Genomic DNA, 244,745 nt, shown 5'->3' on the forward strand with positions numbered 1-244,745 from the left:
AGAGGAGAGGAAAGCAGTGCAGATGCAAACTATAGGGAAGCAAAAAGTGAAGTGAGAACAAGAGCCGGGGAAAGGGAACTGCAGAGGATGTAAATCAAAAAAATCTAAAAAACTCAAATTCTGTGAGGATTGGGAAATCTAAAACGCTTATATTGCCAGAAGGAAGGTCAAAGAAAAGAACAGGCCTGCAGGCGAGGCCCCGCCCCCATCCCCCTGGGCGGACAGCCCCGACCCCCGGGGAGGCGGGACTTCCTCCCGGCGGGCAGCTGCTTCCGGTGGAGTCCGGAAGACTCTACCGGGAAGGGGCTAAAACTGCGCAGCCAATCGGGGCAACACTTTCGCCTTACCGGGAGACTCGTGGGTAACTTGCTCTGGGGAATCAGCACCATGGCGTCTGGCTGCAAGATTGGCCCGTCCATCCTTAACAGCGATTTGGCCAATTTGGGGGCCGAGTGTCTCCGGATGCTCGACTCTGGGGCCGATTATTTGCACCTGGATGTAATGGACGGGTAACTCCGCGGGGCTCGGGTCAGGGTTGCCGCGCGGGGCGGGCTCGGCGCACCTTTATTGAGTGCCTGTTGGGTGCACGGCTTCCCTGTACCGCGGAGCGCGTCCCTCGAAACGCGGTACTGAAAAAGGGACTGGGGTGAGAGTCCTGAAGGCCCTTCCTGGAGCGGACCCGAGGCCGAGTCCTGGGCTGCGACCGCGTCCCAAACCTCCACCTTTTCCCCTCCCCCCACGTAACGTGTGGTCTCCCAGCCCTTGGGAGCGGGTCGCAGTCGTAAACCTCCAGGACACGTCTCTCATTTTCAGTTAGAGAAACTGAGGCCCAAGGGGATAGGCATGACTTGCCCAAGCTCATATAGCTAGTTAGTGGCAAAGCTGGGGAGACAGGTTTGGGTAACGACCAAGAGCTCGGCGCCTGTAGTGAGGTGGCCCGATTGCCCGAGTCTGCCATGGGATGGATCCCCTGGGACAAGCCACTTAACCTCATTGAGCTTCAGTTTCATTCAGTGAGAAATGGGGGTGATGATAGAACCTACCGCTTAGGCAGCTTTGGAAGATGAAATGAGCTAACACGTAAAGCACACAGTGCCTGGCATACAGTAAATCCTCTGTAATTATTAGTTGTTGTATCATTGTTCGAATTTTGATGTTCCTGTTTATTTTCTCTTCAGGCACCCTGCTCTTCAGGGAGGTCAGTTTTTTGTAAGTAATTTTTAAGCACTGTAGTTACAGCACCTAATACTGTTCAGAATCAGGGTGATGCTAGTTTGTTGAAGTTGGCTGTAAAATGTGGAAGTGAGCCTAGAGAAAACAGTAGGACTCTCTCAGGATTACACAACATTGTGACAGAGTTGCAAATTGTGTTTTCTTGGGCTCCCCAAGTAGTTTTTTTGAGCCCAGCTGATAACTAGCCTGGATAACAGCCATTACCTTGGCTTGGGGCAGAAAAATAAATTTATTTTAAATAGGTGAAACTCCTCCTGTGTGATCACATGCAAATTTGGAAATTTGTGTTATTTACAAAAGACGATCAGTGACTTCCTTTTCTTTTTAATGTCACTCCTGTTACAAGAGTTTTGTCTTCCTTTGTTCTGTCTGGTTAAATCGTTTGTTTCCCTTTTGCATCTCATTCAGTTATCAGTATCCCAACTGGTAATGGCGAAATCTTGGTCTTAGAACACCAAGAATTCTAGGCTGAGTGTGTGAGATTAAGTATTATCTCTCACAGAAACTTGATTTTTGTTGCGCTATCATAGACATAATTCTGCTTTTCTGGAAAGTTCTGAACTTTTACATGTAACTGAATGGAGTGTGTACTTCATGTCCAGGACACAATTTTGTGTCGGAGATACCTACCTGAGGATAGAGCGGGCTACAAGTGTACGTGTGTTGTCTTTTTAATAAGCAAAGCGGTTTGGTTTTTTAAGTAAGTTTTGTACCATGTTTAAATAACTGGAAAAAATTTGTTTCTGTTCACAGGTTAGGAATATTAATGATAACAGTAGTAGCTAATATTTTTGAACACTTAACTATTTCTGTTCTGATGCTCTTTGTGGTTTAACTCACACAACCTTATGGTACTGTTATTGGCATCAGCCTGGGACAGTGGGGAATTGGACATAAAGAGGTCAAGTCACCTGTCTGAGGTCTCCTAGTTAGGAAATGGAGGAGCCAGGATTAGAACAGGCAACAGCTTGTGTTGTCTCAGAAACTATTGTCTTCTGTGGGAACTGAGCTTGTAGAGAACGAGTCACACATTCTTTTTCCTCAAAGAGTAACTATAGACTTATTTTTGTTATTTATTTCACGTCTCTGCTGCTAACGCTGTAAACTCCCTGAAAGCAGGGTCTCTTTGGCTCACCTCAGTTCTCCTCAGGTAAAGCAGCATGACAGGCTTAGTTATAATTGGCTGAATGAATGATTGGTTCTGTCATAATAGAGGTTTTTCTAAGTGAATCACTTTTGACCCCTCCCAGCCCTATGGCAAACCTGGAGCTTATTAAGATAAAAGTATTTGTTTTTTATTGATGCCTTTCCCTCTTTACCAAGTAACCTCTTGGTTGGACAAAATTAAATCCAACAAACACCATTTTAAAGCCCTTTCCCTTTTAACATTCACAACTTTTTGAGCTAAGAGGCATTTTTATCCCCCTTTGCAGAAGTGGAAACTAATTTAGGGATGGTCAGCCTCTTTCTGATGTCCTACCAGAAGAGGCAAAGCTGGCTGTTTTCTTAGACCAGGTGTATGAAAGTGGGGGTGTGGATTCCCTTATCCAAAGTGGCCAGCCACAACTTACCTTCCCTCCAGAGATTGCCTTCATGCTTTTCGTTTTCCTGGTCCCTTTAAAAAAAAAATCTCCGGTATTACAATTTGGATGCACCTGTTTCTCTCTGCAGCCCCCAGTTTCTCTACTAATTAAAACTGAATGTCTTCATCTTGAAAGTCAGGAATGAGTTTTGGGAATATTGAGGGAGTGGGGGTGGGGGCAGTGCACTAGTCTGGTTGATACTTGAAAAGAAGGACAGGTGAGTTCTCTAGAAAAGAAAATTAGGATGCTTATACACCTGTCACGACCGGCAGTGACCAGAAATGTGCTGGTCCTGAGTGTAGGAACAGAGGAAATACGCAGTTTCTAAATGGGTCACCAGGATTTGAAATTGGGGAGCTTTCACATTAGTACTGGGTTGCTGACCTTTGACAGACATCCAGAGATTTGCCTGTAGTGGGTCCCCAGTCTCATGAGGCCACAGTGGGCCGGAGCTGAATGGTAGCCACCGTTAGCTAGGCTCGTGGATGTTCTTCATTTGTCTCCTCTGCCCATCTGCCCTGTTGTGCTCCGCCATGTTTTCTGCCAGCCCCTGTAGGCACATGAAGTTGTGTTTCCTGATTCTGAGGAAATGTTTTCTGGTTACAGTCTTGCTACATTTTAGATCAGCCTTAGTCGTAGTCTTAGCATCTTAGCCTTGCTGGGAGATCTGGTAAAGGTTTTATCTGTCTGAAATCGATTGTATGACAGTTACAAAGTTTAAGGTTCATGATGATACATGATGAAAGAGAAAATAATTGTATTCCTGTGTTGGAAACCAATTATAGCTTAATCTCAGTAAGTCTCTTGTGGGGGGGGAGGAGATACTTTTTTATTGTGTTTTCTTCTTTGCAGACTTCAGTACGTACCTTTAAGGGAAAAAAAGACAGTATAATGGTGAAACAGGCTTCCTTGATGAGATTTCTCTTCATGATAGTGAAGTAACTTGGTATTTTCCAAGCTAGTCTAAGAACTCCCAGGGGAATCTGTTGAGAATTTAGATTCTCAGGTCCTCTTTGGTGTCGTAGGGTTGGAGGAGGGCGGGTAGATACTTTCGTGAGGGGTGCGCCCAGGGTTACTGTTGTCAGGCAGATTAAGACCCCCTAACTTCCATGCTTGGGTTTGTTGCCTTTTTTGTTTCGGCTTAAGCATAAGTCTTTTGTTTCTTCTGAGGATGTCGGTAGGTTTCTGTCCTTCGAGTGGCCGAGGTGAACCCAGTGTATAGCTGTGGTCATCAGTGCAGTTAGTCCAACCATTTGAGGATCAGTCGTTTTAGGTAATATTTTATTCTTGTTTCCCAATAAATAAAAGGTATATTTGTTTTTTTCTCCTGTTTTTCTCAAGATGTGTGTATGTAGATACATGTGAAAGTAGACAGTCTATTTTGGTTATAAAGGCAGCCTAAAGTTGAGGCAACAAAAGCCCTTCCAAGACCATGCAGCAAATTACAAGAACAGGGAACAAAATCCAAATCTTCTGTTCTAGAGTTGTATAATATCCAATAAGCCTCACTGTCTGCTTCCCTGGTCCTCACCTCCAAGTTCTGAGTAAACACAATAAGCATCTTATCTGTAGCACAGGCAGTCACTGCTCTTAAGTAAACAGTAGAATGATTTCCTAAGTACTGGACAGCCAGCCTCCAAGGACCACAGTGTTTGCAGGTGTCCCTACTTACCCAGTCCCTCTTAGAGTGTCCTGATTCCTGACCTCTCCTCCTCCCCTGAACTTTCTTTCTTTTTTTTTTTTTTTGGTTAGTCGTCAGTAGATGGGCAGGTGAGCATAATAGTTAAGAACCTGAACTTTGGAGCCAGATGGCCTGTGTTTAATGCCTACCTCTGGCACTTACTGGCTGTGTGACCTTGAGCCTCTTTTCCTTGTCTATAAAGTACAGGTATTAGGAGTACCTACCCCCTCGTGTGGTTTAATGAGTTCACATTTGGAGCGTGCTTAGAATGGTGGCTGGCCCATGTCAGTCTTAATTTTTTTATGAGCACTTATTCTGTCCTCTAAGCTTAAGGTGTTGATCATGGTGTATTCTCTGTTCAGCTCTACAAATCTGATCAGTTGACAGTCCTGTCATGTGTATCTGTCTTCATTTCCATTCTTAGTGTTCTTGCCATTTTCCAACACCCCCTCCTTTCTTCCAGTGGACTGCCCGGTCCACCATTCTGTTTCATTATTTGCACTTCATTTTTTATTTGCTTCTTGCTTTAATATTATCATTATCATTTTAAGTCATCTCTACACCCACTGTGGTGCTCGAACTCACAACTCTGAGAAGGGCAAAAGTCACAAGCTTCATGGACTGAGCCCGCCTGCTTCTGGCTTTAAAACCTCACCTCACTTTTACCATAGCATGGAGTCCACAACCACCGAGCTTGGCGTCCGATACCCTTAATGTGACGTAGTCGGCCTCCTGTTCTTCTCATGCTCGCCAAGCTGACCACCACCTCTCCTTCTTTGACGATGACTTGCTTATCTCTGCCTTTGCTTCATTTATTTTCCCACCTTTACGAATTCTCTTTATTCTGTAAATCTTGTGATCCTCCCCTCTTTTCAAGTGCCATATTACTTTCATATTGCCCAGTTTTTGTCTCGCTTTCCTTGCAATCCCCGTGTAGGGTAATATCTACTACTTTTAACCAACAAAGCCCAGAGTTCAGTGGATTAGTATTAAAAGCTTGTTCTGGGTCCTGCCCCGGTTGAGTGTGAACGTCCCTCCCTGAAGAAATTCGGGGACGTTGTCTCCTTCCGTCTTATGACTCTGCCAGTCCCTCAGGGTTTCTCCACTGATAAGAAGGTATAGTGAGAGCAAAAAAGGAATACTTCTTAACCTCCTGGGTTCTGTAGTGCCACCATCACTTAAATTCACAGTCCTTTGGTGAGCTCCAGTTGCACGGGCCACCTGGATATATGAAAGGAGTTGGCTCTCACCAACAGCTGGGACCGCAGGGTCATGGCTTCTGTTGAGGCCTGAGCCATCCCTTGCCACTGATATGGTAAGCTTCTCTAGGTAGGCAGGAATTCCCGTATTTCTGTATAAAACCCGGGCTTGTCCTTGTAGAGAGGGAGTTTTGTTAAACACTGTAGTGAGCTAGTTATAGAAGGACTACCTGAAGTAGGTTATGGTGTGAAGGACTTTGGGTCGGTTGTGAGGAAGACCTCGTTTGAATTGTGCTGCCACAGATTATGAACTGGGTGACTTAAGGAAGTTATTTATCCTGTGCTCTTCAGGTGGAGATCGAACAGCTGTCTTGAAGATGTAATGAAAGAAGGTACAGCACCTGGCATGTTGTAAACCCTCCGGAAATGGTGGTTATTAATATACACATCAAGCTTCTTTGCTGATAATCTTTAAGAAATGTTAAATTGTCATTTGTGCCCTGTGATTGAGGTGGGTTAGAAGTAGCCACAGGCATCCTGTGACAGATGAGGGTTTGAGACCCGTGTTAAAGTCCAGAACTTCCTAACTAGTGTGTGACTTGGGCAAGTCATAACTTTTGGGTTTTGATTGTCTTCCTTCCATTTTTACCTGTTGGATGATGAATTACAGAGTTAAGTCTTGTGCCGTTGTTAGGATTTGTTGACATATCAAGGCAATAACTCCTTTGTAAAGCTGAAATTATTGAGATGTTTTTGGTATTGTTTAATACTGTTGATGTTAAATACTGCATTGAAAAATACTGCAATCACAGATGATCCTCCTAACCCCCAGGAGAATACATTTGAGATAAATACAGAAACTGAGTCAAAAACATTTTCAGAGTAAGATTTTGTTTGTCTTATAGGCATTTTGTTCCCAACATCACCTTTGGGCACCCTGTGGTAGAAAGCCTCCGAAAGCAGCTAGGCCAGGATCCTTTCTTTGGTAAGTGGGTGTTGTGCTGTCGGAAGCCGGATGTGTTGCTCGAGTAAAGGAAAAGGAGACGGTTTATTTCTCAGCTTCCAATCTCATCTTGAACCCTTTCGCCTGCTCTCTGTGCCGAGGCTCCATTGGCTGCTTGTAATAAGCCAGACTCTTTCTTGCTTCAGGGCCTTGGCAGTTTTCGCTGATCTCTTTGCCTGGAACACTGCTCACTTGGCCGGCTCTGCCTTATCTTTTGGGCCTGAATTATTGGCATTTCCTCAGAGAGACCTTTCTGAGCACCCCATCCTAGATTAACCTTTGTCCAGTTACCGTGTCACCTTCTGAATTTTCTATCTAGAACTTCCTTCAGTCAGATTACTTTTATCTAACTGTAAACTCCTTTAGAGCAGGAATTTAATCCCCTTCGTTTACTATGGCTTTCCTAGACGTAATCGTAGACAGAAAGTTGGAGTTTAGTGTAATTATTACATCTGAATTTAGAAGTGAAACCAATTATTTCATGCAAATTGAAGTTTCTGCAAGTGGGGCCAGTGTATATGCTCCACTGTGATGTTGTAGGATAAGGTGAGTTAAGACTTTTAAGAAGACCCAGTAACCTGGAGGTTATTTCTCATAAACATGGATTTAGTCCTCACGTTGTTATTAGTCTTTTAAATGAAGTTAGCCGTGGCTTAAACTTAGATTTTTTTTTTTTTTTGGTAGATTATGGACCAATTTTATGAAGGATTCTAGCTGCGCAGCCCTATATGGTCGTCACTAGCCATATGTGGCTTTTAATCCTTCAGATTAAAAGAAATGAAAGATGAAGCTTCTCGGTGGCATTAACCATATCGCAAGGCTCTAGATAGCCACGTGAGTCTGGTGACTGCTGCATTGAATGGTGCCATTTGTGGACCGTGGCCATCCTGGTGGAAGTGTCTCTCGGGCAGAGCCTTATGGTATCCATGGACTTTGCACGAAAGAAAATGTACCTTATCAGTTTATGTAGCAGAAGGGAAACCGTATTCGATTAGCACATTCACCATTTTGAAATTTTCAGATAATCCTCTGATGATCTAAACTTTTTAATTACATTTTAAAAAATGAATTTACCAAGAAAAATTTGTCCTTAGGAATATCAGAGGTGAATACAATAAGTAACCTTGTTTGTGCCTGCTGTGCCATGACTGCAGAGTCCTGTGCATCTGGCTTTGTATGGATTTAAATGAATTATTTTTTCCCTTTTCTCTTTCATTGGACTCCTGGCATCACTTCTCATTGCTGTCTGTGTCTCCTGTGTTTGTGCCTGTCTTACCAACCCTATTGACACGACCACGCGCAGTCTGCTTTTTCTTTCTGCTTTCAGTTTCTCTGCCGATAAACTTGCTCATCAGTCTTTCTAGAAGTGGGTCTGCAGTAAAGATGAATGGATTTCAAATGCTCTGATGTTCGGGTTTGTGACCTTTGTTTCTTATACTAAGAAGTGTGTTTTTTGTTTAATTCTTGGATCTCGGTCATTGTCGGGTAACTGATTCATGTGTATATTCTAAGAAATAATTCACAAGTTGCATGTGTAACTGCTAAAGTTCTGAACTGTTCAATCTCAGTATTGAGTAGAAATAACCATTAAGCAATCAAGTGATTGGGAAAATCTTTTGGTTTTGTGTTCTTGTTCTTGTTTTTGTTTTGCGGTTCTCTAAATCCGTGGTCTTCGGGTATGGTCTGAGCACCCACAGGAATCCCTTGCAGATGGAACAGGAGGCGAACACTGTTTTCATAAGATAGTGTTATTTGCCATTTTTTATACTGATAGTACAAAAGCGGTGGTGAGTTTGTGTGGCCCGAATCAGAGCAATGGTATTGAAGGATCCAAGGAGTTTCTGTGTTACTCTTCGTCAGCCTTCATAGTAAATATCCTTGTTCATAGTAAATATCATAGTAATATCCTTGATATTTCATAGTAAATATCCTTGAAGAATCAGTACTGATTACTAACTACCGTAAATCTTGATACTTAGGTGAGTTTCTTTTACTACTCTGTGTGGCAGAATGGGAAGTACATATGAAGCATTTCTCCTGCGTACGGGGTGATGATGGTTTTCTCAAGGAAAACCACTTGCACCACCCTGAGCTGTGAACTGACTGGCCGCCTTTCTCACCAACACTATTTTCACTTGAATGAACAGCCGGCAGATGAACTGTGGTTATCAGACTCCGGTATCTTACTGCCATTTTCTTTGAAATAACTGAGTTAGCCTGTCACTTCAAGGGAGATACCTCATTTTTGTTTCCACTGATAAAGTTAGAGCTTGCAAGTGAAAATTGGAATTTTGAAAAACTTGTGTCTGCCTCTGTGAGGTCAGTAGCTTTCTGCTATTTACAGCTGTTCCGATAAAATCTGTAGTGATATTAACAAGTGGGATTTTCTGATAGAATATAGTGAAATGTGTCACTCTTTGGAAGATCTGTGTCAGTCAGTGAACTGGTACTTAAAAGATCCATTTAAAGTGTATTAGGATAGGCCCACAGCTTTCAGTGTAACAAAGTGCAGACTGGGAGAGTTTACAGATGCCACATTGCAGCTAACCTTTATAAAAGTCCTACTTGTCAAGTCTTGAGGTAGAAATAGAAGAATATCTGCACTAGTCTGAAATAACTGTGCCCCTCCCTTTTCCGTGTACTTTTTTCCCTTCACATAAAACAACATAATGCAACCGACTGAACGCAGAGCAGATGTGAAAATAGAGAGGTCTTCTGTCAGACCAGACAGTAGGAACTTAACAAAAGTGTAAAATAGCGTCACTCTTATATCAACGTGATAGATTTATTATTGCTTATTATTTTTAAGTGAATTAATAAGTAGACACTTAAACATTTCTGAGTTTGAATATTTTTTTAAGATTTTATTTATTTATTTACAGACAGAGATCACAAGTAGGCAGAGAGACAGGCAGAGGGAGAGAGGGGGAGACAGGCTCCCCCCTGAGCAGAGAGCCCAATGTGGGGCTCGATCCCAGGACCCTGAGATCATGACCTGAGCTGAAGGCTTTAACCTACTGAGCCACCCAGGTGCCCTGAGTTTGAATTTCTAATACATTTTAAATATTTATAAATATAGCCCACATCAGCAGCACTTCAGGAATTGTCAGTAATTCTTGATGGAAGACTGATGACGGAATGTTTGAGAACTGCTGACCTCAGTATATTAACTATAGGCAGTTCCACTGACCCGTGGCTCTCTGAACACTGGAGATTGTCCAGTGAGGGCTGCCCATGGGGCCTGCATACTGGAGAGTGCACAACATAGCAGTCTGGTAACTTAAGAAACGAGTAAACTAGATATTTTAAAGCAGACTGATTTTTTTTTCCCTTGCTGTTTATTGTTTAGAACACAAAGAAATAAACACCAAATAGAGTCTGTCTTTTAAAAACAACGTTTTACCTATTAATCTAGGTTTTATTTTTGTTACTTTTGTTAGTTTGGAAATACAAACTTTAACCTTGGCTTCATTTGTCAAGCAGTATTCTCTTTTTCCTGATAGTTTTCAAAGTATTGCATTTTATGGTCTTAGTCGAGTTCTGGAATACTAGAAATTTTTTTTTTCACTCGAGCTCAGCTGTATCAAGTATGCGTCCTCTGGCAAAAAACAAACAGTCTGACAACTCTTCTTAGCACATCCATCTGGCAGAGGAATATTTACTGTTTTCTTCCTGACAGCAGCATTTCTTGATTCAGCCTCTTTTAAGCCACCTTCTTCTCATTAATTGCTCCTGTGTTTGAAGTCCGGATCCCACGGAAGGCCACCCTGTGTCCCCTAGCCTGTCTCTGTGATGAGCTCTCTGGTTAGGATGCGGTCAGACCTGCAGTTTCTCCCACGCGTTCCTGGCCCCTGCCCCCTCACCGGCCGCCGTGGTAGCCCACGGCCCCTCCGGCTGGCCGGCCGCTGCTGCAGAGCCAGAAGCCCTCCGCTTCTCACCAGCCTCGGTGGCTGCTGTTGTCCTTGCTTCCCTGGGTGACCGCCGTGGCCTTCTCCGTGAGATCTTGGCATTTCGCTCAAGATCCCACCATGTCCCCCCGTCTCATTCAGAGTCAAGCCCAGTGGCTTCAGAGCTCTGTCCTGAGTCTACCCACCCTGTGCCCCTTTGACCTTACCTGTTCTCCCCTCCCCTTGCAGGGCTCCCCCCCCTCCCCCCCGGCCCCGCAGCCGGCCACACTGGCTGTATTAACTCCCATGCCAGTGCGTACTGTGTTTACTTCTTTTCTTTATGGTGTGTCTCCCCTACTAAGAATGTAAGCCCCATGTCAGCAGAGGCTTCTGTCCATCTGGTTTTGCACTGTCCCTGGGGCCTCGAGCAGTTAATGGTGCAGTAAGTGCCCCATTAAGATATTGGTAGAATCATTTAATTTAGCTCTTTTATTTTATAGATGAGGAACTAAGTCTACATAGATAATAGAACTTTTTAAAAGTTTTTTAGAGTGGCATTTCCTGGACCTAGGTTTCCTGAGTTCTAGTTCTTATCATATACAGCACCATATGCTTTGGGTGGAAAAATGTAGGGTTTTTTTGGTAAGTGAGTTTAACCAAAGCCCTGTCTAGCTACAGAAGGGTAATTATTTAAGAATTACTTTAGTGCCAAATAGTTCATTATCCAAAGCAGCAAAAACGGTGGGCTGGCTTCAGTTATCTGAGCCAGGTAGTTTCCTTTCAGTAATATTTAGGAGTTGTGTCTTTCCTTTCTAGACATGCACATGATGGTGTCCAGGCCGGAACAGTGGGTCAAACCAATGGCCGTGGCGGGAGCCAATCAATACACCTTTCATCTTGAGGCTACTGAGAACCCAGGGGCGTTGATTAAAGACATTCGGGAGAATGGGATGAAGGTGAGAAGGCAGCAGGGACTGTAACATTCTCTGCCGTTCGCTGTCACTGTGGACGTTTGGGTGGAAGACCAGAAGTGATCGGCGGACCAGACCGGACTGCGGCAGCTGTTCTTCAGCTGAGAAACCAGCATTTAAGTATAACTTGTTTGGGAGACAGGATTTCTAGATTCCACTCATGTTTCCTGAAAATGACTGCCTTTTAGAAACATTTACATTGGGGTAGCCTTGTTGACTTTAAAAAAGTACTTGTAATCTGAATAATTTATGCATTCCCTGTCTGTGTCTGTTCTGTTCTCTAAGAGTAGATACTTCTACTGGGTCTGATGTACACAGTTATAAAATATGTAAAGAATTGCTAATGTGATGTAGCAAATTTGTCTCTGTTATTATAGGTTGGCCTTGCCATCAAACCGGGAACCACAGTTGAGTATTTGGCACCATGGGCTAATCAGATAGATATGGCCTTGGTTATGACAGTGGAACCTGGGTTTGGAGGACAGAAATTCATGGAAGATATGATGCCAAAGGTAAAAAACTCTTTCATTTGGGGGTGAGGCTTTTGTTGTTTGTGCTCATTCAGTAAGCGTACATTGAACCGCTTGTGTATTTTAGACCTGTCTCGCTCTGAAGGTGATGTGGGAGGGAGGCCTACAGGTCACTGTAATATGGTGTGACAGGAGGTGCCCTAAAAGATGGAGGTTTGGAAATGAGGAAAAAAATTTAACATCTTCATCTTGACATTTTCTTTCAAAGCTGTTATCTTTGTAGCCTTCAGACCTCTTGGGAGATCTCTTTTCATTGCGTAGTAGGGTTTTGTGTTTGTCTTATTGGCATGAGGTATATTCGCTGCAAAGGCATGACAGACTGAATGCTGTTTCCCAAACAGAACAAGCCTTGCTTTTATGAAACTGAATTTGTTTCAGTATATGAAAAAGGAAAGTATCCCCAGTTGTCGTTTGTATTCATACAAAGTTATCTGTGTGATGGGGTGCCTGGCTAAGCATGCAGCTCTTGATCTCCGGGTTCTGAGTTCGAGCCCCCCGTTGGGTATAGAGATCACGTAAAATAACTAAATAAGTAAGTAAACAAATAAATAAATACTGTGTGAGATATTTGGAGTTGTGTTGCAGCGGCTGATGATGGCTCTCTGATTTTTTGTTTATTTGGTTTTGTTTCCCCCCCATGTATCCACCATAGGAGTCACTTGTTTTTTCGTGTATATCTAGGTTCATTGGTTGAGGACCCAGTTCCCATCCTTGGACATAGAAGTCGATGGTGGAGTAGGCCCTGACACTATCCATAAATGTGCAGAGGTGAGACTGCTCCGCAGCTGTGACCCAGACCCGTTTCCTTTCAAATGTGTCTAGTAGGATGTTGTCTTGTGTGCCAAAGAGATTTCCCCTTCATTTCCTAAATTGCCTTTCTTTCTGGGAAGAACACTTTTCTTATTCAAATGTAAAACTATGAAAATGAAGAGCAGTAAGTGATATATTCTCAGTTACACGTTCATTAAGAAGTAAGTACCAGCTATCTGAGTGATGCCGAAGGAAGTTTTTCGGTTTTTGTTTCTGGGTTTTGTTTTTTTGTTTTGTTTTGTTTTTTTAAAGAATATGCTTAATGCCAGCCTTTCCAAAATTACTAAGTTCTAGGCCTTGGAGCAAGACATTTTTCCAAAACACCGAAAGAAAACATACCTGCTTATAAGGGGAAAAGATGGTTATTTTGTGTAACTGAGGTGTATTAGTTACTAGTTTGTCCCTTGCAAGAACTGAGCTGTTTCTGGTGGAAATCTAGGTTAGGGTTAGCGTTAGCGTTAGGGTTAGGATTCTCTATGTAGAGGTGGGATGAGTTTTCCCAAGTAACTGGCCAAGCCGGTTAGGCCCTCAGTTTCATAAGAGGGTGCCAGCCAAATGATCTCAGGGTTGTGAGATCAAGCCCTGTGTTGGGCTCCACGCTCAGTGTGGAGTCGTCTTAAGATTCTCTCTCTCCCTCTGCCCCTCCTGCTCATGCTCTCTCTTTGAAAAATAAATCCTTTAAAAAACGGGGTAGGGGGGTGCCAGCCCCTTCGGTAATACTGCAGGCCATTAAAGTTTATATGGTCTATTTTTGTTAAGTGACATGCTCTAATCTGCACTTTCAGTGTTTTGTATAAATGCCATACTTTTCTGCCTGGTACTTCTCAAAAGCTTGGCTGTGAGATATTTACGAAAGAGGAGTGGCCCAAACAATTAGTGAGCATATATCCTTTGACCACTTTTCACTGAACTGTGTTTTTGCTGCTGGGCTTTTCCTGCTTACATGTTACGCTGTAATCCTATAAAACTAATGCTTGTTTTCATTTTTATGAGAATTGTCTTTGGAGATGCAGTGTGCTGTATGACAGTGTCTCTTGGGAGAATTTTCCTCCCTTCCAGGGCCTCTCCCAGTAGCTTCCTGATACTTTGTTCTGGAAGCAGATCACAGGACAGATTGGCTTTCCCTCCTCGAGTCAAATCCGGGGAGCTCAGAACTAAATTTGGACTTACCTTATATGCTTTTCTCTGTGATTTCTTGGCTTCCACATTAAGAAGTATCTCAAAAGTCTTTCTTAAACCCTTCAAAGTCTTTGTGGGATGCAGTGAAGCATGCATTAAAACATGTTTCATTCTTTCTGACATCAAAATGAGAAAATTTAATGTTGCCATATTTTATAGTTTCACATTTTAGCAGTAATTGTCTACCAATTCATATACTGTTGACTCTTGAAGAACATGGGTCTGAACTGCATGGGTCCTTTTTTACAGTATTGTATTTCCCATATAATTTTTAACAATTTTTCTTTTCTTTAGCTTACTTTATTATGAGAATATAGTACATAATACATGTAACTTACAAAGTATTTATGAATCAGCTATTTATGTTATTGGTAAGGCTTCCAGTTAATAGGAGGTGATTAGTAGTTAGATTTGGGGGAGTCAAAAGTTACACGTGGATTTCTGACTGCACCGTGGGTCAGGACCCCTGACCCCTGCATTATTCAAGGGTCAACTACATAAAGATTAAAAGATACTTTGTTTTCTTTCTTTTTTTTTTTTTTTTAAGATTTTATTTATTTGACAGAGAGAAACCACAAGTAGATGGAGAGGCAGGCAGAGAGGGAGGGAAGCAGGCTCCCCGCTGAGCAGAGAGCCCGATGCGGGACTCGATCCCAAGACCCTGAGATCATGACCTGAGCCGAAGGCAGCGGCCCAACCCACTGAGCCACCCAGGCGCCCCGATACTTTGTTTTCTTAATAGCTGGGTCAGCATTGGCATATTTTGGAGTAACCTTAATAGAATTGAGGATTAAAGGTTTTTACAGCTTTTTCTAAATTATTAGCAAAGGTGCAACAGTGTTGCTTATTTTAAAGGTGGTCACAAGTCTGTGATTTCATAAACCCATTTAAAAATAACTTGGTATCTTCACTTGGTAAGTATTTCAACTTTATCTTCATTGAACTAGATTGCTTAAGTCTGTCATCTCAAGGTAGCTTTCGTATGTTCAAGCACTGACAGTGCAAGGGTAGATACTCTAATCCAGAAATTCTGTTTTAAGCCTCTGTGCATCTTCCTTTGAAGCATAACCTGAATGTTTACTTCTTCCAGGCAGGAGCTAACATGATTGTGTCTGGCAGTGCCATTATGAGGAGCGATGACCCCAGATCTGTGATCAACCTGTTAAGAAATGTTTGCTCAGAAGCTGCTCAGAAACGTTCTCTTGATCGATGAAACCACAAGGAGTCCAGTGGTTATGCTCATGTGAATTCTTTTTTACTGGAAGACAAGAGTATTGACTATTGAATCCTATCACAGTTGAAGCAGTGCTGTTTTACTGAGCAGCTATTCATTCCAGTGACTAAAATCTATTCTGCAGAACGTTCCAAGAGGTTAGAAATTGGTGTGTATAACTACCTTTTTAGTGATAGAATTTAAAGATTAGTGTGGTAAAATACCGTTTTTACTGGGAGACTTGATTTTTATAAAGTAAAAATATGGCTGTATTAAGGTTATGAACAGAAGTGTGTCTTAAAGCCTAATGAAGGTGTACTAGCTACTATGAAAAAAGATGTTTTTTTCTGCATTTTAAATCTTCTCTTTTCTTGGTTTTCCAAAGCAAAGGAAGTCCTTATCCCTGTTTCGTGTTATTTTGATTTGTCTGTGCGCATGATAACAGGAGTAGAATGGAACTTGTGAAAAATCTAAGTTTGAATCTGCTTAGGATAGCGCACTGTATTCTTGCTTCTTTAACATCGGTCTTTTACTTTGCACCTTATATTTGATGCATAAAAACTGTAAAAACAGTGTATTTCAGGTGGACTATTCTAAAATTACAAATAGAGATTTTATCAAGTTGTTTTCTTTGTCAGCTCTGCTGGAGGGGCAAGTTATACAGTGATCCCACCCGTTCCTTTTCTTAACAATAATCTTGTGCTAGCTTTGAGCAGAAAGGAAAGGAAAGCTTCTATTTGGAAGTACTATGGAGTTGAATCTGGACTCCTCTCCTTTCCAACTATTTGACTTATTTGACTTCAGCAAATCAAATCAACCAGTCTCTTTGAGTATCTGTTAACTGATTTATACGTTGAATATAATTATAATAATCATGTAAGGTTATATTGAGCATTAAGAGAGATCATAGGCTATCTGTAAAGCTTCTGCTACTATTTCCAGAACTATAGTAGAATTGATGCTCAATACAAAGTAGCTGTCATTTATATTTTGTAGCCTATAAAGTCCTTCAATATAAGCTCATTAAATGCATAAATCAGTCTTAAGAGTAGCAGAACAGGCACTTTTGTCCCCATTTAAAAAATGAAGATACTAGAGCTCAGCAACAGCTTGGTCCCATTGAAAGAACCCAGTGGGGCACAGCAGTTCTGGGTTTGTACTTTTTTTTTTTTTTTTTAACAGATGGAGCCCTTGGGATGTAGATAGGCAAAGGAAGCCTCTTTTATGTAACATTGTCTTATTTGCAGTCTAATTTTACGCTAAAGCAGAACCAGATGGCTGAGGATATTCTGGATACTATGGATTTGACCCCAAGGATATATATTATATTAATCCAGCAAAGACGAGGTAGGCCAAAAGATGACAAGGTACAGAGTTAATCCGTACACTAAATACTTAAAACTGTGTCCCAGATTATACTTTGACCACAAATGTGTTATCTGTTACTTCATTCTTGCCAGTACTCTTGCTATATAATACGTATGGCAGGAAGTAAACAGTAAACTAGTGTCATTAAACTTCTTTAGGCTACTATGAGTTTTAAGAAATAAGGTTTGAAAAATGAGAACATGAACGCTTCCACATGAGAGCTTCCTTGGTGTTTTCTATCCTACAAGATAAAAATTTGTCCTTTTATTTTGACTTAGGAAAGGTTTGTGCCGTGAATAGGTGGCGTTTAATCAAATCAGACCACACGAGGCATATAGAAATAACTTTAATTAAAAAACTTACATAGAAGATTATAATGTCGGACATGACAAAGATTTGAGCTTATTTGCCTAGACAACTTGGGTTTGTCTGGCTTTTGTTTCCTTTTTTAAAAATAAATGTACAGTAAAACTACAGCAAAAATTTGTCAGTATTGAATTTGCATTTTTTTCCTTCCTTAAAGGGACTAGTATAATTTCCAATCCCTAACAAAAAACTTAGTGTCAAATCCCCCCCCGACTAGGCCAGATGGCCAGGATTGTCAGTTCTATGGGTAGTATAACTTGAATAACCTTTTTTTTTAATATGAGAGAAATTGCCTCAGCTTTTACATAGAGAAAGTTATGTGTTAGCTTCAAAAGGAACTTTCCTTAATGTACCCTCCTGTATTCAGTATTGAAGCGTTATCCTTTGAAAAATTTTCTCACTCTAAGATACAAGTAAGAATAGATGCTTATTTGAATTGAGTGAGCTAGAGTAAGGAATAACCAAATTAACTAGAAATACAACAGTTTTTTATACTGTTATATACTGATAGGACTTTCCTGTTGCTTATTTTAAGTTGGTGTCTTCTCTCCATGAGATACATAAAATAGATAAAATTCAGGTTTTCAAAGAGACCAATATTTAACTCTACTTTGTCTTCCTTCATCTGTTAGGAGCGAATGGAAAGTAACCCTTAGTCTAACAGATAACAGTGATTTTAGATAAAGGCATATTGTGTTATCTTGTATAGAAATTTCCATAAATAACTTCTATTGGTTAAACGTGTTTTTTAAAAAATTATCTCCCCATAGCCAAGACTTTTAGATACCTATTATCACTGGAACCTGTGCTTTGTTTAGGGTACAGCTTACATTTCATGGGGTAGTTCATACATGCATTTTCAAGTGGAGTGGTCACTGCGAGTGTTTTTAAAAATGATTGTGTATATAGGTATGTATACGCTATACACACATATGTGTATAATATATTTCTGAAGTAATTTTAATGAATCACCCTAGAAATTACATAGAAATGTACAGGAAAGAGTTGTCGTTTGATGCACAGGTGTATATGTATGTGTGTGTGTACACACACACACACACAGAAAAGTCTTTGAAAAGTCATTTACCCAGTAATGTGATTTAACAACAGATTGCAGCAGTTAATTTTTTGGTGCTTGTGATTTGCATCATAAACACAAAAGACTAGCACTTGTCTTGTAGGTGAAAAGCTAGTTATTCCTGTGGTTCAAGAAGGAAAAAGACCTACCTTGCCTGTTTTATAACAGCATCAAAGATTAATACATGCAGTACATGCTCTTACTCTGGAACTGTGACTGAAGGGGTGGGGGATGGAAAGCAGGGCTTTTTTTTTCCCCCTGTTTTCCATTCACGTACATACTTTTTTAAACCTGTTCCCTGTCACCTATTTTTTTTAATATGAGTAAGTCCTAGACCGAAAGGTTTGTACTCTTCCATTTCGTCTGCCTGCCTTTTTGGATGGTGACTGTTCTCTGGGGCACTGGGACAGAAGGTTTCACCACGGGAGGCTGGGCTCAAACTTTCACTGTGATCCTTCTTTTCATCCTGGCATAGTAAGGCTTCTGTGTCTTCGTCCTTCAGCGGAAAAGTCCGTCGTTCCCACCACAAAGACTGAGAGAGAGAACATTTTCAGTTAAGTTTCAACTGATTTGTTTAAATTCACGTATCAAATGATCCTTAAATGTCAATTTTGTAATTCCTGTTTTGTTCTTTAGCGCATAAATGCAAACTCATTTCGACCTGAGTATCTAGCAACTCAAATGGGTCGTTACTGGGAATTGCTTAAAGACCTTTGGGAATTAGGTTTTCACTGTGCCCTTCCACAAAGAGGAGACACTGTTGTAGGGCATCAGTTTTCATTTTCAGCATCGGAGTATGTTCAGAAAGCCCCTTTCAAGTGTGTTTTGATTCCCTACTTTCATGTCTTCATTTTTGGCCCATAATTATTACAGACACCGTATTGACTCTACCTTCCCCAAACTTTCTACAGTTTCTGATCTCCATTCTAGATCTTGTTCTTTTCCAATACCTCCTTATGAAGAACGGTGCAAAAACATATAGAGGCTGTGTTAGAAAAACACTCCCTGTGAGGTAAGAACTGGATCTATGGGGAGACAGGTAAAAATCTCTTAGAAAAAGAAGAGAAATAGCAGCTAGCATTTACTGTGTCACAGACAAGGTGCTGCTCTCTCTAATAGGTTGGTTTTGTAGTGAAGCTTGGATAGAATTCTCGCTTCAGGGAAGCGAGTATGTGAAATTAGATACTTACACTTTAAGGAAAAGATAAAGTATGTATTAGTGACGGAACTAGAACACTTGAATACATACCCTCTGATTTCTTACATAATAATTTGCAACAAGCACTTTCTACACACACAGCCTTTTAAAAAATTAAAAGGCATTTAAAAGGAGGTTTAACTAGTTGTATATATTCCACTTACCTTGATTTCTTGACTTTCATTTAACGAAGGTGAGCCCTGTGCACCAAGATCCTGGCTCTCTGAAGAGAGCTCAGCAGGACTTCCAGCAGCACAGTGCTGGCCGCCACTGAAGTCACTAGGGTATTCTTTCAAAAGCAAGTCCTGTCCTTCCACATTTTTACTGTAGGCTCTAGCAAGAAAATCAAGAAAATATTTGTTACTTCTTCAGGTCTTAACATTTTATGAACAACCCCAAGGTGTTACTAAATCAATTGAATTTCGTAGCTTTTCTTTAAACAGTCCTGCTCAGAAGATTTTTAAAAATTCATCTGCTGATCGTGCTGATGTTACCTCAAAGACTTAAACAGCATCTTAGAAATAATACTCTATGAATTTGCCAAATTGTAGTAGTGGGTTTGAGTTTGGGGTTTGTTGTTATTATTTTGTTTTTAAATGAGAATGGAGAGTTACTTGACTTCTACAGTCTTGCTGAGTTCCCAGAGAATTCTCTGTTACAATGTCATCCCTGTAGGACTTGATTCACATTTTCCTCTTTACTTCCAGAAAGTTGTATCTTTGGAATGTGGAGAAAGTTGAGAACTGAGTCTCGTGTGTGTGTGTGTGTGTGTGTGTGTGTGTGTGAGAAAACAGCTCTTAGAGTAAGGATCTAATACAAATCTAGTATTTTGAGACCTAAACAGAGAAATGTGTTTTAAAAACAACAGCTGAGGGGTGCCTAGCTCAATCGGTCTAGCTTGTGACTCTTGATCTCCGGGTTGTGAGTTGTAGCCCCAAGTTGGGTTTGGGGAGATTACTTAAAAATAAAGTCTTTAAAAAGAAAAAAAAAAAAAGGCAAAGAAAAATACAGCTGACCCTTGAATAACACAGGGGTTAGCACCAAACCTGCTATGCAGTCAAAAATTGCATGTAACTTTTGATTCTCCCCAAATGTAACTACTAATAGCCTACTACTCTTCTCCAGGAAGCCTTACCGATAATGTAAACAAGCAATTCACATATTTTGTATGTTATATTTATTATATACTATATTCTTACAGTAAAGTAAGCTAGAAAAAAGGAAATGTTACACATTTATAGGACTGTACTATAAAAAGTCCATGTATAAGTGGACCCATATAGTTCATAAAGTTCAAACCTGTGTTCAGGGGTCACCTGCACTAAGTAAATGAGTCCCACACTAAATTTAGTGGACTACCAGACTTGAACATGATCTTGCTCTGTGTGTTTTGGCTATATTAAAACACAATCAAATGTAAATATAAAATACCATGGACTTTCTCAAATATATAATTACTAATTATGTTTTTAGGGTTTTCTTTCCCCCCAAAGTCATATTTTCAAAGTATTTTAGACCATCTGCTTTTTAGACTAGATATGTTTCTTGAGAAAATTTTTTTAAGAACGTGTTTTTTAAGTGGTTATTATGTTAAACTAGATCACCCAGATTCTAATCCCTAGTGTTAGGTCTGCTGTTAGAGTATACTGAAAGGACCTACTTTATCTAGGGAGGATTTCCACATTATTTGAGGAGTTAAATCTATTCCTCAGGCTAACAATAAACATGAGGAAATAGTGGAGGAAAATATAGAAATGCATCTCATCACTGTAATTAGCCAAATATATTTTAAATGTACTCAGTAAATGCCGTGTTTTGCTTCTAGTAAAAAATAACGGATGTTATTCTTCATTTTGAGAGGTATCTCTCATTAGTCATGCAGAATTTTTGTTGATTCTACATGGATTTCATGGTTTGGGGTTGTAAATTGATAACACCTGCCTGCTGTTTCTCCTATGCCACTTGCTTTGTTCCCATAGTGACCATCTGGCTTGCTCTCTCTCTTCATATTTTTTGTGTCTTAGGGAGAAGACTTCATCAGAAAGATCTTCTACCTGGAATTAGAAATAAAGTTTTTCTTTTATCAGAAACATTTTGAAATATGAGAACAGGTGTCAATTCCTCATCAAGAGAACAAAGTAGGAAGAAAATTATAAAGTAAATCTAAATTCAGAGAACAAGTGTTATGAGTGTCAAATTCCAAAATAGAGGGAGTTAACTTTTTGTTTTTTCTTTGAGAACTTTTTCCCTAATCTGTCATTTTGTAGACTTATCTAGATTACAGATAGGTTCACAGTGCTTTGCGTTAAAAAATTCTTAATGCTTAATTCATTCAAAGGTTTATATTGATTGCCCTTTATGGAATATACTGTTCTAGGAATGTTAATAGCAAAGAAAAGTAAAACTGAGGAGATAAAATTCATTTAACTAATGATTTATCTGGAATTCTAAGACTTCAGTGACAGTAGTTTAAGAATCTGGGTTTCCTGGCTAGGCTCCTTTTAAACTAGAGAAGAGCACGTTAAAGGAGGGAGGGCATTAAAAAGTTATTACTGGAGGTTGTAAAACAGAGTCCGTGGGCCTAGAAAGATTATGACAGAAAATGCCTTATATTATATTGCTACTGCAGAATATCACCTTCAAATTAGTCTAGTTATTTGGTATTTTTCCATGAAATTGTTCTTGTCTTAATGGAAGTTTTACCCATACAGGCTCTCCGTCCCTTTCCTGCAGTTCTTGAACTCTGAAACAGTAAGTGTTCCTAATTCATTCGGTGACATAGCCTGATCTGGCCAAATTCTAGAACTATTTTCTGAGAAACAATCTATTCTAAACTCCCTCTATGTCTTATGTGATGTATCTATCATGTTCACATTACTTTCTCAAGTCCAAAGGTTTCCAAAATCAAAAGCCGTTTGCTCCCAACGTTTTGAATGTGGTATTGTAGGCTTAAATATTAAGACTATATCTCTTCATGCAGGAAAATATGACTAATACTGGGAATGAATATAGATATTTATGTAAATTCAGTATTTCAGCAATTTATGTAAGCAAATGATTTGTGTTTTTACTACATTTCTTCATAAATTGTCTTTGCAAATTTGCACAAAAACGTTTTCCTTATGAAACTAATATCCTTAATGAAGAATTTTGTTTTCATAAGTGAAAAAATATCAGTATATGTTAAAATCAGTATATGTTAAGGAGCTTATATATTTCACTTTAGTTCCTCAAATACCAAATTTAAGCAGGCTTCATAATATATAAAGTGCAATTATCCATAAGTGAAAGGAAACTTACCTCTTCACCTACATGGTATTCTTCCAAAGGCTGAAGAACAGCCATCCTCCAGCTGTTGAAGATACAAACCAATTTCAGCTTTTGTTAGCTAAGAGTAGCAATTATATTCTCTAAGCACAGCCAATGAAGTAATGTTTTCTTTTCTCGGGGCTTCCATTAATTCAAATGGTTGTATTTTCATACTTTTTCTTTTTAAAGAGAACAATTTGTGTTATGAAAAAAAAGATGAGAAGGTGAGACTTTTGGCCTTAGAGTAAACGGTCTCTTCTGCATAGCTGCATTCTATACCTAAGAATGTACCAATTTTGAATTCAGTCAGTAGCTGGTGCTACAGTGGCTTGGCAGGGAGGCGGGAGGACATTTGGGGGGGGGGGTTGGAGTATGGAGTATGTGGGTTGGGGAGGTTGGGGGGAAGAGAGCTCTGACTTGAGCATTTGCCAATTTGTGTGAAGACACCCGTCATGGTCTCTCAGGTTTAACTACTGAACCACAGAATTCCTTTGTATTTAACCAACCAACCCAACCAGCCAGCTCCAGCCTTCCAAAGTACATTGAAAAACATCATTGCTGCAGAACATCATAACCACAAATGTTACTTCTTTTATGTAGAAGGTCTCAACAGGTTCTCTGTAGGATTTCTCATATACCTTGTACAGTATTAAGAGCTTTTTAAAAATTTTTAAAAAGATTTTCTTTATTTGAGAGAGAGAAAGAGAGCATGAGAAGGGGCAGGGGCAGAGGGAGAAGCAGATTGCCTGCCCAGCAGGGAGTCCAATGCAGGACTCGATCCCGGGACTGCAGGATCATAACCTGAGCTGAAAGCAGTCCCTTTACCAACTGAGCCACCCAGGCACCTCTTAAGAGCTCTTAGTACCTCAAAGTAATTAGGGATAAGGAAATTTGAAAATCAGCTAGAATAGAGATGGTAGGAATTACTGTAGTTGTCAGTGAGCTTTTATCTCTGTTTTCAAACTCTTCTACTTCCTGCTGCCAAATTCACGTTCTTAAAAAACTACTTTTATTGTTGCTTAAAAAAAACAACTGATGGGCGCCTGGGTGGCTCAGTGGGTTAAGCCGCTGCCTTCGGCTCAGGTCGTGATCTCAGGGTCCTGGGATCGAGTCCCGCATCGGGCTCGCTGCTCAGCAGGGAGCCTGCTTCCTCCTCTCTCTCTGCCTGCCTCTCCAGCTACTTGTGATTTCTCTCTGTCAAATAAATAAATAAAATCTTTAAAAAAAAAAAAAAAAAACAACTGACTAACTTCAGTGCCAGTAGGAAGCAGATCTGTGTGTGGCATTCTGGGACCTCTATAATCTGGTACTGATTTCTTTTCTAGCCATAACTTCATCACGCTACACAAAATCTATCTCCCGTTTAGCCTTGCACACTTGTCTGTGTACCTTTCTGCGGTTTCCCTGTGTGAATAAACTATTCTTCATGACGTCTTCCCAGATCTTCCTACTAATCTGTTGCTGACTTGGCAACAATACCTCAAAATCATAATTTTTGTTGTTTTGACAAGTCTTACCGTCTTATAATGTGAATATTCCTTGCAAAGGTAGTTACTTTCTTTGAACGCTTTTGCAATCTTGTGCAAAACTCCATTTTAAAGATCAAGGATTACTTCTTGTTATACTTATTTACATCCCTAAAGTACCTTTTTGTGCCATATTTTATATATATATATATATATATATATATATATAAATATAATAACTAAATATTACTATATAAAAGACTTAAGAGTGCAGAGTCAGTCAGTCTTAGGAATTCCTAGTTCTTCATAAAAATTGACAAAGTGATAATATATGGCACTTTTTTTTCAGCATGAGTAATATAAAGGTTTTTTTCACCATTTTCCCTCCATGGTTTTACAAGTGGAAGAAGGGAGAGAGGAGCATCTTCCTTTAATTAATTAAAATTTTAACTTCAGTCTGAAAATTTAAGTTTATTCAAGAAAAGGAAGAAAGAAAATAGAAAGATGTAAGTATACATACCTTGGAGTAAGTATTTCCTTATATTGGAGTTTCTCTAACTTAGCTGGGGCAACTAATGACATGGGAATCACAATATTATCTATGTCGTAAGAGCTCTCACTTCTCAGTCTCCGTCGTGCAGTATTCTGCAAAGTAGGGTCACAGTAGTTTTATAAGACGCCCTCTTCTCATGAGGCATACTATAAGTGTTTGATAAATATGTTATGATAGGCCTGAGTATAAAATGTTAACAAAAACAAGAACACTGCCTATCTTGTATAAAACAACACAGTTCCTTCTGTCAGGTATGCAGTGTACATTTGTGTCTGCATACATATAAACTTATTTATAAGACCATAAAAATACGAATACCTTAAGTTTCAAAGTTCTTATCAAAGAAGGTTACCATAAAGTCCCCTAAATATCAAGAAAATGACCGTTTAACAAACACACTTCCTTATTAGGAAAGACTGTGAGAATACTTGGGTGTGTTAACTTAGCAAAGATCATTTTTATAATTTTCATGTATGTGTTCCTGGTCCTTGAGCTTTACAGTTTTTTGTAAATCCTTTTGCCTTTTAACCTGTGTTCTCTGACCAGATGATAAAAGCACAAGAACAATATGAGTGCTGGATTTTTACTAAGCTTCATGGTAAGGAGTAGGAACAGTTAATAATAGTTTTTCACACAAGAAAATAAAATGCCATAATCAAGGATTACTGAGTAATTAGCTCACTAGTTTAAAAAAAAAAAGTTTAATCAAATTTATCGTTACCTAATAAGATATTCCTAAATAAGCCAATATGTGCTAGCAAAGTAAGGCTGTTGTTTACAGATTAACAAAATATTCTAGTTTATCAGCCGGTTTTAAGTCTATAAAGCAGTTTTAGAGTTCAATATGCAAAAAAACCTACTTGTGATGATGAATTCTGGGTTCTTGATATAACATTGACATTAGTAACAGCAGTAAAATTGCTATGGGATCCTGGTTCTGTGCGTTGAAAAGCGAATTCTTCAAATCTGGTTCTTTCTCCTGACATGGAAAGAACCATGGATAATGTTATACATTAACATTAAATAGGTATTAAAATTACTTTCCTGCTTAGGTAACATAATTCCTTATGTTTGATTTTCTTTTTTAAAATTTATGTATCAGAAATTTAAGGAAATGAAAAAGAAATCTTACCCACAGTTCTGTCACAATTATTTCCACTTTCAGGGGCCCTGGCAAGTTTTTATCCAGTACATCTCATTTTTAAAAATCTCATCCCTTCTCTTTATTCTGTTCATGTTTTCTGTAATGCTTATTATTTGGAAGTTAACCTCCAAAGACTTAGCCCTTAATTTTCTCTACTTTTCTTTTATCTTTGACTTTTTGTTCTGATTTCTGGGAGATATCCTTAACTTGATCTTCAGACCATTCTACTTGAGACTTTTTCTACTGAAAGTTCTTGGTCTGTCACTCATTTATACTGTCCTTATTTTATAGATGGAATTTCTCTTTTTCGCTCAGGATATTGATTAGAACTTTGTGGCTATTCTTGGTATTTTCTGTTTCTTCCATGTTTCCTTTTTCCATTTATTTTGATCCCCTATTTGTGAATATGTATTTATTTATTCACTTTACCACCCTTATTTTACTTCTGTACTTAAAAAGCATTTTCCTATGTAGTGTAAAATCTAATACCCAGTCCATATTTACATTTCTCTAGTTGCTAAAAACTGTCCTTTATGGTTAGTAGATTCTTCAAATCAGGATCCATATACTGAAATTGGTTATTGTCTTTTAGGTTTCTTGCAGTCTGGAAGAGTTTGTTTTTCACGACATTTGTTAAGGTGTTCTGCATATTAGGGAGTTATCTAGTTAGCTCTTGTAGTATAGCATCTTACTATTTCTCTTCCTGTATTTCCATCAAACTTGAAGTTAGATCAATTCAAGTGAAACATTTTATATCTTAGGTAATGTGAATTCATAGTGGGTTTTATTAAGAGAGACAAGTATCTTCTGTGTGTTGATACATATACAGCCCTCAGTTTACAATGGTTCAGCTTAGGATTTTTCAACTTTATGATGGTCCAAAAGTGACAGGGCGTCTAGTCGAAATCATACCTTGAATTTTGACCTTTTTCTGGGCTAGCATTATGCAACAGGATACTTCTGCTGGGCAGCAGCAACAAGCCACAACTTCCAGTCAGCCATGTGATCATGAAGATAAATAATCAGTACACTTGCAACCATTCTCTACCCATACAACAAGTCATACTGTTTCAGTACAGTAGTCAATAAATTAACATGGGATATTCAACACATTACTGTTATTTTTTATTTTATTTATATGACAGAAATAGCACAAGTAGGCAGAGTGACAGGGAGAGGGTGAGGGAGAAGCGACTCTCCACCAAGCAGGGAGCCCCAATGCGGGGCTCAATCCCAATGAGGACCTGAGCTAAAGGCAGCTGCTTAGCCAACTGAAACACCCAGGTGCCCTTCAGTGCTTTATTTTATTTATTTTATATATATATATATATTTTTTAAAGATTCTATTTATTTATTTGATAGGCAGAGATCACAAGTAGGCAGAGAGGCAGGCAGAGAGAGAAGAGAGGAGGAAGGAAGCAGGCTCCGCGCTGAGCAGAGAGCCCGATGGGGGGCTCAATTCCAGGACCCTGGGATCAATTCCATGACCTGTGCTGAAGGCAGAGGCTTTAACCCACTGAGCCACCCAGGAGCCCCCTGTGCTTTATTTTAAAATAAGCCTTGTGTTAGATTATTTTGCCCAACTTAGGTTAATGTAAGTGTTCTCAGCCCATTTGAGGCTAAGCTATGGGTGGTAGGTTAGTGTTATTAAATACTTTTTTGACTCAAGGTATTTTCAAGTTATCATGGGCTTATTGGAATGTCACCATGTCCTAAGTCAAGAGAGGAAGATCTGTACATGTATATAAGTTCTTCAAAAGCTAAGGTGTCTTGGTTGTCTCTAAGATTATGGCACTAAAAAGCACAATGCAATCTCTGCTTGCGTCTAGGAGTTTAATTTTGCACCATACTAGCTTATCTGTTAGTGATTATCAGGTGGTGACATGGGCTGATACGGTGGCAGTTCTAGAGATATTAGTGATAAATATGTTAAATCCATTAAGTATAATTACAGTCCAGTACATCTTGAATGCAGTTTCTAAATATTCGGTATACTGACATACTACATCTGGGGAACACTTGACTAATGTATATAGTGTTCTGTCTATTGGAACAATGAACAGGAACAAAGTGTAAATATGTTGCCATTTAAAATGTATATTTTCTGGTAAGTTTTATTTTTTAATCATTATTTGCAATAACTCTGGAAACTGATAGTCCTAAATCCCTCCAACAAACCCCACTTTGTATTACTAGAAGAGTTCTAGTTTCAAAGATACCTGTTGGTCATCTTGGAACTATAGGTTCCTAAGGGAGCTTCAGTGAACAGACAGTGAACATGGCATCCATGTAAGTACAAGATATGGTTGTAAGGCAACTCTACTGACATATTTTGAGTCCAGAACACGATGCTGGCAGTGTGGACAGTCAGGAGAAGATAACCCAAGTTAGGGAATATAGGAAGGAAATCCCTGTCATTAAGTAGATGGATGCCCAGTCCACAAATAATTCTGAATTGACTACATGAATATGTTGTTTAGCATTCATAGGACCATGGATATTTTGTATAATAGGGACTATTCTGGATTATAAATTTCCATGAAGCAGAGGTTCTTTGAAGATAATTTATTTTCAGTTTTTAATACTAGTGCATATGTCTTCATTTTAACCTACCTAATGCTGTTTCACTCAAGTGTCTCTTCTTTCTTCCCTGGAACAACTGTGCAGAAGATTCTGACCTTATTTGAGGCTTGCAAGTAGGAGAATATCCATTTCTCCATTGATTCAGAGAAGTATTATGTACTAAAACAAATAGAAAGGAAATGTGAACTTTTCCTTAACACATAATGAACATGTTAATGTTTTTACTTAAAACATTGCAGAACATTAATTCACCAGTTCAAAATAAATATAACGAGAGAGAGAGACTTATATATCAAAATGGAATGTTCCTAAACTGAAAATACCAATAATAAGGTTCCTTAAAAACATCTTCAAGAAGTATCCAATTTCCTATAGTTGCTCCATTACTTGAAGTGGATGAAAAGGAAAGGTGACCTTTTCCAAAGTCTTCTCAATTACAGAATCTTTGGTTGGTTCCAGTCTGTAAATCTTGGCTGAATATAATCTGAATATATATCTGAACCCCTAATTAGCTCCCCCTCCCCCTTAAATCTGGAAATAATTCAGGATAAAGATTCTACAAAATCACAATAAATAGGGGCCTCTTGAGCAAGAACCAGATTTCATCAAACTGATAGTACCCAGCACCATTCTTTCACTTTTTAAAACACTGGTATTCTCAAACTTTTATGTCACTTAATATAATAGCTCTGTGCCTCAGTTGCCTTATCTGTAAAATAGGAGTTAGAACAGCTGTCATGGGCTTAATGAGGGTTAAATGAGTTAATCCCTGTAATAGTCATTAGAAGGATATCTGACATGGTAAGTATTCAATAAATGTAGTTTTATTATTATTGCCTATCTGAACCCCGTATTTCCAGTGCTGGCTTAATAACCAAATTGGCTTCATTTTTGAAGGGTTTAGAGATGAAAAAGAAATGCAGGCTGAAGTGCCAAATCTCACCAACACTGGGGTGGGGGGTGGGGACGGATGGCCTACTAACAATAACTGGGATTCTGATCTCAAGATGACAAAGCAGTCTATAAATAATAGAAATTTATACATAGACATGTCTAGATCTTCATATATACATCCCCATTAGCAAGCCACAAAAGGGAACTTGTAAGTAAAGCAGAATTTGTGTGGAATCTCTGAAAGACATCATACGGAATTTGAAGAGCAGTGCAAAAAAGCATGTGGGAAAGTGCTGCCACAAAAATAGGATCATCAGAGGTGCTCTAGACCTGGAGGAAAGGGAAATGGTGCAGGACAATTACCTAGATGGATAGTTATCTGATAGGGTAACTACACATGCCAACTCCTCAGCCACACTCCTTGAGATTATTTGCCTTAATAGGTAACAAAATCTTGGTTTCTGTCTTGGGCAGAGAAATGGATGGGGAGAGAGAGAAAGCAATGCCCAGTGCCTCACTTTGAAATATGTCCTGCCCATCCCTAACTGCTTCTGAAAATACTACCGAGTGCAAATTTCTGTGCCATCTATGAAAAGGATCTCATAAATAACAGTGGCAGAAAGTATTAATAGTGAATATCAACTTTAAAGGTGAGAAAACAAAACTCCAGAAGTCTGCACAGCACCATAAAAAATGAAGTACAAACAAACTAACCACCCAGAAACCGTGAATGGATTCACAGAATACAAACAAGTCTTTTAAAAACAACATTGCCAAAAGAAATAGGCAAAAGGTTCCTTAAGAGAGACCTCAGAGATGGAAAATATAATTGCTCAAATTTAAAAACAACCATAACTACCTGGTCTGAGTAATAGAATGGACATGGCTGAACATGACAGTCAGTGGGTTGGCAGAGGAACTGTACAAGTGAAGGAAAAGAGTGGTAGAAAATATGGGGGGAGAAAAGGATGAAATGGGGCAACATAACAATGAGGCAAAGTTGAAGAAACGATAGACAAAAATTTTTCCATTAAGATTTTAAGAACTCATTTGAGTGTCAAGTGGGGAAGAAAAAAATCCTAATCATGCATCACTTCACAACAAGGATACCCTAAAAGTTAAAAGAAAAGGGATTAAAAAGATTACTGCAAAGTCATGAGGATCAAATTGACAAAGCAAAACTAAACGATGGAAAACAACAGTGACTTTAAGGAGCTCAGGGAGGGAGGGGTGCCTGGGTGGCTTCAGTTGGTTGAGTGCCCAACTCAGTTTTGGCTCCATTCCTGATTGTGAGATCAGTGCAGAGTCTGCTTGGGACATCCCTTTCTCTTTGCCTCTTTCTCTCAAATCTTTAAAAAAAAAAAAAAGAATTAAAGAGCTCAGGGAAAATTGCAGGACTCTAGATGGCCCCCAAGATTTCTTACCACTGAAAAGAATGCAGAGAAAGATGTTAAATATAAAACCAAATGAATTGGCAGGCATAATTTCAAACTCATTTCTAGAAAGGTGTAACTAGAATTGTGAGAGGTTTTAAAATAATTAATATGCCTAATACATGCAGGTGTCCCAGTAATGCTCTCTGTTTTAATGGGAACATTTCTGGAGTATTTTAAAACAAATACCAGTCAATTCACCCTTCTAAAAGCAATTTACCATCTTCCGTATTTTCTAGAACCAAATTAACCTTTTTGAAGAAACTTCAGCCTTTCCTAAGGTGGCACTTTTTACTTAATTTTACTTGAGTCTTCTTTATACGACTTTTTCCTTAGTATCATAAGGTTGCGGTGGACTCTTGAAACAGTAGGAAATACAGGACAATTCAAAATCAGACTGCACATGCTCTTCACCTACTTACAACCCTCTTAGCCTTTCAGTTCTTGCTCTCCAAAATCTGGATTCTCTCCTAAAACACACCTTGACCTAGTATCTCAATTTCCTGCCTTCCCTTTCTTCCCTTTGATTTATTCATTCAGTAACTTTATAGAGAGCTGATTACATGCCAGGCACTGTATTATACCCTTGGGACACTGGTGAGCAAAAACAGTGATGATCCTTGTTACTAATGAAGTTTATAAGCATCTCAAAAACTCTAACTAATGCGTAACAGAAAAGAGAAGTACTATTTAAAGAAGTTAATGGGAGTATGAAACAGTAAGCGAGCTCTAGGAGAAGTACCCAAGCAAAGTGACAAGATTTCAAATATGAACAGAAATCACTGATGGCAAGGGGAAGGAAGAGAGAATGGTACGTACAAAGGCCCCAAACAACAAATAAATTGGGCAATGGAACAGCAAGTAGTATAGAGTAAGGAAGTATAATGAGAAAGAACCATGAACAGGTAGGGGTTGTCCTAAGTAGGGCTTTAGGGGTCTCCTATAATATTCCCTCTGTCAGACATTTTAAGGAGTGGAGGTGAGGAAACCGTGTTATAAGTAGATTTACATTTTCCAAAGATCACTAGCTACAGGGACTGGAGGGAAAAAAACTGATCAGGCTGTTTCAGCAGTATAGATGAGGGATCATTAGACTGGACTGTGAAAGTGGTAGAAATGCAGCAGGCCGTGTTTGAGACAAATGAGTAAGATTATATTGACAGTGGGTTTAGGTATCAGGAAGTGTAGGTAGAGAAGCTTGAGCCCTAGGTCTGGCTTGTGTGGGTTGTGGTGCCACTGTTCTCTGTCCACTCTAAAATATAAACTTCATTTTGACATAATTTCAGACTAACAGAAAGCTTGCAATAGTAAAAAGTAGTCCATATACCCTTTATTCAAATTCCACAAATGTTAAATTTATATTTACTTTATCTTTCTGAACTCCAATGAGATTAGGTTGCTGATATACAATTTCCTTCTAAATTTGTCGATGTGTATTTTTCAAAAACAAGGGCATTTTCTTACATGGCCACACAACTGTCAATCAAATTAATACCATTAACCATGGACTCATTTAAATTTCACCAATTATTCCTATAATGTTCTTTATAGAAAATTCTGTTCATTCTGCATTTAGTTGTCATGTGTCTAAAGTTTTCTTATATCTGCAACAGTTCCACTGTCTTGTCTTTCATGGCTGCATATTTTGATGAGTACAGGCCCTTAACTGGCTTTGCCTGGTATTTCCTCAGGATTGGCAACTAACAGTTTACTCTTCAACCCACTACAATTTTTCTTTTCCCTACTTGTTATCTGAAGTCAGCTGTACATTCTTGAAATTCTTCTGGATAACAGAGGATAAATAAAAGCTATGTGGAAGGCACACAGACATCCATCTACTTCCCTTCATACAATTTACCATATAGTACCAGGCATTTTGTATACACTTGAACACCACACCGTTTTTTGTCTCCATGACAAATCACATTTGTTTCCATTTTAAAACCAATATGGGCCAACAGCATTTGAACAACTTAGGACTTGTTAGAAATGCAGAATCAGACCCCTTTCCAGACTTACTGAAGCAAAAACTGCATTCTAACAACATCCCTCAAGTAATTTGTTTGCACATAAAAGTTTGAGAATGAATGATCTGGAACACTTTACTCTTCTTCCAAATTCCAAGTACTTAAAGCTGCAGTTGGCATCACCATCTTTCTGAGTTCCTCTTGCCCCCTCCCCATCACCCTTACCCGCTTCCTTCCCCTTGTCTTCCCCTAGGCAGTGAGTTACACTCTCCCTCTTCTTTTTAGAAATTTTTTTTATCATATCTGTGCCCACATCATTTTAATAGTTACTTGTGTGTCTGCTTCCTCTTAATACATTATAATTTCTTTGAGTCTCTGTGATTCATCTTTTGATTCGTCAGTCTGCCTGGCACAGAGTAAATGGTTGATAAATGTTGAGCTCTAGAGTTTTATTTAATTCTACAGAAATCACTAACAACAAATAATGATGACCAGTATTTCAGACATGCCTTACATAGGATGAAATCTAATGCTTAATTTGAGTTGGGAGTGGTCGGGAAAGAAAATAAGGGAGGAGAGATTGGGATAAATACAATATACTTCACTGATTCACCTAATAATATTGCACCATTCATCTCAAATGTCTTCTATTCCTAGCTCTTAATTCCCCATTACTACCATGTCATTACATCATTGATATGTTACTATTATTTCTGTGCCTAACACATTTACACTGCCCTTTTTTTTTAATTTTAGAAAATAACATTTGAAATAATAAAACCATCTAATCTCACTTATCTAACAGCATATAATTTCATTTTTGTATATTTCATTCAGTCATACAAATGCATATAATTCATATTCACATTTCAAGTGTAATTTCATTTAAATATGTATACAATTATACTTCTCAAATTTTATTAATTCACCCATTGTTATTTTTTCAGATGGTTACCTAACATTCTTCTGGTTAGAGATAATATCATTTATCCTCTAGCTGTTAGAGCTAGTTGTTATCATCATGGTATTTCTATTATGGTCATTCTTAAAACTAATCACCTTCATGCACACATTTTTTTCTTTTTCTAAAATTAACCTCAGTATAAATTTCAAGTAGTAGAATTGTATCATGAAAAAGTATCTGAACATAAACCTATATTTTCCTGTATTTCTTTGGTCTTTTTTTCCCTAAGCATAGACAATTGTTCCTTGACCTTAGTGCTTTCAATTTTTTAAAAACTTTTTACTGTGAAAAAATTTCAATGAACACAAATGAAGAGATGAACGAACTCCCCTGTACCTATCATTCATCATCAGTGATTACACACTGGTGACCATCCCCAACTTTTTTTTTGCTAGCCTATTTTAAAGCAAATCCCAACAACAGATATGTGAGTTTAAATTTCTAACAAACATAAAGAGTGTGTGTGTGTTATGTAACCACATGTATTATTACATCTAACAAACTTCATTAATATCCAACAGCCATGCGTGTTCAAATTTCATGATCTCAAAAATTGTGTGAATGTGTACAGCTGAGTTGTTCAAATCAGGATCTCCAAAAGACCCACACATTCCATTTGGTTTACTGAAGAATGAACATTTCTACGTGGTTATAATTGTACCATACATAAAAGTAAAACACTTCTGTCCTCTTCTGTTACTTGACATTCGTTGATGTTTCTACCTTTACATGAACTTTAAAGGTATTTTTAAAAGGTACACATTGCACTGTGTTGGTTAACCGTATCTCAGTTACACTCTTTACCTTATTTCCAATTGTTCATTAACACAAATAATAGTAAAATGAATAATTTGTACATAAAGGTGGTTTTGTATTTGCCATTAGGCTAGGTTACCAGAAAATGAATTTACTCGGTCAAAATTCAGGGCTAACAGTTTAGTAAACATTTGCACAAGTAAACTGTTATTTTTCCTCAGTGAGCTTATTTTAAAAATACATAATTTAAAGGCATTATAATTAACTTCACGGTACTTCCCAAAAGGTTTGTATTCTTAATGCTACCTAATATTTGAGGGTCCTGACTTCACTACATACATCTTGTCAGAATTATTATAATGTTTAAATGTCTTAATATAATCGGAAAAAATAGTAAATATTTAGCAGAGTATCTACACATAAGCACTCAGTAAATGTTACTTATGATTATGATTTTCATTATCACCATCAAGTACATCTTTTTTTTCTTCTAATTCTTTTAAGTCAGGACTTTAAAATTTAACTCTTTAATCCATCTGGAATGTATTTAAAATAAATTGAAGATGGACGAACATTAATGTGCATTATGAGGTAGCTTTTTTTTTTTCCCCCAAAAAGTCATTGTTTAATCCACTGATTTTAGAACAAACTTATTAGTTGTTTAAAACATGGACTCTGAACCAGAGTGCTTGGACTTGAATTCTGACCATATCACTATTTGGGAGAATTAGTCAAGAAAAATAATAATAATACTCACTTTACAGGATTGTACAAATTAAAGCAACCAACAGATATAAAGCCCTTCAACCAGTAGTGGTGTTTAAGGAATGCTTCATAAGAATTATTGTTATTATTTATTGATGAGGCCATCCTTCCCACAGTGATAGGAAAAACCTCCTTTTTATCATATAGTGGCCAGATGGGTCTGTCTCTAGGCTATTTAGGTTCCTTGATCTGGCTTCCATCAACACCACAATAAAATACTGCTTATAGCTTTATAATTTTGTTACCTGGCACTTCCTTTTTACTTCCTTATTGTTACCTGGCACTTCCTTTTCTTTAAAAAATTTTATTAGCTAGTCAACATTTTTTTCTCCCAGATAAACTTTAGAATAACTTTGTTCCAATAGAAAAGAAGAATACTGGGATGTCTAGATGGCTCAGTCAGTTAAGCATCTGCCTTCGTCTCAGGACATGATCCCTGAGTCCTGGGATCCTGGGATCCAGTCGCACACTGGATTCCTTGCTCAGCAAGAAGCCTGCTTCTTCCTCTGCCTGTTATTCCCCCTGCTTGTGCTCTCTTGCTGACAAATAAATAAAATCTTAAAAAAAAAAGAAAAAAAAGAATACCTCTATGATTCTAATGAATGTTATAAACTGGGGGAAAAAAATAACATCTTAAGCTCCAATACTGTCCTTTTTTTTTTTTTTTTTTTTTTTAGAAGTGTGTTCTATGCTAGGTTCGGAGCCTAACGTGTGGCCTGAACTCCTGACCCTGAGATCAAGAGCTGGATACTTAACTAAGCCACCCAGGTGCCTCACACAATACTGTCTTCTGATAAGAACAGGGTTATTTCTCTCTGTAGGTACATATTCTTGTGTTCCTCAGTAAACTTTTTAAGTTTTCTTCGTGTAGGTCCTTACTAAGTTTAATTAATCCTAGATACTTTATATTTTCAATTAATGTGTCTAGTAAAATTCCTTTACATATTCTAACTGGTTATTACTGGTATTTATAAAAGCTGATTTTTGTAAATTTATTTTCAAATCTACTTTTCACAACTCCAATTCTAACAGGCACTGAATTGACTCTTAAGTTTTTGAGGTAGATAATTATTTTGAGGTAGATGATTATTCATCTGGAAGTAATTTTTCTTAGTTTATATGGCTTTTTTGATGTTAAGATTTTCGCTTTGTAGATAGTCAAAACATGTTGATGTTTTTCTTCCTTCTGATTGTTTCCAAGCACAATGTCCCTGCCCCCATTCATAATACTCATAACTGTTTCATTATAATTCTTCTAGTTTTATTTTGTAATGTTAGTGTTTTATTTCTAGATATGAAATGAACTAGAATATGAAATGAACTAGAATTCATTCTGATATATGGTACGAAACAATTATGTAACAAAATTTCCCCCCAAAGACTTTTTGAATAATTTATTGAATAATTTATTGAATAATTCTCCATGATCTCATTGATTTATAATTCTTCCCTTATATAATAAAGCATAAGCTATATAGTCTGCTTCATGGATTTACTTCCTTAAATGCATACAAAATCTATGCTATTACAGATTTTTGTTATGTTTCCATATGTGGTTAGGATAGATTCTCTTAATACTTTTTCCAGCAGTTACTTTTGTATTTTCCTATTTATCTTTCCCAGTGGGCTTTACACGTAGTTTGTTAAGTTAACCAAATTCTATTAAAACTTCAAGTTACATTGCATTAATCATATATACCAACAGGAAGAACTGATATCCTTATTAATTCCCATCATCTAGGAATGCTGTATTCTCCATGTGTAGATTTCCTTTTATATTTATTAATAATATTTCATAATTTTCATTCAGTAAGTATCATATTTCTTATTAAGATCACTCCTATGTATTTTCTATTTGTGTGAGTATGTGTGTGATTTGTAAAAAGTGAATATTAAAAATTAAGGATTTACATTTTGTTCCTTTGTTAAATTTTATTTCCTTAGAAAGCAAAAACAGTAAGTATCTGAAAGATGTAAAAACATATAAAGTACAAGATTTGTAAATGACATACCAGGTGATGGAGATATGACACAGTCTCCTACAAATTTATTTTCAGCAAGATCTCCTTTTATTTCAGTCTTTTTAAACAATGTTTCAAAGTGAAAATGAAGAGGCACATCTGGAAAAATAAAGTAAAAAAAAAAAGGTACTTTTAGTGAATACCATTTTATATGGATTCTAATATTAAGATTGCTTTCTTTCTCTAAGTAGCACATACGCTTAGAAAAATAAGCAAAAACTCGAAATGTGCTATCAGAAGTGGCAAAATACTTCCTCCAAGCATACAGACAGCAGTATTTTGGAAATCACTGATTATATACACTAAATAAAAACTCTAATGATGACTAAGTTTATAAACCAAAATAAAAGATAAGATGATCAAAATTATAAGTATTAAGTACTATTCCCAGATAAAACAAATGTATCCAAAGGTCCTGAGTAAAACATACAGCCAGACTTGGCTCACTCTAAGTCCATTCCACCCTGCCCATACAAACTTTACATTTGAAATAATGAGGGTTCTGAAAGATATGTTTCAAGTACTTGAGAGAAAAACCACTATAATTCAGAAGCTACCTTTGATAAAAGTACTAAGTGGCACATTCTCTTAGTTTACTAGTATTATGAATCACAAAATATGTTTTTACAAAGATTAAAACACATTTACAGACTAGCTCTCTTCCTTTAAATAGAGACTTAGATGTCAATTCCCTATATTCTCTATTCTCACAACCATAAGAGGAGCTAAATAATAAAGTATATGTGCTTCACATTTACTAAAGTTTTTTTCCTCAAGAATATAAAAACAAAAACATCTTCAAAAGTATTTAATAGAGACACCTAAACTTCTCCCTAAGAAACAACAAGAAATATCTTATAAAGCAGTTACTATATTGGAAGTTTTGCTACTGGAAAAAACACTAGTTATGAACACACAAATCAGAACATACCCAAAACAGATCTGGATTTTAAACAAAAAGTCTTTATCCTTTAAGTATTTTAATAATAGATCCAACTCAAGTGTGGAAAAATATACAAAAAAAAAAAAAAAAAGGTTCATGAGTTTCAAAATGGAGTGTCCTCCAAAGGGCCAGAACAGAGGTAGGAAAGATTTCAATCCTAGCACTACTATAATATGACTGTACAAAAATGAAACTAAGATTACAAATCAAATATGTTATTTAAACATTTCAGGAATCCAATATTTTCCAATTACCAAAACATAAGTTTATTTCTCCAAAGAAATATCACTTACTATTATAAAGAAAATATCACCTATTCTACCACTGTTCTTCATGAGTTGTGAGAAAATATGATGTAACTAGTGAAGAAACTTGTTCCACCCATATACCTTCCTTAGTCCCCACATTCTGACCTTTGGGGTTTTATAAGAATGTTTCATAACACTTTAATACACTTAATAATTTACATTTCAGTTATCTCAAATGAGAATGCAAGTACTTTGAGGGATTTATTGGTATTTATACTCTTAGTACTCCGTAAATAGTAGGTAATTTTTGTTAAATGAATACAAGAAGAAATGAATAACCCAATTAATAGGTGGGGAAGTTAATCTTAACTTATTGGAAGGGACATAAGAGGATTAAGTGAAGGATAATTATGCCAGCTCTCAGGATTATATCTTCAGAGAAATAAATGCAGCAGGAGAAAACAGACGGTGAAGAGTAAGGTTAGAGTGTGGCTCTGGAGTAGGTCTACCTCACATCAAATCCTGCCTCCTTCATTTACTAGCTGTATACTCTTGGAATAATAATTTAACATCTCTAAGCCTCAGCTTTTTTGTATATAAGATAAAGAGGAAAATATGAAGATAAATATGATGGAAGAATTATACAAGAAGATAGAATGTGCTTACAGGTATGCTAAGCCCAAATGTTAGCTGCATTACCATTGTTATACTTATCACTGTTTGTTTCTATTATTAAGCTTTCCTTAAAGACAGAATACCATAGTTCCTGTCAGGAACTTAATTCTAAATATGTTGTAGCTAAGAAACCACTCGAATAATGATTAAAAAAAAAAAAAAAAACAACTAAGATTCAGGATTCAGGACAGGAACAGGTACAGAAAATAGTGCTTTACAAAAAGGAGCAGTCCCTGGATGATGGGGAAAAAAAGCTGAAAAGGAAACAAAAGCCCATCTGAGATGTCTTCCCTTGAAGAGAAGAACCTGATATAACCAGTGTAAAGACTGTTTCTTTGACCCTTGTATTTATTTCATTTCAATATAGAAACAACTGGAAGGGTGACTGGCTGGCTCAGAAGAGCATCCAACTCTTGATCTTGGGGTTTTGAGTTTGAGTGTGGGGGTCACTGCACATAGAGATTACTAAACAAAAACCCAACCAAACCAAACAAAAAAAACTTAAAAAAAAAAGAAAAGAAAAAGAAAAACAACTGGAACAGTTCCAACAAAGACCAAGAACTAGAAACTTAAAAGGGTATGGGGCTGTATGTGCCTCATTCACCCAGTTATAGATTATAGATTTTCTCGAGGTTCAAAAGATGATATACCTAAAGATGGGCAATTTCTTATCTGAGGAAACTCAATGCTGATTATAAGCAGAAGAATATTATATAGCAGAGAAAAATCCATGCAAACCAACACATTAGGGGGAAAAATAAAACTGATTTACTGAGAAACATTTCAACAGCATAGTCATTTTATCAATAAAATTCTAAAAATTTAACAATGAAAAGATCAAAAGTTAATTATTTCCCAATATAACTCAAAATGGTTTCCAATGAATTTAAAAATCAACTTGCAAAAACAGAACATTATAAAAAATAAAAAATTAATAAAAAAAAACAGAACATTAACTCACAGGATTAATTCCTCTATGAAAACTGTTAGTTTGTAAATATTAGTTCTAATATCAATTGGCAAAATAATTGATAAAATCTTATTCTAGATTCCTTGTATCTATAGGATTAGACTTCACCACAGAAAATATTCAGAGTTTACTTAGAATTTTTTTTTTATAAGTAGGCTTACCTGATGGCAACGATAGTACAGAATGGAAAGAGGAGTCCAATTCTGATACATGTTCTCTTAGTATCTGAGATTTGGAATTGTGTTCACAGCTACTCCAAGTCGAAGCTGATTGCAAGCAAGGCATTTGTGTGGTATTTAAAAACGTCGTTTCCTTTGAAGGCAAAGTCTGCAAAGAAAAAAAAAACTTCATTTTTGCTTAAAAACTGAGTCAGAGAGGGTTTAATAATTACAGAGTACAGTATCTGAATGACACTAGCAAGTCCTGGCTTAATACGTCACCTTAGAGAAAAAGCTTGAAAATGAAAAGGGTTTATGAGAGGTTTATTTATTAAAGACCATAAATATGATGAGATTTCACTAATCTCTTTTCAGATTTTCAAGAGGAAGAGCAATGTCTGTGAAAACGGGTCTTCCCCCCCAGTTTATGAAATCAAAAGAAAGAGAAAGGAGTTTGAGGAATGTTGGGTTAAAAGAAAATAGCTATATGCCGCAATGGTGAGAACTGCTAAGAGCAGGTGCTATGTTAAGATTAAGAATTGTGCAAACTGTTTTCTTCCTTGTAATCTGTTACAGTCAGTGAATGAAACTTGAATCCCTGCCTTAAATTCCAATGCCAGACAATGTCTACACTGGAATTATTGTGCAGTACTACGAACACTGTATATGTTTATACTAAGTAAAATTTAACCTAATACATTAAAAAAGATAGATAAAACACACAGTATATGCTACATGAGTTTGTGTTTCTGAAAATAAGGTTAAGATTTGAGTCCAGGAATTTTAAGAAAACCACACTGCTAAATCAAAAAAAGCTATGTTGCTATATTAACAAATACATATTCTGTTTAAAAACTGGATTTTAGGGGCACCTGGGTGGCTCAGTTGCTAAGCGTCTGCTTTCGGCTCAGGTCATGATACCAGCATCCTGATATCGAGCCTCACATTGGGCTCCAGCCCCCCATTGGGCTCCAGGCCCATACTGGGGGGGGGGGGGGGGGGGGCGGGGGGGGGAATCCCTGCACAGCAGGAGGCCTGCTTCTCCCTCTCCCACTTCCCCTGCTTCTGTTCCCTCTCTCACTGTATCTCTCTGTTAAAAAAATAAATCTTTTTTTAAAAACCCTGGATTTTAAATTATCCTTTAGGGTTAGAAAATTAGTATACAAAAAAGATCTAAACAATAGATAAAATATTTTAAAAATTAATAGAGCTCATTTATTCTCCTTCCCTCCCCCTTAGCCTCTACCTCCTATAGTAGTATTTGGACTCATTTTGTTTTTTAATGTAACTGATATTTAAAATGCTTATAACAACAAAGATCTTTAGATCCTATTTTTAAATGCTTTTATTTTATAAACTTACATTAGGTTTGTCAACTTTCTTGAGTTTGAGATTCCTAGCTAACCTTGGCAATTTCTGTTTCCATAGCACCTTAGGCATATCTATCATAGCATTCAACTAGACTTCCTCTGGACTACTATTATTAGCTCCTTGAAGGTTGGGATTAGTATTTGTTCAATCCGGTATTCCCAGAAACCTGACACAGTCCCTGACACATGGTTGAAACGTGAATACTAACTGAATTTAATCTTACTTGCCTTAGTAAAAATTTAAGTGAATACAAATTCTCAAATGCATGTTTGCCTGAGATGACTTCACTGGGGAAAAAACCAGTTCCTGTTAATATATGCCAAAATTTATCATGTAGTGACTTCTGTTTACATTCCACTAGCCAAGCCCTAAGTCAGACAGTCATACCTAGCGGCAAGGAGAGTTAGGAAGCGCAGTCGTTCTGGGAGGTCAAATTAACTGCTGAGTTTTTATAAAAAGATATCACATTTATACATGATTATAATAATGTGAGTCATTTCCAAGATTTATTCTAATGACGTTTTATGTATATACTTATGAGAACAGTTGCTGTTTCTTACCTTTACAAGATACGCTGGTATTCTGGACTCACACTAGAATTATTTACCCTTTTATGATGTACTTCAGAAAGGTATAAAAAATATTTAAAATTACAAAGAAAAAAATGCGCTAACCTCTCTTTTCCATATATGGCTAGAGCATTATGAATAAAAGGTGATAAAATCTGAATATTTACCATATAATTAGTTTTCTCTTGAAATTTTTCCAAATCCAGGAAACCCATTAGCCAATTTGAAACTATCCTAAATAATTATGGAGACAAGTGAGGGGCATCTAGGAAAAGGCCTTTTTGTTCCCTGCAGAGAAAGTGAAGCCCAGGAGGCTGAAAAGGAATGGATGGAAAAATAAGAGAAAGACCAGGAGATTCTTGACAATAAAAATTCTTATGTCTAGAGGTACTGTGATCAACAGTACCATATGCTGCATAAGATTCAAGCAAAATAAAGCTAAAAAGTATCCAGTAAACTTTTTAGCTTTAATAATGAAACATTTCATATATACAAAAGTATATAATTTATAGGGAAGGCATAAAATTTTAAAAAACAACTATACTCACCATCCTATTCCAAGAAACAGAACAGTACCAATATCATTGTGCTTTCCCCCTCCTGTCCTAGCCGCATGAACCTGTGGCAGAAATTGCCACTTTCTTCCCCATACCTGTGCTCTCATTCTCTCTCTTCTAGAACTCCTGATTTTCAGCTAGGCACATTTTTCAAGTCTCCATGGATCGAAAAATTACTATACAATAGATACAGTCTAGTCTCTTGTCTTATGAAGAGAAGTCATAAGTGCGACTTCCTTTTTAAGGTCACTTACTCCTCCATTCTTCCACATTACACATGAACTGTAACTGGTGGTGAGCCACCATAACCACGTGGATAAAGAGCTCCAAAGAAGAGGAGCCTGGCTCCTAGATAACCATGCAGAACCTGTCATGTCTAGGATGTTTTCAACCTGTTACAAGACAGACTTGTGTCTTGTTTATGTCACTATGTGGGTTTCTGTCAAATGCAGCTAACACAGTGTGCCTTCTTGATCACATATTTTCTCTCAGACCTCCAGAAGTCGCTGCTATCTTGAACTTTAATTTTACCGTTTCCTTGACTTCCTTTATAGTTTTTCCACATAAACATACATAATTCTATATAACTTTTTAAAATCTGTATGCTTTAAAATGTATATAGACAGAATACTGTTAAATGTATCTGCTTGCTGTATTACGTACATGCAATGCATCATTCTCCTGTTTATAAATATCTAGAGTATTTCTTACTTTTTATTATTATGAACAATGTTAGTATGAGTAACTTATTTGTCTCCTGGTACATGGCCATAAGAATTTCTCTGGAGTATACTGCTAGAAATGGAAATACTAGGTGAAAGAAACCCATGAGTGCACAGATTCAACTTCACTAGATGATATATTGTATTACAAAGTAGTCTTACCTAAATTTACACTCCAACAAAGCAGACCTTGGCTCTAACTGCTTTAGATTCATGCCAACAGGCATACTGTCAGATTTTACTTTTGCAAATCTCAGAGCATACAAATAATATCTCATGGTTGAAACTTGCATTGTTCTGCTTACAAGTTGACCACCTTTTCATACCTAAAACTGGTCATTCAGTTTTCCTTCTTTTGGGAAATACATATTTTGCTGATTTTTCTCTTGGAATGTCTTTTTCTTACTGACTTTTAATGTTTTCTTTACACACTCTAGAAAATTACAAATCCTTTGTAGATTCTATACAGTGCTCCCTGTCTGTTCTCTTTTTACTTTCTTTGCAATGTCTTTTGATCAAAAGATGTTAACAAATGTTTCCTTTACATATAGTTCGCACTTTGTGTCTGTATGAGGAAGTCTTTCCCTACCCTGAAGTCAAAAGATACATTTCCACTTTTTTTCCCCCTATGTTTTAAAGTTTTGCCTTTTGTATTTAGGTCTTTACCTGAAACTGATTTTTTCTTATATGAATCATCAACTCACTGAGCACTTTTTATTGAACATCCTCTTCTAACTGATCTACAATGCTACCTGTTTTATATATATATATACACCACATTCCATGTATGTGTCAGGCTATTTCAGGAATCTCTAATATTATACCATTTGTGTCTATCCTAATAATCAATGTCTTAATTACTACAGTGTTTACAATTTGATATAGGATATTCCAAGTTTCTCCACCTTGTTTGTCAGGGGTGTCTTGGCTATTACTGGCTTTCACTCTTCTGCAAAATTTTAGAAACAGCTTAATTTCCACCAAAAACCTGCAGAGCTTTTCTACATTTAATCTTTAAATCATTTAGGAGATGTTTGATTTTGGTATCATAACTAAAGGTTATCAACCAATGAATATAACATATATCATTTATTTAGGTCCTCTGTAATTTCTTTCAATAAAACTTTATCATTTTCTTCTCTAAAAGTCTTCACAGCTTTTGTTAGCTGTAATTTTCTAGGCACTTTAGTATTTTTTTTCAACTGTAAAAGAATATAAAAATAAAATCGACTTTTATATTTTGAACATAACCCACAGCTTTGCTAAACTTTCTTTTTTAAAAAACTTTTTTCTAGTAATACATTTGTAGTTTCTTTTAGTTTTCTATTATCCAAATATATTATCTACAAATAGTGACAGTTTTTTTCACTATATTCTAAAATTTTATTTTATCATATTTAGGGGGTTCTAGATGGGTTCACCATTTTAGGGATGATTAGAAATGACCGAAGAAGACACTCTTTTGTACCACATTATAAAGGAAATGCTTTTAATTTCTAAGAATCAAGAATTATATAGATTAAGAATAATTGTAGATTTTTTAGGGGGGATCATACTCTTTATCAGAATATGTTCATAGGCTGCCAAAATATTTTTTTAATATATTAATGTTGAATTTAACCATATACTTTTTGTGAACCCATTAAAATGATTACCCCTGGTTTTCCTTTTTAAGTTTAATAATGTGGTAAATTAATTAATAAAGTTAAGAATGTCAAACCAAATTTGGATTCTTCTTGAAGAATCTTGCTGGGGTTTATCAATTTTTTTTTTCAAAGAACCAGCAATTAGATTTGTTTACTTTCTATATTGTATATGAGATTTATTGTGTATGTATGTTTGTTTTATATTTCATTGATTCCTATCTTGATTTCTTTGGGATCAATCAGATTTATACACTTCTACTTTTTAGTGGTTTCCCTAGAGATTATAAATGTACATTTTTAACATGTTTGCTTTTAGAAAATAATACAAATTATTTCTTTTATCATTTCCTGAAAACAGTAAGACATTAGAATACTCCGTTTACTCTCCTCTTTCTGTATTATTGTTGTTGCCATTTTAGTTCTACATATATTCAAAACACTACAATATATTACTATTAATTACAGTCAAAATTTATATTACCCTTATACTTATCCTTTCTATTGCTGTTCGCTCCTTCCTACAATTCTTTGTTTCCAGCTAAGACCATGTTTCTTCTTCCTTTGCTATTATTATATGTAGATTCGGTGTCAAATTCTCTCCGCTTTTCTTTATTTGAAAGTTTTGTACATTATTGTTTTTAAGGGATTTTTTTTTGTGACTACACAAATTCTAGGTTGGTTTTTTTTTTTTTTTCCATTTTTTTCTTTCAGCATTTTAAAGATACCTTCATCTCATCTGGCTTTCACTGTTTCTGGTTAGTAGTTAAGTCTTATTGTTGCCCTGATTTAAGAGTATGTCTTTTTTACCCTGATTATTTTTAAAAATTTTCTCTGTTTTTCATTTTAGCAGGCTTGCCATAATATGCCTTTATATAGTTTCTATATGTTTGTTCTTTTTGAGGTTCACAGAACTTCTGGAATCTACAGGTTAATGTCTCTTTTTAGTTTGGGAAATATTCTATTACTGTTTGTTCAAATGTTATTTCCACCCTATTCTCTTCTCTTTTTTCTCCTAGACTTCAAAGACATAAATGGTTAGATTTTTTTCACTGTTGCACACTCCTCTCTGCTGTGGTTTTTGTATTTTTAAAATTCTTTCTTATCCCTATGCTTCCACTTGGTATTTTATATTAAGAAGTCTTTTAGTTTATTAATCCTGACTTTCTTGTTATCTAATTTGTAGTTAAATTCATCTAGTGAGGTATTACTTCACATGTTGTTATTTTTCAGTTTGAAATGTGTCTAGGAGTCTCTTTTTAAAAAGCAGACTCTAGCTATCTGGTGAAAGAGTCTGTTTATTTTTTCTAATTGTTCTCTATTTTTTCTAATTGTTCTCTATTTTCTTTTAAATTTCTTAGCAGCTAATTTTAAAGTTCTTAGCAGCTAATTCAAGTATCAAAATCACTCAACAGTCTGATGCTATTGTGTTTTTCCTCCTAAAGTCTAGCCATGTGGTCTCATCTTTTCAATACCTAGTAATTTTTTTAAAATATTTATTTATTTAAGAGAGAGGGAGAGAGAAAGATCAGGAAGGGCAGAGGGAGAGGGAGAGTCTCAAGCAGACTCCATGTGGGGTGCCGAGCCAGACACAGGGCTCCCTCCATCTCACAACCCTGTCATCATGACCTGACCAAAACTCAGAGTTGGAAGCCCAACCAACTGTGCCGTCCAGGCTTCCAGCAATGCCTAGTAATCCTTAACTGAATGCCAAATGGTAGTTTTTTAAATCAAAAGTATCCATATGATGTAATCTTTCTTTAGAGAGAGTTTGCCCTCCTACTGCTAAGTAGATACAGTGCAGATTTCTCCTTTTTAATCCAATGCGAGTGTTCCTCAATTAAGTCTGGGTTGCAGCCCTAGTATGGTTAATGCATCTGATTTGCTCTTGGCCCTTCAAGGTTTTCAACTAAGTGTTTGATGTATTTTATAAAATTTCTCCTGACTATTCATACCTGAAGATAAAAAGTCTTAGGGTAAACTGAACATCACCCTGCTTTTAAGTGGCTTTTTTCATTTATGTTTTTAAGTGTCCTACTGCTCTGTGCAGCCCCAGTATTCAGCAAATGTTGAGAAGAACAATGGTCAAAATGTTCTGAAGTGAAAACTAGCCATGTGATTCAGGTCTCTCCAAATGCCACCAAGAGCATCCCCCATTGGTATCATCTACTAGCATGTCTACCAACTTTCAAAAATCTTGCCAAAGCTCTAGGGTAAAAGTGGTTGCAGAAGCCAGCTCTCCTGGGTGTTTCCTTCTCTGAAGACATATATATGTTTTATCTTCTCCTTAACCTCCACATTTATTCATCTCTTTTTACATTTTCCAATTCTTATTTCTCTACATCTATTTCATTCACATCTATTCCCCAATACACCATTCTCTCTTCAGTTGTGTCTATATACTCATACCCATTATGAGGCTTAAACTCATGATTCCAAGATCAAGAGTCACATACTCTTCTGATGAGCCAGCCAGGCACCCCCTAACTTGTTTTTCTTAAATATATTGAACTTATGTGGGCAGCTGGGTGGCCCAGTCAGGTTAGGCATCTGCCTTTGGCTCAGGTCATGATCCCGGATCCCACAATCAAGTTCCACATTGTCTCTGATCAGCAGGGAGTCTGCTTCTCCCTCTGACCCTCCCCAATTCGTGCTTTCTCTCTCTCACTCTGTCTCTCAAATAAATAAAATCATTTAAAAATAACTTGATTTTACATTCTGTATATGAATAATTGTAACACTGGAAGTTTGCCAGCCTGGAACATGAACTTATCTATTTCAAAATCCGATTTTTGTCTACTTAAGTCATATCTGAAGCATGATTTCAGACTTTAAGGATATAAGAGGCCTAATCTGTTATTATAAATTCTATGGAGACACTATTTTTTCCATATCTAATCAGAGTCTAAGGCAGACGAAGGCAAGCTCTTTGCATCTCTGTGTTGTAGGTTTGAGTTCTAGTTCACCCATTAACAAAGTGAGTAACATTTGAAGGCCCTTGGCTTTATGCAGAATTTCTAATATGCCTCCTCCTATCTCCCATGTTCTAGGCTTCAGCTCCAGTCCATCTCTATTAAACAAAAATTTCTCTCTCTTTCCCTCCCTTTTCAATTCTGAGGATTTCCAATTTTCTAGTTAGATTAACCATGCATTGCATAAAATATTTTTTTATATTTTACATTCTAATACTTTGTATCTGGAGGCTTTCCTAAGAACTTATTCCACCACATTGCTGGAAGCAGAAGTTCTGCATTAGATATGGCAACTAAGAAATGACTCTGACCTTTAAAAATTTTTTTCAAAAAAAGGCTTTTGTTGGTCACCATACTATAGTAGAGTGAAGAATGAAATAAGAAGTCAGAGACATTGCAGTGCTTCTCAAGGAACCCAACATTTGAAAGAGATAAATACACTTTTCAAACTTATTGTGGAGGAAAGAGATTAAACAATAGCTAAATGAGATACACTATTTAAAAAATTAGTTTTGAAAGGAAAAAAGTCATCTCCATTTCTGTCTAAGAAGAGGTATAGCTATGCTGCTTACTTCAGCAGTTTTGAAAAACAACTGTTTTTCAGAATTGGAACACCAGGCAGCATATAAATGTTATCCCTGAGAGAAGAAAACAAATGACATGATCTTATAAATCTAATAGCTTTTTAGATAGAGGTATGTTCCTAAGATTTTGGCACAAGGCGGTGGGGGGGGGGTCCAAATAAAGTATGACAGTCTACCTGATTTGAAGAGAGACATTGAAGTCTGGGGAGAGAATGGTAGCTACAATTTATAGAAGAAAGTGCCCTAAGTGAGGAAGCTATTCAGAGAAAGGGCTCCAGAAATCTACATGGGGTGCTTTTTAAACATTTGTCAAACAGTAATCTACACATCCATAGAATGAAGCAAAAAGGCCAGTCTAAGAACAATTAACTTGGGGGCAGGAGAAGAAGCAGGAAAAAAGAACCAACAACACATGGGAGAAATAAACACCAAAATGGTGGACTTAAACCCAACTATATTATAATTACATTAAATATAAATGCTCTAAATAATCTGCTTAAAAGGCAGAAACTTTCAGATTGGAAAAAAAAAGACCTAACATACACTGTCTACACGAAAACCACTTTAAAGTCATATATAAATTAAAGTAAAAGTGTGGAAGTAGATATACCACCCAAGCACTGATCATTAAGTTAGTATTCGTGAAAGCAGATTTCCAGAATATGGACAAACACATAAGCATAAAAGGGTCAAATCAGGGCGCCTGGGTGGCTCAGTGGGTTAAGCCGCTGCCTTTGGCTCAGGTCATGATCTCAGGGTCCTGGGATCGAGTCCCGCATCGGGCTCTCTGCTCAGCAGGGAGCCTGCTTCCCTCTCTCTCTCTCTCTGCCTGCCTCTCCATCTACTTGTGATTTCTCTCTGTCAAATAAATAAATAAAATCTTTAAAAAAAAAAAAGGGTCAAATCAAAAAGACATAAAAATAAAACTATACATCTATGCAGGTACTAACAAAATATATGAAGCAAAATGGAAATAACTAAAAAGAGAAATAGACAAACCCAAACTTATAACTGGAGATTTGAACCAGATAGGAAGAAAATCAGTAAGGATATAAAACACTTGACTGGCATTATCAACTAAATAAACCTAATAAATGTTTAAAGAAGGGCGCCTGGGTAGCTCAGTGGGTTAAGCCGCTGCCTTCGGCTCAGGCCATGATCTCAGCGTCCTGGGATTGAGTCCCGCATCGGGCTCTCTGCTCGGCGGGAAGCCTACTTCCTTTCCTCTCTCTCTCTGCCTCCCTCTCTGCCTACTTGTGATCTCTCTCTCTCTGTCAAATAAATAAATAAATAAATAAATCTTTTTAAAAAAATGTTTAAAGAAAAACCCATAAATAAAACAATATATATTCTTTTCAAGTATGCATGCACTGTTCACTAAGATAGACTATATGACAAGCCATAAAACAAATCTCAATAAATTGAAAAGGACCAAAATAATACAGAATATGTTTTTGTAATCACAATGTAATTAAATAAAAAATCAGTAACAGAAAGATATTTGGAAAATCCTCAAATATTTGAAAATTAAACAAAATTCAAAACAATCTGGATCAAAGGGGAAATCATATGAGAAATTAGAAAATATTTCAAATTAAAACATATCAAAAATTATAGGATGTTAAAGCAGTGTTTCAAAAGGAAAATTATAGCTTTCTGTGTTATATTAGAAAAGTAGAATGAAAATCAATGTTTTTAAGCTTCTACCTTAAAAGAAGTTATAAAAAGAGATGGAGGTGAATTAAACCCGAAGTAAGCATCACTTATGATACCATAATAGCCCAAACCCAGAAACAACCCAAATGTCCAAGAGCTGATTAATGTATAAAAAACTGTGATATGATCACAACTATGATATCATACAATGTAATATTATTCTACTTTACATTCCATTTTTCTCCATGCTGGGCATGGAACCCAATGTAGGGTTTGAACTCATGATCCTGAGATCAAGACCATATTCATAGATTGGTAGAATTACTATTTTAAAATGTCCATATTACTCAAAGTAATCTATAAATTCAATGCAATCTTCTCAAAATACCAAAAGCTTTTTCCCAAAGAACTAGAACAAATAATCCTAAAATTTTTATGGAAAGACAAAACCCCAAATGGCCAAGGCAATCATGAGAAAGAAGAACAAAGCTTAGAGGTATCATGCATGCAGGTATCAAATGATACTACGAAGCTGTAGTAATCAAAATAGTAGAGTAGTGACACAAAAACAGACTTATAAATCAATGGAATAGAATAGAGGGTCAAAACCACACTTACATAACCAATTAATCTATGACAAAGAAAGCAAAAAACATACAAGGTAGAAAAAAGTCTCTTCAATAAATGGTACTAGAAAAACTGAACAGGTACCTGCAAAAGAATGACATACTTTCTTATACGATATACAAAAGTAAACTCATAACAGGTTAAAGGCCTACATGTAAAATCTGAAACCGTAAAACACCTTAAAGAAAACATAGACAATAAACTCTTGGACACTGGTCTTAGCAATGTTATTTTTGGATCTGTTTCTCAGGCAAGGGCAACAAAAGCACAAATAAACAAGTGGGAATATATCAAACTAAAAGGCTTTGAAATAGCAAAAGAAAAAATATCAAAAAATGAAAGCAACATCTACTGAATGGGAGAAAATATTTGCAAATGATAGACCTGATAAGGGGTTAATATCCAAAATATATAAAGAACTCATACAACTCAATACCAAAAAAACCAAAAAAGACAAACAAAAAAGCACCAATAATCTGTTTAAAAAATGGTCAGAGGACCCAGACAGACATTTTCCCAAAGAACAGATGGCCAACAGATACATGAAAAGATGTTCATCAATAATCATCAGGGAGGGGCGCCTGGGTGGCTCAGTGGATTAAGCCGCTGATCTCAGGGTCCTGGGATCGAGCCCCGCAGCTGCCTCAGCATCCCTGCTGAGCGGAGAGCCTGCTTCCCCCTCTCTCTCTGCCTGACTCTCTGCCTACTTGGGATCTCTCTCTCTCTCTGTCAAATAAATAAATAAAATCTTTAAAAAAAATAATCATCAGGGAAATGCAAATCAAAATCAAAATAAGATATATCACCTCACACCAATTAGAGTGGCTAGTATTTAAAAAGCTAATATATAATTAGTATTGGCCAGGATGTAGAGAAAAGGGAACCTTCATGCACTGTTGGGGGTATGTAAATTTGTGCGAGAACTGTGAAAAACAGTACTAAGGTTCTTAAAAAATTAAAAATAGAAATACTACATAATCCAGCAATCCTACTTCTGAGTATTTACCCAAAGCAAACAAAAACACTAATTTGAAAAGATGAGCACTTGCTAGGTTCATTAGATCACTACTTACAATAGCCAAGATATGGAAGTAACCTAAGCATACATCAGTAGATAAATGGATAAAGATGTTGTGTGCACACATGCGCATGTGCACATGCACAAGTGCGCACACACACAGAGTATTTTAATCAGCCATAAAAAAAAATCTTGCCACTGGCAACAACATTGATGGACCCAAACAATATTATGCTAAGCGAAATTAAGTCGGGGGGGAAAAAAAACCATATGATTTAACTTACATATGGAATCTAAAAAAAAAAAACAAAATAAATGAACATTAAAACAGAAACAAATCCACAAATACAGAGAACAAACTGGTGGCTGCCTGAGGGGAGTGGGACTAGAGAATGAGTGAAACAGTTGAAAAGTATTAAGAGGTAGAAACTTAGTCATGAAATAAATAAGTCATGAGGATACAATGTACAGCATGGGAAATATAGTCAATAATATTGTAATAACTTTGCATGGTGACAGATGAAAATTAGACTTATTATGATCATTTTATATATAAATGTATATAAATGTCAAATCATTGTTGTTCACCTGAAACTCACCAATACTGCATTTCAACTATACCACAGTAAAAATTAATTAATAGGAAAAAATTCCAATTGCCTTTTTGGCAGAACTGAAAAAGCCAATCTTCAAATTCATATGGAAATGTAAGGGGTCCTGTATAGCCAAAACAATCTTGAAAAAAAAAAATGGGAGTGGTAGGACTCACATTTCTTAATTTCAAAACTTAGTATAAATTTACATAAATCAAAACATTATGGTGCTGATAATATAGATATACAGACTAATGGAATAGAACTGAGAATCTCTAACTAAATCCATACTTTGATGGCCAATTGATTTTCAACAGGGATGTCAGGACCATTCAATAGAAGAAAAATAGTCTCATTAACAAATGGTACTGGGACAACTGGGATCCACAATTAGGAAGCAAAAGAATGATGCTGGGCTCCTATCTAACACTATATACAAAATTTAACTCAAAATGGATCAATGACCTAAATGTAAGTGCTTAAAACCATAAATATCTTAGAATAACATACAGGGGTAAATCTTTATGACCTTGGGTCAGGCAATGGAGTCTCAGATTAAAAAAAAAAAAGGCATGAAAAACAAAATAAACAATAGATAAACGGGATTTCATTAAAATTAAAACCTGTGCATCAAAAGACACTGTCAAGAAAATAAAAAGAGAGCCTACAAATGGGAGAAAATAAGGGAGAATATATCAAGTTCTTTATCTGGCAAAAGTCTAGTATCTAGACTATACATAAAGGACTCTTAAATCTCAACAACAAAAAGACAAATAACACAACTAAAACATGGGTGAAAAGCAGAGTTTTCACTAAAGAAGATATACAACTGGCCAACAAGCACATGAAAATATGCTCAGCATCACTGATCGTTAAGGAAATGCAAATCAAAACCATAGTGAGGTACCACATCACACTCACTAGGATGTGAAGAAGGGTGAGGGGAGGGAAGAGAAAAGAACAAGTGTTGTTGAGAAATAACAAGTGTAGAAGATTTAGGAACCTCATACATTGTCGGCAGTAATGCAGCTGCTGCAGAAAAGAGTTTGGTGGTTCCACAAAAACTTAAACACAGACACCATATGACCCTGCAATTCCACTATTAGGGACAGCCCTCCAAAACTGAAAACAGTTATTCAAACAAGTACATGTACATATATGCTCATCACAGCACCATTCACATTGGCCAACAGGTGGAAACAACCCAGTGTCCATCAGTGGATGAAATGACTTACAAATTGTGGTGTATACATACAATGAAATAGTATTCAACCATAAAAGAATGATGTACCAATTTTACCAACTAGATGAGACTCTAAAACATTATGCTAAGAGAAAAAAACACAAAAGATCACATGTTGTATTACTACACTTATGGAAATATTCAGAATAGATAAATCCATTAAGAGAGATTGGTGGCTGCCAGAGCTAGGGATTTGGAATAATGGGGAGAAACTGGGTTAAAGAATAACAGGCTTTAGTTTGGAGCAATGAAAGTTTTTTGGAACTAGACAGAGGTGGTGGTAGCACAACACTGTGTATGTACTAAATGTCACTAAATGGTTCACTTTGAAATAATTGTAATGTGAATTTCACCTCGATAAATTATTTTTTAATGCAAACTCATAGGTGATATGAAATAATGAATTGCATCATTGCTTGCAAAAGGAAGCACTGTAAATAACCCAAACATTCAGCAACGGCAGACTGGCTAGATACATTATAGTAAATACACACACTGGAATATCATAAAAAAGAATAAGAAAGCTCAATACAAACTGATGTGAAAAGATCTCTTTAAGATTTACTGTTTACTAGAGGGAAGGTACTTAACAGTTAATATGCTACTCTTTCTGTTCAAATGTGGGAGCAAATTATACACATATATTTTCACCTAGATGTGTATACAAATAAATGGAAAGATGCAGTAGAAGATAGTTATTCTTGTTGGTTATCTTGTTGGAAAGTAGACAGAAATAAGCAGAATAGGGAGAAAGAGAGACGTCAATTATACCTTTTCAAAATTTTCATCTTGAATCATATGTATTAAACATTTACTTGTTTCAAAGTTTAAAGCTTTTAAAATGTTTAAATGCAAGAAGAAAGTTATCTAAAACTTAAGTGTAAATGTACTAAATAATTATAAAGTCATCACATGTAATTCTTTTTTTGTTGTTGAAGATTTTATTTATTTATTTGACAGACAAAGATCACAAGTAGGCAGAGCAGCAGGCAGAGAGAGAGAGAGGAGGAAGCAGGCTCCCTGCTGAGCAGAGAGCCTGATGTGGGGCTCCATCCCAGGATCCTGGGATCATGACCTGAGCCAAAGGCAGAGGCTTTAACGCACTGAGCCACCCAGGCGCCCCATCACATGTAATTCTTAAACAGACCAAGCAACAGAATGCTGCCTGCACTCCAAATGTCCCTAAGTAACTCTTAATTGTAAACCCCCTTTTTTCACCAAAGGTAGCCACTATCTTAATTTATAACTACTAACTTCTGTTTCTTTATACTTTTACTTTTTTATGTGATCTTAAACAGTATTGATTTAATTTTTAACTGTTCTTAATGTAAATGGAATTCATCCATGTTGTTGCATTTTTCTGAATACACTGTGGTAAACAATTTCATTATATGAATATTTCAAAGTTATTCATCAAGTCTACTATTAAGGGACCACTGGACTATTTACAGTTTGTAGCTATCACAAATACTACCACTCTGAACACTATTATACATGTCCTGGTGATGCACAAAATCATACACTGTTATAGGACATCTTTCTAGAAGTGTAATCTTAAATTACAAGTATGTTTATCTTCAATTTAGCTAGAAAATACCAAATTTTTATCAAAGTGCTTGTACCACTTATTCTCCCATCAGGACAAAGAGCTTCCATTGTTCTATATCCACACCAATACTTGATATTATTTTATTTAAAAATGTTCCCAATCTAGTGGGCATAAAGTAATCTCCATTGTGTTAATCTTCATTTTTTTTTTAAATTATCAGTGAAGTAGCTACTTTTTCATATTTGTTAAAGGGGCAGAATCTCTTTGTGAAGTGGCATGTTCAATTCTTTCACACATTCTTAACTGGTTGATAATTTTTTTCTTTTAGTAATTCTTCATAATCTTACTACAAGTTCTATATTGGTTGTATGGTTGTATGTGTGGCATATATCTTCTCCCATAAGGTTGCTTATATTTGACTCTGACTTTTCAATAGAAATTCTCCATTTTAATGTAGTTAATTGTGCAACTTAATAGCCTATTAGGACATTTTCCTACTTTGACACCATCATACACTCCCCATAGTAGCTTCTAAAATGTCTTTTAATGTTTCCTTTTGGACTTTTTTTTTTTTTTTTTGAGAGAGAGGAAGAGTGCTTGAGTGGGGTGGGGGAAAGGGAGAGGAAAAGAGGAAGAATCTTAAGCAGGCTCCATGCCAACTGTGGAGCCTAACACACACAGGGCTCGATCTTACAACCTTCAAATCATCACCTGAGCCGAAATCAGGAGTTGGACACTTAACTGACCGAGCCACTCAGGTGCCTTAAGAATGTTTCCTCTTGGGGTGCCTGGGTGGCTCAGTGGGTTAAAGCCTCTGCCTTCGGCTTCAGGTCATGATCCCAGAGTCCTGGGATCGAGCCCCACATCAGGCTCTCTGCTCAGTAGGGAGCCTGCTTCCCTTCCTCTCTCTCTCTCTGCCGGCCTCTCTGCCGGCAGAGAGAAGTTTCCTCTTCTATTTTAATTTTATAATCCACCTCTAGATGATTATTGCATATAGTAAGGGATAGAAACCCCACTACATTTTCCCCATACGAATAATCAATTTTTCCAGCAACATTAACTTAAGAGATTACTCTTTTCTCACTGCTGTCCAGTACCACCTATCTTAAATCCAGTACCCATATTCAGTGAGTCCATATCTGAGCTCTCTAGTATTTATTTGTCTAGCCCTGTACTCCTGTACCAATATACCACAGTCTTAATTTCCATAGCTTTCAAATACTGTTTTGTATCTGGTAGAACAAGTCCTCTTGCTGTGTTCTTTGAGAGTGTCTGTCATTATTTATTCTTGACCTCTATGTTGCCATATGTATTTTAAAATGAATCTGTTAAGTTTCAAAGCAAGCAAAAACAACAAAAAAGCAAAACCAAACACTTAAACCACCCTTTGAGATTTTGATAGGCACTGCATTAAAGCTATGACTCATGTGGAAAGAATGAACTCTGCAATAAAACAGTATTCCTATTTATGAATATATTTTATCATTTATTTAGATGTTCTTGAATATCTCTCAGTGAAGTTCTATAAATTTTTCTGTAATGGATTTTTACATCTCTGGCTAGATATATTACAAAGTACTTGATAATTTTTTATACTGCTATAAATGGTTATCTTTAAAAATTAATTTTACTTTTTACTGGAAAATAATTTTATAAACTGATCATTAATTCAAATAATTCTTCTTTTGGATTTTCTATAAACCATCTACAAATGAGCATTTTAATTTTTCAATTCGAAATTGTATATGTTTCATTGTTGTTCAACTGTACTGGATATTCTTTGTATGTAAAAGGCAGAATACAAGTGCCAATAGCAAGCACCCTGCGTCTTTCTCGGTCTCAAAGGCAAATCCTTCAGTATTTACCATTAAAGTGTGATGTTTAATATATACTTTCATAGATGACTTCTTAAAAATCAGATTAAGAAAGTAACTGGGGGGGTAATTTTGGGGGGGTGCCTGGGTTTCAGTTGGTTAAGTGTCCGACTCTTGATTTTAGCTCAGCTCATGATCTCAGGATTGTACAGCTATGAGATCAAGCCCTAAATTAGGGTCCACACATAGTGAGGAGTCTGCCTGTATTCTCTCTCTCCCTCTGTCCTGTCCCACGCCACCCCCGGCTCCATCCTCACTCCCTCCCTCTCTTAATAAAGTGTATTTTGGGGATATCTGGCTGGCTCAGCTGGTAGAACATGTGACTCTTTACATCGGGGTTATAAGTTTGAGACTCACATTGGGTGTAGAGATTATTTAATTTTTTTTTTAATTTTAAAAAAGGAACATAAATTTTTAAAAATAAATATTTTTTAAAAGTAATATTCTATTCCAGAGTTTTTAATCATGAGAATACAAGTAATATTATCAAGTCTTGTTTTCTGCACTACTTAATCGAATGATTTCTTTTAACTAAGTCTACTTTTATCTAAGTGAGTTGTTAGGATTTGGTTTAGGGTTTCTGCATCTCTGTTCAGAACACAGATCAGCCTAAAATTTTCCTTTTCTTACTATCCTTATTAGTTATTTATATAATGAGTATATAGTGAAGTCACCTTAATCTCAAGTTTTCTTGTGAGAACAATTTTAATTACGGACTCAACTTCTTTAATGGTTATAAACTACTCAGACTTTCTATTTCTGTATTCACCTTTGATATGCTACATATTTTTAAGGACATTTTATATTCTAATATTTTTATTATTTTATATTTTAGATTTTTAGATTATTTTTCAAATTTAAGGACATAAAGTTACCCTGTTTTTCTCTATCATTTTTATAAAGATGTGTACTTTTAGCAGGACACACTGCCACACTGTGTATAATTCAGAATTCTATTTTTAAGGAAGAAAGGTATGCTTGACATTGCATAAGCAAGAAGCTAGAAGGTATACACAGAACTCAGTAAGAACCATCTTGACTAATAAAACTGGAAAATTACCAGCCCTAAGGTCTATCAGCAACAGTACTGATATAACTGCTAAAGCACAGCAGCATTAGTAGTAGAATCATAGCAGAATATCTAAAACTCAAATTAAAGTCTTTCTTAAAAACAGTAGAAAATTGCATATCTTTTTCTTCTGAAGATACTCTGTTAAAAAGTAAGAACTCTATATTACTGAAACTGTATGTAAATTATCTAATAAATAAGATAATTTAAATACTTTAATCTTTGTAAAGACTCAATCATGGTCATGAAAAGGACACTGTACTTTTAATTTCAAAGAAATCTACAGGAGGACTGGTTATACATCCATATTATTCATTTACATAGCCCTTCTAGAGGAAAGGCAAGAACAAAGTAATAAAGCAGCCTAGGAATAGTAAGAATGTTTGTTGTGGGCCAAAAAACCACAAAAGACAAAAAAAAAAAACTCCAAACTTTAAATGAAATAATGAAAATGTTATATTCCTTAGGAAGAACTGTTTTTAAAAAAATCAGCAAACTTAAAATTTGAGGTTCTTTTGCCAAAAAATTTATGAAAGTGAACAAAGCTATTCTAAGATTTAACATTTTAACAGATGTTTTTAGATTTATTAAGTAGTGTGCAAACTAGCACTGGCTCAGGTTCTCTAATATTTTTAAGAAACTAAAGTTATATTATTTCCATTTGCTAAGCAATTCCTGAATTCCATATGCAAGTGATCTATAAACAAAAAACACTGCATATATTTATATATTACCATTTTTTTGAGTATGTATTACCTTCTAAGTGATCTAGAAAATAATTAGCCATTGGAATATATTAATGGTGATATAATCACATTTTAATACAGAAATGGCAAATAATATATAGCATCTCTGCTACCATTCTTTCCCTCATATGTGGCAAAAATTCAAAATTCACCATAGTATTCCATTCCCAAGCCCAGACGTCAGACTCTCTCAAACAGCACTATGGACAGCCAACAGCCTCTACCAATCAACTGCAGTAGGCAGGAGAGAAAAGGGGAATATTTGCCTTTCTTCAGTGGCTTGAAAGAATACATAAAGGAGAATAGAATTTATAATAGGAATAGTTCTTAAGGGTTAATATCCAAAATATATAAAAAACCCATACAACTTAACACCAAAATAACAAAAAATATGATTTTAAAAATGAATAGAGGGACAACATGGACAGACCTAGATAGTATAATGCTAAGCAAAATAAGGCACAGAAATACCATATGGCACAGACAAATACCATATGATTTAGCTCATGTGGAATTTAAGAAAAGCAAACAAAAAATTAAGAGACAAAGTATAAAACAGACTCTTAACTTTAGAGAACAAACAGATGGTCACCAGAGGGGAGGTGAAGGGAATTAAAAATACATTTATGATGCGCACTGAGTAATATATGGGGCTGCTGAATCACTGTATTATACACTTGAAACTAATGTAACAGTGGATGTTAACTACAGTGGAATTAAAAACTTTAGAAAGAATGAACATAGGAGGGGCGCCTGGTTGGCTCAGTGGGTTAAGCCGCTGCCTTCGGCTCAGGTCACGATCTCGGGGGCCGCATGGGGCTCTCTGCTCAGCAGGAAGCCTGCTTCCCTCCCTCTCTGCCTGCCTCTCCACCTACTTGTGATTTCTCTGTCAAATAAATACATAAAAAATCTTTAAAAAAAAAAAAGAAAAGATTGAACATAGGATCTGAATAGATATTTTCCCAAAGACAAACACACTAACGGCTAACAGATACATGAAAAGATATTCAAGATCAATAGTCATCAAGGAAATGCAAATCAAAACCAAAATGAGTTATCACCTCCTATCAATTAGAATAGCTACTATTAAAAAAAATACATAACGAGTGCTGGTCAGAATGTAGAGAGAAGGGAACCCTCATGCACTGTTGGTGGGAATGTAAATTGCTGCAACAATAAAGAGGTTTCTCAAAAAATTAAAAATAAAAATAAAATACAACCAAGTAGTTCCCCTTCCCTAGCATTCACCTGAAGAAAACAAAGACGCTAATTCAAAAAGACATGCATCCCTATGTTTACTGAAGCAATATGTACAATACCCAAAATGTGGAAGCTACCTAAGTGTCTACTCATAGGTGAATGGTAAAGATAAGGTATGTATATGAATATGGAATATTACTCAGCCAGAAAAATATAATGAAATCTTGCCATTTGCAACAACATGGATGGATCTAGAAGGTATCATGCTAAGAGAAATAAGTCAGTCAGAGACCCATACCATATGATTTCACTTATATGTAGAATTTAAAAAACAAAATAAAAGAACAAGCAAAAAACAAAAATGACTCATAGATACAGAGAACAAATTAATGCCTGTCAGATGGGCAGGGAGTAGGGAGAATGAACAAAATAGGTAAAGGGATAGATAGATAGATAGATAGATAAAATATAGGAATACGTCTTCCTTCTTCATAAGGATTATTATATTTATTATTAATTATAAATTCTACCTCAATTTATAAGCATGTTAGGCCCAATACAAATGTTACCATAAATTTATATGAAATGGCTCTTGGTTTACATGCTAAAATTTATGAAAAATGAAAAAAATATCATACTCCAAATGTGACTAATTTATATTTAATTCATTACGTTTGTAGCACTTCTCAAAATGCAAACAGTATTCTTTCGAGATTACCTAATCTCTACCAGAGATAGCAGGGTCACCTAGAAACAACACAGGTTAGTTATATTTGCAAAAAGGCAAGGAGAAAAAAAAAGTAAGTTAGGAAACAAAGAATACTATGGGTAAGCAGTACACTTACATAAAAGCACTAGACACCAAGGGAGTCGTAGATACCATGGGGGAAGATGGGTGATAAAAGACAAGTAGGGGTTCTATAAATAAAGTTTCATGTATTTAAAAATTTTGCCCATATGACATAATGGTATTTATAATGCAGAGATTTATAATTTGTACCCAGAAGCTGAAAATATTAATGGGGAAGAAATAATCACAATCACTGTGAGCCTCCAATATAGAGGAAGGTGGTTAGGAGCATAACCAAATCAAACTTTGGGCTTTCCCTATTCCCAGGCAAAACATTCACACTTTTGTCATTTTCATATAAAGCAGCCTCTAATCTAACAAACTAAATAAATTTCTCAGTTTATACTTGCTGACTTAATTTTATTAGCTAAAACCTATTAATAAAATAAAATCACTACTCTAATTAAAATAGAATTATTGAGCCTGGGTGGCTCAGTTGGTTAAGCATCCAACTCTTGATTTTAGCTCAGGTCACCATCTCAGGGCCATAAGATTCCTACAACAGGCTCTGAGGTCACAGGGCAGGGGTAGTCTGCTTGAGATTCTCTCATAAAGCACCTCCCCCCCTCAAATAAATAAATCTCTCAAATAAATAAATCTTTTAAAAGTAGATTAGAATAGAATTATATTTATGATTGTCATTGTATATAAACTCTTTATGTCAAATTTCCCACAACTGTTTCTATAAAAAACTGTATCTAGAATTCTAACCTTGGGTGCCAGAAGTCTCTGTCCTTCTATCCTATTGGGATAAAGAACTCCTCTGCCGGGAGTTAATCAGGGTGGCTCCTGTTAATGTAAGGCTGAGACACTGACAGGGTAGGGGCCGAGGTTGCATACTCTTACCATGAAGGACCTGAAGATGGGAGAGAAAGCAAGATGGTAGAGGAGTAGGAGACTGAAATAGCATTTGGTCCCAGTAGTTCAGCTAGATAGTTACCAAACCATTCTGAACAACTACAAACTCAACAGAAGATAGAAGAGAAGAAGAGGAGCAATTCTGGGAAAAGAAAATCGACCACTTTCTGAAAGGTAGGATGTTGAGGAGAAGTGAATTCAGAGTGACAGAAAGATAGCCTACGGGGGGAGGGGCCAGCTTCTGGGAAGCAGTGGAGCAGCAGAGGACATAATCAGAACCTTTAGAAGTCTGCTCCACTGAGGGACGTCGCTCCAGAGGCTAAGCAGGGGAGAAGCCCTCACAGGGACAGTGTGGTCTCAGGACCTGCAGGGTCATAGAAAGACTGGGGGTGTCAGAGTGTGGCAGAGCTGCCAGGTATCGGAGCAGAGAAGCGAGCTACAGAGACAAAGCCGAGGAGTGCGCTCTCAGTTCGGGGTTACCTTAAACTGTGATCCGAGGCACAGTCAGCCCACTACTCTTCGAGCAGGGACCCCTCAATTGACAGATCCAAAGAGACCCCCTCCATCCTCCTCTGGGAGGAGTGGTGCAGAAGTGAATGGCAGGAATCTGCTGCATTTGGAGACTCCAAATGGGGCCATGTGCCAGAAACAGAAACGCTCGGTCACAGGCCAGGTGAGCAGAGTGTGTGGATGGAGACCAGGGAGACAAGAGGGATTGATTACTTTTCTCTGAGGGTGCACTGAGGAGTGGAGCCCCGAGCTCTTGGCTCCCGCTGGGCCGGAGGCTGCCATTTTCATTCCTGTCCTCCAAAGCTATATGGAGAGCATTCAGAGAACAAAAGCTACCAAGATCAAACCCAAGCAGATTACTTAGCCTAGCTCCTGGCAAGGGCGTGCAATTCTGCCTTGGCAAAAGACATTTGAGAATCACTGCAATAGGCCCCTCCCCCAGAAGACCAGCAAGAACATGCAGCCAACACCAAGTTTATCGAACAATGAGAACTGCGGAAGGCCAGAGTTAGTGGAAAGCAACACATAGAATTCATGGCTTTTTTCCCATGATCCTTCAGTCTTTCAAAGTTAAACTTTTTAAATTCTTTTTCTTATTCTAGTTTTTTAAATTTTTCCTCTTTCTTCTTTTAAGATTTCTTAACTATTGTACCTTATCAGTACCTTTAAAAAAAAAATCTTTTAAATTTCCATTGTTATAGTCATATTTTATTGCTTCATTGTATTTAACCTTATTTTTGTATACATAAGGTTTTTTTTCTTTAAAATTCTGGGATACAATTTCTTCAAATAGATCAAAATATACCCTAAATCTAGCACATGGCTTTCTTCTAGTCTCAAGCCTGATCACATTCTTTCTTCTTTTTATTTTTTTCCAACCAACATATCTTATCAATTCCTTTTCTGGAATCTTTTTAAATTTTCATCATTACAGTCATATTCCATCCCTTCACTGCATCTACCCTTATTTTTGTATATATATGTTTTTCTCTCTTTAAAATTGTGAGTGGTAGTTTCCTCTAAGAGACCAGAATAAATCCAAAATCAAGTGGGAGGCTCTGTTCTATCCACCAATCTAAAATATATATGTATATATGTATGTATGTTTTAGATATAGATCTATCTATATAGAGATATATATATATGTGTGCATGTGGGTATATGTATATATACATATATACGTATCATGAAGTATACGTATACATATATATATACATAGATATATGTATATATATATACTCACATATATATATACTTACTTATAATCCCCCCCTTCAGGTCTCTTCTGATTTGCTAACTATATTTTTGGGGGGTGGGGTCTTTGTACCCTTTTAGTATTTTGTTCTCTCATTCATCTATTCTTTTTTATTTTTTTAATTTATTTTTTATTTTCAGCATAATAGTATTCATTATTTTTGCACCACACCCAGTGCTCCATGCAATCCGTGCCCTCTATAATATCCACCACCTGGTACCCCGACCTCCCACCCCCTGCCCTTCAAAACCCTCAAGATTGTTTTTCAGAGTCCATAGTCTCTCATGGTTCACCTCCCCTTCCAATTTCCCCCAACTCCCTTCTCCTCTCTAACTCCCCATATCCTCCATGCTATTTGTTATGTTCCACAAATAGGTGAAACCATATAATTCTCTGCTGCTTGACTTATTTCATTCAGCATAATCTCTTCCAGTCCCATCCATGTTGCTACAAAAGTTGGGTATTCGTGCTTTCTGATGGAGGCATAATACTCCATAATGTATATGGACCATATCTTCCTTATCCATTTGTCCATTGAAGGGCATCTTGGTTCTTTCCACAGTTTGGCGACCGTGGCCATTGCTGCTATAAACATTGGGGTACAGATGGCCCTTCTTTTCACAACATCTGTATCTTTGGGGTAAATACCCAGGAGTGCAATGGCAGGGTCATAGGGAAGTTCTATTTTTAATTTCTTGAGGAATCTCCACACTGTTCTCCAAAGAGGCTGCACCAGCTTGCATTCCCACCAACAGTGGAAGAGGGTTGCCCTTTCTCCACGTCCTCTCCAACACATGTTGTTTCCTGTCTTGCTAATTTTGGCCATTCTAACTGGTGTAAGGTGATATCTCAATGTAGTTTTAATTTGAATCTCCCTGATGGCTAGTGATGATGAACATTTTTTCATGTGTCTGATAGCCATTTGTATGTCTTTATTGGAGAAGTGTCTGTCCATATCTTCTGCCCGTTTTTTGATATGATTGTCTGTTTTATGTGTGTTGAGTTTGAGGAGTTCTTTATAGATCCTGGATATCAACCTTTTGTCTGTACTGTCATTTGCAAATATCTTCTCCCATTCTGTGGGTTGCTTCTTTGTTTTCTTGACTATTTCTTTGGCTGTGCAGAAGCTTTTGATTTTGATGAAGTCCCAAAAGTTCATCTTCGCTTTTGTTTCCTTTGCCTTTGGAGACATATCTTGAAAGAAGTTACTGTGGCTGATATCGAAGAGATTACTGCCTATGTTCTCCTCTAGGATTCTGATGGATTCCTGTCTCACATTGAGGTCTTTTATCCATTTTGAGTTTATCTTTGTGTACGGTGTAAGAGAATAATCAAGTTTCATTCTTCTATATACAGCTTCTATATATAGCTTCTACATATAGCTGCCCAGTTTTCCCAGCACCATTTATTGAAGAGACTGTCTGTTTTCCACTGTATATTTTTTCCTGTTTTGTTGAAGATTATTTGACCATAGAGTTGAGGGTCCATAGCTGGGCTCTCAACTCTGTTCCACTGGTCTATGTGTCTGTTTTTATGCCAGTATCATGCTTTCTTGGTGATCACAGCTTTGTAGTAAAGCTTGAAATCAGGTAATGTGATGCCCCCCATTTTATTTTTGTTTTTCAACATTTCCTTAGCGATGAACCCCCCTCAAAATCAATAAAAATTCGTCAACACTGTATCACCTAACAGTAAAACATACAGGTCTTAATGACAAAGAGAAAATTCTGAAAGCAGCTCGGGACAAAAGGTCTGTAACATACAATGGTAGAAATATTAGACTGACAGCAGACTTATCCACAGAGACCTGGCAGGCCAGAAAGGACTGGCATGATATATGCAGAAGAAAAATATGCAGCCGAGACTACTATATCCAGCTCATTGAAAATAGAAGGAGAAGTAAATAGCTTCCAGGACAAACAAAAATTAAAAGAATTTGCAAACACCAAACCAACCTCACAGGAAATATGGAAAGGGGTCTTCTAAGCAAAGAGAGAGCTTAAAGTAATAGACCAGAAAGGAACAGACAAAATATACAGTAACAGTCACCTTACAGGCAATGCAATGGCAATAAATTCAAATCTTTCAATAGTTACCTTGACTGTATATGGGCTAAATGCCTCAATCAAAAGACACAGGGTATCAGAATGGATAAAAAAACAACACCCATCCATATGCTGTCTACAAGAAACTCATTTTAGAACCAAAGACACCTCCAGATTTAAAATGATGAGGTGGAAAACAATTTACCATGCTAGTGGACACCAAAAGAATGCTGAGGTGGCAATCCTTATATCAGATAAATTAGACTTTAAGCCGAAGACTATAATAAGAATTGAGGAAGGACCATATATCATACCTGTCTGCCAACCTGTCTGCCATATCATGTCTGCCAACAAGATCTAACAATTGAAATATCTATGCCCCTAACATGGGAGCAGCCAACTATATAAACCAATTAATAACAGCATCAAAGAAACACACTGACAATAATACAATAATAGTAGTGGACTTTAACACCCTATCATGCAAAAAATCAGTAAGGTGGGGCGCAAAAGATCAGTAAGGTGGGGCGCCTGGGTGGCTCAGTAGGTTAAAGCCTCGGCCTTCGGCTCAGGTCATGATCCCAAGGTCCTGGGATCGAGCCCTACATCAAGCTCTCTGTGCAGCAGGGAGCCAGTTTCTTCCTCCCTTTCTGCCTGCCTCTCTGCCTACTTGTGATCTCTGTCTGTCAAATAAATAAAATCTTAAAAAAAGAAAAAAGAGGGGGTGCCTGGGTGGCTCAGTGGTTAAAGCCTCTGCCTTCAGCTCAGGTCATGATCCCAGGGTTCTAGGATCAAGCCCTGCATTGGGTTCTCTGCTCAGCGGGGAGCCCACTTCCTCCTCTCTCTCTGCCTGCTTCTCTGCCTACTTGTGATCTCTGTCTGTCCAATAAATAAATATAATCTTAAAAAAAAATTAATAAGGCTTTAAATGACACACTGGACCTGATGGACATGGCAGATATATTCAGAACATTCCATCCCAAAGCCAGAGAATACACAATCTTCTCTAGTACATATGGAACACCATTCAGAAGATCACATGCTGGGTCACAAATCAGGTCTCCACTGCTACCAAAAGATTGGGCTCATTCCTTGCATATTTTCAGATCATAATGCTTTGAAACTAGAACTCAATCAAAAGTTGGAAAGAAGTTAAATACATGGTGGCTAAGGAGCATCATACTAAAGAATGAATGAGTCAACAAGGAAATTAAAGAAGAATGTAAAAAATTCATGGACACAAATGAAAATGACACAACTGTTCAAAATCTTTGGGACACAGCAAAGGTGGCCCTGAGAGAAAAGTATATAGCAATACAAGTCTTTCTTTTTTTTTTTTTAAGATTTTATTATTTATTTGACAGAGAGAGATCACAAGTAGGCAGGGAGGCAGGCAGAGAGAGAGAGAGAGAGAGAGAGAGGAGGAAGCAGACTCCCTGTTGAGCAGAGAGCCGGATGCAGGACTCGATCCCAGGACCCTGAGATCATGACCTGAGCCGAAGGCAGCAGCTTAACCCACGGAGCCACCCAGGCACCCAATACAAGCCTTTCTCAAGAAACAAGAAAGGTCTCAAGTACACAACCTAATCCTCCACCTAAAGGAGCTGGAGAAAGAACAGCAAAGAAAGCCTAAAGCCAGCAGGAGAAGAAAAATCATAAAGATCAGAGCAGAAATCAATGAAATAGAAACCAAAAGAACGGTAGAACAAATCAATGAAACTAGGAGCTGGTTCTTTGAAAGAGTTAATAAGATTGATAAACACCTCACCAGGCTTATCAAAAAGAAAAGAGAAAGGGCCCAATTTAATAAAATCATGAATGAAAGAGGAGAGATCAAAAACAACACCAAAGAAATACAAACAATTATAAAAACATATTATGAGCAAGTATACACCAGCAAATTTGATAATCTGGAAGAAATGGATGTATTCCTAGAGACATATAAACTATCAAAACTGAACCAAGAAGAAACAGAAAACCTGAACAGATCCATAACCAGTAGGGAGATTGAAGCAGTCATCAAAAATCTCCCAACAAACAAGAGCCCAGGCCAGATGGCTTCCCAGGGGAGTTCTACCAAACATTTAAATAAGAATTAATACCTATTCTCCTGAAAATATTTCCAAAAAATAGAAACGGAAGGAAAACTTCCAAACTCATTCTATGAGTCCAACATTACCTTGATCCCAAAACCAGATAAAGACCCAATCAAAAGGAAGAATTATAAACCAACATCCTTGATGAACATATATGCAAAAATTCTCACCAAAATACTAGCCAATAGGATACAACAGTACATTAAAAGGATTATTCACCATGACCAAGTGGGATTTCTTCCTGGGCTACAAGGTTGGTTCAACATCCTCAAATCAATGTGAAACAATACATTAATAAAAGAAAGAATAACAATCATATGACCCTCTCAATAGATGCTGAAAAAGTATTTGACAAAGTACAGCGTCCTTTCTTGATCAAAACTCTTCCAAGTTTAGGGACAGAGGTTACATACTTCAGTATCATCAAAGCCATTTATGAAAAACCCACAGCGAGTACCATTCTCAATGGGGAAAATCTGAAAGCTTTTCCCGAAGGTCAGGAACACAGCAGGGATGTCCACTATCACCACTGGTATTCAACATAGTACTAGAAGTCCTAGCCTTGGCAATTAGACAACAAAAAGAAATAAAAGGCATCCGAATCGGCAAAGAAGAAGCCCAACTCTCAATCTTTGCAGATGATATGATACTCTATGTGGAAAACCCAAGACTCTACTCCAAAACTGCTAGAACTCATAAAACAATTCAGTAAAGTGTCAGAATATAAAATCAATGCTCAGAAATCAGTTGCATTTCTATATACCAACAGCAAGACAGAAGAAAGAGAAATTAAGGAGTCAATCCCATTTATAATTGCACCCAAAACTGTAAGATACCTAGGAATAAATCTAACCAAAGAGGCAAAGAATCTGTACTCAGAAAACTATAAAGCCCCCATGAAAGAAATTAAGGAAGACACCAAGAAATGGAAAAACGTTCCATGCTCATGGATTGAAAGAACAAATATTGTGAAAATGTCTATGCTACCTAAAGCCATCTACACATTTAATGTAATCCCAGTCAAAATACCATCCATTTTTTTCAAAGAAATGGAACAAATAATCCTAAAATTTATATGGAACCAGAGAAGACCACAAATAGCCAGAGGAATGTTGAAGAAGAAAGCCAAAGTTGGTGGTATCACAATTCCAGACTTCAAGCTCTATTACACAGCTGTCATCATCAAGACAGTATGGTACTGGCAGAAAAACAAACACATAGATCAGTGAAATAGAATAGAGAGCCCATAAATGGACCCTCAACTCTATGGTCAACTAATCTTCAACAAAACAGGATAGACTGTCCACTGGAAAAAAGACAGTTTCTTCAACAAATGGTGTTGGGAAAATTGGACAGCCACATGCAGAAGAATGAAACCGATTTCCTTACATCACACACAAAAATAGAGTCAAAATGGATGAAAGACCTCAATGTGAGACAAGAATCCCTCAAAATCCTTGAGAAGAACAAGGCAGCACCTCTTCAACCTCAGCTGTAGCAACTTCTTCCTAGAAACACTGCCAAAGGCAAGGGGAACAAGGGCAAAAATGAACTATTGGGACTTGATCAAGAGCAAAAGCTTTTGCACAGCAAAGGAAACAGTCAACAAAACCAAAAGACAAATGACAGAATGGGAGAAGATATTCGCAAATGACATATCAGATAAACGGCTAGTATCCAAAATCTGTAAAGAACTTACCAAACCCAACACCCAAAGACCAAATAATCTAATCAAGAAATGGGCAGAAGGCATGACCAGGCATTTCTGTAAAGAAGACATCCAGATGGCCAACAGACACATGAAAAAGTGCTCCACATCACTTGGCATCAGGGATATACAAATCAAAACCACAATGAGATACCACCTCACACCAGTCAGTATGGCTAAAATTAACAAGTCAGGAAATGACAGATGTTGGCGAGGGTGCAGAAAAGGAGAACCCTCCTACACTGTTGGTGGGAATGCAGGCTGGTGAAGCCACTTTGGAAAACAGTACGGAGGTTCCTCAGAAAGTTGAAAATAGAGGTACCCAATGACCCAGCAATCGCACTACTGCGTCCCTAAAGATAGGAATGTAGTGTTCCAAAGGGGCACATGAACCCAAATGTTTATAGCAGCAATGTCCACAAGAGCCAAACTATGGAAAGAACCTAGATATCCATCAACACGTGAATTGGATAAAGAAGATGTGGTATATATATATACAATTGAATACTATGCAGACACCAAAGGAAATGAAATCTTGTCATTTGCAACAACATGGTTGGAGAGGGCATTATGCTGAGCGAAATAAGTCAATCAGAGAAAGATAATTATCATATGATCTCTCTGATATGAGGAATTTGAGGGGCAGGATGGGAGGTTGTGGGGGATAGATAAAGAAAAAATGAAACAAGATTGGATCAGGAGGGAGACAAACCATAAGATCCTCTTAATCTCACAAAACAAACTGAGGATTGCTGGGGAGTGGGGCGGTAGGGATAGTGGCTGAGTTAGGGACACTGGGGAGGGTATGTGCTATGATAAGTACAGACCTGTACCCCTGTGGTAAAAAAAGACATAATATGTTAATAATAATAACAATAATAATAAGAGTTGAAGAAACATTTATGGACAAATAGACATTTTTAAAATTCTTTTTTTTTTTTTTAAAAAAGATTTTATTTATTTATTTGACAGAGAGAAATCACAAGTAGATGGAGAGGCAGGCAGAGAGAGAGAGAGAGAAGCAAGCGATGCGGGAATCGATCCCAGGACCCCGAGATCAATGACCCGAGCCGAAGGCAGCGGCTTAACCCACTGAGCCGCCCAGGCGCCCCGTCATTTTTAAAATTCTTAATTGAAAATGAAATTGTAATTGAAAGTAAACTTGTGGCCACATTTACATTTAAGACTTATACTAGGGTATCATTCTGGAAAACATATTCATATCTTATTAATGCATGCCAATTCATTTTCCTGAATCTGAAGATATTTCTACACTTTTGGCAGATCAAGAAATCTTATATCAAGCATAAAAAGGCATACATTCTCCAAGAATAAACTAAAGTGTTATAGTAACAAAGAAGATTAGACAGCAAAATATGTGATCCAGCTAAAAGAATAAGAAAGTAAAAAAAAAGGGGTGCCTGGGTGGCTCAGTGGGTTAAAGCCTCTGCTTTCGGCTCAGGTCATGCTCCCAGGGTCCTGGGATCGAGCCCCACATACGGCTCTTTGCTCAGTGGGGAGCCTGCTTCCTCCTCTCACTCTCTGCCGGCCTCTCTGCCTACTTGTGATCTCTGTCTGTCAAATAAATAAATAAAATCTTTAAAAAAAAAGTCAAAAAAATTAAAATAGCTTTAGAAATTACATGGATTTTAACAATTGTTGCTGTGCACCAGGATTTCATAGGAAAGAGGAGCTTTGCTGAAACTCATGGAAGAAGTAGTGTTAAGATTCAGCATTAACATTTAAAAGAAAACTACAATGTTGTACTTCCATTTATTCAAATAGTGCTAAATATGTTTATCTTTTCATTCCTCGTGACACATCAGTTTCTGCATATAAGACGGGGTATATTAAATAAGAAATAAAGCTATTTTTCAAATAAAGCATTTATAAGTTAAAACAATGCTTCGCACATAATTTTTTAAATAAATTTTAGCTATGATAATTTGACATTCTCATAGATATTGTGAAAAGGGCAAAATCAAGAAAAATGCATACTCATTTATGTTTATTAATTTTGCCCAGCAAAGGAATCATAGCCTCTACAAACAAGAATTTTAAATAATCATTCTAATCCTTGTATCTTTCTTTCTCTCATCTTTATTCTCTGGCAGAACAAGTACTTTAAGAGTTGCCTGTGGAAATATGGAGGATAAAAAGGGTTCATAATGAATTCATAGAACTGGCTAAGGAAGTTTTTAGGCAGAGTATGCTCAAAGTACCAACTAGCTTCATTTAATTATCTATGATAAATTACAGATGGAATAGAATGTGATCAAAATGGAGCTATTAAGTTTTCAAAAAGAACTTAGGGGAAAAACAGAACCAAGACCAGCTGGTTCAAAAATTAAGACTGTTTCCCATTTCTGGCCACTCCAGAGAGTAAAAGGTTCACACAGTAAGAAATGATATCAACGCACAGACCAAAACGAGAGAATTGGCCAGCAAAACTGGCTTCAGAATCAAGATCTCTCAGGTAGGACTGCAAGACCCTTTGTTAAAACCTTAGAAAGGTTTGAGGCAGGTTGATAAAGCCTGGCTTCAGTCCAGAATTCTATCAAAGGATTTTTAAGGTTTTATTTTTAAGTAATCTCTATACCCAACATGGGGCTCAAACTTAGAACTCCGAGATCAAGAGTCACAATCTCTACCAACTGAGCCAGCCAGGTGCTCTGTGGTTTCTAAGAATCTTAAAGGAGACTTTCAATGATCTTCTCTGCTAGATGAAAGTGCTTCTAAGTATCTTAAGCATACTGTCTCACTGCACCCTCCACACAAAGTCCAAACTTCAGAAGGATCTGTCTTGAAGATATTTGCAGATAGGATTTCTGTTCAGTGGAGTTTATTTTCATGTGATACATAAGAAATCTACAAAGTTTTAACAACTTGAACTTGGACTAAGAAAGAGTTCAAAATTAAAAGGACTGGGCCTTCAGCCTTTTTCAGTCAGGAAGTATGCTGAGAAAACTAAAACATGCAAAAAGGGGAATCTTTTAAATGGAAAAGATGACAGAATGTAACCAAGAGCTCAGAAAGCAGACATAACAGCTACAAAAACCACTTCCAGAGAAACAGACCCACATCAACAAATCTGTAACATGGGCCTCTGTATTTCAGAACTGCTATATTCCTCCCATTTTCCCATCTGAGCAGTGTCTATTCTGATTATCCCTATCTCACTGTTATGTTGGGTACGTGTAAAGGAAGTAATTTAATTACATTAGTTTACAAATCAGCGTTTCAATCCAGAGGAACTATATTTGAGGATCTATACCTAAAGAAGCAAATGTGAGGGACCTATACCTTAAAAGTCTCATTTCAGCGGTGCCTGGCAGGCTCAGTCAGTAAGGAATGTGACTCTTGATCTTGGGATCATGAGTTCAAACCCAACATTAGGGTAGAATTTACTTTTTTAATATTTTTAAATAAATTTTTTTTAAAAAGTATTTTTTTCAGATACCTGGGCATGATTTAATATGATAAATTCAAGACGTTAAGCCTGAGCTTAATGAAGTAATGGGATGAGACACAAGGGACTTCAGGGAAGCGAGTAAGTATTTTTTACGTATGAGAGGTCAATAAATGGGAACCAGAGAATGGATTGTGGTAGTAAACCTCCAGTGATGGCTTCCAATGAACCACAGCTCCCTCCCAATATTCTTGCCCTTGAATAGTTGTTTCCATATTAAATCCCATACTGATTTGCTTTACCCAATAAACTGAACAGAAAATTTCATATTAGTTTAAGGCCTAAGTCTTAAGAAGAACTGGCAGCTTTCATATTTACATTTTTGAATGCCTGGGTCACAATATAAAACCACCCTGCTAAAGAAACCATGTGAAAAGACCACATGAAAAGGCCTGAGACTACATAAAGAGAAAAAGAAGTCAAGGTCACTAGCCCATTCAAGCCTCCAAATGACTCCAACCCCAGATACCATCTTATTGCAACTATAGGAGATCTTAGGTAAAACTGAAAGAACAACAACTCAGGCAATTGACATGAAAGATAATTGTTTTAAACAACTCAAATTTGCAATGTTTTTTTTTTTATTTTTACTTTTTTAAAGATCTTATTTATTTATTTGACAGACAGATCACAAGTAGGCAGAGAGACAGGCAGAGAGAGAGGGGGAAGCAGGCTCCCCGCTGAGCAGACAGCCCGATGTGGGGCTCGATCCCAGGACTCTGGGATCATGACCTGAGCCGAAGGCAGAGGCTTTAACCCACTGAGCCACCCAGGCGCCCCGCGATGGTTTATTATACTACAGTAGATGATGAAAGGAAAAAGAATGAGGTAACTCTGAATGTGTAGCACGAGCCACATGCCTACTTCTATGGTGAAGAAAATATATAACATGTACTTCTATGGTGAAGAAAATATATAACATGATGAACTTTTACATATGTATATACCTGGCAACCACCACTATCACCACCTTGATTGAGATAGGAAGCAGTTCCAACAACCTAGAAACCTTGGTTACATCCTTTACTGATCAACAGCACCCCCCGACTAAAGTTACCACAAATCCTTATTTGTATAAATACCAGTAAGTTTTGTTTGTATTTATCATAGACTATGTACTCTTTCCTTTCACTCAACATAATGTCTAGGAAATATATCTATATTTTTGTATCAGTCCATCCTTTTTACTGCTATATGTATATATACCATAATTTTCCTGCTGATGGACATTTTTTGAGATTTTGAGTGAGAGAGAGAGCGCATAAATGGGGAGGGGCAAAGAGAGAGGGTGAAGCAGACTTGATCCTAGGACCCTGGGATCACGACCCGAGCCAGGCAGATGCTCTCACTGACTGAGCCACCCAGGTGCCCCAGGTGATGGACAGTTAAGATTGCTTTCTATTTGGGGCTACAGTGAATAAAGAACCTGTTTTATCACTCTTATACAAGTCTTTTTGTGTACATATGTATTCATTTCTCTGGAAAGTTCCTAAAAGTGGAATTTCTAAATTAGAAGAGTAGATGCATATCGTGACATCTTATTGTAATTTTAATTGCATTTCCTTGACGAGTAATGATTTTAAGCACATTTTCATAGGGTTATTGGCCATACTATCTTCTTTTATGAAAGATTTGTTAAAATTTTATGCCTATTATTTTTTATTTAGAAGAAGTTCTTGTGGTAATATATACATAGAATTTATTATTTGAATTAATTTAAAGTATGTAACTATTTTTAATTGGGCGATTTGTCTTTTTCTTGTTTTTTAGCCATTTAAAGTGTATATGTATATATCCAAGAAACAAAATCTTTCTTGGATGTATCCACTGCAACTATCTTTCTCCAGTGCATATTTTGACTTTATTAATGCTGCTTTTAATGTAAATAAGTTAATAATTTTAACTAAGCCCAAGTTAACAATTATTTAAGTGTTTTGTTTTAAGAATGACTATCGCAGGGCACGTGGGTGGCTCAGTTGGTTAAGCAATTAACTCTAGATCTTGGCGGAGGTCATGATCTCAGAGTCATGGGATTGAGCCCTGCCTGCAACAGGCTCAGTACTCAGTGGGGAGTCTGCTTGAGATTATCCCTCTCCCTTTGCCCCTCCACCATGCTCTAAAATAAATAAAATCTTAAAAAAAAGATATATGACTATCCCTAAAATATGAAGGTATTCTCCTATGTTTTCTTCTAGGTTTATTGTTTCCCTTTCATATTCAGTTCTATGATACACCTTCTATTTTTGTGAATGTCAGGATGTGTTTGCAGCTGAGTAGTAAGCTCTCTCAGTCCATTTCCTGCCTGTAAACTTTTGGGTATCTAACAACTTTCATTTCATCCAGTCTCTGCTCCTTTTAGTCTATTTCTGTCAATATAAAATTCTCAAAAGCCTTGTGGGTCTCTCCTATATATCAAGAGGATCCCTGTCATTAGACAAGAGGGTTCCCCCCAAGAAATAATAATAATAATGGATAACCCCATTATTTTTTTGACTTCTACTAAGATGGTTGATTGGATCTCTGCATCACATGCCTAACCTCTCTGGCAAAAACTTGTCTAGACAAACCCCGGGATTCTCTCCAGATAATGCTACATGATTTTTGTTTGGCTTTGGCAACAGGATGAAAATTTTCCAAATTATCAAGTTCTGTTTCCTTTTTAGTTAACAAGTACTTCCCCAATTTATCTATTTCCTCTAATATTTTATTATAAAAAGCAAAGAGAAACTACACTATATTCCAAACTTTGCTTGATAATTTCCTCAGCTAAATATCTATGAGTTCAATGTTTACAAGTTTTATTTTCCATTCAAAAATAGAGTATTTTCAGACAAGTTTTCTAGAACCTTATAACAAGGATCATCTTTCTTCCAGTTTCTAATATTTCCTTCTAAAATCTTATCAAAGGTACCTTTAATGCTCACATTTCTAGTAACATTCTGTTCATGACAATGTATGTATTCTCTAACATGAAAGCACCTTTGCCTTCCATCCTCTTCATTTCTTTTGGAACTCTCAACAGAATCTAGGCTCACCTCAAAATTCTTTCAGCCTCTATCCATTACGTAATTCCAAAATCATGTTCACAGTTTTATCATTTATTACAGCAGGACCCCAACTTCTGGTAACAAATTCTGTTATTAGTTTCCTAGGGATGTCATAAAAAAAATTGCCACAAACTGGGTGGCTCAAACCACAAAAGTTTATTTCTCATTGTTTTGGAGGCCAGATGTCCAAAACTGAGATGTTGGCAGGGCTGAACTTCCTGTAAAGGCTCTGTGGCAGAATTGTTCCTTGACCCTTTCAGCTTCTGGTGGCTCCTGGTGTTCCATGGCTGTTTTAACATAATTCCAGTCTCTGCCTCCATCCCCACATAGCCTTCTTCTCTGTGTCTCTATGCCTCTAATTTCTCTATTTCCTTCACAGGCTCACAGGCTAATCTTAAATCCAAAATTATCTTAAGATCTTTAACTCAATTCCATCTACAATGACCTTATTTCCAAATAAGGTCAATGTATTAGTTTGCTAGGTGTGCCATCACAAAGTACCACAACCATGTGGTTTAAACAACAGACTTACTTTTCATATTCCTGGAGGCTAGAATTCAGATCAAGGTGTCAGTAAAATTGGTTTCTTCTGAGGACTAAAAGGAAGAATCTGTCCCACACCTCTCCCCTTGCTGCTGTTTTTTTTGCTGCCAATCTTTGACATTCTTTGGTTAACTCAAGAGTAATTCTGATCTCAATCTTCACCTCCACATGATGTTCACACTGTGTACATGCATCCACACCTGACTTTTCCTTTTTATGAGGACATCAGTCATACTGGATTAGGGCCCATCTTAATCTCCTCATCTTAACTAATAACATCTGCAACAACCCTATTTACAAATAAGCTCACATTCTGAAATACTAGAGGTTGGCACATTCTAGGGGTTATGTTATTTCAACATATGAATTCTGATGGACACGATTCAATCTGTAACAGTCACATTCATAATAGCAGGAGTTAGAGCATGGAAATATCTTTTGTGGGAAAGACAGAATTATGCCCATTACATTTTTTTCCCCCACTGAAGATTTCATTCTATTCTCTTTTCACTTACATGGTATGATTTCTGATGAGAACTCAACTGTGATTCATATACTTATTCTTCTATAGATAAGATTTTTTTTTTCCTCTGCCTTTCTTCAAGATTTTCTGTCTTTGGTTTTTTGCAGTTTGAATTTGTTATGCCTAGGTATTTCACTTTCTTTCTTTCTTTCTTTCTTTCTTTCTTTTTTTTTTTTTTTGTATTTATCCTGCTTAATGTTCTTCTGCTTGAATGTTCTGGATGTGCGGTTTAGTGCTTTAGACAATTCTAATGTATTATTACGTCAAATATTTTTTCTGCTCCATTCTTCTACTCTTCCTGGTATTCCAATTACACATGAGAGACCTTCTGAAATACCCTCTAAATCTTAGATTCACTGTTGTTTTTTCATTCATTTTTCTCTTTGGATTTCAGTTTGTGAAGTTTCTATTTGCCTTACCCAAGCTTATTGATTCATTCCTCAGTCATATCTAGTCTACAGATGAGGTTATGAAAGGTACGCTTCATTTAGGTTACAGTGTTTTTGATTTCTAGCATTTACTTTTGATTCTTAAAAGTTTACATCTCTCAAGAGATCCAAGGTGGCAGAGGAGTAGAACTTGGGTTTTTTCTGGTCCCAGGAATTCAGCTTGATAGCTGATAAAACATTCTGAACACCTGCAAACTCAACCACAAATCTAAGAAAAGAACAGCGGCAACTACAAATAGAGACAACTTCTGTAAGGTAGGAGGTGCAGAGAAATAAATCCGAGGCAATATATCAGAAGATAAATCACACAAGAAGGTGCTCAGGTAGCAAAGCAGGGTAGAATCCTCTGTAGGACAGTGTATCACAGGATTCTCAGGGTAACAGAAAGACTGGGGTTGAAGAGTGGCAGAGCTCTCAGTCATTGAAACAGGGAAGCTGGTTTCAATCAATGAGCCCAAGAGTGGGCTCTCATCTTGGGGATGCCATAAACTGTGAAACACAGCATGGTCCACCAACTGCTCTCCGACCAGGCGCCCAGTAAGCAGCAGAGCCCCAGTGAGACAACCCCACCATGTCCGGGAGAAGTAATGCCAATGAAAGTCACAGGAGTCTTCAGGGTTTGGAGAATTCAAAATGGGATTGTAGGCCTGAGAGAGAAATGCATGGTCATAGGCTCGGTGACCATGGAGGGTGGACAAAGAGCAGGGAGACAGGAATGACTCAATGATTTTCCGAGGGTATACTGAGAAGTGGGGCCCCGAGCTTTCAGTGCCTGGGTTGAAGACTGGGAGGCCGCCATTTTCATTCTCATCCTCTAAAGCAGTACAGAAGGCCTTCAGGGAACAAAAGCCACAAAGAGCAATCTGGTGCAGATTACTTAATCTGGACCCCTGGCATACACAGAACAATTCAACCTCAGAAAAAGATGCCTGAGAATCAACGCAACAGGCTTCTCCCCCAAAGTGATCAGCAAGAACATTCAGCTAAGACGGAATTTACTGATCACACAGAACTGCAAAACTCCAGCACTAAAAGAAAATAGTATATAAAATTCATGTTTTTCCTCCCATGAGTCCTTAGTCTTTCAACTTTAATTTTTTTCTCTTTCCTTCTTCAAGAAGTTTAATCAACTTTTAAAAATCTTTTTAATTTTCACTTTTACACTTACATTCTATTCTATCATTGTATTTAATTTTACTTTTGTATATACATAACATTTTCTGTCTTTACAATTTTGGAATGCAGTTTCTTCTAATAAACAGACCAAAATACACCCAAAATCTCGTGTATTGCTCTGTTCTATTCACCTGATTACATTCTTTCTTTCTTTTTTTTTTTTCTGGCTTCAAGTCTCTTCTAATTTGTTTACTGTCTATTTCCCTGCAGTCATAGTTGCCATTTTAATCTTTTCTCCTCTCATTCATTGATTCTTCTCTGGACAGAATGACAAGACAGAAAACCTCACTTCAAAAAAGAGAAAAATAAGCAGTACTGACTGCCAGGGACCTAATCAGTATGGACATAAGTAAGATGTAGGAACTAGAATTCAGAATAACAATTACAAAAATACTAGCTGGGCTTTAAAAAAAAAAAAAAAAAAGCATAGAGAACACTACAGAAGCCCCTTCTGGAGAAATAAAAGAACTAAAATCTAATCAAGTCAAAATAAAAAAGGCTATTAATGAGATGCAATAAAAAAAATGGAGGCTCTAAGAGCTAGGATAAATAAGGCAGAAGAGAGAATTAGTGATAGAGAAGACAAAATGATGGATAATAAGGAAGCTCAGAAAAAGAGAGATAAACAACTACTGGATCATGAAGTGAGAATAAACTGACTCTATAAAGCAAAATAATATTAGAATCATTGGGATCCTAGAAGAAGAGGAAAGAGAGAGGCAGAAGGTATATTGGAACAAATTAGAGCAGAGACCTTCCCTAAACTGGGGAAGGAAACAGACAGTCAAGTCTAGGAGGATTTTCAAAGAATCCCCCTCAAATCAATTAAAAGAGGTCAACAACTCAACACTTCAGTGAAAATTGCAAATCTCAGAGACAAAGAAAATCCTGAAAGCAGCTCAGAAAAAGAGGCCCATAACCTATAAGGGTAGAAACATTACACTGGCAGACAGCCTATCTACAGAGATCTGGCATGCCAGAAAAGACTGCATAATATATTCAGGGTGCTAAGTAAGTAAAATATGCAGCCAAGAATATTTTATCCAGCAAGGATGTCATTCAAAATAGGAGGAGAGATAAAACCTTTCAGGACAAACAGAAATTAAAAGAATATGTGATCACTAAACCAGTCATGTGGGAAATATTAAAGAGGATCCATTAAGCAAAGAGAGAGCCCAAAAGTCACACACCAGAAAGGAACAGAGACAATATACAGAAACAGTGACTTTACAGGTAATACAGTGGCACTAAACTGAAACCTTTCAAAGTTATCCTGAATGTAAATGGGCTAAATGCTCCAGTCAAAAGATATAGGGTATCAGAATGGATAAAAACAAGCAAGAAACATCAATATACTATCTATGAGAGACTCATTTTAGACCTAAAGACATCTCCAAATTGAAAGCGAGGGGGTGGAAAACAGTTTATCATGCTAATGGTATGGTATTCTTTCAAGAGAAAGCTGGGAAAAAAAAAAAAAGAGAGAAAGCTGGGGTGGCAATCCTTATGTCAAACAAATTAGATTTTTAAATCAAAGACTATAATAAGAGATACAGAAGAATACTATATCATAATTAAAAGGTCTATCCAGCAATATCTAATAATTGTATATATTTATGTCCCTAACATGGGAGCAGCCAAATATATAAGCCATATAATAACAAAATTAAAGAAACGTGTTGTTAATAATAGAATTATAGTAGGGGACTTTAACACCCCTCTTACTGCAATGAACAGATCATCTAAGCAGAAGATCAAAAAGGAAACAAGGGCTATGAATGACACACTGGACCAGATGTACTTCACAGATACAGTCAGAGCACTCCACCCCAAAACAACAGAATACACATTTTTTTGAGTGCACATGGAACTCTCTCCAGAGTAGATCACATACTGGGTCACAAATCAGGTCTCAAAATATTGGGATCATTCCCTGCATCAATGCTTTGAAACTGGAACTCAATCACAAGAAGACAGTTGGAAAGAATTCAAATACATGGAGGTTAAAGAGCATCCTACTAAAGAATGAGTGGGTCATCCAGGAAATTAGAGAATTTTTTAAAAATCATGGAAACAAATGAAAATAAACACACAACTGTTCAAAACCTTTAGGATGCAATAAATGTGGTCCTAAGAGAGAAATGTATACAATACAAGTGTTTCTCAAGAAACAAGAAAGGTCTTAAATACACAACCTAACCTTATACATAAATGAGCTGGAGAAAAAACAGCAAAGAAAGCCTAAACCCAGCAGGAGAAGAGAATTAATAAAAATTAGAGCAGAAATCAATGAAATAGAAACCAAAAGAATAGTAGAACAGATCAATCAAACTGTGAACTCACTCTCTGAAAGAATTAATAAGATGATAAATCCCTGACCAGACTCACCAAAAAGAAAGAAGGACCCAAATAAATAAAATCACATATTTGAAAGAGAGAAATCACCACCAACATCAAAGAGATACAATGATAAGAACATATTATGAGGGGCACCTGGGTGGCTCGTGCGTTAAGCCTCTGCCTTTGGCTCAGGTCATGATCCCAGGGTCCTGGGATCAAGCCCCACATTGGGCTCTCAGCTCAGCAGGGAGCCTGCTTCCTCCTCTCTCTCTCTGCCTTCCTGCCTACTTGTGATCTCTTTCTGTTAAATAAATAAATAAAATCTAAAAAAAAAAAAAAAACCCATATTATAAGCAACTATATGCCAACAAATTAGGCAATCTGGAAGAAATTGATGCATTCCTAGAGACCTATAAACTACCAAAACTAAGATAGGAAGAAATAGAAAACCTGAACAGATCCATAACCAGCAAGGAAACTGAAGCAGGAATCCAAAAACAAAACAAAACAAAAAAACAAACAAAAAAACCCTCCCAACAAACAAGAGTCCAGACCGGAGGACTTCCCAGGGGAATTCTACCAAATATTTAAAGAGGAATTAATACCTATTTTTCTAAAGCTGTGTAAAAAAACAGAAATGAAAGGAAAACTTCCAAACTCCTTCTATGAGGCCAGCCTTACCTTGATCCCAAAATCAGACAAAGAGCATGACAAAAAGAATTACAGACCATATTCCTGATGAATGTGTATGCAAAAATTCTCACCAAGATACTAACCAGTAGGATCCAACAGTACATTAAAAGGATTATTCACCATTGATCAAGTGGGATTTATTCCTGGGCTGCAAGGGTGCTTCATCATCTGCAAATCAATCCATGTGATACACTACGTAAATAAAAGAAAGGACAAGAACCACCTGAATCTCTCAATAGATGCAGAAAAAACATCTGATAAAGTACAGCATCCTTTCTTGAGTAAAACTCTTCACAATGTAGGGATAGAGGGAATATTCCTCAATTTCATAAAGGTCATATGCAAAAAGCCCACAATGAATATCATTCTCAGTGGGGGGAAACTTGAGAGCTTTCCCCCTAAAGTCAGAAACACGGCAGGGACGTCCACTATCACCACTATGATTCAACATAGTAATAGAAGTCCTCATATCAGCAACCAGACAACAAAAAAGTAAAAGGCATCCGAATCAGCAAAGAAGTCAAACTCTCACTCTTCACAGATGGCGTGATACTCTATGTGTAAACCCGAAAAGACTCCACCCCAAAATTTCTAGAACTCATACAGTAATTCAGCAACGTGGCAGGATATAAAATCAATGCACGGTAATCAGCTGCATTTCTATATACTAACAATGCGACAGAAAGAGAAATCAAGAAGTCAATACCATTTATAACTGCACTCCAAACCAGAAGATACCTAGGAATAAACCTAGCCAAAAAGGCAAAGAATCTTTGCTCAGAAAACTATAGAACACCCATGAAAGTAATAGAGGAAGACAAAAAGAAATGGAAAAACGTTTCACACTCATGGGCTGGAAGAACAAATATTGTGTTAAAATGTCTCTGCTACCTAGAGCAATCTATACATTCAATGCAATCCCTATCAAAATACCATCAACGTTTTTCACAGAGCTGGAACAGATAATCCTTAAATTTGTGTGGAACCAGAAAAGACCCCGAATAGCCAAAGGAATGTTGCCTGGTGGCAACACAATGCCAGACTTCAAAGTATATTACAAAGCTGTAATCATCAAGACAGTATGGTACTGGCACAAAAAAGAGAGACACAGAAATCAATAGAACAGAACAGAGAACCCAGAAATGGACCCTCAACTCTTTGGTGAACTAATCTTCAACAAAGCAGGAACGAATAGCAAATGGAAAAAGGCAGTCTCGTCAATGAATGGTGTTGGGATAATTGGACAGTCACATGCAGACAAATGTAATGATCCAAAGGGGCATCTGTACCCCAATGTTTATAGCAGCAGTGTTCACAATAGCCAAACTATGGAAAGAGTCCAGATGGCCACTAAGAGATGAACGGATAAAGAAGATATGGCATACACACACACACAGACACACTGGACTACAACTCAGCCATCAAAAAAATGACATCTTGCCATTTGCAATGATGTGGATGGAAATAGAGGTTATTATGCTAAGTGAAATAAGTCAATCAGAGAAAGATAATTATCATATGCTCTCACTCATATGTGAAATTTAAGAAGCAAAATAGAGGATCATGGGAACAGAGGGAAAAATAAAACAAGATGAAATCAGAGATGGAGACAAACCATAAAAGTCTCTTAATTATAGGAAACGGACTGAGAGTCGCTGGACAGGAGAGAGGTGGGGGGATGGGATAACCGGGGGACGGATTTTATGGAGGGCACCTGATGTGATGAGCACTGGGTATTATAGAAGACTGATCACTGACCTCTACATCTGAAAGTGATAAACATTATCTGTTAACTGAATTTTTAAAAAGTTTACATCTCTTTTGCTTGTAGTACCTATACATGTTTTCTACTGAATCCATTAAAGACTTCAATGTATTAATCACAGTTCTTTAAGAGAACTTCAACATCTTTGTCCTATGTAAGCCTGGTTCCGATAGTCTCCTTGTCTCTTCACAGTTCCTAGCATACTTTGTAATTTTTTGTTAAAGCTTTATGTGATATATCTGGTAACAGGATCTGAGGTAAACAGAACTTTAAAAAAATTTAATCTCGGGGCGCCTGGGTGGCTCAGTGGGTTAAAACCTCTGCCTTCGGCTTGGGTCGTGATCCTGGGATCCTGGGATCGAGCCCCACATCGGGCTCTCTGCTTAGCGCCGGGGAGCCTGCTTCCTCCTCTCTCTCTGCCTATTTCTCTGCCTATTTGTGATTTCTCTGTCAAATAAATAAATAAAATCTTTTAAAAAAAATTAATCTCTACACCAAATATGAAACTTGAACTCACAACTGGAAACCAAGAGTCACAAGTTCCGCCGACTAAGCCAGCCAGCACCCTGAGGTAAACAGAATTTTATCGTGAGGCACTATGTTAATCTGGCTAAGAGCGGGCTATGTGTAATATCCGCTATAGTTGTAAATGCCAGAGGACTCAAAATTCCTCTAGTGTCTTTGTTTTTGTCTCCCCTGTTGACTTTTAACTTCCTTCATTACTCCTCCTCAGAGACAGTCTATGCTTTGCAGCTGTAACCTACCGTTACAGTACCAGAACCTTGTCGGTGTGGAGGCTAAGTGGGGGGAAAGGACCCACACCAGCGATGCCTGGCTGGTACAGTCAGCAGTGACTCTGACTCTTGATCTCAGGGTCGTGAGCTCATGCTCCACATTGGGCACGGAGCCTATGAAAGAGAAAATCCAGAGGAAGGGGAAGGGAAGAGGAAGAGAAGGGAAAAGTGGAAGGGGAGGAAGGAAGGAAGGAAGGAAGGAAAAGGAAGAAAGAAAGGGAGGGAGGGAAGGAAGCACACCTCCTACAGTAGCATCTACTATAATCTTATGATCAAATTTTAGTCAGTTAGTGGGTCTGTGACTTTAACAAATGTTTCTTACTTTCCACCGCACTGCCTGTTAGGTGAGACAGAATGAAAGCCTACAGAGGACAGCTGTGGAAAAAATGCTTTTCTCCCAGGTAAGCTATAACTTTACTGAAGTCTTTTCCCTAGAAGAAAACGCTGTATTCAATTTCTGGCCTCATTTCCTAAGTCATCCCTTCCCCTTCCACGTCACAGCCGCTGAGGATCTCACTGTGAGAACCTAATGGTTTTACCTAGAGGCAAAGTCCATGAATGTGTGGAGGGACTTCTAAAACTACAGTCCCTAGGAGTTTTTCACTCTCAAGCTAGTCTAATCCATACTCAGCCTCCAGTAATTCATCCAAAGTACCAGTTAGATGTTCCTACCAACTAATGTATGGTTGCTGTGGCTTATGCTCCAGGTAAGCACATCTTAGCTGTGGCTCTCTGGAGTTACTTTCCTCTCCATAATTCAGGGTAGCAGTTTGTACTATAGCTTCATTTCTTTGATGGGTCCATGAAAAGCACTGATTTTCAGTTTGTTCACTTTTTCTTATTGTAATGGTAGAAATGATGACTTCCAGGCTCTTTATGTGTTGGGAGTTGAAACCAGAAGTCTTGCTAAATTCTTTACCAGTATGATGATTTTTCCCCTGCAATTCACGCATATACTTATTGCCATGAGAGTGGTGATCAGCTAATTACTAGATGCTACATTGCAGCATAACTCCAATTTCTCCATTGCCTTTATAGAAGCTTTTCTCAGCCAGTATTCTGCTACAGAATTAAGTGTTAGAGAAAACAAATTCTTTTCTCAATTCTACCAAGGATGCTACATAACTAGTACCATGGTACATGCATAGGAATTAATTTATTACATAAAATGGATGCCTTAGAGGCACTTGGGTAGCACAGTCAGTTAAGCATCTGACTCTTGGTTTCAGGTCAGGTTGTGATCTCAGAGTCATGAGATCAAGCCCTGTGCCAGGCTCTGCACTCAGCCCACAGTCTGCTTAAGACTCTTTCTTTCTCTCCCTCTACCCCTCCCCATCCCTGCACTCTCCTTCCTCTCTCTAAAATAATGAATCTTTAAAAAATAAATAAATAAAATAGATGTCTTAGCCACTTTACCTCATAATGTTTCAATGTATACTTCCTAAAATAAGGATATTTTCTTATAAAATGGCAAAACAGTTATCACATTTAAGAAACTGAACAATACTTTTATATAATCTACCACCAAAGGCATAGTTTTCTCAATTTTCCCCAAATCCCCTCTCCCCACAAAAGAATTCTGATCTGGATCAAATATTCATTTAATTGCCATGTATCTTTTAAAAGTCTCTTTCAATCTTTCTCAGTCATTCTTGACTTTCATGATACTGACTTTTTCTTTTTAAACAATACAGGCCACTTTTCACGGTTTCTTAATAACATGTTGCTGGCTTTGGCTTTGTCTGATATTTCCTTATAATTAAATTCAGGCCATGTATCCCTGGCCAAAATACTGCATACTGAAGCTGTATCCTTCTTCTCATGACCTAAGTTAGTCTTCATCATCTACTGATGATTCTTTCCCCGTCAGTCTTTACAATGAACACTGCAATAATTCTGCAGTTGTGCTCAATCCATACTTATTAATCAGCATTCTACCATCTGGGAAAGTTCTCCCTTTCTGCTTTCTATCAACCAATTTGACTGTCAGCAGTATGGATGCATGGTTTCCTATTTTTTCAATGGCTCATTACTGTCCTTAGTTATTTGGATGTTCAAAATAGCCCTAAATTTGGCCAATGGTAGCATCTTCAAACTAGCTTCTCAGTTCTTTTGACATGCCCCCATCTTTTCTTTTTTCTTTCTTTCTTTCTTTTTTTTTTTTCAGTAACACTTTCTTGCTTTCTGTTAACATTGAGATATTCCAAGCTCATCTTATACCCTCTCTTCCCCACATCTGGAGATCACTCATTTCTCCAAAGACCTCTGTTTCCTTTCAGCTGGGAATGGTATTAGAAATCAAGAATGAGTGCCATTATGTACTCACTGCTGTGAGGGTAGTATGAATCTAGACTGGTCATATCAAGTATGGTAGCCATTATCCGTATGTAGCTATTTAAATCAAAATTAATAAAACAGAATTTTAGTCCCTTAGTTGCACTAGCCACATTTCATGTGCTAATAGCTACATGTATTTTGTTACTGCCATATTAGACAGCACAGTTATTTATGGAACATTTCCAACATTACGAGAAAATTCTATTAGACATTACTTACTGTTATAGACCTTTTCACAAAGTGAATTTCATAAAGTGAACTTTTAAGTTCTCACTCTCCATTACCTTTTAAATATCTTCCTGTGTCCACTACATTCTTTCATACATCAAAAAATTACTTATTGAGCATACACTATTGGGACAGTTACTGTTCAAAGCTCTGTAGGTTCAGAAATACACAGTCCCTATTCTCTAAGAATTTACAATGTAATGAGAAAACAGAGAAATAAATGATTACACTAAAATAATGGCTTATTTTTATAACAAGGTGCTATATTAATATCCTATAATGAGGATGTCAAGGAAGGCTTTCTGAGAGAAAGGACATTTATTAAGTTTAGAAAGGTAAATAACTGGCAACTGAATATCCTTGCAATTTGGAGGGTAAGTTGGAGTGGGGCACCTGTTCTTCCACCATTTTTTTCATCTCTATTCCTATTTACTTAAAATTCTTTCTCTAATTCTCCCATAACCTTTCAAAAGTCTGTTTATCTTTCAAAACCCTTATTTTAGGATGCACTTCTTAATACCTCTAACCAGATAGGCCCCTTCCCATACCCCCAAATATACGGTCTTAACGGATTTCAAAAACAAAAAAGATTTGGTTTATTTTTGTCATTATCAATACAACAGGTAAGAGCATGGTGTTTGGAATCAGACATTTTGCTTACTAGCTGTGTGACCTTGGCAAGTTACTTAATCTCTCTGCTCCTCAATTTCTGCATCTAAAGGAGAATTAACAACATCTCACAGTTACATTTTGAGGTAATAACAAAATAATGTACTGAAAATGCTTAGCTCAATGAGTGGAATATGATAAAGTATATAGTCTCCTAGTAACAATCATCTATCTCACACTCATTTCTTCCTTTGTTTGATGAATAAAGGCCAATCTTTACAATCTCAGAGAATATATCCTAGTAACATCTAACAAATCCCCTAAATTACTCAAGCAAATTCCTTCCAGTCAGACTATTATGGCATACTCATACATTCAACATTTTCAATAAGCAATTCTATGTATAATTATGAAATTACAAACTCGATTTCAAAAAATATTTATCTAGTTCGTATAGCATATTTAAATAAAAATCATTAAACAAAATATGACTTTGTATGTAAAAACTTTAAATAAAAATATCTTCCCATTAAGAAACTTTCCTAAAAAGCACATCATATAACAAAAACTAAAGGTAACTCATCTTGACTTTTATCACAGTTTTAGGTATGTATTGAAAGATGTACATTTAACATTCTGCTAACAAATGAAAAATATGCTTTTTTAAATGCATGTTTTTGTTTTCTTTCCAGTGTAACAGAATTCATTGTTAAAATGCACGTTTTTAATGAAGTATATTTTAATTGTAAAAAGTATTAGCATGGATATATAAAATTGCATTGCTTTTATTCCAGACAAAGGAAAAGACATTCTCTCCAGGATTAACAAATACTAAACCTAAAAAGGAGAGTGATGCCATCTCCTACAAAATAACTGGCAGCTATGAAGATTTTTACTTTTTTTTTTTTACTAAGCAAAAGACAAATATGTAGTACACTTGTGTTTTCCTTATTACCCTTACTAGCAAAATTTTAAACCACTATGATATGTAATTTTCCTCCAAATTAGTTTAAGCATAAAAGGTATTTTTTAAAAATGGAGATGTGAGAATTTTAATACACTGCCATGTTAAAAATTTTATTAAATTCCACTTATTATTGTCAATAGCTATGTCTTATAAACTATATATTTAAAGGTTTCTAGATGTAATTATTCTAAACAATCATGTATAATCCGTATCCTCTTGTATGTGAAACACATTGATGACAGAATCTTTGTTCACATTTTCCCATAGGCAGCCTTACCTGCGGAGTCCAATAAAAAGTAGGGCTCAATCGGTAGAGTTTTCGTTTGTGGAAACTCTGAAGTGGCCTTGTTCGAGCAGCTGTACTCATGATAGTCAAGGACGGAGATTTCAATCTTGTCCTGTCTTTTCTCCTTTTCTTATTGTGCTTCTGGTTAAGTAACCAGCTACTGGAGGAAGAGAGCTCATCTAAATTCTCTGAAGCACTGAAATGCCATGAAATAATTGGGGAGTAGAGAGAATAAAACAAAACAAACAAACAAACAAAAAAGACAAAGAAAACTAAATGTAAATTGCCTTGATCTATTATGACAGAAGAGTATTAATTTTAGCCAATTTTGTGGTAACAATTGGCAGAAGAATGGGTATTAACGGGGATTTATATATTCAAGTTGTAAAAATAATTTCTACTTCTATTTCCTCCTGTAAAACAAATATCCCATCGGTCAGAAATGCTCATATGAGTTCACCGGTACGATGTACATGTTCACTGTAAATAAATAATTCATGCCTGTTGTTCGGTGCTGCAACTATTTACATCATATTCTTTTTGCATATGGGTGAAACTACATAAGATTATAGGTTTACAAAAGGCTAAAATCCCATACTGTATCATTAGTTGCTCTGAAATAAATACTACATACCATTTCAGTAAATTCTGAAACAAAGATACAATCTTACTATATTTTAGAAATTTTTAAAAAGTTCTGATGATATAGAAGCCACAACTATAAAATAGTGAAATAGATTACACACACTATATACAAAAATAAGCACATTAATGTCATCAACATTCTTCATATTAATTTTAAAACATATTTAAATATTTTTTAAAAATCAGAATATCAGAAAGAAGTTAATGCTCAGTGCCACATAAATTTCATTTCATTTATACCTGTATACTATATATAAAATAATTAAGTTTTTCAGGCACTACATACAATGTACCGATTTCAACCTTATTTATATAAACAGAAACTAGTCAATTTACTATTTTAATATCAAGAAGTGAATCTGCCATATGTTGTATTGCTAATAAACATACATTCTAAGTAAGTTATTTGACTTAAGTAGAATTGGTGTTTAACCGTAAATTTAAGATCTGGTTTTTCTATAGCAGCATCATTAGTTTCAAATCATATTTATGGCTGCTATAAAATATTCTCCTAGCTTATGGATAAAGAAAGTAATTTAAGAGTGCTTTATAGTAATAAGAAATCAGAAATAAAGGCACCTAAATGACTTTTCTTGGTAACACCAAAGAGAATTAAATATGGAATTTGGTGACTATAATACACCCAACAAGTACTTGAGTATGTACTACTGGCCATACCAGTATAGGGGGAAAGAGGTGATAATAACTATTTCATTTTAAAATCTGAACTTTATATTTTTTAAGACTTTATTATTTCAGAGAGAGAGAGCACAAGCTGGGGGGCTCAAGCAGAGGGAGAAGGAGAAGCAAGCTCCCCACTGCGCAGGGAGTCAGACTTGGCTGGATCCCAGGACCCTGGGATCATGACCCGAGTCGAAGGCAGATTCTTAACTGACTGAACCACCCGCCCTAAAATCTTAACTTTAGTCTTCAGAGAAACCTACTCAAAAGAGTCTTAAGTCCCAGTTAGTAAGCATTTTAAAGATCTAAGAAAGGTTTAATACAACACTGTTCTCAAATTAACAGGTCCAATCTCAAGTCCTAGACATTATTTTCTATAATAAGTGTATCAGTGCTAAGTAACAGTCTGCTCTTGAGAAACAGCCAGGGAGTTGGGCTATCATGTCAAGCATGAGCAGAAGTTACAGATGATAGTATCAAAAGAGGCACTGGGTAGGGTAGGTGGTTGGCAGAGAAGTCAGGTCAGGCAGAAGACAGTTTTCAGAAGGTGGTTGATATAAGAAGTCAAGTCAGGATGCTAGAATCCAAGAAGATAGGAGTAGATCCAGTACAAAAAGAGGTTCTTCTGGCAAGTTAGAAACATATTTAGGCAAGAGACATTGCTTCCATAGCGTCTAGAGAAAATGAAGAGCTTTTTTCATTCCAGGAGTTAACTCTGAAGCACAGTTTAACTCTGCCCTCTGTAATTCTTTAGCTGTTGATGAGACCTTATTTCCCTCCCCACAGAAGAGTTAGCCTAAAGAAAACGAGCCACCTTCTCTTTATTGACTGACCGGACACAGCTTTTGAATCGGCTAGAGGCTTATAGGTTGGGTTAAAGGTAAAAAGAAAATGTGCCATTTATTCACTGAATGTTGTATTTTCAAGTTTCTTTTTTTTTTTTTTAAGATTTTATTTATTTGACAGAGAGAGACACAACGAGAGAGGGAACATAAGCAGGTGGAGTGGGAGAGGGAGAAGCAGGCTTCCAGCTGAGTGGGGAGCTCGATGTGGGGCTCAATCCCAGGACCCTGGGATCATGACCTGAGCCGAAGGCAGACGCTTAATGCCTGAGCCACCCAGGCACCCCATGATTTGGCTTTAAAATGAATTAAAAAAATTGAGGAGAGGAGAACAGTGAAAATTGGTTGATATCTTTCTCCATTTCCACAATCACTCCCCTAATTCAAGCTCTTTTTGTCCAGGAATACTCCAAGAGCCTCTAACTGGTCTCTCTCATCCGCACTTTCCCCCCTTCATTTCCTTCTATTATCAATCTTTTGGGAAAACAAATATTACCTTTTCATTCCCTTTCCTCCCATCCCTATACTGTTTGCCATCTGTCAAAGCCTTCCCATTACTCTGGAGAAAAAGACTTCAAGTTTAAAAGGCCCTGACTGGCCTGGCAGCTGCCATCAGTCTCCTGACTATCTTGCATCGCAGTCCTCCCTGCTCCCTGCGTTCTAGCCACACCACCTCCTTTCATTTCAAGTAATTCACACTCTCTACAGTACAAGACCTGTTATATGTTATCTCTGCTTTACTTCTCACATCCTCCTTCAACTACTTAATTTCCAATAATCATGCGGCTCTCAGTTCAAAAGTCAGTTTCTTAGAGTCTTTCAGCCCTTGTTTCGTCTTTCCAAAGACTAGGTCAAATCCCCTTTTGAGCTCTGACAGCACTTGTTCATCTGTCTTTCAAAGCATTTTTCATAGTGATATTTTGTATTCATCTGTATGATTATCTGGTTAATTAATGTCTTTCTAGACTGTAGGTAGTGCAGGGACTGTATCTGTTTTATTCACCCTTGTATCAAGAAATTCCTGATACTACACCTGACATACAGGAGATGCTCAGTAAATATTTGTTGAGTGAATAGAGAAATACACACATATGTATATTGGCTGGTTTAACATCCCAGCTCTGTGCTTTATATAGTGCCTATATAAAACACATTATACCTATATAATTAGTTTAGTGAATGAGTAAACATTGAACCTTTTAAATAACCTAAAAAGCAGAAGAGGTTCTAAACGAAAGACTACAAAAAAGCTTTTAGAAAAATTTTATATATCTATATATCTATATATAGATATATATAGAAAGAGAGATAGGGCTTTGCATTTCATTCTCTATCTCTAAATCTGGTTTACAAAAGGTAGTTTTTGGTAGTAAGATATGATGTATCTTATCTTATTGTATAGTCAAGTATGTCCATCATAAATTTAGAATAAGGAGGTAAGAACCATAAGATGTTCTCATTTATAAAAGGGCATCAATCAAGTCTAAAAATTTCTTCTAATCTAAAACGTGCAAACAACTGAGAGCTTTATCTAAAAAAATAAAAAGTTCTGAGTTCATACTTTATATTAACACTATTTACTTTCTCTAATAGTTATTTAATGACTTTCTGAAATAACTGGTTTTCTATTACAATCCTAGAAAATCCTAGCAGTTAAGATATTTATGGATGATAACAAGTATTCAATTTGCTGCTACAGAGTTTGAGTGGAAAACTTCAAGTGAATTTTTTCTACAGTACAGTCCTATACTCTCGATTACTAGGAACCAAAGTCCCAAAAGTTTTCATTTTTTACCAGATATTCTACTGTAAATCACTACCAAAATCAATTCCTGCTAACATTATACACTTATATTAATAAATAAAACAATCTAACAATATGAATATATGGGGGCATGGATTAACTAATTTTTTGGTGTTATCTCAGTGACAGTATTAATGGTAGAGGATGTGGAAAAACAGTTTAATTTTGATATTTATTTTCTTTCTTTCACAAACCCAGTGAAAGACAATCTAGAGTTCTTCACAGTAAATTATTCAAATATTTAATAATCTTTTGCCTAAACCAAATTATCCTCTTAGAAGGACAGGAATAATTGGAATAATGACCTTATAATGCTGTGCTCAAATATTTTTAGTAAATAAGAAACTTTGGAGCTTGGTTGTAAATTCAGAATGCTAGAACCATAAAAGCATAAAAAAGACTTTATGAGATTATTTTAATCTTTTGTTCTCAAGAAGAGCAGAACATAAATTTTTAATTTTAACTTTAAAATACTGTTTAAGGATAGTAGTTTTCAATATTTCTCCCATATTTACCCATTCTTATATAAACTTTTTAAAGAGTAGAGGGGTGCCTGGGTGGCTCAGTCAGTTAAGTGTTCCACTCCTGATAAATTCAGGTCTGGATCTCAGGGTAGTGAGTTCAAGCCTCCATCGGGCTCCAAGCTGGGCATGGAGCCTACTTAAAAAAATAAATAAAATAAAATTTACAAAAAGTACAAATCAATAAGGAAGAATGAGAATGTGAATTCTCAAAAAGGTTCTCATATCTCCACTCCTAACCCCCAGTTCCCATATATTCACATACAAAATACCCATACCCACTGTCCTGGGTTGAAGAGTGCCCTCACAAAAGTTACACCCACCAAGAACATCACAGTGTGACCTTATTTGGAAATACAGTCTTTGCAAATGTAATTAGGTAAAATGAGGTCATAGAGGATTAGAGTAGACACTAAATCCACCCACTGATGTCCTTATAAAAGAGACAGACAATGAAGAGAAGCACCCAAGGAATAATGCCCCATGGACAAAGAGGTGGGGTAGAGACTGGAGAGATGGGCTCCGAGCCAAGGAATGCCAAAGACTGCCAGCAACCAGGAGAAGCCAGGCAAGAAACGATTCTTCCCTAGAACCTTCATTGAGAACACAGCCCTAACCCCTTGATTTTTAAATTCTAGCCTACAGAACTGTGAAAGAGTAAGTATCTGTTATTTTAAGCCACTCAGTGGTAATTTGTTACAACCACCCTAGGAAACTAAAATATCTATAAAACTACACATCTAAAAATCACTGTTTTTGCATGATTAGTAATCTCTATTTCAATTCTCTCCTTTTCATCAGTTGTTCTTTGATGAATTCAATCTATAGCAAGAACTTTCTCCAAATTTCCCTGATGTCAAACATCCTGCTAATACTGAATTTACTATCTTGTTTTCTCTTGATAGTTTTTGGAAAAATGAATGCATCCCATACTCAGATAACTCAATGACATTTAGGATGGCATTCACCTTTGCCATTTGAAAGAAATTTTAAAGAATTTACCTAAAATAGGGCTAATATAAACTTACTAAAATGGTCTTCCTATGGGCATTACTTGTCCTCCAAATGTCAAAAGTAAAACAACTCTCTCAAAGGACCAATGGATCACGATAACAGGCATTATCTGGTACAGAGAAAACCGTACATTTACCAGGCCATTTCCCCTACTTTAGGTATTAAGGAGAAAAACTATACCCCTTACTCAAATTACAAGTCCCTTTATTGTAAGAATTAAAGATATATCTATAAATCTTTATATCTTTGATATATCAAAATAAGATCTAAAACTGCTTCTAATATATCTCAACTATGAAAATAATATATAAATGTGATAGAAAATAAGCATACTCTGAGCAATATGATTTCTACTTTCTATTTAGTATTTTGTGAGTTTTCCAATTTTCCTACAATGAGCTTGTACTGTTTTTCTAAACAAAAAATGTCATCTGAAAATCAGTCTTTTAAAAAAAATTTTGTATTAGGGACTTATGTTTTTAAGATTTTTAAGTAATCTCTATATCCAATGTGGGGCTTGAACTTATAACCCTGAGATTAAAAGTCACATGCCCTACCAATTGTGATAATTAGATGCCCCTGTATTAGGGGCTTCCAACAGATTTTTAAATGACTAATATCAGAATAAATAATAACTAGTGTCAGAGTAGTCATATACTAGTAATGAGTAGTATCAGAGTAAGATACTTATGAGACATAATTACCAAATGTAATAATATGAATTTTATTTGGATCATGACTAAAAAGCCATATTTTATTACCCATAAAAAGATAATTTTGAGACAACTGGAGAAACCTGAATATGAATAGAGAATTTTGTAATAGCAACAAATTATGGCTAATAATATAAAAGTTAATAAGCAGATGATAATACCAAGGTGGGTATGTTTAAAAAAAAAAAAAGCTGATTCAAAGAAATATACAGAAGAATTTACAAGTTAAAGTAACAATCAGTACAATTTGCTTTTTAAAAGTCCATAGAAAACAATGTGTCAGGAAGGGAAATAGTTGAAATGAATTAGGAAAATCTTGGGAATTCTTATCTTCTTCTTTTTTTTTTTTTCTCTCTAAGTAAACTCTACCCCCAATGTGGGGCTGGAACCCACATCCCCAAGATTGGGAGTCGTATGCTCTACAGACTAAACCAACTAGGTACACCCAAAATCTTGGGGATTCTTAAAGCTGGGAATATGTGAATTCACTTTACTATGCTTTCTATATGTCGAAGTTTTATATAATAAAAGGTAGAGAGAAAAACAAGATTATTACAATGCTAACTGCTATTTTTATCTCTCTCCAAATTTTACTTTAAAATGAAAAATAGTAATTAGTAAAACAAAGTCTCCATTTCAAACTTTCAAACAAATTATATGTGAGAAAAACAGCTCAGAGATTATATTGAAGAATCTGAATTGTATCTCCCGAACTATACATTAGCTAGAAATGTTTAACAAACTTTCATGTCTCAATTCTCAGAAAAATACAACTGCCATTATTGATATCCTAGTCTCTTTGCCTAATACTTTAAAAAGTATCACTTGAAGAGCATGCAACTCTTGATCTCAGGACTGTAAATTTGAGCCCCATGTTGGGTGTAAAGATTACATAAAAATAAAAAACTTAAGAGCTTAAGAATTTAAGAGCCAGAGATAAAAACAGCAGATAATGAATGTCATTCGAATGAACCCAAAATTATACTGAAAATTTCAGCCTAGAATATGCAGCTAACAGTGTTTTCTTCTGAGAAGTGACTATTGAAGATATTATAAGGATGAAAAATTACTTTCTATGTAATTCGTTTGCCAGCTTAACTGCAGTTTTTCAATTATGATATCCAATTAGAAAGAATGGTTGCACTTCAAGAGATAATTATCATTAGTGAAAATAAATAGCATGGCAATGATTCATTGGAATTTAATTTTGTATCATGTTCTGGGTCTCATTAAGGCAAAAAAAAAACAACAATAATAAAAATCTAGATATTACTTCAAATAGAAATTCACTTTCTCTGAGATAATACCCCATGGGGTAAGCAAGGATCCATTTACAACATTTTATCTTATTTTAGAGTACAAGATCTAAAAACTAATATCTCTATGATGATAAAATATAATGCCTCATTTGTTTGAAGACTCAATCTTGTCAGTTGCTCAGTTCCTGGTGATTCATCTTAGACCCTGCTGCCAAGATTAATAAAGCTAAGAAAAACAATTCTAACTTCTGGGAGATACTGCCATTGAACAAGAGGTGGGGGTTGGGAATTAATGAATAACAAGTGGGCAAATAGGTAGCCTGGAAAATAATTTACCAGGTGAATTTACTTTAGACACATGAGAGAACAGTTCATTAGAATATTATAAAAATCACCTTAAAATTTTATTAAATTATATCCAACAATAAACTTTATGTGATCCCCTAAAAATTAATATACAGAATAGGTGGCCAACCTTTAAATATTAAAATCTTAAAATTCTTCTAACCTCATTATACACAAAAATTATGATATAATATGATATCAAGCTAGAATAAGTACCCTTTGTTAGAAGAACTGTAATACTTCACCTATGAGATTACTTATCTGGCAATCCCAAGTATACAGAATATGGATGAAATCACAAAATCCTTTTAAATAACCCAAAAACCTCACTGTTCATACACAAAAGTTCACTCCTGTTACTGTTAGGAGAGGACTTCTTTCTTACTAGAGAATGTCTCTTATTATAATACAAATATTTCTACCGCTTTTGTTACCTGATTTTCTAGTCCATCAATAAATTAGATGAGACAAAGCAGAACTGCAGGAGATAGCCATGAGAGCAATGCTGAAAATATCAATCTGACTATGGGGAGAAAAGAGAAATGAGTACAAAATATTTTTTTATGGAATGCTGATTACCTGCAAGAAATCTTAAGACATTTCATTCATTCAACCAATATCTACTCATGCCCATAATGTGACTGACACTCACTGATCTAGATGCTAGGAAATGAGCAGTTAATAAGTCAGACTAAAAAAGTTCCTGCTCTCATGGAGCTTATATTTTCATCCAGGAAGACAGAAAATGAACAAGTTAAAGCAAAATGAAACGAAACAAAACAAAACAAAATACTCTCACACTTGTTATTTTATTTGATCCTTACAACAATCCAGGAAGCAGACTGCTTGGTTTCATTTGAACTGGGATTTAGAAAGTTGCCCAAGAATGCAATGCTACCAAAGTTGGCTCAGAGTTGGGACTGAGCTCAGATTCGTCTGATTCCAAAGGGGTATTTTTGATTTTGTAATTTTTTTTTTTTTTTTTTTTTTTTTGAGAGAGAGTGCTCGCAAACAGGGATGGGCAGGAGAGAAGAGGAAGAGAGAATTTTAAGAAGGGCCCCATGTCCGGTGCGGAGCCTGACATGGCGCTCAATCTCATGACCCTGAAATCACGACCTGATCCAAAATCAAGAGCTGGATGCTTAACAGACTGAGCCACCAAGGCGCCGCCCAAAGGGATGTTATTATTATTATTTTTTAATGTTTATTTTATTTGAGAGAGACAGGGAGATTGTGTGAGCATATGCATGAGCATGGGAGGAGGAGAGGGAGAGAATCTCACAAGGCTTGATGCCATGACACTAAGGCCATTACCTAAGCTGAAATCAAAAAGTTAGACGTTCAACGAGCTGAGCCACCCCGGCACCCCCCCCCTTTTTTTTAAGGTTTATCTGAGAGAGAAAATGGGGGGCAGGGGCAGAGGGAAAGGGAGAGAGTTTCAAGCCGAGTTGGCTTGAAACTCTCTGAGCGGCAGAGCCCAACGTGGGACTTGATCCCACAACCCTGAGATCAGGACTTGAGATCATGACCTGAGCTGAAACCAAAAGTCAGACACTTAACTAACTGCACCACCCAGGCACCCACCAAAGGAATATTCTTTTTTTTTTTTTTTTTTTTTTAAAGATTTTATTTATTTATTTGACAGAGAGAAATCACAAGTAGATGGAGAGGCAGGCAGAGAGAGAGGGGGGAAGCAAGCTCTCTGCCGAGCAGAGAACCCAACGCGGGCCTCGATCCCAGGACCCTGAGATCACGACCCGAGCCGAAGGCAGCGGCTCAACCCGCTGAGCCACCCAGGCGCCCAGGAATATTCTTAACAATGAGTTTTTTCATAGCACTTGATCAGGGTTTAAAGTTATGCATCTATTTCTATGATTATTTGGTTGATGTCATTTTTTTCCCCACTCACACTTTATACCTTGAGTACAGAGACCAATGTGTTTTTGTTCAACATGTATCCTTCCTGCCCAATCCAATATCTAGCACACTGAGGCTACTCAGTAGATATTTACTATCAAGTAAATTATTTTACAGATATACAGCTATTATCTCCATACTCCCTGAGGATGTGGCCAGTCATGAGCCTGAGTAATCAAAGAAAAATTTAATTAACTTCAGTATCATCCAAGAAAGGCAGAATATAATAAATTTTCTTAAACAATTCTTGGTTTATATGAAAGTTTCTAGCACTTGAGTAGAATCCCCATTCCTCATACTGTCTTAAATACCTCCTTCATACTAGCCTCTAGATTATGCTATAATGTTAACTAAGGCATGTTGAATAAAGTAATTTTTCTCTATTCACTAAATCTCTTGATTTGTACTAACATAAAATGATTACATCCAAAGGAAAACACAAGAGTCATGTGACAAAAAGATACATTTTAGGTTGTTTTGAAATCTCTGTTTTTATTGTTCACTTGTTTAAAAAAAAGGAATTCCTCAAAATAAACATTAATTGAAGAATATTAGTACTAGAAGCTACTTTATAAATATTTGTGTCCCAGTAAATTTAAAGATAAAGAAATAAGATGTGAAGAGATTAAATGACTTGCCCAAGGTCACAAAATGTCTAAAACAAAAAGAATATATAAAATGTAAATGCTATATGCATAACCACAAGTTATCTCAAAACCACTAAATCATAAAAAACACTATAATTGATTGAAAATGAATACAAGTTATAATGGGGGGGATTAAATGTCCCAAGATAGTCTTGTGAAGAGATACTTTATGTAATTTGAGGATAAAACCCAATACTGTGTTTACCCTGAATTTTCAAGTAATTGGTTTAATTACAGGGTCCCTTACCAAATTAGGCAGACCAAAGTCAGGACAGCAACTTTATATCTCCCCAAGAGATATGATGAAGAAAGAGGTGGTACCTCTGATTCCCTGAACCTATGTAATGAATGTTCAGTAATAGCTGGCCCTACATAGGCCTTACAATCCTTATCATTTCAGTCAATTTCTCTTCAAATATTGGTTCTGATCCATTCCCTAGCTTCATTCAGGTCTCCAGTTAAGTCTTATATTAGACCTGCCCAGTATGTTCTCAAAATTTTAAATGACTCTTCTTTATTTTCCATAGTTTTATTTCTTTACCTACAATCTGGAACTTTTCTTCTAATCTAGCTTCTGTGTTATATGTTCTCTCTTCAACTGTGTCAATGTTGCCAAACTCACTTAAGTTTTTAAATGTCAGTATTTTTCAGAAATTTTATTTGGACCTTTTTCAAATGTGCTATGTAACTTTTACAGTTTCTTCCCTGAAGATATTTTCCAGTCTACCTTTTATTTCTAAAATCAAATTAAGCACCATTTAAAAAAATAATCAGTGTTTGATAATTCTAATATCTGAAAACTTCGTGATCTCTTTTTGCTATTATCTTTTTATTCTTACTCTTATCACTCTCTCATACATCTGATTACATTTAACTGTGTGCTGATCACTGCCTTGAGAAACTATTTCTGAGAATTTCCTAGAGCTAAGAAAGATGATGCCTTCCTCCAGAGAGAGGCTACACTTGCCTCTGCCATCTACCTTACAGTATCACCTATTCCAAAACCATTTTACCCTAGGGATTCCTTGGATGACTCATTAATGCAAATTTGAACTGAAAATCCATGTGAAAGTCCCCACCATGGTCAGGCTATCTCGAAGATAGATAGGGTTTGTTTTCTTTTGTTTCTGCTCTGCTCAGCACCAAGGCAACTTTCCCCATGGTGCCCTACATGGGGAAGGGAAACAGTTTTCCTTCTGATTTACATTTATTCTAAGGCTGTCACCCATGAAGGAGGATTTCATTTCATCTCCCTACCATAGACAATATTTTGATTTATTTCAGCTTTATCTTCTTCTAACCTCACAACCTATTAAAACTTCATTTGATTTTTGATTTGGCTTGATTTCTCTTTTCTCACAAAGCTATTAAAACCCTACTCGATTTTGTCAGAATTTGGCCTCAGACAAACACAGATGCTACGTTTTGCTTACTTTTCTGGTTTCTTGCTTTTGCTTAGCTTTAGGCTTAGAAATATCATTAATATTTACTAATTTCTTATTTTCAAAATAAACAATAAAATATTCTTATTCAATCCAGCAATTCCACTTCTGGGCATATGTCGAAAAAATTAAAAGCAAGGACTCAAACAAAAAGAAAAATAAAGGATTCAGATAGATATTTGTATACTCATGTTCACAGCAGCATTATTCCCAATAGCCAAAAGGTAGCTATTCCTATGTTCACCCAGGGATCAATGACTAAACAAAATGTGGTCTATACATAGAATGGAATATTATTCCATCTTCAGAAGGGAATGTTGATACATGCTATAATATGGATGAACCTTGATGACATTATGCTAAGTGAAATAACCCATTCACAAAAGGACAAATACTGTATGATTTTGGTTACAGGAGATGCCTAGAGTAGTCAAATCCATAGAGACACAAAGTGGATTGGTGGTTGCCAAGGAATGTGAAGAAAAATGGGTCCTTATTGTTTAATGGGTATGGAGTTTCAGTTTAGGAAGATGGAAATAGTTCTGGAGATGGATGATGGTGACTGTTGCACAACAACGTGAATGTACTGCACTGAATGTAAAAATGGTTAAAACGGTAAATTCTGTATTACGTACATTTTATCAGGATTTTAAAAGTTCTTATTCAAATGACTAATTTCCCTACCTTCACTTTTACTTAAATGCATAAAATGAACAGTATTTATGTGCTTAATGGGACATCTTCAGAAAGTGTTTTCTGGTTAAGGGTCAAGTTTGAATAACATTAACTAAGCCCTTAGTCTTGAAAACCTCTGATTCTTAAAGATGTTTTCTTCATATATAATTACATGTGAAGAAAAAAATAAAAACGATGTTGGAAAAACACAAAGATATAAGAAATAAAATTAGGCCTTATCTAACATTTTACTCCCAGGAGCAAAAGGCTCATAAATAGATAAATTTCACCTCCCTTCAGTAGAGATATTTTTAAACCAAAACTTTTTTGTTATTACTATAAAATCACGTTTCCATGTAATTTTCAAAATCTATGGTAATATTCTCAAATGTGAGTATTATAAAATAGTCTATTAAATTTACAGAATTTCACTATTAGGTACTTGTTTATTTTATAAAAAGTTCAATTAGAGAATACTTTAAAATTCTTAGTTTTACAAATATCAATTAAGCACTTTTTGCAATATAGTTAAGAGGTTAAAAATAAAAAAAGAAAACAACTTAGAAACCACAAAACATCATTCTCCAGGGGTAGGCTATTTCATGTTACAAAAAAAAGGAGGAAAAGGAAGGGAAACGAAGGGAAGAGGGAATGTTTGACTGGTCAGTGTCTATCCAAACCTTCATCTAACTCCTACAGCTTCCTTTCCCACTCCTAATTTGCCAACAACCACTTATAAACAACTTTATCTACACCCATCTTAACCTCTGTCATGCCACTCTAAAGGAACAAGTGTATTTCCACCTTATATAAAATCCCCCCATAACTTTATGATATATATTTCATTTACCATCTCTAGCTCTTTCCCTTCATTTTAATATTTACATTTCTTCTATTTTAAAAAGAAAAATCTCTTTCTTGATCTTGTACATCCATTTCATTCTAGCCTTTACAGTCAGCAACTTTTAAAGTGTAATCTTGACTCCTTCTCTCTACTTCATCTCCAGTTCTCTCATCAGCCCACTCTATCCCTCTCCATCATACCACTACACTGCTTGCGCTACGGTCTCAATTTATAACTGGCAAAACCAAGAGACATTTTTCAGACCTCCCTTTAGCACCTGACACAACCACCACAAATCCTCAAAATTTTCTACGTTTCCTTCAAAGTTATTACTCTCTTATCTTCAAAATATTCCAGTTTCTCTGTTCCTGGTTAAATAGATTTGTATATTATAGTATATATATCATAAAGAGAATTTTTACAAAAATGTTAATGAAACTAGAAGTATCCCACAGTTTGTGGTAACAAAGCACTTAAAAAATAATTATTAAACTTAAAGATAAATCAAATATTTTAAACAAAAACCCTAATATTCTAAATTTGCTCACCTTTTTTGGTGGTGGTTGGGGGGGGGGGGGGTTGAACAGGAGAGAAAGAAAATCTTAAGCATGCTCCATGCCCAGCAATGGGCCTGAGGCAGGGCTTGAGCTCATTACCTCAAGACCCTGAGGATCATGACTGGAGCTGAAAGCAAGAATCAGATGCTGAACTGACTACACCACCCGGGCACCCTGCTCACCTTCTCTTCTACCCAGTGCTAGAAAATGAAATCTTTTCTTCAAGAGAAATATATTTTGAAAACAAATGTGAAAATGCTTTTTGAAAATAAATGCTTTTCAAAAGGAACTCATTTATATAAAAAGCATTCTGAAAACATGTTGATTACTGCCAAAAATAAATAAATTAGTAAAATTAATTAAAACACGTATCAGAATACTTCAAAAATTTGGAGAACAAATTTTTATCTCATCTATCAAAGAATTTAAGTAGGTTTTAAACCTGCTATAAACATTTTTTTTCTCATTTCCCTCCTAATCCCCTGTTAAAACTTTCAAAAATAAACCTTCCAGTTAATTTGTAGGAACAAATACCTGACATCAGGAAAGATGGCAATTACTAGCAGATTTCAAGAAGAACCTGGGAACTACTAGTAAACAGAATTGAAAAAGGTTCATGTTAGGTAAATAAGGCAAATGTTAACATCTCTTTCATTTGGAAGCACGGATCTTTATGGGTATCTTTGCAACTATGAAAGTTAATAAAATCAGATATTCAAATAACTGTACACAATTCCTTTATTATTATACATTCTAAATAATTATATTTCACCTATGAGACTGCAGGCTAATTAAAAGTGGAGACTTGTCTTCATCTTTATAACCTAGTGTTTTGACTATATGACATACAGAAAATAGTTATGCAATAAATACTGTGTGAATAACCAAAAATATAGGCAAGTAGACTAAAATGATATACCTACACAGATACACAAATACATATGTATTTAACAGTGTAACGCCTGGTTAGGTAAACAAAACGCTGCCTAAAATCGGCTTGATTCAAATCACGATGTTTCCACACCAATTTAATGGTGTTTAAGGGCTCAACTTGTAATTTATGAATTCCTTTTTAAAAATTATTATTTTCTTAATTAACATATGTTCTCCTAAATGAAGGTATCAGAGTTGCCCTATACAATATGTGAGGCTCTTTGCTTTCAAAGTGAATCATCAGTGATACAAGGAATGAATATATAAAATCAATAACAGTAAAACAAAACCAACAGTACTTCTTCTGTGACAGACTGTGAATAAATGACCCAGCACAAATGAAACATTGGAAGTTTTAAAACTTAGATTTTCAAAATAACAAATTAGAACTAAAACTCAAATAACAGTATATTTATTTTAGGACTCAGTTTATATCCACTAATCTCATGAAGAATGTGATAGCTACTTAACATAACTTTTGCCATGGTATAAATTTTCATTTCATGCTATATTAAACAAAATTTAACAATAAATCATATAATTATTAATATAAATATTCCCCATTGCCAAATTACATTAGTCTTCCATGGTAGTTAAAGAGGCCCACATTACAATTTTAATTGAAAAAAATTAAAAAATATATTCTGTTAGTATCTTTAATTCTAACTGAATCTTTAAAATAGAAAAATAAAACAAAATAAAAGAACACAAGGCTATTCACAAAACAGGAATTAGGATACCATGTATATGTGTGTGTGTATTCACTGATATGATAAACTGCTAAAGGTTATGGTAATTACTAATTATATTCAGAGAAAAATTTTATCTTATAAAAGCTGAGATACAAAATGATTAAGTGAAACTAAAGCTGAATTTTATGGATGATATCTACCAGTCTTCTGTGCCCAAGCTATATCTAGGGTCTTTTTTTCTTAAAATGTATTAAAAGAGCAATATGGAGCTAAAGAACATGAAACGTACAAAATGGAAGGTATGTTAAAAAATCAATACTTCTGTAGCAAATGGTATCACTATTTTTCTTTTTTCAGAAACATTTTATATCCTGGAAAACACTCTTTCCCATTCTCAAGTTTATAGTTACATTAATTATATATGTTCACGACCTACTGATTGTACTCTAACAGTGCTTAAGGAAGAAGAAAAAAGCAACTACTTAAAAGATCAAATAAATAAATAAATAAACAAATAAAACAAAACAAAGCCAAATTTAGAAGCCAAAATATCCCACTGATACCTACCTCCTGGAAATGCCATTAGCCAGACAATTATGGCTACAGGATTTGGAGGATAGGGGCGATGAAGTTGGGGACAAGTTGAGAGGGGCAATCAAACTGTTGATGATCTCAGTCAACTGTGCACTCTGCAAGAAAAACACCAACTTATTACTACTGCTAAGCAAGAAATTTGAGTTAGTTCCCACACCGTTAGCAAATGTTTATTTCTTAGTAAATATTTTAATCTACGAAGATGATTTATACCACTACTGATTTTTCCACTTATTATAAATAAATCTACATTTTAAAGTACTCTTCCTTTTCTGTATCCGTTTTTATTACAGTTCCTTTATCTACTCATCCTATCATCTTAAAACATTTGAATTTAGCTAACAACATCTACATAACATTTTCTTTAAGGCAGCTAAGTTAATAACAATAAAATCATAGATATAATTTATTAAGTGACTACTATATGCCAGGCACTATGCAAAGCACTAAACATAGATAATTTCTAATCTTTATAACCAACCTGCAAAGTAGTTAATATTAGAACTACTGGTATTACTATTATTAAAATCAATTACAGCAGAGGAAATTGAAAGCTAAAAAGATTAAGCAGCTTGAATAAGGATTATAAAGTTGGTAAGAAATGGAGCTAGGATTCAAATTTAGGCTTGAATCCAATGTCACACTGTTTCTCAATATTTTTCCTAACTCAAAAATATCAGGTTTGTTTAGGTACTCAAATTTCCATTGATCCTTATTCCAAACTTAAATATACATAATATATTTGTACATAACTATATTATGTATATTTAAGTTTAATACATAATAAATAATAGATTTATAAAATTATTCTCAAAACAATAACCTACAATAATTATAATAAACATAGGCTTCATCACTGGAAACAGTATGTTTCTACAAAAGAATGACAATTATTTTCATTACACACATAGTCTATGTTTATTTTACAAAAAAGGGCAAAATTAAAAGGCTTAAAAAAGGAAAAGAAAATCACGTGTAATCCTATTACACAGAGAAATACTATTGCTAATATCTTAGTATATAACCATCCCTCTAGACTAAGTTTTTTTGAGTCTATGTGAGCATAAGTGCATACAAAATGCATCTACACACATACACATACACAAGCACACGCGCACGCGCACACACACACAAACACACACTGTTTTAATTAAATCATGTCATATAAATTTTCTATGACCTGGTTTTCTCACTTAATAATGTATGATTTTATTTTTTAAAATACGTGGTCCTATTTCACCATTTTTATTAATTGAAATATCTTTCCATTAGAAAATAGAGGGGTATATGAAATAATAATTTTTAAAATTTTCATTTATATGAAAATAATTCGCTATTAGAAATAACGAGATAATAATTAGTATATCTAATAATTGAATTCCTCAAAGTCTTGAAAAAGACCCTGAAATGTTTTCACCATTTACTTTCTTGAAAAATAATACATTCCTAATGACTTCATTTTCATTTTTAGATTAAAGATCATTTTCAAATCAATACAAATAGATTCTTGATATACTTAGTAAGCACTCATTAGTTTAGTCATACAAAGAAATTTATAAAGTATCTCATATTTTTCAGTCTGAAACACTGATACAGTCTTCTCATTGTTCCACTGCCAAAAGTATCATTAAAAATCTTCTAACCCCCCTGAGGTAACTGGTTAGGTATGTGTGAATAATTGGTCCAGAAGAACAGCCTAGCCACCAACCAATCCAGCCCAATAAAACCTCAAATATCTGATTCCATGTTTGGCATAAGAAAATCAGAGTAAAAATGAGAAAAAATGAGGACAGGAGTAATTTAAACTTTGAAAGCAAAAACTAATCAAACTTGAAAGTTAAAACACTTACTAGCTACTGGATAATAAGGTTTTAAATGTAAACACACCCATGTGAAACTTTTTAAAAATTACCTAAAGTTCTAAAAGAAAGTCACCTTTTAATTTCTGAACAAAATACATTATCTAATAATATGTCTATATTAATACTATAATCAATGTTATTTTTTAAAACTGATACCACTCTATAACTTAACAGTGCCTTTATATTTTAATTATCAACTCTTTAATTGCTTTTGAGATATATAAATAAGCTTTGTTTGGTAAACAAAACATTCCCCTAACAAAATTAACTTAAATCATCCAATATTTGATCTGTACTCAAGGTCCACTAAGATCAGTGAACAGTTACATACCAACAGGTTATCTTAAGAAAAATATGTGTAATATCAAGCCTGCTAACCTTGACACTTAATTCTCAACCCTCTTCAGCAAGTATTTGAAAACAATGTTTTTAATTGGCCTATAAAAACATTACTAGCATATGCTACAAGAGCAAATGATCTGTTCACAGGCAATTTAGTAATGACCTCTACAAGAGATTACTGCTGTCCCTTTCTTATCCTTTTGCTCTACACTTCCTATATCCAAAGCCATTGCCATTGTTCTCACAAGTCCTGGTTCCCTTCTCTTTCAAAGCCTCTAGCACTCCTGTCAGCAATGGGACCAAAAATAAACATAATACCCAGGGCCAATTTCATGGGGATGCAACCTGAGCAGTTGCACAGGGCTGCCCTCAGAAGGATCCCATGATTGGTTAATGCCCTGCTGTCACAGACTTAAATCTCCTCAAAACTGTTTTTAACAAAGAGCTATGTAATTTCATTTTGCACTGGACCCTGGAAATTAGCCAGTTCCGATGTTAACTCAGGTCTAATAAAACAAATTGTTGCTACCAAGGAGAAAGAAAGAATATAAAAAATCTCTCTCCAAAGGATAAGCAGCGACCTACAGGTAAAGAAAACAGAAGATCTGACTGACCAAGCAAATACATTTGCTTGGGGTGAAACAGTTGGGGCCAAACTCAAAGGGTGGTGAAAAGAGAGGGAAGTGGGAACATAACCAACACTATTTAAAACACCATTTATATGGTAAAGTGCATTCGAATTTAACACTAGATAATTTAAAAAGAACTTTCTGGATTATAAAGTATTCATAAAAGTATGTTGATTATGAATTTGTGCAATTATACAACTAAGAAAAAAAACTCTAGACAACTGTAAATTGAACAAATATGGGGTGAGAGGTATTGCACCATACTTTGACTTACCAGGAATAAAACAGTAGTAACCTGGTACTAAATTATTTCACAATATATGACAGAAAAACCTAGAAAAATTAGATGTGAGCAGGCATGAATCCAACTTACTCACTGAAACAAGGGAACTATGTACCTGTGATCCCAATTAGGTATATTTCAGCAGACTTAGATTGGTTGTAAGGTAACAAACTCTTACAAAGCCAGCTTTGTTCAAGAGCCACCAAAGTCTAAATAAAAATAAATGGTGTGATTTCAAAGGACAGATAGAGTAATTAAACTTCTTGAGTCATCCATAATTGAATTTCAATATTAGGAAAAGCTTTAGACTCAAAATAATTTGTTAGGGGCTTAGTCACCATTTATTTACATGAACGTTTTTAACGAAAGAATTCATATTCTGATCTCTTTCACTAAAAATCTCTATCAATAAATTGATCACATCTATTAATCTATAAGTAGATTCAGATCTATTAAATGGTATCACTGTTCTTTCTTCATGAAAGAAAGTCCAATGATGAACAATTTTGCTTGAAAAAAGATATTCTAATCCTAGTACAAACGAGTTCTCATCCTCTGGCTGTGTACCAATGTTTTATATATTTAAATAACTGTAATTGTATCAATGTTATAAGAGAGACTCATCATATACTACAAATTTTAATTGCATTTAATGTAAAATGGGAAACCTTAACAATGAATATCCCAAGCAAACACACAGGTTTATTTATAAAATAAATAAATTTATAAAACTGAATACAACTCATTTCATGCCACTCTTAACTCTTCCATCATATTACCTGCTTTTCTATATTGCGAAGAAGAAGTGTTGGGCTACTTGGTGACATTTCAAAATCTTGTTCTGGTAAAGGATCTGGACTCTCTTGAGGAATCTGGGGATTCCCTGTAGTATTTAATGAAGCCGCCTGGTCAGCAAATTGTATTTGTTTCTTCAAAATGTCTTTTGGAAGTTGACATTCTTCTAGGATCACTATCCCCTAGACAAACAGCAATTAAGAGATGAAATTAAAATAAATTGACTGCTAAATCAACTTTAACGTTACAATGCACTTGAAACCACGTTTCTTATCACCTGAAAGTAGAGTCTAACTGTAAGAAATTGGCTGATTTAAAACATGTGTAGCTAAAGCAACATGTATGTCTGATGGGTTAGGCTTGTAAAATATTGCCATACATTGTATATATGAAGTTATTTTTCTTCTTATTGGCTTTAGTTATTAGCAGCAAAAGCATGATACATTTTTTTAAAGATTTTATTTCTTTATTTGACAGAGATAAAGAGAGCACAAGTAGGCAGAACAGCAAGCAGAGGGAGAGGGAGAAGCAGGCTCCCCACTGAGCAAGGAGCCCGATGTGGGGCTTGATCCCAGGACCCCGGGGACCAAGACCCGAGCCAAAGGTAGCCACCCAAACGACTGAGCCATCCAGGCACCGCAAGCATGATACATTTAAAATCAAGGCTTATATGCAGAATATGAACACTTCACACTGAAGTCTTCAGACATTTTGGTCACTAGCATTTCCATTTGAGTACTCCCAGTTTCATAAGTTAACATACCAAACTTACAGACATCAAGCCCGATGTGGGGCTTGATCCCAGGACCCCGGGGACCAAGACCCGAGCCAAAGGTAGCCACCCAAACGACTGAGCCATCCAGGCACCGCAAGCATGATACATTTAAAATCAAGGCTTATATGCAGAATATGAACACTTCACACTGAAGTCTTCAGACATTTTGGTCACTAGCATTTCCATTTGAGTACTCCCAGTTTCATAAGTTAACATACCAAACTTACAGACATCCAAACAACATTCTGACTTTTACAAACTGCTTTCAGAGTACTCTTAGTAGTCCAACTCTGTTGCTGCCAGCCAGCAACCATGGGCAGGACTGCACTATTGAGAAAAAGTATTCTCTAGTCCAGTTAAATTGTTGCTTATAAGGTAGATGAGTTAATAACAAAAGACACAAGTTTTCAACTGTGATGGGGTATTTTCTTAAATATAAGTAACTAGAGGAAAGAGTTGGGATCTAGCTGCCTTTGCCCTCCCTGCCTACCATTCACACACACACACCACGGGCTTGCTAAATACTCTCCCATATTCCCCAGATTCTTCACTCCAGCTGTTCTTACCCTTACGTCTCTCAATGGCAATGAAGACAGAATAGAAAGGAAGAAAAAGTATGCACAGATATGATCTTAACAGTTTCATTATCAGTTCTTATAGTAAAACTTTTTTCCCTCTCTATCCTTTATACCACTTGTATACACACACACACACACACACACACAGTTATTTAGCAAAATGCCAATAAACTCCTAATAGGCTAGTTGGAAATGTGGCTAAAATATTATATTCCTGTAATAAAAAGGTGACTAAAACATTAATTTAAGTGTACAGTATTTTAAGACGAGTCAAATTTAAAAACTGGCATCGGCCAGCTTATATCATATATAAGTGCTGTTTATAGGACTGGAACTGCCTATAAATTATGTTATAGATGAGTAGTTTTAATTTACACTATAATTTGGAGACTATATCACTTTAGCATGAACATATTCAGATATAGTGTCAAACATTATTTTGTAGTAATATATTACTACAAAAGTAATATAGTAAAAGTAATGAATAAAGTATTATTGTTATTATTATTTTCACCTACATTTATAACAGTGCTAGTAACTTTTACAGAAAGGAGATCCAACTGTTGATCCCATCTCAATAACTATCTCCTAGAATGCGTAAAAATGCTACCAAGAAATCTGAAGAAATATATTTTTTAATTTTTGTTTTATTTGATATTTTAAAAGTGAAAGTAGACTTGGGGCACCTGAGTGGCATAGTCTGTTAAGCGTCTCACTCTTGGTTTTGGCTTAGGTTGTGATCTAAGGGTCATGAGATCAAGTTCCATGTCTGGCTCTGCTTAAGACTCTTTCTCCCTCTCCCATGGCCTCTCCTACTCGTGCTCTCTCTCTCAAATAAATAAATATTTTTTTAAAAGTTGGACTTGTTAGATATAGTATCATCAATCTCAAAAGCTTTTGAAAGTATCTGAAATGTCCATTCAAAACATGTACAAGTGTCTCACTAGATTTTTAAATAGTATCTGCTTGCAAAATAAATACAAGTTTTCATCATATCAATTTAGCTGTGATTCCCATTGGTTTGATTATAGTTTATTTTATGGGACAGGCTGTTATGAATTAGCTTGGTTTTACAACCCTTACTAATAATCTTGTACATACCAAAAAAACTGATTCTGAATTTCAAAAGGTCAATTTTCAAACCTTTAGAATACTGTATTTTTTAGAAGGAGAGGTCTGCTACAGTTAGTTCAATGCAAAGTAATATTTGAAAAAACTGAATTAGGAAGACATTCATAATCAAGTTCATAATTTATTTTTTTCTCCTTAAATTGTTACCCTTGATAAAACTCTCACAAATGGCCAAGAACAGAGTGAAAAGGGGAATAGATTAAATCCTTTAAAGACACTACAGAGACAGTTTCAGTTCTTAAAAACCAAAAAAAAAATACATATGTGTTGGGTCACCATGATGTACACTTGAACATCTTACAATTTTGTCAGTCATACCTGAATAAAGCTGAATTTAAAAAAATGCTCAGAAAAAGAATAGTCTAACCATAGATAAACAAGGTAAATAATAACAAAGACATGAAAATTTTTTAGTAAGATGAATTGCAATAACTGAGACAAATGAAAGCTCTAGCGTAAGATGAAAGCAAGTCAACTGCTCCAGAGAAGAAAATTGTTCCTGACTGTAACACTAAAGAGACCCTTATCCCACTCCCAGGTCTTCATAGAGAAGACATGGTAATTAAAAAATAATGACCTCAGCAAACCTTCAGTATTTATAAACCTTCAGTCACCAAAGCTAATTTTTTTAAAAAATTTAAATGAGACACCTATGGGTGGCTCAGTCACTTAAGAGTCTGCCTTTGGGGGCGCCTGGGTGGCTCAGTGGGTTAAGCCGCTGCCCTCGGCTCAGGTCATGATCTCAGGTTCCTGGGATCGAGTCCCACATCGGGCTCTCTGCTCAGCGGGGAGCCTGCTTCTCTCTCTCTCTCTGCCTGCCTCTCCGACTACTTGTGATTTCTCTCTGTCAAATAAATAAATAAATAAATAAATAAATAAAAATCTTAAAAAAAAAAAAAAAGAGTCTGCCTTTGGCTCAGGTCATGATCCCAGGGTCCTGGGATCAAGTACTACCTTGGGCTGCTTGTTCAGCGGGGAGCCTGCTTTTCCTTCTGCCTGCTGCTCCCTCCCCCTACGCCCCCAACCCCGCGCTTGTGCTCATTGATAAATAACTAAAGTATTAAACTTTAAAAAAAAATTAAATGAAAAATTTCAAATGCAAAAAATTACAATTTAAAATGTAGAAGACCCTATCACAAGATAACAAAAGAAATCTAAGAGAAACCACTTAATATAGGATATTGAGAAGGACAGCCAGCTTCTCAACCAAAAAAAACCCACCTATTTTAATATTTTCTGAAAGTGACAAGAGGCTATTGTCTTAGTGAAAGTTGAAACAAAGAAAAGAAGAAACATAGAAGTTTTAATGTGTTGCCAAAATGCTGGAAGAACAAGGAAGGAATGTTGCTAATATGGACTTTCTTTTCTCTAAAACTTTTAGCAAAAGTTAGACCATCCCAATATGTCAAAAAAAAGGGGTAAATGACAGCTTAAAAACCCAACATGTATAGATCTACTCATAGACTGACTCAGTGTTTCCTGACCAGGGTTACCAACTAAGCACTTATTTAAACAGGATATTTACAAAAGAATGTCTCTCAACCTCTTTCCTTTCTCTGTATTTCAAATTTAACTGAGAAGAAAGGATTTTTTTTTTTAATTTTCAAGATAAGTTAAATAGGTCATTCAAGAGAATGTTAACTACACTTCTCAACTTTTTAATTACAATAACTCAAGAAGCCAGAAGAGCAATGAAAATGCTATTTTCTCTATTCAGTATTATAGTTCAACTAAACTGCACATAAATAAGCAATTAAACATCTTGATTAATTCCCAAGAAATGTAAGGAGAAGCTACTAAAATAAATACTGTAAAGACATTTTCCATAAAGTAAACATAATGTGATTCTTAAGAAAACAGAGGGCCAGATACACATCTAGCCTGAACCAAGAAAAATGTAAGGCCATATAAATTATTACTGAGTTTAGATTTCTTTCCTAAAAATAATTCCCCTAGATATTATATAAACATATGAACTTTTAAAAATGTTTTTAAAAGTACATAGCACTGTTTAGAACACACGAGTCATAAAATATGAACCAGACTGTGTAGATTCAAGTATAAAACTTAGTCATCAATTTAACTAGGAATCTTTCTTGGAAATTTCCAAACTGTTTTAGATTTGACTTTTTTTGAGAACTCTATTTACTATAAAAATGCTCATGATATTATATCCTCTAAAGTAAATGATCAGAGAGGAGAAATTATCTGGTGATCCTGAAAGAACTGGGAAATCACTACAACTGAAGCCTTCAATGAAGATAGTTAAAAATGGGAAACGGGGTGTCTGGGTGGCTCAGTGGGGAAAAAAAAAAGAGAAACAGTAACTACTTCTATCAGGAAATTATTCTTGAGCAGAGTTCCCCCAAATCCAACAGACAAAACAGGTTAAGCCTAAAGTTTTATGTCTATCCTTCTATCTACACACATCACCACCAAATTCTACAGTTCATTCCTTCCCAGTTTCCTCTTCCATCTTTACACAACTCATACTTTCCACTCCTTTGAATACCATTCTACTTTGTCACTCCCACAACATATTATGTTGTTTCGTGTCTTCAAACCTTCAAGGAATGCCCTTTTCCCAGCTCCACTGGTTCATCAAGCAAACCATTATTTATCTTCCAAAATTATACCGAGGTATCACCTCTTTTTCTGTTTTCTCATAACTGCTAATCCCTAAAATAAGACTTATGTATTGTCTCTATGCTACTTGTATATCTTATTAAAAAACATGTATCATTATACCAATTTCATTATATTACAATTAATTATTTACATGGTCTCTCTCCCCTACCAGAATATAAACTCATGATTGCACCTAAAAACTTTATTTATGTGCAGACCCTAGGTATTATTCCACTAACCACATGGATAACTGTATGATTAAGAATGTATTTCGGTGGGGCGCCTGGGTGGCTCAGTGGGTTAAGCCGCTGCCTTCGGCTCAGGTCATGATCTCAGGGTCCTGGGATCGAGTCCCGCATCGGGCTCCCTGCTCAGCAGGGAGCCTGCTTCCTCCTTCTCTCTGCCTGCCTCTCTGCCTACTTGTAATCTCTCTCTGTCAAATAAATAAATAAATCTTTAAAAAAAAAAAAAAAAAAAAAAAAAAAAAAAAAAAAAAAAAAAAAAGAATGTATTTCGGTAAAAGATAAACCAAGAGAGAAAAGGCAGTGTAGAAGAGACTGCAAACTTCCCAATATCCACTTTCCTCTTCTTTTTTACAACAAAACCCTACTCCTACTGGAATTCTAGCTATGCATACAACTTCTCATTATAAGGCTGTGTTATTTACCTCTCCCTCCTGAAATATGTGCCTAAACTTGGGCCAGTGACTGTGACACAAAGTACTACAATTTCCAAATCACCTCCCACCTAAAAACAAATTATTTTTCACTTTTCTCACTTCCCAAGGGCCAGAATGAGGGAATGACTACAACCCTGTTTAACAGTGCAGTCAACATTATCCTAGAGGACAACAAAAGTCCTCTAGGTAAAACACAAGAATAGTAAGTAGATATTTTTTTAAAGATTTTATTTATTTATTTGAGAGAGAGAGAGAACAAGCACTGGGGAGGGAAAGAGTGGGAGAGAGAAAGAGAGAGAGAGATTGAGAAGCAGACTCCCCACTGAGCAGGGAACCCAGATGCAGGGTCTGATTCCAGGACTCCAGGATCATGACCTGAGCCAAAGGAAGATGTATAAGCAACTGAGCCACCCAGGTGTCCCAGGAAGCATATTTTTTAAATAAAATTAGTTAGAAATATAATAATATAATAGTTAGAAATATAATTACTGACTATAAAAAAGAAGGAACTAGATTGTAGTAGATCTATGCAATGAAAAGTCAGAAAGTATTAGAATCCTGTTAACTCTATTTGAAAATAAGACTGTCTGTAACTAGACTGAATTCCCTCTGAAGGAACGCCCTCTTCATCTTTGCATCCCGAAGTCTACCATATACCTGACATTTTAGTGGGTTTTTCAAATCCAAAGAGAAACATAAATGTGAGGTAAATATTTTTTTAGAATTATTTTTTTTGAGCTAGCTCTGTAAGTGATAGTCCAGAAATAAAAAGAAGCACTAAAAAAAAAAAAAAAAAAAAAAAAAAAAAAAAAAAATCACAGATTGGGAAAAGTTAAGAACTATTCAATAATTGTATTTAATTTTCTACCATTTATGATATATAATTATATTTTCTGCAAATATATTTAGAGTATCTCTGGATAATAATAAACTGCTATTATTAATGCTTTCAGGAAGAGAAGTGGAGGACTAGAGGTAGAAGGGAGACTTGTTTCACAGTATATTTTTCAGTACTTTTTAAATTTTCTATCGTGTGTATGTAATTCCGTTTTTTTCAATTTGTTCTTTAAAAATCACCATTTACCCGACTAGACAATAAGCCTAAATAAATTCTGACCGTTGGTGCGGAAAGTAAAAAGAAAGAAAGAGTTAGAATCCCCATGTTTTAAGTAATAAATAATATAAAAATACTGAATACTTTTTAATCATTGTTAGGATTAATTTTAATTAAGAAGTATATTAAAAATTAGGAGTAATGACAAAGAATAAAGCTATAATGAACAGTTTCTAAATCAGCAGAGGTAAAAGAATGAAGCAAATTCTACCAATTGAAAAAAAGAAGTAAAATAACAAGACATAAATAAAAAAGAGGAGAATAAGGACAAATAAAAAATCAAAACTAATCAGAGTTGATTTTTGAAACTAACTATTCATAGTTTATAAAAATAATACCTAGAATAATAAAAATTTTTATTTAACAAAAAGCAAGAAGCAAAAACTAACCAAATTACCAGAAAAAACTGAAAAATTCACAATGATGGGGGAAAATTTTAACAAATGTGTATCACAAAAGGAAAGATCTAGAGGTATAAATATACAGCAGATATATCCAATAAAGTCAACAAATTTAACAAAGAATTCTATACTGAACACATACAGAACATGCATTCTTTTCTGTTACATATACTAAAATAATGAAAAGACAAGCTACAAATGAGAGATTTGTAATATTTATAACTGACCAAGAATAGTCTCCAAAATTTAAAAAGAATTCACAGACACACATTTCCACCAACCACAGCCCTCTCCCTGTCCCACCAAAAAGAGTGAATACAAAAGGTAGTTAATTCTTAAGCAAAAAACATTTGGTGGTCAATTATATCAAGACCCAATTCTCAGTACTAAGGAATGATTAAATTAAAACAATAATAAAAATAATATTTCTTACTCATTACACTGGAAAAATTAAAAGGTAAAAATTACTAGATGTTGGCAAGGATGCGTTAAAAAAAAAAAAGAGTTCTCATGCACTGCCAATGGGAATATTAACTATCCAATCACATCAGTAAGTATAGGGAAGATGAAGACAGCCAGGCCTAAGAGCCATCACTCTTAGGCATATACCAAGAACTCTCCATGGTTGACAAAGAAACACAAAAAAGATAGTCATTACAGTATTGTTTTTACTAGCATAAAACTAAACAATGTATATGTCTTTCAATAGAAAATAGGAGAAGAGATAAACATTCCATTGTATTCATAGAATTCCATCCCATTCATACAGTTAAGTAACATACAGGACCTATAAATTTATGCTGAACAAAAGCAAGCAAGTCACAAAAGAGTTTGTAATATATAGGTCATTAATACAGACTGTGAAATAATGGAAAAATAAATACTAGTTATAGACAGAGACATCTATGTGCCAGTAGTTTAAAAACATAAATACCAAAACATGCTGGAATCAAGAGAGTGGCTACAGTGGCATGAGGAAAGAGAATGGGATCAGGAAGGAGTATACGAGTACCTCAACTGTACAGGTAATGCTTTATTACTCTAAAAACTAAACCCAAACAGTAAAAATTTAACACTTGATAAATTTGGAGGTGGATACAAAGGTTTTCATTATATTGCTTTCTAGAGCTTTTTATGTGTTTATAATTTTTTTTAAAGCAAAACAAAAACTCTGATTCGATAAAATACACTGAGACTTCTCACATATGTTAAAATAAATGCCACCAAAGTAGAAGTTTATAAAAGTGTACCTAATTTCTTTTAATTGGAATCCAATGAAGAAGCTCTGAACTGCTCAAGTATGATAAAATGATCATAAAAAATACAAAGATATTACAATGAAAGCTTCAACTTAAAGCAATTGATATATTAAAAATGGTAATATCAGCTATACTTTTATAAAGACTTGTAACAATTACACTGTGTGCAGAGATGAGAAACTAAAACAGTAATTTTTTTAAAAAATACAAGAATACAAACAATACCTTGGATGCACGAATCTGCCTGTGAACATCTGTTAGTTGCTGGATTTTGTACTCTAGTTCTGAAATCTGGGCTTGAAGCCATGTCCATCGGCTGCCAACTCTCGCTCTGTCCACAAGCCACTTCCATTCAGTACTACAGTTACTGTGAATGAGACAAACATTGTTAGACAAAGAACAAAGGCAATCAAGTTTTCACAGACCACTTTAATAAATTCTTTGGCTCCTGTCATATAATCCAAATTCCTTTATACAACATCTAATTACATGAAGGAACCTCATATCAACTCTTATCAAAGAAAAATATTTAACTTCCCTATCTATCCCATAAACACTTGTTTTTATTATTACATATCCAGTAATAAGATAATCTCCTCTGCTACTTAACATTTTATTAAGGGCTGAAATAGGAGTGGGCTAGCAAATGAAAGGAAACAGTAATGATACTACTAACACCATGTAAAAACTGTTACATGAAGCTTCTATATGTAAGCAGAAGTATTAGATAACTCACTTGAACTGTGCTAGATCTAAATCTATGTAATAAACCAGAGTACTCAAATTTATTATATGCAATCTTTATTTGTTAAAACAGTAGTCACTGTTAGCTAATTAAACACCTAAACTCAATTTAAATATATTATCAAAAAGTATCAAAAATATGGCTGCTCTACCTTTCAAGTAAGTATACCAAATATATAGGCCTTGAAATATTTATTAAGATAAATAGTTTATAAAAACCTGATTCCTAGGGGCACCTGGGTGGCTCAGTTTGTTATGCATCTGCCTTCAACTCCGGTAGTAACCCCAGGATCTTAGGGTCGAGCCACACATCAGGCTCCCTGATCATCATGGAGCCGGCTTGTCCCTCTCCCTCTGCCCTGCTTGTGCTCTCTCTCTTGAATAAATAAATAAAATCTTTAAAAAAAAAAAAAAAGGGTGGGTCGGGGGTCGGGTGAGGGATGCCTGGATGGTTCAGTCCATTAAGTGTCTGCCTTTGGCCCAGGCTATGATCCCAGGCTGTTGGGATCGAGTCCCATATAAGGATCCTTGCCCAGCAAGGAGCCTGCTTCTCCCTCTCCCTGCTGCTTCCCTGTTTGTTTGCTCTCTCTGACAAATAAGTTAAAAACTAATAATAATAAAATAGATTTAAAAAATAAACCTGATTCCCAGGATTCACAGCCCAAAGATAAGAATTTATATAGACTTTTCTGTCATGCATTTTTGAAAATAAGGGTTGAACCCTAGCTCCTCTATCTTTTGGCAAGGGTACTATTCTAATCCATAGTTTAAGATAACAAATTAATTACTTTATGAAAATATTCTTACCACTACAAATAGAAAAGTTATTTGGAATAATTAATTAAGAGCTTCAGATTACAAAAGAAAACATGACAGAAATTGAAGATAAAAATGAAAACCAACAAATGCTTCATGGCAGAACACAAACTTTATGAAAAACTTGCCCAAAAATTACATTTACTGTCAAAACCCATAGAATGTACAACACCAAGAGTGAATCCTCATGTAAAGTATGGACTTTAAGTGGTAACTATTTATCAGTTTAAGTTCATAGATTTTTACAAATGCACTACTTTTGTATGCAGTATAATGATGGGGAGGTTCTATCAGTGTAGGGACAGGGAATATATAGGAACTCTTGCATTTTCTGCTTAATTTTGATAGGAATCTAAAACTGTCCATTAGTTTTACACTTGAACCATAATTAAATGTCTCCCATACAAACTTAAGGCAGAGAAAACTTATCCTAAAAAATAATTTACTGGGGTGCCTGGTGGCTTGGTTAGTAAAGCATGTGACTGTTGATCTTGGGGTTGTGAGTCTGAGCCCCATGTTGGGTGGGGAGAAGACTTAAAAAAAAAAATTTTTTTTAAGATTATTTATTTATTTATTTGACAGACAGAGATCACAAGTAGGCAGAGAGACAGGCAGAGAGAGAGAAGCAGGCTCCCTGTGGAGCAGAGTCCGATGCGGGGCTCGATCCCAGGACCCTGGGACCATGACCTGAGCTGAACGCAGAGGCTTTAACCCACTGAGCCACCCAGGCGCCCCGACTTAAAAATATTTTTTAAAATAAAATAATAAAAGATCATTTGTTGTGATGAGCACTGAATCTGCTCACCTGAATCACTGAAATGCACACCTGAAATGAATAATACACTGTACATTAACCAGAATTTAAATAAAAACTTACAGAAATAAAATACAATTTGTCAGAGAAACAGAATAAATTATTATAGCTTCACTGTATAGAATATATTTATTATAAGAGTATTTTACATTAAATCAAAGTCCCTAAGAGTTTTTTTTTTAATCCACTTGAGAGAGAGAGTGTGTAAGCAGGGTGGAGGACAGCAAAAGGAGAGGGAGAAGCAGACTCCCTGCTGAGCAGGGAGCCCCATGCAGGACTTGATCCCAGGATCCTAGGATCATAACCCGAACTGAAGGCAGACGCTTAAGCAATTGAGCCACCCAGGTGCCCCAAGAAATGTTCTTAAGATTCTAATTGCACACAATATGATTGAGGAGACCTTCATATAGGTTAAGAATTCTCTTGGTATTATATATTCTGTCTATATGTATTATGTTTTATATATTACATGCATTATGTATTTGGCTTATAGTCATTATTGTGCTTTTAAATTTGACACATCTTTAAATCATATTTTTATAGTTATGAAAATAACAAAAGAGAATGCTTATTCAAAATAATATTAAAATGGAGAGGCACTTGGCCGGCTCAGTCAGAGGGGCATGCAACTCTTGATTTAAGATTTTGAGTTCAAGCCCCACGCTGGGTATAAAGATTACTTAAACAAACAAATAAACAAGCTTTAAAAAAATAATACTAGCTTTTCCTTTTTGTGGCCATTGTTGAAGTGCCAGCAGCCACAATGAAGTTTAACCCCTTTGTGACTTCTGATGAGAGCAAGAACTGTAAAGAGCACTTCAATGCATCTCCCCACATTTGCAGGAAGATTATATCTTCCCCTCTTTCTAAAAAGCTGAGACAGAAGTACAATGTTCGATCCATGCCCATCCAAAAGGATGAAATACAGGCTGTGCAAGGATACTACAAAGGTGAGCAAATGGGCAAAGCAGTCCAGGTTTACAGGAAGAAATACGTCATCTACACTGAACGAATATACAAGAAGGCAAAAGGCACAACTGTCCATGTGGGCACTCAGCCTAACAAGATGGTTATCACTAGACTAAAATTGGACAAAGACTGCAAAAAGATCAAGCCAAATCTCACCAAGCAGGAAAGGAAAAGGGCAAATATAGGGAAGAAACAATTGAGAAGATACGGGAATAAAGTAATCTTATATACAACTTTAAATAAAAACTGTTAAGTGGCTGGGTGGCACATTTGGTTCAGCCTCCGCCTTCTGCTCAGGTCATGATCCCAGGGTCGTAGGATCAAGCCCTGGGTGGATTTTGTACTCGGCAGAGGGAGGTAAGTGTCTGCTTCTCCTGCTCCCACCCCACCCCGTGCGTGTGCACGCTCTCTCTCATATAAAATCTTTAAATAAATAAAAACCGTTAAAATGAAAAAATTTTAAAATAGATACTATTATCTATTATTCATAGATAATACTTAATAACACCAACTACCAATCATGAAATTAGTGAGAAAGGCAAGGGCCATGGCACATAGCAACTGTACAGGTTAATGGTAAAGTGTTGGATTTTATGCAAAAAGGAAGGGTTTTTTTTGTTTGTTTTCTGTTTGTTTGTTTAAGATTCCATTCATTTATTTGACACTCAGAGATAGTGAGAGAGAGAGAGCATAAGCAGGAGGAGCAGCAGGCAGCACAAGAGGGAGAGGCAGGCTCCCCAGTGAGCAGGGCCCCTGAAAGGGGACTCAATCCCAGCACTCCAGGATCACAACTCAAACCAAAGGCAGCAGCCCAACCAACAAAACCACCCAAGGTGCCCCCCAAAAGAAAGTTATTAGCAAGGCAATAAAAAAAACTTTTTTTTTTTCCCAAGCACTCTGGTTACTAGGTAGAGAAAGCATTATAGTGCGATATGAGAAGAAATAAGGAAATTGGTTAGGATGCAACTATAGTAATCTGTGCGTGGTACAGATAAGTGTGATCTCCAAATAGTTCATGTGCTATCCTACATTTCCCAGCCGCCTTTGCACTTAGGTTGGAGCCATGTGACTAATTCTGACCAATGCATTATGAGCTAGGGACCTAGTCATTTCCAGTCTATCAACCTTCAAAGCCACTAGTGCAGACAGCATCACTACAAGATGTGGGAGGATCAGCCTAAACCACACTGGCTTTTACGTAAGCCACAGCAAACACTGGCTGTGTTAAACCTCTGAGATTAGGGGCGCCTCAGTGGCTCAGCTGTTTAAGCATCTGTCTTTAGCTGGGGTCAGGATCCAACCTGGCATCAGACTCCTTGCTCAGCAGGGAGCCTGCTTTTCCCTTTGCCTGCTGCTTCCCGCTGCTTGGGCTCTCTGTCTGACAAATAAACAAATAAAATCTTAAAAAAAACCCACAAAAACAACCCAAACCAAAACAAAACACTGAGATTACAAGGTTAATTTGTTACTCTAGAGCCCAATCTGACTAAAACACTGAATAAAAAATGAAAATGCCATTAACGAAGAAGGGAGGGTAGATCAAGAAGAGAAGAAGGTAAGAGGATGGATTCAAGGTTCACTTTAAAGCTGAAAGGATCCCAATCCCAGATTTCAACCTATACTATGAAGCTACAGTAACCGAAACACAGCATGGTTCTGGCACAAAAACAGACACATAAGTCAAAAGGACAGAACAGAGTCCAGAAATAGACCCATGATCATATGATCAATTAATCTATGAAAACATAGGCAAGAATTTACAATTGGGAAAACAGTTTCTTTAATAAATGGTAATGGGGAAACTAGACAGCCACAGGCAATAGAATGAAACTAGACCATTTTCTTACACTATACACAAAAATAAGCTCAAAATGGTTTAAAAACTTAAATGTAAGACCTGCATCCATAAAACTCCTAAAAGAAAACACAGGCAATTATCTCTTGGTCACTGGACTTAACAAAAAGCAAATATTGTATTGGGACTACTTCAAACTAAAAACTTTTGTATAACAAAGGAAACCATCAACAAAACAAAAAGGCAACCTACCAAATGGGAGAGGATATTTGCAAATGATACATCTGAAAAGTGGTTAATGTTCAAAATATATAAAGAATTCGTACAACCAAAGAAACTAATAATCACATTTTAAAATGGGCAAATGACCTCAGCACCAAAGAAACTAATAATCAGATTTTAAAATGGGCAAACGACCTCAATAGACATTTTTTCAAAGAAGCCATACACATAGGTCAACAGATATATGAAAAGATGTTCAGTATCACTAATCATAAAAGAAATACAAATCAAAACCACAATGAGATATTGCCTCACACCAGTCAAAATGGCTGGTATCAAAAAGACAAGAATAGGGCCTGGGTGGCTCAGTGGGTTAAGCCTCTGCTTTCGGCTCAGGTCATGATCTCAGGGTCCTGGGTTCAAGTCCCGCATTGGGCTCTCTGCTCAGCGGGGAGCCTGCTTCCTCCTCTCTCTCTCTGTCTGCCTCTCTGCCTACTTGAGATCTCTGTCAAATAAATAAATAAAATCTTTAAAAAAAAAAAAAGACAAGAATAAACATTGGTCAGAATATGGGGAAAAGGAAACTCTCATGATGTTGGTAGGAATGTAAATTGGTGCAGCCACAATGGAAAATAGTATGGAGGTTCTTCAAAAAATTAAAAATAGAAAGATCCTGTAGTTCCACTGCCAGACATTTACCAAAGAAAATAAAAACACCAATTCAAAAAGATATATATGTACCCCTATATTTACTATAGCATTATTTACAATAGCCAAGATAGGGAAGTAACCTAAGTGCCCACTGATAGGTAAATGGATAAATCTGTCTCTCCCTCTCTCTCGCTTGCGCACTCTCTCTCTCTCTCTCTCTCTCTCTCACACACACACACACTCACAGAAATATTACTCATCCATAAAAAAGAACAAAATCTTGCCATTTTGAAAACACAGAGCTACAGGGTATTATACTAAGTGAAGTAAGTCAGGTACAGAAAGGCAGATAACATATGATTTCACTTACATGTAGAATCTAAAAAAGAACTTAACAAACAAAAACTGAAACAGACTAATAAATACAGAGAACAAACTGGTTGCTGCCAGAGGAGAGGAGGTTGGGGGATGGGAAGAACAAGTTAAGGGGATTAAGAGCACAAATTTCAAGTTCTAAAACAAATGAGTCATAGACATAAAAAAGGGTACAGCACAGGGAATATAGTCAATAATACTGTAATAACTTTGTATGGTGACCTATGGTACCAACACTTAACCAGTGGTAAGCATTGCATAATGTATAAAACTGTGGAACCACTCTGTAGTACATCTGAAAGTAATGTAACATTGTTCATCAACTATGCTTCAATTAAAAAATAAAATAATTTTTTTTAAAAGAAAGTGTAATACACAATGGGCCAGCCTTGGTATATGGACCTCAGTTTGCTAATTCCAGATGTAGAGGGTATTTTTACAAGATTCCAGTGCTTCCCAAGGGATTATGACTTCCTTTAATGAAGTAACTGTTCAAATCTTTGGCTCCTATTTATTTGGGTTATCTTTTTATTGACATAAGGCCCATATCAGACTATGTGTATTTGAAATATTTGTCGTTCCCAGTCTACAGCCTGCCTTTCATTTTCCTAATAGTATCTTTTGAGCAAAAAAGATTCTAATCTCGATGAAGCCCAATTTATCAAATTTTCCTTTTATGGATATCTTCATGTCTTAAGAGACCTTTACCTAACACAAAGTCATAGATTCATTCATGTTTCTAAAAGTTCAAGGAGTTTTAGAGTTTTGGCTTTTAGGCCTATAATCCAATTCAAGTTAATTTCTGTGTATGTGTGAATAAGAATCCAGATTCTTTTGAAGGGGGATATTTAGTTCCTGAACCATTTGTTGAAAGAGTCTACTATCCTTAAGTAGGAAAAAAAGAAAGAAAGAAAGAAAGAAAGAAAGAACCCCAAACCAAAATCTTATCCTTGAATAGGTAAAAGACTATATGAATACTACACTTATTTAACTATGTTTTTAAAACCCTTGCATAACAGGGGCACTTAGGTGGCTCAGTCAGTTAAGCATGGGAATTCTGATATTGGCTCAGGTCATGATCTCAGGGTTGTGGGATGGAGCCCATGAAGTGCAGAGTCCACTTAGTCCACCACTAAGTGCAGAGTCTGCTTCTTTTTCTCTGCCCCTCCTTCTGCTCATACTCTCTCTCTCTCTCTCTTTTTAAAATAAATAAATAAAACTTTAAAAATTTTTTTAAAAAATAAAATTCCTTGTATAACATCAAGCATTGACAGCTAGGGACATATAAATAAAGGAAATAAATGACACTTTAACTAATCCATAATACAGGGCCTTCAAGGAATGTGAAAACAAACCAACTGCTTCTCCATAACTGGCAGCAAAAAAATGTATTCCATTAAAAGTTCTAAGCCGCACAACTGAGAACGAACTTAGGAGCAAAGGTTAGATTAATTCCCAGCCAAATGTACTGTTTCGGGTGGTTTCAAGGTGGCAGTCACTGAATGCAGGAGAGTAGGACGGTCTGAGAAAAATAATGAATTAACTAGTCTACAGGCTCAACAACTATAAAAAAATGAGATCTTTAGCCATGATACTTTCACATGTGATTAGAGGCAAACAGAATGGAAATCCACATTTTTGAGGGAACTCCTATAGGAAAAAAATACCACAAACTTAACATCCTCTACCTGGGAAGCCCAAATATGCAACAGGAGACAAAGGGAGAATGCAGTACAGCCTCCACTTAAAGGTACACTCTCCAACATTCATTGCAGATATAAACACAAAGGAAAATGGATAAGGAATAATTCCCAAACAGCAAAGGCAAGAGGCTATGGAGGACAAAAGACAAACCAATTTAGGATTCTACCAAGACCTTGCTGCACTTACAGAAGATGTCTTCTTAATTATTGTAAGGACCTATCATGTGTATTTCATTTTCTTTTCCTAGTGGGAATGTTTTATTGCAGCTTTCCTGTCTCTACTCCTATATACACACAAGAAACAAGAGGAATAAGAAGGTTGGAAAACTTGTCTATTCATTTATAGGTCACCACATCATAATTAACAATATATGGACGTGACTAAAAGGCCATTACTCCACTGACTGAATATAACTTTGAATTGTCATCCTTGAGGAATGGATGTGTGTTCTCTATGAGAAGGGAGTGTCTGGATATTTGGGTGACAAAGAGGAAAACTGAATAGACATCTTATTTTCTGTCATTCTCTAGTCTCCTCTTTTTTTTTTTTTTAATTTTATTTATTTGACAGAGATCACAAGTAGGCTGAGAGACAGGCAGAGAGAGAGGAGGAAGCAGGCTCCCTGCTGAGCAGAGAGCACGATGCGGGGCTTGATCCTAGAACCCTGGGATCATGACCTGAGCAGAAAGCAGAAGCTTTAACCCACTGAGCCACCCAGGCACCCCAAGTCTTCTTTTTTTATACCAGAACCCTTTCAGTTACAGCTGAGCTCAAGGTAGCTCGTATTTCCCAGTCTCACCAGCAGTTAGGTGTATGTCACTAGGTCCTTAACAATCAGATGTGAGCCAAATTAATGTGTGCAGCCTCTGGTCTTGACATTAAAAAATGTTTGTGTAGGGTGCCTGGGTGGCTTAGATGGTAAAGCATCTGCCTTCACCTCGGGTCATGATCCCAGGATCCTCAGATCAAGTCCCATATCAGACCCCATGCTCAGCGGGGAGCCTGCTTCTCCCTCTGCCTCTGTCTATCTCTCATGAATAAATAAAATCTTTTTGAAAAAAATGTTTGTGTTTTATTTATTTTATTTTTTAATTGATTAATTAATTAATTCAGGAATTGCACTTCTTGGTATTTATCCAAATAAACTGAAAACATAAATATTTACAGCAGTTTTATTCATAATTTCCAAAACCTGGAAGTTATCAAGACATCCTTCAATAGGTGACTAAGTAAACTGGGGTACATCCAGACAGCAGAATATTATTCAGCACTAGAAATACAGTATCAAGTCAAGAAAAGACATCAAGAAAACTTAAATGCATATTACTAAGAGAAAGAAGGCAATCTGAAAAGGCTACATACTGTATAAATTCCAACCCTGTAACTCTAGAATGGGCAAAACTATGGACATAGTAAAAAGATTAATGGTTGTCAGGGATTGGAAGGAGGGAAGAGTTAAGAAGGCAGAACACTGAGGATCTGTAGGGCAGTGAAACTATTTTGTATGATACTACAATGGTAGGTATATGCCATATACACTTATCCAACCCACAGAATGTGTAATACCAAAAGTGAACCCTACTGTAAACTACGGACTTTGGGTGATAATAACGTGTCTGTACAGTACCACTGTGGTAGGGGACGTCAATAATGGGGAAGCTTATGCATGTTAAGAGACAAGGGAATTCTCTATACTTTCTCCTCAGTTTTGCTGTGAACCTAAAACTGCTCTAAAATTTATTAAAAAAAATATATATATATGTAATAATGAGCTTATTCTTCATTGAAGTACTACTTTCCTCAACAATGTCCAGACACCACAATATAAAGTATTTCTTTACCATTTTGTAGCAATTGCTCCATTTTGCTCCATTTTGCAATTGCACTTTTGCAATTGCACTTGAATTTCTGCTCTTCTGTAAAAAACTAACTCGACCATCACTGTAAGCTCTCTAGGACTGTTTTTCATTCCACGTTCTCTGTGTCCCATTCAAGTAAAGTATAACAAAAACAGACTTTTCTCATCTATTTCTTAAGTGTAGAGAATTTAAAAATAAATATAAAAATAATTTGTCAACTTCACATTATACAAATATAAAGGTACTCTTATTTGCAATTAATGGCATGTTATTAGTCTTTTTACTCTCAATGTCACAATTAGTTTATACTCCTATTTATCCAGTTCCTCAAAGGGAAATTCATCATCTGATTTTTTTTTTTAACTTCTTTTCCTTTCCACTGGCAAAACAGGAAAGCACAAAGAAAACTATGAGTACTCATTTCTGTAGGTCTGCAAGAAACTACTCATTTTCTTTCAATCTAGAAAGATTAATCTGAGACCTTCCAACTAAATATCAACAGTTCTCTCCTTTCTTGGTGAATGGGGCACCTAAGCGGCTCAGTTAAGCAACTGCCTTCAGCTCAGGTCATGATCTCAGGATCCTGGGATCCAGCAGGGTCCCTGCTCAGCAGGGAGTCTGCTTCTGCCCCTCCACCCCATTCATGCTCTCTCTTTCTCTCAAATAAATACAACCTTTAAAAAACAGACTGCCAATTAACACCAAAGTAAAAACTCAAGGTAATTTGAATTTATGGGGACTAATTTGGGGTAACAGAGACTTTTCTCTCCACACCCAAAAAACCTGGAAAATTTGGAAGATACTGTCAGTCTTCCTCAAATAAAATAAGACTTAACCACGTTTCTTCCTTTTTTACCACCTTGGAAGATCAGAATATGTCTGTGTCAACATCTGTGAGTTTTCCCATACGCATCCTAGACGAAAGTAACTGATCGTTTCCCAGATGAGAAATGTTAGAACTCTAAGGTTGTATAGATGAGAGGGAACATAATTGTAGCAGAGTCTATCAGTGACCGACCTATATCCCCTGACACTTACCAGTTCAGCATACAAAGACCTGACTTCCAAATGCCAGCCCCTGCATTTCTTTGACCCAGGGCTTTTTTGTTGTTACTTGAGCCTGCTTTGTCACCCAAGTGGCAGAACAAAAGGGTGAAGGAACTGGACACAACCAGATACAATCTTCATCTAGTAACTGATGACCTGCTGTTACAAATGCACCACTTTTCTCACCTCTCTCAGCCTTGTATTTTATGCTGGCTCCCCAAGTTTCTCATGGAATAATTAAGCTCCAGTCTCTCACAAGAGTAAATTGCTTGATAAGACACTCTTTATTAGCTTTCAAATCAGTACATTACGTATAGACATTTTATATTTAATGCTTCATCTACTTATCTCCAGAAATCTTTAATAAGTAGCAGATCAAAGAGGAATCGGATTCAAAGGTTTAAGAATAACATTAATCTCAGGGCACCAGGCTTACTCAGCCAGAAGAGCATGGGACTCTTGATCTCAGAGTAGTGAGTTCAAGCCCCAGACTGGGTACAGAGATGACTTTTAAAAAAACTTAAAAAAAAAAAAAAGAATAGTATTAATCTTTGCTCAGGGTCAGAGCAAGCCATGACTATAACATAAGGAGGTCCAAAACTTGTGCTGCTTCACCAAAAGAACAGACACAGGGGGTGATTCTGTTCTTATTATAGTATAAGGATTATATCTCAAACCTACAAAAACCCTAAAATCCTATTTTCCTTTCCAAAGGAAAATGGTTTTAAAAATTTTTTCTAATGCACACTAGTCTCTCAACCCAAAGTTATTTTTAAGAGAATTAGTAATGGCATTATGAATTAATCCACTGCTTACATTTTTGAAGGATAAAGGGGCAAGTCAAATATATATTTTAAAAATATATATATACATATAAAAATATTTATTTGTTTGTTTATAATGACAATGGTGGGGTGCCTATGTGGCTCAGTCAGTTAAGTGTCTGCCTTCGGCTCAGGTCATGATCGTAGGGTTCTGGAATCAAGTCCCACATTGGGCTCTCTGCTCTGCAGGGACCCTGCGTCTTTCTCCCTCTCCCTCTGCCTGCTGCTCTCCCTGTTTGTGCGTGTTATCTCTCTCTCTGCCCAATTAATAAAATCTTTTTAAAATTTAAAAAAAAAAGTAAAATAATGATAATGGTAAGTGCTTTCCAATTTCCTAAAACCATTATATTCCTTCACAGCTAAATTTCCTAACCAAAATGAAGGAATTTGTTTTCCTATCAGGGTTTAAAAAAAAAAAAAGGTAATAGAAAGCATTTATAATAATATAATCTAGGATTTTTAAGATAAATATAATAAATTTTACTTACCAATTTTTAAAAGTTACAAATGTTAAATATTAAAAAAGTCACTTTTAAAGGTCTATATTTTGTCATGTTGTATTTCATTCATTCATTCATTCACTGAATACACACTCACACTGGTTCTAAGATGTGTAAGATACATGTGGTGGCCAATTTGGTACTAGAGACAAAGGAAGAAAGTGGGGCAACAAAATAAAAATAAACTACAGAATGGAAGATCAAAAGATAAACATATCTTTCTTGGAGAGAAATTTTTGTATCTTCAAAACTGCATATTCAAATACAGAAAAATTCAATTAGTCAATAAATTAAAACACACACACACACACACACACTAAAAAGTAGACAACACGAGGTAGTGGGTATGCAATGACAGAAAAAGCAGTATTGGTTCTTCAGTTAATTAAAATTAAGTTGAAGTCAACTGTATTTGCCATTGTGGACCTTAAAATTAAATTGAGAAGTCTATTCATATTCAGTAGAGATCATGAAAATTTAATTATGTTAGCACTCACTTAAAAATTTAGATCCACAAAATGTATATTTTTACCTGTTTTATATTTAAGGTTTAATTCTGAACTTCATTCATAAAAATATTCATCTACATTTGAAAAGCCAATTTCTAAGAATTAAAGAATAATAATCTTAAAAAAATAAAAAATAAACTTAAAAAAAATCAGAATAAATGTACTCAATTATTGAGTGAACTTAGCCTGAAACAGAATTCCAGTTTAAAAAAACAGAAACCATTTTTACATTCATATCAAAAGATACAAATACTTAAACGTTGTGTTATTCTCAAAATTCAGTAAGCATCAAAATTAATAAAATGTTGAGAAACAATTTTTCCCACAAGAAATCTAGTCACGTTAGTAAAAATATTCAAAACAAAGTTAATATCCAATTTTGCAGGAGGTATATAAAATCAAGAAATGCAAACAGAGTTCAAATAGCAAAAAAACAAGCACAAAAACCTAAATAATCAGTAAACTAAAGAATTTGAAGTTATATGAATTTTGTATTACTGATTTGAATTGATCAGATGAGTATAACCTGAGAATCTAAAAATACAGATATGAGCCTTAACAACTAAGGCATCCTAATATTAAATGGTCAATAATGCAAGAGGCTAAAAATATATATCTTAATATTAAACTTCTTAGATTCATTATTTTCTAAAATGCATGTCTGGTGTTCCAGAGCATTCCAACTGATTAAACAAAAAAGAAAGATAGAATGAGAAATAAACTTTCAAAGCCTAAACCTAATTTTTTTCCAGGCTACTTTACTTCAGTTTTCAACAATAAACTGGCAAAACTGACAAGAAAATAAATGAGATGTATACTGCTTGATCCTTTGTATAAAAAAATTAATACTTTGAATCTTCCTATTTGTGTATGTTTTACCTAAATGTCCAAAATTAGTGTTCTCTGACTAAATTCAAGGAGTCAATGCAAATCTTAAAACGTCTTGGTATATAAGATTTGTTTTAAGGTTTAAAATGTGGTGTCCGGACGCCTGGGTGGCTCAGTGAGTGGGTTAAGCCGCTGCCTTCAGCTCAGGTCATGATCTCAGGGTCCTAGGATCAAGTCCCACATCAGGCTCTCTGCTCAGCAGGGAGCCTGCTTCCCTTCCTCTCTCTCTGCCTGCCTCTCTGCCTACTTGTGATCTCTCTCTGTCAAATAAATAAATAAAATCTTTAAAAAATAAAAATAAAATGTGGTGTCCATCCTTACTAGGTGTTAGGTTATTAAGACTAATACATACATTAGCAAATCATATGGGACAAAATATATTTTAATGATAAACTGTATGGCAGATTAAGTACTATAGGAGATCAATGAAAGAAAATCCTAATGAAGGTCAAAAGAGTCTAGGAAGACATGATTTTCTGATTTTTATTTCTAGCTTAAAAGAGACAAACCTGCCCATTGGCTGTACTCAACAACAAAATAAGTAATTTATTAAATTTACCTACTAAATTTTATTAAATTGAATTTCTTCAAAAAGCATTATTAACATAAAAATTGATAAATTTCTGGACTTCTTTCAGAGCACATGTGCTTAATAATTCTTGTGGCTTTAAGCATCAATGAATGATACGTTGATAAAGCTGCATGGCCCAATAGCAAGGACATTGGTTTGAAGGCATCCACACATGGACAACAAAACTAGCTCCATCAATTATTTAGCTTTTTGACCATGGGCAAGTTACTTTGCATGGCTAAGCTTCTTCTTGGGGCACCTGGGTGGCTCAGTGGGTTAAGCCTCTGCCTTTGGCTCGGTCATGATTCCAGGGTCTTGGGATCAAGTCCCACATCAGGCTCTCTGCTCAGCAGGGAGCCTGCTTCCCTTCTCTCTCTCTCTCTGCCTGCCTCTCTGCCTACTTGTGATCTCTGTCAAATAAATAAATAAAATCTTTAAAAAAAAAAAAGACTATTTCTTCTTAAATAAGGATAACAACAATCACCTCCCATGGTTGTTGAAAGGATTAAATAATATATCATGTGATTATCACAATGCCAGTCAGAAAAAAATATGTGCTCAATATTAGCTCCCACATTCAAACACATTTCAAACACAGTGATAACAGAAAACCAAAAGACTAGAATGCCCACTTTGTTTTACATCTTATTCTTTACCGTAGAAATTGATATACTTCTACTTATTAGTAAAAATTAATGTGTTCAGCTTCTAATTCTGTAATAATTCTCACTCATCTTTCACAATTTGATAAAAATGATGGACTTTTTCCTCCCAAAATACATACACAGTATTTTGCCTCAAGTTAGGGACACTAACAGATTCCCTAAAGCTAGATTAAAAACTGTTCTATTTTAAAAAATGTAATTCAAATTAAATAAAGTTTAAAAATTCAGTTCTTTTCAGTTACACTGGCCACATTTCAAGTGCTCAATAGCCATATGAGGCTATGTAGTAATACAGTTACAGAACATTTTTATCATCTCAGAAAACTTCTATCAGATAGGGCTATTCTGGAGTATTAACACAGCATGTTACATAAACTTACTTTATCTCTGTTTTTGTTTTTGTTTTAGTTTTGAAGTAGATTCTCAACAGAGACTATGGATATTTTCCCCACAACATATTTTCCCCACAACATATTTCCAACACATAATAAGCATTCAATAGGTATCTAATAGCTAACATTTTCCTGCTTTGGTTATACTAATTCATCAAAAATTAATGGTAAAGACCTGAGCTGAAAGAACTCAACAGGTATATAAATACAAGTATATAAATACTTTGTTTAAAAAAAAAAAAAGATCAACTTTTATATATACTCTCAACTGATAACTTCTAAAGCCTAAAGCCAATATGGGCTCCCCAATATGTAGACTAAATTTTTTTGCATTTTGGTTAAACATAATGGCTAAAAATCTTAAGCCTTGTCTATAGCCTATCCTATTCAAGAATGGGAAAATGCTTACCTTTAGCTAAAGAAGTATTATTACCCCTATATGGTTTTTCACTATCCCTATACGGTTTTTTCCCTAGATAGAACAGTTGGATAACTTATTTTTAAATATTATGTATATATTCACACACAGTATCTTAACAAAATATTTTTTAAATTCACCAAATTTTATACCTTAAAGATTATGGCATTAAAATTTTAGAAAACCTATTTCCTTTTCATGTATCATGAATCAGGACAAAACTGCTGCTATACACAGAACAGTAAAAGGTCTAATAATAATCTTGCACTTACACGGCCACATTTTTTCTAATGGTATACTCATCCAAATCGTCATCAGAGCTGCTATCAGTTGCATCAGAATCCAGACCTTCTTCAACATGAGACAACAGCCCTGTAGCAGACAGTGCAAATCTTTGGATTTCTGCAGCTGTACACCGTGCAAAGCCATTTTTCGTATCCCTCCACAACTTATTCTCTGCAGTCAACATGTTGACTTCTGGATTAATTTCAGCGCAATTAGGTAAACTGCTATCCAAAACTGTGGTAGGTTCATGAAAGATCTTCATTTGGGGAAGTTGATGTTTCAGAGAAAATTCCATTTGTTGACCATAGTGCTTAACAACATGCTTTGCCAGAAGCATCTGCAAATGTTTCTGAGTTCTTCTAGCCTGGCTAAGTAAAATTTTCTGTTTACTTACACAATGAAGTAAACGAGTGTTCACTTCCTCCTCTTTTTCAGCAACTGAGAGACTAATAGGCACATTGGAGTGGCCAGGCCCAATTTTCTTTTGAGCACAGTGCAATAAACCCTTTTTAATTTCAGCATCAGTAACTTTATCCAAAAGTGCACTCTTTGGGTACCATTTGCAGTTTTGCAGTTGTACTTTATCTACATTAGTGTCTTTGGTTATATTTGAATCCAAAATAATTTGTACATCTGTCATGCACTGGCTTGTGGTATCTGACAGCAGTTCCTTTTTGATGAACTCTTCAGAATGAGAATGACAGATTTTACTAAGCTGAATGTTGTTGCCATTACACAGTATGTTTTTCAGCTTATTGCAGTTGGGTTCCCCTAATTTCCTTTGTTTGTAACTCTCACTGTATTTATTTAATGCAGAATTAGAACTCATTAAAAGAACAGTCTGATAATGTTTTGAAGATTGAGAGGAGCCAAAATGTTTTAAATTCACAAAGTTAGTGTTAAGAGTAGGTTCAGGAGTTGGAAATCCCAGCATCTGAGACAAAGTGTCTCCCTTGAGCTTTTCATCTACAGTTCTTGCACTTTCCATGCATAGCATCTTGTCGGACTCCATGGTACTTGATATAGATGAAAAGCAGATACCCTTTGTTGCTGCCTCCCTCAGAGCTGGGGTCATGGCGAATCCTGCAGGTAATTACTGGAATCCTAAAATAATGTAAAAATAAATGATCAAATATCTAGAAAAAAGGTTTATGCTTACACTTTTACCAAGGGCAACATTTTCAATGTTTCTGATTAAAATGTGAATGGAACCAAACTCCTCCTATATTTCCCAACTCCTAACAATATCTATGTTCTTTCCTAATTCATAAGGAATTCAAAAAAGACTAACCTATTCTTGACTCTGACTGTGGGCCCAATACCAAAAACTCCAATTAAGAGTGCACACAAACTACCTAGAACAGTAAGTATTAGACAAATACTTGTGGATGTACTGCGATTATATTTCAAGATTCCCTTTTCTCCTTTTCTTTTTTTTTTTTTCCTGGATAATGTTTAGTGAAAAGCAAAAGAAAAAAATTCCAACCTGAAATCTGGAAATTAAAATATTTGAAAATGTGACCCAATCCCATACCTTCAGCCAAAGTAAGAACTATTTACCTTTATAAAAGCTGCTCAAAACCTCCATTTCTCAAATTTCACAATCAGAACAGTATAAATATTAACTAAAATAAGTTAAATAATGTGAAAAGATGTAACTAAACTACAAGCAAAAAAGTATAATTTCACAACTGTTAAAAATAATATCGCAAAAACTTATTAAATCTTCAATGCAAAAAAGTTTTTTGTGAAAAATATCTGCAATAATTTTTTTTCCCTTTTCACAAACAGATCAGTGTAAGTTATCCTTATAAAAGTTGTTACTCCTGCCTGGAAGATAGTGGGGACTATAACAAATGACTGCTAAAAATTTATCCCATAATTAAACAAACTCCATTATATTTTATCAAAAGAAAAAGCATAAGGCCATACAGTCTGATTCACTGAAAAAACTAACCTTCTACCACTGAAAATTTTGAAGGCTAAATAGTGAAAAAAAAATTATACCATTAATAATTATGAGTTTTGTAAGATACTCTAGAATGATACTCCATAATTTTTGTTTCAACACATGACAATTAATAGTCATTTCAATGCCCATACTCCCATTCTGTATGTCCCCAGGTGTTAATTGTAACTCTATAACCTTCATTTTTATGTGAAAACACAAAACCAAAGGGGACTGCTTACAAAGACTAGCCAGAATGATAAAAGAGAAAAAAGTTACAAAGGCTTCAATGCAGTTAGAAAAGAAAAATACACAGTGTGGTTTGTTTTTTTTTAAGATTTTATTTATTTATTTGACAGAGATCACAAGTAGGCAGAGAGGCAGCCAGAGGGGTGGGGGGAAGCAGGCTCCCTGCTGAGCAGAGAGCCCAAAATGGGGCTCGATCCCCCCAGGACCCTGGGATCATGACCTAAGCCAAAGGCAGAGGCTTAACCCACTGAGCCACGCAGATGCCCCAAAAATACACAGTGTTAAAAGCAAGTTATAGAAAGAAGACTTTGGCAATATATATAATAAAAAAGAATTCATACCAGAATATATAAAGAACTCCTACAAATGAGCAAACTGGTCAGGCACTTCACAGATGACATCCAAAGGATCATTAACATATACTCAATCTTATTAGTAATGAAGGAATTATAGATTAATAAAGTAAGAGACTAGTTTTCCAATCACTAAATTGAAAACAATGTTTTAGGGGCTCAGTTGATTAAGCATTTGCCTTCAACCCAGGTCACAGAGCTGGGGGTCCTGGGACAGAGCCCTGCATTGGGCTCCCTGCTCAATGGGGAGTCTGCTTCTCCCTCTCCCTCTGCCCCTCCACCCCAATCATGCTTTGTCGCTCTCTCTCCTCTCAAATAAAACTTAAAAAGAAAATTGTGTTCTAAGTCTGAAATACCACTTATGACAATGCAGTAAGATTTCTCAAATCTATTTGGACTATAAGTTGATTCAGCATTTGACAATAATGCAGAAAATGTATTTGTCAGGGTGCGTGGGTGGTTCAGTGGTTAAGCATCTGCCTTTGGCTCAGGTCATAATGTCAAGTCCTGGGATTGAGCCCCGCATCGAGCTCCCTGCTCAGCAGAAAGTCCACTTCTCCCTCTCCCATCCTCTCTGCTTGTGTTCACTCTCTCTGTAAAATACATAAATAAATAAATAAAATCTTTTAAAAAAAAGAAAATGTATTTGTCATAGGTGCATAAGATAGCACTATTCATTAACAGCAAACCATTCTTTCAAAGCAACCTACATATCTAACAGTAAGAGAATGGATAATAAAACATGACTGAATACTATCCAGCAGCTAAAAAGAATGACCTATCTCTATATATACATACAAATATGGACAAACCTCAAAAAGAATATAAGGTTTTTTTTAATGGCACAGTATACTACCAAATAAATAAAATACAAATACAAGCTCTCTTTGCTCCATCTACTGTGAGAATAAAGATCATTCTCAGCCAATCAGACTGTCAACATTCCAGAAAATGTCAACATTGCCCTGAAGGGACACACTGTTTATTGTGAAGGGTCCCAGAGCATCAATACAGAACTCAATTTCAGGGCACCTGGGTGGCCCAACTGGTTAAGTGCCTGCCTTTGGCTCAAGTCATGATCTCCAGGTCCTGGGATGGAGCCCCACATAGGGCTCTCTGCTCAGCGGGGAGTCTGCTTCCCTCTTTCCCTCTCTCTCTGTCCCTCCCCACTGCTCGTTCTAATTTTAAAAAATTTAAAAAAAAAAAAACCCTCAATCTCCTTGGAAAGATAAAGAAGAGGTTCCAAGATGACAAATAGTGGGGAAACAGAAAAGAACTGGCAGTTGTTCACACTATCTACAGTTATGTACAGAACATGAGCAAGGGCATTACAATGAAATTCTACCACAAGATGAGGTCTGTGTATGCCCATTTCCCCATCAACATTGCTATTCAAAAGAATGGTTCTCCTGTCGAAACTGAAAATTTCTTGGGTGAAAAATATATCCTCAGAGTTTGGATGAGGCCAAGTGTTGCTTGTTCAGTATCTCAAGTCCAGAAAGATGACTTAATTCTTGAAGTAACACCGAACTTGTATCAAACTCAGCTGTTTTGATTCAGCAAGCCACAACAGTTAAAAACAAAGATATCAGAAAATTTTTGGATGTTTTCCATGCTTCTCAAAAAGGAACAATTTAGCAAGCTGATGAATAAGATCTAGTTGTCTAGCTACAGAAACAGCAGTATACTGGATGATTTTTCAGACTTATTTGTGGTTATTTCAAAGATTCAATAAAACCTCTACTGATTCAGAAAAAAAAAATACAAACACAAGACCACACCACATACATGTGCATGTGTGTTTATGTGTTTACAAGAATAAAAAATGAACCTGGGGTACCTGGGTGGCTCAGTGGGTTAAGCCTCTGCCCTCGGCTCAGGTCTCAATCTCAGGGTCCTGGGATCAAGCCCCACATCAGGCTCTTTGCTCAGCTGGGGGCCTGCTTCCCCCCCTCTCTCTGTCTGCCTCTCTGCCTACTTGTGATCTCTCTCTCTGTCAAATAATAATAAAAAAAAAAAAAGAACCAGAAAAATACCCACCAAATCTGTAACAGTAGTTGCACATCAGGTAATATCCATAAAACAGAACAAAGAGTGGTGGTTTAAGAGAAGCTGAGTTTCAACTATAAACTTTATTACCTGGGTGAAAAAGACTTAAATGCAAAATGAACAAATGTTAATGGTTATTAATTCTGTGTGATAAAAATATAAATGTTTGGGGGTACCTGGCTAGCTCAATCAGTAAAGCATGCAACTCTTGATCTCAAGGTCGTGAGCTCAAGCCCCATGATGGGCATAGAACTGACTTAAAAATATAGAGAGATGTTTGCCTTTTTTATACTCAAAAAAATGAAGTAGAGATTTCTGTATAATTCTCTCCCCAAAATCTGTATATCTCAAAATTTTCTAACTTTATGAGAAATATTCTATTATCTTCTACTCAATAAACATCTACAATAGTATTTAGATATTTATCTGCTTCCTAAGGAAACCTGTGTTAATCACAGATGAAGTACGCATATTTAAAAGACACTAGACTCTATCCCCTCCCTACCTACCTTCTCTCTCCCAAAAATCTGAACAAGGCTCTAGGGACATATTCAAAGTGGATAACAGCAGGGGCAGAAGGTAAAATATCATGAGGCAGCAGAGTTCATCTTAGCCCTGGATAAACTAAATTTAAGGGAAAGCTAAAAATAAGAGGCATAAATAAATATTAATTAAGAACTATAATTAGTAGCCAAAAATATGTACATTTACACTGGTTTAGGGGCATTTATGGTAGAGAACTAGAATAAAATACACACAAAAAACTCTGGTGAGATCTCTAGGGCTTACTTGGTATGATAGGCAGTTTCTAAAATGATCTTAATAATCCCCATATCCTGGTACTCATGCCCTTGTGTAATCCTTTCCTCCTGAGTATGGACTGGATTTGCTAACTTGCTTCTAGCAAACAGAATGCAGGAAAGGTAATGGGATATCACTTCTGAGATTAGGTTACAAAGAGGCTGTGGCTTCCATCTTGTCACCCTCTCTCACTCTGGGATGCCAGCTGCCATACTGTGAGCTGGAAGACCCACATAGCAAAGAACTCCTGTCTCTGGCCAACAGTCAGCAACTACCTAAAGCCTGACAAAAGTTAAGTGAGTAATGTGAGAAGCAGATCCTTCCCCAATCAAGCCTTCAGATGACAGAAGCCCCAGCCAACACACTGACTGTAGCCTTGTGTGAAGTCCTGAGCCAGAAGCACCCAGCTAAGCCATGCTTAGATTCCTGACCCACAGAAGCTGTGAAATAAAGACATTAAATTGGGGGCCCATTTGTTACATTGCAATAGATAACTAATACACTTGGATATGAAGACTTTTGAGTTCTAGTCTCGGGAAAGCCCATCCATTCTAGTTCCAGTACTAGGATACCAAGAAGTTCCTCTATATTATATTCCCAAGTGTATCCTTATGAAAATTTCAGCCTGAAAGTCTTTCTACATTACAACCAAAAGAAACTCATGAATTCTGATGTCTCCTATAAATAAGAGATTAAATTATGTTCATATAGTCTTTATTTTATGGGATATAACATGGTGATTGATTTTCAAATATTGAATCATCCTTGTATCCCTGGAATAAATCCCATTTAATGTTTAGTTTTATCATTAAACATACCGCATTATCCTAATTTTTAAAATTATTGAAATATGTGATCATTACATATAACAAAGTATCCTAACTGATTACTCTAAACTCTACCATATCTGACTTCCTCCATATTACATACACTACACTTAACATTAACATTTCCAAAGATCTATAAAGGCTTGGATTTTTGACTGTTTTGTTAACTACTATATGCATCCCTCTTTTTATTAGACTTCACTCTATTGCACTTTGCAGATAGTGGGGTTTTTTTGTTTGTTTTTGTTTTTTTACAAATTAAATGTTTCTGGCAACCCTGCATCAAGCAAGTCTATCTATCAGTGCTGTTTTTCCAACAGCATATGTTCACTTCATGTCTCTGTGTCACATTTTTGTAATTCTCACAATATTTCAAACTTTTTCATGATTATTATATTTGTAATAGTGGTCTTGATTAGTGATTATGACTCACCAAAAGCTCAAATGACAGTTAAAGTTTTTAGCAACAAACTGTTTTTTAATTAAGGTTATGTACAGCTGACCCTTCAACAATGCAGGGGTTAGAGATGCCAACCACCAACACAGTTGAAAATCCATGTATAACTCTAACTCCTCCAAAACTTTACTAGAAGCCTTACCAACTATATGAACAGTCAAATAACACATACTTTATATGTATAATATAGTGTATTATTACATTAAAGCTAAAGGAAAGAAAATGTTACAAAAATCATATGATAAAGTACATTAACAGCATTATATTTATTGGGGGAAAAAATTGGCGTATAAGTGGACCCAGAGGGTTCAAACCTATGTTGCTCAAAAGTCAAGTGTATCTTGTTTTTTCAGACACAATGCTATTGCATACTTAATAGACCACAGTGTAGTATAAACATAACTTTTACATGCACTGGGAAGCAAAAAATTCATTTAACTTACTTTATTGCAATATTTGCTTTGTTTTGCTGGTCTAGAACTGAACACACAATAACTCCAAGGACCATCAACGTGAAAAAGTATCTGACATATGGCAGATGCTCAGTAAATATCTGGTGAATAAGTAAGTGTTTACCATTATGCTCAGAATAAAATCCAAAGTCGCCCTTTCCACGGCCTACAAAGTTCTACGTTATCAGGTCCCTGATTACTTCATACTCGACATCTCTCTTCACAGATTACTACACTCCAGCAACACGGGCCTCTGTGCTATTCTTGAAACACACCAGATAGTCCCTGCCTCAGGGTCTTTGTACTTGCAATTCTCTCAGCTTGGAACAATTCTCCACAGATAATACGGCTGGCTCCCTCAATTCATTCATATTCTGCTCTACAATCCCCTCATCAGAATCTCAGCTTGATTAATATATGTAAAATAGCTTTAGCCACTCAACTCCTGACACTCCATTCCCTTATAATGCTTATTGTTCCTGATAGCCATGATCTGATATTTTGTTACATTCTAGTGAGGAATTTATTTTAAGAGCAGACCTAGATTTTGGTCAAGGTTCCAACTGCCAGCACTTAAAACAATGCCTGGTATACAACTGCCAGCTATTTGCTGATTGAATTAATAAACAAACAAGTGAGTCATGATTTTGAAATGTGTTCCAAGATTTAAGTAGTAACAAATCATAACACCTATTTCAATTATTATTTTTAAAATAAATGTTACAAGCAAAGCAATATATAAAGATAATGCCTCACCACCAAATGTGGTTTTCCGTTAGTACATACTGGCTCAGTATTTTTTTTTAAATTTTATTTATTTATCTGACAAAGAGAAATAATGAAAGATGGAACACAAACACAGGGGAGCTGGAGAGGAAGAAGCAGACTCCCCACTGAGCAGAGAGCCTAATGTGGGTTGATCCCAGGACACTAGGATCATGACCTGGACTGAAGGCAGACACTTAACAACCAAGACACCCTTTTTTATCTTTTTTTTTTTTTTAAGATTTATTTATTTTAGACAGAAAGTGAACGAGCGGGGGGAAGGGCAGGAGGAGAGAGAATCCTGAGCACAGAGCCCAACAGGGAACCAGATTCCAGGACCTTGAGATCATGACCTGAGCCAAAATCAAGACTCAGCCACTCAATCCGACTGTGGCTCAATATTACTTTAAAAAAACAATCACTGGGAGTCCATGGGTGGCTCAGTTGGTTAAGCAACTGACTCTAGATTTTGGTTCAGGTTATGATCCTCAGGGTGGTGAGATAGAGCACCACATCAGGCTCTGCACTGAAGGTGGAGTCTGCCTAAGATTCTCTCTCCCTCTCCCTCTGCCCTTCTTTCCCACTCCCCACTCGCACTTGCTCACTCCCTCTTAAAATAAATAAATAATAATTGATATTCACCATATTAAACAATTAAAAAAGAAAATAGGGACACTTGGGTGACAGGGAACACCCTAAATGGAGTGATAGGCTGTGTTCATGGATTAAATTATCGAACTTTGTTACAATGTCAATTCTTCTTTAAAAACTGATCTATAGATTCAACACAATCCCGATCAAATCTTTGCAGAATTTTTTGCTAATATCAACAAGCTGATTCAAAAATTCACGTGGAGGGATACCTGGGTGGTTCAGCCAGTTCAGCGTCTGCTTTTGGCTCAGGTCATAATCCCAGGGTCCTGGGATAGAGTCCCAACATTGGGCTCCTTGTTCAACATGGAGCCTGCGTCTCCCTCTGCCTACCACTCCCCTGCTTGTGCTCACTCTCTCTCTCTCTGACAAATAAATAAAATCTTAAAAAAAAATTAATATGGAAAAGGCAAGGAATTAAAAACCAAAACATGAAAAAGAACAAAGCTAAAACTACCTATCTACTTAGTCAAAATAAATGTGGCACTGACAAAAGAATGAACACGAAATCAACAGAAAGAATAGAGAGCTCTGAAACAAACCAGCACACATATGGTCAACTGATTTCTGACAAAGATATAATGGCACTTCAGTGTAAAAAGACTAATTTGAAACAAATGGCTCTGGAACACAATAAGACATCCATTTTCAAAACACTGAAACTTAACCCATATCTCATAGGATATACCTTATATAAAAAGGGTCACATCAGAATGGATCATAAACCTAAAAGTTAAACTTAAAATCAGAAAACTTCTAAAACATACACAGAAGAAAATCTTTATGATACTGGGTTAGACAAAGATTTTTTTAAATAGGACATCAAAAACATTATTTATAAAATTGATTAGACTTCCTCAAAATTAAATACTAAACATAAGAAACTATTTAAAACATAACAATTTATGTATAAGATACATGTTCAAGTTAGTAGAAACCAAATGTGCTCCTGGAAAGATAATGAGTTTACCATTCAAGTTAGCTTAAGTGATGGCTTCAACCATTACACAGCTTTAAACTGTAATTATTTTTCATCACTAACTATTTCATTGTTATGCATAACAGACAACTGGTTAGAGGCAGAATACATAAGGAATACTGACTTAAAGCATAAAACAATGAATTCTGCAAATTCACTTCAATAGTGACTGATGTTGATTTGCCTCAAAAGTCCATGTTCTTGAGTTTTCAGACTATGGAAGCAGTCAAGGGTTCAACATACTGTAGCTTTTTTCCCCCTTGGGAGTACATATTATAGGACGTGTTGATGTGAACTGTAAAAAACTAATTTTCTTGCAACGATTTTGGAATGGTATCTATTTCTAATGTTTATTATACAGAGTTTTAATGATGGTTGCTTTTTTTCCTTTTTAAGGAAAAAAATGGCTTAAAAAATTTTAAAGGGTTACAAATACCAAATACAAAAAATGTCAACACATTAAAAAATTAGTTCCATTAGTTCTATAAAGTACATCCCACACAATCGCAATTGTTTTATAGCACTTAAAGGTGTCTCCAGTATTTCAGAAGTCAATTAAAAAAAAATAAGACAGTAAGACTATTTAGCTACTAGTCAAGTCATCTGGTTTTCATTTGAGTATAAAAACTATCCACACCACAACATGTTATTTATAGAGAAGTGCTTGTGAATGGCAGCTGAAAACTTATTTCATTTTTTAAAAACAAAACAAAAACTTTCCAAAATTACCAAAATAAAAGTTTAAAAAAAGAAATAGAAAAATTGACTTTCAAAAAGCAGAAAATGAAGAAATGGCCAAGCTTGAGTCATATAGTTTTGTCTATTTTTGACAGAAGCTAGATTTTTAACCCCCATTTAATATATATTTAGTATAAAACTGAACATCTGGCAATTCAGTTAATACATATTAACTGAGCAAATATAACAAACACCCTCTTAGTTACTAGAAAGATGACAGTGAACATGAAAGATAAAGTTTCTATTCTCAAAGGGCTTACATGCTAGCAAATGGTAGCTAACTATACAGTAAACAGACAAAAAACAAACAAACAAAGAAACAAGTAAAAAGGGTTCCCTAGCATGCTTATAAAAAACTAAAGAGTGATATAGCCTGTCAACATTCTGACAGGAGTTACTTTGGATTTTAAGATGAATGAAGGCCTTGTGTTGGTGACATCTGCAATCGGAGAGCTGCAATGATAGCAATAAACCAACCAAGATTTGGGGGTTAAGAGCCTTCCAAGGAAAAAAGCCAACTAATAAAATGCTTTAAAGCAGGAATAATTTTGGTGTGTTTGTGGAAAAAAAACAACAACAAATATATCTAGAATATAATGAGCCAGAGAGACAAAGTAAGAGGAAATAAGATCAGAGAGGCAAATGGTTGCCAAGACATTTTATGTAAGTCAAAGGAAAACCACTAAAGGTATTTGGATAAAGTAGTAACATGATCTAATTTACATTTATATTTTTAAAAAACTACTCTAGCTGTTCTATCAGGAAAAGGTTTCTTTAGGAGAAAGAATGGAAATATCTTCCAAGAAAACAAGCAGGGAAACCAATTAAAAAGCTGCTTGAAGTAATCTAAACAAGAGATAGTACCAGTGCCTTGGGACTGGTGAGGTAGTAGTAGTAGAAATGAAAATGGATGAATCTAAGATACATTTCAAGGTAGAATTTACAAAACTTTTGACAACTAAGATTTTATGGGGCCTAAGGTAAAGGAAGCAATTACCTATGACTCTTAGATTTTTGGGTTGAGCAACTGAGTAGTCAGTGACGCTATTTTCTGAAACAGAGAAAACTTGAGGAGACAGAAGGTTGAGGGAGAAAAATAAAAAGTTCTGTTTGGGATATGTTGATTTTGAAGTACCTATTAACCATCCAAGTGGAAGCAGTCAGATAAACAAGTCTAGAGTTCAAGCAAGAATTCAGAGAGATTCATTTTTGGGAGTCACTGGTTATAGTGTTTAAAGCCAAAGGGCCAGAAGAGTTTATTTAGGGAGAGAGTACAGGTAAAGAAGGGAAAGGAGTCCACTATCAGGGCCTGGGGTTCATTCACATTTGGGGAGAGGTAAAGGAGGAAGCGCTACCAAAGAATAAGAGCCCTAAAAGACCAGTCAGTGAGAAGGAAATTCCAGAGTACATGGCAATTGAAATCCTGCAGTATTTAAAAATACATTAAGAAAACAGGGGCAGCTCTATCAAATTTGACAATGAAGTCTAATAAAATAAGGAAAACAAAGTGACACATGATATATTACTCTCTAAGCAATCTGTTGAAAAGCCTTGCTTTTTCTCAGTTAAAAGTAAATTAAAAGAATGGCCAACCCCAGCCCCATCTAGCCATCCTGTCCTACATAAAAAGGGAAAAAAAACTAAGAGACATTTGTGCAGTTCACACCCAGGGGCACAGGCTTCCTAAAAGACAGGCCTAACCATCAGCCTACAGAATGCTTCTCCAAGGAGAAACCTGGGTGGCTCAGTCAGTTAAGCATCTGACTCTTGATTTCAGCTCAGGTCATGATCTCATGATTTCAGGCTATTGAGACTGAGGCCCATGTCAACTCCACACTTAGCCAGGAATTTGTTTGGGATTCTTTTTTTTTTTTTTTTTCATTTTTGTTTGGGATTCTATCCCTCTTCCTCTCCCCTGACTCATGCTCTCTCTAAAATACGCTTCTCCAACATCTTACTAAAGGCCTATTTATTGGAGTTCATTTTACCCAGGACATCATGTCATCTTTTTCAACAAGAAATTATAAGGCATACTAAAAGGTAAAAAACACAGATTGAAGAGACAGAGCAAGCATCAGAACCAGACTCAGATATGGCAGGAATGTTGGAATCATGAAACCGTAAATTTAAAAGAACTTAAACAAGTTTGATTAATTTGCTAAGGCTCCTAATGGAAAAAGTACACAACATGCAGGGATACAGAATATAAACAAAGAGATGGAAATTCTAAGAATCAAACAAGGAATTAGCGAGAGATCAATAACACTGTAACAAAAATGAGAAGGCCTTTGATGGACTCATTGGGAAACTGGACATGGCTGAGAAGGGAATCTCTGAGCTTGAGGACATGTCAAGAGAAACTTCCAAAACTAAAAAGTAAAGAGAAAAAGACAAAAACAAACAAACAAAAAGCCAGAATAGAATATCCAAGAAGTGTGGGACAACTACAAAATGTGTTTACATTTAATGGGAATACTAGAAGCTGAAGACAAAAAAAGAAAAAAATACATAAAGCAGAAACAACGGAGAATTTCTTTAATGTCAGACATCAAACCACAGATCCAGAGAGGTCAGAGAACATGAACAAGACAAATGCCAAAAGTAAATTAAATAGCATATATCACTGGATAAATGAACCACTGTATTAAAATTGTATTACATAAATTTGTTGTATACTTACAACAAATTTATGTAATACAATTTTAATACTGTGGTTCATTTAAAACAAAAGCCACATGAAGGCAGGGTTTGAATGTTTTCACTCAGTGCTGTGTCCTAGAACACTGTTTGGCACATAGCAAGCAGGCCCTTAGCAAATATTTCTTCAATAAATAGCATCAAAAATAATAAAATTATACTTGACCCTTAAAAAACATGGGTTTGAATTGTGCAGGTCACTTATATATGTAGAATTTCTTTTCAATAAGTACAATACTATAAACACATTTTTTTAATGATTCAATCACATTCTTTTCTCTAGCTTATTTTATTTTAAGAACAGAGTATATAATACACATACAAAATATGTGTTAATCAGCTGTATTATAGGTAAGGCTTCCAGTCAACAGTAGGCTATTAGTAGCTGAGTTTTGGGGGGAGTCAAATGTTATACATAGATTTTCAACTGTATGAAGTGTCAGCACACCTAATCCCCACATTGTTCAAGCGCCAACTATATTTTTAAATGTCTAGAAAGGAGGTTCATGGGATACTTTATAATGAAAGGAGTCTTAAAGTTAGGAAATATTAGTATAGAACACTGCTGTCCAATAGAAATATGATGTGAGTTACATATTTTATATCTGCTACTAGACATATTTTAAAAGTAAAAAAAGAACATAAAATTAATTTTAATTTATTAAAATATTATTTCAATCTGTAATCAATGTAAAAACATCTTGATGAAGTATTTTATGTTCTGTATGTGTGGTAAGTCACAAAATCCAATGTTTTTTTACATTTAACTAATTCAATTTCAACTAGCCACATTTCAAGTGTTTGATAGTCCTATGTGGTTAAGGACTACTGTACTGGGCAGTACAAATTATAAAGTATATAGTCCCCCAATAAACAGGAATCAGCCATTAACTAAAATATCAGTCCCTAAAGTTCTTAGCCAAACATACTGTTTAGTATTTTTAGGCACCTGTAATATTTCAAAATGTTCAAAAATATGGAAAAGACAAATACTTAAAAAGCTTTCAAAGCAGCAGCTTGATCTTCTTATGAATATTTAGTTTCTAATTATTCTGGTTTCCCATTATTCAGTTTCTAATCATGCACATAATTGTATGGTGCAAAAGCATTTGGATCTTAGCTAAACTAAGAAATTCTTTCTTCTACTAAAATACTGTATTCTATTTATTCCAGGCACCATTTATTTCATATACACCTAAGATACTCAGCAAAACAGGTCCCTCTTCTAAGAGTTTCGTATATATGACTTCAAAAAACCTGTAATGGATAAAATTGAGGGAAAAAACTCTTCTTGGCCACAAATACAGAGCTGAAATATTAAATTAACAGGATCTGCAAGCTAAGAAACCAACCATATCAGTACCCTTTCAAAGAAAGGAATTAGTCAGATTATCCTAATTATCTGTCAAGAAGCAAATGTTCTTGATAATCCAAAAGTCAACTATATTTCCTGAGCATGAATTTCACTTCTATGTTTTACAGCAAAGTTTTCAACTTACATTCCAGTTTTAATTAATTAATGAAAAAATTCTTTAGCACATACTCAGCCCAGAATTTTTGAGTGGCAAAAAACAAAACCAAAAACTAATCTGTTATAAATCTTTTACATATAATCCACCAAGTAAATAACCCTGCAGTGAACAGTCCAGATCTTAGAAGTCTCACAAAAAAATACCAACCAGAGAGAAAACTGCAGCCAGGCCAGCTGGTTTATGCTTTTAAGTAATAAACATCTTACAACTGCAAAGAATCAAAACTTTTTGTCTTTTCTTTTTATCCGTATTAAACTTCATTATTATATAAATCAAACTGGTTCAGTAAAAAGTCTTTATCATAAATTCTAATTTTTGGTCTACAATTTAATCCAACACATACATTCATTGTGAATTAAGAAATCAGTTGTTACGTTACCACAAAGAAAGAGCTTTGCCCTGATGCATATAAAATGTTTCCATTAGTAACATGATCTTTTTTTATGAATCATACATATTTATGAATTTAGCATTAAATGTAAAATGGGCCTGCAGACATCATGAGATACAGAAATATTATGTCATCCCTCAAAAATCGCATGTACATAGTGAGATAATTATGATGTTAATTATCACTGAGTTGATCCCGACACATAAATCAGGTCTTTACAATATATAAGTCATATATACCAAATAATATTTGGTATACATTCTAAAAAAAAAAATCAGAAGTTTGCTAAACTAGTCTTATCTTCAAAATTGAAACTGATAATCTAGATAATTTAGATAAGAACCATCCTTCCTCCAGAAAATTAACATTAAAAATTAAAGGCCAAATCTGATTTTCCACCCCCTAAAGTACTGTTCCAGATTTAACTATGATTTATATTCTAGCACGGGTTTGTATATTCCATACAGTCCATGGAAAATAGCCTATTCAAATCCACCGTGAATATTAAATTTACTCTTTCAACTGGAATCTGGATAATCCCAATTCTCTTAAATGCAGTAACATAAACTAGGAACTACATTATCATGAAGGCAGATACATCCTTAAGTTTTAGGCAATAAAAATGGCCAACAGAATTTTGAGAGAGGAGACAAGCCTGAATAGGGACAAATATTAAATTATTTCCACAGTTACAACTTAAATGTGTTTCAGACATCTGATCCATTAGAATAACAGAAGAAGAATAAGAAAAAAAGACATACCCCTAGCAAAGTATGACAGGCTCTTTCAAACATTACTAAAATATAAGACTCAAATTGTTAATTTGTAACTCAAAGGAAAAATCTAATTAAAACAACAGAAGTAATGAGAGAAGAGTTTACACTGGTATAGTATTACTCTTCAAATATATAGGAATTAATGGAAGGTATAAATACAAATGTGTATGTTTTCATTTTCAAAGTGTCATGTTTTCAAGAGTTCTTTGTTAAATATGGGCTTTCTCAATTTACAACAGAAAACACTGCAGTAATTGGCATGACCAGGGTACAGTTGGCTCAGTACTTTGTACTCAGTAATGTTTACAGCAAGAACTTCTTCCACTTTGAAAACTATCCCTAAAAAGGAATTCTCTTTGAAGACTAAAGGAATTTAATTAAAGATAAAGCCACTTGGGTGGCCACATAATACATCAAACAGATCATACTTCAAGCAGAATTATTACTATTCAATTATAAGTGTATGACTCACAGGAATTTAAATGAACAGTTGTTTTTGTGTGTGTGTACATCTGCTTGGATCCAGAAATGTACATTTGAAGTATACTATATTTGCTCCAATTTAATTTCATGTTGTTAAACACTGATTAATGATCTACACAAAAATTTTTTTTAAAAAATTACTTTGAAAAACATGCTTGAGCATTCTTGGTCTTATAGGACCGAAACCAGATAATAAATACAAAGCTCATTACAAATATTAACAAAACCTCAATATTATAAATGAATGCATTTTCTCTCAGTTCTGCAATACTTAGAGAACTGTCACATCCATACAGAAATAAAATGTGCTTCCAAAAACCTAAACATATTACCAAGTATTAAAGACTTTCATTACTGTCTTCAGATTTTCATTATAGACTGTCCACAGGCAAGTTCAATATTACCATTTTTATTAACATTTGCTGGTTATTTATCCTACATACAATATGGAGCCCAATTCACTGAAATCTCTCTTAAGACAAAATTTAAAAGGAAAAACAAACAAATCTTATGGAAATGATACACCTTCCTCGCCTTTTGAAATTGAATATAGAGAAAGTAATATAAGATTGTACTGGCCATTCAGTCCTCCTTATGTACAGTGTTCCCTTTTAGTCCCACAATGCAGTCAGAGGACTTTTAGGATAGAGGTATAAGATGATATGCTTTAACGTCAGTAAATGGGTTGCAAATTCCCTATGACCTGTCACTCTCTTGCAACAAGCCCCACTCCTTGAAGTTTATAACCTGTGAAACCCAACTGGTAAACAATCCTTAACACAATTCTAAACCCCGAAAAAAAAAGCTTTCTGCCTCCTTTACAATCTAAAACTGTACAGACTAATACAAAAGGACATGAAAGGAAAATAACTGAATAAATGAAAATAAAAATAACAGATGACATACAAAGTTTACATGGTTAAGTCAAAGGCAGTAGAAGATATTATAGACAGTAATAGGTGGACTGTCAGGAACAATGTAAATAATAAAACAAAGGAACTTTAGACAGGTTTTTAAAAAAAATTACACAGAAAAGGCTACACGTGAAACTAGAATGATCAGAGTGAAATCTGTAAGTGAAATTCCATACAAGATAGATAAATGAAGAAAAGAAATGAGATAGTTTATCATGACAAATGGCATTAAAAAATGGATAAAACTCTTGGATAATGCAGCAGTTGAACATGAAAAGTCACTGGACCTTTTAGTAGACAACTGTGAGATCAGTGAGGCCCCTATCTGAAGGCAGAAGCACTCAAAGTAATCAATCAACAATAAAGGTATATCGCCGACAACGTACTGGTAAACCGAGTAAGACAAAAAAGCACTTCCTGATCTTCCAGAAGTCAAAAGGGTAAGTATTAATAAGCCAATTGGCAAGTATTCATTGAGCACCCACTTTGTGATTTGCAACATGTCATATACGAAATATATTCTTCTCCTTGAAGCAGCTTACAGTAAATTAAGAAAATAGATATATCACAGACATAAGTGGAAAAATTTTAATGCAAATTAAAGCAAGGTTTTCTCTTTCAATACTAACACTAGACGATGAACAAGGACATAATGTGAGGCTGGCTCGTATACGAGTATGAATTCATACAACATTCTGAAAGGTAGTTTGGTGATGTTCAAGAGCCTTAAACACACACACACAATCCCAGACTCTGACCTAGTAATTTCTTTTAGATTTTGACCTAGTAATTTCTTTTACAAATCTAAGGGGAAAAAAAAAATCTCAAAGATTTATGTAAAAGGCAATTCTCTATCATGAAGTTTATATAATAGCAAAACATCAAAAACATCCCAAACATCTACCAACAGGAAAAATTTAAAATATATTTACATGATACAATTTTAAGCAGCCAAATATAATTTTTCAAAGATTAATGACATGGGAACGTTTATGAGGTAGAATTAAATGAAAATATAACACATGAACCCCGTTATAGGAAAAATTCACAAATACACATAAATATTTAGAAATGCAAACTGTATTGTTATTTGCACTCATCTTTATTCTCCAAATTATTTTTAAATTATTTAAGAAAATAAGCAATTATTATTTGAAAGGCATATATGATATACACACAAAAGATAAATGTAAAAAATAAATGTGATAGAATTGGGCTGGATTAAGAAAAATTTCATCTAAAAACAGTCTAGAAGCGCTGGGGAAGAGAAGTAATGATAATCTATCTACAAATAAATGATGGCAACCTTGACACCGATCTGAATAAATAGGTGAAAACTGAGGGAGAATCAAAGATAATAGCCACTACAAGAGATTTTGAAGATATTCAAATATATCCTATTTCATGATTCACTCAGTTTATACTCTTCCAGGATGCTGGATAATTTTTTTAAAAATTACTTTTACTATAAACCCTGTCAATTCGCAATTTCTGTATTTTTGCAGCGTTGGTAAAAATTGTAAACTACTTCTACTAACACAAGGTATTCAATTCTCGTAACAATGTCTTAAAGCAGGGACAGTATTATGAAACTATTTACAAGACGCAACAAACATCGAGAAAAGAGGGGTTGTGACTTGCCCACGGAAACGGCCAGTTGAGAACTGGAAACAGTAGAAACCACTCAAAGCTCAACCTCTTTTTCAAGCCCTCCACATTCCAGAACACCAGGTTGTTCTCCAAGAGTGAATTATTTTTTGAAGCCACTTTCTCCTAGCCAAAAACCCCGGTCAGTTTTGTCTGCAGTATTGGTAAACCGACCACCAAGGTTTCGTTGGGAACAAAACTGCCCCATCCTGTATTTTTAAAAAACATTCCTACAGAACCAAACTCGGCGCGAAGTGAAGCCAACGAAGACGGAAGAAGTTACGGTTTTTAAATCTCACCAGCTGACTAGAGTTTGGGGAATCAAAAAGGAATGTGCTTCCCTCGGTTTAAAAAAAAAAAAAAAAAAAAACCACCTCAATCTCCACCACCCCCAGCCCCCCGCGGCGGCTCACAGCTGAGCCGAGGGAAAGGGTGGAGTGGATCTGCGCCGCAGAGCCGGCGGGGAACCAACCCAAAACGAATCCTTTTCAAAGTGAAACACAAGAAGGTCCATCCCAGTGTCTCCCTCCCTGGATGTAAAGCTAACCGCTTCCTTTCTTTAATGACCAGAGAACAGCCTTCCCTTTCTTGCTACTCCTCACCCCATAGCCTCAAATTTTCCTGCAGCGTCGGCCCCTTCAGAACACCAAGAAGAGACACAAACTTGGAAACACCACTGCTTATTAATTCTCTAACTCCTCTCCACCCCCCCCATCTAATTCTGGAACACCAAAACAACGTTGCCTGAAATGAAGTATAAAATAAAGAAAACAAGGGTCGCATCCCACACAGACGCCTCCGCTTCAGAGCTGGCCCAAAACAGCAGACACCACAACCGCGCCCGAGGAGGTGCGGCCGCTAAAACAAGGGGCGGGCCCAGCAGGCCACGTGTTCTGCCGTCTGCGCACGCGCCAGCCAAAACAAAAGGGAGGCCTGCCAAGCCCCTCCCCTGACTCCACGTGACCACTCCTAGGTCCGCCCCCCACCCCTCCCTCCACTCCTCCTCTCCCCTCCCCTCAGCTTCTGCCAAGGCTGTTAGGTTTAGCCGTTTAAATTTGGCTGCCGTCCGACCCCTGCCCTAGAGCGCGATCCGGTGCCGGGACCCAGAGTCCAACAGCCCATAGGATTCGGGGGGCGAAGGGGCTGCCATTCGGCTGCCTGGCCCGCAAGTCCACCCGGCGGTCTTTTCCGCTCTCCCCTCCCCGCCCGCCGCCGTCCCCGGCAGAGGAGACCCACCCCCCTCAGCCCGCCGCTGAGACGCCGGCCACTCGCCTGCTGGGGCGCCCTGGCTCCCCTCCGCCGCCGCACCTTCGGTCCGGCCGTGGTGGGGGCTGCTGAGGTGATCTCTAGCTGCCCGCCCGCCTCCCCCCACCCGGGGCGCCGCTGACTCGTCTCCAGAGCGCGCCCCGCTCCCGCCCCGGCCGCCGCCGCGGTTTAACAGTCCGCCCGCTGCCCGCAGCTCCGGGCGGCTCGGGGACGGAACCCTGCCGTGGTGGAGGGGCAGTGGGCGGGGCGCAACGCCAGCCAATGGCAGCGGGGGAGGGGAAGCGCCATGCAAATGAGTGCGGGTGGCGGGGAAACCCCGGCAGGGGGCGGGGCCTGCAGCGGGGGCTGAGAGCGTTCTGGAAGTGGCTGGAGCACGACGCCCGAACCCTGGTGCAGAGGCTCGGCGGCTCCCTGGGGGCTGGGTTCTTGGTAGTTCTCGCTTCCTCCTTACCTCTTCCCTTGCGAGCGGGAGGCGCGCGCACGGGCGCGCGTACACACACGCACACACACCACCCCCCCAAAAATCACGGGGGCGCGTACACACACACACGCACACACACCACCACCACCACCACCACCCACCCCACCCCAAAAATACGGGCGGGTGACTTCCCGCCCTTGCTTTGCTATTTCTGTGCTACCGTGACAGGGAAAGCAAAGAGAGGGGAAAGTCGGGCCGCATTAAGCCCTACCGCCCGCGCTCGGGCTGCGCGGGCTCCTGGTGTCCAGTCCCTCCCTCCGGCTCGAGGGGCAAGTTTTAACAAAGCTTTGTCACAGTTGCGAAATCTGTACTTCTCTGTGGGCTTGCTTGTATGTGTGCTCCGCGCTCAAATCCAGAGCCATAATTCTGTACGACACCCCCCAGAGGCTCTAAAGTAGGGTGACAAATCTGCTTTGGATCCGGCTGGGTCGTTTTATGGTAAAAATCAGGAGCCGCCTGCTCAAGCATTTTAAAATCTGTGCAAAGCTGGTTTGAGTGGCGTTGGAGTTAACTCTGTTCTGCAGTAGCGCAGTCAAATAAATAAACGGGGTTTTGTGCGGAGATAGTTGGCCAGGGACACATAAAAACATTTCTGAGAGTCTTGCACCTGGCTCCACTCACCACTAAACTACACCCGGGCATTTCCCCAGCCACACTCTCTCTCTTTCTCTCTCTCTCTCTCTTTTAAATAAACTGAGCACTAAATATAGCTCTTTAGATGATGTACTACAGCCTTTCTTAAGCACCTAATTTACACATGAAATGATTTAGGGAATAAAGCGCGCTCGAATTTTAGATCCAAAAAGACAATTGCCATTATTTCAACCTTATTAATTGAAGGACATCGGATGGTCGGAGTAGGCAGGGTGGAATCCTAGGAACTGGAGTTATAACAAACCATAAGGCATGACACGGATTACTGATTAGAAAATAACCGCCTGTCTAGTGCATTGGGACATACTGCAATAACTTTATGACAGGCTGCATTTATAGCAGAGAGTACTTTTTGAAGATTGCTCAGAACAATTGCACCTTCCTATAGAGTAAGGGAAGAGTTTCAGGAAATTGATTCACCTTCCTTGGAATAAAATTTGTAAGCAAATGATGTGTTGTGTAAATAGTTAAATCAGCAATATTTACTGGATATTGACTATATTCAAGATTGTCCCTGCCCCTGGGGACAGAAATGCAAAAATGAGTGAGATACTTTTAAAAAAAAATTTTTTTTTTTTTTTAAGATTAACAGTCTGAGAAGTCAAATCAGGATTGAGATAGTTCTAAGGAAGGCTTTTTTATTTCAGCTGGGTGTTTTTAAAGACTTTGGACAGAGAAGAAAGAAGGCATCAATCAGGAGATAGTATTTTTTTGAATTTGAGTAGAGGTTGTGTTAATGATATTTTTGGGCTGGAAAAGTACATGTCAGCTAGATTGAGTAAATCTTGAATAACAGGAATTCAGATTTTAACCTGAAGGAATTGTAGTGCCATCAAATTACTGGAGGATACAGTTTTCTTTTGTGAAATAATTATCAGTTACTAAAACAAAGTATTCATATACTTGCCAAATATTTATTGCACACATATTTATTGCCAAATATTTATTGTGTTATTTGTAGAAGAAGGTACAGGCATTGAGCTTTGTAATTACACAAGTATAATTCAGGAAGCATTTTTACACACATTATCTAGTTTGTTCACCAAACAGCCTTAGGAAGGCACCTGGGTGGTTCAGTTGATTAAGTGTCTGCCTTTGGCTCAGGTCAAGATTCCTGGTCCTGGGACTGAGCCCTGCATCAGGCTCCCTGCTGAGCAGGGAGTCTGCTTCTCCCTCTCCCTCTGTAGTCATCATAGAAACATAATTTTCTCATTTCTTTTATATTGTTTTTGATACTTTAAAAATAATAGAAACTTGGGGAATAGGAAATCATTAATAATATAGGCTTGGTTATAAAAATGTAGAAAAGCCCAAAGAAGAAAAGCACTATCTTTTTTATATGTATGAGATGACACTGCACAATTTTTTTTACTACAGTTAACCAAATATTAAGGACATTATTTCTTGGCATTGAACATTACCCTAAATATTTTAATATGTGTAGCATATGTATGCTGGCTTTCCAGAAATTGTAGCATATCGATGCTCCTTAATATGAAATTGGCATACTGAACCATTTGTTAAATTGTTTTCCATATTACTTATTCAGCAAAAGCCTGGAAAAAATGCATATAGTTAATTTTTTTGATCAAGGGTATATTATTATAAAGAGGGTACATTAAAGGCATTCTGACTTCTAAGAAAAAATATAACAATGGCCAGGAGACTTACAGAACCAGTAAGAACAAGGAGAAGGGAAGGGCACCATTCTTGCTGACATAATTATTACCTGTCTAGAAGCACATAAATGTGTCCAGGTAAGCAGTATTACAGTGATTTCATGAGATAAACTTCTCTCCTCCACACTGGTTTTTATTCAGTAACTCTTTTCATTCAAGAAACATGTGTGCAGCACTTAATATACAGCTTACATTATGATAAATGCTAGCGATACACGAAAAAGATCATATTCTACTCTTAAGCAGCTCACAGCCTAGCTGTAACAAACACATCCTTTTCTATCTCCCTTCCCTGTTCTGTTTTTCTCCGTGGTACTTCCCACCATCTAACAACACAGATTTTTATTCTTTTGTTTTTTGTTGTTTTATCTCCCTTGGTAGAATGTGAACTCATGAGGTCAGGAACTTCTGCTATTTTGCTCACTGCTATATCCGCAGAACCAAGGACAGGGCCTGGCACATGTATATTTCCAAAACATATTTGTTGAGGGCAGGCATGCATTTAATTCTCACATTTTGCAAAATGGGTTTTACATTCATTTTCCAGGTTAGAAAAAAAAAAACAACTCAGCGAGGTTAAATAATATATCCAAATTCTCACACTAATAAAGTGTGGCCAATATGGGATTTGAAGACAGACATACCCTGCTCCAGAAGCAGAGATTTTTCCCCACCACCTTTCCTAGAATAGAAAACTGGTTTGGAAGTCTGCACCATTTACTCCTCAAATTTCCATGCCCAGGGCAACTGTCCTCCACTTTTATATTTTAGTATATTTAATTCTTTCTTTTTATAGTCATGTTTGGAAAGTGGGACCGGAGAAGTAGCAAGGCTAAAAAGGTGATAACTCCTACTCAAGATAGATTTAGCTCTAACTGGCCAGTGTCAACAGACAAGCAAAGAGCAGGGGTAAGTAGCAAGAGCTATAAGATTCTTAGAACCAAGGCAGGATACAAGAGTGGTCAGACCTGGCCCATGCCTGGAGAGGAATAAAAAATGACTCTTAATGTATATGAATATCGAGAGCACCTTTTTTCACAATAGCCCCAAACTAGAGACAACCCTAAGATCTATCTAACCCTAAGATCCACCATACAGTAAAAAGATAAATGGCGGGACAATCCATATACTGGAATAACTGCTCAGCAATAAAAAAGAAAAAAATTATTGATACACAGAACAATATAGCAGTTTGTTAAGTTCTTTACAGATCTTGGTTACCAGCCCTTTATGAGTCAAGATGTCCTTCAACAGATGAATGGATAAAGATGTGGTTTATATGTATAATGGAATATTACTCAGCCACCTGAAAGGATGAATACAAACCATTTATATGAATGTGGATGGAACTAGAGGGTATTATGGTAAGTGAAATAAGTCAACCAGAGAAAGACAGTTATCACATGGTTTCACTCATATGTGGAATATAAGAAATAGTGCAGAGATTATGACTCTTAATCATAAGGGATGGGAGGGGAAACCTGAATGGGGAGAAATCAAAGAGGCAGACAAATCATGACAGGCTTTTATCTCTGGGAAATAAACTTAGGGTTGCTGAATGGGGAAATGGGGCAACTGGGTGATGGGCCTAAAAGAGGGCATGTGATGTGATGAGCACTGGGTATTATATGCAACTGATGAATTACTGAACACTACATCTGAAACTAACGATGTACTATACATTGGCGAATTGAATTTAAATTTAAAAAAATAAATAAAACAAAATAAATAAAATAAAATTAGGCCTACACTATAAATGACAGAACACAGAGATGGAAAGAAACCATTAAAGTGAGTCCTTAGTGACAAAACTAAGCTGTTTGGTCAACCAGTTTGGAGTCTGTTCTATCTTTCACCTTTCCAGTTTAATGAGCCCTTCCCTCATTTTTTTTTTAAGTCAAATTTGATTTGGGGTTTCTGTTTCTATATTCTTTAATATAATTTTCTTTTTTTTTTTAAGATTTTATTTATTTATTTGACAGATAGAGATCACAAGTAGGCAGAGAGGCAGGCAGAGAGAGAGAGAGAGGGAAGCAGGCTCCCTGCTGAGCAGAGAGCCCGATGCGGGACTCGATCCCAGGACCCTGAGATCATGACCTGAGCCGAAGGCAGCGGCTTAACCCACTGAGCCACCCAGGCGCCCATATAATTTTCTACATAAAATGGAACATAACCTCTCTTGGGATATGTTAAGATAAACTTCTGTTGAGTTTAGATTTAAGGGAAAAAAAGATTTAAGGAAAAGACTGAAGAAAAAGTTCAATTTTTACTAATCAGAATATATTCAAGATGTATTTTATTAAGCAGAAGGTAAAATTAAAAAAAAAAAACAAATAAATTTGGTAGTACTCTGAAACTAGAAAAACCTCACTAAAATAAACTAGGGATATTTGCAAAAATGGCTGATTTCAGCTCTAATGTAGATGGGTATGGGAAATTTTGTGGTGCCATAGAGCAAGGGCACCATAAGAAATAATGGAGTCATGTCAAAATGTTTCAACATTACATGATATCTGGTATTTGTTTGAAAATAATCCATGATGGTCCTTACCTCTGTGACATTATTTGTCAACTAATATTTGACAAAGCAGGAAAGAATATCCAGTGGAAAAAAGACAGTCTCTTGAACAAATGGTGTTGGGAAAATTGGACAGCCACATGCAGAAGAATGAAACTGGACCATTTTCTTACACTATACACAAAAATAAACTCAAAATGGATGAAAGACCTAAATGTGAGATAGGAACACAGGCAGCAACCTCTGTGACCTTGCCCCTTCAACTTCTTGCTAGTCATGTCTCCAAAGCCAAGGGAAACAAAGGCAAAAATAAAAATGAACTATTGGGACTTCAAGATAAAAGGCTTCTGCACTGCAAAGGAAACAGTCTCACCAAACTAAAAGACAACTGAGAGAATGAGAGAAGATATTTGCAAATGTCTTATCAGATAAAGGACTAGTGTCCCAAATCTATAAAGACCTTTTCAAACTCAATACACAAAGAACAAATAATCCAATCAAGAAATGGGCAGAAGACATGAACAGGCATTGCTCCAAAGAAGACATACAAATGGCCAACAGACACATGAAAAAATGCTCCATATCACTTGGCATCAGGAAATAGAAACTGAAACCACAGTGAGATACCACCTCACACCAGTCAGAATGGCTCAAGTTAACAAATCAGGAAACAACAATGATCTCAGGTTCCTTATGATCTCAGGTTCCTGGGATTCAGCCCTGTGATGGGCTCCATTGCTGAGGATGCAGAGAAAGGGGAACCGTCTTACATTGTTGGTGGGAATGCAAACTGGTGCAGCCACTCTGGAAAACAGTTTGGAGGTTCCTCAAAAAGTTGAAAATAGAACTCCCTATGACCCAGCAACTGCACTACTGGGTATTTACCCCAAAGATATAAATGTAGTGATCTGAGAAGTCACAAGTACCCCGATGTTTGTATCAGCCATGTCCACAATAGCCAACCTATGGAAAGGGCCTAGATCTATTGATAGATAAACGGATAAAGAAGATGTGGTATCTACATACAATGGAGTATTACTCAGCCATCAAAAAATGAAATCTTGCCATTTGCAACAATGTGGATGTAACTAGAGTGTTGTGCTAAGTGATGTAAGTTAATCAGAGAAAGACAATTATCATATGATTTCACTCATGTTTGGAATTTAAGAAACAAAACAGAGGAGTATAGAGGAAAGGAGGGAAAAATAACACAAGATGAAATCAGAGAGGGAAACAAACCATGAGAGACTCTTAACCATAGAAAACAAACTGAGGGATGCTGGAGGGATAGGGTAGGACGGCACACAAATAATGAGCACTGGTTGTTCTATACAACTGATGAATCACTGACCTCTACCTCTGAAACTAATAATACAGTATATGTTAATTAACTGAATTTAAATAGAATTTTAAAAAATAATAAAATGAAATAAAATAATCCATGACATGGGATGCCTGGATAGCTCATAGCTCAGTTAGTTGGGCAACCAGGTCATGATCTTGATTTTGGCTCAAGTCATGATCTCAGGTTCCTGGGATTGAGCCCTGTGATAGGCTCTGTGCTCAGCAGGGTGTCTGCTCAAGGATTCTCTCTCTCTCTCCATCTGCCCCTCCCACCACTCACATGCACTCTCTGTATATAAAATAAATACATAAATCTCTCTAAAAAAAAATCTTAAAATAATCCATGAAAGGGGTATATAGTGCAACAGATGAATAAAGATTAGTCATGCGTTGATAATTGTCAAAGCTGGGTGATATATACATGGTGGTTCATTACACTATTCTCTGTAGTTTTATGTATGTTTGACATTTTTTGTAATAAAAAAAGAAAAAAAAAACTGGAACAAACTTGCAGCAAACCTTATTGGCCTAAGATGAAACAATTCACACATGGAAAAGAATAATGACTGCAATTAACCAAAATACATCAACATTTCCAAAGTCTTATTGATGCTAAAAAGACCTTACCATTGGAGGTTCTTAGGATACCCACTCATTACTCTAAAAACCAATAAACAGAAAACAAAAATCAAGAATGTATGTCACCTTTTATTTACAAATTCTATTTCAGTATGCGGCAGCCATCCTGAAATAGAATGGAGGTACAAGTCATCTCCCTTCAAGAAAGAACTTGCCTCTTTGTTGTAGGGAACACAATTAACCTAGCCTCTAGCTGTGAGCAGCTGTAGGATCCACATTAGCTTTTGAGCTGAGGCCGCCCTCTCCTCAAGCAGTCCTTGGACAATGACTTATTAGGGCATAAGAAACAAGGGCTCACCATTTAAGACAAATGTGGGACACTTCTATGGGCAGTCTTTACTCCAGGGTTCCTCACTGGACTCTGCAAGACTTTGTCAGATCTGTTTCATGGTCTAAGGTCTTGTCCAGTGACTTCCCCTTGTCCAATGACTTCCTTCCACTTTCATCTTTCACAGATGCTACCTCTCAGAAAAACCTCTTGCACTTCTGTGTCTCCACTTCTGATTACTAGAGGACCCAACGCACACAGAGACTAACCAAAAAGTTGAAAGTTCTTCTTTATGAAAGTTAATCAGTGCAAATGTAGTTAAATATTACAAAATCATCCTTTACAACCCCAAATGAAACCACAGATTTTATAAATAATTATCAGTGGATATTAAAACCATTAGGTAAGATGTTGACAGGGTATTTTATGGAATTATCAGACTAATACCATCTGAATCCACTGATCAATCTCAGTATCTCTAAAAGTAAGATAATGAGATATTATATGTCTCTTAGTACAATGCAATGGAATATTCACAGCACCATTTATTAAGTTTTCTAGGCAAAAATATCGAGCCTGAATCTAATCAAACCTTTCGCTCTATCAGTTTATAGGAAACATAGGGAATAAAGAAATAAATTAAAAATCACCATGAAAGATCAATCAGGCAAATCAATGATGGATGTTCTACAAAACAAATGACTACATTTCTTCTAACAAATTAATAGCATGGAGGAAAAAGAAATAATTCCCAACTCATTTTTCAAGGTTAGCATTACCATAATAAAACCAGGCAAAGACAGTTCAAGAAAAGAAAATTACAGCTAAATGTTCCTAATGAAGATAGAGGCAAAAATTCCCAGTAAATTATACCAAATAGTACAAAGCAATGTAAAAATCGTAATACAAAATGACCATATGGGGTTTATCCTAGAAATAGAAGTTTGGTTCAAAACTCAAAATACAATCAATGTAATCCATAATATTAATAATTCAAAGAAGAAAAACCAGATGATCACATCAAATGATGTATAAAAGCATTTGACAGAATTCGACATCCATTAATGGTAAAAACTCTCATCAGATTAGGAATACAGTAGAATCACTTAAACCTGATCAAGGGTATCTACTAAAAGGTTACTTAAAACCTTATTTAATGTGAAAGCTTGAATGCTTTCCCTCTAAGATCAGAAATAAACAAGAAGGTCCATTTTCACAATTCCTATGCAATAATGTAGTGGAAGTCTTCGTAAGTACAATAAGAAAAAAAAAAAGGTAGGAATGGAGGGAGGGAGGAAGAAAGAAGAAAAAAGTCAGAGAAAAGAAAAAAAGAAAGAAAAAGAAAAGAGAAGGAAAAAATAAAGAAAGGAAGAAAGAGAGAGACAGACATACAGAAATTGTCTTTCTCTTTTTCTTTACAGCTAAAAAGAAATAAGACTGTCCCTATTCGTGGATGACATTATTGCCTTTGTAGAAAATTCCAAGGAATCTACAAAAAAACCCAAAATACAAACAAACAAACAAAAAAACCCTAGAATTTACAGATGACTTTAGCAGATCATAGGAAGCAAGGTCAATAAACAATAATTATATTGGCAATTAAAAACTGTAAACCAGAGTGTCTGGATGGCTCAGGCGTTTATGTTCTTGGTTTCAGCTTAGGTCACGATTTCAGCATCCTGAGCTGGAGCCTCACGTCAGGCTCATGCCTAGCTGAACATTCTCCCTCTCCCTTTGCCTCCCTGCCTCCTCTCTCTTTAAAACGAAAACACGAAAAACTGCAAGCCAGAATTAAACATCAATCTTATAGTAGCTGCCACCCCCTAAGAAAAGAAAGAAAAAAGAAATTGTAAATATAATGAACACATACAGGATCTCTATGTTGAAAACTACCGAATGCTGAAGTAATAAATCGAAGAAGATCTAAATAAATTGTTGTTCCCATTCATGAATTGGAAGATTCAACATAGTAAAAATGGCAAATCCCTCCAAAGTGATCAACAGATTTACTGTAACTCCAATCAAAACCTTACCAGGATATTTTGTAGATATAAAGTTGACTCAAAAATTTGTATGGAATGGGAAAAGGCTTAGAATAGCCAAACAATTTTGAAAAAGAAGAATAAAATTAGAGGAATCCCATTATCTGATTTTAAGACTTTCCATAAAGCCACTCTAAGGCAAAGAAGGAGATATATAGATCAATGAAACAGAATAGAGTCCAGAAATAAAGCCACACAAATATGGTTTGATTTTTTTACAAAAGTACAAAGGTTAGTCAATGAAAATATTCTTTTCCGCAAGTGGTACTGGCAGAATCAGACATCTACAATAAAAAAAAAAAAAAATGCACCTTGACAAAAGTCTCATACTTTATAAAAAAATTACTAAATGAAACATAGATCTAAATGAACAATACATTGGTTTTTGTAGTTTAAGTAGGCTCCACACCCAGCATGGAGCTCAGTGTGGGGTTAGAACTTATGACCTGGAGATCAAGACCTGAGCTGAGATCGAGTTGGACCCTTAACTGACTGAGCCACCCAGATACCCCTAAATGAAAAATATAAAGGACAAAATTCTTGGAAGAAAATAGGAAAAAATCTTTATGACTTGAATTTGAGCAAAAAGTTTTTAGAGATTATACCAAATTCACGATTCACAGAAGAAAAAATTTATCAATTTGAATTCATCAAAATTAAAAGCTTTGGCACTATGAAACCCATTTCAGGACTACAAATAGGGAGTAAATATTTACAGATCACATATCTGACGAAGGACTTGTATCTACTGGGGAAGAGCCAGAGCCTGACCACCTTGCATGTTGCCACATAGGCCACACAGGCAAGTCTTGAACAGCAGCTGAATCTTTGACAGGATGCCCTGTGGTCCTCCTGGAACATGAGAGCATGGGAGACTGAAGAGGTGCTGCTACAAGACCATTTCTCACTGGCTTCCCTATCTACCCGGGAGGCTGTCATGAACCGTTACTCATAGTTTCAGGATTCTTAGGGGGTATGAGGCTCTTCTGCCTCCCTAGCATTAAGGCACACATACAGCTATAAAAGTGATTAGCAGCGGCATGGAATGGAATCCTCAGCGACAGAGTGTCTCATCATCCCTGCTACCGTCACTTGGCCTCTTACATTTCAGTGCCATCCCATACAAAGGCCACAAAGAGCTGGTACCTTTAAACTACTCATCTTTTCATGCTATGTAAGCAGCAAACTGAGTCAAAAAAGGGCTCATTGCTTCTTTACTGGCTTCTTTACAGCCTGGCTTTGCCTTGTGCTTGACAGTATCAGAATGTATAAAGAACTCTTAAAGCTTGAGAAGAACAAGCAATGCAACTAAAAAATGGGCAAAAGATCTGGGTAGAAGCTTCACCAAAGAAGATATGTGGAAGGAAATTAAGCACTTGAAAAGCTGTTCAATATCATGAGGCATTAGGGAAATGCCAATTAAAACCAGAAGGCAACACCACTAGCTGCACATTAGAATGACTGAAATAAAAAATACAGTGCTAGACAAGATGCAGAGCAATTGGAACTCTTGCACTGCTGATGGAAAACAAAATGGTTCAGGTATTCTGGAAAAACAGCTCAGCATTTCCTAGAAAGTTCAACATACATTTACCTTCATGACCTTACAATTCATTTCCTGGGTATTTAATCTCAGCAACCAAAATGTCCTTAAGCAAGTGAATGAATGAACAAACGGCAGTATATTCATACAGTGACATGGCATTTAGCACTAAAACAAGGAACACCCTATTCCCACAACATGAATAAATCTTAAATTCATCTTGCTAAGAAAATGAAGCCATTCTCAAGGAGTTACATACTGTACGAATACATTTATATGACAGTCTTGAAACAACAAAACTGGAATAACAGAACAGATTGGGGGTAGAGGTAGGGAGAAGGTGTGACTATGAAGGGCGCAAGGTATTTCTGGGAGGCGGGTAATGGAACGGTTCTGTATCCTGATTTTGGTGGGGGTTCCATGAATCTATTTACATGCTAAATTCAGAGAACCAAAAAAGGCAATTTTACTCTATGTATGTATATCAAAACCAGTTATGTTTCCTGTATGTTAATTTAAAAATAAAATTTATAAAGGAAGAAAAAAGAGAGAAGGGAGAACAGTTACAAAATAAGAGATTTAAGAGACCAAAAAAAAAAAAAATGCAATTTGTGGACCTTGTTTGGATCCTGATTTGAGCAAACCAACTAGAAGAGGCATTCTTGATACAACCAAGAAAACTTTAATGTCAATTTGGAAGTGTAAGTTAAATTTGTTTTTAAATTATGATGATGGACGTGTGGTTATTTTAAAAAATCATCATTTAGATATGTATTCTGAGAAATACACGTATGGTGAAACAAGATTAAGCTGGGATTTGCTTTAAAATAATTGAGAAAAACAAGTGGGGGAGATACATTGGCAAATGTTGAAGCTAGTGGTTCATGTTATGATCTTTACTATTTTTGAATACGTTTGAAGTTTTCTGCAATTTTTCTTAGAAATGGGAAATGAGATTTCAAAAACAGAGTAGAACTTCCTTTCCACATTTATTATAAAGCAGTAGATATGATTGGTTTCCATCTCAATGTCAAATCTTTCCAGTGACTCTAAATAAATAAATGCTGTGTGTGCCAAAAATAATACTGACCCAAGGAAAAAATGCCTCCTAGAAATCTTACACCTTGAGCAATAAACTCCTAAAATTACTAGATTAGTAAAGATTTACAGCTAGATTTTAAAATAGCATATTAAGACAGTCTCTTTTATCTATTACCATTTTCAATGACTCCATCAAAGAAATAAAGAGTGAAAATTTTAGAGCAATAATTATGATTCTAAAAACCTCAGCTAAAAAACAAAATTACTCAGGCTTTTTGATTCTCATTAATTATTTACACAGTGTAGCTCTCTTGCTGTGTTGGTCCAGTCTGTTCTTTTGAGCATTATTATTATTTATCATTTCTTGAGCACTTAGCACAGCGTGATAGACATGAGGACAATCAAAGTCACACAAGCAAAACACAAAGATTAGCTATTTAAGAAATGAAAACGAAATCAAAGGCTAGGAAACACATTCTGAATCCCTCCCCACTTTTTTTTTTTTTTTTTTTTTTTTTGCTTTCAGCTTTAAGCCCATGATACAACACATGCCTCTTTAGGGTCTCCAAAGAAGAGAGAAGTTGGCAAAACAAAATAAATAAGTCTAGGAGATAGAAAACATCCTAGACACTATGCCAAGAAAATATCTTAGAAATCCTTTCACTCTCTGTGATCTATAAATTACCGAAACCTATTCCTAGCTCTAGTGGACTGTTATAGCTTTGTGTGTGTATGATTTAGGTCTTCCCAGCAGACTTTTCTGTTCCTTTGCTTTTGATAAAACTACTCTCGCTTCAGGAACCGCCTCCCCCTGTCTGTGTATTCCTGATGAGATTGTCAATCATAATGCACCTTTCCTCTACCTTATAATGACATTGTGCTGAAGGCTGTAGGCCCAGAGAAGCCCAAGGTCATTTTAACAGACTGTGCAATGAAATTTCTCTACAGGGTCCATTAAACCTATTTGCAAAAAAAAAAAATAATAATAATAATAAAAATAGAAATAAGAACAAAATACATGGTTACGGTTTAAGTGCTGGCTAAGCCCCAAATCAAGCCTCTGGTACCCTCTTTCCTATAGTTCTTTAGATTGTTGAACTACTCCACAATCCTTTTATCTTTATTTTTGGCCAGTGGGGAGGAGGAGGTAGAGAATCTTCAGCAGGCTCCGTGCCCAGCATGGATTGGGGACTCAATCTCATGACCCTGACAGAGGTCATGACCTGAGCCAAAATCGAGAGTTGGGCACTTAACTGACTGAGCCACCCTACTGCCCCCCCACAATCCTTTTAAGCTGGCACACACAAGTTTGTGCTCACAATAGTACGAATAAAGTTTTCTTTTGTCATTTGCACCTGAAAGAATCCTGAGACATTAAAAGAACTTGCCCAAGATCCAAGGGCTCCTGTGAAGTAGAGTCATTATTCAAATCCAGCACTGTCCCTCTCCATCCACATAGTAGGCTTTTCCTACTATGCCAATGTACTTTTTATGTGTATGCTCCCAAAATAAAGTTTCCGTAAGACTGAGAAAGGAAGGAAAAGGGGCTGAGAGGCTCCGGGTCAGTCAGTTTAATCCTATATTGGTTTCCTGGTAATGGGGGGAGAAGAAAACCAGGAATACTGTAATCTAATAGAAATTTATTTTAAACCCATTTTGCATGGCATTTAATGCATATGAACAAGAACTCCAGGCAGCAATCATCCAAACTTCTACCCAAGAGCAAATCAAAGGTGCAGAATTCTAGGGAAGAACGACATTAAGGTATTTTCTTTTCCCTCTGCTCTACCCAGTTGTAATGGTTGCATTTAAAAAATAGTGTTTAATACCAACAGCACCAAATAAAATGTTTACGTTTTCAAAGTTTATACCTCTATTTGTTTCCTTTAAAAGTATCTTTATTCATTGTTTCATGGATGACATGGCTTGTTTTTGGCTAATAATTACTTTTAAGTATCAAATCAAATGTTTCACTTTCCCATCTTATTCACTTAAAAAAAATTTTTTTTTAAAGATTTATTTATTTATTTGACAGAGAGAGATCACAAGTAGGCAGAGAAGCAGGCAGAGAGGGGAAAAGCAGGCTTGCCACTGAGCAGAGAACCTGATGTGGGGCTTGATCCCAGGACCCTGAGACCAGGGCTGGAGCCGAAGGCAGAGGCTTAACCCACTAAGCCACCCAGGTGCCCCTAAAGATCTTATTTTTAAGTAATCTCCATACCCAACATGGGGCTTAAACTCACAGCCCCAAAAGCAAGGGTTGTATGGTCTGTGGAGTGCACCAGCCAGCCAAGTGCTCCCTCATTTTCCATTTTAAATGATTACTTTATTATTGTATTTATCATGACTTGAAATTTTCTTGTTTATTGATGTACTTCCTCCTTTATTTGTTGCAACTTATTTGTTTATGCACTTATTAGCAGAGATCTTGCCAGTTTCATTTGCCATCATATTTTTCAGTTTGGCTGAAAATAAAAGTCACTGTTTCGATACCTATAAAGTATACCAATATATTGAAACTAAAGGATGACGAGTTGGTCTGTGTTTGCCTATAAATGAAACTGGGATGAAATCTGCTGAAATCCCAGGTGGTAAATGGGAGAACTGACCACATTCGCTAGTTGGGTGGGGCTGGGCAAATGCTCAGCTTGAGTCCTAGCAGTTCCAAGGCAGCAAGGCAGAAAGATCCTGCTTCCACCAAGGCTACTCTTCATTCATCAGGGACCCTGCAGAAGCTTTTGTCTGAAGAAATGATGCCACTGCTTAAAAACAGGGTTAGTTAGGATAGGGTGGTAGAAAGCATTTACATTGTATATTTATCCTTCCCTTTCAAAGTCAATGTGCTGTTAACTATTATTAATGTTACTATAAGCAGTAATAGTAACATAACTGTTGATCCCCCAATTTGAAAGCAATTATGCTTTTAGAATTTCAGGGAGAACCAAAGACCAAGGTTTCTAGAGTCAGAAGATGGTTGCCTTTTAGCTATGTAAAAAATGAAAAGTTAAACCTTGTGCTGGAGAATTTCAGAATCTTCGAATTCAAAGTTTTTCCTACTACTGTATTAATTTCATATTTGATTTCTCTTCCTATAGAGAGAGCATATAAAAACATGTTTAGCATTTCCTCCCTTGCCAGGTTGCATTTCATCTTGAGTAGATTTAAAACCAGATTAGTTGTAATAGGATTCCAGGATGTGGGCAGACATCTACTTGTCATGGATGATCTCTCTTGCAATCAGCTCCTTCATTATTTCGTTGGTACCACCATAGATTGTCTGAACTCGGGCATCCACATAAGCTCTAAATAAATCAGAAGATGACTGAATGAGTAAAGAAAAGACATTGGAAATTACAAGTTTTGTCTTATCAACTCATAACTATTAGTTACTTTAAAGTGTTTATTTAATGAAATCCAAATAACAAAGTTCTTTATAAATTCCTTTTTTTGTTCACCACGTCATTCAACCTAGGTTTGTATAATTAGAAAAGTCTATTAAGATACTGATCATCTGTATAGCTTTGTTTTAGTTTGCTTGATGAGATTATAATTTCAAAATAACATTTATTCGTATGCTTCATTTGATTTAATTTTGTAAAACTTAGCCCATATAATAGCATTCTAAAAAAGGCTATGTCAGGTTTAGAATGGACAGAATGTCTTAATTTCTTGTTATCTTTAATGTTCCCTTAAAAATGTTGAAATCTACTGGTTTTATAAGAAACAAAAGAGAAAAGAATGTATCTATTTCCTAATATCTCTTTAGATTCCCACCACCAAAGCTGTATCAGGAGTATAAATTGATGCTTTAGAAAAGATTACTTCCCACAAAGTTAACAAGTAACTTATTTTCTAGAAATGGTTAATAGTCACTCACTCCAGTAATGTATGAGATTAAAATACTGAGTGCCTAAGTCTACTGTCACAAAAAAAAAAAAGAAAAAGAGGAAAAAAGAAAAAACATTATGAGGAATTCACTTTTAATGGGAATGATAGCAACCATGATACTGTATACTTGTTTCTACCTATTCTCATCTCATTTTATCCTCCAACTTTATCCTCTCATATCCTTTAACCTTTATACTGGCAGGATAAATAACCTTTATACTGGAGGATAAATATTACTATAGTTTTGCACGTAAAGGAACTGTGGTACAGAGCAGTTATACATGTACTAATTAATGGCTGCTATTTATTGGTCACATAACATACTTGGCAGGCTGGAATGAGAATGTAAGTATCTTGCCACTGTGGCAAGTATCATTTTTATTATTTCACAATATTTTCATTGGTCTGGGCATGCAGGACTAGTTATAAGCTTTGGACTTTCCTAGCAGACAAATTCAATGGCATTTTTTTTTTCAAGCATAGAATTCTTTTGTTCTTATTTATTTTAAAAATTTTATTTATTTGAGAGAGAGAGAGCAAGCAAGAGCATGGTGGGGTGCAGAAGGAGTGTGAGAAGAAGGTTCTCCCCTCAGAGCAGGGAGCCTGAGGCAGGGCTCCATCCTAGGACCCCCGGATCCTAGGACCTGAGTCCAAGGCAGCCACTTAACCGATGAAGTCACCCAGGCGTCCTTGTTTTTTGTTTTTTTTTTTTTTTAAAGATTTTATTTATTTATTTGACAGAGAGAAATCACAAGTAGATGGAGAGGCAGGCAGAGAGAGAGAGAGGGAAGCAGGCTCCCTGCTGAGCAGAGAGCCCAATGCGGGCCTCGATCCCAGGACCCTGAGATCATGACCTGAGCCGAAGGCAGCGGCTTAACCCACTGAGCCACCCAGGCGCCCCTTGTTTTTTGTTTTTAATTTAACACCTGAGACAAACTAAATGTGCCAGTTCTCTAGGAACATGACCAATTCTGGACTCTCTTTATCATGGTACCTTGCAAACAGTGAGCACTCCGTAAATATTTACTGATTTAGTATATTAGAAAGGAATTTTAGAGTCTCAATACCTACTTTTTGATGAAACTTGAAATATGAAGACATTTGCATTTTCAAATATATTTTTTCTTTTGGACAGCTTCCATGGTTGCCCACAAAACCCAGCACTTGCATGTAGAGAGCCTACCTAGCATTTCAGCCTACTTCAGCAATGTTTTTAGAAATTTTCAGACTGGGCTTTTTTTTATTTCCACATTAAGGAAGTTCCAATGGAGCAAGGTAAAGACAGAGATCAGTAGACCTTTTATAGATTACTAATTAAATTGAGTCATCAACTAAAATTAACAGAGAAGGGCAGCAGAAGGAATGTTTCACCACACAGTGATGAAGCTCTGTATCTCAGGCTATTCTCCCCAGCAGTGCAGAGGAGTCTTGAAATGGCATAGCTCAACATGCCTCACTTCTCACAGACCCCAAGCCTAATGAGTAAGATTGAAACAAGTTCACATGCTTACGACCAGTTATTTAAAAATAAACAAATAAAAAAAAGTGACAAAACAAAAAAGCAAAATAAACAACCCCAAACAAAACTCAAAACACATACACATACAATAAAACAGCTTAATCCAAGGATATAAGAAACACAATTAGAATGATTTTTTCCCCTCAAATCAAAGTCTGTGCCCTGCAACCACATACTGCCTAATGTGTCTAATCAGCTTTTTGATATTATCTACTGTTCTTTCTTCCTAACTTATGAAAAGTTCTTTCCTCATGTCTTTGGGGAAGAGAAATAGCAGTCTAGTTTAAAAGTTCATACTATCTTTGAAGTAACAAACCAGCCAAGAAAGGGATTAGTATTCCTAAAAGGAAATATAAGTCTCTCAAATTGAAACCAGGCATTTCAAGTAAGCCATCAAGCTACAGTATTTGCTTGCTACTGACCTGAAGGAATGGCCTCTTAAAAAACAGAGAGCAAGACTTACTCTGCACTCTGATCTTGGGCCATGTGGATGGGGGACTCGTCTTCACCTCATATGCCCTCTTTGGAACCTGAACTAGACTAGACAAACACTGAGCAAATACGTGTCTACATTTCCAGCAGAAGTTGTAATGGCACAGTCAAGTAGAAGAATATAGATATGCATTATGGTCTTACTTTCTTACCATTGGGAATATTGTGAATAAGATGCATTAATAGTGTGAGTAAAACATGAAAATGCACAAAAAAATTCCAATGATGGTTTAATTTGTGCTAGCAGAACTCAGTGTTTATTTCTGATTTCATGACTATACAAAGATAAAAAAATAAATCTGCTTTTGATTAAGGCTCATTTGAAATAGTTCTGGAAGGATATACCAAAATCCAAGTCCAGGGATTAACAAAAAAAAATTGTATCTATATCTAGATCAAGATATAGACATACATATACATATATATGAGTGTATATATATGAATGTATGTGTATATGTATACCTATGATTTAGCTACTTCATATCTACATTCTTGGGAATGTAGAAAAGAAAAGCCATTGCTGATGCTGAGTTTTTATAAAGGGTCATAAATTATACATACCCTGTGATTAAAGCTTCTGAACTGCCCCAATAGCTACAGAAAATTAGTAGATTATATCAACGCTGGAGCTTCTGTTCTTAATGTAACTTAACTAAAATGTTTAATTTTCCTTATTAAAGACCATAAATATATCAAATGTTTTCAATTATGTTTTCCAAAACAATAAATTTGAAAGTCAGTCTGAATACTAGTTTGATAGTTTTCCTCTTCAGATAGTCTGTATTTAGATTAAAATTAGAAGAGAAAAAGGTTTTAGAAGCCCATAGCATTCACATTCTCAGATCCAGAACTCAACTGGACTTCTTTCCAGTTTCAGTTATAAAATGTCCTTGAGGGCACCTGGGTGGCTCAGTGGGTTGAGCCCCTGTCTTCGGCTCAGGTCATGATCTTGAGGGTCCTGGGATCGAGTCCCACGTCAGGCTCTCTGCTCGGCAGGGAGCCTGCTTCCCTCTCTCTCTCTCTCTTTCTCTGCCTGCCTCTCTGCCTGCTTGTGATCTCTCTCTGTCAAATAAATAAATAAATAAAATTAAAAAAAAAAAAAGAAAAAAGGAAATGTCCTTGAGAAAGTTTTATAAACTGAAAATTTTGCTAAATAAGAGAAAATTTTCTAGAGCAAAATGAATAATTAAATATTTAAGATATGAAAACTTAAGCCTTTTCATATTTGTTTTTTTCTGAAGTGCCAATTTTTTTTTAGTTCTAAAAAGTTATATTTTAGGGATGCCTGGATGGTTCAGCAGTTGAATATCTGACTCTTGGTTTCAGCTCAGGTCATGATCTCAGGGTCATGAGATGAAGCCCAGTATCTGGCTCATGCTAACTTGAGATTCTCTCTTTCTCTGTCCCTGCCCTGCCATTTGTGTGTGTGTGAGAGAGAGAGAGAGAATGAGAACACGTGAACACTAAAATAAATAAGTAAAATCTTTAAAAAACAAAATGAAAATAAAAAGTGGTATTTTAAAAGAAGACATAAATAACTGACAGGTATATGAAAAAATGCTCACTGTCACCAATCATCAGGCAAACGCAAATCAAAACCACAATGAGATATCACCTCACACCTGTGAGGATGGCTATTAACAAAAAAACAAAGGAAAACAGGTGTTTAAAAGAATGTGGAGAAATTGGAACCCTGCACACTGTTGGAGGGAATACAAAATGGGGCAGCTACTGTGGAAAACAGTATGGAGGCTCCTCAAAGAATTAAATAGAACTACTGGGACACCTGGGTGGCTCAGTTCATAAAGCAACTCCCTTCGGCTCAGGTTGTGATTCCAGGATCCTGGGATCAGCTCCTGGCTCAGCACACAGCTTGCTTCTCCCTCCCACTCTGCCTGCTGCTCTACCTGCTTGTATTCTCTCTCTCTGTTAAATGAATAAATAAAAACCTTTAAAAATTTCTTAAAAAAAAAGAAAAGAACTACCATATGATTTTTTAAAAATCCCACTTCTAGGTATTTATTGCAAAGAATTGAAATCAGGCCCTCCAAGCGATATTAGCATTCACAAGTTCATTGCAGTTATTATTCACAATAGCCAAGATGTGGAAACAGCCTAATGTCTATGCACAGATGAGTGCATAAAGAAAATGGAATGGAATAGTATTTAACCTTAAACCGGAAGGAAATTCTACAATAGGCGACAACTTGGATGGACTTGAACATTCTGTTAAGTGAATTAAGCCAGTCACAGAAAGACAGATACTATGTGATTCCACCTCTATGAGGTATCTAAAATAGCCAAATTCATAGAATCACAGAAGAATGATGGTTGCCAGGAACAAAAGAAGGGGATAATGGGGAGTTATTAATCAATGGGCTTAAAGTTTCAGCTGAGCAAGATGAGTAGGCTTCAGAGGTCTGTAGTGCCATGTTGTACTATAGTTACCTGTTCAGTATAGAGCACTTAAAAATTTGTGAAGAGGGTAGATACGATGTTAAATATTCTTACCACAGGAAACTAAAATAATTAATAGTCAATGCAAATTAAAGGAAGAATAATAATCTATTTTCTACCTGTTACATCAGCATAAGTTTTAAAAAACAATAACATTCACAGTTTAAGAAGATAAGCTGTCCTCAAACTTTTTTCATTTGGGTATGAGTTGCAACTAACTAGAGAAAATAATCTGGCAATGTATTAAAATTAAAAATATGTATACTTTTGAACTAGCAATACTACTTTTGGAATTCTGTCCTGTTGTAATTAAAAACACATGTATCTAAGACTAATGTTTAAAGGTGTTCTGTTGCAGCATTTATTGTCATAGTAAAAGAGTCAAAATAACCTGTATAATTATAGTTAACCAATAAAATACAGTATCATTCGACCATAAAGAAAGTGATATTAATCCTTCTGTATAATGATTCAAATAAAGCCATACTTTACTATTCTGTGTGCTTTCTTTAAAAAAGATAAAATCCTAGTAGCAAGCTGATAACATGAAGCTGTTTCATCTGCTTGAACACACTCTGTAGTCAGATGACAAACACAAAGATTTCACATCTTTTTCCTCTACACTCAGTGTAGAAAGTACGGTAAAGAAAATTTCCTTTTTCTTTACACCATACTCACTTTGCAATTGGGTACTCCCACATGTATCCCCAACCTCCATGGAGCTGGACACAGTCATAAGCCACACGGTTTTGTAACTCAGATGCCCTAGATGACCGAAATAAAAAGCAAAATAGGAACATTTGAAACGGATTTTCACAAAGTGCTTCACAATCAGGAAAACAAATTACTTCTGACTGTTTAAATACATACATTTATCAAACAATTACAATTAGACATATTAGCCAACCAGAGAAGATTGACATAAATTATGTATGAAATAAAACTCTGGACAATTTTCACATAATGAATATTTTGTTCACCAGTTAGTTCTGGCTGGGTTTTTGGTAAGGCTAGAAATAAATGTGGAACACATAGACTATTAGGTTTTGGCTACTTTAGGCCTGAAAAGGACAAAGTAAAAACCTGATTTTGGTCTAATTAATTTAGATTCTTTGTCTGATCCAAGTAACTAAATAGTTATACAGCCCCTCTATTTCATTTTGCCTTGTAATATGTCTTTTTCTCCAAAGACATCAATTCTACCTGAAGGTTACAATTCTGAATTTACAATTCTGAATTTATTTTATTCTGAAGGTTACAATACTGAATTTCAGTAACTGTGAAAAAATTTTTTAGGGATTTTCAGAAATAACCTGAAAGTAAAAGTAAAAACCTAAGTGTGAAGACTACTATTAAGGTACACACCATCATATAGGAAACTTGCTAAAGATTATTTGGGTATTATTATTCCCAAAGTATCTGAAATACTTGAGAAATATTCTTGATCTATCATAATAATTTTAACTACCATTAAAATTCATAAGGTAACTGATGGAGATTTTATTCATCTTAAGATAAAAACATAAGTTCAAAATGCTTTTCAATGTATTTTCTTTATTTTTTTCCTCTTAAAGTAATGCCTGCCCACAACATGGGACTTGAACTCATGACCCTGAGATCAAGAGTCACATGCTCTACTGACTGAGCCAGCCAAGAGCTCTATCTATTTTTCAATAGTGGAAAACATAAAGTAAAAGTAAGCATAACCACATTTTCTCATTTAAAATAATTTTTAACTCAAGTCACAGGACAGGTGAGGATGTTCCTAATATAAGAGCAGCAATATAATGATTAACAGGTAGGGCTCAGGGGGGCAGCCATGTTTGGAATTCTATACATTTTTGTATTTTAGTGAAATATTTACTGGGTTATAACTAGTTGCTTCCTCTGCTTCAATGTGAAGTAACAGTATGTCTTTAAACTTAGTGTTTTCAAAGATCAGTAAGGTCAATAGCTACCTGAATATCTCCTTTTCTAAAATTATCTAAAAATATTTTACACTTTTTTCAACTGGTCAAAGAACTTGCTATAAGCGTAAATGTCCAATGTCCCCCCCAAAGTACAAGTTCCTAGTAATTTCACATCAACTTCAACCTGGCAGTTTTATTATTTTGGAATTATTACATAAAGAGCTATCCTGCATATTTCCTCATTCTATTTCTGATTGAACTGAACACAAGTTAATGAATAATGACAGGAATTTTTTTCTAGTTATTTTTGGGCTAATGAGATGTGGGAATGTTTGTTTTTAAAACAGGAAACCAAACCCATTTCCAGAATCTGATTTAAACTATGTTCTTGCATCCTAAAATACAAGGAGTCTCTTTTCAATTAACTCATCTTTATTTACTTATTTATTTTTCAATTCATCTTTAATACCAGTGAAAAGTCTTTCCAAGACTTATAGGACATTTTCCCTTTCATTTAATAGAGAATGTGCAACATTTGAGGGAATAATCAATTTTTCGGAAATTTTTCTTAGATCTAGACAACACTTTAGGGAAATGCAATCCAATCTACTCATTTCACAGATATCAAAATGTTGATCCAGAAAGAATTAAATTTAATTACAGTTATTTAATGAAAGAATTGGGATTCAATCTCAGAATTCTAAGTCTTACTATTCTTGTTTGGTCTCATTACGGGCCACTTGTCAGATAATTTGAAATTAAACTCGTACTTGAATGAACTAATCAGTCATCCTTCTTCAGTATCTTAATATCTTATTTTCAATAGCAAGCTAAAAGTTAAATCAACTTGAGTAATTTTTAGCACATTATATATAGGCTTAATGGGACCTTCCAGTATATTTTTTTTAAGTTGATTCTTATTGTTAGTTTTTATTTTCACAGCCTTGTTCTTTTAAGACCCTCAGGGCTGAGTTTAAAGTTGGAAGAATTCCATAACAGTCTGTGCAAACACCACATTTTAATTATTGAAGCATGCATACCAATATTTCGCCATGGAGGCAGAGGCAGAATCCAGACGTTTCTTTTCATGCAGCTGGAGACAGCTGTCCACAAAAGCTCTGGTTACACAAATTTGTGTTTTTAATTCTGCTAGCTTATGTTGTACTGTCTTGAGTTTGAAGGAAATGAAAGGAAAAAAATTGAGCATAAAAAAGAGCATATTTATAGTCACCTAGCATATCAAAAATTATATAATAGAAGATCTTTAGAGCAAAACAAAAGTGGAATTACCAGTTCTTTTTCTTCCTCCCAAAGAGGCATGTTAAACTAAATAGCTTAAATTTAAAACACACTATATTCATTGCTAGAAAAACCTGTACTAAAAGAGAAAAAAAGAGATAAATACATAAACAATATCTCATGTTTTAGATTTAAAAATTTAGACCATTTAGGGAAACTGCTTGAAAAACAGCATGGCTTTAATAGGTGAGCACCATCTGCTGGTATAGTCCTTTAATACAGCTGTTGAAAACACCCATTTTCCTCCAGAATCTAAATCCACGAAGAATTCGTGTTTTTCTTCTTTCTTATAAAGAATTTGTCTCTATTAATGAAATTAAGTATACACATTATTCTGCTTCTTTGTCTTGGAGTAAAATAATAAAGTAACAAGCTGGAAGGACAATGTTAAAAATAATTATTAGACATTATTTTTTTTTAAGATTTTATTTATTTATTTGAGAGAGATACAGTGAGAGAGAACATGAGTGAGGAGAAGGTCAGAGGGAGAAGCAGACTTCCCATGGAGCTGGGAGCCCGATGTGGGACTCGATCCCGGGACTCCAGGATGATGACCCGAGCTGAATGCAGTCGTCCAACCAACTGAGCCACCCAGGCGCCCTAGACATTATTTTATATTGCAAAGTATTTAATCTGCATCTACAGAATGTAGAATAAAAGCATCAGAGCATGCAAGAGATCAAAGTCCAGTAGCCTCCAACTTCTTCCACATCTTTCCACTATGTATATATCTCTATGGATATCCCTACATATAGCTAGTCTCTAACTTGAACTGAATGGTCTGGAATGGCCAATGTGATATATTATACTTTCTCCTGCTGGCCACAGACAACCTATAGTAGCCTTTGAAGTCATTCTCTCTGTTCCCAAGTGTTTTTGACTGCTTTCACTTCAATCAAATGGTCTTTATTCCAGATTCTTGGCTCTCATACTTTGAATTCTGAGTTCACATCTGGTCTCCTTGGTGCACCAACTCTTGAACTTCCTTCAGGAAACTGGCTTGGATTTGACATATTAGCCTTCCACTTTGGGTAACCCCCTGAAATACACCCCATTCAAGTTGACCTCTTAGGTTCAAGGCCCAGCTATGGTCAGCTGGCTCTGTCTTCCTTGTGGAAATTCAGATAGAACAGAGTTTTGATCATTCTATAGAACTAATGAGTGAGATCTTTGCTGTGACTATTAAAAGGCATGGAAGTTAGTGACAGAGGTGGCGCAGTCAAACTCAAACTAGAAATTAATGTGCCCTACCTATGCACTGGTAAGTTCAAAGCCATGACTGAGTCCCCAGAAGGAAGGCTTTAGGGACTAGATTCTCAAGAGAATGTTGGCTCTGCCATTCCTATTGGCTATGGCAATTCTCAAACTACAAAAGCGAGCCTTTTAGCATCATTGTGATGGGGACAATTGGGGTGCTTTCTATTTCCAGAAAAGAGTAGAAAAGGAACATAATTAAGACCCAGGACCAGGCAAGATCTGAGTGTCAGGAGGAACAGGCACTACGAGGAAGAGATTCCTCAGAGGTGTATGAACGGCACTACCATTTCAATGAAAAACCCAACTGACTGCCTTTCCCTTGGCCTTACTCCACCCTATTCTAGAAACAGACAATATGACTGGCACCTAATAGTTCCAAAACCAAGCAGTAGGAAGGTTGGCATCACACTTTTCCCACCTCAGTATCCTGGCTTCTGATTCAGAACACGCTGGGACACATCAAAACCTTCTTCCCCTCTCACTCTTTCCCTTACGTTGTTTATCTCCCTTTCTATTCATGCATATTTAATTACACCAAACCTCTACCATCTAATCAACACAAAGTTTCCTACTTCTACACCACACATCCAAGATTACTCACAGAAAACTTAAAGATGGAAGAAATGAAAAAAAGTGGGGGAAAAAATGTTCTATACATTGAAAACAGATGAGTATATATTCCCTCTAAGCCTATTCCTGGTTTAGTTCAATGACACTTATTTTCAATGGAAAATAAGTAAGAATCTGACAATTCTTTTTTTTTCTTTTTAAATTTATTTTTATTTGAGAGAGAGAGAATGCATGTGCTCATGCAGGGGTAAGGGACAGAGGGACGGGGAAAGAATCCCAAGCAGACTCGCTACTATGAGCAGAGCCCAATGTGGGGCTTGATCCCACTGACCCTGAGATCATGACCCAAGCCAAAATCAAAAGTCAGAGACCCAACTGACTGAGCCACGCAGGTACCCTGACAATCTGACAATTCCTAAGATACTTTTGCTCTTTCCCCACTGTAATGGCACCCTTGAGAATTTATGCTCTATTTACAATGTGAGAGAATCAGGATCTCTAAGCCCAATTCCCCACCTGAGAGCTATTTCTCTAGGAATGCTGGGAGCTTCCAGAAGCTGAAGTTAAATTTCAGATCAGGGTGTGCTCATTTAGAACTCTTGCTTTAATCCATTTAGTGAAGTCCACAGGTTTGAAGAAATGAATGCCTCCAAGAATACATAATTTACTCTCTAGGGGACAAAGAGATTAAATACTTGTATATTCTTGGCATCACATTGTCCTGGCTCTTCATTGCAGACATTGCCTCAGGCTTTCAGAAATTATTCTGTAATGGGTGGTGGCTAATAACTATACCACGCATTATTAGCAAGGTGCTTCTTGTAATTGATCAACACACTTGTAGCAGTATTTCCAAGCATTCATTAATAATTGCTAATAGATAATACTGCAGCTAGCATTTAAAAAGAAAATCCTCAAAACTTAATGAGTAAATCAGAGTATCTTTCAGAGTTCTGAACGACATAACCCTTTGAATCATAGAATTATGGAACCTGGAATACACTTTGGAGAGGTTACCTAGGCCATATTCCATTTAAACAGCACAGAGTATGAATGAAAGGAAATGAAAATCCTATAATTGCCACTGAAGTATGATAGGTCTCCATCCTAAAAAGAATATGATTTTTTGGTGGAATATAGCTAAATGGCAGAGAGGCCCCAATGTTCAAAATTCAAGAATAACATAGAGAAAATAAGGAAACTGAATAGTTAAATGATCATAAGATGACACTTGGCTAGGTATAATATGATGTTTAAAGGTCTTCTATTTCATTTTAATAACTAGAACAATAGTGTACCCGGCTCCAGGATAGGAGCTATAGGCAATATATTAGTTGTTCATCTTCTTTGAATACATTCCAAGACTGAACACAAAAATATTATTCAAAGATACTTATTTCAATAAAACAGAAAGATTAGATGAAATATCTCAGAAATCTGGGAGGTGCCTGGGTGACTTGGTCATTAAGCATCTGCCTTTGGCTCAGGTCATGATCCCAGGGCCTGGGGATCCAGCCCGGCACAGGGCTGCTTGCTCAACTGGGGTCTGCTTCTCTCCCTCAAACTCCCCCTGCTTGTGTTCCCTCTCTCACTGTCTCTCTGTCTCTGTCAAATAAATAAATGAAATCTTAAAGAAAAGAAATGTCTCAGAAATCTAAGAACACACACATATTTACTTAGAAAACCATACTACAGGTAGTCCTGGTATACTGGTGGAAGTGATGCTACTGCCATCTAGTGACATTTTGGTAAACTACCTTTGAAAGGAGGCAATAAAAGCCTTTTCAAATCCTTTTAAAAAGATTGAAACGATCTTTATTTTTTCTATCAAAATATATGTATTTATTTAGCATATATATTAATAAAATACATATATTACAAACTTTGTTTTTTCTATGGGAAAATATTATGCCAATTTCCTATTCCTTCAAGGTCCAATGTCCAATCAGACTTAACATTCTGAATTACAGACAATCTGGGTAATATCATAGTCATCTTTGTTTTAATTTAATATGAGTTCCATAAAAGGAGATGTAGATTTCCAAGGAGATGGAAATAATTTGGTTCACTTTGAATTTTTTAATTCTTAAAAATATTTTATTTATATATTATATTGGAGAGGGAGAGGGAGAGCACAAACAGGGTGAGCAGCAGGCAGAGAGGAAGCAGGTTCCCGGCTGAGCAAGGAGTCTGATGTGGGGCTCCATCCCAGGACCCCAGGACCATGATCGGAGTCGAAGGCAGATGCTTAACTGACTGTGCCACCCAGACATCCCTATTTCTTGAATTTTTAAAAAAGATTTATTTATTTCAGAGAGAGAGAGAGCGTGTGTACAGGGTGGGGAGGGCCAGCGAGAGAGGGGGAGTCTTAAGCAAGCTCTGCGCTCAGCACGGAGCCTGACTCAGGGCTTGAGCTCAAGATCCTGAGTTGAAATCCAGAATCAAACACTTAACCAACTATGGCCTCCCAGGCTCCACCAGGTTCACTTTTTATAGTAACCATAACAGGGCTAAAGGCATGAAATTGGTGGTGGCTGGATTTCAGAAGCAAAAGCTATTGCAGACATACCTTATTTTCTTGCTCTTTGCTTTACTGCACTTTGTAGAAGTTGCATTTTTTTTTTTTTAACAAATTGAAGGTCTGTGGTGACCTGTGTTGAGAAAGTCTATCTGCGCCATTTTTCCCAACAGCATTTGCTCATTTGGTGTCTTTGTGTCATATTTTGGTAATTCTCACAATATTTCCAACTTTCTTATTATCACTATATTTGTTATGGTAATCAGCGATCTTTGGTATTACTATTCTTCTTGTTTTGAGACACCACGAACCACGCCCATAAAAGATGGTAAGCTTAATCGATAAATGTGTGTTCTGATTGCTCCACTGACCAGTCCTTCCCCTATCTCTGTCCCTCTCCCTATTCCCAGAGACACAAAAGTACTGAAATGAGACCCACTAATAACCCTACAATGGCCTCTAAAATCCAACTGAAAGGAGGAATCACATGCCTCTCATTTTAAATCAAAAGCTAGAAATGATTAAACTTCCTGAGGAAGGTATGAAAAAAGCCAAGCCAGGCAGAAAGCTATACTTCTTGTGCCAGTTAGCCAAGCTGTGAATGCAAAGGAAAAGTTCTTGAAGGAAATTAAAAGTGCTCCTCCAGTGAACATGTGAATGATTAAAAAAAAAAAAAAAAAAAGTAAACAGCCTTATTGTTGATATGGAGAAAGTTTTATGTGTCTGGATAGATTATCAAACCATCCACAACATTTCCTTACGCCAAAACCTAATCCACAGCAAGGCCCTAACTCTCCTTAATTCTATGAAAACTGAGAAAGGTAAGGAATCTGAAGAAGTCTGAAGTTGGCAGAGGTTGATTCATGAAGTTTAAGGAAAGAAGCCATCTCCATAACATAGACTGGTAAGTGGAATTGGCCAGTGCTGATGCAGTAGCTATAGCAGGTTACCCGGAAATTCCAGCTAAGGTCATTAACAAAGGTGGCCACACTACACAAGAGATTTTCAATGCAGATGAACCAGCCTTATATTGCAAGAAGATGCCATCTACAGCCTTCATGGCTAGAAAGGAGAAGTCAACGCCTAGCTTCCAACTTCAAAGGACAGGCTGACTTTCCTGCTAGGGCCTAATGCAGCTGGTGACTTTAAGTTGAAGCCAGTGCTCACTGGCCATTCTGAAAATCCTAGGGACCTTAAGAATTATGCTAGACCTACTCTGCCTGTGTTCTAGAACTGGAACAACAAAGCCTGGATAAAATCTCATCTTTGTACAACATGGTTGATTTTATTGAATATGTTAAGCCTACTGTTGAACTCAGAAGAAAAAAAAATCCTTTCAAATATTACTGCTTATTGACAATGTACCTGATCACCCAAATTCTGACTGAGATGCACAATGAGATTCATGTGGTTTTCATGCTTATTAATACAACATCCATGGATGCATCCATGCAGCCCATGGATTAAGGAGAAATTCTGACTTTCAAGTTGTGTTATTTAAGGAATACATTTCATAAAGCTGTAGCTGCCATAGACAGTGATTTCCTCTGCTGGATCTGGGCAAAGTAAAGTGAAAACCCTCTCCAAAGAATCCACCACTCCAAAGGTCATTAAGAACATTCAAGAATCATAGGAAGAGGCTGAAATATCAACACGAGTGGGAGTTTTTGAAGAAGTTGATTCCAATCTTCCTGGATGACTTTGAAGGATTCAGGACTTCAGTGGACAAAGTGACTGTGGATGTGGTGGGAACAGCAAGAGAACTAGAATCAGAAGTGGAGCCTGAAGATAGGACTGCACTGGTGCTATCCTACAATAAACCTTAACAGATGAGGAGTTGCTTCTTATGGATGAATGAAAAAAGTGGTTGTTCTGGAGATGGAATCTACTGGTAAAGATGCCAAGAAGACTGTGGAAATGACAACAAAAGATACAGATTTTTACATAAACTTAGTTGATAAAATAGCAGCAGGGTTTGAGAGGACTGCTTACAATTTTGAAAGAAGTTCTGCTGTGGGTAAAATGTAGGCAAAAAGTATTATATGCTACAGAGAAATCGTTCGTAAAAGGAAGAGTCCATTGATGTGGCAAAGTTAACTGTCTTTTAAAAAAATTATTATTATTTTTTATTATTGTTGTTAACATATAATGTATTATTTGTTTCAGGGGTACCGGTCTGTGATTCATCAGTCTTACACAATGCACAGCGCTCACAACACATACAGTTCATTGTTGTCTTAAAAAAAGGCATAGCCTTCAGCAACTACCACCCTGACCAGTCAGCAGCCATCAACACTGAGGCAAGACGCTCCATCAGCAAAGAGATTACCACTTGCTGAAGGCTACATGATGGCTAGCATTTTTAGCAATATATATTTTTAAAGATTTTATTTATGTATTTGACAGAGAGAGCGAGCGGGTGTGAGAGAGCACAAGCAGGAGGAATGGCAGGCAGAGAGAGAGAAGGAAGCAGGCTCCCCCTGAGCAGGGAGCCTGATGTGGGACTCAATCTCAGGGCCCGGGGATCATGATCTGAGCCAAAGACAGACGCTTAACTAACTGAGCCACCCAGGCACCCCAATGAAGTATTTTTTAATAAAGGTATGCACACCTTTTTTTTTTTTAAGATTTATTTATTTCTTTGAGAGAGAGAGAGAGGGGGAGAGAGCGCATATGCAGGGGGAAGGAGCAGAGGGCGAGGGAGAAGGAGTCTTAAGCAGACTCCACACTGAGCCTAGAACCCCACACGGGGTTAGATCTCATGACCCTAAGATCAGACCTTAGCCAAAACCAAGAGTCAGATGCTTAACTAACTGACTGTGCCACCCAGCTGTCCCGCACGTAGTACACCTTTTAGACACGATGCTATTGCACACTTAATAGACATAGTATAGTGTAAAGATATGCACTGGAAAACCAAAAACTTCATTAGGCTTGCTTAATTGCAATATCCTGGAAGAGAACTGGCAGTATTTTCTAGGTATGCCTATAAAGTACTTTGGGTAGAGTTCAGAAAGTCACAGAGTAATATTTCACATTGGGAGGAATCCATAATATGTATTTTTAGAACCATACCTATCATATTATATTTCAGTATACAACCTTTACAAGGCAGTCAGTACATATTTGTTCAGAGAAACAAAAAGGAATAAATTATGTATATCACTATTTCTCAAAGGGAGATTATTGGCATTTTGAGTGAGACAATTAGTTGCTCTCCAAATCTATCTTTGAATTACAGGACATTTAACAATACTGGCCTCCAAAATATCAAATACCAAACACCATGGTACTTGGTGTGTACTCTACTTCCTGACAGTTCTAAATGCCTGCAGGAAGAGGACAAACACTAAGACTCCCTGCAATGTGTGAATTAATGATACATAAATGAAAAGGAATATAAAATATAAAATCCTTACTTTAAAGGAAATCACAATTTAGGCAAGTCAAACCATACCATTTTAATACGTTGTTTTCTAAAGTGTCTCATTTTAGATTCAGATTCAGACCAACTATTCTTAGATCTGTTATGTCAATAAGAAAGAATATAAAGAAGTGTTTTCAGAATGGAAAAAGTTGACTTTTTTCTTTTCTCAGATCAAGTGAAGATTTTATTTATTTATTTGAGAAAGAGTGAAAGCGATCAGAGGCAGAGAAAGAAGAAGACTCACAGCTGAGCAGGACAGCCCAATGTGGGGCTAGATCCAAGAACCCTGGGATCATGTCCTGAACCGAAGGCAGATGCTTAACCAACTGAGCCACCCAGGCGCCCTGGAAAACGTTCACTTGATAAACACACAGGTAGCAAATAATTCTCAAAATGGCCTGAGGTAGGTCCAGACCAGGAGCCAGAATTTGATGAAAAGGTTCCCTTCATTGGAACAGAATGGAGGAAGACACTTGGTAAGGGAAAAATAGTAAACTTTAGGGAGTGTTTACTTTGCCAGGCAATATTCTGAGCACTCTGGGTGAACCATCTAATCCTCACAGCAATTCTACAAGACAGGTGACAGATATTTTTCACATTTTGCAAATAAGAAAATGCTTTGGAGAGTGATCATACAACCTGACGAGACCACAGAGATCCAAGTAGTTGAGCCTAGGACTTAATCACGCCTGAAGTCAATTTCTGTAATGCTGGTCCTAAAAGCCTACCAGTGTTTCATTTTTGCCTTGCCCTTTACAAAGCTCATCATCTAATAGGTCATTCCACTTCAAATTCTTTTTTTTTTTTCCTGATCTCTCTTTTTTTTTTAATTTTTTATTTTTTATAAACATATATTTTTATCCCCAGGGGTACAGGTCTGTGAATCACCAGGTTTACACACTTCACAGCACTCACCAAAGCACATACCCTCGCCAATGTCCATAATCCCACCCCCTTCTCCCAAACCCCCTCCCCCCAGCAACCCTCAGTTTGTTTTGTGAGATTAAGAGTCACTTATGGTTTGTCTCCACTTCAAATTCTTTAAGTGGATTTCCAATTCCAGACTTTTTGCTGATAAAATGTTCAATCAATTTTATGACTTCCTTGTTTATAAACTATTCATTTAAGAAGAAACTAGGGTCTAATATTTGATTGGCATGGTCAGTGATTATGGGCACCATATGTTGAGTTCTTTGGCAAATACCTTTAACTTCCTTGCAAAACGCAGCCTTAAACAATCATCCACCTACTTTGTGCTTGATCCTGGATAGCTAAACCCTTCTAGTAAATCTAATACACAAAGAAGCAGAAGATACCACTAAAAACCCATGATCATTAACCTCACCAGAGTCCTCAACACTGCCAGCAGCCTTACTATATTTTTCAAGTTAGTTCAGTCTCTCAGTTTGAAGGGGTATTTCAAATCTTCCTCTCCATGGACACTTCCATGCCCCATTTACTCAGCTGATCTTCAAGAACTGAGTTGCCCTATATTACTTAAGGGAAATGAAAGCCTTCATAAAAGAGCTTTTTTGATCTTCTACCAACAGAGGTAAGTATCTGAATGAAACCCTACCTGTCCTTTCTATCAATGGAGGAAACATCTCTGCTGTGGGGGTGGGAAGGCTTATCTTTCCATGTGCTTTGGCATCCACATCCTAATACTTTCTCAAATATCAGACCCAACTGATTATCCTCTTCATATCTACAATCTTTCTCTCTTAACTAAATCCTTTCAACATAATAATAACAAAAACTTAATAATCTCCAAATATGTCACTTGATCCCAAAATTCTGCCCCCCCCCATTCTCTTCTTACTCCCTAGTAACCATCCTTCTTTTAACTACCATTCACAACCGAACTCAGGAAAGAGTTGTCTGCTCTGAGTATCTTTACGTCCTCATTTCCATTTATTCTTCTACCCACGCTGGTCTGGCAACATTGCACTCCAGTCCATTAATGGCTTCTAAGAAATAACTTCCCTACCACTATGTCCAGTGGACAGTCTTTTTAAATTAATTATTATTTTTAATTTAAATTCAATTAACATAGAATATATTATTTGTTTCACGGGTACAGGTCTGTGATTCATCTGTCTTATAGAATACCCAGTGCTCATTACAACACATATCCTCCCCAATGTCCATCACCCAGTGACACCATCCCTCCATCCCCCCCGCCAGCAGCCCTCCCTTTGTTTCCTATGATTAAGCATCTCTTATGGTTTGTCTCCCTCTCTACTTTCATCTTCTTTCATTTTTTCCTCACATCCCCTATGATCCTCTGCCTTATTTCTTAAATTCCACATTATCAGTGAGATCATATGATAATTATTTCTCTGATTGATTTATTTCACTTAGCATAGTACCCTCTAGTCCCACCCATGTCATTGCAAATGGCAAGATCTCAACTTTTTTTTTTTTTAAAGATTTTATTTATTTATTTGTAAGAGAGAGAGAGTGAGAGCGAGCACAGGCAGACAGAATGGCAGGCAGAGGCAGAGGGAGAAGCAGGCTCCCTGCGGAGCAAGGAGCCCGATGTGGGACTCGATCCCAGGACGCTGGGATCATGACCTGAGCCGAAGGCAGCTGCTTAACCAACTGAGCCACCCAGGCGTCCCAAGATCTCAACTTTTTGATGGCTGCATAGTATTCCTGTGTGTGTGTGTGTGTGTGTGTGTGTGTGTGTATCACATTCATTCTACTCTCTGTCTATCACATCTTTATCCATTCATCTTCCAATGGGTACTCTTGACCTTCATCTTAGTTTCCCTCTAAGTGTCATTGGCCCCACTCCTGCTTACTTTAAATCTTTCCTCTTAGCTTCTGGAACACTACTTGCTTAATTTGCTTTTTTCTTTCTATCCATTCATTCTCTGTTGTCTTTGCAGGTTCATCTCCTCCTACTCTACCTGTAAATCCTATATTTTTCACAGGACTCGGTCCTAGAACCTCTTCTTGTCTTATTCTCTACTTTTTCCCTCAACAGCCTCACCCACCTCCATGGATTCTAATACTACCTCTATGAGAATTACTCCATATTTATATTTAGATTCAAGCTTACCTGCATTTGTGCAACTGTTTTCCCAAAAATTTTTCTTTCTTTAACATAAGTCCTGGTTTCTTCAAACATGAATTCACAGGCTGAAACTGCTAAGTCAGCAATCACTAGCCTTTCCTAGAACCCAAAATTAGGTCTTAAGCATCATTCTAATTCCACAAGTGATTTTCACATGATTTCAGTGATAATAAATCTCATAGTCTTTATGAAACTCCTAAAAATTAATCTCTTACTTCTACAAGAAAATGCTCCCACAGAGATTTATCAGAATATTTTGACATCTCCATAATAATTCTCTAAAACAAATCCTTTATTTTTATAAATGACTGTACTTACTATCTATAGATATATACATAATTTATTTCATTCCTTATCATCACTTATCAATGAGAAGAGAAATATGAAATTGTTGATTTTTATTGATCTCTGCACATTAATGTCCTAATTGGTCTGTGAAAATCAACATCTCAAAGGGTACAGGTTAAATTCTGTCTATTAGTGCAAAAGTATCCACAGCCAGTTTAAATCCACCTTGCTGGTGATTTCTTTATTCTATTTCTATGGCAGTGTTTCTAGCCTTGTCCCCAATTTCATGTTTAGCCCAGGCTGAGGCAGTTAGTAGGCATATGCACCTATGCTCATATGCTAGTATGTAAGACTCAGTGACGCTCAGCTAGCACACACCAAAAACACAGAGGTGAGGGCTGATCTTATGGGGTATGAACTCAACAACTTTCTCCTTTGATTCTCAGGTATTACAAAAAATCCTGCCAAATGTTTTGGCTGACCATTCCTTATAAGGAGCTAAGAATTCTTGACTTGTAGTTAAGAAGCTAAAAGCATTCTAAGAGGGTATCATAGTCATGAAATACATAATCTCCCCACTCACCTCTAAGCTTTGATCGGATATCCCTGAGTTTAGTTATTTACTTATCTAGCCTACAAAACTCAGGTGTTTTTTGTTGTTGTTGTTTTTTACAACTTTAAGCTATACTCAAATGACTGACTATATCATAAGTTTTATATATGTGAATTTCCATAGTTCTATGTTATAGCATTTGACTTCATTATCTAATCAAAAGATGGAATCTTTAATAATTCTGACCTTTGGAAGCTCTTTCATGAGGTAATAGAAGCCTTTATTCTCTTCTCCAATTAGGGCACTAGCTGGCAACCGGACATCTTCAAAGAATAATTCTGCAGTATCCTAAAGGATCACAAAATTAAGAACAGAATTATTTCACTCAAGTCTCCCAACAAACCAATGAGGTAATGATTATTTTCATTTAAGAAAACAAAAAGAAGAACAAAAACTAGAAGCCAAGTTGGAGTGGTTAATATTGCGATGTGGAAGTGGTAAACCAGGTATGCAAACCCAGATTCACCAGATTCCAAAAACTGGTGGCTTTCTCACAACATACTGTCATTCTAGCTCCAATCTTGTCCAGTTCTAGATGTACCAAGAGCTAAAGGTTTCTAATGCAAAGTAAAACATGTTTTTCTTTTTTGATGATGAAAAAACTACCAGATAATTACCAAATAATAAAAAAATATTTTCTCCTCTTATTTAATAAATTTTCTTCAATCAGTTTAGTGGGTTTATCAACATACAATTAATTTTCCCATTAATGAAACAGATATTCAAAATACCTTGATTCACTTCTGCTGCTGAATAACAGAAAGAGATACAGTTAGATAAATCTCTCTTAACATTTCTGAAAAGTATATTTTAGGAATTTTGCATAAGAAGATATGATTTGATATACATACATCAAAATTATAGAACTACAGAGTTCTATTAAGTCATAATGGAGTAAGCTCAATTATTTATCATTAATAATTTATAGTATGACTTACCTGGGCTTTTTGTCCCATTTTTTGTAGCTTTTTTCCCTTGATAAATCCTTTCATTCCATTTTCCACCAGAAAAAGGCTAATGCCATGGGCAGGAGAGAGAGTTTCACGATTGGTGAGTGCCACTACAATCACAATGTCACTCAGCCACCCATTGGAGATGAATACCTGCAAACCCCAAATATACTGTGATGTTCCACAATGTATCAGATCCATGTATAAGTTATGATTGGAAGAAAGTATATTTAAAAAAAAAAAAGAAAGTATATTCAAGAAGACTAAATCAGACAAGACACACTTTATGCCTCTCTTTGTACACTAGCCAAGGATCTGCAGTGTTAAAACCTATAGAAGGTTATTAAAGAGCACAAGGAAAACAACCCAATACTTCAAAGAATGAACCCAGTGCATTTTCATTCTACAACTAATACTGTAAATAATAATGAACAGAGCTTATTATGTCCTTTCCAAACTAAAACAGAATTATCTATAAAAATGATAAAATGACAAACTTTATTTATTTGAGAGAGAAAAAATGAGAAGGAGCACAAGACAGGTGAGGGGCACAGAGTGAAACAGACTCCCCACTGAACAGGGACACCCCAGCCCTGCCTCCCCCAATGTGGAACTCAATCTTAGAACTCTAGAATCATGACCTGAGCTGAAGGCAGTCGCTTAACCAACTGAGCTACCCTGGGGCCCGATAAACTGTATTTTAGAAAGACCTGCAGATGAGAAAAGGGAATCTGTTTTAAATGACACTATACTATTAAAGAACAATTATATTCTAAAATCCACAGTGCTATACATACAAATAATGGGAAATAAGCTACTGACATGAGCCTTGTCTACACGATAGCAAGTGAAAGGGGACATGGTTATATGTTGACACAATAATCAAAGACCCTCTTTGTACATCTCTCTGTATTAAGGACATCCTTGAGGGAAGGGATTATTTCCTACTCATATACTTACCATTAGTGCCTAGAATAGCATTTGGCATACAGAGGCCTTCAAGGATATTTGTTGACTAAATGAGAAAAATGTATTCCTGAAAATAAATTCTATACATCATGGCAAAACTACTTTTTCTACAGTGTTGCTCCATTACACCACTTGTTCAAAAACCTTTCAGGTCTCCCAGTTTCAAACCTTTTTAAGATAATAATGGCCATCTGCGTAGTTGCCACAGCTGAATTGCCCACAGTGCCTTTTTTTGTTTTGATTAGTGCCTGTATGCTCTAAATCCAGGCCTCAGACATATACCAACAGACATTACTATACATAAAGACAAACAATGGAATGAAAGGAAAGAAGGAACTGTTTACAGGGCAAAACGGTTCACTTAATGCTGATTTCAATTTGGTAAAATTGAATGGAGTTCTTCAACAGTTTTTCTTGGCCATAATTGTGGAAAAGTGTTAATAGATTCTGAACCATTTCTGCAACAGTCTGACAGAATATAAGTATTTCCACCATGACTGATCTCCTTTTCTTATAAAATTATAACAGAATTCTCTCTGTAAGAAAGACTTTCTCAATTTCTTTCCTAATCATAACAGTCAAAATTTTTAATAGGGCTGGTGGTATCCCTAATGAGTACCATCATTTTTTATTTTTTATTTTCGTATTTTATTTTCTGGTATAACAGAAATTGTAGATATCATTATATTAAAATTATAATTGTAGATGTTATATAGATAGTGCATTGTGATAAAGAAAAGGAAAAAAAATAATCCTCCATGAGTCCATCATACAAATAGCATTATGAATTTCCTTTCTGGTCTTTTTTCTCTTAACATAGTTGAAATTTATAGGCATTTTCACTTAAATGTTAATATGATCTCTTCACTTAATGTAATTATTTTCTATACCATTAAAAACTTCATATTGATGCTTTAATAGGTGCATATTGCATCATCTTATTGATGTACTATATTTACTTACTTATTCCTTTACTTTTGCTTCAATTTTTTTGTTATGTTTAATAGAGATCTGGAAGCAGTCAGTGGTGTTATCTTGGGTGGTTCACACAGAAGACCTGCTTAGAAAGTTGGAGCCAGGGGCATCTGGGTGGCTCAGTGGGTTAAAGCCTCTGCTTTCAGCTCAGGTCATGATCCCAGGGTCCTGGGATCGAGCCCCGCAGGGAGCCTGCTTCCCCCTCTCTCTCTGCCTACTTGTGATCTCTGTCTGTCAAATAAATAAATAAATAAAATCTTAAAAAAAAAAAAAGAAAGAAAAGAAAAGAAACCTGGAGTCATAGGAGAAAGGGCTCCCATTTCACTTTTGACCAAATATCCTAGTCTTCTGTGGCCCTCTGTGGGCAGAGGTAAGTGATCATATACTAGAATCAGGACATATTTATTATCTTTCTTAGGATGAATAATTTAGACTAAAATTCTTAAAGTATGTTTGGGAAAACACCAGTGACTCAAGATAATCTATGAAGAGAATTTCCTAGGGCATAAGACATACTGTATCCGACTTTTAGGGGTTCACAATGCATATCAGCATATCAAAGGACGAGAAGTTGCACACATTTTCTGAATTTATCTGACACCACAGATACTGTTTTTCAGTATAACAACTATGAAACTAGATTATGGAATGGTCTTTAGAACTGCGCTACTCCAAATGTGTTGCTCTGACCAATGTGAGCCCACAAACTGTTCTTAGTCCTTGACAGTGTAAGTAGAGAAATCAAGAGTGTTTACAAAATCTTACAGTGATTTGACAGTATAACACTTAAACTTGTGATTTTGTAAGTGCGAGTTATTAATCTAAAACGAATTAGAATTTTTTTCAAAAATTTCAAAGAAAACAAACATATTTAGTTCTTCAACAGGCTTTGAAACAATTTTCGGAAAGACCTCCTTAATGTAAAAGATAAACATCTTTCCTTCACTTAACTCTCAATCAGCAATAAATATTTACTGAGTTTATACCAGACACAGCTTTAGGGAAACAAAATCCTCTGCCGTCAGTAATATTAGATTCTAAGGGATGTATTTACTCCTAAGCCTGTCTGTAACCTTAATTGGAGGGCTTTCCATTTTTATCTGGGTTGATGTGACTCTCAGATTGAAGAACTCTCAAATTCTATCAAAGAATTCTATCAAATTCTTTCTTGACGAAAACCTTTTGAAACTCTTCTTGGTATTTGTAAGAAAATCTTATCTCTGGGGCACCTGGGTGGCTCAGTGGGTTAAAGCCTCTGCCTTTGGCTCAGGCCATGATCCCAGGGTTCTGGGATCGAGCCCCGCATTGGGCTCTCTGCTCAGCAGGGAGCCTGCTTCCTCCTCTCTCTCTGCCTGTCTCTCTGCCTACTTGTGATCTCTCTCTGTCAAACAAATAAGTAAAATCTTTAAAAAAAAAAAAAAAGAAAATCTTATCTCCAATTTTTCATGAATATCAAGTTTATTAATCATTGTTTGTCTCATATTTGGACAATACAAGCCTTTCCCCTCTCTTTTGTGGCTTGAGAAGGGCTATTTGGAAGCTAAAACATTTGCCGTATTAGTGAGGACAGTATGACAAACGGAACATAGAAGAGGCACAGATCTCATGTAATACAAATGTTGCAAAATTCCTACAAGACAAAACTTGAATAAAAATTCTTCTCCTGAGGGGCACCTGGGTGGCTCAGTGGGTTAAGCCTCTGCCTTCAGCTCAGGTCATGATCCCAGGGTCCTGGGATCGAGCCCCGCATCGGGCTCTCTGCTCCACGGTGGGCCTGCTTCCTCCCTCTCTCTCTCTGCTTGCCTCTTGGCCTACTTGTGATCTCTCTCTCTCTGTGTCAAATAAATAAATAAAACCTTTAAAAAAAAAAAATTCTTCTCCTGAGTCCATAGATCTGAGAGAATCAACAATGAGTAAGCATTAAGACAGGTACTCTTGGCATGACTGAGGAGAGAAGGGCTGTGGAAGCCTCTCTTTACACACCTTGCTTCCATTGAGGATCCAGTCATTTCCATCCTTTTTGGCATTTGTTCTTATTCCTTGCAAATCACTACAATTGGGAAAAAAAAGTGAAGAATAATGAAAAGAAATTCATTAGTTGGTTAAAAACTGCATTTTCAAACAGATCTTACATAAGTATGTCTATAATGTGATAATTCAAACTGTTTATACCTTGATAGAAACTGACTTCTAATATTAGAAATTTCATACAAATGCACTGAAAAATCACATCTAATGTATCATTTTCTAAACCAATTATACAAATGTATATGATTAAGATTACATAAACTAGCCAGCTTTTATAGAGCATAAAAATTCCAAGTAGCATTCAAGACCTCCACATTAGACTCAGATGACATTTTAAAGCCCACTATATTTGAGATTAGTTGCCACCACGTACCTGCCTGCCTCCATTCACCTTGGGTCCTTCCCCTATCTCTGCTGGTCAAAACTTAGCTAATCAATCACTTCTCGGCCTTTTGGCTAAGATCAAGTGTAAAACTTAGCTATTTAAAAGACTATGTCTCAAATGCTTCCTCTAAACAAGCCTGCTCTAAAAGCAGAATAGATTATTTTTTAATATAAAATAAACAAATGTTCACAATTGAAATATGAGAGGCACAGACAATATTCCAGACCAAAAAAAAAGAAAAAATTGAAAACAATTTTATCTCCTGGAATAAACATTTCTAAAAATACAGCCTTCCATCATTTTTTCAATGGAAACAGATACACACATGTATGTATTTTTATAAAATTATATGCTTTTGACCTCCAGATAAGATCTAATGCTTTTCCATAAGATCATTTATATCATCAGCATAGAATTACATTGTATAGATTTATCATGATTTTTTAAAAACAATTTATTTGGGTAGTTTCCAATTTTTTGTAAATATCCTACAAAAATAACATCATGTATAAAGAATCTACATCACTTATCCTAATCCTTGGAACCTGTGAAGTGTTACCTTATATAGAAAAAGGGTTTTGCAGAAGAGATTAATTTAAGGATCTCAAGATGGGGAGATTATCTTGGGTTATCTGATGGAGGGACCTTAAACGCAAATGTCCCTGTGAAAGAGAGGCCAACAGAGATTAAACACACAGAGGAGGAGGAGCAATGTCACCACAGAAGCAGATTGGAATGATAAGATGACGAGGCCAGGAATGGTGTCAGACACCAAGAAATGGAAGAGGCAAGGAATGGATTCTGCCCTACAACATCTAGAGGAAGTGTAGCCCTACTGATACCTTGATTTGGGCCGATTTATACTAATTTTGGACACCAGGACTTTAGAACTGTGAAAGAATGAATTTCTGTCTTTTTAAGCCACCAACTTTGGGGTAATTTGTTATGGAAATCATAGGAAAAGAACACATTCTCTTACAGCATTTATCTTGTATTTCAGTGACTAATTAAAAAGATCTTCTCTTTCTTGCCTACCCCACTTATCAGACTCAAACCTTCTGAGGACATGCTGTAGATCAAGCTTATATGCCCTTCACATAGCATACTGAATATATTTGAATAGAACAGGCACTCAAATGGGACACTTGGATGGCTTGGACGGTTAGGCTTCTGCCTCCAGCTGAGGTCATGATCCCGGGGTCCTAGGATAGAGTTCCGTGTTAGGCTCCTTGCTCACCAGGGAGCCTGCTTCTCCTTCTGCCTGACTCACCCCCTGCTTGTGCTCTCTCTCTCTGACAAATAAATAAATAGGTCTCAGGCTGCTATCCTTCAAAAGGCCTGATTATAAGTTTGGCTTTTGGTTGGTATCTATGAATTTGGCAGGAGGGTTCCCACCATTCCCAGATCAGAGAAGAGTAATGCACTATGTACCTAAACTGTTTGAACAAATAATGATTTATGCTAAACACTTGTTTGCTTTTTGGCATCTCAACTTTTGCCACATGCTGGACAAACTATCTATGTGATCAACTTCCAATAAAATTCTGGGTACTGAGTGTCTAATGACCTACCCCGGTGGATAACATTTCGTAAGTATTCTCAGAACTTGTCACTAAAGGAATTCCTGTGGAACTCCATTAAAAGAGAGCTCTTGGAAGCTGCTCCTGGTTTTCTATGAATTTCAATCCATGAGGCTTTTAGTTTTACTGATTCTGTTTTGTATTCTTTCACTGAAAAAAATTACAGTGAATACAATTAGAAGCTGAATCCTGTGACTTCTAGCAAATCACTGAACCTGGAGGTGATCCTGGGGACACCAGACATTGGAAACAAGGCCACCTGTTTGAAAGATGAGTTAAATGACCTAAAACTTTTAATTTGGTTTTCAGTAAAAGGAGAGATGATTATAAAAAACATTTTAAAGCTGCATGCTATTGTATTCTAACATAATTTTCATCGTAAGTCAATATGAAATATTAGTTCCTAAGGTCTACACATGGCTTATTGAAGTAATTCTTCTGTATAGGGGCATATCAAAGGTAATAAAGGTAATGACACAACTCAGTTTGTGGTTTTAAAAAAAACTTTTAAATGGTAAATATGAAATATGAAAAATGGTCTTAAAATATACTATGTAGTATTACCAAGAATTCAGACCCTCACCATAACCCTATTAAATAAGTATCACTGATACAGACATTTGGGCACAGAGATTTTGCCCACAATCATACAGCTGGTATCAGAATACCCTGGATGTAAGGCAGCCATCATTCTCCAGAACAGATCACATATTAGGCCATAAAACAAATGTCAGCAAATTCAAAAAGTTCAAACATCTTTTTTTTTTTTAAAGATTTTATTTATTTATTTGACAGAGAGAGAGATCACAAGTAGGCTAAGAGGCAGGCAGAGAGAGAGAGAGAGAGGAGGGGAAGCAGGCTCCCTTCTGAGCAGAGAGCCCGATGCGGGGCTTGATCTCAGGACCCTGAGATCATGACCTGAGCCGAAGGCAGAAGCTTAACCCACTGAGCCACCCAGGCGCCCCTCAAACATCTTTTTTGACTATAACACTATGAAACTGGAAATCAACCATGCGGATAAAAATCTAGAAAAAGCACAAATTCACGGAGGTTAATAACATGCTACTAAACAATGAATGGGTCAACCAAGAAATCAAAGAGGAAATCAAAAAGTACATGGACACAAATGAAAATAAAAACACAACAGTCCAAAATCTTTGGAACACAGCAAAAGTGGTTCTAAGAGGGAAGTTTATAGCAGTACTCTACTGGAAAAAGCAAGAATAATTTCAAATAGACAACCTAACCTTACACCTAAAGGAGCCAGAAAAAGAAAAACACTCAAAAGCCCGAAAGAGCAGAAGGAAGGAAGAATGGAGCAGAAATAAATGATACAGGAACTAAAAATAAAAAAACACAACAGATGAATGAAATCAAGAGCTAATTCTTTGAAAAATTCAACAAAATTGATAAACCTCCAGCCAGACTCATCAAAATAAAATAAAATAAAATAGATGACCCAAATAATCAAAATCATAAATGAAATGAAAAATAACAACCAACACCACAGAAACAAAAAATTGTAAGAGAATATTATGAAAAATTATATACCAACAAAGAAGATAAGCTAGAAGAAATGAATAAATTCCTAGAAACATAGAACCTACCAAAACTGAAGAAGGAAAATAAAGAAAATTTGAACAGACCAGCTACCAGCAGAGAAATTGAATCAATAATGAAAACTCCCAACAAACCAAAGTCCAAAACCAGTCAGCCTCACAGGCAAATTCTATAAAACATTGAAAGAAGAGTTAAAACCTATTATTCTCAAACTATTCCAAAAAATAAAAGAGGAATGAACACTTCTCAATTCATTCTATAAAGCCAGTATTACCTTGATACCAAAACTAGATAGACACCCCCCACCACCTTCACAAAAAAAGAGAGAGAACTACAACAGGCCAGTATCTCTGATAAAAATGGATGTAAAAATCCTCAACAAGATACTTTCAAAATGAATGGGTGGCTCTGATGATTAAGCGTCTGCCTCTGGCTCAAGTCATTAACTCCAGGTTCTGGGATCAAGCCCCATATTTGGCTCTCTGCTCAGTGGGACGTCTGCTTCTCCCTCTGCCTTTCCCCACGAATCATTCTCTCTCTCTCTCTCTCTCTCTAATGAATAAATAAAGATCTTAAAAACAAATCCAATACATTAAAAAAAAATAATTCACCATAATCAGGTGGGATTTCTTCCCAGGATACAAGGGTGGTTCAGTATTCAGAAATCAATCAATGTGCTATGTCACATCTAAGAGAAAGGATAAAAAACATACGATCACCTCAACAGATGCAGAAAAAGCATTTCACAAAACATCCATTTATGATAAAAACTCTCAACAAAGTAGGTCCGGAGGGAACATATCTCAACATAATAAAGGCCTTATATGAAAAACCTAAAGTGAACATACTTAATGGGGGAAAACGAGAGCTTTCCCCTATCAGGAACAACACAAGGTTATCTACTGTCACCACTTTTACTCAACATATTACTGGAAGTCCTAGCCACAGCTACCAAACAACAAAAAGAAAGAAAAGGCATCCAAATTGGCAAGGAAGAAGTAAAACTTTCACTATTTGCCAATTTCAGGATACTATATACAGAAAACCTGAAAGACCACCAAAAATCTACTCAAACTGATAAATGAATTCAGTAAATTTGCAGGATACAAAATCCATGTACAGAAATCTACTGTATTCCTATACACTGATAATGAAGCAGCAGAAAGAGAAATTAATAATCCTATGTACAACCATATCAAAAATAATAAAATAGGAATAAACTTAACCAAAGAAGTAAAAGACCTGTAATCTGATGAAAGAAATTCAAGACAACACAAAGAAATGGACAGACATTCCATGCTCATGGAATGGAAGAACAGATATTGCTAAAATGTCTATACTAGCTATCTAAAGAATTTTCTACAGACTTAGTATAATCCTTATCAAAATACCAATAGCATTTTTCACAGAACTAGAACAAACAATCCCAAAATTTGTACAGATTCACAAAAGACCCAGAATAGCCAAAGCAATCTTGAAAAAGAAAAACAAAACTGGAAGTATTACAATTCCAAACTTTAAGTTATATTACAAAGCTGTCACACCTCAGTTTACATATAACCATGTTTTATAGGTCTTCTCTGACATTCATATCTAAATTCATTTTTCCCTTTTCCAACAAACATACATGCTCCATTAGTCTCTAGCACAGCACCATGTTCCCGTCATAGTACTTAATCATAATTTATAATTAGGGATCTACTATTTATGTATTTCTTGTCATTCTCCTCAGTAAGCACAACAAACATGTCTGTTTTGTTCACTACTGGCACATTAAAGGCACTTAGTCAGTAACCTTCGAATGACTGAATAAATGATCTTACTCATTCCCATTTCGTCAATTCTTTGCACCCCCATCCACCTCCAGAGTTCCAAATACCTATTTCGAAAAGCTTTCTGGACATTTCCATGTGAATGTCACCTCACATGCAAATTCACCATGCTCCAAATTCAACTCATATCCTACCCTTTTATTTGGTAGGCTACTACCTCATATCAATATCTCAAAGTGGCATATATTATAAATGTTTTATTATTACTCACATATGATAAGGTCTTATTTTCCTACTGGAGTTTGAAGTTACTTAAGGTTGCTTGTGTTCACATTTGTACTCCTCCTTCCATATTGTTCAAAGGTTTGTATGAAGTGAATCGTAAGAAAATATTTGCTGTTGGGCAATGCTTCCAGAAATTTAAAACCAAATGAATGCTGCTTTACCTTCCCGCCCCAGGCTCTGTCATTGCTAAGGCACCAATACATTTCCCACTGGTCATCTGCGGGATGAACCGTTTAATCTGTTCTTCTGAGCCATAGTTTACAATATAGGGCATGATAATATCTGAATGAAGAGTAAAACCTGGGCCTGTACAATTCGAATACGCTCTTAAAGAGAAAAAAGAAGAAGAAAATTTAGAGCACAAAATAATTATTTTGTTCTGCTTTCAGTTTTTTTGATTTTTAATGAAATAATAATAAACAATAAACAACAAAAATTATTAAGTCTTATCACATTATATGGTAATAGCCTGTCTCTGCACAAATGTAGGAAGTTCCTGAAAATGTTCTCTCTTTGCTTTTATTAATCTTTTAATTTTTGACTCTAACACAATAGTACTCTAATAGAGTTCCATGAATACTTGTCTAATGAATTAAAAGATAAAATATTTAAAAGTACTAATCACCTACAGTTGTATTACCCTAACATACCAATGATTTTCATTCTGGCAAATTACCTTTTCCATAAGGATATCTTCTAACATAGTTGCAGACATGGTGTGAATTTGTACCTAACTGTTTTTTTTTTTTTTAACTATGTGACACGAAACAGCCATTCTTTCTAACCTAGCTATCAAAGAATAATCTGAAATAGTTGTAAAATATAAAAAATTGTTTATGTGATAGAATTTACTTATTCATTCTCCCACTACCAGATATTTAGATTACTTACGTATTTGGAAGACTATGATCTAACATGATGATGATTTCTGCACACAGCTCCTCTTTTTTCTACAAAATTATTTCCCTAAGATAAATTCCCCAAAGTGGCATCCTAGATCAAAAAAGCAGAAATATTTTCCATTTTTTCTATGTATCCACATTTTTAATCTCCAAAGTATTGGCTGTCCTAATTGATAATGCCACTAATACCACAAGTATCTCATTTTCAACCTTGTCAGCAATGCATATTATGATTTTGAATTTTCACCGACTTTTGCAAACACTCAAAATGACACCTCCAGGTTAATTTAATTAGCATTTGATTGGTATAAGGATGAACTTTTTTCATCCAAAAGAACCTATTTGAATTTTGTTTTGATGAACTGTTGGGTCAAATTCTGTGCCCATTCATCAACTGAAATCTGTATTTCTTCTCATACAGATTTCTTCTTAAACTTTAAGTATATTTGATGGAATTATTTTTCTACTGTTTTTATTTTCCCAAATAGCTTTTTAAAAGAAGAAAAGTAAACATGAAGCAATTAAAAATGAAGGGCTCTCTTTAATTTTCAACAGCACCTATTTTAACAATTTAAAGGGCATCTGCCTATCTTCCCACATTAAAAAAAAAATGCACAAGAGCCTATGAAGGGTTTATTCATTCACATTTTACACTGTTCTCAATATTTAAGATTAGAAAGCGTAATTCATCCTCTTCTCAGGAAAGTGAGCAACAAATAAGACTCCACTTCCAAGGTCTGCATACTTACTGTTCCTCCCAAACAACAGCTGCTGAATAAAGGTCCCCACCAACACCACCATGACGCTCTGCAATATTGATACCGAGCAGTCCTTGTTTTCCGGCTTTTTCCCAAAGCTCCCTACTCACTTCTCCAGCTTTCTCCCATCTGCAAACAGCAACATTTTATTTTTATTTATTTATTTATTTATTTTTAAAAAGATTTTATTTATTTATTTATTTTAAAAAGATTTTATTTATTTATTTGACAGAGAACACAAGTAGGCAGAGAGGCAGGCAGAGAGAGAGAGAGAGAAGCAGGCTCTGCACTGAGCAGAGAGCCCGATGCCAGGACTCTGGGATCATGACCTGGGCTGAAGGCAGAGGCTTTAACCCATTGAGCCACCCAGGCGCCCCAACAGCAACATTTTAAAATCAGAAAAACTTCTTTCCCGTTACTTTAATGGTCATGGTTTGAACTTATGAATGATATTGTTCAGGAATGTTCCCTTCATTTGAGGCAATTATTGTTGACATTGGCCATCACTTCCTAGTTGCATCTGACTCTTTTATCGTTCCTCCTCCTTGCTGTCTTCCTTACTTCTTCTCACCTGCCCGTCTCTCCTCCCTTGACTATTCATCGGACCTGCAAATTACATCCACTGGGTACAGTTTCTCTCAACTGGTACCCTTAGGACGGAATCTTAGTTGTGCCACGTTGTCATGGGAATTTGCCCAACTCTCCTGTAAAGGCAACGGCCTCTGTATATTTCCTTAAAGTGCTGAATTTACCAGGATGAGCGAAGAAAAAAGGTGACAGGAGCAGGCAATCTTAAGTTTAAGGAGGAACAACAGAAAAACAGAAACATCTTGCAGCTAAGCTGTCAAATGAACTGAAAAGATTAGAGAGTTGCGTAAGATTGTGCAACCTCTGCTTTTCCTCTTTAAAAATGAGAATGGGGAAAAAATGATAATGAGGAAAGAGATGGCAAGTCGGAGATAAAGAATCTGAGAACTTTTGTTTTTATTTTTTTAAGTGGTATTTAGCTATGGTAAGTATGAGGTATATTTTTGAAGATGCTGATTAAAGCTATACACAGATACCTCAAGAAATTTTAAATGAAAAGAGTTTGATTGCCATGTACATTTTGATGTAATCATTGCCTAAAGAACCTTGGGAAATAGTTTTATCAGTAACCTAAAATTTGTCAACTTCTATCATTTTTACTTCAAATCCTCACCAACAATTTTTCTGGAACAAAGTTTCAAATCAGTAAGGCAATAAACAAAAAAGAATCTCCTAGAGCAAAACTTTTTCCTACTTTCTTTCTTAAAGATATTTATTTATTTAGAGAGTGTGCACACGCGAGTAGAGCGGAGGGAGGGGCAGATGGACCGAGAGAGAGAGAGAGAGAGAATCTTAAGCAGGATCCATGCTCAGCAGCAGCCCGACGTGGGGCTTGATCCAAGGACCCTGAGATGATGACCTGAGCAGAAATCAAGAGTCTGAAGCTTAACTGACTGAACTACCCAGGTGCCCTTCTTTTGTTTTTAAAGAAAGTTGCTTTTCACCAAAGACTAGTGTTAACATTAAGTTTAGCTAGTTTTGGTCATTTTTACTGAGAAAGCATTAATCAAGTCTCAATGGAAGGTATTTATTTATTTATTTTTTTAAAGAAAGAGCATATAAGGGGCAGGGTGGGGGAGGACGTTGGGTGAGAGAGAGAGTCTTAAGCAGGCTCCAAGCTCAGCACAGAGCCTGATTGGGGGGGGGGGGCAGGGCTTGATCCTGAGATCAAGACTAGAGCAGAAATCAAGAGTGGGCTGCTCAATCAACTGAGCCCCTAGGTATGCCCCAACAGTGTTTAAAAAAAAACATTTTAATTGTAATAAAGTGCTGACAGTGAGTGAATTTTGGAAATAGAGCAAAATTCTATTTTCATAGAAATGATGGGTTTTTGGTCAACAAAGCAGGATCAATAACTAATCAGTTAATCAATAAACAGCCCACCCAGTAATAAAAATACTTTAAGGTGGCCAATTGCCAACCAAGATTTGCATTATGCTGGCCAGCTAAGCTTTTATATATTTTAATTCATTCATGAAGCAGGAAAAAAATATGTAATTAATTATTTAGCTACTTAATTGACATTTAAGAGTACTACTACTCTTAGAATGAGTTGCGAATTTACAAAATAGTCTTATTTTCAATTGTATATTTTAAAATTTATTTAAATAGCTTTGGACTAGCTTAAGAATCTCAGAATTCTTAAGAATCCTTAAGTTTATGGTTACACAGTTAAGTATTAAAGCATTATAGTTAAGAGAGCGAAAGGTTAATAGAGCAATTAACCAGTATATTTTCTGCAGAACAACTTGCAGCACTATCTAAGAAGTGGTTCTTATTGTTCCCCTTACGCATATTCCTTTAAAAGAAAACGTGCCACTTACTCTGCGTGGTAAGGAATCACTTCTTCTTGAAAAAACTTCCTTACACTTTTCCGGAAAATGTCATGTTCTGAAGAAAAGATTCTTCTAGTTCCTATATCTGTTAATTTTTTAGCAGAAGGAGTTTCTAGACGTTCTTCTCCTCCAGAATGAGAATATCTAAAAATATACATATATATTAAGAAAATTAAGTGATTTGTTACTCTTCATATCCAAATTAATGCCACTAAACAGCATGGAAGGTTATTTCTACTGAACACATAACACTGATTTCTCCCCCGCGCCCCGACCCAGACACACTACAGAAGTAGGTAGAAAGGCTCTGAAATTTGATAGATCTGCTCAAATTTGAATATTACCACTTTTGATAGGATCTACCTCATCTAGATGAAATCAAGTAGTTTGTCTTTATTGAACTCACTCTTCACTTTCAAACCCATAGTGAGGACATAGTGTCAGTGACTAACCACAGGTCTGAACTGAGGTAAAACAGTGTTGTCACATGATGTGAATTAAATTATGTAAAACTCAAATACCACCATAGAATAATACTGATGTTTTCATGTTACTATGATGTTTAAGATAGTATTAACATTTTTTCCAGAACCCAAATTAATATTTCATTCAGAATCATACAGTTTGAAATGGCAGGTATGTAAGATATAAACTATGGGGATGTTATAGCCATATTAAGGGCAACCTGGTGAAAATTTTTTAAAAAGTCCATGAATCTCTGTAAGGATTAACACAGAATTATTCAAGATCTTCAGAAACGGACCCTTCCTTCTCCTTGTCCCCGCTATTAACCTTAAGATAAGACTGCTCTGTAGTTCCTTCAGGTCAGTGGTTTTCAGGTTTATTTCCCCCTTGGGGCACTCCTAAAAGAGTGTGAAAATCTGTGTATCACTTTGCATATTTTCAAACTCATATCTAAAAGCTTTTTATGCTATATCCAAATTTTAGTAAAGGTTGTTTTTCTGTTTTGCATGAAATTCTGTTTGGAGTTTCTCTCCTCCTTAGATGGAACGTGGGTTTGTTTTTGTTTTTGTTTTTTGTTGTTGTTTTCCTCTAGTTCTTTTTTCTTTTCTCCTTCCTTCCCCCTCCTCTCCTTAGTGTTTTTGTTTAAAAGGCAGTTTTGCTTACCGGCAATTAGGTTGTCTCAACCTCCCCTCCCCCCCCCACCCTCCCAATCCTGCCGCCAGAAATGGATTACTTTGTTTTAGCTTATGTATTTTTATTTCATACTATGGACTGAATTGTGTCACTCCAAATACATGTTAATCTCTAACTCTCACTGTGATTATATTCGGAAATGGGGCTTTGAGAAGGTAATTAGTTAAATGAGGTCATAAGGAGGGTCCTAATCTGAGAGAATTGTGGCCTTATAAAAAGAAGAGAGAGTTAGCACTGTGATCTTCCATTACCCAACCTTTAGAATTATGAGAAATAAGTTTGTTGTTCAATCCATCCAGTCTACGGTATTTTGTTATGACAGCATAAGCTAAGTTATACACTTAATATGCATTTTCTGTCATTTGGCTTTAGATTTATCTTTCATATGCAACTTTTAGTGAAGTTTATTAATATAACTGAGAAGCTTTTCAAATGGTAATCTTTGGTTGTGAACAGGTAGTGCTACAATTTTTATATATAAGTCTGCCTTTTGCCTTCATGGTTACTACTCAGTCATTCAAATCATTATTTTTAACGGCTCATTCATTCATTCATTCACATACTTTCTGAGTACTCATTATGCACCAGAACTGTTCAGGTACCTTGGACTACAAGAGTGTACAAAATAAATAAAGATTCTTGTTTTGGGGCTCCCATTTCTAGAAGGGGAGACTGAATAACGATAAATAATAAAGAAGCAAATTATAGAATAAAGGAGAAGGTGGTAAGTTCTATGGAAAAGCAAAGTGGAGCAAGGTTCAGAGTGTGTGTCTGGGACAAGGCTGGGACATGCCTGCAGGAGGGAAATCCTGCAATCAAGGTAGGTTAAGTTAGAAAAATGAGATCTGAACAAACACCTCAAGGTGGAGAGCCAAGCAGATTTGGGGAGTAGAAGAATTTTAGGACAAGAAAACAATTCAAGCAAAAGGTGTCAGGCAGGATGGTACCTGGTATATGCTAGAAAGGACAAGGAGGCCCAAAGTGGATTGAGTGAAAACAGTAATAGATGAAGCCAGAGGTAACAGCACCAACACGTGCAGGGGTCTTGCCTATCACTACACTGTTTTATCAAACAGACATCCAAAGTTTACTTTATCCCGTAACTGAAATTGATGAAGGATAGTTGGAAGAAAGGCAGCAGGGAATAGGGAACTCCGCCCTAAGAGGAAACCACACTTGAAAGGATTTCGCAATACTTCAGAAGGAAGCCTCCACTCTTTCCCATGTGACCAAAAAACCTGATGATGCCAGGTGCAGGGAGACTTAATTAATCAGATTACAACAGCCCTCCAACAAGCCCATAAAACCCCCTAGACTCAGAAACTCCAGTAGCAGCATTGTACCATCACTCAATAAACTTCACTAATGGTCAGTAAACCTTGCTTTGCTGCCCACGACTCCGCAGGTCTGGTCTACTTCTTCATTCTTCCAAGCGACCAAGAACAGCAAGAAGTAAAGGAAAAGAAATCCAACAAAATGTTTGGTTCCAATTTCCTGCTAGTATTAATAAAACTATAACGCACATATTTGTCCACATAGCTTTTCCATACTTGAAATTTTCCCTCAGGACAAAAAATGTGCTGAGACTAGGAAACGGGTGCTCTGAAACACAGAATCATTTGTCAACATCATTAGCAAATAACAGGGTGGGATTTATATTCCAGTCTCCCTCTATTGTAAAATTTTATATCCCATATTATCTTAAGGAAACCTTTGGAATATCTCGAAGTAAAATAAACCAAGACGCTAGAGAGTGAAAGAAGTGCCAGGAAAAATAAAGATATTTCAGGTCAGTCAAAAGTGTTTAAGAGAGAATACGTGGAAGAAAATCAAGACAGTTTACAGTCAGTAGGTTGGACTATCCACTTCCTGGAGACCAAGAGAATTTTATTGAATACATTGGCCCTTTTTTTCCTTATAAAGACCAGGAAATCTGTACTGAACAAAAATAAACTTCTAATTTAACAGGCCAAGTTCTATTATTTTTTTTAATCATTTACATTATAAAAGGGAGACAGTCTCCACCAGCACCTTCAGTGATAGTTGGGAATTGGTTATAAATACACCAACTCAGACCTCACCCCAGATCTACTGAATCAGAATTTGTATTTCAACAAATTCCCTGAATAATTCACTTGCACATTAAGAAGCCTGCTATAATCAAACTGTAGTCCCTGACCTATTCAGAGGGTCCCTCATGTCCTCCTTTTTCAGAATTTATGAGATTTTCTTTCTGTACTTCAGCCATAATAATTTATCCCAATACACGTAATGCAGAAACAGATATGAGAACTGAGATGTCTTCTACGAAGCCAGACAATGTAAATGATGTCTCTTTTCTTTTTTTTTTTTTTTAAAAGCTACTGTTCTTAAAAATGATATTTATGGTAACACATCATGGGTTTATTATTGTTACTTTTACTTATTGTCAGGATATAATTGATATATATAGTTTCAGATGTACATGATTCAGTATTTTTATATATGGTGAAATAATCAACACAATAAATCTAGTTAATATCCATCACCACATAATTTTTTTCCTTGTGATGACAACCTTTAAGGTCTATTCTTTTAGCAAATTTGAAATATATATACAGTACTAATTACAGTCACCATGCTGTACATTAAACTCCCATGACTTAGTTTAGAGCTGGAAGCTGGTACCTTTTGACCCCCCTTCACCCATTTCCACACCCTCCCCCCTACCACAATTTTTTCTCTGTATCTGAGTTCTTTTTTCATTTGTTGTTTTAAGATTCCATGTATAAATGAAATCGTACAGTATCCTTCTGTTTGATTTACGTCACTTACCGCAATCTCTATGGTTACTTAAAAAAAAAAAAAGATTTTATTTGACAGATACAGATCACAAGTAGGCAGAGAGGCAGGTAGAGAGAGAGAGAGGAGGAGGAAGCAGCCTCCCCGCTGAGCAGAAGAGCCTGATGTGGGTCTCGGTGCCAGGATTCTGGGATCATGACCTGAGCCAAAGCCGGAGGCTTTAACCCTCTGAGCCACCCAGGCACCCTCTATTGTTACTTTTAATTAACTAAACATTTGTAAAATTTGTTTTGTACTTATCCACTGATATCAATATAGGTAGGTACAACCCTCACATACACACACACACACACACACACACAAATATCTTTGGGGGTCCTCTAACTTTAGGAGAGTGAAAGAGTCCCGATAACAAAAAATTGAAAGTCACAGTCTTACGAAACTCTGGGGAAGAGCTCAGAAAAATATGTGCGTCCTAAAGCCAAGTCACCTCCTCAGTGAAGTCTTCCCAACGGTCCTCAGGAGGAACAGGTTATTTTTCCACTCCCACAGCACCTGAGAGTTCCACCAATGTTGTAATGAGCTAATTTACCATTCATGTCCTACTCCCTAAATAGTGAATCCTGGACGCTTCCAGTTCATCCGATGGATTTTATGTGTCCGTATCTAAAGCTTTTGATCTCATAAACACCACCTTAATAATCACAGAGCCACTGACAAACTATCTACTCTTCTGATTTAATTGATAAAAGCATTTACGAAATAAGTCTCAGTGGCACTGTCTGGTGGGGCGGACGTCAGGTCTTTGCAGTCCTGCGCTGCCTTCTCGGGGGCACTCTGGCCAGCAGGCTTCATCGCGGACGCCTGACCCTTTCTTTCTCCAGGTCTGCGACGCGGAGCCCCAGCCCCAGACTCACTAACCTGCAAGCGCCTGGGCCACTGCTCCGCCGCCCTTCGCCAAGGTTCTAGGGCCAGAGGCAGCAGCGCCCCACCGCCCGCACCCCCACGGCGGGTGCTAGAATCCCACCCGCCAGACGGGGGCAGGAGAATGAGCCTTCGGCGAACCCCGCTTTGGGTTTTCCCGCGACCCCTGGGACACACCCGAAGCCCACATACGCCCCGGTCGACGTCGGTCCCACCCCGACTCCGCGCGCCGCAGGTCGAGGCCCAGCCCCACCCCCGCAGCCTCCCGCGCCCACCGCCCAGGTCGCCGCCCCTCACGCACCGCGCCGACGCGGCCCGCAGCGTTCCAGGCCCCCCGCGACCCTCCCCAGTCCCTCAGCCCCTTCCCTGCCACCCCTCCTTCCCCTCCCCGCGTCTCCCTCCGCTCCCCTCCCCTCTCCTCTCGCACAGTCACAGTCCCGCAGCCCGCGCGGGCAGTTCCGCTGGAGCCCCCCGGCCCGCAGTCACCTGGCGGCCGGCCGCGAGGGCAGGGCGCAGCGGCAGCCCCACCGGCGTAGGGAGCCGCGGAACAAGCGTGCAGCCATGGCGGGGACGACGGCGGAGGGCGGCGGGGCGACGCACGCGACTCCCGGAGACCCCGGCGCCGGGGGCGGGCGGCTCGGTTCTCCGCGGGACCGGCCTGCTGGGTCGTGCCCCGCGAAAAGCGTCCCGCGAGCCTTTGAGGAGTCGAAGTCTGATGACAGCTTCGACCTCCGGAGCCCGCCTCCTCGCGGGAGGGCGGGTGGAGCGTGTCGGGGACTGCAACACTCCTCTCTGGGGCCGCCGCCAACCGAGTCCTCTCTGATCGGGATTCCCGTCTTGCCCTTTCCCTTCTTCCCTCAACTTACCAAATACGGCTTGATAATTGACATTTCAACGGAGTGATAGTCTGAGCTGTTGAAATGTATGGACTTGGTATTTTAGGGGTAGGGAATCTGAAATGTATGGACTTGGTATTTTAGGGGTAGGGAATCTGTGAAGGATTTTGAACTCAAGTAGTTGGCGGCGTGGAATTCTAAGGAGGTAAGGCAGGGCATTGAGACCATTCTAATAGTGAAGGAGATAAAAAGGCCCGAAAACGAGGTTTTGCGTTAGAAATCAAGCCCTCATTAACTGATTGCAGAATATCAAGAATTAAAAAAAAGGGGGGGGGGCGTTCATTCCAAATAGAAGCGTGTGAACGATATTAGCAGACAGGGGGAGCTCAGGGCTCCGTGCAGGCTTGCCAAAATTCTAGACTCTGATGCCTGGGGGGTGGGGGGTGGGGGGGTGTCTTAGGGACCTCCACCATGAGGAGGCTGTGCCAGGGTACTTACTAGCTTCAGACTATTGTTTTTTCCAAATGATCATCGGCTGATGAAGTTACCTGCCAGTATGGGGCGATAAGAGACCTTTTTCTGCAGGGTCTTGCTGAGCCCCTGAAAAACAATAATAATAAATGAAATAAAAATGATAATAATGTTAGTTATTATGATAATAATAAAATACTACAGAGGCAGTGTGCCTCAGTGTGGTGTGAGACTAACTGCAGCAACGGTAATATTTGATGATGAGGTCCAGGGTTCTGGATAGTTAGCACATCTCACCAGTGTTTGTTTTGTTTTGCTTTACAAGCTTGTTGATTCACTTTAATTTCCTTGTATAAAAACATTGTGTGGTGACAACAGTTGGATTTTGGATCCTCTGCACAGAGACTGTGCTGTGGGTCTTTACTAGGCAGTCTAGAGAACTGATATGGAGACATGGTAAACAGGGTCTCTTACTACGGGCGTGTTGGTGAGATAGCTATAGATTTGGAGATGGCATAAAAGGCGGCCTTGGCAAAGTTGCCCTGGGTGGCAGTGCAACATTTGGTCTAGGTGTAGCGGTTGTCGATAGCAGTTATCCTCAGCAGCTTCTTGGGTCCAGATGATGTTCGAGCTTCTGCGGGCAGGGGTGAGGCATGCCAGCACAGAGACAGAGGCCTGTTGTGTTTCAAGAGATGGTGTGGGGCTTGATGATCTCCTGGGAACCTCAGTGCCCTGTGTCCATGGAGAGGTGGGCCCTGCACATGGCAGAGGCAGGTAGGTTCTCCTTGGAGCACACCCAGAACCAACTTTGGCTGTTGTATTTCCGGAGAGTGACAAATGTCTTGAACTCAATCCACCGGCCAGCACAGGTTTCCTTTTGTATGGGCCCAATCTATACCTCCCCCCAAAAGAGAGACATACCTCCCCCAAAAAGTTGATGATCTCAGACTCCTTAATGGCAGGGAGAAGAATAGAACTCCAAGAACTTTGTCTGCTTCTTCTTCTTTTTTTTTTTTTTCAAGATTTTATTTGTTTATTTGACACAGAAAGAGAACACAAGCTGAGGAGAGGGACGGAGAGAGAGGAAGAGCAAGAAGCAGACTCCCCAAAAAGCAGGGAGCCCGATGTGGGGCTCGATCCCAGCATGCTAGGATCATGACCTGAGCTGAAGGCAGACACTTAACCAACTGAGCCACCCCGAGAACTTTATTTTCATGTCCTTGACCAAGAAGCCCAGTTAGTGATGAGGAGCCACCTCTCATCCCCCACCTCGCCTTGGCAAGTTCTGCAGCCTCCACCCCACCAGGACCACATCTGTGACCCAGACTAGGACACCATTGCTCAAGGCTTTGCATACGACTTTCTGTAAGTGTTAGCTGTTTTTATTCTCCTCCACTTAATATACTTACATTTTCAGATGATGGTGACTTTTAATAATGGCCTTTGATAATCAATTTGACAAAAATTCTGGTTTTTTTTTAACACAAATAATTGGCTCTAATAGTGAAATTTCAGATGCAGAAGACTTGAAAAAGATAAAAATTCATTTTCCTATCAAGAGGAAGGGAAGGTGCCAGGGCAGAACTATGGGGGAGCTATCTGAAGCAAGCAGGCAGTGAAGTCAATGAGTTGTGAAATGCTAAAATTCCTATGTAATGAGATGTGGTAAGGTGAGTGACAGGAGGCATTGTGATGTAGAGTTAGGCTACTATTGACCTTCTGAGGAAATGTCAGAAGGAGAATGGTCTGATTCTGGACTTCAGGGATGACCACAGGCAACTGAAACTGGAAAGTGACACTGGTTGTGGGGTGTCTACTGTTAAGCTGCTTTATAACGATATACCGCTGGGCCTCATTCCATGTTTTGGTTCAAATATTTCCCATTTGTGAACTGTTCTTTGTGTGCGCAGAAAAAACCTCTACTAATTACTTCAGTGATTCACTGGTTTTGCTTTGGCTATTTCTGAACTTTTGACAAGTCCAATGCAGAATACTTTGTTATCTTGTCTCCCTAATACCCTTTAACCTGGCACAGCTCCTTTTGTCTGATAAATCTTGACATTAATATTTTTTTTTTAAGAGCAAAAGCCAAGTATTTTTTAGAAATAACTTAGTTTGGTTTTTGAGTTTTCCTCATGGCAGAATGGGTATATAAGTAGTGTGACATCCTTCTCAATATATTGCATCAGACCATCCCTGATGCTAGTTTGTCCCATTTTTGGTGAGGATAATTTGAACCACCTTAATTTTATTTATTTTATTTTATTTTTTAAAGATTTTATTTATCAGAGAGAGAGAGGGGGAGAGAGCGAGCACAGGCAGACAGAATGGCAGGCAGAGGCAGAGGGAGAAGCAGGCTCCCTGCTGAGCAAGGAGGCCGATGTGGGACTCGATTCCAGGACACTGGGATCTTGACCTGAGCCGAAGGCAGCTGCTTAACCAACTGAGCCACCCAGGCGTCCCATGAACCACCTTAATTTTAATATCTTAACTTGATTAAGATGGTGTCCAACAGGTTTCTCCATTGGAAAGTTAGAATGTTTCATAAAGTTAATATGTTTGATTTTGCGGAATAAGAATAAAGGTGATTCTAAATACAGAGCTAATTTAGTCAAATTACTAAATGTTTCATGAATGCTTGGAGTAATTTATAGCTCCCTGGCAGGAATAAGTCACATTTTTTACTTGAGAGTTCTCCATGGCATGCTTTTATTAACTAATCTCATGTCAGACATAATTGAAATGTAAATTAGGGCTGGAGTAATCAGGGAATATTCCAGTTAGGGCATATACTTTGAATTTGGAGGTATGGGAGTTAACAGAAGGGAGCTTAGAACAAAATTAGGAAGGCTATTAGAGGAGTTTAGAACAAAATTAAGAATACTTAACAGTAAAGAAACCAGTCCAACTGGGGAATGTATCTTGGGAAGAAGTAGGAATTCAGGTTCAGCAGATAGGTAATAGCTGGGAGGAACCTGGGACATAGGGCTTATTGTATAGATTTAGGCATGAGACTACCTGGGTTTAATCCTAAATCTCTGTTCCTTACGGGTTGTCTGCTGTCATTGTGGAGATTAAATGTTCTGGTGTTTATGTAAAGGGTATTACACAGAGGTTTGCTGCATTGTAACCATTCAGTTTTGTTACTTTTGTCCAGTTCAGTTCAGTTACTGTTGGTCAGTATTTTTATTATCATATAAATAATATATATAAATATAATATAATATATAAATATAATATTTTATAATAATATAAATAATATATACATAAATTATATATATATAAATTTAAAAATATATAAATTATATATTATTTATATATCAAGGAGATTAAATTTGATGTGGTAGGAAATAGAAGCCAGGCCCAGGTGAGCAAAGTTTATTCATTCTCAGTTCTCTTTTTCTGTAAATACTTGTTTCGAGTTCCTCAGAAGAATGTTGAGGGCACAACATTACACAAGATAAAACCTCAGAGGGAGAGAGGAGAGGGAGAGAATCACAAGCAGACTCCCTTTGGAGCCCCATGCAGGCTCAGTCCCACAACCCATGAGACCATGACCTGAGGCAAAACTGAGAGCTGGAAGATTAACAGACTCAGTCACCCAGGTGCCTTTGGAATTTGTTTTCTAAATTTGCCTGGAATATATATATATATATATATATATTTTTTTTTCCCTTAAAGAGGGAAAAATCAGTTGGTATTTTACATTTTGGAACATTTTCTTTAAAAAAAAAAAAAAAAGTAATTTAAGTATCTTTAGCCAAAACAATTTTTGCAGAAAATCTAATTGTCAGGATTAAGAGTGTATTTGTTTAAATTTCAAGCTTGGAAATCTTGCTTCTAAATTTATCCCCTCTGGGCCACATTCATAATAACAATATTAGTGATAGACGTTTTTAAACAAATCATTGCTCGATGTGAAAAAGATCATAAAATTTATATTCTAGAGCTTCTCTGTTCTTTATTTTATAGGGAGGTCATTAGAAGAAGTAAGTCCTCTCATGAAAAGCGGAAGTGATCTAATTAAGTAGAGAAGTTTTATACACATTTTAATATATTATAGTCTTAGACTATATAAATCTAAGAGTAGGTAATGCTGTTATAGGAAGCCTGGACAGTATCAGAAGGAAGATTGTTAAGCCATTTTGCTTGTGTAATATGGAATAATTCCTCTGCATAGATGATTTTTTTGAGAGTAAGATAAGCCCTTATAGTAAGATTTCTCTAAGCATATATGTCTGAATCTATGTCCCTTTTTTAATCCACTGAGCCACCCAGGTGCCCCCTATATGTCCCTTTTAAAAAATATATTTTATTTATTTGACAGAGAGAGACACAGCGAGAGAGGGAACACAAATGGGGAATGGGAGAGGAAGAAGCAGCCTTCCCACTGAGCAGGGAGCCCAACGCAGAGCTCCATCCCAGGACTCTGGGATCATGATCTGAGCTGAAGGCAGACACGTAAGGACTGAGTCCCCCAGACGCCCCCCCCCCTTTTTAAGCATATATATGTCCTTTGTGAAAAACAGGAGGGCTTAAGTGTTAAGAGGGCAGAGTAGTAGGGAGACCCTGAGCTTGCCTTGTTCCTTGAACACAGCTGGATCAGCATCAGATCATTTTGAACAACTAGGAAATAGATCTGAGGATTAAGAAAACAGTCTGCACTGTTGGAGGGAGAGAACATGGCAGATGCAAGGTTCAGAGCTGTGAATTGGGGGTGAGAGAAGCCATGGTGCTGTGAAGGGGAGTGATCCCTTTTTGCAAAATGAAGTCAGTGGGTGAGAGAGCAGGAGAGAGAGCATTGCATAGGGTTCAAACAATAAGATGCTGTGAGGGGATCCTCTGGGTCTCATTGGGAGAAAACATTCCCCTTCCTGGAGTACATTTGGAAGAGTGTATTTTGCCTCTCCAGTGACATGAGGGCTGCCAGTAGCCATTGAGCAGCTTTCAACAGCAGGGGCCAAAGGTATGCACTGAGGGAAGATAACCTGGGGTCAGAGCTTTTTGCTGTGCATCACAATGGACTCCAGCTACCCTGCATACCACACACCATGTGACTGTTTTTCTGGTCCAGAATGGTGCTGGATGCACTTCAAGTCTCTTCTCTGGGAAAGAGGAGTGGGTCTGCACCTTGCCATGCCGTTTAAGATTTGAAGTTTTGAATCCTGGCACTGAGTGTGTCATTGGGTGGACACAGATGAGTTGAGGGGAGGGATCTGACAAAAGCTTTGGACACAGGAGAGGAGATTGTTTGCTTTTCTGTGAGGGCAGTAGCCACTAGTTCCTTTACCAAAGGTGGAGAGGACATTTTTCACTCCCTGGCCATCAGCAGGCTTGGACTTCAAAGAGAAACACAGTACCTCCCATGGAGGCTGGAGTCATTTGTACCAAACCCCAACCCCTTGTGCTCATCAGGTCTATCTTTACTGGGACAGGTCTGACTGAGCCAGAGCAGCAGGCCTGTCCCTCAGAAGACCTATACAGGCCCCCAACATATAACAAGTCTACTGATCAGAGAGTGCTCCAAAGTGTCAGCTTCAGTTCTGGTGGAAATAGGTTTCCTTTTTTGTGAATTAAAACATTTTTAATTTTTAATCTTTTATACTTTCAGTTTATCTTATTTTCCTCTTCTTCTTCTTCTTTTTTTTTTTTTTTTTTCTAATCAGTCTTGTAGTTTTTTTGTTTATTTGTTGGTTTGTTTCCTTTTCTTGTTTTTTGGATCAAGCTCCCCCCCCCCCTTCTTTCTTATTCTCTGGAATCAGGCTTATAGTTCTTTGTCCATTTGTTTGCAATTTTGATCCTTTTCATTTTCTTTGAATCAGGTGTTTTTTATGCCCTGGCTTATCTTGATAAATAAACTGAAGCACAAGTAGTTCAAGATCTAGACACTCCCCACTGCAAACAAGGAAGAACTTTGTACTAAAGGATTAACTTTTGGGAAAGAGTAATCAAAACAGCAGAGCACACACAGCATATGCCAGAAACACTTCTCGAAATGCCAGGCTCTGGACTTCATCTGACTCCTTCTTAAGTAGTATTACTCTCAAGAGTAGGGAATATAACAAGGTTTCATCATATGCAAAAGACAGAAACTTAGACATAATGACAAGATGGAGAAATTCTTCCCAAAAGATAAGAAGAAATAACAGCCAGGGATTTGCTCAAAACAGATATAAGCAATATATCTGAACAAGAATTTAGGATAACAGTCAAAAGAATAGTAGCTGGGCTTGAACGAGGCATAGAAGACATCAGAGAAGCCCTGGCTATAGGGATAAAAGATCTAAAAACTAGTCAGGCCAAAGTAAAATATGCTCTAACAAGCAAAATCAGCTAGATGTCATCACAATGGGAATGGAGGAAACAGAGGATCAAATAGGTAATACAGAAGATAAAATTATGGAAAAGAATGAAGCTGAAAAGAAGAGACTTAGGGAACTCAGCAATTTCACAAAGCCCAGTAATATTTGTATCATAGGAGTCCCAGGAAAAAGAGCAGGAAAAAGGGGCAGAAGATCTATTTGAACAATTAAAGCTGAGAACTTCCCTAATCTAGGGGAGGAAATAGGCATTTAAGTCCAAGAGGTATAGAGAATGCCCCTCAAAATCAACAAAAACAGGTCAACACCAAGATATATCATAGTAAATCTTAGGAAATACAAAGATAAAGAGAGAATTCTGAAAGCAGCTCAGGACAAGAGTTTATTAAGCTATAAGGGTAGACACATAGGTTAGCAGTAGACTTGTCCACAGAACCTTAGCAGGCCAGACTCAAGTGGCAGGATATATTCAATGTGCTAAATGGGAAAAATATGCAGCCAAGAACACTTTATCCAGCAAAGCTGTCATTTAGAATAGAAGGAGAGAGAAATCATTTCCAAGACAAGCAAAAATTAAGGTGTTTGTGAACACTAAAACAACTCTATGAGAAATATTAAAGGGGACTCTTTCAGCAGGAAAGAGAGACCAAAGCAACAAAGTCAAGGAACAGAGATAATCTATAAGAACAGTGACTTTACAGGTAATACAATGACACTAAGTTCATTACTCTGAATGTAAATGGACTAAATGCTCCAATCAAAAGACAAAAGATGTCAGAATGGGTAAAAAAGACAAGATCGATGGATATGCCGTTTATACGAGACTCATTTTAGACCCAAAGACATCTCCAGCTTGAAAGTGAGGAGATGGAGCACCTGCACTCTAACTTTTACAGCAGCAATGTCCACAACAGCCAAATTATGGAAAGAACCCAAATGTCCATTGACAGATGAATGGATAAAGAAGATGTGGTGTGTATGTGTGTGTGTGTGATATATATATATATATATATATATATAGAATAGAATATTAGGCAGCCATAAAAAATGAAATTCTACTATTTGCAATGACATGGATGGAACTAGAAGGTATTGTGCTAAGTGAAATAAGTCAATTAGAGAAAAGACAACTATCATATGATCTCACTGATATGAGGAATTTGAGAAACAAGGCAGAAGATTCTGGGGGAAGAGAGGAAAAAATGAAACAAGAAGAAACCAGGGAGGGAGACAAACCATAAGAAAATTTTAATCTCAGGAAACAAACTGAGGGTTGCTGGAGTGGAGGACAGTGGGAGGGATGAAGTGGGTGGGTGATGGACACTGGGGAGAGTATATGTTGAGGTGAGCACTGTGTATTGTGTAAGACTGATAAATCACAGACCTGCACCCCTGAAACAAATAATATATAATATGTTAATAATAAAAAATTTTAAAAATAAAATTATTATACATGCGTATATAAACATTTTTATTATCAGTTCTTTTTATAATTGTTACTATGTTTCTAAGAATCACTCATGTTCGATGCAGTTGTAATCCATTCATTTTTCTATTGTATAACATTCCATTTTGTGAATATACCTAAGTTAATCTAATTTTTAAAAAGTTAATCTATTTGGAGAAAAAAAACAAAGAAAGAAAGAGAGAAAGTAAATAAGTGAGGGGGTGAGGGGCACCTGAGTGTCTCAGTCTGTTAATCATCCAGCTCTTGATTTCGGCCCAGGTCGGGAGATCAAGCCCTGTGTCAGGCTGCATACTGCAGACTGCTCAAGATTCTCTCTCCCTCTGTCCCTCTCGATCCCCATGCTCTCTCTCTTGCTCTCTCCCTCAAAAAATGGTAGGGACTGGAGAACCATCTTTCATGTTAATGGACAGCAAAAGAAAGCAGGGACAGCCATACTTATATTGGGCAAACTAGATTTTAAACCAAAGACTACTAATTGATGAAGAAGAGCACTGTATCATAATAAAGGGATTTAACAATTGTAAATATTTATGCCCCCAACTTGGGAGCAGCCAAATATATAAATCAATTAACTAACTTAAAGAAACTTATTGGTGGGCGCCTCGGTGGCTCAGTGAGTTAAGCCACTGCCTTCAGCCCATGTCATGATCACAGGGTCCTGGGATCGAGCCCCGCATCGGACTCTCTGCTCAGCAGGAAGCCTGCTTCCCTTCCTCTCTCTTCCTGCTTCTCTGCCTACTTGTGATCTCTGTTAAATAAATAAATGAAATCTTAAAAAAAAAAAAAAGAAACTTATTGGTAATTATACAATAATAGCAGGGAATTTAACACCCTACTCACAGCAATGGATTGATCATCTAAGCAGAAGATAAACAAGGCTTTGAATGGCATATTGGACCAGATGAACTTAATAGACAGAACATTCCATCCTAAAGCAACAGAAAACATATTCTTCTTGAGTACACATGGAACATTCTCCAGAATAGATCACATACTAGGTCACAAATCAGGCCTCAAAAAATACAAAAAGATTAGATCATCCCTGCATATTTTCAGACCACAAAGTTATGAAACTTGAAGTCAACCACAAGAAAAAATATTGGGAAGTCTACAAATATATGGAGGCTAAAGAACATCCTACTAAAGAAGGAATGGGTTAACCAGGATTAAGAAATAAAAGATACATGGAAGCAAATGAAAACACAACAGTCCAAAACCTGTGGCAGCAAAAAAGGTCACAAGAGAGAAGTATATAGCAATACAGACCCTCCTCAAGAATCAAGAAAAGGCTCAACTACACAACCTAACTTTACACCTACAGGAGTTGGGAAAATGGCAGCAAATAAAGCCTAAAGCCAGGAGAAGAAGGGAAATAATAAAGATTAGAGCAGAAATAAGTGATATGGAAATTAAAAAAAAAAGAAGAGATTAACAAAACTGGCAGCTGGTTCTTTGAAAGAATTAACAAAATTGATAGACACCTAGCCAGATCTATCAAAAAGAAAAGAGAAAGAACCCAAATAAATAAAATCATGAATGAAAGAGGAGAGATCACAACCAACATTGCAGAAATACAAACAATTATAAGAGGATATTATGAACAATTATATGCCAATAAATTGGACAGTCTGGAAGAAATGGATAAAATCCTACCAAAACTGAAACAAGAAGAAATAGAAAATTTAAAAAGACCCATAACCAGCAAAGAAATTGTATCAGTAATCAAAGATCTCCTAACAAACAAGACTCCAAGACCGATGGCTTCCCAGAGGAATTCTACCAAACACTTAAAAGAAGAGTTAAGACCTATTCTTCTGAATCTGTTCCAAAAAATACAAATGGAAAGGAAACTTCCAAACTCACTCTTTGAGGCCAGTATTATCTTGATCCCAAAGCCAGACAAAGACCCCACTAAAAAGAATTACAGATCAATGTCTCCAATGAACATGGGTGCAAAAGTTCTCATCAAGACAGTAGCTAATCAAATCCAACCATACATTAAAGGGATTATTCACCATGATCAAGTGGGATTTATTCTTGGGCTGCTGGGGTGGTTCAGTACTCTCAAATTGATCAATGTGATACACAACATTAATAAAAGAAAGGATAAGAACCATATGATCCCCTCAATAGATGCAGAAAAAGGATTTGACAAGATACAGCATCCTTTCTTGATAAAACCCCTCAAGAAAGTTGGGATAGAAGGAATATGCCTCAACATCACAAAGGCCATAAACAAAAGACCAACATCTAATATCATTCTCAACGGAAAAACTGAGAGCTTTCCCCATAAGATCAGGAAGGAACATGACAGGGATGTCCACTTTCACCACTGTTGTTCAACATGGTACTGTAAGTCTAGCCTCAGTAATCAGACAACAAGAAGAAATAAAAGACATCCAAACTGGCAAGGAAGAAGCCAGACTTTCACTGTTTGCAGATGGCATGATAGTCTATATAGAAAACTTGAAAGATTCCACTAAAAAAGTTGCTGGAACTGACACATGAATCAGCAGTCACAGGATATAAAATCAATGTACAGAAATCTGCTGCATTTATATACATTAATAATGAAGCAGCAAAAAGAGAAATCAAGGAATTGATTGCATTTACAATTACACCAAAAACCATGATACCTAGGAATAAACTATCCAAAGAGGTAAGAGATCCGTATGCTGAAAACTATAGAACGTTTATGATAGAAATTGAAAAACACAAAGAAATGGAAAAGTGTTCCATGCTCATGGATTGGAAGAACAAATATTGTTAAAAATGTCTATACTACCCAAAGCAATCTACACATTCAGTGCAATCCCTATCAAAATAACGCCAGCATTTTTCACAGAGCTGGGACAAACAATTCTAAAATTTGTATGGAACCAGAAAAGACCCCAAATAGCCAAAGTAATGTTGAAAAAGTAAAGCAAATCTGGAAGGATCTGGACTTCAAGCTCTATTATAAAGCTGTAGTCATCGAGATAGTATAGTACTGGCACAAAAACAGACAAATATACCAATGTAACAGAATGGAGAACACAGAAGATGGACCCACAACTGTATCGTCAACTAATCTTTGACGAAGCAGGAGAGAACATCCAATGGGGAAAAGGCCGTTTTTTTCAACAAATGGTATTGGGAAAACTGGACAGCGACATACAGGAAAAAGAAATTGGACCACTTTCTTATACCATACACAAAAATAAATTCAAAGTGGATGAAAGACCTAAATGTAAGACAGGAAGCCATCAAAATCCTAGAGGAGAGATCAGGAAGCAACCTATTTGATCTCGGTTGCAGGAACTTCTTACTAGACAGGTCTCTAGAGGCAAGGGAAACAGAAGCAAAGATGAACTATTGGTACTTCATCAAGATAAAAAGCCTCTACACTGCAAAGGAAACAATCAACAAAACTAAAGCCAAGGAATAGAACAGGAGAAGATATTTGCAAATGATATATCTGATAAAGGTCTAGTATCAAAAATTTATAAAGAACTTATCAAACTTGGGGCTCCTGGGTGGCTCAGTCAGTTAAGCATCCTGCTTTTGATTTCACCTCAGGTCATGATCTCAGGATCCGGGGATTGAGCCCTGCCTCAGTCTCATCGGGATGTCTGCTGATTTGTCTGAGAATCAGGATTCTCTCCCTCTGCCTTCCCCCTGTTCAAGCTCTCTCTTCTCTCTCTCTAAAATAAATAAATGAAACTTTAAAGAACTTTTCAAACTCAACACCCCCCCCAAAAACAAATAATCCAGTTAAGGAATGGGCAGAAGATGTGAATAGACATTTTCCAAAGAACACATTCAGATGGCTAACAGACACATGAAAAGATGCCCGGCATCACTCATCGTAAGGGAAATGCAAATCAAAACTTCAGCGAGAGGGGCACATGAGTAGCTCAGTTGAGCATCTGACTTTTGATTTTGGCTCAGGTCATGATCTCAGGGTCCTGGGATTGAGCCCTGCATTGGGCTTTGTGCTCAGGAGGGAATCTGCTTAAGGATTCTCTTCTCTCCCTCTCCTTCTGCCCTTGTCCCTGCGCTCTCTCTCTCTCAAATAAATAAATCTTTTTTAAAAAACCACACAATGAGATACCAACTTACACTTGTCAGAATGTCTAAAATTAGCAACTCAGGAATTCGATTTGGCAAAGACAGAGAGAAAGGGGAACCTTTTTGACTGTTGGTGAGAATGCAAACTAGTGTAGCCAATCTGGAAAACAGTTTGGAAGTTCCTCAAAAAGTTAAAAATAGAGCTACCCTACAATCCAGCAATTCCACTACTAGGTATTTATCCAAAGGATACAAAAATGTTGATTCAGGGGTACCTGAGTGGCTCAATTGGTTGGTGACTATCTTTGGCTCGGGTTATGATCCCATGATCCTGGGATTGAGCCCCCCATTAGGCTCCCTACTTGGCCTGCTTCTCCCTCTGCTTCTCTCCCTGCTCATGTTTTTTCTCTCTCTCAAATATAAAAAAAAAATTTTTAAAAATGCTGATTCAGGGGCGCCTGGGTGGCTCAGTGGGTTAAAGCCTCTGCTTTCGGCTTAGGTCATGATTCCAGGGTCCTGGGATTGAGCTCCGCGTTGGGCTCACTGCTCCGTGGGGAGCCTGCTTCCTCCTCTCTCTCTCTCTCTACCTGCCTCTCCGCCTGCTTGTGATCTCTCTCTGTCAAATAAATAAATAAAACCTTTTAAAAAAATAAAAAATTCTGACTCAAAGGTGTGCATGCACCCAAATGTTTATAGCAGCACTATCAACATTAGCCAAATTATGGAAAGAGCCCAGATGTCCATCAACAGATGAATGGATAAAGAAAATACGGTGCAAGCACATGCATGCACGCGTGTGCGCGCGCACGCGCGCGCGCACACACACACACACACACACACACATACCCACACAATGGAATATTGCTCAGTGATCAAAAAGAATGAAATCTTGCCTTTTGCAATAATGTAGATGGAACTAGTGTTTTATGCTAAGTGAAATAAATAAATTAGAAAAAGACAAATAGATGATTTCACTCATATGGAATTTAAAAAACAAAACAGGTGAATATGGTGGAAGAGAAGGAAAAATAAAGTAAGATAAAAACAGAGAGGGAGGCAAACCGTTTAGGCTCTTAAATACAGAGAACAGAGAGTTGAGGGAGGTGAGTGAATGGATGGGCTAAATGGGTGATGGGCTTCAAGAAGGGTCCTTGTTGGGTTGAGTTCTGGGTATTATATGTAAGTGATGAATCACCGGTATGTATGTGTATACACACACACACACACACACACACACACCCTTTGCTATAGTAACTAGACCAAGTCTAAATTTGACAATTTTTTAAAGCTTTGAGTAGATAAATCTGGCATAATTCCTATAGAAACCTGAATATCACGACTGAGAGCATCTCTGCTAAAGACTCACCTTAAACTGGGAAGATTGCTTCTCTAGCATACACTTCTTAGAGGCTAGGAAACTTAATTGAAAATATTTAGTCAAATTAATCTAGAATTACAAACTAATATTGATGAGTGCCAGCTTACGGACTGAACCATCTGGACCATGAATTATGCATTTATATCAAGAGATTTATCTATTTATTTATTTATTTGCTTACTTATGTATTTACTTAAAGATTTTATTTATTTATTTGAGAGAGAGCAAGAGAGCATAAGCAGAAGTGGGACAGAGGGAGAGGGACAAGTCGACTCCCTGCCGAGCCTGACATGGGGCTCCATCCCATGACCTGAGCCAAATGCAGGTGCTTAACTGACTGAGCCACCAGGCGCCCCTTAAAAATGTTATTTATTTTTATGAAATTGGCAGTCCTGCACTTAACCTTCATCTTCTGGGAACTCCTTCAACTTTCCATGTCCCTTCTCAAGTTTACTACCATGTCTGTCCATTGTTCCCTTCAGACTAAGAGAGGCGTCTGTCTGCTGTTCAAGAAATTATCACCCCTTTCTCACAGTTTTACTTACCTGCTCACCCCCACTCCCTTTACTCTAGGTACATATATACATAAACATACATTTTCCCCCAAAAAAGAGTGTAATGCCATTTTATTAACTGGCAAAGAACTGCTGTGTCTTAAAGGAATAGATAAGAATTGCCCAATCTGTAACCACAGAAAATTTCTTCCATGGTTTTTATTAGAATTTTTATAGATTCATTTTCTTCATATGTAAATCTTTGATATCTCTTAAAAACATATTTTGGCATAATGATACATTTTTCCCCCCTCAGGTGACTAAACATTTTCACAGGAATAATAATCTTTTCTACTGATGCCATCTGTAGATGCCATCTTTTCTACTGTTGCTTATCTCCTAAAGAGAAACTATTCTACTGATGCCATCTGTATCATTTGCATTTCCTTTATATTTGGATGTATTTCTAGACTTTCTTTTCCATTTGTCTGCTTGTCCATTCAGTCATTCATTGAGGAAAATGAAAAAAACATGTTTCTTAACCCTGTGGAAGTAAATAGTAAACCAAAACATGTAAATTAGATGCTGATTATGCAGTGGAGATAAGTCATGTACCTGTTCATGAGGTAATTACCTATGATTTTAATTATCCTGAACTTTAATTTTGAAAAGGAGATTGGGAATAGGAGACCTTGAGGGGAAGACAGAAGAGAGAGAGATAGAGAGTATGTTAAGTAAAGAGAAACTATAGAAGAGCGAATGGGCTCTCTCTACTCTGGAAAATACTATCTGTAGAACCCTGGGCAGGTTGCTTCTCCCAGATCTGTTTTCTCAACTGAAATAATGATGCTGCAGAGGATTGTTGGTGAAGCTAAATGAAATGTTTGCAAATCAGCTGGCTTATAGTAAACACAATTATCCTTAAAACATTTAAAATATTTTCTTCTTAACCTTCTCATTTGGAGGATAGCTGAAGCCTCCTAACATTCAACTGTCTGTCTTTCAAAATGGAATTTTTAGAACCTATGGCCTAGATGCAAATTACATTTGCATTGTGAAATTTTCACCTAGCTACTTCTAGGGGAAATACAGGTTATCTAATGCTACATTAGTTTGCAGCTAATGAAAATTCTAGCACATTACCTGCTGAAATTGTTGGTCAGAGAACTGATAAATATTGTCCCAGTGTCTCAATTTTAAGTATTTACCTTCAGGGATATTTAGCAAAGTATCTTCATGATATATAAAGCAAGATGTAAATATGAAGGTAACTAGATTTGAAGGTTCACTCAATTAAATGAGGTCTGTGTTTCTCAATGTTTATTTAATGTACATAAGACATACATACCTTGATCCAATGCTGTATAAAATTACTTTAGAGGTTGCCTATCTCCTAATGTACTAATTGCCAAGTTAAAATTGTATGAAAAACATCCCCAGAGTTTAATAATTAAACTCCTGTGGGGAAAAATAAGAGTTCTTTCTTTTTTAATCCCTCTGAATATTTTTTCCTATTATGGAAGGCAATTTTCCTGGTCTCTGGGAGTTGTGCAAAAACTCATTCCATTAAGTTTTTACCCTACTCTTGTGATTCCAAATTTTAGAATTTATTTTTTAAAAACATTTTATTTACTCATTTGAGAGAGAGAGAAAGAGAGAGAGAGCGTAAGAAGGAAGAGAGGAAGAGGAGAAGCAGACTCCCCGCTGAGTAACGAGTCCAATGTGGGGCTTAATCCCAGGATCCCAGGTTCATGACCTGAGCCAAAGGCAGATGCTTAACTGTATGAGCCACCCAGGCACCCCCAGATTTTAGAACTTAAACAAGAATGTAGTCAAGGGATGAAGTTAGCCATATGTATTTTTTGCTTGGTTCCTAAAAACAAAAATAATTTACACTACCTGTTGTACTGAACTTTGATCACAAATAATATATTTAAATTGCTGGCCAGTAAAGTCCCTTAAAATTACAATAGCAGCAAATACTGGCTCACCATCTAAAATTAGTATTATTGGGGGTTACTAATCATGGCTTCTTCATTTTATGACTTTTGAAACTAGAAACTAATTGCTTATACTTTATTTTAAAAAATGTTTACTCAATGTAACTACTGTTGCAAATGGACTTTAATCTATTTGGCCACATACAATCCTTATGATTCTTTTTGTCAGATAACAGTGAACATGGAAGAGTTTGAGGTGGGTGAATCTTGTCTATTTCCTCACACTTTGATGGCGGATTATAATAAAAGCAAACCTCAGACAAAATTTTACCACTTATACAGACATTTATTAGACATGTATTTGCAAGCAAGGACAAAACTGTTCAAACTATGAAATAAAAAAAGCTAGCTCTTTGTTTAGTGTGGGAAGCACCTCTGATATATTTTAGCCAATACATATCTGTAACACCACTAATTTTCCCAGTGATATTTGATTAATGATTACAATGATGAGCAAGTCATTGATTTTACCAATGAAGATATTTTTCTGATTTTCACTTTGCTGATTAAGAAGGCATCTGGGGGGACGCCTGGGTGGCTCAGTTGGTTAAGCAGCTGCCTTCGGCTCAGGTCATGATCCCAGCGTGCTGGGATCGAGTCCCACACCAACTAAGCCTCCTTGCTCAGCCTGCTTCTCCCTCTGCCTCTGCCTGCCATTCTGTCTGCCTGTGCTCGCTCTCTCCCCCTCTCTCTCTCTGATAAATAAATAAAATCTTAAAAAAAAAAAAAAAAAAGAAGGCATCTGGGTTTGATATCTCTTTGATGAGACATGAAAGGCAGAAGTATTTTGATGCAACCAGGGCACAGAAAGATTAAGTCATTCCCCTAAAGTCACATAACTAGCAAGTATCCCAGCTTGTGTGATTCTGCTTCTCATGTTCTTCCTCTTAATCTCTCTGAACTACCTGTAATGATGAATTCTCTAGAAGAAAGTTGATCTACTGCTTTGAAGAACTAAAAAGAAGAGACTGTAATCACACCTGCAGAAGAGAGTAAAGAAAATCTGATACAAGATATGGTTTAGGGTATTAACTGTAAAATGCAGAAAGCTATCCTAACTAAAGACATCTATTTTTAAAAAGGTGGTATCAGATTGCCACTTATCTTGATGGTCATAGTTTAGAGATGTTCTGGTTAAAAAAAAATCCTGGTTAATAGAGATTCACAATAAAATCTCTACCCTAATTTCTCATTTAAAGGGAATCAGATACTAACAAAATAAACATGACACGAACACTGAACTGAATTGAATTAAATATTTTCTTACTGCTATCCTGAAAACATCACATGATTTTGGGCCCTTCAAGATATTATGATACTGGTGGAACATACTTGTTCTTGTTAATAGAAGTAAAATGCTAATGATTTTTCTAGAAACTCATCTTCTAAGATACCAGAAGGTATCTTTGGAATAAAAATGATGAAGAGTTGGCTATACAGACCTGAGATTAAATTCAAAGTACACCTTCTGAAAATTCTGGACTTTTTATATTTCAGACTCAACTAGATGAACGTCTTCCATTTATCCCTTTTCCACTTCAATTTTCTTTTCTTTTTCTTCACCAGTCAGTACATAGGCTTAAAACCAAACTTACCATTTCCTTCAGTCCCCTTCCTGTGCAACCTTCCCAAGTCTGATGTGTCATGTTCTCTAGTTTACTTTGGTATGAATCTGTGGGCCAACTTCTCTCACTTCTAAATATAGTCTTCAAATAACTAATGATTCTACTTCTAACATTTTTCAAACATTGCTTTCTTTACATTCCCACAATCAAAAACTCTGTGTGAGTTTGTATTTTATCATGACAGAAGTGGTCATCTGTTGACTTTGCTAACGAGAATCTATCCACACTTCTTCCGTTAATAACATTCATGTTTTCCTTGGAATATCATCTTTCTCCCTCTCTGCCCATGGGATATTCCTGGGTGTAGTAGATTGGTTGTGTCAGTGGTTTCAGTTCTTCATCCTTCTTTATATTACACCTTTTAGTTTATAGAGTTTCTCCTATAAAAAGTTGAAATTTTATGTCCCCAACCCATGTGGTTTTCTTTGGCCAATAGAATTAGGAGAAAGTGAATCAAAGCCTCAAGAAGATTTCAGTGTTTCTGATTCCTCTTTTGCTTTCCTGTTGTGCTATGAAAGCCCTTGAGAAGGATCAGAGCCTTCCTAAAGCCCACTCCCAGCAGACCCCAGGCATGTGAGTAATAATGCTTATTTGTAGGCTTCTGAAGTTCTGTAGTTCTTTGTTACACAACATTATACTCATTATACGCATAGCTATGAGTATAATGGGTATAATAGGGTTGTGATGGGGTTCAGAGCAGGCTGTCCCCAAATTAGGCTTTGGCATATTGATTGTTTTTTTTAAGATTTTATTTATTTATCTGAGAGAGAGAGAGAGAGAATGGGTTGGGGCAGGGGCAGAGGGAGAAGTAGACTCCCTGAAAAGCAGAGAGCCCCAGGCTCCTGGGATCATAACCTGAGCCAAAGGCGGTTGCTTAACCAACTAAGCCAGGTGCCCCAGGTAACAATTTCAATAGTAATTTGCAACAAATAAATTGCTCTATGCAGAACACATCCTTATTGTCAGAGGTAGGAAATTTAGGTCTGAGAAGGTTATATGAACAAGCCGTGTTATTGCTTCATTAATGTGCTAACCCAACTCCAACTTCTTTATCTTGTCAATTCTTCACAAGTTCATTGTTTGTCTAAAAGGTATAAAAGCTGCCTGCTTTGGTTACTTCTTTGAGTCTCATTTTTATAAGCTTCCATATGTATGAAATTAAATTTTTCTCCTGTTGGTCTGTCTTATGTCAGTTCAATTATTAGATCAGCCAAAGAACGTAGAAGGGAAAAAGGAAGAAATTTCCTCCCCAACAGTTTCTGTTCTGCAGCCCAGAGCATGTGCTCTGGACTCGAGCACGGCATTATTTTGAACTGCAAATGTTAATCATGTTCTCTAAAAATAAACTCACTCCTGAGTTGGGAAAGAGAATCTCATTCTGCTGGACTTGATGCTAATAGAAAGTAAGATTGGAGTTGCTGGCGAACATCATGTCTTGCAAGTAAAACCATTATAGGAGAAAGCTGAGTAATCTAGGGAGAGAGAGTCCAGAGTCCTGTTGAACTACTCAGTGTAGCTATGCTTGACTTTTTAGCTATAGAGTCAGTAAATTCTCTTTTCTGAAAACCTAACTTCAGTCATAATTTCATGCCATCAAAAGAACTTAAAGTTTTATCCAGACTGCACTTATGCTAAGTTATACTTCCTAAAATACTACTTTGATTGTGTCACTTTTAGAAAATTATTGCTCTTCATTTTCTTTCAGATTACTTCATCAATCAAAGCCCTCCTGGCATCTGACTCTGTTTTTTGTTAGGGTTGATTTCTTCTGACTCTTCTTTCTCTTTTGTTTTTAAGGTGTTGTGTTTTTGTTTGTTTGTTTGTTTCTTTTGAGAGAGAGGGGGAGAGAGAGAAGGAGAGGGGGGAGAGAGAGCACAAGTGGGGAGAGGGGCAGAGGGAGAATTAGACTCCCCACTGAGCAGGGTGCCTGATGGACCCAGGGATCATGACCTGAGTTAAGGCAGACACTTAACCAACAGAGCCACCCAGGAGCACTTCTCACTCTCTCTCTCTCTCTCTCTCTCTCTTTTTTTTTTTTTAAGATTTTTTTAAAATTTATTTTTGAGAGAGAGAGAGACTCTTTTCTTTCTTATACTCTGCAACCATTTGATAGCGTTTCCTGCCTTTCTGCTTTTGTTTCCATGGTTCCCTTTACCTGGAAAGCCTTTGTTACGCTGTATGAGCTGGAGCCTAACCACTGTAATAAACAATTCCAACATTTCAAGAACTCAATACAATCAAAGTTTAATGTTTGCTTATGTCACAATTCTTAATAAAAGTGGTAGAGAAGTAAGCAGTTGAATACTTGCAGACATTTAGGTACCCAGATCTTTCCTTTTTAGAACACCAGTGTCTTAGATTTTTGATCTCGGGGGTTGTTGAGAAAGAAGGAAAAATAAGGGGGGAGAGCAGAAAATCTAAGAGGAGACTGACTTTAGCTGTTGAGCCTGGGAGTAGCTTACATTCCTTTGACTCATGTCTCATGGGCCATAACTAATCACATGACTCCACATGGCCTCATGTGACCCCATCAAGATTGAGAAGACTAGAAAATATTGTTTTCCTTTGTGGTCAGGTCAGCGGGGTGGAAAAAAGAAAGTTAGTGACCTTATAGCCCTGATGCTGCCATATCTACCATCTCTATCTGGTAAAATCTTCCCAATTGAATATGATTTTTTCCATATTCTTTTTGATTTGTGGAGCAGATTTTCTGTGTGTTTACAGATTTTCTGTGTGTTTTCTGTGTGTAGGGTTCCTTACTAGGGTTCATTCAGTTTAGGTTCATTCAGTCAATTAGGAACATATGAAAGAACACATTTATTGAATTTCACAGATAGAAAGATGACTGTGACCTGCCCCTGCCCACAAGAGCTGTCCTAGGAGAGATGCAGACATAAACAGTGGTAATCTTATGTAAAAGGTGCAGTTATAAAGGTTTTTACAAATTGCTGATAAATCATACAGGAAATAAGTTTCTTGATGGTAAGGACTAGGTAATTGTTGATCTCCACGAGTAAAAAGAATATGTAGAGGGGAGTCTTGCATGTACTAAACATTCAATGGTTTCCTTGAGTCCAAGTGAATAAGTAAGCTAATAAAGGAAGAATGAGTGGATTCATAAGGATTTTGAGATATACAGAGGTGGAGTATAGAGAGATCTATATAGATGAGGGGAGGTTAATTTTTGTAATTAAATATAAAAATATATGCAAAAATATATACAAAAAGACCAAGTGAGAGTTTTAGATATGTACAAAAGATAAAATGCAGAAAAGTCAAAAAGTCTTAGAGAATACAGGTTTCCCCCACTATTCAAAAATAGTATATTCCTATGAACAACATAGAAGCAATAACTATTAATTTATATGCAAAAAATTTTGAGCATTCCCCGACCCCAAAAATAACCTCTCTTAGGCTTTTCTGATAAGTTAGAACATATCTTGCTAAAGGATGCACAAAATAAGTTAATGGTAAAGTACAGATGCTCACAGACACAGTTCAGATCTCTAGCTGCTTGATGATGAGCTGCTGTGTGGTCACTGGGGAAGGAGACTGGGGAGCTCTCTAGCTGCATGGGATGTGCACCTGCTCAATCACAGCTCCCTGAAAAACAAACAATCCTGTTTTAGCTTTTCCCCTTTCATCATAAAAATGAAAATCCCTTTCCAATTTCTTTCAATTAGTGAAAACAAGTACTGATGTTAGATCTTTCGTAAGAGTCAAGCGACATGATGCATACACAAAAAGTGGGGGAAACCTGTATGGGCGAAGTACCTCCATCCAAAGTGAAGAGGTAAATCTACATAGAGGTTAAAACCTCTTTAGAAAATTATACTTTTTATGATTTTGACTTTATCCTCAGTATACGTAGCTACGATGTTTCAACTGTGGTTGGTAGGGCGGTATAACAATTTAGGAAGTTATAAATAATCACCAGGATGTAGGGACACCAGGGTGGCTCAGTCGGTTTCTGCCTTCAGCTTGGGTCATTGATTCCAGGGTCCTGGGAATGAGCCCTGCATCAGGCTCCCTGCTTAGCTGGGAGCCTGCTTCTCCCTCTGCCTCTGCCTGCCGCTCCCACTGCTTGTGCTTTCTAACAAAAAAATAAAATCTTAAAAAAAAACAACAACAAAGGTCAGCAGGATGCAATGGAATGTTGGTTTTTCCTGAAAGTTCTGTGTCCTGCATGAAATTTTAAGAGAGAATGCTGAGCTCTCCTTTACCTACCAAAAGCATTTACTCAAGTGCTGTTGGGAGCCATGAGGCCCTAGGTTAAGGTTTGAGCTGATGGCGGGCCTCATCCTGCTGAGGGCCGGATAGCCCTGCACATAAGCATGGTCTGTTAGTCTCTTACCTTTTCCTCTGATCCCTTATCTCTCACAAACAAAGAGCGCCTTGCTAATCTGCCGCAAATATCTCTCAGGCTTGTGGGCCGGAGCAGCTCCAATGAGGTGAATTATTCTGTACCTAAGACTATAGAGAATTTTAGATGTGTACCACAATAGACAGTTTCCTCCCTAGGCTGATGTTTGTCCAAGGCTTTCACAAGCTGAGTCTTTAAAATACACCCTGCCTCCTGCAAAGGTAATGCCTTCTCGTTCCTACTTCTCTCCTATATACGTAGTTTCTTCAGATAGCTTCTCGTTTTCCATTAACCTATACCTTGTTTTCCTACAGTTCTTTACCATCTAGTTCATCCCTATAGCTCCTCTTTTTCATTAACCTATATCCTGTTTTCCTGCAGACCCCAGAATAAGTTACCAAAAAGCACATATTTGTGCTACTTCCCATGGCTTTCTGAGGGACATAATTACTCAAGAAGCAAGACCCTGTCCCCCATCGCTAGTGCCAGTCTGTACCCATTATGACTTAACTAAAATAACATGTGCTCAACAAAGAGAAATTATCTGATGAGTGCTTGTAACCCCCTGCCTCAATCAAACCGCCTATATAAGAAGCTCCAAAATCAGGATAAGATGGAAATGCCCGACTACTGACCAGAACTCACTGGTGGCTCTCCCATTCATCTCGCCGACACCACCCCTCCTTCGGGGACACCTGGACCTGCCTAAGGCTGGACCCCAGCAAAGTGTGAGTGAATATTGGAGGCAGTTGAGAGACATTTTCAAAATAACCTGCTTCCATAGAAGATTTCATGAATCAATCACTGGAAGGTGAAGCCCAAATCGAGAACCACCTCCTACAAGTTCTGTCTTTTTGTATTTGTCTTCTTTTTCTGGCATAACAAATTACTAGGTTAATTAGTGGTTAACACAGCACAGATTTATCATCTTACACTTCTAGTGGTCCAAAGACAAACAAGTTTCATTGGGCTAACGTCAAGGGCGTTGGCAGGCATGGGTTTCCACTGGAGCCTCTAGGAAGGAATCTCTTTCCTTGGCTGTTTCATCCTTTGGAGATTACCTTCATTTCTTGGTTCGAGGCCTCTTCAACCACTCCACTCTGATTCTGTCTTCACATCTACTAATGATTGATCCTTCTTCTAACTTCTTATAAGGAAGGACCTTTGTGATTACACTGGGCTCACCTGGAATCCAGAATCCACTGTTTTTAATCATTTGTTGCAAGGTCCTATTTTACCACATCTATTAACATATGCACACGTTCTGAGAATTACAACAGAAACATCCTTTTTTTTTTTTTTTTTTTACACGACAGGAACATCTTTGGGAAGCCATTATTCAGCCTAGTGCATTCCCTCCATATGTAATTTTTAAATTAGGAGGATTAATTTACATTTGTGAAGAGTAAATGAGAAATGCATGTGAATAAAACCTTTATCATAGCATCTGATGCATAAGCAATAGCAAAGAAACGGTAGCCATTATACTTCTAAAGATTCTTTTTTAATAGAACTCTGATGAGTGCAGCATTGTCTTGTCTCATCCACTGGCACGTTTGTCTTGGACAGGGTAAATGGTCAATGAATACTTACTGCATAAGTGAATAAATGCTGAATACCCACAGTGGGTGCCTGTCAACTTTTCCTTCTATTCCATAATCATGTGAGCCTATTTCTCATTGATGTAGATGGATGTACTCCTTTTCTTTTTCTCGGGAGAAACTGCTTAATATATATGAAAATTTAGAATTCTGTTAAATCCTGATGGTACTTGACTCGTTCATTTTCAGTGGGAACTCAGTGAGCTGGCCAGGATAGAAATATGCCCTCTTGAGGCACCTGGGTGGCTCAGTGAGTTAAAGACTCTGCCTTCGGCTCAGGTCATGATCCTAGGGTCCTGGGATTGAGCCCCGCGTTGGGCTCTCTGCTCAGCAGGGAGCCTGCTTCCTCCTCTCTCCCTCTCTCTGCCTGCCTCTCTGCCTGCTTGTGATCTCTCTTTGTCAAATAAATAAATAAATAAAATCTTAAAAAAAAAAAAGTGCCCTCTTATTTCATGCTCCGCACTTGTATGATCTTTCTTTTGACTTGAATCAAGAGTAAAACAACAATTACATCTATAAAAAGAAAATAATGCAGATTTTTGTTCCTGACTATGAAGCTAGAGAATTCTTGTTTTGAAAACCACCAGAATGATAAAGATCCAATAATTAGGGGTAGGTAACGCGTTTTCCTGAAACGTAGTTCTAGGAGGTGGATGCTTGTGAATAAATCCATTCATGCCTAATTCAGTTTCCTGCTCCATCCAGAATCATTGCAATTATACCAGTGTTCTAATTCTATTTTTTTTTTCTTCACCAGTGGCCACATTCTTGATTTTAGCAAGAAAGTGACATTAAATATGACAGCTTTAAAATGTGTAAACTTATAAATGAGGGAACACAGTCATGTATTGGTTAGCAATTTAGCCTGAAGGGAGGTTCCATGTCGTTCATGGCTCTTAAGTCTCTCTCAAGTGGGAAAAAGAGGAGGCTGGAGGGGTAGGGGCTTATTTTCTTGTTCTTTCCCTTGCCCATCCAGGACTAAAATACACGCTTATTAGCGGGCTGTGATTCAGCACTATCTCCGCTACTCCTCCCCCTCCTGTTTTTCTTTCTTATCTTTCCCACGAGTCTGGAGGAGTGAATTCTCAATGTGTACAGTATTTCTTGGCTAACGTAAAAAGATATATGAGATCACAAAATAGAGCAGCAGATGGTTTTTCATTTTGTGGATCATCTCTGCCTTCCAAGTAGAGAGAAGAGCAGGAACAAAGCCTGGAGGGCAGGCCTGGAGGGAAAACAGCTTGAAGATGTGGCTTGTTTGGAAGTCAGTGTAACTGAGTGTGTGGGAGGGTAGTGTGAGGTGTGCGGAGGGGGAGGGGGCAGCGGTCTGTGGCCAAGTCAGGTAGGGCATTGGAACGGGGATAAGGATTCGAGATTTTATTTTAGCATCAAAAAGAGGCCAGGGAGGGGCCCCTGGGTGGCTCAGTGGGTTAAAGCCTCTGCCTTCCGCTCGGGTCATGATCCCAGGGTCCTGGGATCGAGCCCCACATCGGGCTCTCTGCTCAGCGGGGAGCCTGCTTCCTCCTCTCTCTCTGCCTGCCTCTCTGCATACTCATGATCTCTGTCTGTCAAATTAAAAAAAAAAAAATCTTAAAAAAAAAAAAAAAAAAGAGGCCAGGGAGGGATTTGAAGCAGGGGAGTGGAATGATGGGTTTACATTTGTGGTGAAGGGATTGGTGAGTGGATCTGTGGATCCCTGTTATGGGGTTACTGTGCTCTTGTAGGTGAGAGACGATGGCCGCCCGGAAGGAAATAAATGGATTCTCTCTCTCTCTCTCTCTCGCTATATATATATATGATAGAGTTGACAAGGTTTGCAAGCTATCTTAGTCCGTTCAGTCTGCCGTAACAGAATACCATGGACCGGGTAGCTTATAAACAACAGAAATGTATTTCTCACACTTCTGGAAGTTAGAAGTCCAAGAGGGGAGTGCCAGGACAGTCACTGAAGTCTCTCTTCCAGGTTACAGACTTTTCGTTTTTAGCTCATGCGGTGGAAGGAACGAGAGATCCTTCTGGACTCTCTTATGACCCTTATGACCAAAGCACTTCCCAAAGGCCCCATCTCCTAATACCATCACTATGGGTTGGGATTTCAATATATGAATTTTGTGGAGAGAGGAGGCCACAAACATTCAGACCACAGCATTAATAGATTATATGTGGAAGTAACATCTTACTTGAATATTGATAGAAGATAATAGCTCATTAAGTGGTTGGAAATATGGTCCCTTTACAATCATGAAATAGCCATGAAATAGTTTATGGAAAAATCTGTCTTTCTTGTCATGTGTACCTTGAACTGTTAAGATTTTCTCTGGTGTGGATTCTAAGTCTGTAAGACTGGTTCCGTGAGTCATTCTACTCTTAAAAAACATGTGACATTATTTAAATGATAGTTATTGGGATTAGTATTCTCTTTACACAGGAAAGATTCATTCTCTTGGGTTGTAAACTCCCCACTGATTTACTGCAGGACTGGAAGCTATAAGGGGTGAAGTGAGGAGGAAACAGGGGAGAGAGAGAACAGATGATCTGGAGGCCATGAGTCAGGCCTACAGAAGTGCCTCTTTTTCATTAAGTATTAGAGTCTTTACCTGAAGAGTGGGCCACTTCTGTGGGCCAAGAGGACTCAGGAGGATTTGGGCTTCAGTGTTTTTGTTGCTGTTGTTGTTTTTAAGACTTACCCATTTATTTGAGAGAGGGAGAGAGCAGGGGGATGGACAGTGGGAGAGAATCTTTCTGACTCCCCACTGAGCCCAGAGCTCTGTGCAAGGCTCATTCCCAGTGATGAGGGAGCAGGAGGCTGGCTGAGGACAAAGCAAAAGCTGGCGCCTTGCACCCCCCCCTTCCATCCGCTCCCCTCCATAGGTGTAGCATTCCTCAGGCACCCCTGACTGCCATAAAATGATAGTTAACTTGCTGAGATCACAATCCTACAAGACAGGAGTCTCCCTTGGTTTGCAAATGTCCTTGAGATTACAACAAAGAAGTTACCTTATCAATAGCCCAATTTCCAAAGACACAGAACTCCGTTCCTCAAGCCTAATGTTACCCTCCCCTCCATAAAAACCGAAGGAGGTGGAGGTAGAAGGAAAAGTAAATAAAGTTAAATTTCTTCTAAACCTAAATCTCATTAACAAGGATGCTTGATAGCAGGAATGTAACATTCCACCAGACTCCCAATTGTCTTTAAACCTAAATCTCATTAACAGGGATGCTTGATAGCAGGAATGTAACATTCCACCAGGAGACTCTCAATTGTCTTTACTTGATAGTAACTAAGCCTTCAATATTCTGATAGTATTCTTTGCCCCAATAGCCCTTCTGAATACCCCTTTGTCCTCACCTACCCAACTTCTGTGTATATAACCAACCACTCCTAACAACCCGGGGCAGCCGCATCTCTGCCTGCCCACGGGTCCTGTCCCCGTGCTTTAATAAACCACCATTTTGCACCAAAGATGTCTCAAGAATTCTTTCTTGGTCATCGGCTCTGGACCTCAGCCCACCAAACCTCACCTAGGTTCTAGAACTTCATCATATCCGGACCTCAGCCCACCAAACCTCACCTAGGTTCTAGAACTTCATCATATCCGGACCTCAGCCCACCAAACCTCACCTAGGTTCTAGAACTTCATCACCAGGACCCATGAGACCATGACATGAGCTGAAACCAAGAATCCAATGCTCAACCAACTGAGCCACCCAGGCTCTCCCGGATGCAGTATTTTTGAGTGCATCAAACCAAAGTTCTTATCTCATGCTTCAGAGTCTCAGTCCTTTCTAATCAGGGAATAGTTAGATTTACCAGGACTGAATATATAATCTCCTCTGTACCTCTGACACCCTTATAATGAAGTCCTGGGCCTCATTCTCAATATTATCCTTTGGTGTAAGAATGCTTAATATATTCCAAAATTTTTCTTCTTAATTTCTCTATGTATATTAAAAGATCTTTCACAAACTCAACAAACATTGGTGAATGAAAAAATGTTCAATAAAGTAAGGATTGATACTATCCCATCTCAGTCCCCAAACCAGTATATTGATTACTGGGAAGAACTAGAGGTATTTCATTTCATTTCAAAAAGAAGACATGAAGGGGTGTCTGGGTGGCTGAGTCAGTTAGGTGCTAGACTCTTGATTTCTGCTCAGGTCGTGATCTCAGGGTGTTGGGGTTGAACTCTGTTTTGAACCCTGAGTGGCTCCACATTCAGTGCTTAGTGTGCTTGAAATTCTCTCCCTCCTCCCCTTGCGCCCCCGCCCCCCCCCCCCGCACTGCTCATGTGTACACATGCATGCTCTCTCTCCCTCTCTTTCTGTCAAATAAATACATAAAATCCTGGTGGTGGTGGGGAAGACCAGAAAGCATTCAAATAGGATATGTGTGGGCAAGACCCTTGTTTTATCTCTAATGAGGAAACCTGGATAAACAAACAAGCAAAAAAGCAAACGTATTTGTGTTTAGAGCTTTTGAAGAACCCTGGACGTAAGACTGAGTAAACTGAACTTGAGAAAGGGGTGAGCCACAGAGAACATGGGTGGCTTGCATCAGAGAGACTTGCAGCCGTTTCCAGCCCCAGGGGGGAATTGCCTTGGAAGACGGTGAGCAGAGAAGTCTACTAGGGCACGGGGAAGCCAACTGAACTGTTGGTGGCTATGATGAGGGAGCAGGAGGCTGGCTGAGGACAAAGCAAAAGCTGGCGCCTTGCACCCCCCCCTTCCATCCGCTCCCCTCCATAGGTGTAGCATTCCTCAGGCACCCCTGACTGCCATAAAATGACAAATAGTTAACTTGCTGAGATCACAATCCTGCAAGACGGGAGTCTCCCTTGGTTTGCAAATGTCCTTGAGATTACAACAAAGAAGTTACCTTATCAATAGCCCAATTTCCACAGACACAGAACTCCGTTCCTCAAGACATTAGGCTTGAGGCGAAGGAGGCAGAGGTAGAAGGAAAAGTAAAAGTTAAATTTCTTCTAAACTTAAATCTCATTAACAAGGATGCTTGATAGCAGGAATGTAACATTCCACCAGACTTCCAATTGTCTTTACTTGATAGCAACTAAGCCTTCAATATCCTGATAGTATTCTTTGCCCCAATAGCCCTTCTGAACACCCCTTTGTCCTCACCTACCCAACTCCTGTGTATATAACCAACCACTCCTCACAACCCGGGGCAGCCGCATCTCTGCCTGCGCACGGGCCCTGTCCCCGTGCTCTAATAAATCACCTTTTGCACCAACGACGTCTTAAGAATTCTTTCTTTAGTCGTCGGCTCCGAACCTCCTCACCCCACCGAACCTGACTTAGGTTCTGGGACTTCATCAGCTATACACAAGCTTGTATAGAGCACTGGGATGTGTAGGAGCCCAGACTCAGAGCTAATCATTCCTGTCCGGTTTGCCAATACGGACTTCTGTTAAATAAGCAGCTGTACCCACTGGCTGCACAACCAGATTAACATTTCTGAAATGCATTTTAGAATACAACCAGAAGGTGGCAATAGAGTAACATAAATCGAAAGAGTAGAGCCATTTTAAAGTAGTTCAATGTTGTCTTTGTCCTTCAATATGCTTATATTGACTACTTCTCAGGCTTTGTCTCAAAATTCCTGCTTGTTACGCAAGTGGATGGAGATGCGTTCTTTAAAAAAAAAAGAGAGAGGGAGAAAAGAAAGTCAGTAACAACAAAACCTTACGGTAGTATCGCATTCTCTTGTTCTGTGCAAAAGACCCTTTCTTAGCCAGGCGCGTTTTCATTTCAAAAAGTTTGTGAGAACACACGAGGGAAGACATTGGAGAAAGCACACTGGAGAGCAATCAAGAGACTTGCATATAATTGCGTTCACTTTAATTTCTGAGGTGTAATGTAACAGAATCGTTATATACTTGGGCTTGCCAAAAGATTTGGGTTCCATCCTGATTTTACCATCTACAGGCTCTGTAATTATGGGCAAGTTTTTCTTTCTGATACTTAATTTTCTCTTCTGTAAAGCAGGAGTAATAAGAGCTGTTATCTCTTGGTGATATTGGAAGGATTAGAGGAAATAACGTTTAGCTCAGCATCTGGCATGTGATAGGAAGCTAAAAAATACAAGCTATTATTCTTCCTGCTATATTTGGATGGAAGAAATTTGCTTCATATGGTTGACTCTTGAGCAACACAGGTTTGGACTGCACAGGTCCACCTACATGTGGATTTTCCCAAAAAAATACAGTGCAGTGCTATAAGTGTATTTTCCTTATGATTTTCTTAACATCTCCTTTTATCTAGCTTACTTTATTATAAAAATACAGTAGATAATACATATAACATTTAAAATATGTGTTAATCAACTGTTTTGTTAGTGGTTAAGTCTTCTAGTCAATAGGAATCTACTAATTTAGTATAGGGGGAGTAAAAATTATCTGAAGATTTTTGACTGTATGGGGGGGCGGGTCAGTGCCTCAAAGTTCCACATTATTCAAGGGTGAACTGTAGTTTTGAAAAAAATACTAACCATTAGATTGTGTCGGACGTTTCTTTGTTGCTTATTAAGTATGTAATTGAAACAAAATAAAAGAAATAAAAATTTCCAGAAACAGGTTGCATGTTTCTCTTTATGGTGGACATTAACTATTCCCATTATGTCAGAACTAGGTAGAGTCTGGTGTTTTATTAGAGTGGCGCCAGATATATTATCCTTAACAGTGTGCATTCAATCTTCTCTAACCAGTTTGTCAAGTAAATGCAGGCTCATTTCCACTCACTGATGATGTGATTATAGCTTTCTAGAGCAGGGCTGTGTAAAGTGATCTTATTTGTGTCAGTGATGGTAGTAAAAATACCAATAAACCCACATCTTTCCATTGCTGGACCTGAGCTATCTGGTGCTCTATAGGAAGAGGTTAAGTTTTGCATTTTAATTTGCATAAAATAACAAACCAGATTCAGATCAGCAGTGTGGCTCCCGCCTATAACTTGAAAGAGAGAGACAGAGAGAAAGGCAGAAAGACAGAGACGGAGACGCAGAGAAATACCATTAAAGATGACTTGCCATCATAGAAGTCTTGTGAGTCTGTAGAGAGAAATCAACACCGTTATTGATAATTTCTTTCATAATAGAGGGTCAGTGAACTTTAGTATGTAGAATTATCCAGTCACTCTCTTTATAGACATGGTGTTACCTGTATCCTGTTGTTTTCTCCTCTCTTTGAAATCCAGACAGTACCAATAATTGATGCTAAGTGCTTTCTATTTAAATACTGAAGTTCAACCAAGCCAGAGTGATCTTTGTCTGTACGTTAGTGATATTGGAGGGTTTTAAAAATGCCAGGGCCTTATCCAGATTTCTTCATTAGAATTTCTGCAGGCAGGAATATAAGTTATTATTTTTTTTAATGTTTCTAGGTGATTCTAATATGCATTTAGGATTGAGAGTTACTTAACTAAGTACTATTAGTGAGGTTGTATTTGTGAAACTAGCATTTCTAGCTTGGAACTTTTATTAATTCTCATCCCATTTTCTCTAGCCTTTGCACAAATGGTTCCATTTTCCTCAGATTTCCCTCCTGAACCTTTCGGCAGAGCTATCCTACTTAACCAAGTCTTGTTCATCTGATGGGACTTCCTCAGTTTCCCTCCTCTCTATAAATCCCTCTCCCCTGTGCCTCTGCTTCACGGATCCGGTTCTCTTCCCTTGTCTCGAAGACAGACATGTCTTTTTTACTCCTCCAATGCTTTCTCCTCAACTTCGAACTCTCCTACTTCCTTCAGGCCCATGCTCCTTGAGTGATCATCTTGGGTTTTAAATTTTCAGTTCAAGCTCAACAGACTTTTGAGTGTCCCCTGTGTGCCAGGAGCGGGAGCTATAAAGGAGACCAGGAAAGTCAAGGAGTGCAGTCAAGAAGGGGAGACAAAAATACAGACCTAATCATTCTGTGGTGTGATTTGGACAACAAGGGAAACATGCAAAAAGCGCAATAGCAAAAAGGAAGGTGATGGCCAATTTTTCTGTACCTAATCCCTTCTGTGCTGGGAAACAGTTAGTTTTGCATGTTTTACATGGCAATGATTTTCCCTTGATTTTTAAGTTAATGGTCGTTTTCTTCCATGTCTTTTCTTTCATTTTCAAGTTTCTTAAAAGTGTAACTTAATTTTATGTCTTTAGTTTCTTAACCTTCTTCTTCTAGCATCCATTTTTCCTGCTAACATTTTCTGGCTCACCAGCAGCCTTCTTTTTTTTTTTTTTATTTAAGAATTTATTTATTGATTTGACAGAGAGAGATCACAAGTAGGCAGAGAGGCAGGCAGAGACAGAGAGAGGAGGAAGCAGGCTCCCCCCTGAGCAGAGAGCCCGATGGGGGACTCGATCCCAGGACTCCGGGATCATGACCTGAGCCGAAGGCAGGGGCTTTAACCCACTGAGCCACCCAGGCGCCCCCACCAGCAGCCTTCTTATTGGTAAGCTGCCTTCTCAACAGTACCACACACATTGAAACTTTCACTTTTGGTGGCTTCTATGACATTACGTTCACTCCATTCTCCTTCCTGACCTCTGAAAAGTCTTTGTCTGCTTCTTATTTAGGTTCTTCTTTTTCCTTTCACCCACGGAATAGGTGCTCTTAAATCTTCTGGCCTAAAACTTCTAACTTGGATGCTTGGGTAACTCAGTCAGTAGAGCATATGACTCTTGATCTTGGAGTCATGAGTTTGAGCCCCATGTTGGGGGTAGAGCTTACAAAAGAAAATCTTAAAAAAACAAAAACAAGTTCTGTCTTTCTTCTGTGCATTCCTTTCCTTGAAGTTCTGATCTAAAATTTGGATTTCTAGTCTAATAAACCATTAACATGTTGAAGGTGAGAAACAGTATCTTACTATGTTTTAATTCCTAGAGCTAAGTATATTTAAAAACATCCAATAAGTTTTAGATCCATTCAGTTGGACACACTCCCAAGATTCAATTCCTTCTTTTCTTTTCTTTTTTTTTTTTTAAAGATTTTATTTATTCATTTGACAGAGAGAGAGATCACAAGTAGGCAGAGAGGCAGGCAGAGAGAAGGGGAAGCAGGCTCCCTGCTGAGCAGAGAGTCATATGCCAGATTTTCTCAGTCCCAGGACCGTAAGATCATGACCTGAGCCAAAGGCAGAGGCTTAAACCACTGGGCCACCCAGGAGCCCCTCAGTTCCTTATTTCTAATTGTCTGGTGGTTACTTCTACGTGCTCTGAAAAATTTATTTTGCCCTAAAGTGATCCTTTAATTTATTCCCCTAAATTAATCTGTTCACCTTTCAAAGACATATGGACAGAATGATCACCAAAGACCATGGATCCTAGACACAAGGGATACAGGCATTGTTGAATGAAGATGACGTGCTCTCCTTTTTCATAAAGATTACCCTGTAAGGGGGTTCCTGATTTATTACAATACTGTTAACCATTTTTTAGATATCTGAGCCTAAAAGGTTAAGCTAATAACTGATTTATTCTCATTCATTTGATCAAGACTTTAATACTTTTGCCTTCCCAATGGTTCTAGTATAGCTGGTACTCTCTGAATTGCTTTTCAATGTCTTCTTGTTCTGAAAATATTCCTAGAGCCCCACTCGGAGCATTTTATGTTTGAATACCTTCAGTGGTTTTCATTTTACTTCTCTGCTCAAATACATTCAGTGGGTTTAAAACCAATAGGCCAATATGCAGGGTCTTCTTCAGTAAGGCCCTGCCTCCCTCACCAGCATTTTCTTGTGCTGCTGTCTTTCGGTTCACATCTGTTCCAATCAGACGGGTCTCTTTGCAGCTCCCTGGGTACACACTTCACTTTTTTTTTTTTTTTTTTTTTAAACCCTGGGCCCTTGTTCTTTTTTTTTTCTTCTTTCCTCTTAAGCAGTTTATTCTTTTTATTTTATTTTTTAATTTAAATTCAATTAATTAACATATAATGTATTTTTAGTTTCAGAGGTGGAAGTCATTGATTCGTCAGCTGTTTATAACACCCAGTGCTCATTACTTTATGGGTCTCCTTAATGTCCATCACCCAGTTATCCCTTTCCCCTATCCCTATCCCCTCCAGCAACCCTGTTTGTTTCCTGTGATTAAGAGTCTCTTACGGTTTTTCTCCCCCTCTGGCTTCATCTTGTTTTATTTGTTCCTGTCTTCCCTATGATCCTCTGCTTTGTTTCTTAAATTTCACATATGAGTGAGATCATATGATAATTAATTTCTCTGATTGTCTTCTTTCACTTAGCAGAATGCCCTCTAGTTTTATCCACATTATTGCAAATGGTAAGATACCAATTTTTTGATGGCTGAGTAGTATTCCATTGTGTGTGCACCTTCTTTATCCATTCATCTGTCGATGGACACCATAGTTTACCATAGTTTGGCTACTATGGATGTTGCTGCTACAAACACTGGGGTGCAGGTATCTGGCCCTTGGTCTTGCTATGTGTTCTGTGAGGTGTGGCCTCCTCTCCTTTTCTTATTTATTGGAACCCAAGCCACTCAGTTCAGCTCAAATGCTTCCTTCTCTTTGATCCCCTTTGCCTCTGTACAGCATAATCTCCTCTACTTGGAAATGGCTGTAAGGATTGCTGTTGTTGTTGTTGTTGTTTCTTCCCTAGAACCTTGTGGTCACCCCCTATTGCATCCAAAATATATTATCTGTACTTATTTTTCTGGTAGCAATAGGAATATATAAGACCAATAGCTCCATTTCAAGTATTTTGTACAGAACATGTCCTTTTATTGCTCAAGCTCATCAAGTTAGTTCATATTATTCGGTATTTCTATACTTTTTAATAAGAAGAATAAAGTAAAGAGTGTACATTGCTCATGAAGAAACTGAGTCACAATAATGCAGTATATGTGTTATTTTAATAATCTGAATTCATAAATTTAGAAAGAATTACATTGTGGTCTTGTAGTATTCCATGTAGTCAATTACCGGGATTTTTAAAAGAGATTTTATTTATTTACTTGTTAGAGAGAGACACAGCGAGAGAGGGAACACAAGCACGGGAAGAGAGAGGGGGAAGCAAGATTCCCACTGAGCAGGGAGCCCAATGTGCAGCTCCATCCCAGGACCCTGGGATCATGACCTGAGCCCCAGGCAGAGGCTTAATGGCTGAGCCACCCAGGGGTCCCCATTAGTGATATTTATCTCATTTATTATTTCTATTTGAAATTAGTAGGTGTTAAGAATCCAGCACATACACCGAAGTGTTCAGGAATGGAGGAGTATATCTGCAGCTTGGTCCCTTCTGTGCATTCGTGGGAGAGAATGATGAAGTAAATGTAGAAAAATGTTGACAAGTATAAATATAGTGAAATATACATGGGAGTTCTTTGTACAATTTTTGCAACTTTCCTGTAGGCTTGAAATTGTTTCATAATAAATTTAAAAAATCAATCTGGGATATTAAATATCTTTCCTCTAGTTCTTTGTGTTGAGGATAATGTCCAAATAAATTCCCTTGAATGTCAATGAATACCATTTAAAAATCTTTTTTAAAAAAGATTTATTTATTTGGGAGAAAAAGAGAGAGAGTGCATATGCATGGACAAGAAGGGGGAGAAGAAAAGGGAGAGGGAGACTCCTTCCTGAGCAAGGAGCGTGGTGTAGGGCTTGATCCCAGGACCCTGCTATCATGACCTGAGCTGAAGGCAGACGGTTAACCAACTGAGCTAACCAGGTACCTGAAAAATTTTACAACTTTTAACTCTTAAAATTTCTTTTAAAGTTCCTTAAAACCCAAACAAATTCTAACTCAAAAGAGCAATAAAACACATTTCTTTTATATTTAAAGATAACTTGGGTGGCTATTATATTTTTTGTATCATAAGTAAACAACAAATATTTTTCA

General features: G+C 36.9%; 3 protein-coding genes and 2 pseudogenes across 12 annotated transcripts; 3 read left to right on the plus strand and 2 right to left on the minus strand.

The window, feature by feature from the left end:
- The first annotated feature begins 269 nt into the window (after window positions 1-269).
- On the plus strand, window positions 270-16,335 carry RPE (ribulose-5-phosphate-3-epimerase). Of its 4 annotated transcripts, XM_013063781.2 has the most exons (8): window positions 374-509; window positions 1,179-1,209; window positions 6,048-6,088; window positions 6,602-6,681; window positions 11,403-11,542; window positions 11,935-12,069; window positions 12,769-12,855; window positions 15,167-16,335. In XM_013063781.2, exons 5-8 carry the CDS (start codon window positions 11,405-11,407, stop codon window positions 15,287-15,289), a joined length of 483 nt encoding a protein of 160 aa, XP_012919235.1. In that variant the 5' UTR covers window positions 374-509; window positions 1,179-1,209; window positions 6,048-6,088; window positions 6,602-6,681; window positions 11,403-11,404; the 3' UTR covers window positions 15,290-16,335. The 4 variants fall into 4 exon arrangements, with proteins under 4 accessions (XP_004767083.1, XP_012919237.1, XP_012919235.1 ...); XM_004767026.3 differs by lacking the exons at window positions 1,179-1,209; window positions 6,048-6,088 and having other exon boundaries at window positions 270-509; XM_013063783.2 differs by lacking the exons at window positions 374-509; window positions 1,179-1,209; window positions 6,048-6,088 and adding an exon at window positions 282-361.
- A 655-nt stretch (window positions 16,336-16,990) lies between these two features.
- KANSL1L (KAT8 regulatory NSL complex subunit 1 like) lies at window positions 16,991-153,515 on the minus strand. Of its 6 annotated transcripts, XM_004767028.3 has the most exons (17): window positions 138,447-141,315; window positions 137,929-138,041; window positions 133,326-134,442; window positions 117,516-117,657; window positions 108,710-108,907; window positions 104,788-104,909; window positions 88,681-88,885; window positions 40,152-40,317; window positions 37,146-37,253; window positions 28,385-28,513; window positions 26,684-26,758; window positions 25,488-25,606; window positions 24,595-24,719; window positions 22,600-22,651; window positions 21,241-21,353; window positions 19,464-19,632; window positions 16,991-18,633 (listed from the first exon to the last, which is right to left on the minus strand). In XM_004767028.3, the coding sequence occupies exons 3-17, from the start codon at window positions 134,411-134,413 to the stop codon at window positions 18,403-18,405; spliced, it is 3,042 nt and encodes a 1,013-aa protein (XP_004767085.1). In that variant the 5' UTR covers window positions 134,414-134,442; window positions 137,929-138,041; window positions 138,447-141,315; the 3' UTR covers window positions 16,991-18,402. The 6 variants fall into 6 exon arrangements, with proteins under 6 accessions (XP_004767085.1, XP_012919230.1, XP_012919233.1 ...); XM_013063776.2 differs by lacking the exons at window positions 137,929-138,041; window positions 138,447-141,315 and adding an exon at window positions 153,356-153,515; XM_013063779.2 differs by lacking the exons at window positions 137,929-138,041; window positions 138,447-141,315 and adding an exon at window positions 153,320-153,515 and having other exon boundaries at window positions 88,681-88,846.
- LOC101677538 lies at window positions 120,332-121,159 on the plus strand (annotated as a pseudogene).
- LOC106007294 lies at window positions 137,078-137,541 on the plus strand (annotated as a pseudogene).
- Window positions 153,516-167,646: 14,131 nt separating the features above from the next.
- ACADL (acyl-CoA dehydrogenase long chain) lies at window positions 167,647-209,046 on the minus strand. Of its 2 annotated transcripts, XM_004767025.3 has the most exons (11): window positions 208,776-209,042; window positions 203,415-203,570; window positions 200,995-201,132; window positions 199,505-199,669; window positions 193,717-193,783; window positions 189,778-189,942; window positions 189,026-189,127; window positions 187,924-188,037; window positions 176,829-176,956; window positions 174,557-174,643; window positions 167,647-168,824 (listed from the first exon to the last, which is right to left on the minus strand). In XM_004767025.3, the coding sequence occupies exons 1-11, from the start codon at window positions 208,850-208,852 to the stop codon at window positions 168,731-168,733; spliced, it is 1,293 nt and encodes a 430-aa protein (XP_004767082.1). In that variant the 5' UTR covers window positions 208,853-209,042; the 3' UTR covers window positions 167,647-168,730. The 2 variants fall into 2 exon arrangements, with proteins under 2 accessions (XP_004767082.1, XP_044934630.1); XM_045078695.1 differs by lacking the exon at window positions 187,924-188,037 and having other exon boundaries at window positions 208,776-209,046.
- Window positions 209,047-244,745: the final 35,699 nt, after the last annotated feature.

The sequence above is a fragment of the Mustela putorius genome, unplaced genomic scaffold, assembly GCF_011764305.1.
Source record: "Mustela putorius furo isolate JIRA1106 unplaced genomic scaffold, ASM1176430v1.1 tig00000275_pilon_pilon_pilon, whole genome shotgun sequence".
Classification (NCBI taxonomy): domain Eukaryota; kingdom Metazoa; phylum Chordata; class Mammalia; order Carnivora; family Mustelidae; genus Mustela; species Mustela putorius.

Coding starts and splice junctions, on each gene's coding strand:
- RPE (XM_004767026.3), top strand. CDS start 388: ATGGCGTCTGGCTGCAAGATTGGCCCGTCCATCCTTAACAGCGATTTG. Junction 510..6,601: donor CACCTGGATGTAATGGACGG/GTAACTCCGCGG, acceptor TTTGTCTTATAG/GCATTTTGTTCCCAACATCA. Junction 6,682..11,402: donor AGGCCAGGATCCTTTCTTTG/GTAAGTGGGTGT, acceptor TTTCCTTTCTAG/ACATGCACATGATGGTGTCC.
- KANSL1L (XM_013063776.2), bottom strand. CDS start 134,413: ATGACCCCAGCTCTGAGGGAGGCAGCAACAAAGGGTATCTGCTTTTCA. Junction 37,254..40,151: donor TGTACTATCGTTGCCATCAG/GTAAGCCTACTT, acceptor TTATTTTTCCAG/ATGTGCCTCTTCATTTTCAC. Junction 26,759..28,384: donor CTTGAGTGAAACAGCATTAG/GTAGGTTAAAAT, acceptor GCTGACTGGAAG/TTGTGGCTTGTTGCTGCTGC.
- ACADL (XM_004767025.3), bottom strand. CDS start 208,852: ATGGCTGCACGCTTGTTCCGCGGCTCCCTACGCCGGTGGGGCTGCCGC. Junction 201,133..203,414: donor GTGATTCCTTACCACGCAGA/GTAAGTGGCACG, acceptor TGCTGTTTGCAG/ATGGGAGAAAGCTGGAGAAG. Junction 188,038..189,025: donor TCATGAAAGAGCTTCCAAAG/GTCAGAATTATT, acceptor TTTGGGTTCTAG/GAAAGGCTAGTGATTGCTGA.